Source organism: Pangasianodon hypophthalmus, chromosome 11, assembly GCF_027358585.1.
Source record: "Pangasianodon hypophthalmus isolate fPanHyp1 chromosome 11, fPanHyp1.pri, whole genome shotgun sequence".
In the NCBI taxonomy this organism is placed as follows: Eukaryota; Metazoa; Chordata; class Actinopteri; order Siluriformes; family Pangasiidae; genus Pangasianodon; species Pangasianodon hypophthalmus.
Window position 1 is genome coordinate 7230041 of NC_069720.1, and position 262314 is coordinate 7492354.

General features: G+C 39.1%; 10 protein-coding genes and 2 long non-coding RNA genes across 17 annotated transcripts; 8 read left to right on the plus strand and 4 right to left on the minus strand.

Moving 5' to 3' along the window:
* Positions 1-2464: 2464 nt before the first annotated feature.
* ldb1b (LIM-domain binding 1b) lies at positions 2465-33399 on the plus strand. Of its 5 annotated transcripts, XM_034308717.2 has the most exons (12): positions 2465-2723; positions 8572-8737; positions 26712-26814; positions 27518-27562; positions 27730-27805; positions 29251-29353; positions 29500-29672; positions 29929-30051; positions 30173-30256; positions 30554-30677; positions 31054-31202; positions 31911-33399. In XM_034308717.2, exons 2-12 carry the CDS (start codon positions 8710-8712, stop codon positions 32139-32141), a joined length of 1239 nt encoding a protein of 412 aa, XP_034164608.1. In that variant the 5' UTR covers positions 2465-2723; positions 8572-8709; the 3' UTR covers positions 32142-33399. The 5 variants fall into 5 exon arrangements, with proteins under 5 accessions (XP_034164608.1, XP_053094124.1, XP_026786363.1 ...); XM_053238149.1 differs by lacking the exon at positions 8572-8737; XM_026930562.3 differs by lacking the exons at positions 2465-2723; positions 8572-8737 and adding an exon at positions 16797-17020.
* A 2222-nt stretch (positions 33400-35621) lies between these two features.
* orc2 (origin recognition complex, subunit 2) lies at positions 35622-43301 on the plus strand. The gene is made up of 17 exons (XM_026930840.3): positions 35622-35842; positions 36009-36114; positions 37387-37536; positions 37673-37759; positions 38507-38599; positions 38683-38714; positions 38813-38870; positions 39139-39332; positions 39490-39588; positions 39692-39801; positions 39931-40063; positions 41048-41144; positions 41275-41421; positions 41564-41735; positions 42360-42421; positions 42593-42711; positions 42913-43301. Exons 2-17 carry the CDS (start codon positions 36018-36020, stop codon positions 42994-42996), a joined length of 1734 nt encoding a protein of 577 aa, XP_026786641.3. The 5' UTR covers positions 35622-35842; positions 36009-36017; the 3' UTR covers positions 42997-43301.
* A 1170-nt stretch (positions 43302-44471) lies between these two features.
* Positions 44472-48763, minus strand: cfap410 (cilia and flagella associated protein 410). Its single transcript, XM_026930841.3, has 7 exons — positions 48314-48763; positions 48019-48037; positions 47880-47926; positions 47514-47743; positions 46921-47068; positions 44947-45034; positions 44472-44772 (listed from the first exon to the last, which is right to left on the minus strand). The coding sequence occupies exons 1-7, from the start codon at positions 48388-48390 to the stop codon at positions 44635-44637; spliced, it is 747 nt and encodes a 248-aa protein (XP_026786642.3). The 5' UTR covers positions 48391-48763; the 3' UTR covers positions 44472-44634.
* A 763-nt stretch (positions 48764-49526) lies between these two features.
* On the plus strand, positions 49527-62519 carry pfklb (phosphofructokinase, liver b). The gene is made up of 22 exons (XM_026930725.3): positions 49527-49798; positions 51878-51951; positions 52066-52143; positions 52952-53141; positions 54254-54419; positions 54539-54583; positions 54879-54987; positions 55143-55238; positions 55350-55442; positions 55938-56063; positions 56701-56765; positions 56843-56906; positions 57447-57593; positions 57682-57752; positions 57846-57933; positions 58017-58169; positions 58648-58812; positions 59004-59065; positions 59436-59547; positions 60193-60292; positions 61266-61371; positions 61496-62519. The coding sequence occupies exons 1-22, from the start codon at positions 49717-49719 to the stop codon at positions 61641-61643; spliced, it is 2340 nt and encodes a 779-aa protein (XP_026786526.3). The 5' UTR covers positions 49527-49716; the 3' UTR covers positions 61644-62519.
* Positions 62520-63977: 1458 nt separating this feature from the next.
* On the plus strand, positions 63978-67485 carry rpl37a (ribosomal protein L37a). Its single transcript, XM_026930353.3, has 4 exons — positions 63978-64131; positions 65513-65641; positions 67131-67213; positions 67316-67485. Exons 1-4 carry the CDS (start codon positions 64129-64131, stop codon positions 67377-67379), a joined length of 279 nt encoding a protein of 92 aa, XP_026786154.1. The 5' UTR covers positions 63978-64128; the 3' UTR covers positions 67380-67485.
* A 1589-nt stretch (positions 67486-69074) lies between these two features.
* Positions 69075-75632, plus strand: eif4a3 (eukaryotic translation initiation factor 4A3). Its single transcript, XM_026930879.3, has 12 exons — positions 69075-69360; positions 70001-70073; positions 70727-70793; positions 70897-70959; positions 71072-71204; positions 71307-71387; positions 71560-71701; positions 72451-72589; positions 73182-73297; positions 73978-74085; positions 75157-75284; positions 75437-75632. Exons 1-12 carry the CDS (start codon positions 69207-69209, stop codon positions 75451-75453), a joined length of 1221 nt encoding a protein of 406 aa, XP_026786680.1. The 5' UTR covers positions 69075-69206; the 3' UTR covers positions 75454-75632.
* Positions 75633-78057: 2425 nt separating this feature from the next.
* opn6a (opsin 6, group member a) lies at positions 78058-87352 on the plus strand. The gene is made up of 6 exons (XM_026930801.3): positions 78058-78416; positions 79518-79723; positions 81745-81844; positions 82906-83010; positions 84405-84628; positions 84918-87352. Exons 1-6 carry the CDS (start codon positions 78287-78289, stop codon positions 85407-85409), a joined length of 1257 nt encoding a protein of 418 aa, XP_026786602.1. The 5' UTR covers positions 78058-78286; the 3' UTR covers positions 85410-87352.
* A 2675-nt stretch (positions 87353-90027) lies between these two features.
* On the minus strand, positions 90028-149777 carry strn (striatin, calmodulin binding protein). Of its 2 annotated transcripts, XM_026930513.3 has the most exons (18): positions 149282-149775; positions 120737-120840; positions 116003-116076; positions 115643-115724; positions 110796-110972; positions 110324-110459; positions 110029-110197; positions 107455-107562; positions 105978-106121; positions 104840-104976; positions 103972-104147; positions 103810-103857; positions 102819-102940; positions 102560-102727; positions 99227-99373; positions 98255-98356; positions 96778-96864; positions 90028-96628 (listed from the first exon to the last, which is right to left on the minus strand). In XM_026930513.3, exons 1-18 carry the CDS (start codon positions 149495-149497, stop codon positions 96459-96461), a joined length of 2367 nt encoding a protein of 788 aa, XP_026786314.2. In that variant the 5' UTR covers positions 149498-149775; the 3' UTR covers positions 90028-96458. The 2 variants fall into 2 exon arrangements, with proteins under 2 accessions (XP_026786314.2, XP_034164536.1); XM_034308645.2 differs by lacking the exon at positions 107455-107562 and having other exon boundaries at positions 149282-149777.
* Positions 149778-152380: 2603 nt separating this feature from the next.
* map1lc3c (microtubule-associated protein 1 light chain 3 gamma) lies at positions 152381-157237 on the plus strand. The gene is made up of 4 exons (XM_026930387.3): positions 152381-152525; positions 152615-152670; positions 155120-155226; positions 156881-157237. The coding sequence occupies exons 1-4, from the start codon at positions 152468-152470 to the stop codon at positions 157071-157073; spliced, it is 414 nt and encodes a 137-aa protein (XP_026786188.1). The 5' UTR covers positions 152381-152467; the 3' UTR covers positions 157074-157237.
* A 28301-nt stretch (positions 157238-185538) lies between these two features.
* Positions 185539-213656, minus strand: LOC113536470 (uncharacterized). Its single transcript, XR_003403681.3, has 5 exons — positions 212432-213656; positions 211757-211876; positions 211586-211636; positions 211395-211504; positions 185539-187308 (listed from the first exon to the last, which is right to left on the minus strand). It is a non-coding gene; the product is annotated as an uncharacterized LOC113536470 (long non-coding RNA).
* Positions 213657-229621: 15965 nt separating this feature from the next.
* On the minus strand, positions 229622-232620 carry irf2bp2b (interferon regulatory factor 2 binding protein 2b). Its single transcript, XM_026930318.3, has 2 exons — positions 231326-232620; positions 229622-230905 (listed from the first exon to the last, which is right to left on the minus strand). Exons 1-2 carry the CDS (start codon positions 232101-232103, stop codon positions 230121-230123), a joined length of 1563 nt encoding a protein of 520 aa, XP_026786119.1. The 5' UTR covers positions 232104-232620; the 3' UTR covers positions 229622-230120.
* Positions 232621-238379: 5759 nt separating this feature from the next.
* LOC117598442 (uncharacterized) lies at positions 238380-241312 on the plus strand. Its single transcript, XR_004579110.2, has 3 exons — positions 238380-238666; positions 238853-238915; positions 240599-241312. It is a non-coding gene; the product is annotated as an uncharacterized LOC117598442 (long non-coding RNA).
* The last annotated feature ends 21002 nt before the right edge of the window (positions 241313-262314 follow it).

The window sequence follows — 262314 nt, forward strand, 5'->3', positions numbered from 1 at the left end:
GACCTTCCTTTGTTTACTGAAATATCAGCAAACTGTGCTAGACATACAGGCCCAAAGATGTGTATCTCTGATCTAAACATACACAAGGATTTACATGTTTCTCACAGTTAAAAAGAGTGACAGTATAGCATGTAAAAGTAATGGAGGAAAAATGGATTTAAAAAAAAAAAGAAAGGTGTGACAGAGCATTCTGATTATCTGTTCTGTGTGCAGAATTCTTTTTTGTCATCAGTATTTAATTTGCTTTTGGTAATTAAGATACAAATAGATACATCTGTATTTATTCATTTAGCAAATGCTTTTATGCAGAAAGACTTAAAATTAGGCCTGGGCAGTTGAAGGTTTAGGGGCCTTGATTAAGGGATTAAGGGCAGAGCAGTGATTCACTTGCAGTCCTGGGATTTGAGCTAACAATCTTTCGATCACCAGCTCAGAGTCACTGATTCACCACTGCCCCCTTATAGAAGAAAAGTAGAAGTTAGCGACAACACAAATGGAAAAATCTATATAAACTATGTACAATATTTCCGAGATAAACTGTTGGTGACAATATTGAGCAGCCATCTTTGTTATTCTTACTGGTTTACTACTTTGACGTTATATCAGCGGCCACCTCGGGTTCATGCAAACAGACCAAGGACAGGAACAGTGTATAGTGTAATTCATCAGTAACACACTCTCCTTAATGTAGGTGTTTTCATAATACATTCACTTCTATCTATATACATCCCATGTTTGATCCCATTATCAAATATTTGTACCTTTATTTTAAGGTTGAAGGAATTCTCAAGCATTTAAAATAAACTCTATTTACTACAGATGATCATTTCAGTATGTATACTTGTACAGATAGAGGAATAAAAACTTGTTTATTTAATAGTCACTTATAGTGACAGTCTACATCCTGATGTTTAATTTTGCCAATAAACAATTGAATTGTGACTATATATAACACAAAAGCAAAATAATAAAGGTCTCACGATGAGACAGACTTGAAGGAAAGTTTTGTCAATGCTGTTTTTCCCTCTGAAAAACTAATCTCGTCTTTAAAAGGACATATACAGGTTCAGAGCTTAATTTGCATGTTTGACTGGAAAATGTATTACAACATTCTAGAAGTAGCTAAATAGGTGTTGCACATTTACTGCACTAACAGGTTTCTGTTCTTTGCTCAGTGCAGGAAACCGTGTTTTTGTGTGTTGTAATGGCACATACAGTACATTACAGATGAAGCAGATATTAAGTAGAGATTATGTGAATAAAATATGGAGTATTTCTTTAATTAGGGCAATTGATCATTCAAGGCAGGCAGTAGCCATTAAATATAATAACTACTGATTATGTCGAAGGGACATTAGGGATAAACATAGCTATTTTGCTTTCTCTTTCAAGGCAGAATACATAACGTCCGTACATCAGCAGTATAAAATTTTCCTTAACTTCAGTGTGTTTCTTGCTCTCCCTCTTATTCTGACGTTCTCCCCTGCCACTCTCTCTCTCTCTCTCTCTCTCTCTCTCTCTCTGGCTCCACATCTTGAAACACACACTGTTTGAAATGGGGCCAGAGTGTGTTCAGAGACAGGAGGGAGCCTTGTGAAAGTGGGTCACCTTCCAGCTCTATCCGGACTCCCTGCCATTCTGCTGATAGTCTCTCCTGAGAGGTCTCCATTATCTCTACACACACTCACACACACACACAAGTATACTGACTTTGTTTAAATATCAGATGCATTCGAGCTCTACGGCCCTCTTTACTTTCTCTCCATCTCTACACTCTGTCTTGGCTTTCTCTGTGCTTTTTCCCCGTCTATCACCAGAGGCCTCTTAGAAATTTGGCAGGAAACTATGAGAAACACTCAAATGGATCGGAGAAAGTAGAAATCCCATACATTTAAACACACACACACTCAGGAAGAATTCCTTGTATAACCACATGGCTATACTATTTGCAAAGCAGACAAATAAGTGTTTAATAAGTAGTGTCATAATCTGTGTATGTGTGTATGCTAAATAGGGATGGACAACAAGACCATAGCAATATCCTGCTAAATTCAAACTGATTAGTATAAATGTGAACGAGGACAGACAGTGTGGTTCAGTTTTGTTTGCTTTTATATGCAAATCATATAAAAAAAGTTCAAACACTAACAATGTGCGAAATATTAACTGACTTATCATACAAATTGAGTTGAGCTTATTGCTATGAATTTGTTGTGTATAGTGTGTATTCAACAGCACAGCACATCTTGTTTCTCCCCGCCCAGGCAAAGTGACATTATAAAGATGGCAAAGGAGCCTTGACCTTCAACCTGACACCACATGTGCCATTTCCTTCTAGGTGCCAATGGTGTCACCATACACCAGTGAAGGACCTGATCTTGGATCAGTCCTTAGTTCTGGCTCATTGCAGATAGAATTAGAGTATAAGATAAAGCAGCTGATCAAGAAACAGCTGATAGAAATCTGAAGAGAACGTTGTGGACTCAGCAGGGGAAAAGAAGGACTACCGCTCTCTGTGTTGCTCCTTTTCTGAAGTTGTTTTTTTCCCTGTCTTTCTTGTTCTTGTTGTCTCTGGGAAAAGGAATGCCCTCCTACATGGAGGCTGAAACATCTGTTAGGGAGCCCCAGAGGAGCTCAGTGCCGGTGCTGGAGAGAACAAGAGAGGCGAAGAGACACGGCTGGCTTTGACAGACAAAGACATTACTGATTTCAGGTTTCCAGAGGTAAAGGATTGGCTGCACACACACAGATATCCTCCTTGCTGTTGTAGGGTCCTGTATAGACCCACAGATTCATGCTGAAAGATTCACAATTTTTCACCAACAAAGTGCAATACAGTCGGTCCTTGGTTTTAGCATCAAAATGCTCCTGATCAAGGACAGCATCAGAGGCTTGGGAACAGTGTCAGGGCATTTGAGGGTTTCATCAGGGGTCTGGGAGTGTCATCAAGGGCTCGAGGTTGGTGTTAGGGGCATGGGAATAGTTTTAGGGGTTTGGAGTTGTCAGGGCCATGGGGTAGTGTCAGAATCCTGAAGCTTGGTGTCAGATGCATAAGCGGCATCAGGGGCTTGGTCCATTTTCAAGGGCTTGTAGGTGCCATGGACAGGCTTGCGAGTGGCATCACGATCTTAATAGTGGCAGCAGGGTCTTGGGGAACAGCATTAGGGTCTTTGGGTTGGCATCAAGATTTTGAGTGTGGTCTCAGGGACATGATGGTGATGTTAAGGTTTTGGTGGAAGTGTCAAGGCTTGGGGGCAACAACAGGGGTTTGGGGGTGACGTCAAGGTCTTTGGGGCAGGCGCAGGGACAAGTTTTGTTGAAATAATTCACATATTGCAACTATGACTCAGTGGTTTGAAGAGGAAACAACCGTTTAGCTAGCAATAGCAGCAAGCATATGTTAATGGTTTGAACAGCTACACACTCAGAATAAATGGGTAAAAACAAAAAAAGCACCTTGGATGGCAGGGTATCTTGGATGGCAGGGTAACACAGCAGCTAGTGTTGGTGCCTCATAGGTCCAGGGTCTGGGGTTCTATCATGAGCTGCAGGGTTTTGTCTATTATCTCTGTGTCTGCATGCAATTTCCGCAAAGCAGCACCGGCACTGTGTCAGTATAAAAGGGTTAATACTCACATGGCAATGACCACAATGGTTCTGTAGTGCACACACACACACACGCACACACACACACACACACATGTTTGTAACAATCCTCAGATGGAGAGAGTGCTGAGAGTGCACAGCAGTAGAAAGAGGGCGTCGTGGAAAGCACATAGTTTAGCTCTTATGTAACCCGGACCCCTGGTAGGTAAAGGGCTTCTGGAAAATTCTACATTTTGAGCCAAATTGTGGCAAATATCAACCACACTATTCAACTTCATTCATGCTTCATGGGTAAACCTGTATCAAAAAGCACTGTCCCAGCTGCTAAAAATGTATAGGGGCGAGAAATGAAAAAAAGCTGAATAGAATTGTGGACTAAATGCACAATATTTGCATAATTTTTTTAGATATATTTGTGAATAAGGACAGTTAAAACATGTGTGCACTTGTTTAACATAGTTTTTTTGTCTAGGTAAGCATATGTGCCTGAGCATGTAAGTGTGTGTGTGTGTGTGTGTGTGTGTGTGTGTGTGTGTGTGCACTCTTGTCGTGCGTTTGTGATCACAGCTCTGCCACATTGCCATGGCGACGGTACCCTGTATGGGTGAAGTGGGATGGCTCAGTGGCTAATCCTCCGCCTCTTCACGCTGCTCTCCTTCACTCCTCTTTTTTCTTCATCCCCCTTTCTCACTCCTCCTCCACTGCTGCTTGTCATCCCTCTTTCCCTGTCCTCGTCCCCCTCTAATTAGCTCCTCTCCCTCTCTCTCTCTCTCTCTCTCTCTCTGTCTCTCTCTCTCTCTCTCTCTCTCTCAGGGGCTTACTAACAAGAAGGGGGTGAAGATGGGGATGGATAGAAAGACATGTAAAGAGAATAATGGCTAGAGAGATGCATAAAAAGAGGAGTATCTAAGATAGGTTGAAAAGGAAGTCTGGAGAGTGAAAGGAAAGGGGAAGGAGAGAATTCTGTGTAGTTGTATGGAGAGAAGAGAAAGGCAGAAAAGTATGAGAGGATGAGCTGTTTATTATGTTGCACCTTTGGCTAGAAAATTGACATAACCTTTACAGGTTCAAGCAGATGAAAGGGAATTTCCACAGCAGTCCTGCCGTGCAGTAAAGTACGGATGAAAAGCAAAGAAAACATGTGGGTGTGTGTGTATGTGAGAGAGAGAGAGCAGGAAACAGAGACAGAGACTGTCTTTATTTTCCCAATGTTGCACAAGAGCCAAGGGTAAATGAGGCTGAGAGAAGTGCTTTTGTACAATGCAGCAAGCAAGAGTGTGTGTCAGAGTGTTTAAAGTGTGTGTGTGTGTGTATGAGAGCACACAGGAGGTGAGATGATCTGATTGTGCAGTCAGTGTGAAACATGTTGCAAGAGACTCTCGCAGACTAAAAGCCTTTCTTTTATTCTTCTCCCTGCTCTCTCTCAATCACTCACTTCCTCTTCTTTCCTCTCTCCATTCTCCATCCTTTTCTCTCAGTCTACATTATCTCTTTTCCTCTCCTGCCTCAGGGAAATGTTTATGCCACTCGAGCTCCTGTCACATTAGCATAAACTCCTCCAAATATGCTCCATCCTTCCAGTTTCCCTTCTTCTCATCTCTTGTGACTCTCTCTATTTATTCTACTATCCCAGCTACCGATTTTGGGTTTCAGAATGTTTTGGTTCTGTAAATCATTCCTAGAATGTTTAAGCTGACAAGTTTCCTAAACGTTCTGAAATGTTTTTATGTAACATTTAGCCAACTTTGCTGCTGCATTTCTAATTCTAGAAACATTGACTCAATTGTTTCCATAGTGTTGTATAAGCAACATTTTAAGGGGTCAGGGGGTTTCCCCCAGTTATATATACTCAACACTGAGGCCCTAATTTACTAAAGGTATGCATGTACAAATTTGATAACATATGCAAAAAATGTGTAAGCAGATTAACTAACAGAGGATTGCATCTTTCACATGAGCAAATGAGTCTTTTGTATTGTGTTTGTGTTAATGAATAATGAATATGCAAATTGGGGTGTTAACACATAAATACAGGTGGGGTCGATGCAACTAGATTATTCAGCACCCACAATTTACTAAGCCTAAACGTCACTTTGGGAACAGCGATTGTGTGCAAATTAATACAACCAAAGGGCAAGTATTAGACGTGTGTAAACCAGTGCTTGTGCCAGTTGAGGACAATAGTATACCATTCAGTAAGTTATAATAATGAGAATGTTTATTACTATTACACCTTAATATATTATAATGATCAGAATGTTTCTTAAAACGATGTTGGTAAAGTTGGTTTCATGTCAAATATTCACCACATGTTCACACCTTCAATACCACCAGCATTTAAACTGAGCATAAGAAAAGGTTTTTGACCAGAACACACACTCTTTTATTTTGAATAGGGTTTTTGGCTTGTCTCACAGCTTTGAATCTGTTTTATACTAAATATACAACAATGCAAGTTTTCAGTTTCTGTTCACTGTTCCTGAAGTCTTTTTAAATTCAGAGCAAGAACAAATAGCACACACAAAAACCCAATTTTCATATTGTGTCCTTCCCTTACTTTGTTCTTTGTAAATCACCTGCAATACACCCACTATTTGCTCAAAGCTTATCCCCATGCACATGCAAATTAGCACTCATTACTTGGGATTTTGTAAATCATGACCACAGCATTTTGATTGTTAAAACTGAGCAAAATCTATTTAAACATCTTTAAACATTATTAATAGCTTACTGTTCACTTTTTAGTGATGGCCATCTAGTCTGGCTAGTTTAGTCTGCAGTTTCTCATAAACATAACATGACATTATAGCTAGCAGAAAGAAACTGTAAATTAAAAGATGCCAATTACAAAACTACAACAATGCTGATTTCTGATGGTGAAATTAACCGGGTAAATGACAGTGCAACCTGTTAGTCTAAAACAGGATGATAATTTAAAGCGTTCAGAGTAAGATTAGTTTGCATACTAAATTACTGGTATAAAAATGATATTAAAAAAACTGTGATTCAAAGGTTATAAGACATTGCAGTAATTTTATTTTAGGATTTTTTTATTTCTTAGAATCTGTCAAATACATTACTTGTACTTTCTGACAACGTTTTCTGTTAGCTGAGATACTGTCACACATTTGACTCATTCACACAGAGTGTCGACAGACTGGCTCTATATCGCAATGTTTTTATATCAGCATCCTACACAGATCATTTTGTATTTCGTATTAATGATTTTGACTGTCCTTGGCAGGAAGAGGCCAGTTCAGACAGTGATGGATGAATATCTAACAGTATCTTACACAGGTCTGTCAAGTGGCGATGTGGGAAAAATTTCATTCACGGTATACTTGGTAAGAAAACAGCAACAAAACAGTCAAAAGTCAAGGAAATAAACATTTACGCCTCCAGTGATAGGCTCCAGATCCACTGCTTACGGTTATTGGAGTTATTGAAGATGAATGAATGAATGAATGAATGAATGATTTGTTACTGTCAGTAATAATTATTGATATTAATGTCAGATCTCAAAAATCAATACTCTATAAACTCTTAGTAACCAAGCCAACTCTCTGCAAGCCTCAGTTGGCAGGTTATGTGTAATAATAATAATAATAATAATAATAATAATAATAATTTTATTGGTAATAAATAAAATGTGTTTGTTTTCTATACCCACATGACAATCTGTGTCAATTCTGTGTAATATCAGGCAGCACAAGAATGCCCGGCATAAAATACCTCAGTGGATTAGATCGGAAGTTCTTCAGGCCAGTTTCAGCCCTGATACCAACAATCATATTGCCACATCCAGAGTAACAGTGGAGTTTGTCAGTAATGATGATACCTGCAATAAAAACAATTATTGTGACATGATCTATATTCTCTAATCGCCCAGCCCAAAGTCAAGAACTAAAAAAGGGCCACATACTCACACAGAAACATATTTGACCTCATGCACACACACTAGATACGCTTGCAGCCCCCCTGCTGTGAGGTTCTAAAGAGCTCTTTGTTGAGCTGCAGAGGTTCATTTAGAAGAAATAAGAGCAGGATTGAAGGCTAAAAGAGTACATGGTGTGTTGAGACCCATCCACACACTATGCATTCCGATGCTCCTCAGCATATAGGTGAATGGAGCATGAAGAGGCAGCTTTAGTCGAGGTGACTTCCTCTCCTCTCTCTACTCTATCACTTTGTTGTGTAAGACTGGGCGTGTGAGAGAATGGGAGAAAAAATACAGGTTTGGCGACTAATGGAGTGAATGTAGGCAGGCAGCCAGGAGTGCAAAAGACACAGCGAGAGAATGAGCAGAAAGATGTCAGATGACCACACACACCCTCCCTCACTTGTTTGCCGCGGATAGTAACGAGCCACTCAGACAGTGTGTACTGCTCCCCCAACTCATCGCCTGCCACCAGACGAAACCCCCCATGAGAGCACTCATCTGGATGCAGCAGGGGCACAGGGGGCACAGAGTGGCAGAGGGGGGCACAGGGCAGGAAAACAGTGTGTACATCTTTAAAAGCAAAAAAAAAAGAGAGAGAGCCACATCACATGGTTGTTATTCTCTGAAATCTGCTGCTCAGGTCACTTTGACAGCCCTCTCGTTCACCCTCCCTTTCTTTTTCCCTCCCTCACTCGCTCTAACACACTCTCTCACCCTACACACACATAATCACTCTCTCTCTCTCTCTCTCTCTTACTCTCTCTCTGTCTTACTCTCTCCTCCCACCTGCATTGCTATCAGCGCACTAATAAGCGCGAGGATACAGTCAAGGCAGCAGGATCATTGCAACTCTCCGCTCCTCTCTTTCTCTTTCTTTTTTTCTTTCTTTCTCTGCTTTCATTCCTTTGTGCTCTTGTTCTTTTTTTAACCTTTCCCTCCCTCCACGTTCTCACACACTCTCACACTCTCCCTCTCTCCCTCTCTCCTCGGTGTATATGTGTATGTGTGGACCTTTGGAAAAACAGACGTCCATGTGAGCAGCAGCAGCAGAAGCAGAGCAGAGCGAAGGAGAAGAAGCAGAAGAGGAGAAGAAGCAAAGCGACTCATCAGAGCGTTCCACCATCAGCTCGGAGCAGCAGCGTCAGGAACGGGCATGTGAGAAGATGTCCGTGGGCGGCTGCGCGTGTCCGGGTAAGAGCCCTCTGCTGTCGCCGTGACTACCACCCGGTTGCCGAGGGAGATAGAGTGTGTTGTCAAGTGCGTCGGCGTGGCAAGAGGACGTGGCCCGGGGGCTTTGTTGCAATGACAGGAGAACGCACAGGAGGCACAAACGTTTGGGGAAAACATGGCTGCCCCCTGTTGTACTCTGTGGAGCTGTGTGTGTGTGTGTGCTAGAGTTTTGTTTCAGGGCAGACTCAAAAGCAGATTGAGGAAAGGAGAAATTGGAAGAGTTTGGTGGTGTTTTTTCTATTTTCCACACACAGATGGTTTGCATTGGTGACTGTCGTGAAGAGCTTCATGGCCCAGGCTCGGGTTGCCTTGTTGTGGCTCTTGTTGTTGTTGATCATTTTGGAGCCTTAATTCTGAACAGGCTGTGGAATGGGAAATGAGTATTTTTAACTAGCCAGTTTTATATCGGAAACCATATGTGCAGAAAGTTTGTAGAGGTAAATTTGGTAAGAGGCCAAAGGTCAAGTTGATGTTCTCATGGCACTCGCATTCTTCTTTGTAATCATGACACAAGTAAGCACTTTTGCTTGGCATTAGAATTGTATCACTGTGTAAATTTGTATGTCTTCTTTTGTGTGTACGCTCATGTGCTTATATCCGTCTGTTTGATAGTGCCTGTCAGAGATGGAGTGGCCTAGCAGAGTGTGTTTCTGTGATTAGCCATTTTGAGCTGACTTTTATGCGCCCACACACTGGCATCAGCAGGATTATTATGGGATTTCTGTCTACACACATCAACAAGTGTCTGTAACGGCTGTATCCTACAACCCTTCACACTGGCTTTGGGTTTTGTTTTTTGTTCAGTTACTTAAAGCATCTGTAACACATGTACAGTTATCACAGATAAAAATTTCAACACATTTTCCAGTGCTGAGAAATGACTTGAAATTCACTTATAACCCAAGTCTATGGGCAGTGTAAAAAATGTTTAGAAAAAATTTTAAAAACGTGACTGTATTCAAAACTACAGCTGTTACACTCTAACAATGCATATCAGTGGAAGAGACGTGAAATGACGTCTTACAAAAGTTGTTGTCAGGTAGTTTCAAACACATGAGCATTCCAGGAACCGCAGATTCTTACTCTTTCCTGAAAGTTTTGTGATATCTTTCAGGCTTAGTTCTACAATTGCTGAGTTGGTAAGGTATAACCATAAATTCTTCTCTCTGACAAAGTAACCCCTTCTCTGAAAGGACAAATTATACAAACGTAGAGCTTAAGTATAGCTTAATTTACAAATACATTTGACTGAAGAACTCAGTAAAGGGTTCTTCAAAAACTTGTTTTGCATAAATGTTTATTGGCTGCCCCAACAACTGCCCTTAGGCCTATATTCAAAGTGGCTTTTGAGTAAACAGGTTTTCTATTTCTATTCTTTTCTCAGCAGGGAGAAATCTGTTGAAATTCTTTTCTGGGGTATTTGCACATATGCTACAGATGCATTTGATAGAGAATAGGCTGAAAAACACTGGTCTTTATATCACGTCGGTAGTCGACCTGTTTGTGTTCCAGAGCTGGAACTGGCCTGCACTTGTTTTCTTGTTTGTTTGTGGTTGGAAGGTTTGCTATCTCTCCAGCTTGGCATAATGAAGGTATTAGCTTCCCCTGATTTAGCCCAAAGCAGCATGGTTTATTTAAATGAAGCGAAATATTGGTTTGTCCTTACACAGATAAGATGTGTTGAGAGATCACTGTGTGTTCTCTCCCCATGGGACAAAAGCTAAGACATCATGAACAGACTTGAATAAAACATGGGCACATAAAGCTGCAGATGGTCTGTAAGTGTTAGTGGAACTTTGGGATAAAACTAACCCTCTGACTGGGTGTATTGCTGCTGATAGGGCTTGCTCTCTCTCTCTCTCTCTCTCTCTCTCTCTCTCGCTCATTTGTTCCCTGTCCCTCTGCAGTGTTAATGTAACAGACTGATATCTTTGCTCTGTTGCACAGAGTCATTGGCTAGAGTGACAGTTGGCCAAGTGAAGACCCATCAAACACCCCCTGACCTTCTCCTCTCATCCCTGACTCAAGAGAGAGAGGAAGGAATGGACAGAGGAAACCAGAGGCCAGTGTGAACATGTGACTTTTTATCAAATGAACAAACTGATGTTTTTGATATGGAGAGGTGTAGAGAGAGGCAGAAATTGAGACGAAGGCTCAGGACTGATATCGAAGAGAGAGAGCAAACAGTGTCTCGATTACGACTGTGCTGCCACATAGACATCTGTTTGATTTCCGTTATTGTAGAGTTCACCCAGGCGATGCCATCTCGGGCGCCCAGAGCAACAGGCACTCAAGCACGTCTGTGACATTTGTGCCCTGAAGCAAGCACTGATAACACATCCTACTCTGTAAGACATCTCTCTGTTATTGCTACAGCGTCAGCTTTTTCTCCCGCTGCTCCGATTTCTCCTTTTCCTCTTTTATTCCAACAGACAGCTCAAAGAACGATTAAAAATTAATAAATCCCTCATATCCACTGTTTAGTTCTAACTAGAGATTTTTGGGGTTTTTTGGGTTTTTTTTGCTTTATGACAGTGTCCCAGTAGGTTTACAAGATGGCCTTCTCATCATTTTTTTTTTAGCCCGGTCATAAAGTGGAGCACGCCTGCTTGTTTCTCAAGAGCATCTGTTCACTCTCTCTGTTGCAATATCATATCAATAAAGTTTTATGAACCATTAAATAAGTTCATATGAATTATTTGTTTAGTGCCCATGTGCATAGAACCCGATGAGTGCTTGGATCATTCAGAACAAGACGTCTCATTGACTGTCAGTCAAAAAGGAGCCTTAATTTTACTTATACTGACTGTGAATTTACATTTTTTTATAAGCGTAAATGATAACAGGCCAGTTTTATTAATGGATTTTGGAAAGGTGAGTGACTCGTAGATTGTTTTCTGGACTTGGTTTTGCAGAGTGCACTCTGTGTGTGTGAATTTGTGTACAGGGACTGTGGCTGGTTAGTGTGGCTGCAGCCCTATTAACCAGTGGCTGCAGCCCTATTATATTTATATTATATTACTCACATTTTTAGTGAGTATTGGTTTCATTGGTTGTGTGTTTGGTCTGAGAATGAGCATTGTTCATGGCTTGCGGTCAGAAAGAACAGTTTGTGTTTAGTATAGACTAAAGCGATAGAGAGTGAGATCATTCTTAGATTGGAGACTGAGTGAGTTAGTATTGAGCAAGTAGGAGCTAGAGTGAAAGGAGAAGATAGAGAGAGAGACAGAGAGTTGGCTAGCTCAGTATAAACTCAGTTTGTTTACATTCCTCTGTGATGCTGAGCAGTGGGATACACCCCCTTCTTGTGTGGTCTAGGTTCGAGGTACGTGTGTTTGCGAGCGCATGTACATGTATGTGCATGTGTGAGTGTGTACTGTTAAATGAAGTCATCTGTTGTATGTCTCGACATGTAGATGTGCATGTGTGTACTGTTAAATGAAGTCATCTACTGTATGTCTCGACATGTAGATGATTAACATGTTTCTTGCTTAGCCAGAACTCAGAGCCATTTAGAGACATTTTTCAAGTCAGCTGTAGTGTATATGTGATCGCCACAGACGAGAATTTCAGTATTCCCCTGTACTGAGAAAAGAATGGAAAACCTGTTTGTTTAAAACTCATGTTTAATGGAAGACAAGGGAAGTCACTGGGGCAGTCAATTAGCTTTTTTGTACAGCGCTTTCAACAATTTCTGTTGTGTAATTTGGCTCAGTTTTGTGGTGAGGCCTTTGGTATGCTACTTCAAAATTAATTTTTAAATTACTCTAGATTTTTTTTGATTACTTACTTAAATTTTTTTACGATAATGATTCGACTTCAACTGTCAGAGTAAGAGCCATCATTTTAAGGTTTACTGTTATTTCAGTAAGTCCTCTCATAAACTTCTGATAAAAATAGGGTTAAATGGTTGACATACGTATTTGCTAAGTGATTTATTTCCCTATTCTAGTTTTTTTAAATTATTATTTTTATTACAGACAAGATTTCATCTTGAAGCCTTCTTTTGAGGTGGCTGTAATGAGTAAAGCTAGCAGACTGTTGAGTTAAGCTAAGCCAGCATTCCTTCTGTCTTTGTTGTTCATTTCTCAGTTTGTATGTTATATTCTACCTTTATCTGGCATAGACTTTCTAAATGTTTCACAATGTGTGTTTTTACACAACATCTTAGCGTGTGTCTTTATGTGTTTTTTTTTAATACTGAGGAAATTAGCTTGAATTGTTTCAGCCTTTGCTGGTTAACTGAGGGACTTGGCCAAAACAGTTTTGTTGTTGTTGTTGTTGTTGTTTGTCTTTTTTTTTAGTTCTCAGCAGACCTATTGAACTGTTTTAGCTATTTGTGTGTGTCCTCTGTTGTGGTTATGCATTACTAATGTAGTCGACATAGGTCAAAATGAAAATGGAAATGCCTCAGTCTCTGCCTGACTGCACTTGGATACCACAAAAACTTCAGGAAAGGGTAACTAGAAATGCCTTTTGCTGTATTGTTCCATTCGTGGAAAGTTGGATTAAACTCTATAACGCCAGCTTTGTGACTTTAAGACTTTCTCTTATGTGTGTCTCATCCAAGACTTTTATTATTAAAGTGTTTTTAATTCAAGTTATATCGGTGCGTATTTTGGATGTTTATTGATGGAATTCAACAAGTGCTTTTAGACTGTCAATATATAATAAGTAAATTTTGATTAAATAGGTTTTCCATTCTTATCTCAGTACAGAAAAAAACATGTCAAAGTCATAGTCTGTGGAAATCAGACAAACACTACCTAAACAGAGTGTAGAGATTAGGTGAAAAAAACATAGGAGTCTTCTTGTTGTCACCTTCAGCATCTTCAGGTCACAAGCTCCTCCCTACCTGTCTTCTCCTTCCTTTCCCTCCTTTGGTTTGCCCCCTCTCTTTTTGTATCTTTTTCTTCCATTTCCCTCACGCCCCCCCCACCCTGTCTGTGGCAACAAGGAGAAAGAGAGGTTGGTGCTCTCTCATGCGGAGAGTCACATGGTGTACTTGATTAGAGGAAAATCACTTAAATCGCAGCAGCACTAAAATGGCAACCACACGCATGGTGCTTGCAGTTACACAAGAGCAGACTGTAGAGGAGGACGTGTCTCTGAGATGGAGGGAGTAGGGAAAAAAAACAAGGAGCACAGTATGAGGGTGTTTGTGTCAGAGAAAGAGAGAGCAAGATTGTTGTTAAAGAGGGAGGGAGAGTGAGCCAGAGAAGAAGAGGGAGGCCGAGGGAGCATTAAGAGCAAGAAAGGGAGGGTGAGAGAGTGTAGGAGAGAGAGAGAGAGAGAGAGAGCTCACTTAGCTGGTGTGTGACTGTGCGTTTGGCTGGCACACTGATCTGTCATTGGCCAGGCTGTCTCCAACACATCAGACCTGTCTCCCAGCAGCCACAGATCTGGAACAAAATGGCTTCCTGCACCGAGAACGCAGCAACATCAGGGCAATGTCACTTACCCATCAGGCCCCAGGCAGCACAAGTGGAGAGAGAGAGAGAGAAAGAGAGAGAGAGAGAGAAAGAGAGAGAGAGGTAGCAGAGAGGAATGTATGGACACATTAAAGATTATAGAGCTCTGTTACTGAATAACATAAGATCATGAGAGAATATTTTAGATCAGTAGAAAAGGACTGAGGACGTAGCTGGGGGTTCTCTTGTACTCCCTCAGGATAAAGCTGAATGCAAAAGTTTGCATACCCTCAATTCAAGTGATTACAAGCAAGGAGACTTGTAATGTAAATAACATTTCTGAATGAGATATAAATATGGACTTATATTCCACTTCTTTTAGAGTTATTTTTCTTCCATTTCTGTTTTTCACTGTTGGTAATGGTATCAGTCACTTTGATATTTAATATCCTCTTCTCTAGCTCTGTGAAAGACAAGTATTTTTTTATGTTTTAAGCTGTCACCCTGATTCCCATTGACTTTTAACTTGACCGCTAACAGCAAACTGTTTGAGAGCCTGCTTGAGCTCTTCATGCTTAAAATAGGCTTTAACAAAGTAAAACGTGTGGACTGTTAAAGTCATTAGACACATTCAAACGAATGAGATAGAGCAGGTCAGCAGTGGTGACAACATTTGCACTTGTTTCTGTTTGCATAGAGAAATGCATATGAGCTACAGTGAGCTCAGAAAAGTGTGTACTGTCTTTTTGTTTTCACAAATGACCTGTAGTACATGTTCCCAACCCTGGTGCTGGAGTACCCCCTGTCCTGCACATTTTAGTGGGTTTTTTTTTGTGGCACTGTCAAAATGTCACTGTAAAACAGCAGCCTTTCAGTGTCTCAAAACTCCTTCTGGCCCACAAGGAAGCTCAGTGTTCTATCTACATCCTTGACAAGAATTGTACTTTGTTAAGTGGTGCATTGTGCAGCCATTGATCATTTCTGACCAGAAGAGGGCGCCTGGTTGACAGTCTCTCACTGTCTGGTCTAATCTCCCATCACAACAGCCGATGTGATCATTGAGGATGAAATCCGAGCAGCTCTGCGCTTCTGTATCCTTGCTAGCTCAGAGGATCCCAATCCAAACTCCATTATCAAAACATTATTGATCTGAGGCTTAGCATTACAGAAACACACCAATCCCAGGGGAGACCTGTCAATCACTCACATAACTCTCATGCTCTTTGTGTCAATCAGAGGATTAATGTAACATGACTGGCTTGTTCCATAAGTGTGGGTTTTGTTTGTTGTTTTTATTTCTCTTGCTTCATCTATGCAGGAAATGTAGTGGTTCACTTAATCCAACAATATTCGATCAGCCAAGAAGTGTGTGGTGTCTTTAGTTTTGCACTGGAGTTACACTGCGAATGTAGCTTAGAAGTAATAGAAGTGTTTTCCCTTGTTTCCCACACAGAAGTTATACTTAGAGCCCCTAAAGTATTTAAAAAATTCTTATGACTGTTGCAAAGTTTGGGGTCAAAGGGAGGGAGCCAGAAGGAGAGGGGAAGGAAGAGAGCAGAGAAGACCAGCGATAAACTGACAGAAACCAAAGAGGAGAAAGAACAATGTGACAGATAAATCATTTTAATCCTGATAACTGTTTGATGTTAATTATACTAGAAGTTCTTTTTTCAGCTAATGGTAGATTCATCAGCTAATGCAACTCTACTGTTCCCCAAGTTCTTCCCCCAGGTTTACTTCATACCTGTGGGAAACAATAGACTTAATTCCTTTTCCTTAAACAACATCCAGTGCTTCAATAATCACACAGACTTCCTGCTGTGGACACTGTAACTTACTGTACAAAACCTCACCATGTAGTAAACACTGTAACGTTATCAGGTAACCAACCCGGACAGCCATAATCACTTTTTTTCCTAAATGTAATTTGGTATCATTCAGCACAAGGCAACGGAAGCCATCCTGAAGTTTGAAGGTGGAATTTTACCGGAAGGTGGGACGTTATGATGAGCATTACATAGTCCGAATTAAAAATAAGTAAAAAATTTTAAATATTATGATTTGTAAATAGAGACCCTTCCAGCTTTAAAAAGAAATCATCTATATAAGAAAGAAAGCACAGGAATGAGCTTAGCAAGGTTGCTTATTGCAGCTATATGAAGATTTGGGCATGTGTTTATGGAAAAGATTTTGGGCGAGATAGACTTCCATTACTTGTTAGCTACATTCTTTTGGTAGTTCAAGTACAAAAAAAAGCAAACAACAGACACCAACCACATCTTGGCTTACTATTTGAGGTTTTTTTTTTTTTTTTTTTTTTTATAGGAAGAACCCCTAACAATCCTCATAGTGATTTTGCAACTGAAATGATGAAATCATGTAGTAAAAATGCATTGTCATGGTTTTTGCTGTACCAATATGTCAGTTTAACATATCTCCAAACGGGCACTAAGCAGAAGATGGACAGCTAGAAGAGCAGGGGGGCACTATTGGTAGAACGTTCAGTTCAGCCTGTTATCAGGCGTGTGGCAGATGTGTGCCTCAGGACTTCCTGTTGACTAGTGAACAGAAGGTGGGTAAGAGAGTCCTCAACCCCCTCCAGCACTTAATGACACCCCTTCACCCTGCAGCCTGGGCACCAGAGATATCCAGCAGAGAGTGAGAGAGAGAGAGAGAGAGAGAGAGAGAGAGAAGAAGAAGAAGAAGAAGAAGAATATTAAAAAAGTGAGAGCAAGCCTTATAGCCACCTCATACACTTGTAGTCTAGGGAGTTCGAATCTTCACTAGAGAACAGTGAGACTTTTCATCATGACTGACCATGTGGAAACACCTGGTAAGAAAGAACCATTCTACACCCATCATATTTTCTGTTCTTACTGAGATTCTGTTCTTTCCTTAGATTCTGAACGAGTTTCAGTTTTAAACAGGCTGTGTTAAATGTTTATTTATTCTCTTGGCAGAATCTTTGAGTGACTCACAAATGAGGCAAAATCTACACCAGACATAGAATTGAGCAGTTGACGGTTTGCTCCGTGGCTCTCTGAGATTTGAACTCACAGCCTTCTGGTTACTAACACAGTCATATTTGAGTTCGCATACCTTTTTTTTTAAAGGGATACGCCAGCCTTTTTTCAACTTAATCTCCATCTAATACATCTGTTGTGTATGAGTGATTACCATGAACAACAATTTCTACAGGGACAAAAAAAAACTTATTTAAAACTCAGGGCAGGTGTTGAATTCTGCTAATTAACTTTTAATTACATACATAATGTGAATTCAAACCTAAAAATGTTAACAATAAATGATGGGATAGACATGAGTAAAACTCTTACCAAAGCTTATATTCTTATGAAGCTTTATCAAACTGGAGGGAAAAAATTCATTCTGGTTACTTACATTTTTCCAAATGGCTTTGTGGTGTCCAAGTAAGATCAGATCAAAACTGTTGCATTTCCTTGTTTACTTTTAGCACTGTTCACTTTTTTTTTCTTCATATTTTTCATCTCCATTTACAATTTCCAGTTTAATTTACAAATAATTTTGAGGAATTCCTGAAAGAGCTGTACAAATACATGTTTCACATTAACATTTATATACAAAATAGGTGCCCCTAGGCTTTAATTATAAGTTTATTATAATTATAATTATTTCATGTCAACAGGTTTACAGTTCCCTTCTCAGTACAGGTAACAATTAGAAATTCTTGTCCATAGTAATTACACATTCACTACAGATGTGTTAGATGGTGTTTAGACTGAACAACAATGGTGTCCCTTTAAAAACATTTGGAAATGGCTCGTATGCTTTCTTTGGTTATTATTCTGTGCTAGTACTCAGGCTTGTACATGGACTTCCATGTGTTGGCTTTGGATCAGTTGCCCCTCTGTCACTCTGAAGGCTTTACCACCAAAAGTGATCCCAAGTAAGGGTACTACTGAGTGTGTGTTTACAGTGTAGCATATAGGTAAAGGGCTTAAGGATCCCACAGGGTCCTATTGTCTAAGAGCGTACCCCACATGAAGACAAGCATGGTGGGATATGCTATATTCACATGTCCTATTCATTGGTGAGACTGTCAGATTGTGTTTGCATTAGTGAGGGTAATGAGGGAGAAACCTGTAGTAGTAGTAGGAAAATAGCAACACATGCATTTCACATCAAATCCTCTAAATGCTTGAACCAATAAATTAAATTTGCCTTAAGTTATTATTCTAATGAATATTTCTTACTTATCCCAACTCCTTATTTATACTATAGATCAGTTTATAGTTCTAAAAACACTTTTCTAAACTAACAGTTGGAATGAGTGTAATAACATCAGTTCAGTAAATAAGGAGTAAAACATAACTGGGTGGTTTGTTACAGGAAAATAATTAATGATGCAGTAGAGTGAACGGAAGTTGTTGTTTTTTTTCTATAACAGCATGTCCCTAAGTGTTTTATTCCTTTTTTTGCCACAACAATTTGTCAATGCTAACAGTATTTTGTTTTATTAAAGAACAACATCATAATTTTTATCCATTTATAGTTATATTTAATGTTACAACGTGCTGACACTGGAGCTGACACTTAAATTGTGCCAACTGGAAAGCTCTCGGTTGTGGAGTTTACTTTTGGTCTGTCAGTTGTTCACTGTTGACTTGTACGCCAGCTGCAAATACAGAGCTGTTAAAGGAGTAATAAAAGTGCTGCAGGTTTCCACCAGTTAACCAGAACAAGTGCAAGATAGCTGTTGGACAAACAGCGACAGCCATGGTGAAACATTAGGCTTAGAGTAAGTGCTAGTGCTATAAATACTAATCACAAGCAGGCAGTCAAAATGGAAATGATACAATCTTAAAGAGTCAAAGGCTAATTTGTAATAAATACACACACACACACACACACACACACACATATATATATATATATATATATATATATATATATATATATATATATATATATATATATATATATATACACATGAGTGTGTGTATGTGTGAGTGTATGTGTGTGTTTTGGTGCGTATTTAGGTAGGAAGGTAGTGACCTGGATTATTTTCTGTGGAAATAAGCCAATGATTGACATATTGAAATGCTTTTATGTTATGCAAGACTATTATTGATGGAGATATCTCCAGTATTTTTTTAACGGACCACACAGAATGTCCTGAAACCACATTTATTGATTTTGTGCCATGACATGAAGTGGCCAGCTATCGACCTCAGTGGGAACTGATCATTTTAAATCCCCAGAGCTGTGTTGTCTTTTATCGGTCACCTGGCAGTCAAAGGATCTCGACTATGAAGTGGCCTAATGCAGCTGAGGTGTTTGTATGCAGAATTGCATCATTGATTTGATTAGACAAATTGATGACTATAATCTGCTGTAATGGGGTTACATTAAGCCCTTGCTAGCAACATGAATGAATTTTAGATTCATCATTAAATTAATTGGGTTTTTTTTTTTGGATTTTGTATTTTTATTGGATTTAATCTATTTGAATAATCTATGGTCTGCATTTTTTAAACAATGGTGTAGATCATGCAGTGGTGCAGATGGTAGATGGTGTGGTGGTGTAGATCATCCTCTATTGTCTAATTAAGTGGTCAGCTGAATTAAATGGGCTTAATCTAAATCTTAATAACTTAAAAACAGGTCTAAATAACATTGACTTGATTTGAATGGAAATTTTAATAAAAGCTAAATTGAAGTTCTAAATTGCACTTCTTAGCTCCGGGGTCCCTGGTTCTTGTTGCTTGTGTCATTGTCTGCGTGGCGTTTCACATGTTCTCTGCTCGTCTGTGGGTTTCCTAAGGCTTCTCTGATTTCCTCCCAACTCCTTAAAACCATGCCAGTAGGTAGACAGTGGACTCTAAAATTGTACCTATGTGTGAATGAGTGTGTGAAGGTGTGGGTGTGTGGTGTCTTGTTGTGGAGTCACATCCAGTCCAGGCTGTATTCCCACGTCATGCCTGGTGATGAATGAATGAATAAAAATAGAAGAAGTGTAAAAGATTTGAAGAGTGGAAAGTTCATAACAAACAAACAAACAAACAAACAAACATCATAGTGCAAATGTGCATAATATTTTAAATATATTGGATTATATTTGTAAAACGATGAATCAGTTTCAGGAACTTTATTATACGCACAAGCTCCTAGTACAAGGAAATTCTTAGTTTGCTTGTTTTCCCTCAAATGCAGTAGCAACAAATTAAAAAATAATAAAGACCAATGTTTTAAAAAATCATAAGGTGTAAATTTTTTAATATTTACTAGAGGATCTGAGTGCAAAAAAGATATAGCATACTAAGAGATTTTAATAGAATTGATAACTATAAGGGAATAAACTGTGTGTGTTTTTTTATGTAAACATGTAGAAGTGTGGCAGTACATGTGATAAGAAGAGATGCAAAAATGTGCTGAAACTGGAGAGGAGGAAGAGGAAAAGGAGGAAGAGGAGGAGGAGGAGGGTGAGGAAGGGCGGTGGACTGGGTTTCTCTCTCCCGGGGTTGATTGTGGGAGAAAGAGAGGAGATGATAAGGAGAAGCCAGTGGGGGAGAGACAGAGAGGAGAAAGAGGTGAAAGGAGAGAGAGGAGGGCCTACAGCTTTATTGTTCATGCCTGCCCTGGAACAAAGGGCTTATAACGGGCTCCGTCCACAACACCACAGCTAGCAGGCTTACGGAAATGGCAAACGGCATCGCGGGCACATCAGTCTAGCGGTTTGTTTTTTTCCTCAGTCGCATTTTCGATGCTTTTTCCCCCGGTTGTTGGTAGTGTTGTAGAGTTTGGGTCGGGGACGTTTAGTTTTGCTCCACAGTAGCCACCGTACTCAGCTCGAGCTCCGGAACTGAGCTCCACTGTGCTACCGCTGGAGCTTGTAAACATTAATCTTGTGAAAACCAATTCTTACAGGTAAAATAATGTTTTTTCACTTTATATCGCATGTATTCTAAATTGTATTACTTTATTTTTAAAAAAGATACATAATGCATGCTTTGTTGTTATACAGTTCGTTGATATTTTTTAATGTATTGTAGCCGTTTTACGCTAGTCCACTAGCTAGCTAGGTAGCTAGCTTGCTAATTCAGCTCGGATAGAAAGGAGACTGAAATGGCTCCAAAATGTGCTTCAGTTTAATTAATCACAGAAAACCGCGCAAAACAAGTAACAAAAACATTGTTTTAACATTTATGCTAAGTGCTGTCTTCAGAAGTGTTTTGGTTCGTTAAATCATGCTAGGCTAACACAAGCTAGCTAGCTAACCAGCAGTGGGGAAGTTGTGTTCCAAACGGCTGTTTTCTCCCTACGCGAGTGCACTGCACAGCAAGTGACATAATGGATTGTAGGCGCTATGTAGTGCACATCGTGTCCAAGCGGGAGCCGTTTGGGATGCAGCCTTGTGTAGCCAGCTTCCTTGAGTAGTGAGGCTTCAAGACTGTCTTGTGACCAGGAGAAATTTCACACCTTTCAAATCTTTTTTGTTTATTGTGAAATTGAAATCAAAAACAATTCTCTGTATATTTCTAAATGTTATGAACTAGCATATTATTAATCTTTTATTTAGTTTCCCTTTTTTTTGTGACATGTCACCTACCTGTTTGGAATATAGTTGCTCTAATTTTAAAGTGTATGAATTCTATATGAATTTGTTGATCACTTTGGAAATTGTTTTGCACTCTGCCCCAGAAACAGATGAACAAAACCTATGCAGAGTTACTGGCTTTGCAACATTCTAAAGACAAGTTTAGCTTCAAACTTCATGTTATCATGCACTTGGGCTTGTTGATTTTTCCACATCTGTGAGCACCAGCTCATAAACATCACATTTTATTAAGCATTAAGAGTATTATTCCCAGAATGAGATATGCTGGCTTGTTTCGCCCTTGCTAGTAATGAATCATGTTTGGCAAGATGGATGTCCTACGCTGTGGCTGCTGCAATTTGCGGGTCCCTTAGTGCATTTTTGCTTCCTCTCTGTCTTGTCAGCACCACTCATAATGTGGCACATTTTGAGGTGAATTAGATTATCAGCACATTTTAGCCTTTAGTGTGATGTGTTTTGCTTCTCTGTGTGTAGGAAAGAGGCCCTGTGTGTGATCAGAGCGAGGGGGAGGTGTTGTTTTGAAGAAAGCAATTTACAGCACAGGAAGTTAGTGTTTGTTGCTTGATTTGATTTAGACAGACAGTCATTAACCACCAGCTGAGTGATCTCTGTTAATGGTATGCTCTTAAGATCTAATGGACTGTTGCTTATTTATTTATTTACTTATTTATCGCTCTTAATGGCAATGCGGTAGTCATTTCTGTCTCTTCTGGGGGGGAAAAACACGTCTTAATTAGCTGCTGTGATTCAAAGGAAATTCTCATTTGGAGTGTAGACTTCCTCCTTCCCTAATACACACTTGCACACATGCACAGGTTTGGCAGTGGAGTCAGGTTTGGCAGTGTAAGATCGCAGAATCTGAGATGTGCAGAAGTGCAGAATTACAGAATTAATTGAAGATGTACATGGTCAACAAATGACGGTCTGAACTAGGCTTGTGCAAATAGTCGATTATACAATATGCTACATAATACTGTTTCTGTCACCACCACTGTGTCTGTTTTCATTCAGGAGGAGGCTGTCTGGGTAGGAAGCACTTTGAGCAGTGTTTGTGCCTCTGATAAAGACACAAGCACAGGCATCTTGCAGGTTTTTTTTTTTTTATTCTGAAGCTCTAAAGCAATCCCATGAAATGGCAGCTCCATTAAAGCAAAATGAAATTAGCAATAATTTTTTTTTTTAATTCAGTAGTCCATAAACTGGCATGTAACAGGTGAAGCAATTATTTTGATATAAAAATATTGGCACTTTGCTAGTCTGAAATGAGTGTTGAACATTCTGTTTAAAACTGCAGCCATACACACTGCCTTGCAGCATGAACAGTGTATACCACTGACCTGTGGGCCGTAAAGATAACGTATGACAGCTGTGTGGAAATACACTGCATTGTGTCCACTGTGCGGAGGTGCTGCTGCACAGGACAGCTGTGTGACCAGTGTCGTCCACCCTTAATTTTTAATGCTTTAAAGTCACAGATGAATGTTTCATGAAGGCAGTAAACTGATGCAGGAAGGGTGTTTCTGTGTGTGTGTGTGTGTGTGTGTGTGTGTGTGTGTGTGTGTGTGTGTGAAATGAACTGATATTCTGAAAGACTCACTTTTATCACTGTTATGATATTACCAAAATTTGATGTGGCTCTCTGTGGCTTTTTTAAATGTTCAAACTCTGAACAGCTTTCCATAGACTTCATTAGTACATTAGCACACTTTTTAGTAGCAGGTGTGTATGAGAATAAGAAGTTGTCAGAAGAAGTGGGTGTGACGAAGAGGTACAATTAATGAAGAGACCGTGGAGATGGATAAAAGCTCAAGCTGTGACAGGGGGTGGACATGGCTCTGATGGAGCACCCTGAAATGACCAGGTCTTGATTCATTTCCTGGAGACCAAATGAACCCCCATGTCCCCGGCTGTACTACACACGGCTCTCTAAGAGCATTTGTGAAATGGAAAGAAACAGCTAGATGGCTATTTATCATATCCTCACCATGGTAGAATGTCAGGCAGTTCGATTCAGATAAACACACAGGCGTTGGCTGGTCGGTTGCTTTATTGACAGGTCTATTATTGACAGTTAACAATGGATGAAGAAATCTGCCCATGGTGCTAATGTGCTGCGATAGAAAATAGAAAGGCACGTATACAGAAGGTGTGTGTGCGCAGTTGATCTGAATTCAGTTGTTTTATTCCGTGATGTGTAAATGGTTAACTCCTTACAGATAAGCAGCATTTTTTTTGGATAAGCAAAATTTTAATGCAACACTAAACTTATATTTTACGGATTAAAAGGAGACTCAGCACTTTCATTAAAAACGATTTGAGGAATGTTGCATATGAGCCCACAAAATAGCTCCAGGTTGTTGAGCTGATGTGTAAATTATGACAGGATCCTGTACTAATTGAAAAGCCATAGGTTTGACCACTGTTAAGTAAATTGCTGGGAATATGCCAAGACTCCAAGTTTACTAGCGGTTAACTAGGTGGTTATTTAGTAAGTGTGGGCGATATGACAATAAAATCATAGCATACAAATAACACTGGAAAGGAGAAAAATGCCTGGAAATATTTTAACATTTTACAATTTTAAAGATTAGGTAAACATTTTGAACATTAACTCAGCAGCTTCCAATCAGTTTGTAATTAAATTACAAAACAAAACAAAACAGATATCATGATATCCATAGTATATCAAAAAAAGCATGTTGTGACATACTGTATCACAATATGGATATTTTATTGTCATATTGGCCAGCCCTAGTAGCTTAGTTAGCAAACTGTAGTGCTATTTGATATGATGAGTAGGTAAGGTGTTTGCATTTTCATTCATATTTATCAATTTTGACATTTTGTATTGTGATTTGTGTGTTGAGATATTTCCACATTCAGTTTTTATTTGGGCTGTGAAACAAAGGCAAACTATTTATTATTCCACAAATTTATTTGTATGCTCTGGGGGTACTTGTTTTTTTGTTTTTTTTTTTAAACTCACACCGGGTTAATGGAATGTATTTAGTTGTATGTGTTACATCACAGTCAAATAGTTAAGCACCAAATATTTAGCACCTGACATCTAGTTAGTGCTCTGAAAAACAGCTTTGGTTGGTTGTGTGTAAATATCCCAATAATCAGTGCATGTCTGAGCGTCCCTTTAACTGGAAATACTGATTTCAGACTCCCTTGGAAATGAGCAGACCTCTTAGGCTTTAGCCAATCTTGTATCTTATAACACAGGTTGACAAAAGACAAAACTCGTAAAACCCAGTGTGTGCTTTTATGACGGGCAAAAATCATTGACATTTCACAGATTTATTTGCGAGACGAGACGGCCAGTCATTATTAGGCAGAGTCGTTCCCGTGACAGTGGAGGTCATGACCCCGTTGAGGCTGAATGCGTCGCGCAGTAGATCCATTTAATAGGCGGGATGGATAGGGTGAGGGGTGTGTCTGCACTCCACAACCCCCTCCTGCCCTCTGTTTATAGCTGTGTGTGTGTGTGTGTGTGTGTGTGTGTGTGTGTGTGTGTGTGTGTGTGAGTGTGAGAGAGAGAGAGAGAGAGAGAGAGAGAGAGAGTGAGAGAAAAACAGAGAGCAAGCAAATGAGCCTTCCACTGGTCCTGACCTGTGCAGTGGATTGAAATGAGGGTGTGCTGTATTGCCCTGTATAGCAGTCACGCGCTTAGGCCCCAGATGATGTCGAAGCGACCGCTGCTCTCATTCAGACTCAGTAGGATTTCTGAATTCACATGTAAATCATCAAACTAATGATAATCTGACCTTTATAGTTAATGTTTAGTGACGGCGCACGGTTTTATTGATACCGTGTATTGAATGGTTTCAGCTGAAGCAAGAATTTTCGATTCAATTTGATTTGTATAACGTTTTTAACAATAGACTTTGTCACAGAGCACTTTTGCAGAAATCCGGATGTAGATTTAGATCCCTAATGAGCAAGCCAGAGGTGGCCATGGCGAGGGAAACCCCCTGAGACAGCGTGAGGGAGGAATCAGACTCAAAAGGGAGCCCATCGTCTTCTCTGTGATACTGGATAGTGAGATTATACAACATTAGAGTGTAGAAGAGTAAAGACACACTGTACTGAAAGGATGTTCAGTATGAGCGTATTGGGAACTCTTGAGATGAGCAATTTCATCAGTGTGTACTAGAAGTGATAGGGCTGTCAGAATGAACATCACTGATTGAATACTATTTGCGTGAGTGTAATATTTACATATTCAAAGAGGAAAACTCATATTTAAATGCCTAAGTTCCTGTGTTCTGATTTTAGCCTGTTGAAACATGTATTGTAAACTTATTTGACCAACTGACTCTTGTAGCTTCAGGTAGAAAAGGTGCTCTGTCAAAAGCATGTCCGTTTTGCAATTATATATTATCTCTTTTAATCAAAGGTTAAAAAAAGAACAGTTCATGTGTATCAAAAGTGGCATTAAGTGATTATGTAAGTGGTAAACAATTTCCAACAGACAAATTCCGTCTGAATCCGTCATGTAGTTTTACATGCTACGTCTAGAAAGATTATGCTGTCTTTTACCTCCTTTAAAGTGACATGTAGATAATATATATTCTGTCGTTACTATGAAATGATAGTAATATCTTAGTAATATGTTCCCAAGGCCAATTGCTATTGCTAATATTGCGTTGTAAAAGTGGAAGTGTAGAAACACCCACAGTTGAAGAGGGTGTTACTCAAATGAATACTTTTACCTTTTACTGTTATTATAATTTTCGTGCAATTTTTAGAAGAATTCAACGGCCATAATATATTCCAAGTCAAGAGCTATTTATGTGGAGGTCTAATCACTTATATTTACACTCAATAATAAACACATTGGAATATAGGAGGAAAAAAAAATGAGACCCGCATCTTGTAGCTTATAACTTTCTAATGTTTTTTCCCATTCCATCTCTTTTAGGCTGTTCCTCCAAATCATTCAAGCTGTACTCCCCGAAGGAGCCCCCCAACGGCAGTGCTTTCCCCCCCTTCCATCCCGGCAGCATGCTGGACAGAGACGTGGGGTGAGTCTTTTTCCTGTTAGCACAGCGTAGTAGATTAAAATAAACAAAGTCAGTTTGGGTGTTTGTTATTGTCACTCTCAGGCATTTTGTGTGTGTGTGTGTTGCTGTTGGATTTCAGACAGTAATTCAGAATCAGTATGTGTGCTCATGCTATGTTTAGGTTACAGTAATACAACTTAATTGTTTATAAAAAACAGGCAACCATGATTGTCAGTTTTGTGGCGTATGTTTTGCCGAGTCAGCCAGCGCCAGTTTGGCCATAGTGAGATAGTGGAGTAAGGAAGAACAAGAACCCCAGAGGCTGATCCCCTGTGTCTGTGGTTCAAACGAGCCGTCACTCAACAGCCTCTGCTCTGATTGGACAGTGAAAGGGTGGGGGCGCTAAAAGTGCAGGGACTGTGTCTCACTGCCTTCACTGCACTGTAGAGATAAGAGGGAAAAAAATGTCTGGGGAGGAAACGATCCCCTTCCTGTCTGAAACTGCACCCACAGGGGGATCACACTTAATCCTGAATCATCAGCTTCTAATATACATCACTAAATTTCAGCCCGGAGTGTTGGTGAAAAAACACACCAGAAGGAAAACTAACTATTTTTAGTCTATGATTATTGATGATTGATTGTTAAAAACATGGCTGCTGTGAAGGCTCTGTGTAATCTTGAATATTGTATATTGAATATCTTTCTTTGTCTTGCTCTGCAGCCCAACGCCCATGTACCCCCCCACATACCTAGAGCCTGGGATAGGGTATGTATTGGCCACTACCTGTTTTCTTTTCTTGTAGAATTGATCCATTAGAGTATCACGTGGGTGTTTATGTATAGCAAATCTCACCATCAATGCAAGGATTATCTTATGTCTTTATCTTTTTTTTCCCTTCTCTGTGCTTCTTCTCCTCTTTTTTTCTTTATCAGGAGGCACACGCCATATGGGAACCAGACAGACTACAGGATATTTGAGCTTAACAAACGGCTACAAAACTGGACAGAGGTAAGTGAGGCCCAGACATACAAGATGCAATTCCACCTGAGGAATCATGGCTGATTTTAGTTTTTGGGCTGCGGTTTCTGGAACTTTAGTTATTGTTTTACATTAGGTAATTTTCTGCAGACCAGGAACTATTAAGATTAACTATTAGTTTGCAATATTAAATGTTGCTGTTTGATCAGACAGGTGCTTCACTATATGACCAATCCTCTTAACCACTAAACACTGTTGAGTTAACAGGTGATTAGTCAAGAGTAGCAACTTCAACATTTCATTTAGTCAACAACAATAAGGGAGCATGTTAGTGGCATGCCTCTTGGAGTTGTGCTTTTTTCTGCACTACCACTACTCTGCCACTACTATGTTAGTGACATATTTACACAGCAAAACCAAACAGTAAAGAACAACACAACATTCTCAGCCTGTTCGTTGTTTGCTGTATTACTCTGCTTTTACTGTCTGGTAAAATAACAAATCTTGTGCAGTCTGCATTGCTTCCGTGTTTTATATAATGGCCACGGCTCCTGCAACGTGGTAGGAACGCAGAAGAGAAATACTCTAGTTTTTGCTCTGGATAGTTCCTGAACCTCAGTGGAAATGTACCTGTAGTTGAATAGGTTATTTTTTAGATGTCACAATTAATATTTGCCAGTTGCTTGTGTTGTTATAGCTTTTTTTTTTTTTTTTTAAATTATTTATTTATTTATTTATTTTTAAATAGCATGTCTTTATGCAAATTAGGTAAATCTGCAGATGGTCAGGGGTGGGCAGTGGTGACTGAGCGGTTAAGGCTCTGGGTTACTGCTCAGAAGGTCGGGGGTTCAAGCCCCAGGACTGTCAGGCTGCTGCTGTTGGGCCCTTGAGCAAGGCCCTTAACCACATCTGCTCCAGGGGTGCCATATCATGGCTGACCCTGCACTCTGATCCCAGCTTCCTAGCAAGTCGGGATATGCGAAAAAACTGTATTTCATTGGCTCTGTACTCGTACTCTGCACAATGACAGTAAAAGTTGAATATAGTCTTTGGATGATATTAGAGTTTCATTGTTAATTCCCTGTGAAGCCACTAAAGGATTTTACAGAAGAGTTTATTGTATTTTATTTATTTTTTTTTCAATTATTGTTTAATCAAGAAAACTGTGAAAGGAATTGTCATTTTGCAGTAAAAACCACCATGTTAACAGTTAAAAAAACAACAAAAAAAAAACATGTATCCAATTGTTAACATCAACTCCTCTGTAATTCCTCTGAGATGGGAGTAGGAACATGTAAAATTTGCTGAATGCAGGTCATCTAGAAACTGAGACTGAAAAAAAATCTAAATATATTCCTTTTTACTCATGTGTACCAAGAGTGCCAATAATGCTGAAGCTGACTGTAGGCATTTGCTTTTGTCTTGCTTTTTTGCTTTCTCTCTCTCACACTCTCTCACTTTTTTGGTGACTCTAGGAGTGTGATAATCTGTGGTGGGACGCCTTCACCACAGAGTTTTTCGAGGATGACGCCATGCTGACAATCACCTTCTGTCTGGAGGACGGCCCTAAGAGATACAGTAAGGCTCAGATAATGTTTGGAATTAATGGTCTGCATATTTTAAATATTTTTCAGTATGTTTGTATTATTTCTAGAAGCCTTTACTATTACAAAAATGCTAGAAGTATGTGCCTGTTAGTTGCTAATGGAAATTGTGTTTTTTAGCGATTGGCCGGACGCTGATCCCACGCTACTTCCGCAGTATATTTGAAGGGGGTGCGACTGAGCTCTACTACGTGCTAAAGCACCCCAAGGAGTCCTTCCACAATAACTTTGTGTCTCTGGACTGTGATCAGTGTACGATGGTCACTCAGAATGGCAAGCCTATGTTTACACAGGTAGATATTAAAGCAGTAGATTGCATGTGTGTGCATTCATGCATTTTGTAGCGTGATAGTGTAACAGTTAATCACTGGCCAACAGCAGCTTAGCAGCATCAGAAATCATTATTATTATTGGCGGATAGTCATTATATTCAAATCCTGGCAATACCACAGCCATCTGTGACAACTTATGGTTTTTTAGAATTAATTTGTATGTTTTTTATTGTGTGTGTAAGTCTACCATAACAAATCTGTGCCACGTTAACGGCAGGTATGCGTGGAGGGCCGTTTGTACCTGGAGTTCATGTTTGATGACATGATGAGAATAAAGACATGGCACTTCAGCATAAGGCAGCACAGAGAGCTCATTCCCCGCAGCATCCTGGCTATGCACGTATGTGTCAAAACTTGCGCCAATAGCATGAAATTTAGCCAAAGGCATCCTTCTAATTGGAAAAATATCATAACATTAATATTTAAGGATTGTTTGTTTTATCATTTGTCTGGTGTTCCAGGCTCAGGACCCGCAGATGGTGGACCAGCTGTCTAAGAACATCACGAGATGCGGTCTCTCCAACTCCACTCTCAACTACCTCCGAGTGAGTGCTCGTACAGCCTCCATATGTACCAGCTGTCTTATAGTGCCAGCGGTATAGTCATAAATCAGCTCAGAGTGGGAAATCGCATCACACCTAACCTGCTGAATAATGACAGCTATTCCAATTTAGTTCTGTTTTAACACCTACATCTCTGAGAATGGAGTAGTGTTATAAAACCATGAAATATTGCATTCAATTACATAAATGTATGCCCTTCAAACAAATTGTACTCTTCACACTTTTGTTGTCCTTGCTCAAGGCAAACATAATAAAGCAGATTCTCTCTCTGCTCTGTAGCTCTGTGTGATCTTGGAGCCAATGCAGGAGCTCATGTCCAGGCATAAGACATACAGCTTGAGCCCCAGGGACTGTCTCAAGACCTGCCTGTTTCAGAAGTGGCAGAGGATGGTAGCTCCTCCAGGTAGGCAAATATTCTTTTTTTTTTTTTTTTTTTTTATCAAACTGGGCTTTGTTACTCTTCCTGTTCTCGCATGTGCTTCTCATTGAAAATGTTATTAGTTTTCTGTGCAGCGTGATTGCCCAGGAAACCCCTTGGACAGCAATAAATACCTACAGTACTGTCCTGCACATGTTTGTAATTTGTAGGGAGTTCTTCAGCAAGTGCACTACTTTGTTTAGCAGACTGGTTGTTGTAAACATTGTAATGCTAATGAAGGCTTTTTTTTTTTTTTAAATAAATCTTTAGAGTACTGTTAAGCTGTTAAGTGTCTCTGCTATATACACTGCGTAGACTGTTGCTTATCATAAAGCTTTGGTTTTGGTCTGTCTCTTGTCAGCGGAGCCAGCACGGCAGGCACCCAGCAAGCGGCGGAAGCGTAAGATCTCGGGCGGCAGCACCATGAGTGCAGGAGGAGGAACCAACAACAACAATAACAGCAAGAAGAAGAGCCCTGCTGGCAGCTTCCCGCTCTCCAGCCAAGTACCTGTAAGCAGGATTTAAACAAGCCTGCATTTGAATTTTAATTATACTAAACCTTTAATACGCAAGTTAATTTGAATATTAATGATCCTTTAACGTTATACTACTACAGACAGGACAAAATGAGCAGGAAAAAAAAACGGATTGCAGGAAAAAACAGAAGGTGAAAATTTAGTCACTTTTTTTATACAAAGGAAATCATCAGGCTGGACCATAATTAATGTTTCAAGCTAGTTTTATTTATTTATTCAGTATATACGCACGGTTCATTGGGTGTAACATAATGGCAAACTAGAGCCTGTCTTGCGCACTAGATGTCCACTAGAACCCCATTTGAGATTTTTCTACAGGAAAAAAAATGACTGATACATGCCTGTTGGAAATTGTTACACGAATTAATATTATTAATAATATTAATATTATTAGTAATATTAGTTATAGGATACATATTGCTACATATTTTTTTATGTGAAAATATTCTGAAATAAAGCAACAGTCATTGGTTAGGAATGTTTGCTTTTGATAGGCTTATGTTAGGCGGCTACAAATACTGCTGTTTTTGTATTGGATTCAAATCGGATTCTTAGCCTTTGAATGCAAAAATATGAAAATCTGAAATTTATCTGAATGGTAAAATTAGTTCCAGCAGCCCGTTATGATACTGGTTGCTTTAATCCCCTTCCAAATATTCTAATGTCATGTTCTCTTCTGTAGGACGTGATGGTTGTAGGTGAGCCCACTTTAATGGGAGGGGAGTTTGGCGATGAAGACGAGCGTCTGATCACGCGGCTAGAGAACACACAGTTCGACGCGGCCAACGGCATTGATGATGAGGACAGCTTCAACAATTCTCCAGCCCTGGGCTCCAACAGTCCCTGGAACAACAAGGCTCCCTCCAGTCAGGAGAGTAAGAGCGACAACCCCACCTCCCAAGCCTCTCAGTGAGACTCAGGCCAAGAGGGAGGGTACAGGAGGATAGGAGAAGAGAGAGGAGGTCACGGAGGAAGTAGGGGTTTGGAGACACACGGCCGACTCACTCATCTACATGCAGATCCACTTTCACAAATGGCGGCCATTCATTTCGCCCTGTCTCAACGTGCTGGAGAGAAGAGTGAGACCGTGGGTCAGAGGAGAGCCAGGACTAAGAACAAGTGAAGTGTAAATCAAATGTATTGGGTTTTAAGAACACGGTAACCATGAAGTTGTTGGTGTTTTACTGTGCGAATGCTCCTCTGAGGAAAGTGTAGATAGTTCACTTGTTTAAGTTAAGAAGGAGGTTGGTTGTTTTGTCCTCGGAGGAGAAGGCCGACATGTAAAACGCCAGCAAAGTACACACACTCACAAAATGGCCAGAGTTGAAGGATGTTGTCAGGTGTGTTTGCTCTCAAGCCCAGCTCATCCCTCTCTGAAACAGACATCATTACAAGATCTTTCCCTGCCATTAGTGGAAGATTCGGACTGAAACCCAGTACACCACCGCCATGCTGTAGAACAGCCCGGAATTGTCATTGTTTTAAAAAAAAAAAAAAAAAAAAGGTGAGATGGCAAGCATTTAAATGAAACGTTTTGGAAAATTTTATCTGCATTTTATACCAGCCTCTTTCCCTAGAATGTTTTTATTTTCCTTTTTTTTACCGACATTGAAAGCTACAGACCAAGGAGCTACGAGGACTTTCAAGGTCCAAATCTCAACCTTCAAATTATATTTGTTTGTATTATTTTTTAACAAAAGAGAGTAATTTAGTGTGGGCTTTTATTTCATTTTGTGTACTTGTGCTTGTATATTTAAGGTAGTAGCAGAGTTCTGTATAACTGTATGAAAATGTATTCTTCCTTAGCATTGCCTAAAGCCATTCTGATCTAATGTGTAAAAAACAAAAAAAAAAAACAAAAAAAAAGTGAAAAGAAAAACTCATGAATCTGTCTTTGCCCTTTCTCCTCTAATTTTATCAATTTGTGTAAGAATGATTCAATTAAAGTGTGCAGTCACATGGTGAAATGCCTGATTGCTCTGTTCTTACTCGGTCCAAGTGCACACAGTACTTGAAGGCCGTCCAAAGCAGTAACCCCATCGGCCCAGTCAAGTTTATGTTCAAATATGGATTTCGAAGCCCAGTCCAGTTTTATCCATTTACATTGAAATTGTAAGATTTCTGCCAGCCGTGCACTTGTAATTGAAAATAAATGGTGATCTGTCCCTCTTCTAACCCTGTAGACATCCCTCTCTTTGATATATCTATTTTTTTGTTTTTCTTAGTTTTTGCCCTTGATTAAATTAATGTATGTACCAATAAAATATGAATTTTCACTTTAAAAGAAAACAGCCTTGTGTGTGTTTTGACTGTTATTTAATGTATTAGTTAATGTAAAAGTATTTGAGTGTTCTCTGAAAAGGTAGTGGATTGGTACAGAAGTGTGTGTGTGTGTGTGTGTGTGTGTGTGTGTCTGTGTGTCTGTGTGTGAGAGAGAGAGACTGAGACTGTATGAGCAGGGTTTATGTGTTTGATCTGAACTGAATCACACAGTACTCTGCTGCCCTCTTAGTGGGATGTTGAACAACTGCAGGGTCTGTAAAATCATAAAAACTGGATGTTACATCATGTGTTACATCTAGCAGTTACTATCTTGCTTCTTATTATTATACTTCTGTTTTTCTCCATATCTCATTAATTTATCAGAGAATAAACATGAACATGTAATACAGTGGAGAAAGAACAAAAAATGCAGTCATATCCTTGTTCCTCTCTAAATCCATATTTCCTTATTTTGATCTTTGTCTTTCTGGTTTTTTTTGTTTTTTTTTTATGGGTAATGTGACTGCAGGTCAGAAAGGTTCCAGAGCCATCTGAAAGAGCCATCTGTTCTCAGCTAGTATGTAATAAGACCGTTTCAGAAAAGGGTTCTTATGGAGAGCCTGAGGCGAGCAGTATGGGCTGAGGTTTAATCCTGTGAGAAGAGGGTCATAGGTTCAGTTCTCACTAGAGAGTTACAGCCATCATGCTTTAAAGGCTGCATTCAAAGAACCTACACTGGTATTTCCTACACAAAGCCTTTGGCATCATGGCCTAATTAAGTAGCAAATGCAAAATAATAGTGTACATGTTGGGTGGTTAGTGTATGATTATCCAAACTGACATACTACCCTTCTCCACAGGTTGATGGAGTGCTTTTGATTGTCAAGAATTTATTGGTACCACTATTCATGGTTATATATTTATCAGTGATTACAAATTGTCTAAAAAACAAAAAGACATCCCAAATAGCATTCGATTCCAGGCCAAATATTAGGATCAATTATGGCAAAGCAAGTGAACTGAGTGTCAAAAAGACTTAACCGTAAGCAGCAAAAATTTCCACGCAATTTAGAATCTGTGCAAAAAAATTACTATATTTAACAATATATAATATATTGTTAATATATAACAATACTATATTTTCCTTTGCATCACACTGTTTTTTTTTTTTTTTTCAGTCTTCTTTATTCTAAAGGGCTGAATGTAATCCTTCAGTTCTGGTCAGTGACATTTAGACACAATGAATGCTCTGGACATTATCTCATGACATTTTGTGAATGACTACTGCACAGCTCTGAGTAGCAAATTTCAGCTCTGGTTATTACTGATAAGTCATGGAGGAGCTCAGCTATATTAAGAATTTATAGTTATATGCAGTCATATAGTTAAGGCCATGTTTCCCAGGCAAAAATGTTCTCATAGTTTTATTTTATGTGAATTTTCTGAATTATTTTCTTCCAAAACACGTCGTATCCACCATCAAAGGTGGTAAAAGTACCCAGATTTCTAATTTCACAGTGATGCCACCTCACAGCTCCAAGGCCCCGGTTCAATTCTGTGCTCAGGATACTCTCTGTGGAATTTTGGTACATGTTCTCCCTCTGTCTCTGTGGGTTTCCTCCCATCTGGCAGATGAATGTTAGTCTAAGTTGCTCCTAGGTGTGAATGTGTGTGCATGGTGCCCTGTGATGGACTGGTGTCCCATCCAGGGTACATTCCTGTCTTGCTAAGAGTGTTCCTGGGACAGTCTCTGGGTCCACTGCGACCCTGACCGGAATAAAGCAGTCACTGAAGATGATGGTGATAATGATATTTATGTATTACAAATAGGAAGAGCAAAAACACATTGTTCTACTAACAGTGTGTAAGTTACTGGTGTAACTGTAATGTTTAATATGTGGAATATATCATTTTAATGTCCTTTTTAATGTAATTACCAGCTAATTGTAAAAACAGTTGTGATATATAAAACCATGTAAAACATGATATTTAAACAAAATCAACAAAAGGCCTCTGTAGCTAATAAAGTGGCAAAATTTGGACACAAAACACGTTTTAACGATGAACAATTTTCTAAGATACATTTGATTTCTTCCTGATCTATTCCTTTAAACGTGGGCTACAGAAATGACGTCGCTTCCGGTCACGTGGCCAGAACCTTTTCAGTTGGCGCGGAAAGTTCACGTTTGTTGATGAACTGTCACTGTTACTCAGAAATGGGGAACCCTTTGATATGAAGTTAGTTTTCTTCTGGAAATTATTTATGTAGACTATTTAACAGTCCAAGACCTGTGTGGAGAAGAGTCTCGAATCTGCTGCGTTTGAATGAAATTGCCATTTTTGTCCCTCCGGGTGAGCTCGCGCACATTACAGCTCATTACCATAGAAACGTAGCTTTCGAGCTAACCTAGGCTGCTGTTTTACATTTTGGAAAATGTTAATGTAGCCTGTGTCGAAAAAAAAAAAAACCTCACTGTATTGTTGGAGCATCCTGTGAGATGTTTTATTCCCCTTTCAGGTGTGAATTATGAGTCCACAGAAGCGCACAGTGGAGTCAGGAGCTTTAGAAGTGCGGTTTGTGGGAGATAATGATGTCCTGGATCACATTGTGGAGAAACATGAAGGTATTGAGAGTGAAGAGTCAGCCAAGCCTCTAGCTTTACTTTTTTATTCATTTTATACACCCACATAACTTTCATTTTAATGTATGTACTTCACCTTTATTTAACAATGCTTATCATATTGAATGCAGCATTATAGTTACCACAAACACCATTCAGAGAGAGGACATAACAAATAACACTTATAAACACTTACAACAGCACTGTGAAGCAGTTAAAGCAGGAACAGTCACACCCTTTCCCTTATTCAGTCCTTCATTAATCTTCAGTAATCTGCTCAGGGTCGAGGTGGGAATAGGGGTGGGTGATATGTACAAAATATCATATGATACTGGAAAACATTTCTACGATTCACGATAAATTGGTTTGCTATTAAACTGAGTTTAATGATCCTTTAATGTCTATGGAAATAAATGAACACTGGAATGGAGGAAAAAAGAAACAATTCTGTAAAAAAAAAAAGTTACCATTTTTAAAGAAAACACAACAAAACGTTAACATCAATCCAGCCACTTCCAGTCAGAGGTTGTAATAGTTAACAAAAAAAAAAAAATCACGATATACACAGCATCTCAGAAAAGTGTGTTATGACAATTTATCACTATATCAATATTATATTGTAATATTGCCCAGCCCTAAGCGGGAAAACACCCTTGATGGGACACCAGTCTATTGCAGGGTGCCACACACACACACACACACACACACACACACACACAGACACATCACACTTAGGAGAAATTTAGGATAGCCTTCTGGCATGTTTTTGGGAGGTGGGAGGAAACTGAAAGACACGAAGAGAACATGCAAAACTAGGCACAGATGGTAACCTGAGCTCACGATTAAACATGCTACGTGCTGAACCACAGTGCCACTCCAAATCTCTTATAAATAGCATAAAATCTGATAATAAAATAAATTGCACAAGTTTTAGATGTCATTCCATGACCATGGGGTGGTACAGCTAAAAGCTGTCTTACTGAATTAATGTAACACCATTATAAAAATTAAGCATTTTAGAAATATGGGTATATTTATAGCAATATTTTTCTACTCTTCCTACTTACTCATATTCTTACTCTTAAGTAATAAACACATTTTAACACAGCAGTTGTACTCAGAAACCAAATGACTTACTGTACTATGGTATGTACACTGTATATGTCATGTCCATCTTACACAGTCTACCTTGTTCTTATTCTGGCACCTGGTTTTGAACAGAAGCTGAGATTGCTGTACTGAGCATCACCTTTATGATCATGATTCTGCTTTTAGGGTCAAAAGCCCCACAGAGTTCAATCCAAACTCTTGTAAGCCTGAAGAGCCGTAGAAAGCCATCTGCAGGCACTGCTGAAGAGGAAGAGGATGAGGACGGTGTTTTTAACGAGCAAAACTATATTGAGGCTCTTGGTGCTGCCACACAAGGTGAGATGTTGAAACTATAAAGAATTGCCCTTAATATGTAGTACCAGCTTTTATCAAACGCCCTTAGTTGGCCAGTAGTTTGTGTTGCTTCTTCTAGCTGAGTGCTGGTTATCTGTATGTTTTGTATGCTCTGCAGATGGAGATGAAGATGGATCAGCCACTGCAGGAGCCTCTGTGTTCACTTTCCAGACTATTAAACGTGCCAATAAAATGGCACAAGTGGGTAAGTGAGAAGAGGGAAATCCTCAGTTGGCTTCAGAATGTTTCTTTTTACACTGATATTAAACTGACAGTCCTGATTAGATAATTTGTTTATCACGACTTGAAATTTATGAGGGAATCTATGGTGTGAACAAAGTTAGGCATTGTGGAATGACGAGTGAAAAGTGTCTAGTTTTAGATGCTGTGATAACCTGCGATGAATACGGGCCCTGACGACTGACCCCTTGTAGGTGGGTGGAGCTCTATAATAAAGAATCATGGACTAGAGCCTTTTGAGTGACAGTGAATACAGAGAGAAAAGGAGGGGGCCAAGCATGGATCCTTGATGCATGCCAGTATTTAGCTAATGTGAATTTGAGTCCTTGAGAGGAGAGAAGAGAAGAGATGGCCTGTGCGATGGTGGGTCGGGGACAGGAGGTGCGATGAAGAGGAGCTTAGAGATGTCAGTGACTGGGAGCAGGGTAGAGATGGCTGTGGCATCGCTGCATTTTTGCTTTCTTTTGTTTGTTTCTTTGTTTTTATAAAAATGATTTGACAGCTGGTTTGGTGGTGAAATTTAGTATTTTTTGTTTTGGTTAATTTTCCCCTCTTTTTTGGTGTTAAATAATTTAATTTTGTAGAGATTAAAGTTTTTCAGTTTTACTTGGCAGTTTGTTAGCAAACCTGTATATCATGACACACATCATGTATTATACAATACTGAATTTATTGTATTTACCACCACTCTCCTTTTTTTTTTTCACTTCAGCATCGGAGTGGGCACGCACTCCTGGAAAAAGTGTTACATTTAGCACTCCCGATAGTCCAGAGGAGCCACCGAGCCCCGCCCGTGCTTCCAAGAGTGAGCACCCAACTTATGCTCTCTTACTTTCCCCTTTAATATGCATATTTATAATAATGCTGTTGTGTACTTCTCACTTCTAGAGTTGGTGACTCAAAACAAAACTCCTCAAAAGGTAATTGCAGCAACTTATTTCTTTCAGCTATATGCAGTCAATAAATAGTAAGCGAACTACATAATGCAAAAACTGTTTACTGATGGTTGTCTTTTCAGGGGAAGAAAGTACAGTTTGTTTCCACGACCCCGCACCGACTGAGAAAGAGAATATCAGGTTTGGTTAAATCACTTAAAACAGGATTTGTTGATTATAGAAAAAGCTGGACTGTCAACATCCAGTTTTAAAAAATTATATTAAAATTGAATATTCTAAAATTTAGGTCTTTAATGGAATTTTGTTCACCTTGATTTAATGCCAGTCTGTATTTTATTTTGTCTGTTTCACTAATAATGATTAAACTGGAATTAATCTCCAGGTGTTCCAAAACTTTTGACCGGCATTGCATTATCATTTTTCTGACAATTTTTTCTTTTTTCCCCAGCTCCTAATCTGAAGTCAGACAGTGACAGTGATTTCTCCCCCTCAAACTCTGAGGAGGAAGAGGAGGATGAACGTGAAGATGAGGAGGAAAAAGGAGAAAAGAGTGAAGCTCAGCCGAAAACCCCCAGCAAAACGTCTACAGCAGCTGCTGCGCTTTACAAGACGCCTGCCAAGAAGAGCAAGAAAGCCCCAGAGGTAGGATTCTGTTGATGGTTTTGGCTGAGTATGGAGAGCTGTTTGTGTGGGTACTGTCTTTCTCACACTTTAACATTTCATGCACCCCAAAATATTTGTCAAAATGGTACTAAACATTTTGTGCTGAGCACAAATCTGTAACCATGTCTTATTCCAGCCCAGCCTGGTCGAGGAGTACTTTGAAGCTCACAGCAGCTCGAAGGTTCTCACATCGGACCGAACCCTCCAAAAGCTCCAGACCCCAAAACTGGATCGGGTCAGTTCTGTTCAGCTGTCTACAATTAACCCAGCTGCTAACAGCTGTTATATTTATGCTACACGTATGTGTAACTGATGGAAATTTTCACTGTGTCTTGTAGGAAACTCTGCTGCGGTTGCTTGATGGAAAGCCCTCCTGTTATACAGATGAGATCACTCAGCTGAATAAAAAACACGCGAAGAATTTCAGCAAATGGATGCTGCAGTTACAGTTGAGTTGAAAATCCAGATGTTTATTTGAGCATGCATTTCAAAGTATGTGTTAAGACTGGGTTTTTGTTTTATTCCACACAGCATAAATAACCTGTATTAAAACATATTTTTATATACATGTCAACAGGATGGGCTTCAACATACTGCTGTATGGCTTGGGCTCGAAGAAGCTTTTACTGGAGAAGTTCCGCACTACCATGCTGTCTGATTCAATGCACCTGGTGGTCAACGGCTTTTTCCCAAGCATCACACTCAAATCGGTCAGTTTTAGCTTTTATTACACAGCTCTCTCATTTCAGAAAGAAATTTTAAGCAAGGTGGTCTTTAGCTTGCTTTGAAAATGGCTCATATATAAGCATTAGAGTTTCCATTGTGATTTCATCTCCAACCTACCAGTGCGAACTGATTTATATTCAGCATTGTGAATACTGAAAATCTATAAAAATCTCTAGTATATTTTTAAGCTTTCACTTAGATATACACTAGGGCTGCTAGTAGGTACAAAATAGGTTATTTTGATTTATACTGATATTATATTATATTAATATCTCAAATTGAAGTAATTGCATGTCATATATGACTTGTAATTGGACAGTCATTACAAAAAATGTCATACTGTTTTGACCTCGTTTGAGGAAAAGTAATGATATGCTTAGCATTTAGTGGAACGCAATACAGCTGTGATGATTGCATTTCAAGGTGATTTGCATTCAATTCTGACAAATTTAACAGTCTTTAAACACAAATATTATTTCTAAAGAAAAAAGAGATCAACCTATATGAAAACAATGTAATGGCGTTTTTATTTTGGCTTGTTTTTTTTTTTAATATCACTACTGAAAAGTAGTTAATGTCACATGTGCAGTGCACTTCATGTGTTCCACTGTAATAGCTGAGACATTTCTCGTCATACAATATACTTTGAAATATATTTGAACAAATCAGTGACCCCTCAAGGTTGGGCAATGTTTTCTCCATATAGATATAAATAGAAACAAAATTTATAATTGACTTTTCATTATTGCTTTAAGAAATGCAAGAAAGAAATCCTAGTCATATAGAGTGTATAATTTGGATTTTTTTTTTTTTTTTTTTGTGAGCATTATTCTGACAGATCAGGCATAGCTGATGTATGTTAGAAAATCACAGATGTATCTCATATTAGTTTGATTTGACCGAACATATGGATGTGTAATATTGTGCCTAATATTTTTTTCTCGTGTTGCGTCATTCCACTTTGACAGATCTTAAATGCCATCACCAGTGAGATCCTGGAGCATGATGGGAGTTTTCGTACTCCGATGGACCAAATAGACTTCATTGTGAAAACCCTTAAAAAAGGTTCTCTTCAGATATTCCTTCACATGAAATATCAGATGCACATTGTATATAACTTTTACATTTATCCTCAATCACTGGTAAAGCATCATGATGTTGACTGATGTGTGAACATTTTTTGTATTCTTACAAGACCCAGACAACCACATCTACCTGATCATCCACAACATTGATGGCCCCATGCTGCGTGGTGAGAAGAACCAGCAGGCCCTGGGGCAGCTGGCCTCTATTCCCAACATGCACATGCTCGCCTCCATAGATCACATCAACGCCCCTCTTGGTCTGTTTTCACACTTTAACAATATACGATAATCATTTTGGCAGTGTCTCAGAATGTGGTCCATCAGGTCACATAACTATGTTCTTTAGCTCAGTGGTGTATTTGAGACGTTCACTGTTACCTTGGCTGTGTTATTGTTCAGTGTGGGACCACTCGAAGATGTGTGTGTTTAACTGGCTGTGGTACGAGACGACTACCTTCCTGCCGTACACAGAAGAGACGTCATACGAGAACTCTCTCCTGGTGCAGCAGACAGGAGCGCTGGCTCTTAGCTCGCTCACACACGTCCTGCGCAGTCTCACACCAAACGCCAGGTACAGCACCACACACACACACCTCTACCCCTAACACCACACACAGTTATAGCTAGGCAAGCAAACATGCAGCATTACTTTGCATTCTCACTAGCAAGTTACAAGTCAGGGATGATTCTCCCAGTTTGTTTCTTCATGAGCATGTGGTGACCGCTACTGCTGTGACTTTGGGCGTGGCCTGTCTTTGTAGGTTTTTAGATTTTGATTAAGAACTTATGTCACATCAAGCTGCTGTCTGATATCAATTACATAAGTTAAGTAGTGTAATAATAAACCAAAGAACTTGTAAGACTGTGTTTATAGGTTGTTATTCTGTTTTTCACACAAAAAGTTAAATAAGAACGAAATGTTGGTAGGAAAGTCAAAGTTGTGAGAGCAGGGAACTGGTTTAATGTCTAAAAATGTATGCAAAGAGTTTTACAGAAATTTACAGAAGCCAGTTATTTGTTTTTGATACACATAATTTGCATAAAATTGAGATCTATCTATCAAATCTAAGTTTGGACATCACTGTGTTGCCCGAATGGCCATTTTGATTACATTAGTTCAGTAGTTAGTTCAGTAGTGTTCTTTCACAAGAATCAGTTTTGGTCTCAAAGATGATCCTGTGTGCTTTGTTCACAGAGGGATCTTCAGATTACTGGCTGAATTCCAGCTGGAGAACAAAGACAATCCTTCATATACAGGTAAAACAGTAGATTTTATATTAATTAAGAATTTGCTCAGTCCTCCATGTTCTCTTTTTTGCTAAAAATCACTTTTTGGAGCAGTTTCTCCAATGATCTCTAACAGCATATTTTTTCCTTTGTTTTGTTGCTGGACTTACTTTTCATGTTTCTGTTATGATTTGTGTTCAGGTTTGTCTTTTCAAGATTTTTACCAGCGTTGTCGTGAGGCCTTCCTGGTGAACAGTGACATCACGCTGAGGACTCAGCTGACAGAGTTCAGGGATCACAAGCTGATCCGCACCAAGAAGGTGAATCAGTACACCTACATGGGATTTGTCCTGAATTACTGACCCGGAGTAGAGAATATGTGCACATGTTCTGTCTGCAGGAATTGGCATGTGTACTTTCTAGTCACCATTAAAACAGTAGATGTTTTTTCATAATAATCAATAAAGATGTTAAATGGGTTTTCTTTTCTTTAAATTAATGTATGAATTTTCTCTTTGCAGGGAGCTGATGGAATAGAGTACCTTCTGATCCCCGTGGATGCGGGAACTCTCACAGACTTCCTAGAGAAAGAGGATGTTGAGTAATCAGGGCAGAAGGAAAAGACAACGAGTACTGTTTTGATGACTGGCCGCCTGTCTTTGGACACTGTTTACTGCACCTGTCTGTTCTGATTACTGTGGATAGACAGCAATAAGCTGGCACAGATCGCCAAACTGCAAGCTGTGTAGTTCAGTAGGACAAAACTAGATGTGATTCAGACTTCATGCACTGTAGAAGTCCAACTGAAATGAGTCTACGCTTAAAGTATTGAAACTTAAATCATAGACACTTTTTGTAAACAGTATGTATTATGTACAAACAAGAAATAAATATGATGCATTGCAATTTATTTACATATAAAAATATGTTCAGTAAATATATATTTAAATTCACAGGGTTATTCCTGCAATATCATAATAATACACATATACAAGCAACTTGGTAACAATCAGATGCTGAACAGATCCTAATGCAATATACTGTTTAGGCTTCTTTGTGTTTAAACAAGACAGGAACAGCAAATGCTAAATTAACACCAGGAACAGTAATCACTGATAATGCCTGTAAAAAGTAGAGTTCACTGATAATTTCTCTGTGAAGTTAGTTTTAAACTCCTTAAACCTAAATATATACACTATATGGCCAAAAGTTTGAGGACACCTGACAGTTGTAGCATTACAGTTTCCCTTCACTGGAATTAAGAGTCTCAAACCTGTTCTGGCATGACAATGCATCTGCACAAAGCGATCTCCATGAAGACATGGATTGTCGAGGTTGGCGTGAAAGAACTTGAGTGTCCTCCAGAGTCCTGACCTCAACCCCACTGAACTGGAACACTGACTACACCCCAGGCCTCCTCACCTGACATCAGTGCCTGATCTCACTAATGCTCTTCAGTCTGAATGGGCAAATCACAACATCTACACACCAAAATTTAGTGGAAAGCCTTCTCAGAAGAGTGGAGGTTATTATAACAGCAAAGGGAGACTAAATCTGGAATGGGATGTTCAACAAGCATGTATGGGTGTGATGGTCAGATGTCCACATAATTTTGGCCATATAGTGTAGCTATATACACACACATACTGGTGACAAATTAAAGGAGAAACCAGTGGCTTTCCCATGCTGTGCGGGTATTTAATTATGTAGGCATGGTTTGGTTCCTTTTGACCTCTTCTGACTGCTCACCTTTATCTTATGAGGAAACATTTCTATCTTAATGGGAGTGGTCTCTTTCAGGATGACTCCACCCCCATTCACAGGGTATGAAGGCTCACTGAATGGTTTGATGACTATGAAAATGATTTCAATCATCTGCTATAACCGTCATGCTCAACTAATCTCAATCCAGTTGAACACCTATGGGAGATTTTGTAGTGACATGTGAGACTCCACCACAGTCATCATAACACCAGTTGAAGGAATATCTTTTGGAAGAATGGCGTTCATCGTTCCTGTGCAGCACTGAGGCTGTAAGTTAATTGTCGATGGCTTGCTATCATTACTAAGACACTTCAGATTGATTTTTCCATTTATTTGTCACCTGTCTTGTATTTGTTACAGAGCAGGGAGTTTTTTAGTCTGGCAACAATGTCTGTAAACATATCAAGCTGGATTCTTTTATATCAAAAAGCTATTTTCTGTTGCTGGTCATTCTGCATGCAGTAGTAATTAGCTCTTATTCAGTGCTGAGCAATTGGTATTTTCTCTTTCTGTCTACTGCGAGCTCTGAGTTTGTTCTCTGTGGCACACTGAACAGTTTTCAGCTCTTCTGTGTCCAGGTCCTTCAGCAGGAGCAGCACAGCTTCCAGAGTGTGACTCTACACACACACACACATATCAGGATGTTAGAAACTACACTGAAATCATGAATGCTTAATAATACATGTTGACTGTGAATCACTTCTAATACTACGCAAGGAAGCTGTATACCTGCCAGGATCGTACCAGTGAGATTTGGAGGAAATTAGATATAATGTTACATGTAGACTAACCTTTTTCTTCAGGGAGGCCCCTGCTTCTCGTGAAGATGAAAATTTATCTCTAGGCAATGGCTTCATCCCCAACTGAGCATGGATTTTACTGAGGACAAAACAAAAAAACATCACTCAAAATTTTTTCACTAGTAATATCTTAGCAGCAAATTAGCCTGAGTCTGGTCAAAAGGATTGTCATTAAACTTGGCTTATAGCGCACAAAACAAACAAACAAAAACCACAATGTACACACACTGAGCATTTTATTAGGAACACCTGAACACCTGCTCATACATACAACAAGACCCTGTGATCTCTGTGATTTTGACCGTGGAATTGATTGTTGGTGCCAGGCGGGCTGGTCTGAGTATTTCTATAACTGCTGATCTCCTGGGATTTTCACACACAACTGTCTCTAGAGTTTACTCAGAATTGTGCAATAAAGAAAAAACATCCAGTGAGTGGCAATTCTGTAAAATGAAATGCCTTTTTGATGAGAGAGGTCAATGGAGAATGGCCAGACTGGTTCAAGCTGACAGAAAGGCTACAGTTATTCAGAGAACGACTCTGTACAATTGTGGTGAACAGAAAAGCATCTCAGAATGCACAACACATCGACCCATGAGGCAGATGGGCTACAACAGCAGAAGACCACGTTGGGTTCCACTTCTGTCAGCCAAGAATAGAAAGCTGAAGCTGCAGTGGGCACAGAATCACCAAAATTGGAAAGTTGAAGACTGGGAAAATGTAGCCTGGTCTGATGAATCTTGATTTCTGCGGAGGCACACAGATGGTAGGGTCAGAATTTGGTGCCAACAGCATGAATCCATGGACCCAACCTGCCTTGTGTCAGCAGTCCAGGCTGGTGGAGGTGGTGTAATGGTGTGGGGAATGTTTTCTTGCCACACTTTGGGCCCATTAATACCAATCAATCATCGCTTGAATGCCACAGCCTATTTGAGTATTGCTGCTGATCATGTGCATCCCTTCATAGCCACAATTTACACATCTTCTAATGGCTACTTCCAGCAAGATAATGCACCATGTCACAAAGCAAAAGTCATCTCAAACTGGTTTCATGAACATGACAATGAGTTCATTGTTCTTCAGTGACCTTCCCAGTCACCAGATCTGAATCCAGTAGAACACCTTTGGGATGTGGTAGAACGGGAGATTCACAGAATGAAAGTGCACATGAAAAATCTGCAGGAATTGCGTGATGCAATCATGTCAACATAGACCAGAATCTCAAAGGAAAGTTTCCAACATCTTATGGAATCCATACCACAAAGAATTGAGGCTGTTTTGAGAGCAAAGGGAGGCCCTATCCAGTATTAGTATAATGTTCCTAATATAATGCTTGATGAGTGTATTCCTTGTTTGGTGTAAATCATATTATTCTGCTATCAATGTACTGATGCTTTTTTGTACAAGTGGTTAATGGTGGCTTGCGTAAGAGCGCTGGAATACACTGGGATAAAAATGTCTTGCAGTATTCTGAAAGGACCATGGACTCTGTGTCGTATCAGGTAAAGCTTGACCTGCATTTATAGAACAGGAAGCTAAGATCATCAGGAATTTCTGAGGCAGGTCTGAGAATAACAGGAAGAATTGTGATTTTTTTTTTTTTTTTTATTTGCCGATCCCAGCAATTTCATTACAAAGGCCAATATGGTGTTAAATAATAACGTATAGTAGCTTTGCTGGAGCAGCAGTGACTGAGATGGAGATCAAAGTCCCTGTTTGTATAGACAGCTAACCCCGGGGTTGGAATATCTATGTAAAAGCAATAAAAAAAAAACAGGAATGAGTGTCCCCGAAGAGGCTACTACTATTTCTAGTAGCTACTGTTTCTCATCTCTCCCACTATTTTTCCACAATCTTGAGTTTTTCTTTTTCCTAAGAGCTGATGTACAGTTACAGTTCCAAATAGCCTATATAAACTTGTATTGAATGTTCCAAAGACAGACTAAAAAGGCAGCATCGACTCACTTGGTCTCCTCCATACTGTAATTGAGAGGGTCGTACTCGGAGTCTGCCTCTGTGAGGCCATTGGTAGAACTGGCTGTGGCAGGACCTGGAGGAGTGATCACTTCCTCGCCTTCTTCCAAAGCAAGTGCAAGCTCTTCTTCAGTCACAACTAAACAAAAGAGGAGCTTAAAGGAAGTTGTTCAGGGAACAGTCACATCAGATAAAACTTCATCACTGCTCGTACAATAAGATTGTTCTTATTTCTCATTTACCATTTGAAAATGGTGAATAATCTGACTTGGGGGATTAGACAATAGTCAGGGGATAGATTCACTGTGAGCTTAATCACGATGTATGATGTAACTGAAGGTGGTAATGCTGTTCTCACGCTGGTACCCTTTTTACATTTACATGGTGCTGAGCTTATAAAATATCTTAGAAGGTTTCGCTTGAAGCTATATATTTTTTTTTTTAAAACATGACGTTGAAATGGGTGCATTTAATCAAGAAATGGATGAACACAGAAGACAAAGGAAGTGCAGGAAAGATATGAGCATGGCATCACTCATTTGCAGCATGTTTTAAAGCTTAGCATCTGCCTCACTCTTACCCACCCTGGTTGTCTAGTTTTTGCAGACCAGGCAGGTTCCTCAGCACAGTCAGGCGGTACTTCGCCGGGTCTGCGTCACAGCACGGGTTCTCTGCCAGCCACAGAACTTTCAGACAGGTGAGGTTTTTAAGATGGCTCAGCTCTGAGAGACTCTGGATGTCGTTGCGCCTCAGGTAGAGCTCGGTCAGATGCTGACAGTTGGCGATGTGCTCCAGAGAGGAGATATTATTGGCACTGAGAAAGAGAAATGACTAAACATTTGACTCATTTGAAATACTTGAAAGTGGCCTTATAAATAGTAACAGAAAAGATGAAGAGCTGAGCATGCAGAAAATTATTCTCTATTACAGTAATGCTATAGCAATCCTACCTTAATGTTAAGACTTCAACATTGGGAATTTCAGTGAATATTGAGATCTGAAAATACACATCACCACAGAATCATTTCAGTAAGCAATAAAGAAAGAAAATAATTATTATAAAACAGGTTACCTTGAAAAAGTACTTACATCTGTCAAGCTGCAGCCCCTACAACACAGAAATAATATATTGAGTAGGATGAAAATGTAATCTTAACCTTAAGATATGGAAAAATTGCCAAAAATGCACCCTACTCCATGTGTGTGTAGAACAGCTGTTTCCCCTACGCAGCCTAAATGACTTTCACTAAATAAAACACAATTTTGGCCTTATCTTTAGTTTAGATGCTAATGCTAAACTTACTTGTTTTGTAAGCTACCTAGCCTGTGTTAGCTATCCAGCTAGTGAAGTTAATACAAACTAGCTAAATCAAGCACAACGTACCAGCAATTCAACTTTTTTACGCTTTCAAGGTCCGACGCTTTGGCCCGTGAGAGAACAAGTTTCCGAGTTAATTTCATTCTGGAGTTGCACCGTATTAGCTCAAATATTATTGTACAGATCCCAAAGACAAACTGGCCTGTTCTGTAGCCATCACATCACTTAGCGTTACTGCCAAACAAGCGACACTGCGCATGCGCCTGAAATCCCAACTGCAATGCCAGATAAAACCGCTAGAGGGAGACATTTCATAACATTTCGTAACACTTTGGTAATACTGTAAATACTTTAACCATCTGCCAATAAAGCTCACTGAATTTAATTACATTGACATCTCATACACGTTTATCATACACATTCATAGCTTAAAATACGGCAACTAGTACAGCATGATATTTCTAGTCACTTGAAGTACTCTATATAAAGCCTAAAGACAATCTAGCTTTCTTGGTGGCCATCACGTCACTTCGTGTTACTGCCAAACAAGCGACACTGCGCATGCGCAAAGACTGCAACGCCTAACAAAACCGCTAGAGGGAGACATTTCACATGCGCTTATTTTTCACACTGGCTCTTTTTTAGCTGTGATGTAAGCGAACGCAAATCAAAAAAGCACGACTTTTCGCGTCTTTTTAATTATAGCACTTCGTGCTTTTTCACAGGAGTGAAGGTTAATGCATAAACAGTCCTAGAAGAGCCTGGAGTGTGTTGCTGTTGATAAGAGTCCCAGTTGCTACACTCCACTTCAAATCCCACAAGCACCTCATCTGAATGGGGTGGCTGCATTTTTTAACCTCCACTGCTGCTACACAGTTAATCCACTTTTTGTCAGATGATCCATGTGAACTGTTGTCAGCACAAACAACGCCTCTGGATTTATTTAATACACATAATTAATTAAATTATCATAATTTAATAATTTATTTAATACACAAGTATTTATCATTCAGTGTGTGCTCATGAGGACCTCGACTGACCCAGATAGGGTGATTAACTCCTCCTACCATAGAAAGAATACTGAAATTCAAGTTTGCATTTAGTAAACAATTTTATATTTAGGTGCATTGCATAAAATAATATGCAGTGCTTTCTACAGAATATTTTCCATAATTTTAATCCATTAAACCGTGCACTAAAAAAAAAAAAAAAAAAAAAAAAAAAAAAAAAAACTCCAGCCCTTAAACAAATGTGCAGAGCAAATAAAGAGGCGGAGCAGCATGGAGCACAGCCGTGTCTTGTGAATGCTGAAAAGGTCACTACCCGAGCAGCAGTGGTCTCACTGAGGCGGATCTATTTTTTTCATTTTTTTTGTCAGATTCAAAGCACAGGGTTTATAAATACTGCTGTAGACTCCGGGTCTCGGAAATCAGCAAGCTATCAGCGGGTTGTGTGTAAATCTGTGCATCATGTTGGTGGATTTTGAGAAGCTGCGGATGACAGGAGCTGGGAAAGCCATTGCTGTTCTCACAAGCGGTGGAGATGCACAAGGTAAAAACTAATGACTATATAAACCCAGGTAATGCATTCAACATGCTACAGTCTCTCAGGAAAGGTGCAGTGATCACTCAGGGACTGGATTACTGAGCTTCATGTTCATCATTAGCTGTTCTCTAGAAATATATGCCATGCATATTCGCCCACGTAGCCACAGGAATTCAGCTCAGGCTTGGCGAACTTACATAAACTTTATTTATTTTTTTTTTTCAGCCTTGTTGCATTTAATACTTCTCTGGATTCAGTTCAGTTCAGCTTCCACGTTGAAGCATTCTGAATAGAATATATTTGACATTTATTTATTTATTTATTTATTTATTTATTTATTTACAACCAGTGCTATGACTTAGTGCTTTAAATACAGCTCTGTAAACATCATTACAGTAATTTTATCACATTTCCTTCAGCACATTAAATTACAGGATGAGTTGTGTAAGAATGTGGGCGTGGAAGGATTGTTACGTAACACAACGTGTCACGTACAGCAGTGGTGCACGTGCAGTGGGCGTGTCTCACACGCACCAGGGTCCTTTTATTTATTTATTTATTTATTTATTTATTTATCTGCACCGTGTATCTCCTATACACCCTCCTCCACTCCACCGATTATTTGAATCACTTTTGAATAAGAAATGTGTGGTGGTTTGAAAGAGCAAATTAGGTTATAGAGGCAATACCAAAACACATGCAAAGAAATTTCAGTGCTGATCATACTATGTGCATCAAAAGATGTTATAAGACCATCTAAATGTGTATATGTTAAATAATAACTTGCATGATGTGGTGATTTTGCAAAAATATATAACTAGGCAGCAGGAAAAGGCACATCACCACCTATTTGGCATCATCAAGTAATCCAGAGCTATGAATATGCAAATTAGAAAAACATCCTCAAACCTACACACGTCCACTCCCTTTTCAAGGTACACTACTTTTATTTGCACATATATACAACATGATCAGGAATAAAACAGCATCGGAAGTGCTGTTATGGAAAAATAATCAATTATGGTGGTGTGATGCAGCACAACATGAAGCGGTGTCACTGTTACCACCCTGAGGTTGATTATTTTTCATTAACAGCACATCCTGATGTGTTTTATCCCTCTTATACCACAGCAATTTTTCATTTTTAATTTTTTCATGAACAACACAATGTTTTTAACCATTTCTAGTTACATTTAATGTTGTCGGTGAGACAATTATTTCATGTAGTATCACTTAAGCTAAAGTTAATGAAATGAAAAAAGTACAGCTTGTCATGTTATTGAAACCAGAAAGCGCAAAAATTCAAGAATTCAACAGCGCCGTGATGTAATAACACCACTTGCCTGCAAACACAGATTCTCCAAAGAGGTTTTCATCTTCCTGTTTTAAACACAATGTGACAAAGCACTGCATTCATTCATTGATTTATTGATCTTCAGCAATCCCTTTATCCTGGCCAGGATCACAGTGAACCCAGAGCCTATCTGGGCAACACTGGGCACAGCCTGAAATGGATGCCAGTCCCATTCACACACTCATTCACACCTAGGCACTTTTTAGCATAGCCAATCCACCTACTGGCATGTTTTTGGAAGGTGGGAGGAACCCCGAGAACCCAGAGGAAACCAAAATGGACATGGGGAGAACATGCTCTTCACCACAATGATGCCTGCAAAACATAGCGGTTTTTCCTAACTAAAAGGCATTAATCATTTAATAAATTAAACCTTTAATAACTCAAATAATGAGAGCTTTTAATATCTACAGGCACCTGGTGTCTGATTCAGGACAGTGCTGAAAACACAGTCTTCAGATACATGTTTTAACAGCCAAAAAGGCAACTTAAAATTAATTAGATAATCAGTTCCACATGAATGAAAAGAGAAAAATGAAAACCCAAATCTCACAATAATTCAGTGTCTTAACATGAGCAACAGGATCTCCAGTCAGAATGTAATCAAGTGTATAAAAATAGAAACAGACTCAATCTTGTTTCCTGACTATTTATTAACGAACAGAACTACTAATACAGTGCATATTGGATAGTATGCAAAATGTGTGTGTTTGTGTGTGCATAATGTATAGGAATGAATGCAGCTGTTCGTGCTGTAACACGAATGGGCATTTATGTTGGAGCCAAAGTCTACCTGATCTATGAGGTAAAAAGTTTATAGAACTCAATGAATATTTCTCAAAACACCTACATTGGTCTTTTATATATTAATATCATGAACTGATTTTAGTAACAGATTACACCATTTGTTTTCTCCAAGGGATATCAAGGACTTGTGGATGGTGGTGACAACATCAAACCTGCCAACTGGCAAAGCGTGAGCAACATCATCCAACTGGTAGGTCTGGACTTTCCTACATCTTTGTAAGGGCAGATGTGCCCAGCTAGAAAAGGCTTTTTCCACTTGTTTTTATTGCAGTGGAACATTAGTACATTGTGTGTCTCTATCCAAAGCTGTATGCTGAATTACTGAAGGTCATTGCGCATGGCACTGAGAGGATAGGACTGAGATTATAAGAAAGAATGCTGAGTGAAGGGATTAAACCTGTGAGATTAGGACAGTGATCCTCTGCATGGACATAAAGAACATGTTCTCAGTCACGCCACCTCTAAGGATTTGTGTATATGCATGAGGTTTATAGTAGACAGAGCTGCAAATGACAGGGAATTCTAAAGAAATGTGAAAAAGCTGGCAATAATGGTTAGGTTAATAACCTGAGCTCTACATGTCTTTCTGTGTGGAGAAAATACTTTTTTTATCAAGAAAGCTCTTAAATTATAAAATATGCACTGTACATTAAATTAGTTTCTGTACAGAAAATGAGTTGCTCAGGTTTAATGATTGTCATTCATGTTACTCATGGAGCAAGTCTGTTTTTCTATACATTACTGAAGCTATAAACATTTTCCTCATTTACTTATTATTCAATAGAAGTGTTAAAGAAATTGTTTGACAAAGTAAAAATTTCCACCTATGTGTAACCAAATAGCCACTGGGGTATTGGCATATGATGTATAATTCTTTATTTGATTCTATGAGGCTAATATAGCTAACTAGTAATGGAAGTATATTCGCCTATTGGCATGGTTTTGGGAGTTTGTGCACGTTCTGTCACAGAAACAGTTTTTAATGTTGTGTCTTTCAGGGTGGCACAATTATTGGCAGTGCCCGCTGTAAGGATTTCACTACGAGAGAGGGTCGCCTGGCAGCTGCCTTCCACCTGGTGCAGCGCGGCATCACTAATTTATGTGTGTGTGGTGGAGATGGCAGCCTCACCGGAGCCAACATCTTCCGCAATGAGTGGGGTGACCTGCTGGCACAGCTAGTACAGGAAGGTAACTTTCATTAAAATTAACCAGAACAAAGACAAGCAGACAATTTACACTTTACTTCTCAGAGGAACTCCTCCCCCACACAGGATCTAACTGTCACTGTGTTCATAATGCAGATGTTCAACTGTAGTACTTCCCATTGCACATGAAAGGAAGATTGGTTTTGAATTAGAAGCATTGCTAAAAGCTTAGTGTCATGTTTTTTGGTATTTCATGGTGTACGCTTACAAGAAACACCCAGGATCTGATATGCAAATTCTGAGAGAATGTTAACCAGAAACCAGAAACCTTTTAACACTAGAACCTGGGTGCTCATGTCTGTGGTCTCCCTCCACAAATATGAGCTAGTTTACTAGGAGTTAGCTAACTAGCTAGCTGTTAAGAATGACAGAAAGACATCCCTTTGTATATTGGTTTATATTTGTATTTCCTGGAATTTTCCTGAAGATAAAGGTGTAGAGATATTCCTTGGCAGCCATTTTTAGTAGCTTGTAGGGCATTACAAAGTATATTTTAAGAGTATTTCTGACACATTAGTAACAAGAAGGACTAGGCTTGTTGGCAGTGGAGGTATCCCAGTCCACGCTGTTGGTGTTGTGGTCTATTTGCTTCTCTTATTTTGTTATTTTAAAAGGCTGTCTTATTTTAAAATAAGTAAAAAAAAAATTGCAACTGGAAAAAAATCTGGAAATAATTACATATCCATATGATTGTATACCTTTATATCTGTAGACTGTCACACCTTTAGTACCTAAGGATGTAAATAGTAGAGGACATGAAAATAAAAGCTTCACTTGTGAGAACCGCAGCTGATTTGGGAAAGTCACTGTGAGACAGAAACGGTGCTCTCTGTCTCTCCCTGTAATCAATGGCTCCTCACAAATATCCTTTCTTTCTATTGTGTAGTTTCTGCTCCACTTACTTGAATGAATAGACATCAATGGCCACCTTGTCTTCTCCTTAACACAAGCTGTACTGAACTTCATGGCCCTTTCACATGAGGGTTTAAACAGGCAGCCATAGTTTGTACTGCTATCTTGTATCCTTTCAATTTACTGTAGCTGAACATGGGGATGCAACTGGATGAGGGTAATCTTATTTGTTTTGTGTTTAAGGGAGAATCACAGACTCATTGGCTCAGCAGCACACCCATCTGAACATTGTGGGTCTCGTGGGTTCTATTGATAACGACTTCTGTGGAACAGACATGACCATTGGAGCTGATTCTGCCTTGCATCGCATCATGGAGGTCATTGATGCAATCTCCACTACTGCACAGAGGTAAAAGATCACACACGTGCACACACTATCCATGACATTAGTTATGATAATAATACAGTTAAGACCTTACACTATTTTTGCTACTGTATGGATATATAACCATTGTTTAATTTTTGCAGTCATCAGAGGACATTTGTCCTGGAAGTGATGGGACGTCATTGCGGGTAAAATTTTTTTCTCACTTGTTTATGTGCCCTGCAGTAGCACTTTTAGAAGGTTTTACATGGCGTGTCAAGATTCAGTTTTGTACAAATTAGTTGTTCAGTTTTTGGTTTGGATTTTACTCACTCATTGCTAGTGAATGCTCTGCAATGCAAGTACATCATACAAGTGATACGTCTTGCTTTTCTGCAGCTGGTGGACTATTTTCCATTTTGCGGGTTTTGGCAGTTTAGTCTAGTCAGTTCTGACAGATTGATGTAGGTCTGGTGCTGTATTTTGATGTGCTGTGGTTGGCAGGTACCTGGCTGTCGTGTCTGCTCTGGCATCTGGTGCTGACTGGGTCTTTATCCCCGAGGCTCCTCCAGAGGAAGGTTGGGAGGACCACATGTGTGCTCGTCTGGGAGAGGTGAGACTGGAGAACACCAGGCTTTGTTTGTAAAATACAGATAATAAATAATTCCACAAGGTATCAAAATTCAAACGAGAACACAACTGTCTTTTCTTGTGTGTCCCCTGTATATAAAATAAGTTTGCATGTGTGTTTTTTTTTTTTTTCTGCAGAGCCGCAGTAAGGGCTCTCGTCTCAATATTGTGATCATTGCAGAAGGAGCTATTGATAAACATGGCGAGCCCATAACCTCCAACTATGTGAAGGATGTAAGTCAGAGTCTTTTCTTCTGATAACTATTTTCTGAGTCTTTTCTTCTGATAACTATTTTCAGTGGTTAATATTATTCTCAGTATTTTTTTTCCTCTCTCGATTTTTAGCTTGTAGTGAACAGACTGGGTTATGACACTCGGGTCACTGTGTTGGGGCATGTACAGAGAGGAGGAACACCTTCCGCCTTCGACCGGGTGCTGGTGAGTTGCCAGGCTTTAGTGTGAAAAGTGCTATACTCTCTTGAAGAAAACAGTTTGGCAAAAAAAAATTTAATTTATGCAGTGCTTCACTTAGATCAAATGTAGTTGATCATCCAAGACCTATCTAAAGTTTCCTTTCTTAGTTTTGCTACTAATATTTGTTCATCATCATACCCTAACCAAATTAATCCCTGGAAGATCCTGTCTAATGAACAGCTGAACAGAGAATAGAGCTAAAAACCTCTTCTTTTTCTTCTTTCGGCTGCTCCAGTTAGGCTTACCACAGCAGATTGGTCCGCATATTTGATTAGGCACAGTTTTTACGCCAGATGCCCTTCCTGATGCAACCCTCCCCAATTTTATGAGCAGCCCCAGTGGCTGGGGTTGGTTCCCTGAGCTAGGAATCGAACCCGGGCCGCAGTAGTGAGAGCCTAAAAAAGTTAAAACTAACATTGATGACAATGTATTCTGCTATCTGTATATCTGTCTCTATAGAGCAGTAAGTTGGGGGTCGAGGCAGTTGTGGCCCTGCTGGAGGCAACTCCAGACACTCCAGCGTGTGTGATCGGTCTGTCTGGTAACCAGGCCATGCGTCTCCCTCTTATGGAGTGTGTCAATATGGTGAGTCACATAGTTAATGATACTCATTAACTACATAAATCTACTACAGTGGGCATTGTTCAGTCCAACTTTTAATAGCCTGGGTTGATTACTACAAGTTCCTAATTTAGTTAACGCTATACACTAATAGTTATGGCTAGTCCTAACAAGACATCTTGCAAATTTTATATGAATTGCTTGTCACTCAAACGAGTGGAGAATTTCTGTTCAAAGTGCTGATTCTAAACTATCAAACTGATGTTATTTAAAATAAGGAAAAAAAGACATTGTTAATATGGTGATGTTTTTTGTAAGGTGATATTTATTTAACATTTATGGAAGGAGTCTCCAGTGTCAGCACTTTGTAACAATCAGTATGTTTTCTCCCACAGTAAAGTCTTCAGGATGGAGGCTTTCCAGTTTCTCTGTATCATGACAAGCTGCAGAAACTAACTAATTTCTCATACATTCCACAACATTAAATGTAACTATGGACTGATAAGTGTGACATGTCATTCTTTAGTTAATAAAAAATTGCAATCATTATTTATTATTAGACTAAGCAATGAACCCAACATAATGAAAGAATATGTTGACATTAACATGTATAGAAACTGCCAGCAGGGTTCTATATATCACGTTTCCACTCTGTGTTTAGACGAAGGAGGTGCAGAAAGCCATGAATGAGAAACGATTTGATGAAGCCATTCAGCTACGTGGAAAGTGAGTATTGTGAATAGACACATTCAAAGACATGTCTATCTGTGAGTCACTGAATGTTTAACAATGTCTCATTGCAGGAGCTTTGAGAACAACTGGAACACCTATAAACTCCTGGCTCACCAGAAACCAGCTCAGTCAAAGGTAAGGAAAATATCCCTGTTTATTATTTACACCTTTAGTCCTTGGTTAGTGACTTATTTAATGTTTTATTCCACAAGTAAATTGTTCTTGAGCATTTTTGTTTAACTTCAGACCATATGTTAATTGTAATGACCCTTATGTTTAGTGATTTTTTTTGTTAACTAAAATGCATAAATTAAAAAAAAATTAGAATAAAAAAAGAGAGAAAAATCCAGTGATTAATTGTTAGGGATTACTGGCCAAACAATTGCTGTTTGCTCTGTGGTGTGAAGTTCAGAAGAGAAAAATGGCTAGCACAAATACAAAAGAATAAGTTTTTTTTTTTTTTTTTTTTTTTTTTTTAAATGTTTTCACCATTTGTATATGAAAGAATTATTAAAGCACAGCACTGTTGAATTATGAAATCTGACTGGCCAGAAGGAGTTGATGCATTGTATGTGTCACGATTTTTTTTTTTCTGTTCTGTTTTTGGTTATTTGTGCTCTGGTCTTTTTTTTTTATCTCTGTTTACCATCTCACTCTTTCTCTCCTGCTGTTCAGAGTGAACACTCCATGGCGATTTTAAATGTAGGCGCCCCTGCAGCTGGGATGAACGCAGCTGTGAGGTCAGCAGTCAGAGTGGGTCTTGCTCAGGGCCTCAGAGTTTACACAGTCAACGATGGCTTTGAAGGCCTGGCCAAAGACATGGTAAGCTCCAGTGACCGCAAAGCCCACATTTCGGTTTTGTTTCATTTCATTTACAAGCATGTAAAGATGATCTGGGTTTTACCTGCAGGTGACTGAAGTGCACTGGCATGATGTAGCAGGCTGGACCGGCCAGGGAGGCTCACTGCTCGGGACTAAAAGGTCCCTTTCTTCCCCTTGAATATTGCTTGATTTCCCTTTTTATGAAGTAGGGAATGATCAGTTAACATTGCTTTTGACTGCTCTTAATTTTAGAACCCTGCCAAACTCTTGCATGGAAAAAATTGTGGAAAGTATTGGCAAGTACAACATCCAGTCGCTTTTGGTTATCGGTGGATTTGAGGTATAAATACTACAAACATTCATTGAAGGGTTTGTGTGTGTGTATGTGTGTCTATTACCTCTGTCTGTCTCTAACCCTCACAGGCCTATGAGGGAGTTCTCCAGCTGGTGGAGGCGCGGGGACATTATGATGAGCTCTGCATTGTTATGTGTGTGATTCCTGCCACTATAAGTAACAATGTGCCAGGGACAAACTTCAGTATTGGAGCAGACACAGCTGTCAACGCTGCTATGGAGGTTTGAAAAATATATTATCATCATACATCATATGTACATTATTTTGAACAGAATGAATTTTATATATACATATTTTTAACAGAATATGAATTTATACATTTTCGCAGTGAACAAAGATGCCAGTTGGGGTCTTTAATATTTAATGCATTCACAGAACTGCACACTGTATGTGTGGCAGTCTGGGAAAACCTAAAAATAAAAATGAAAAAAAAAAGGGTTTTGACCAAAATCTAGATTTTCTGCCAAGAATATACTTAATAATACTTAATAATATACATCTCTTAACCAGAACATGACATGGAAATGTTTTATTTAGGACTAATTTCTAATCCTCCCACTCTACTTCAGTTCAGTCTTCGGTGGGCTTTGATAGTTTTTTTTTTTTGGAAAATGTTTTCTCTGCAGTAATAACTCTGTTTTTACAAGACTATTTCCTTGTAACCATTGCTAATATAGCGTGTGTTACCTGTTCCATCAGAGCTGTGACAAAATCAAGCAGTCCGCATCTGGAACCAAAAGGCGTGTCTTTGTTGTAGAGACTATGGGTGGGTTTTGTGGATATCTGGCAACAACCACAGGCATTGCTGTTGGGGCAGATGCAGCTTATGTCTTTGAAGAATCCTTCAGTATCCATGACTTAAAGGTACATCCTGCCAATCTTGTCTGACCTTGCATTGTAATATTAAGATGTGCTTGTTAGTCCTGTTCCCCTCACTGTAAGCTCAACAATCATTGCTGAAAGTAAAATTTTAAAGCTATTAGTCAAGCATTTATGGCATTTATGGCGTTGAAAGCTGTGATCAGGTTAAATTTGATTGCTTTTAATTTTGTCAGATGAATGTGGAGCATTTGACGGAGAAGATGAAGAATGACATTCAGCGGGGCCTAGTGCTGAGGTAAGCTTTTAAGGCTGCAAAATACATCCTAATAGTCCAAAATAAAAATTTGTAAATTCATTTACATTACTTTAAATGTGTGGTTTTCACTGCTTGTGGTGTAGTTTTTCTCGTTGTGTTAAAGCAATATATGCTGGATTGAAGGTATACAGTACATGCACAGAATAACCTGATTAATGGCTAAAATTCATGTATCTTTCTCTTTTTCTCAATGTCTGATAACTGGTTTAATCTAGTATAAGATGTCATGTGCTGTTTTCATAACCAGTCGAATATATATTCTCAAACATACTGTAGCATGATTGCATCATAGTGTACTGTGAGAGTGGACTTAATGAGCTCTTTATCTTGGCCTTGTTCTTCCGTGTAGGAATGAGAAGTGCCACAAACACTACACAACAGAATTCATCCACAACTTGTACTCAGCCGAGGGGAAGGGTATCTTCGACTGCAGGGTTAATATACTGGGACATTTGCAGCAGGTAAGGAAGGAGTTAACACAGTGTAGTCATGTGACCAGCATGTGAACAGCACAATCATATTCACCAAATACTGTCTATAAGCATTGCATATTTACATAATCGCATTAGCTTTACACCACTTGGCCAGACAATAGATCAGGGCACACTCTCATTTGTATATTACATTATATTTCATTAAGTGGATTGCATTATGTTTTTATACCTTAACTGAGTTATAAGTATGGAGTAAAACATCATGGGGCATGTTGGTATAGGAAAATATTTAATGGCAGTTTTTTAAATTTGTTAGTGAACATTAGGTCATACTTTTTATCTGTTTATCTGTAGTTACCTTTACTGCTGTGGATTATCTGCAAAATATATTATCACTTATGTTAGTTATCACTTTCGTGATAGCAGCTATAAACAGCCATCCCCCTCATGTTCTTCTGAAGTTAATAAGACAGAAAAATGCAGTTTGTCACATTTACACAAAGTGTTACTTTGTTACACAAAGTGCAAAACTCTGTCTTACTGTCAGAGCTGTGCTTTTATATACAATTAATCAACACCTTTAGATCAACTGGATTCAAGAATTCAACGGTGCTGTGATATAAATGAATTTATTTAGTTGAACAAACCAACATGTAATGGATTTTTTTCCAGGGTGGGGTTCCAACACCCTTTGACAGGAACTTTGGCACTAAAATGGGTGTGAAAGCTGTGTTGTGGCTCACCCAGAAAATGAAAGAGACCTACAGACAAGGTAAGGGAAACAAGACAATATTTTAACCTGACAGATCTAGATATTTACAAAAATGATTCTCCTTAGAAAGTGCACAGGGCATACAGATCATGTGGTGCATGTGCAAGACATTTTGAGTATGGGCAATCCAAAATCTAGCAATGGACATTCTATTGTGTTTGTTACTTAAGGAAATACACATAAAGTGCCTTAATACCATCGTGAATACTAGACTGAATACTGAATATTAGAATATGAGACTTGGCTACACTTACCATTGTGCAGAAAACAAGAAAAGGACTTGTTTAGAAATTTAATTGTGATACTTTGTTATGAAGTTCATTAGACATCGTCTGCCATTTTGACAAAAGTTAGCTAAAGCTGCCTGGCTGTTTTTTAATTGAGAATACAGCCATATACAGCCCCACTATTATGTTAGTGTAAGAAGCAGACCTTTCAGAATTTACAGATGGTGGTCCACCTCATTTGTTTTTCAAATGTTCGTTTTTTGGGGGGTTTTTTTCATCCTGTTTATGGAGCCAAATTATTGCCTGACTATGAGGACAAGTAATTACAAAAATTCTTGTTAAAAAAAAAAAAAAAAAAAAAAAAAAAAGTTTTGACCCAAAATTCATTGACCGCACCTTTACAGAGATTTATTATGTAAATAATTAAATAGATAAATTAGTAGAGAACTATTTACAGTATCACTATTGTACTATTATATACTATTATTTATAGAGTCACTATATAGGTTTTATATAAATAAAGCATGGAATTATTCTTTTATACAAAAAAGGGAGATTTGTGATCACAAGCCACGTGTCTATGTCTCATCTTTATATCACAGTGTTACAGGTCATAAAGTCTGTCTGCATGATAAATTCATAAATAAAATGAACAGATGTGCAATGAAAGATTAATACATTTTTGAGTGTTGGGGAATATAGTGCATGCATGTTAATCTTTTCACATTGTTCCATCCCATTCCCAGGACGTGTGTTTGCCAATGCGCCAGACACAGCATGCGTTATTGGCATGAACAGAAAAATGATGTCATTTAGCCCAGTCACAGAGCTCAAAGACCATACCGACTTCGAGTGAGTCAAAATATTCTCCTACATTTAGTACTAATATGTGTCACAATACTTAACTCACGAGTTTCGGTTTCAGTGAATGAGAGAGAGCAATTTTACAGCATCTTCTTGCTCTGTGTCTCTGCAGACACAGGATGCCAAAGGAGCAGTGGTGGCTAAATCTGCGTGTCATGCTGAAAATGCTTGCAAAGTACCAGACTCACTTTGAGGAGTATGTTACAGGAGATATAGAGCATGTGACCCGCAGGTCCCTCAGTATAGAGACGGGATTCTGAAGAGCTGAAACCAGGCACCAGTACTAACAACCCTGACTATACCGAATACAGTGTATCCCAGTCAATAAATCCAGTGACCACTATCAAAACAGTGCTTACCTCAGTAGCTTACTGTTTATCCAATGTTATGTTTCTGTACCCTCATGACATACTTCGCATCACGTTTCTCAGAATGGCAATCTGTAATACTGGATTTGTTTCCTTTACTCACAGATTTCACAGATGGAAGTGTAGAGTATCGGTATCTTTTTGATTTAGTGTTAAATGCTGTAACGGTACATGTGCACTATGTAGTATTAATTGCACATTTAATCATGGAATCCTGTGTGGTATTGTGTTTTATGGCATTCCACATGCATTACTGTAACACTTTAATCATGACTTGTCATGTTTGTTAGGCTTGTAATTAAAATGCTGCAAATTAAACTTAAGAAAACAGTAAAAACATCCTGTAATTTAAATATGAATGCATTCAAATTAATTTATAACATTTTCTAATATTCACTAGATCTGTGAAGCACCAGATCTCATTTCAAAATGAATTTATCAGCCTTCTAAAGAGAAGTCTAAATGTTTCTAAATAAATTTAGTTTGCTTTTTTGGAGAGTGAAATTAATTTTTGAACTTTGAATGCTGTTTGGGTTATACATTCTAATTATGCTTTCCAACTAAAGTTGTTCTGATAATATATTTTTTTCAATTATTGATGATTGCCATAGTATTGTGTAAGTTAACTTTTGTTACTTCTTGTTTATTTGGCAGCTGTAAAATCCACTGTAATGTGCAATCTGAGTGATCAGCTGCCCTTTCTCTCTCTCTCTCTCTTGATATTTCACTGTTCCGTAGAAATGTTAATAAATTGCATTAGTTATTGTCTTTGCCTTTGTCTTTGATTTGATTTGATTTGGATAAGGGCGTCTGCCAAATGCCGTAAATGTAAATGGTTCCATAAGCACAGAGCTAACAACCACAACAAAAGATCAGACCTAAATTATACCTAGTTTTAAAGTAAGTGGTTCAAAAAAAAAAAATCCTGATAATTTAAATTATACCTTAATTCAGTTTTGTTGTAAAAATGTACATACACACTCATATACACTCAAATATCTATTTATTAGGTTCATCCAGATTATATCACATCTGTTTTTTATTTCTTTTTTACACTACAATGTAAGTGCACTGTTTGAGTCAGTGGTTCCGTTAACTGTTAAAATATATTCATGGACTTCCTCAGTACAGATTTATTTTACAAAAATCAGGTTCATAATTCAAATGTGTAAAATAATATTTTGGCTATTTATTGGAGCCAAAGAGTTTATTTATTTATGAACTTATCACACATAGAACATTAGATTCCAACTGACAATATTTATGGGCATAATAACTTTAATAATTGTAAGCTGTGGTTTCTACCACTGTCATAAAATTAGAAAGTGACAGACTGTGTGGTTATGCTTCATGGACCCCTGGAGGACCCCGAACCCCACTTTGAGAACCATCTAAGTGAACAAGCACATAACAGTAGTGTGTGTCTCACTGGTATGAGTATCAGGCACAGCAGTGTTTCAGGGTTTTTAAACATTTTAGTGTCACTGTTGGGGTGAAGACACAGTCCACCAACCAAAAATACCCAGCCAATAGCAATCCTGTGGGCAGAAAGTGATAATGATCAAGAGCTAGATCATGTTTAATACAAATTGTGCAAAAAATAAGCTACATGGCCTAAGGTGGGCTAACAAGGTAGGTATGTCTAATAGGGTCAGTATGTGTACAGTGTTTTAAAAAAAAAATAAAAAAATCCTGCAACACTGTTGCACCTGATACACTCTTAGCAGCACCACACACACACTGCTGTAGTGGGAATGATCCACTGCCAGATAATATCCGATCAGTGATGGTCCAGATGGACTACAGTCAACTCTACACCTACAAAGTGACTTGATTGGTTGTGGATAAAATGACCAAACGTTTATAGATTTGGTTTAAACTGGGAATTGACTGTTTGCACAATGAACATTATTTCATTTACTCAACAGTAGTTCTGTGTTTGAACAGTTATACCCAATGGCTAACAGTATATCAAACACTAACAAAAATAAGAAGCACAAATTGAGAAAAGTAACACAAAAGAAAAGGCAAAATTTGAAAGTTAACACACAAATGCCAAGAAAAAGTGCTATTGCAAATAGACACTGGCTTTAAAAAGTGTTGGAAGGGGGAAATGTCTCAATTCTTTGTTTTTGTTTCCAATATTTAAATATTTTTTCAACATGCTGAAGTACTGTCTTTGCGATATTTACATTTGTAGTCGCTATTAACGTCCACAGTTAGACTCCACAACACAAAAGCAGTCTCAATTTCTTCAGTATCCTTCTCAGCTTATTAGTCGGTCCTCTGAAATCCCAGAATCCCCCGCGGTCGTGTATGGTAAATCGCGCATGCGCACTTGGTCCTCCCTCTTTGGCTTCGCACCTCTTCTGCTAAAATGGTGAGTGACTTTCTGCGCTGGAATAATCCACCTAAATCTCATCCATCGTGTTGATAATGTCTCGCTTTCATTCATTATCCTGCTCTGTAATGTGTGCGAAAGGCTTTCAGACTAATAGTTCTTAATAAAGAGATGTTTTTCGTTTATATTTTGTACTTAAACATTTGCCGCTGGAAGAGCTCTTCTGGTTGCTATATGTGGTGGTTGGAGTCTATAGCGAAGCCTGTAACTACGAAATAAGGCTTCATTCTTTAAATTAAAAAAAAAACAAACAGTTTTTACAAAGAAATATTTAAGTCCACACGGCGTTTGGAAGGTGTCTGTGAGGGCATTATAGCTAGCTAGTTAGCTAATGTTTGCTAAGTTAACAGAAGCTGTATGTAGTTAGCAAGCTAATCTAGCTAGCAAGGTTGTTGGGTGAAGCGGTAATGACTTCGTGACTTTTAGTTCCCTGTGTTTATGAACGAACACTTAGCAGAAATATATATTCAAATATAGCCAAGCACCGTATTATAAATGTCAGGTGTGTTAGCTAACTACCATTACAGACACTTTGCTAACGGCAGGGGCACACAGCTGAGTGGTGAAGAGGTTGATTAATATTCTATCACAGCAGCTCTGAAAGTAGTTCCGGCTGGGAAGTAAATCACAGGTCTATATTAATGCGCTCTTTCTAGTAAGTTGTGGTTTCTATAGTAACAGTCCATTCACAGGGACTTCACAGTTTACATCCAAGACTAATAAATGCATTCAGAAAAAGAATGTTATTTAACAAAGAAGGACCTATAATCAATGTGGAGAAGTTTGCTGTAAGGAGACATTTAACATTTATGGAAGGAGTCTCCAGTGTTAGTGCTGTGTAATGCTCAGTAAGTTTTCCACCATAAGAAAGTCTTAAACATTTTTAATCTTCATCAGAGGGAGAAAAAGGGAGTGACCATTTATAGCTATTATAATGCAACTGATGATAAATTTAACTTGTCTTGAGGATGTTCCACAGCATTAAATGTGGAAATAAAATGGCTGAAATGCATAACGTGTCATTTGGTAATAAATTAAACTTGTAATTTTTAGTAGAACATATGCTTTGCAACACAGCACACTGCATTTTGTCTTTTTCCTTATTTACTGTGTAGTGTAGTTGTCCAGTCTGTCAGTTTCTAAAAATTTGTGATTTAAAATGTTGATGCATATCAACTGAGTCAAATCTCATAAATCAGGGGTCTTGACAGTGACCTAGCTGCATAATACACAAAACGAACACGATTCCCACTTAACTCTGCACATATTGCAGTTATGAAAGGGATTTAAGTTTAAAATTATGTAGATAAGCAAACCATTGGTTTTCATTTTCCTGTTTCTTTGTCTCTTCTGTCTGCAGGCCAAGCGCACCAAGAAGGTGGGGATTGTCGGGAAATATGGTACCCGTTATGGTGCCTCGCTCAGGAAGATGGTGAAAAAGATTGAGATCAGCCAGCACGCCAAGTACACCTGCTCCTTCTGTGGCAAGGTGAGTGACCGAAGAGGACTGCTGAAATAATGTCATGGCTGGTACGTGGTCGGAGCTCAGGGGTCTTGTGCAAGGCTGGAACAGGATGGAATTTTTAAATGCACTAATCCAGGCTTCACCAATCTCATTTTTTCCATTTTTGATACAATGTCAGTGTAGGAGCTCTGTGTTTTGACGCATACTGATGTCCTCTTGTATGCAGTCGTTATCAGAAGTTACTACTTGTGAGATTGAAGGCATAGGTGTTCAAGTGTTTTGTTTTTTGGGAAGTGCGTTGATGAATACAAACTGAAACTGTAGTCAGCCTAACCAAATTACCACCAAAAAAAAACCCTGTCAGCTTTGGACACATCATTCATATCTCTACTGACATTACGTTTTTTTGTTTACTCGACATGCCTGTTACTTGTTAAGTTGAAGCTTAAAGAATAGCTTCTGTGTAGAAGTCAGCACACTGTGGTGGTGTTCATGTGGACTCATCTAGTAATGCTGATATTTTTGACTAGTTTGAAGGTAGAATTAGTGGCCAAGCAAGAAGTGTGTGTGATAGTGGTATGCGTTTCAACAATTCTTATCCTGTAGCCCTGTGCATGTTTGTGTTGGTCAGTATGAGGCACTTTCACAGCATAAAATACATCAGTCCTGACCGAATACTGATCTATGGTTAATGGCCAATATTGTCTGGTACTCCGTTTCAGATCAGTAAATCACTAGCTGTAGTGCAGTATCAGTAAAGCATGTCGCATTTAACCTTTTCTTGAACTTCGTGGAGTAAAAAGAAAGGTTTGATTCATGTTTTGTTAGGCGATTAATTATTCAAAAACCTCTGCTGCAGTGCTGAAAGCTGACCTGCACGTTGCATTGATTACGATCACGTTAAAGCCACAATATAATTGAGTGCAAATAAAATTTAATTTATACCATCAAAACATTTAGTGTTGGGTTTTACATGTTCTTTCATGGTCACTCGTAACAAAAAAGTCAAATGAATGTTAATATATTAATCCAGAAACCAGTTTAAATATCAGCTAAAAAATTATGTCTTGCATTCTGACTCGGGTACAAATGTTCTCCAATGCCTTTTATGTCCGCCCTTTTTCTTTATAACCTTTGTCTTTGTATCCCCTGAACAATTTATAGATCCTCAGTTGATGGCAACACAATGCACAGCTTATGATCTGCATGCAGTATTTACAGCTTGGTTCTCTTTGAGAGGCTCTTGCAGTGTGCCTTTTTAATATTTTATGCCTCTTTACTCATCTGCTCATGCTATACTACAGCCTGAATTTGAGTATATAGTGCAATACAAAGGCAAGAATCAAGTTGAACATTTTTGGTATCTACTGCCAGGAGTGATGGAATAAAAATGAGTGCTTTTGACTTTACTATCAGGTCTTAAATTATATTTCACTGTAACTGATTGTAAGCTGAAGATGCACATCCGGATTATCCAGAATTACTGATGTTTTTTTTTCTCCTCTTTTTTTAGACCAAGATGAAGAGACGAGCTGTTGGCATCTGGCACTGTGGGTCCTGCATGAAAACCGTAGCTGGAGGTGCCTGGACATACAAGTAAGAATGTGCATTGTTTATCTCATAAAATGTGGTAATAGAATTTTAACAGTAATTGAGTCGTTACCTTTTGATTAAAGCATTTTTACTTCTCTTCCACAGCACAACGTCTGCTGTCACAGTCAAGTCTGCCATCAAGAGACTGAAGGAGATGAAGGACCAGTAAACTGGGACTTTGTTTTTGTACAGATTAAAACCACCTTGTCTCGGACTCTGCATTTTCAATGTGGCTCGTTGGAACATCCCACAATAAATTTAAGTCTTGAGCGGGATTTTGCTTCTGATTCTTTTGTTCTGTATTAAAGCCAAAAAGGACCAGAATTGACCTGATTTAAAGACAACAGGGTTCTAGTCACCAAGGCCATGTAGAATGATGTAGAATATAAAAGTTTTTGTCAGGTAAAAATTGTTTAGCAATGGGCAGTTAGAAATCTAATTATATACACTAAAAGAAATGATTGGTATTGGTAAAAAAAAAAAAATGCATATAGAGGTATAAGCTGAAAGCATTGCTATTTAAAGTACAATGTTAAATGTATGTAAAGGTATATATTGTTAATACCTGTTCTAGTAAACTAGGGAAGAGTTCATAAGGAGAATTGTATCAATGGGATAAATGTTTTACTTTGCATCAAGTATAATACAGTGAAGTGTGATAACTGCAGTAATGTCAATCACTTAGGATAAAAATAAGCCCCCGTTTTTTTTGTTTTTTTTTTTTAAATGCAGGATTAGATATACAGCTGGCACTAATGCAATTACCCGTTGCACTCAACCACATTAAAACACAATTTGTTATGAGTTATTTAAAAGTTTGTGAATAGGTTTTAGGTTTTTATTCTGAAATTCTACATTGTGTATCTCTTCAATTTAGGCTGTCAGTATCTGTTTGGGGAGGCACAGTGGTGCAGTGGGTAGAAGCAGTGCTCTCAGCTCCAGGGTCTCTGATTTGATCCTGAGCTCGGGTTACTGTCAGTGTGGAGTTTCACCTTCTTGCCACATTCACACGGGTTTCCTCCAACATAAAACATGCTTATATGTGGATTAGATTTGCTAAACTGTCCCTAGGTGTGAATGGGATAGACGTGTGGCATCCGGAGTGTATTCGCCAAGTGTGTGAGAGATACAGAAACTACTGAAGATAAATGAATGAACAGCTGCTAAAGGTGTAAAACTTTTAAAGCTACTTGGTAGATTTATCCAACATTTCACTTGATTTATTAACAAGATGCTCAATCCAGCACTAATCTAACCTTAGAATTGTCTGTACACACCACATACTGTATCTTACACCACTAGGCTTCCATATGAGGCAAATACAAGTCATTTATTTGCGACTGCTCAAGCAAATCACACAGACTGTAAATTTGGGACACAGCAGCAGTTTGAGAGGTGTTTTATTTACGACACAGCCTAAAGTACTAGACTTCCTGTAAGTTTCACTACAGCAGGGATGCCCGTTTGCCGTACTGGGAGACCCCATGCACATTAAGCCAGCGTTTCCCCTGCTTTAAACATACAGGTCATGGGAAGGGGTACCGTAGAGGAGATTATCCCACACACCCCGAGTAGACATGAGATCCAAAGATGTCCAGGAGAATAAAAATTACTCGGGACTGGTGCCGAAACTCCTACTGCTGCCTGTGATCTTAGGTGATCGAAAACGGCAGCAAAAGAGACGTTTTTGAAGCAGAAAAAAGATAAACAATATGAGTGTTAAGACACAATACTGTATTACACTCTTGTTTTAGTTAAATCGCTAGGGATCTGCCATAAAATACATGTCTAAACTGAATAGATTAACATCGTCCCATGTTTTGTTCGTCATTCACTGCCATACACGTCATTCTCACTGCTGTCTCATGCTTTGCGCGTCACTTCCGTGCTACACGCGGGGTTTCTTTTTTTCAGCTTTCTCCGTGTTTAGAGCGGGTTAGCACGCTTTATATCATAGTATTTAATTTGTTAGAGATATTAGCTTTGGTTCACAGTCATGGCGGCGGCTCCTGCAAGTGGAAGGAAGCGAATCCTGAAGGAAGAAGATATGACCAAAGTGGAGTTTGAGACCAGTGAAGAGGTTGATGTTACGCCGACTTTTGATACGATGGGCCTGCGGGAGGACCTGCTCCGCGGCATCTACGCTTACGGTACAGTCCGAGCATTGGGGCCTGCTCCAGCGCTAGCTAACCTTTCCTTATTTTGAACAAACCGCTGTATAAAAACTTATTTTCTGCCCTCGTGTAGTGGTAATAGAACGCTTACCTCATTCATTTGCGTGAGAGGTATTGAGCTGAAATAAGTTTTAAGTACACTGTTTACTGTTTGAAACCCGATGTTGCTAGTTTGCTAGTTAGCAAGTTAAGATGGCGTTTTTTTTTTTCCTCACCCGTATTCAGACAACTGCCGGTTAATTACATTTTGAGGCGGCGTTTGAGAGAATATAGGTGGGAAAAATAACTTGGTAACGATACTAGCTTCATTCTGATGCAGCTAGCTAGCAAAACACCGCTACAACCCCTCTGTTAAAGCAACTAAAACTGTTATTTCTGTTTCTCTGTGTTTGTCCCATATGTTCTACAGGAAAACTACAGGTGTTAATTTATCATTGTCTCTGGTGATTAGCATAAACAGGTTCTAAAGACTTAAACAACACGGACATATTGTACTTATTTGTTTTCCTATAGGCGAGTGTGCTACATTTTTGGTGTCTGCCACAACTATTAATTACAAATTCACCCATTCGTGTGTGATCTAATCTAAAAATGCAAATTTGTGCTTTTTGTTTAGGTTTTGAGAAACCATCAGCTATCCAGCAAAGAGCCATTAAGCAGATTATAAAGGGGAGAGATGTCATTGCTCAGTGAGTTCTTCAGTTTATTTTCAACTCTGTTGAACACTGCTCTGTTCTGATATTTCCTGTTTACTCTATTTTGCCAATTCTGAAATAATGGTTTCTACACTTCATATGGGTTAAGCACATACAGTTGAGTGCAAAAGTTTGCATCCCCCGCTGGGGGTATACACCAGCTTTAACTAGAATTCCTGGTTCTTTTATTGGTAATTTCCATTTAAATACATTGCAACATACTGCCTAAATATACAGCACCAGCATTTGAGTCAGCACTAAGATTATTAGTAATCAATAAAAAACAATTTTAAAAAATAATCATTTCGAAATGAAGAAACACAAACACGATGCCGAAATTCTGAGGAAAAGTAACTGCTAAAGAGATTCACAAACATGAAAAGATCCTTAGAGGCAACTGGAATAAAAGCCTGAATTTTTATCCCATTGAGAAATATCATTTGGAGAGTTTACTCAAAATTAATAAACTCAATAATTATTTTATTATTAATATCTCAGTTTGCATTTATTTTTCCACCATTTTGTTGCTTGACTGAAATTCACATTAAATGTCTTATTGGACTCATCATTTTGAAGTAAGGCGATGCAAACTTCTGCATCATCTTCATCTAGTTCATCTCAACCATCTGTTTTTTTTCCCCCCTCAGGTCACAGTCTGGTACCGGAAAAACAGCCACGTTTTGCGTATCAGTGCTGCAGTGTCTGGACATTCAGGTAGTTAAACATGTCGTCCTGCTTCACTGTAGTCGTATAATTACATGACACTGAGATACACTGCTTTATCTGTTGCTCACTTTGCATTCTCGTTAATGAATAGGTGCGTGAGACCCAGGCGCTAATTTTGGCTCCAACCAGAGAGTTAGCTGGGCAAATTCAAAAGGTAAATAGATATAAATATTTTAATTGTTAATACTTTGTGTATCAGAAGATGTCTCAAATTCACCAAAGTGCTTCCTCATGCAGTGTTGTTTAATGCTGATCTTGTTTTAAAGGTTCTTCTTGCTCTGGGTGACTACATGAATGTCCAGTGCCATGCCTGTATCGGTGGCACGAACGTGGGCGAGGACATCAGGAAGCTTGACTACGGTCAGCATGTTGTAGCAGGAACCCCCGGCAGAGTGTTTGGTAATTGTGCTTGTATTTATTGTAAATAAATATAAGTTTAAGTGCTTTTAATGTAGTTTAAGTCAAGGTGGTGAGTATTAACACTTTCACTTTCTCCTGCAGATATGATCCGTCGGAGAAGTCTGAGGACACGTGCCATCAAGATGCTGGTTCTGGATGAAGCTGATGAAATGCTTAACAAAGGTAGACTTGTTTTAGACAGAGCCAGCTGCTTTTTTAGATTATTCAGCTGAGCTTATATATATATATATATATATATATATATATATATATATATATATATATATATATATATATATATATATATAGATCACTGTAGGCTGTTCTTCAGATTTTGTCTAATCTTTGTGTGTAGGTTTTAAGGAGCAGATTTACGATGTGTACCGATACCTGCCTCCTGCTACTCAGGTGGTTCTGATCAGTGCCACCCTGCCACATGAGATCCTGGAGATGACCAACAAATTCATGACAGACCCCATCCGCATCCTGGTCAAGCGGTAAGGAAACATATATACTTACCAGGAGGCCTAAAATATAGGAATGTATACAAAAGCAAAGCAACAGAACAAACTTCAAAAAGGTTGAGACTGAAGTTGTTTGCAGTTGCTTTTGCTATGTTGCACAAAAGAAATTATGGTTACAGTCCGAATCGTTGATATGGAACTAATTAAAATTTTGTTTTCAGAGGTTGCATACCGCATAAATGCTTGACATTCTTTTCCGTCTCTTGGCTTTAATCAGTGTCCTTAAGCCATTGATTCTAAACTTGTTGATAGTCCAGAGCATTCACTGCTGAATGCGAAACGTCCTACTGATTCTCAGAGCATCAGTAAAATTAGTTCATGTGAATGGTGAAGCATTGTCAGTATTCCAGGACTTTAGGCTGGGCAGTATGACTATATAATATTGATACTGTAATAAAATTGTCACAGTTTGTTTTTCTGAGATATTGTGGATGATATCTTTTTGTTAAATAAACAAAAAAATTAAATAAAAAATAATTGTAAATACAAATTGACTGGAAGCAACTTATCTTTAAAATTTCTAAAATTTTAAAATCATTTAATTGTAACACAAAACTACTGGCAATTTGTGAGCACGCCTGTATATCGTGATACATACTGTGTATTGCAGGACTGCCTTCGTGAATTGTGTAATATTGCCCACTTCTAATTTCCATTATTTGTTTCCTTTCCTACTTTCTTCTTGAGGGGACTGAATTTTAATTTGTTGTTTCTGCGTGCAGTGATGAGTTGACGCTGGAGGGCATTAAGCAGTTCTTCGTGGCTGTGGAGAGAGAAGAATGGAAGTTCGACACACTGTGTGATCTCTACGACACGCTGACCATCACGCAAGCGGTCATCTTCTGCAACACCAAGCGAAAGGTCAGTGCGCGTTCCCACACACTAAAGCATTCATAAACATTCAAACCAGCGGCCTTGCACCACTCAAATTGCTCTGTTGGTCATTCGTGGGCATTTATTAATAACTTATTGCCTGTTGCTATGGTTTTATTGGTAGGGCCACACAGTGATACAATTGACAATGCACCCAGAAGCTTGCAGAATCTATGCAAAACCACAAGTTTGACCTCAAATCTAATGTTTTTCAGCTAAATAAAACAATTCTAAAGAATTTGTGTATAAAATGAATCTGTGCAGTGCATGACTGGCAACTAGTGTCAGAATGTATCTCAAATACCTTTTGTGAATTTTGCTATTCACAAATTCGGCTATCTTTTTGATGGGCTAAAAGTCTTTGGGCCTAAATAGGACGGCAGAAACACTGGCCCTTAGCTGTTCTGAGTAAATCAAAAACTTCAAACCCGTAGTAGCACTGGCTCGGGAGCTATTTTTGCATTATGCTAATTTGCATAAAAACTTTTATTTAAAAAAACAAACAAAAAAAAAAAACATTGCCTACCATATTAAAATCTTATTCCCACAATGATTCCACGTCTGTTTTTATCCTATGTAGGTTGACTGGCTGACTGAAAAGATGAGGGAGGCAAACTTCACCGTGTCCTCTATGCATGGAGACATGCCACAGAAAGAAAGAGAGTCCATTATGAAGGAGTTCCGATCTGGAGCTAGGTAATACATCAGCCTGAACAGATGAGCTTCTGATTTCCACTGTGGTGCATTTGTGCATCTGTTCCATTATGAATGACTCTAGGAACAAACACATTTAAATAGCCAATATTGTTTGTTTTTTTCTCTCTATTTCTCTAATTATTTTGTTCTGTTTATAATTTAAATTTAGTACCATCTCACAACTTCTGAAACTAAGCACTATGTTAGACAGGAAAATGTATTAATTTGTTATGATATAGTGAAATTAAGGGTTTTTTTTTTTTTTTATACCACCAAGGGCCTAATATGTCTGACTATGGATTTTGGTACCTCTTTAAGATTAACAAGAATTAATTGTAGTTGAGAGCAGGGCTAGGATTGCTGTTTGCATACCATACACACAAATACAGAACAGTCCATAAAACTGAAAATGTACAAAATGGAAATGTGGAATGATGAGCAGACATCAGTTAGATCTCACAGAAGAATTTGGGACCAAAGAACCAAATGATCAAAGTTGTTTAATCCAAGCACGTTTCTCCACGGCACTGTGCTCCAGTGCTGATTCAGTTGTCTCCAAAGTTGAAATGAAAGTGTACTACAATCCCAAGTTCCTTTGGTTTACTTGTTTTTGAATATACAGTGTAGAGAATAAGTCCCTTTATATAAAGTAAAGTTTTGGTATTTGTGTGTTGTGGTAGCCGAGTGCTGATCTCTACAGACGTGTGGGCCAGAGGGTTGGACGTGCCACAGGTCTCTCTCATCATCAACTACGACCTGCCCAACAACAGAGAGTTGTACATCCACAGGTATGAAGTCTTCTTTATCAAACACTATTTGAACTCTTAATCCAGGATTAATCCACTGTATGAAGAGACCTTGCTGCTCTTCTGCTTCCATTACCTTGTTGTTATTATTATACCTTATACCACAGTGCTGCAGAATGCTTGATTCTAAATTGGTCAGAAGGTGTTGATTAATAATCTATAAAAGCAGCTCTGACAGTAGTGCCTGATGTAAATCAAATCACAGGTTTATATCCATGAGCTCCTTGTAAATACATTATCATTTCTATAGTAACAGCTTACTTAACATAGGGAATTGTATAGTGAATGCGTCACATGTTGATATGTAAGTTTTCTGTGAGGAGATGCTTAACATTTTTGGAAAGAGTCTTCAGAGTCAGTGCTTTGTAGCAGTCAAAAGTTTTCTGACATGAGAAAGTCTACAGGACAGAGGGCTTTGCAGTTTCTGCATAACTTGACAAGCTGCTTTTTTTGTGTCTTATTAACTTTGAGAGAGGGAGAAAAAAAAAAGAGGCTGGTGAGCGAACAACTGTGTATAGCTGCTATAACCCAGATGATAACAGGAACTAAACTTGCTTTACTGATGTTTCACAACATTAAATGTAACTATAAATTGATAAAAAGTATTATGTGTTTAATTAATAAAAATTTGTTAGTGTTGGCAAATTGCTGTGGTATAAGAAGAATAAAATTTTGTGATGTGCTGTTGTATGAAAATCATCAACTGCATCACATCACCCTGTCTTTATCTTCTTATAACATTATATCTCGATGATACTTTGTTATAAGATAAACTGACTGTTTAATACAATTAAATTTATTTATATAGTGCGTTTAACAATGAACATTGTCACAAAGCAGCTTTACAGAAGTCCAGATATAGAATTAAATGTAAACTGTATAAACTATTATCAGTTGAAGGTTTAATCTAGAGATTCATCTAGAGATCATGGACTTCTCTGTATTGCAAGAGTAGATATCGAGTATGGGACTCTCGTCGGTCATGCATCATACATTGTGAAAGCGAATGTAGTGGGAACCTGGAATGTTTATACTGTGTTTCTCTCTCTGCAGAATTGGACGATCAGGTCGTTATGGTCGTAAGGGTGTGGCAATCAACTTTGTAAAGAACGACGACATCCGCATCCTCCGTGATATTGAGCAGTACTATTCCACACAGATTGATGAAATGCCAATGAACGGTATGTTTACAGTGCACTTCCTCTATACATTTAAACGGATTTCTGCAGCATATCAGTGTGTATCTGACTGTCTTGCACTTACTAAATGATGCCTTTCAGTAATATTAGCCTGTTCATTTTGTGATGTGTACTTTATCTTTCTTTTTTTCCAGTGGCTGATCTGATCTGAAGCTGTTATGGGAGTGAAACACAGGAACATCTGAACCCTTCTTATTTACAGTTCTTTTGGTTTTGTTTTATTTACTGTGGTCTTTTTATGTAGATCAAGTTACTCATATTGTTGATGGATGGGCTGCGCTCAGTAGCTATTTACTGTGAGGTTTTGTAAATAAAGAATCTTTGTTGGAATCTTTCACCTCTCTTCATTTTGATAATAGCAGTCAGTAGTAGATTGTACCATCATTTTAGAGCCCTGAGTTCTTTCAGTCTCACTGCACTCACGGTCACACTGTATTCTTCATGGGGTGTGTATGCTCAGCTCTAAGCTCTGCATGCTTTACTCTACGTATGCCATCTTCAAAATCTCAGCAGGAAGGTTCTTGTCTTCACCCACATCAGGCAAACGGCCACAACCTGTCTACTGGTCAGAAAGGAACGGCTTAGCTAAAGTCTAATCCTCAGATGGGCCCATGTGCAGAACATGCTGTCAGTTTAAACCTGTGTACACACAGTACACTCTCTCTATCACTATAACACTGTGATGAGTGTATGAGAGCATATGTAGGTATTTAGCATGGTAGGAATTTCTCAGGTCACACTGCTGTGTGAGATTATAGTGTTCTAACAGACTCCAATGTATTACAGATCTGATCCAATACCAATGTGACATTTTGTACTTATTCAGATCTGATAACTTTATTCAGGATCAGATAAGTGCATCTCTCCTACATCCCTAGTTAGTGTTTTCTTCCAGTTTTAAAACTTACAATGGGCTTCATAGTGATCAGAATTGGGAAATTCACAATGCAATCAATAACTAAGGGGAAGCCATACATGGACAATAGCAGTTTGTGTTAATTGTTGCTCCAGTAGATCACTAATGTAACTCCTGTTCCACCACAGAATCATTCATCAGTTAAATAAGGAATACATCCATGGGTGTATTGGAGTCACTGTTACCATGCTGGAGTTGATTATTTTTGTTTCTCATATTATATTCCTATAGCAATCTGCCAATGATTACAAGGGTCGACGGTTAATAGTTAAATTTAATGTTACAGCACGACCATAAAACGAGTTAGGTCCTTTATCGCTTATATAACATCAACCATGAACAGTTGTTTCCTCACCAGCCCCTCTTTTTTTCTCTCTTGAAGCTATTAATGCAGCTTGTCATATTACTGAGAAGCCAGAAAGTCCTCTGTCCTGAACATTCTCCCATGGTGTAAAACTTAAAGTAACAGCTTTACCCCTGAGTGTTACAACGCTCTGACACTGGAGACTCCATCCTAAATGTTAAACAAACATCTACTTACAGAAAGCTGCACCATATGAATGATTAATTTTCTATAATAAAAAACAATCGACACCTTCTACCAATCAGATTTGAGAATTCAACAGGCCTGTGGTATAATGGTAAATAATATTTCCTAGCACAAAAGTGGTGCAAAATGTGTCTTTGACAGCTCTCCCTTAAGGAATCAGGTGCATCTAAGGATTATCCTGAAGGCACTTCCCTCAGATCCTATTAGCCCTGTGATCCCATTAAGGACAGAAACACTGCAATGGCTGCAGCTGACCAAAGTAATAACCTCAAAAAACAAAACAAAACAAAACAAAAAAAAAACAGCCAGTGTCCCTTTTTGTCCTTCACATTTTCTGCTTATATCTCAGTTATAACTCAGGATATGTTATCATAATAGTGCAGTGTCAACCAACAAATATGGTCTCAAATTGATTTATTTGTTAAATGATGCTTTTCAAAAAGCTAAGTTGTGATATATTTAATGTGGCCATATAGTTCTACATGCTTCACTCCCAGTGATCTCCCGCTGAGGATTATCGATTGAATATAATTCTGTGAGTATACTAAATAGAGCCTAATTACTTTTTGGTTTTTAAATATTTTAGTAACAGTTTTTTATGCTTAGCATTTTTTGAAATGTTATATGTTTATTTTAAAATTTTTGGAAGGAGTTTCCAGTGACAGCACTTTGTAAAAGTCAGTAACTTTCCAGACTTCATCCTTTGCAGTTTCTCGGTAACATCACAAGCTGCATTTTTAAATATTAGTAAATTCAAGAGAGTGAGAAAAAAAACAGAGGCTGGAGAAGGACAAACAGTTTATAACTGCTATAACGTAAGTGATAAGAGGGGGAGAATGTTTGGAGGACGTTTCCACAACATTAAATGTAACTACAAACAGATAAAAAGCATAATGTATCATTCATTAATACATTTAAAAAGTTTAATTGTTGGCAAAATGCTGTGGTAGAAGAGGAATGAAATGTCAGGACACACTGTTATTGGTAAATAATGAAGGTCAGGGTGGTACTTGGCACTTGGTCATGTCCTGCCAGCACTTCATATATCATGCATGTATTTTGCACCATGGGTCCATATGAGAAACATCAAACCAATCTGCTGGTAATTATTTTGTTAATTATTTCTATATTAGCACCTCGTGTTAGTGCTTTAGTCCTTACACTCAGAGGATACAAAAGAGGTTAGAGACGGTCTCTGTCTGTCTCTCTGTCTCTCTGTCTCTCTGTCTCTCTCTCTCTCTCAGCTTCACATGTCTATCTCTCGTCTCAGTGGTATTTTTAGCTCTGATTTAGAGAGAGGGAGAGGGAGAGAGAGGGAGAGAGAGAGTCAGACATTACGCTCGGGCTCGGTGCCAAACTGCACACTACCACAGGTGTGTAACTGTTTAGGCATGCTAGTTAGTAACCTTGGATAATATGTGGGTTTGGACCTAACCCTCCAGTCTCTCACTGTGGGAACAGCAGAAGGGGGTCATACTAGCTTATAACCAGAGCACTGAAGCCTAAGGAGCTTTAGTCATGTCCTCTACCAGAGCTCTGGAGGTGGTGAACATCCCGTGGAGGAACAACAACTTCAGCCTGCTGAGTAAAGATGCGCCGCTATCTGACCAGGGAGACACAATCATTGGAGTTTACCTGCTGCTGCTCGGTAACACATTCACTAACACAGTGTGAAGTTTCTTACTTCAGAATGCTCCATTTAATAATTCATTTAATTATACTTTTTATTATTTAAAAAATGCAGAAAATTTTGTACATAAAAAGAACTTTGTCTATATGAAGTTTCTTTATTTTCCTTTATTAATATTATTATTATTATTATTATTATTATTATTATTATTCACATTAGGTTAAATTATTTTTTTATTTAAAGTTTAATTTTTTTAAGTTTAATTCATAAATTGTTTGGTTATCAGAGTAATTTATCTGGGAAAATTACAATTTTGCATATAAGATGTTCTCTCACAATGTCCAGGTCAGAAGAAATCTAATTTCAATGTATTGAAGATGGCTGTCTCTTGGGTTTGGTCCTCTTTTGGAAGCCTTACAGGTTCTATATAGAACCCTACAACCGACTTTGTCTGTCTGTCTTTCTGTCTGTCTGTCTGTCACTGCGATGCTGACTGACACGGCACGTCTCATACATGCAAACACAAACAATCTCACATCTGATATTTCAGACAACTGAAGCTTTCAGAGTTGGCTTGGGTACAAAGATGTTAGTATTGGATCAGTATCATGTATCAGAGCTCTGATATCTGATATCAGTATTGATATATCAGTATATCTGATATCTGAAATCAGTATTGTATCTAAGATAAAAAGATGGGATTGGCATCAGTATGATTGATTGACTGCAGAGAAGGTTTTAACTTTAAGACCATGAGTAATCACAAAAATATGAATGAATTCAGGATTTTATACAGTTTGGTATCAGCTGCAGATTAAGATTTCAAGTGATGCATATTGGAGCAGAACAGCCTTTGTAGGAAGTATTCTTCATTCAGCTCTGTCTTGTGCTTCCCAACTTAACTCATTTTAACACTAGTAGGCTTGGAAACACTTCACTAACCAAATGTGCTGTTAGTCATATTCAAGTGGTTGAATATCCTGCAGGTGTAATTTGAAATATGCTCCCAGCATCATATCATATCATAGTCATGTTGCTGACAGACATCATGAATATATATTCAAGAGTCTATACATATACTTATTTGAAATATTACTGTATGTGTGTTTAATTCCACAGGTTGGCTGTCATGGTTTGGAAACAGTATAGTGATCTTTGTCCTGTTTAAGCAGAGGGTGACTCTGCAACCCACAGATTACCTCACTCTTAACCTGGCCATATCGGACGCCAGCATCTCAGTGTTCGGATACTCCCGCGGCATCCTCGAGATCTTCAACGTGTTTCAGGATAATGGATACCTCATCACCTCAGTGTGGACCTGCCAGGTACAAGAGTGTGTGCTGTATTATAAAAGCTGGAGAAAAGGGAGAAAAAAAACCATTATATTTTCTCTAAAGGATGGATTCATATAAAGCTTGTACTTCTCACATTGAGGCAATCTCTGGCTTTGTTAAAAGTCCATTAACACCACTAGACTTGTCAGAAGAAAAAGATGGACTTCCACTCTCCTCCATAGAGCTGAGGGTGTAGAGTTAGCATCCATAATGCATCTTACTGTCCTAACATCCTGATCCTGTTAAAAGCCAAATGATGATGGACCTGTTTACACTCAGTGAAAGCTACAAAATATTTACACGTCTGTGTACAGCACAGAGACAACAGCTTTTCAGGGGACTGGCAATACCTGATTTGTACCTCTTTGTGTATGTCTATGTTATGTTACCCAAGAGACTTTTCAGTACCATTAAAAAGACTCCAGATGGTTTTTGAGCTTCTATTTGAGTGACTATTTATATCAGTTAATTTCTTATATTGGAGCTACTGATTTTTTTTTTGACATAGTCATAAATAAAGGCAATTGTACTTTGTGTGTTCAAGCATAGCTTTACTTTCCAAAAGATTAAGATAACAAAGTATCATAACGAATTATTGAATTTTCTGCAGAAACAGATCAGTATGTTGTAGTACTCCCTGTTGTGTCTGCCAGTATGTGTGTGTGTGTGTGTGTGGTAATTAAGTAGGATTTTGCTGGGTAAATACAGACTTAGACAGGGACAGGATATATTTAGCATGCATGACCAGTCAATCTGTCATTAACAGTCTTGACAGGATTCAGATTCACGTATGCATCTAATTGTACCTGACCTGTACCTGAATATTGGTTGGCCAATAAAATCAACTGAAATTAAGGTTCCACAATTTTAGGTGGAAATCACAATAATAAAGCACCTACATATAATATACAGGAAAACCACACTCATAACCACCAAACAACCGTTATATTGCTAATAACTTATAGAAAGTTATTTTTACAATACTGTGAAACCTAGTCCAACCATACAATTACCAGAAAAAGTGGCAGTGAATCACAGATGCTTTGTGGCTGAAGATTGATAGCATTACGAATTCTGCTAAATACCAGGATATTTCAGCACAAAACCTAGCTGCCTCTCCAGGAGGTTAATACTTGTCTGTAAATGTCCTATCTTTTAAAATCCTGTCATCTGAAACACTATTAAAATTGTGGTTTGAATTTTAAAGGATAGCCCACAGGCAATATAAAGAAGGTTGAAATGTTCTAAATGAAGGAGTGACCAAGATCATCTACAAAAGACAAGAAGAGTCCTGTTATTATCTCCATAGGAGCTTTCACTAAATATTATTTGTCAAGCTACAGATAATTTTGGAACCAGTGTTTTGCAAAAAGCTGTTCTATTAAGAAATCTTTTTATGTTTAAAAAACATTTAAAAAATTGTTTAGAGCCCCTTTATGTTTAAGCTAAAAATACTGAGTATCATGCATGTGTTATTCATCATACAGTAAATATGAATTTTTGCCTATTTTCATGAAGGGAGCTACTATATCTGTATGTTGAATTATTGACCATACAATATTTTTTATTATGGTCAAAACGTTATTGTGGAATTGGTTTCTGTGAGATAATTTTCATGCAAGTCTTCATGTTGGTGATGCCTCACATTTTCTGTTTTTTTTTTTTCCCCAGAAATAAATAGACAGGCCTTTAGAAACTATGCTAATCAGGAGTTTATGACTCTGACATGTTCCACTGTCAGTCTAGCACATTTGGTACACGGATGACTCATCTGTTCCAGTAAATCAATTCATAATACAAATAGTTGCTGGTTTAAACAAACAGATTGCCATTTTGAGTTAGTTTTCTTAAAACTTGGTGTCATATTAAATCTTTTATATTGTAACATGACTATGATGATAATGAAGATAATGATGATTGCATTACTAATCTGCCTAAGAATCAGTTGATGAGTGGAGCATTTTTTTATTCAGATATATTATCTCTCATACAGGCTGTTGTGTCTGTTTCAGGTGGACGGCTTCTTTACTCTCCTCTTTGGCCTGGGTAGCATTACCACGTTAAGTGCCATCAGTGTCACCCGATACATAAAGGGATGTCACCCAAGCAAAGGTAAGCTGAAGGATTACCCTACATTCACACTAGCACGCGACAAACCAAAAGACAACCATATGTTATCCTGTCACATACAACCTCTCATTAAATGTCTATAGAGACATTACAAAAAAAATAAAGCTTGAAAGGAAGTAGCAGAGATAGTTGGTACCTTTCATGAATGTGTGGAGCTAGTACAGTAAGTTTGCTTTGCTAATCTGCCAACAAACTAGTCTGAATCCTAGAATATAACTTTTAAATCAAGCAACCAGTTTTCACACTGATGCTGGCCAGTGCCATTAGCATTGTTCACAACATGCCCACGAGAGACAAACTTACTTACTAGTGTGAAATTAGGATTTGAGATGTACATCCATATGTACACACATGTATGTTTTGTTTACATGTACACACATGTATGTTTTGCTAGCCTAGCTACCTTGAGTTAATCTGACAGGATTTTGAGAATTTGAAAATAATATTCATAAATGTGCAAGATAGCTCACATAAGAGAACAACATATTTCTTAGAGGAATTTTAAGTCATATTCATATATATTCACAATAATTCATGCCAACATTAACCAACTAACATTTTTACCTCATATTCACAGATGTCTGTTAGCCAGTTAGCCAAAATAAGCTAAACTCCAGATTTCTGTGAGAATGTTTAACTCAGTAATTGTTTATTATCTTCACTGCCAATAGTCAGCTAGCTAACATGAGCTAACCTGACAGGATTTGGGAGGATTTCTAACTCATGATAAAAGTTTATAATTTTCACTGCTAACATTAGATATCTAGCTCACATGGACTGACAGGATTTCTGGGAGGATTTTAGACATATTCATAAATGTTTATATCTTCAAGTGGACTATGAAATGCTTAAAAGGCATGTACTTGAGCCCACCACCTGAAGTCATGCCCACCATGTCATCCCTTGTGCAGAGAACTGCTTCAAGACCTCGCTGCTATAGTTCACTGTTAACTACCTCAAAGACCTTATGGTGGCAAATGGTTGTGTTTTATACCTTTTTTTTTTTTAATTAAAGTAGTTTTTAAAGTCTTTTCTCTTCACAGCTCACTGCATCACAACCACCACTGTAGGCATGAGTATCCTGTTTATATGGATTTCAGCTGTATTCTGGTCTACAGCTCCACTGCTGGGCTGGGGAAGTTACACAGGTCAGTATGATACTGAGACAACATACATCCCATACATAACATCACACATTGTTTACATTACTTTAGACATATAACAAGCTCAATGGTTCAGTTTAGACTAGTATCCTCTAGATCATATGGAAATGTAAAATGAGAAGAAGAATTAAGAGCTTGAGAAATTCATTGTTCATATACAAGACCACAAGGCAAAGGTCAAAGGTTAGCAAAAACAGGGTAGTGATGGTAGCCACTAATGTTTTGATTCTTTTTAAACCAACTATACAGTTTAACTCACACATTCATTTTCTGTCATCATGTGTTGGATTATGTGCCTTATTTCTGATGAAGCACTTTTATTCTTATAACTGTTTACTTTTGGTCAAACCCTCCTAAAGAATACAGTACATCCAATATACAGTGTAAAGCCTAATGAGTGGACTAAAAACAAGCCAAGCATAGTAGAATTGATTATTCTTACACTGCTATAGCTGAAAACACCTCTACAGTATGAACAGGGTCTATGAACAGAAAATACATATAATGTCCAAGAGTGTTATGCATTTCTTTTTTTCTGCATTGCTCTGAGTTTGCAAGTTAAATTCTTATATTATTAAATTCTGTGATGTCAAGTCATGAGAGAAATCTGGGTTTTGAAACATTAAATTGGTTTAAAGAAATTTAATCATTTGAACCATTTGAGCAAAAATGAAACAGAGTTATCATCACAGATGAGGGATAATTAAGAATCAAAGCCAAGCAGCAGTAAAGGGTAGAAAACCAGAAGAAAATGGGATACAAAGAACCAGATAAAAGGAGATAAAACTAGAAAGAAAAAAAAAAAACAAGGGACTGGACTAGACCAATAACAGGTTAGAGCTGCAGGCTTATATAGGCAAACTTCACAAACATACAGAAATCCACAGAGGGTTATAAATACAAAAGCTGAGGAGGCATAACAAGTAGTAGGTAGCAACAGTCATGGAAAGATCAATCACCAGACAGAGGACAGAAAAAAACGAGGACAGGAAGCTGTGACCATATAAGGAAAATGAGGGCAACCAAGGCCATGCAGGCTGTGATAGGTAAACGGGGACAGAATCATGGCAGATGACATAGTGATAAGTGTGAATATTGAAATCTGAATATTGGCAATTGATCCAGGTAGAAGGTGGCACAGATAAAGGACTTCCGCCTATACCATATCATGCTTAAGTAATACGTTGAATGTGAAGAGCAGAAAGATTTTACAGAATTACTTGCTGAACCCCTGCCAGGATTTAATCCACAAACTACTCTTATTGAATTATATTGAATATATTTTACTCATTTTTTTATGCCTTTCTCTGAAAGTTATCATTAGCCCAGTTAGAGGTGTACTAAATTATTTTGCCAAATGTATCTTTCCATTTCTACAGATCGAGGGTATGGTACCTGTGAGATTGACTGGGCCAAAGCGAATTACTCCACCATCCACAAATCCTACATCATCACCATCCTGATCCTTTGTTTCTTTGTTCCTGTATTGATCATGCTGTTCTGCTACGTGTCCATCATCAACACTGTGAAGAGAGGCAATGCCATGTCAGCAGACGGAGACTTGACTGACCGACAGAGAAAGATTGAGAGAGATGTCACCATAGTGAGTGGGATTTGATTTATTCAGGGTGTATTCCCACCTTAAGCCCGGTGTTCCCAGGAATAATAAAATAAATGCAAACAAATGTTCTTGAAATTCTTGAAAACTATTTTTTAATTGTGAGGCTGAATACATGCAAAGTCTTCTTGTCATTCTCTTAACATTATTATTTGTAATCACTGGATATCTTTGGATATTGGCTCAATGATCACCCATCAAGAAACATATTACATCATCTTGTAAGTGGAGATAGACACCTCTAAATCAAAGCCTTTGTCTGTCTCTGTTTCAGGTTTCAATAGTCGTCTGCACAGCATTCATCCTGGCTTGGTCTCCGTATGCCGTGGTGTCCATTTGGTCCGCATGTGGCTTTCATGTACCCAGTCTGACCAGCATCTTCACCCGGCTCTTTGCCAAGTCTGCAAGCTTCTACAACCCACTCATCTACTTTGGCCTCAGCTCAAAATTTCGCAAAGATGTTGCTGTGCTGCTGCCTTGCACCCGACATCGCAATGATGCAGTCAAACTCAAACGCTACACACACAAGGCCAAAGGAGATGAGCATCACAGGTACAGAGCTGAGGGACAGGATGAGTGCATTCTTGCTTACCAAGAGGCCAAGAAGGAGCTCCAGGCAGGAGAGGAGTCTGTAAACACTGTGCCCAGCCCTCAGTCCAGTACGTGCAGCAACCCTTGCATTCCTCCTCCACTCAGCAAGCAGGTGCATTTCATTCAGATACCCCAAACATCTGAAACCCTTGAGTACGAGTCTGACAGACTGTAGAATGTAGTTAATCAATCTGTAACTATTCCGTTTTGAATTTTAAAACATACAAAAAACTTGACTAGTAGAACTGAAAAGCTATTTTTGTATATGAACTGTACGTAACTGATGAAAAAATGAAAATTAAAAGATTTGATGCAATTTTTTTACCTTCTCTTCATCCATATGTACCAGGGCTGCACGATGTTGAAGAATAATGCTATATGCGGTACGATAATGCTATAAGTTTGTAAAATCAATTTCAATTATATTTATATATTTAAAAACTGAAAAGGACATAACCAACATACGTTTCATGTTCTTTTGAGGAAAAGAAAGCATTCTCTGCCATCTGCATCACCCTAAAACTTTGACTTTTCATAATGTTTTGAAGTATTAAAATCATTCAGTTATGGCAATATTCACATTTGTGATATTTCATTGTGATATTTCAAATTGCATTGTGGGTATGTATATACCTATACATACCCACAATGCAATTTGACTACCTGTGGATAGTGGTGCCATTGGGATTTAGCCCTCGCTTCATCTCTACCTAAAGAGATCGATGCAGCAGGGCTTTAGTCCTTTAGTCCAGCTCTCTCACCTCCTTATCTGTACACTCTGCTCAAACAGATCAGCTTCCAAAGCTTCAACTTTCATGCTAATACCACAGTCAAAGCCAACGCGCTCGTCATCTCGCAGATTGCTAACTAGCCGAGCCAAGTCTTTGTCATAACTCAACACAAATATATCATATTGCTACAGTACAGTCTGGTAATTTGAGTCCAGTGTTGGCTGTCTCCACGACATCTATGCTGGATTTTTCATTAATATGACATTGAATGTTGCTGGAAAACTATGAGTGAGAAAAGAAACTATTTTATTTTTAGGAGCCAACAGTGAAACTTGACCGTTATCCCCCATGATTGAGAATGTTGAATTTTTTATTAACATTGTTTCTACACTTGCAGTGTCCCACTGTGACGTCAGTGTATCAGATAACTGCTACCTGCTCACAGAATAATGAAAATACAGCACTGACTGACAAACTAGTTCCAGAATCACTAAACACACTGCAAATATTTCAATATAAATTTATTTAATGCATTTCATTTGCTTTACGTGGCTTTTTCTCTCACTTCATACATTATTTTATGAAACTTTTGGTCAAGGTTCTTAGGCTGTTATTTATCAGGGTAATTTACGCATCTACACAGCACCTTTCTCCAGCTGGATTCAGGGTGTTTGACTGAATGAAAAGAGTCAGTGAAGCATTTTCTGTCAACTGAAATAACCACTCTGCTTTTTCTAATCGAGATCATAAATGCTTCAATTCACAACTCAAGGGTAAACATTTTTGCACATTTTAAAGGAGAGTGGGGTCACTTGTAACACTGTCACTGACTCGAATCAGCAACAAACTAGTGCTGACACTCACTCCGCACATGCTCAGTAGCATCCTCTGCCTGCTTCTAGAAGAACTGCAACTTAACCACCACTCGGAACAATTTACTGACAGAAGTCAGGTTTAAATTATGTGTCCATTTTGATCACTGTCTGGTTGACTATCAGTAAGCAGTGAGCATAGATGACAATGCTAAGCTGGTTAGCTAGCGTGTCAGATTTCAAGATAGTTGACAGTTTGGAGTCAGTTGCAACAGCATTACCAATACAAGTTTATAAGATATTTAACAAAACAGAAAAAAGATTCTACTTACTTGAATAATTCTTTCCATCCTTGGCAAAACTTCATGGCACATGGATGAAGCACAAAGACCTGAGCATATTATTCCTGTGACTGACATATTTGTGTATCATGCTGTGCCCAACATTTATGCACCCATATAAGAATATATATATAAAATAGATATTTTAGCTGTATGGTTCAAACATTATACTACATGAGTCCGTTACATAATAATTATCAAATTAAAAAAAAAAAAAAAAAACCTTAATGAATTGCGATGTTACCCATGGGTCTGGTTGTACCATTAATATCCTCTGATATTAACGTGAAAATGGTATTTGTTTATTATGAATAGTTAACAGACAATAGTACCTATCGTTTAAAAAAAACAGTGAAAAAACAGACAAAAAAGTGACTATTACAACTGACCCCACTCTCCCCAACACCAAATGAAATAAAAAGCTAAAAGGAGATTCTTTTTTCACATTTACACAGTTATGCAGCATCTCAGACTCTGTAGTGAGACTGTAGAGCTTTTCCTCACTGATCATGTGGCTGAATTACTGCTTATTGCTCCTTGTGTATACACAAGGCTGAAAGTGAAATTGGCAGATTGCACCATTTCATTTCCAAATGGATTTTTCTAATCAAATAAAACATTAGATATAGATAAAATTTTCCAATTTGCTTAATAGTTTAGTACAGGAAGGGTCAGAGCAGGCTCTACCTCCTGAGGAGACTGTGGTCCTTTGGTGTACAGGGGGCGCTCCTACAGACTTTTTATGACTCTGTGTTGGCATCAGCCATCCTGTATGATGTGGTCTGTTGGAGCAGCAGCATCACTGAGAGGGAGAGGAAAAAGCTGGACAAGGTCATCAAGAGGTCCAGCTCTGTCCTGGGCTGTCCTCTGGACTCAGTGCAGGAGGTTGGTGACAGACGTGTCCTGACAAAACTGACATCTATGCTGGACCACGAGTCCCACCCCCTGCGGGACGTCCTGTCAGCTCTGGAGAGCAGCTTCAGTGACAGACTGCTCCACCCTCAGTGTGTAAAGGAGAGATTTCGTCGGTCTTTCCTTCCTGCTGCTGTAAGACTTTATAATCAACACTGCTGATTTATTTATTTATAAACTCTCATTGCAGTATTTACACTCACATTTATGTGCAATATCAATGTGCAATATTTTAATGTGCAATACCGTCACACTACTGGCAAGCTACACTATTCTCAACCAACCTGTACTTATGTGTATACACCCCTCTCCTTTTTTGTTTTGTGTTAGGATTTTTGCTTTAGCACTATTTAAGCCATTTATGTACAGTGTATTTAGTTTAGTCTAGTAATTCTGCTTGTATTATAGTGTTTTTGTATATATAGAGTCTATTTGATTTTGTTACCTCATATTAGAATAGTTTTTAATCTATCTTGTTCTTGTGTGCATACTCTTTCTTTACTGTACCCCTGCTGTTGCTAAATACAATCTCCCCACTGCGGGACAAATAAAGGAAAATCTTACTCTTACTCTTACTTACTTAAATCTGCAAATTCCTAATTCCTTTAAGTCCTTTGGTTGAACTTAAACATGCTTAAGATGCCCTCTACTGGCAGAAATAATCCACTGCAGCTCCAGATATTTCCACTGTACATTCATACGTGAAGATACAGTACACTCTTTGGAAAAAAGGGTCCCTGTGGATCTTTGAATGATTAATGGTTCTAACTTTCTAAAGAGGTTCCTCTTGAAACCTTTCATGAAATGAAACATGAATGTTTGTTGTATTGTTCTACAAAGAACCCTTAATGGTTCCCCCAGAAGGTCAAACTGCAGGATAATTGTTCCCAGTTACATTCATTTTGCAGTTGACTTTATGACAGCGATACATACAAAAGAGAAACATGCTTCATTTCAGGAAAATTTGAATAGTAATAAATACAAAAAATTCACCACATGAAAGGATTTCCCACACTTCCACATATACAGCCCCCTCTGAAAGCACTGGAACAGCAAAGCCAATTCTTTTGTTTTTGCTATACAATGAAGACATTTGAGTTTGAGTTTGAGTTTGAAAAGGTGAATACAAGAGAACAGATCAGAACTTCAGCTTTCATTTCCTGATATTCACATCTAAATGTGTTTTTTTTTCTCTCTCTCTCTTTTTTTTTTGCCCTCCACCCATTTTTCAAGTGATCAAAAAAATTGGAACATGTGACTGACAGTTGTGTCTCGTTGTCCAAGTGTGCCCTGATAGACTGTGTGTTTAAACAATTAATAGCACTGAATGTCTACTCTTGGTGTGAGCCCTGGGTTTTGCCTTTGAAGACTGCATTTGCTGTTAAAAAAGGATAAACCAATATGATGACCAGAGAGCTGGCTATGGGAGACAACAAGAAAACAAGCCATTCTGAAGCTGAGAAAAAAGGGAAAAATCAATCAGAACCATTGCACAAGCATTGGGCATAGCCAATACAACAATTTGGAATGTCCTGAAAAAGAAAGAAACCACTGGTTTGCTAACAACCAGACATCGAACAGGTCAGCCAAGGAAAACATCAGCAGTTGATGACAGAGACATTGTGAGAGCTGTGAAGAAAAATCCAAAAATAACTGTCAGTGACATCACCAACAACCTCCACAGAGCAGGGGTGAAGGTACACAGTCTACTGTTTGAGTTCAAGAGCAGAAATATAGAGGCCATACCACACTTTCCTCATCAGCAGTAAGAATCGGAGGCCAGATTGGAATATGCAAAGAAATATAGAGATGAGCCACAAAAGTTCTGGAACCAAGAATAACCTTTACCAAAGTGATGGAAAAGCCAAAGTGTGAAGAAAGAAAGGATCTGCTCATGATCTCAAACCCAGATGTGTCCATAATCCAGACTCTAAATTACTTAGAAGAAAAGTGCAATAAAACCACTGATGTGTGTTTAAGTGCACAACGACGAGAAATACAACATTCTCTTTTATTATTGTATTATATTGATAAATGTCTTCCATCTGAAAAAAAAAGAAAATACAACATGAAAAAGAATAAACTATAAATATATACAAGTGAATTCACATATTTATCCAATTTGTATAATCTCTCTTTACATCACATGGGTTAGAATTTCAATTCTGGTTCTTCACAAGTTCCAAAACTCACCCATATCAGTACATACAACCCTGTTTATGATTATAATATCTGTAGTGAGGGAATGCAAATGCAAAGCCACTCTTGGTCAACGGGTTCACTTCCTAAATGCACTAAAAATACCCACCTCACTGAGTACTGCTCTGAATCATAGGACACAACACTCCAGACGTGACACAAGATGATCAAAGATCATTCCTGTGTCCTGTGTCCTTTTTAAATCTGTGTCACTGTTCAAACCTGTGGCCTAATAATTAACAGATTAACTGTATACTTAGATGAAGCAATGCAGGAACCGGTGCAGGCATGTGGGAGTGTTTAAGTCCACACTGGATTACAGGGGTCACTCACGGGCAGTGTAATAGTGCTGCTTTATGATGTGGTTTATTTCTGTTCTAATTAAAAAACACCAGCACTCAGTCTGTCACTTACTGTACATTCACTTTAACCTCTTTAAACTAAGTCAGCCAATAAATTCCCATCTCTGACCAGCAGGAGGCACTGTTATAGTGAATCAATGATGATTCTTGGATTTAATATTAAGAACAACTCAGATGTCTGAAAATGGACTGTTTCATTAGTTTGACACACAAGACAGTAAAAATGTAAGCTATTAAAGCAATAATTTAGACATTTTCCTCATTATCTTAAATGTAGTCGTTTAGTCATGATGAACAAACTTTATATTTCCACTGGACCTACAAGTAAAAAGCCTAAAGCCACCAGTATGTCATCATACAAGCTTCAAGACATCATTTGACCACATAAAACAACTTGCAAGCAAAAATAAGTCTATATTATATCAAGAATAAAACAATTAGGGGCATGCTGTTATAAGGAAATCATCAATTAGACAATGATTACTTTTTTATCAATTAAAGCCTTTTTATCTGTTAATAGTATCTGTTAATAAAATTTAATACTGTGGAACGTCTGCGAAACCAGTTAGTAACAGATATAAACAGTTGTTTCCTCACCAGCTTCAGTTTCTTCTCTAAGTTAATCACAGCTGGTCATGTTACTGAGAAAGTGCTAAGCACAAAATTACAGCTATAACTGTGACTGTTTCAAAGTGCTGACACTGGAGACTCCTTCCCAAATGCTAAATAGACATCTTTTCATTGAAAACTTTAGCCTATCAACAATTACACTTTTTAAAATCCGTTTATGTGGTGCGTCCACCATGCAAGTCCCTGCACAAGTTGTTACTATAGAAACAATAACATTAGAACGAGTGCATTGATTTAAACTGGAACTACTGTCAGAGCTGCAGCTATAGAAAATTAATCAACACCTTTTGACCAATCAGAATCGAGAATTCAACAGCGCTGTGGTATGAAACAAAGCAAAACAAAGAATAAGATTCTGGCTTCAAGTTGGCTGCTGTTTTAACTATGTGACAATTCTGAGACACTGAACAACTTGACACGGTTTGAGACGAGTGTGTAATGACTTACACACGTAGTTTGCACAATGCTAAACTGGTATCTGTAAGCATCTCTTACGTATTAGATACATTAACTTCACAGCTCTAGTGTAAAACTAAAAGGGAAAAAAAAAAAACTCAAACAAGGAAAAGCATAAATTGTGTGCATTTTAATATTGGCCATCTATTTGCTTTATTTCGGTTTTGCTAAACGAAGCAGCACACAAAACATCTTTGCTGGAATATGAAGCAGACAAACCTGACAATACTTTTTTAAATCATCTTCAATATTCTGGTATTACGGTGGTATTAAAAATCCCAGCTAACGAGCTGAATCATTTGTAGCCTCTACACAAAGAGGAGCAGATTATAGGATCATTTTTTAAAGGGTACTAGGGACGTTTAAAATTTAATAAGATATACATATTCTATATTTATATTTGTTTATCTTACATATGTTCAGGTGGCACTGTTTAAAGCAGTAATTTCATTTGTCCAAGACAATGACAATAAACTCCTTAATCTTGAATCTTTCATTACAGGGCAAACCAGTGAAACAGCAGACATCAGTGTTGTCCTTTAAGACTGTTTAATTTTAAAGGAACAGTTCTGACAAAAAAGAAATGGATTTTCTCCTCACCCTAACGTAGTCAGTCGATCAGTGTAGTAAGTTCTTTATCCTGGTCAGGGTCGTGATGGATCCGAAGCCTGTGTGAGGAAAACTAAGCTGCCAGGCAGGAACACACCCTGGATGGGACACACGCTTTCACATCTAGGTGCAATTTAGAGTACCCAGTCTACCTACTGGCATTGTCTGGGAGGTGGAGGAAACCAGAGAAGCCACAGGAAACCCATGAAAACACAGATAGTATCAGGGTTTCCGTACCACCTTACTGCCCAACATATCTTTAATGTTTTTTTGTGTGTTGTGTTTTAGAGTGCACCATGCACACTTGTTCACTAGCAAGATGACTACATACATACAGCTGTGCTGTAATGTTAGAATTATTAGAATTATAGAATTATTAGTTTAAAATGAAGAATTTCATTATTTGTTAACAGCAGGCCAACAGACTGAAGTGATGGCGCTAAACTAAAGAAGTGATTTTTTATTTTTTTTTTTAGATGCAAAACACAGTCTGGCTGACTGAGTACGTTTGGTCCAAGTGGAAAATGGTGTACATTTCACTTCTGGCTGAACTGTTCCTTTAAAACCATGCATCACTGTGTAACGTTTATTAGCTTTTTTTGCACTTTAATCCCCGCTGCATTTCATGTTCATAAATAGTTTGTTTGCAAACACTTTAAAAACTATACATAATGAATTTCTAAAATCATTCTGCACCTGAAAGAACAAAAGGACATATTTAGCAGTACAGAATGCACACGCGCACACACACACACACACACACACACACACGCACCCCTGCAATCCGCCTAATACTATTCTCCATTTGGTGAAGTAGCCCAAAAATAAACAAACAAAAGAAAACCCTTTACTCTCCATTATTTAAAATTTAGTGACCTGAAACTAAAGACAGCAAAAGCACATAAGACAGACTTTCCTTTTGCTTTGTAGTGCTCGCGTCATCAATGAAAAGGCATAAAATTTGTGAAAATGATCATATCTTCACCCATCAACAACAACAACAACAAAAAAATTAGGCAGGCACCCTCAGAGAAACACTCCAACATGTTTCAAGTAATCACAGACAAAAAAACAAAATCCTTAAAAATATTAATCTATCAATCTGCATCACATCTGGCTTAAGATTCATTTGTAGCCTCCGTCACCAAATGTACAGTAAGTAAATAAAAATAACTAGTATTTGTTCCACATAACTCTATATAAAATATATATTTAAATCATACAGAGCCACCCCTTCAGGTAGATCACATCGTCAAAGCAGGAGTGTGAAAAGGTTTTGATTTCAGAAAAGGGTTTTGTTCTCTGACTTACATGAATTTTCAAAACTCCTGATCATCCAAACACACAGACTAACCCACATGTCCCCATTGGTGGCTTAAATAACCATCATCCATTTGGCTTAAACAAAAAAAGGCTAATAATACATAAATAACAGAAAGAAATCCTTTTTTAAAAGACAGAAAAAAATCCCTTAAACCTGAAAAAGCTGAACTGAATCGCTGCAGTTCTGGTACAGCTTGTCTGAGGTTCGTTTAAATACACTGCAAAAAGATCAGTCGGATTTGCGACCTTTCTTGAGTATCATCCATTTTAACATCTAATCTAAATCTAGGCTATTTAATTAATCACATGATGACAGATTGAATCGGACTTCACTACTTCTGTTGGAACATTACAACGTTTGCATTACACGACAGTGACATCTTACGTTCTGTGTGTACAAAAAACCCGCAGAAGCATCCAACCAAAACAAAATAAAAACCCTGGAACATAAAATATTATACTGTAGCCATTGCACAAAATGTACAATTCTATTAGATCAGATCAGTTGGAGGTCCTCTTCATGAACGAGGACACGGTTAAAACTAAAACAAACTTAGATATCACAACCTAATGCTTCCAATAAATACTGTAATATAAATGTATAGAAACCTATAGAACAATTAGATCATACAGTTTCGGGGGTTTAACTAGCTATTTAAAGGTGCTTTAGAAATTAGACACAATATAATAAAATCCATTCGTATTTAGATGTAAAGCCACAGAGAAATGCGGTAAATGGTTCAATAAATAATTTACTTTAAAGTCATTCTATGTACAAGTCGAGTCCTGGAGGAACTTTAACTGAACTAGGAATAATATTCAAATATTATATTATAATATAATAATACTATATTATTATATTATAATATAATTAAATATTATAACACTATTTTTAAAAATGTCTTCAGAGGAGAGCACGCTGCGAGTGGAAGAAAAGAAACAATCATTTAAAAATATGTAGCAGAAAACATAGATAAGATTAAACTCATTCACGGATTGAATAACTTTACAGAACCTCAGAAGTCTGAGCCTCCAGCTTTAAGACAAGCAGCGAATCTGAACTGAGGAAAAATCTTCACATCACATACAGTCAGAGTGAGAACGGCAGAAACCTCGGGCTGAGAGTTTGATTTTTAAAGTAATGCGATCTGATATTGTAATCTTTGCTGAATATGAGTACATCTTGCTTAAACAGTTTTTTTTTTTTAACCTAGAATCTATCCACCGCGTCTGTAGTGTATGTGTGATTACCACAGACAAAAATTTCCTTGTACTGAGAAAAGAACAGAAAACCTATTTATTACAAAGTCACTTATAATGGAAGCCTAAGGGCAGCTGTTGGGGCAGTCAATAAATTAATAATTAATTTAGCAAAATACTTCAATACCTAAAAGTCCTAGACACATGACAGTTTTTATATATATAGTTTGTTTAATGCTCTGCATTAGTGTGTCAGTGAGTCAGAAATGAGCAAATTTTAATTTGCATACATTAATTTTCTAGAAAATTAAATGCTACCAAAATGTCTTTATGACCACCTTTCAGATAAAAACATCATTATGACTGTTCTGCAGTTGCTTATGAATATCTCCATTACAGGTTCTCCACGATGCTTAGAACAACCCATGAGCCGATTTCATTCATAAAACACCATGAGAAAGGCAAAGACTGTTCAGGACAAATATTATCTTCACCTTTATGGATGAATTTGGATCCAGCTTTGGCAAGACCTTTATTGCTAGAGTGTAATGGTTGTTTTTTTGAATTAGCATCATAAAGTGGCAGATTTTATTTGTTCACCTATTCTTTTCTATTGATGACATTTAACAACTGCCCTTAGACTTTTATTCTAAGTATTTTGACTAAACAACTTTTTGTTCCATGGTATCCATCCATCTTATCCATGGTAAGCACATATGCTACTGATCTGGTGGATAGTAATGAGGATGAAAAACGCTGGCATATTCCTTTAAGATCTCCCTCAGTGAGACCTCCCCTTATGTCAAAGCCATTAATTCATTTCAAGATAAAATTTTCTATCAGCATGGTGATCCAAGTTGCAATGCTCATGAACAATATGCTGTTTTTCCCTACCCCTACTGTAGACACTTGTTGAGGCTAATCCATGGAAAGCCCACAGAGTCATAAAACTAAGAAACGAGGAATGATGATTATTATGTTACAGCACAGCCCCTCTGCGTGTGAAGAGCCGATAAACTGGGACGACTCCCTCAAGCCTGAGCTTGACTGAGTCCTGTGAAGTTACCACTGTTTACCGGGACCGTATTTGGAAACAAAGGCACATCGTCATTGAACAGTTTACACTGAGAGACCATCACACAGACCATCTAGACCAGGAGCCTTGAGTTCTCTCACTTTCTCAGAAAAAGAAATAAAGAAGGAAAACAAATGGTGTGGGAAGCACCCGACTTCCTGTGAGGTTGACAAAGCGGGAGCGGCTCTACGGGCAACCCTGTTATGCTGGAGAGGAGTGAACGTGCGCACACATGCGCACACACATGTATACACACACACACGCGCTTCTATGAAGAGGTTCTCTCCAGCAGGGGTGGTGTCTGGACTTCCCAAAGAGAGTGTCTGTACTGGGCTGCAGTGTTATAGTGGCTCCATCCTATTCCCCCACCCAGGCCTGCCTGGACGAGGGGTTATGCGTTTCAGACAGAGGGTTTGTGGGTAAAGAGGGCTGGAGTGACGTCCACCTGACAAGCCTTCTCTTTATTCATCATCACAAATTCCAAAGCAAGGAGGGAAATCCTCTGTCTAAAAGGCAACTCTCGTCTTTGCCATTAGGGTCCATGTTCCTTCCTCAAGGCCACAGAGGTCAGAGGTCATACAAAGACTTTGGCGAGGGCGTCGGCTCCGGCGCTGCCGATGTAGCACTTGGTGGGGTGGAACGCCACATCATTGATCGACTCGTCAAACTTCTTCCTGTGAGCGGTGAACTCCTGAATGCAGGTCTTGCTCTCCATGTTCCACAGACGGATGGAGCAGTCGTGACCTGAGAAACAAAGAGATTTGACCATTCCACTCCAACCAAACTGATCTGAATCCAACCAAACTGATCTGAGATATTAAAAAATGTCTTTATAAAATTAGCAGCAGCTGGACATCAGGAAAAACAGCCTACACTGAGGCATGAATACTTACTACCAGACATTAGGTAGAGGCCATTAGGATCCACTGCTAAGCTGGTCACAGCGTCCAGATGAGCCACCATGGAGTGAATAAGTTTTCCTAAAGATGAACAATAACAGACAGGATTTATACATCAGCCATCATTTACTTCAGTTAATAACAGTCCTTTTCAAATTCAGGGGAATAGTTAAAGAAACAGTTTAGTAGAAAATGTAGCGTAAGGAGCATTTCAGAATGAAAATGGAGTACAATGGAATTTTATACAAGAATGAAAATGGTGTATAATGAGTATTAATGAGGCATAATGTGCAAGTTCTAGAAATCATGATGTTTTAATAAGGTATAATTAATGAGGTATAATGTGTTTGCTCTAGTGTGGAGCCCACATTTTCTCCCTAATTTGGTCTTGGCCAATTCCCACCCACCAGCCAGTTCCCACTATCACACAAAACAGCTACCAACCAGGGAGGGTGAAGGCTAACACGTTGTTCCTTTGAGACATGTGAAGGAAACGGCACCTTTTCTAACTGCTGCTCATGCAGCGTAACACAAACAGGTGATAGGAGGAATGCTTTTCTGTTTCTCCACTCGAGAGAAAAATTAATGTTTTAATGATATCACTAATAAGACATGCTCTAATGTGTGTTCTAGAATGAAGGTGTTTTAAGAAGATCGTTCGTGCACAGTGCATGTGTGCTAGAATGATGATATTTTAATCAGTTATTATTAATGGGACATGAGTTTGTTGAGAATGAGAATGTGTGAATAAATAAAGAATGAGGCATATGAATGTTCTAGAATAAGGCATTAAGGTGGGATAATGCATGTGTTCTAGAGGGTCCCTGGTGGTTTAGCTAAGGATCCCGCACTCTCACCACCATGGCCCGGGTTCGAGTCCTGGGCAGGGAACCAACCCAGCCACTGGGAGTGTACCCTCACTGTCGGTCCCAAGCCCAGATAAAATGGGAGGGTTGTGTCAGGAAGGGCCTCCGGCGTAAAGACATGCGGACCAATGGGCGACCCCCAATGGGGGCAGCCGAAAGAACAACAACAATGCATGGCTTCTGGAATTAAAAGTGTTATAGGACCAACTCTATTTGGAATGAGGAGAAAACTGTCTAAATTTCATTTGTGGTCATTCTTCAACAACGACAAAAATGCTCCAGATGGCAAGCCATGAAAGTGTGATCATCCAAGTCAGACTTACTCATCTTTCAAGCAAAGAACTAAAAACACCTTCTCAACTGTCAATCATTCCGGATTTATATCGACCTGCTATTTTTATTAAGAAGAAAAGAAGAATGCTCTTTTGGTGTATTTTTACTTTTAAAATGCAGAGGTCGTAAGCAAAATGTGTAAAAGTTGCCGGTCTGAAACAGTGATTTAAATACTTGTTTTATGGCATTTTCCATTCCACCCACACCCCATAGTTTGAATACCTCTGGTCTAAACTGCTGATGGTGTTACACACGCACTGTGCTGGAATTACCTGTGTTGTTGTCGAAGAAGCGGATGTGGCGGTCCTCCTGTGCTGTGATGGTGATGGGCAGTGTCGGGTGGCTCAGCACTTTGTTGATCTGACGAGGGGCATCTGAAGAATAACATACAAATGCATACTGCCTAAACATGATACCATATACCACAAATCATAGGGAATGATAAAAGCTGATTATCTGTCTTTGCTCCAAAACTTATAAGTGACTCAATAATGCATGCATGCTGATGTGTATAGAAACAATGAGAAAAAAGTAAGGTATGGTATCTAAACTGTATTACAGCTTCACCAGATGATGATGCACTGGTGCTTATTCATTCAATATTCTGTTGTTTCTAATTTTGTTAAGTATTTCAGTTATAAGATCCACATAATGAAAGCCCTAAAATGAGAAAAGTTCTTCAGCAATTTGCCTTTTTCATCTAATACAGATGTGCCTTCTGTCGGCAGAGGTGCACATGTTTACTGTTTGACAGGCATAACAGAGAAATAACGAATAGAAATATTAAAAGCATAACCAAAGCTTTACTGAATTTCAGCTCAGTAGGTCAGCCTGTACCCCAGCTGCAGCAGTGCACGCTCTGACGCTGGTCAAAACACTAACTTCGTGAACATTTTAACTACCACAGTGTAGGAGTGAAAATCTAATTAAAACTTTATGTAATCACAGAAGCAATGCATTTATAATACTCTAACAGTCAGTAGAGAATTTGCACTGTGTATCTACTAAACCAGTGAATGAAAACACAGAAGTGATGCTCCTGAGATACCCAAATAGCCAAAACTTTTGCCCTGCGAGCTTCATATCGGCGCTCCGGCATTAAAGTGAAAGCCGCCCACTCTCAAGGCTCAGTCCACCTCACTTGCACACAAAGTGTATTTTAAGCACACAAGTTCAAGGCAGAACCAAGTGGATTAAAAAAAAAAGGAGCTCATGAGTTTCAGCGCAGGTGTGTGTGGATGTACCTGGCTCCCCTGCGTTCTGAGACTCCAGCTCCAGCACCAGCTGCCGCGTCTCCATGTTGAAGATGCCTGTCCTGCCGTTACTAAAGGCTGTCACCATGTGAGCCGGCTCACTGCACACAAGATCCACAGAGGAGGGGATGCCCAACTCTATCTCACACACACACACGCACACACACACAAATACACACCATAACAACAGATTTAGAGCGTCATAAGCACAAAGTGACAGTCAGATGCTATGATTACAATGAACATAAGTCTACGCGCACCTATTAAAACAGCAGGTTTTTGTGATGTAAAAAAGGAAACAAAGATAAATCATACTGCAACATTTTCACCTTTAATATAAATAAATTACAACCTGTACAATGCCAGTGAAAACCAAACTGACACACTTCAGAGAAAAAAGATAAAAATGAAAAAAATTAAAACTAATACTTAGTTGAAAGGACCCTTTGATTTTATTACAGCACTCAGGTAAGAGTCTATCAGCTTGGCACATTTTGACTTGGGAATATTTTTCTCACTCTTCTTTGCAAAAACTTTTCAGATCTGTCAAAGTGTGGGAAGTGGTAGCTCAGTGGTTAAGATGTTGGACTTTTGATCGTAAGGTTGAGAGCTCAAGTCCCAGCACTGCCAAACTGCCACTGCTGGGCCCTTGAGCAAGGCCCTTAACCCTCAACTGTTCAGCTGTAATTGTAAGTCGCTCTGGATAAGGGCGTCTGCCAAATGCTGTAAATGTAAAATTGTGAGAGCATCACCTGTCCATTGCCCTCTTCAGGTCACTCCACAGATTTTCTATAGAATTCAGGTCTGGGCTCTGGCTAGGCCATTCCAAAAACATTAATATTTTTTTTGCTGAAGCCATTCCTTTGTTGATTTGGATGTGTGCTTTGGGTCATTGTCATGCTGAAAGGTGAAAGTCCTCTTCATCTTTAGCTTTCTAGGAGATGCCAGAAGGGTCTACGCCAAAATTAACTGGTACGTGAAGCTATTCATGATTCCTTCCACCTGCACAAAAAAACAGTTCCAGCTGAAGAAAAGCAGCCCCAAAGCATGATGCTGCCACCACCATGCTTCACCATGGGGAAGGTGTTGTTTTGCTGATGTGCTTTTTTTTTTTTTTTTTTGCACCAAACATACCTTTTGGAATTATGAGAATTATTATACCTTTTGGAATTGGTCTCATCAGACCATAACACATTTTGTCACATAGTTTAGGCTGATTTAGTTGAGCTTTGATGATGTTTGTGAGAAAGGGCTTCCATCTAGCCACCCTACCCCATAGCCCAGACATGTGACGAATAAGAGAGATTGTTGTCACATGCAGAAAGTAATCAGTACTTGTCAGATATTCCTGCAGCTCCTTTAATGTTGCCATAGGTCACTTGGCAGCCTTCCTAGTAAGTTTTTATCTTGTCCTTTTATAAATTTTGGAGGGACGTCCTGTCCTTGGTGATGTCACTGTGGTGCTCCATTTTCGCTATTTGTTGATGACGGCCTTCACCATGAAATACTGAATGTTTTGGAAATTCTTTTATACCCCTCTCCTGTTCGATATCTTTCAACAAATCAGATACCATACATGCTTTGTAAGCTCTTTGCAGACCATGGTTTCAGCAGTCGGATGAACCCAAGAAGATGAAAGCATGAAGAAGAAAATCAGTGAAGAAAATCCTACAGAAACAGCTGATCTTTATTTCAGGTTAATCAGAATAATTTCATTGATGACAGCTGTAGGATAATTACTTTTGAACATGAGATTGAATGTGATTGGTTCATTCTGAACACAGCCACATATCCAATTATAAAAGGGTATGCACACTTATGCAAGGTTGTTGTAACTTTTTCTTATTTCTCCCTAATTCTTTTCCTGATTGTTTCCACTTAATTTTTATACACTGAGGGTGGGCAAAGTTCTGACATAATTTATCTTGTTTTCATTTTTTTCATCACAAAAACCTGCCATTTTAACAGGGGTGTGTAGACTTTTTATATCCACTGTACATAACATTTCTCACATACTTTTCAACAAACCCTGAATCCCAAGGTCCATACAACTCTGTACATATGCTCACTACCTGGGATATATCATAAAGGCACTGGAGAACCTAAGTAGTGCACCATAAGCCCAGTTGAATTAAATTTTATTTGTATAGCATTTTTTTTTACAATGGACATTGCCACAAAGCAGCTTTACAGAAATAAATACATTCAAATTAAATGAAGCCAAAATAAATTGCAAATGTGTGATTTTATCCCTTATGAGCAAGCCAGAGACGATGGTGGCAAGGAAAATTTCCCAGAGACGAAATGAGGAAGAAACCTTGAGAGGAACCTGACTCAAAAGGTAACACATCCTCATCTGAATGCAATTTGTGACTAACTCAAAGAAAAAGTGTGAATCCAGTAAGTGCCTATAAATGCTTATGTGTATTATCATGTTGTTTGTTTTTAAGAATTAATCAGAAAATATCTGAATTATAGATTAGTTTTTTGTTTAATGAAATTTGTTCTGAAAGACCTAGTGGAATGAGGGTTTTGAGTAAGTGTTTTAATGAGGCATCTATGAGGCATAATGCATGGGTTCTAAATTTACAACATTTTACTGAGGTATTAATGAAACAATGCGTGTGTCCTAGAATGAGAACATTTTATTGAGGTATTAATGAAACATAATGTGGGCGTTCTAGAATGAGAACATTTTATTGAGCTATAATTAACAAGGCATAACGCGTGCGTTCATGAAGACGGATGTTTTAATAAGGTATCAGTGAAGCATAATGCATATGTTCTAGAATAAAGATGTTTAATAAGTTATTAATGAGGCATAGTGTATGTGTTCTAGAGTACGGATGTTTAGTGAGGTATTATGAGGTATAAGGCACATGTTCTAGAATGAGGACGCTTTAAGGATGCATCATTAATGAGGAGTAATGTGTGTGCTCTAGAATGAAGATGGTTCAATTATCATTAATTCATTAAGAATGTGCGTATTGTAGAATGACAACATTTTATAATGTATTATTAAAGAAGCAAAATGAACACGTTCTAGAATGACAATGTTTTATTAAGGCATTAATCAGCATAAGGCAGATTTTTCAGCATTTTCTAGAATAAGGATGCATTAACGATGTATCATTAATGAGTGTGTTTCACAATGAGAATGTTTTAATGAGGTATTACTGAGGCATAATATTCAACATTGAGGATTGATGAGGATTAATGTGCATATATATATATATATATATATATATGAAGTGTTGGATGTAAGTAAGGATGAGGAATTCTGTATGTGTGAATGAGGATGATATTTAAGGTTTGTGCTGTTACCTGTGTCCTCATTAAAGACAGCAAGGGCAGGTGATGTGTCTGCAGCATTCCAAAGTCGCACCGTCCCGTCTGCCGAACAGGACAGCAGCCGCTGGTGGGCTGAGCTGTAGACTAAACCCCACACTGCGTCAGTGTGACCACAGAGCGCCCCTCTCAGCACAGACGGCTCTGTCACAGCCAGAGACAGACACAGATGGTTTAGAGAGAAATCAATGGTCTAATGTAGCTAAAGTTTGAAAAGTGCAAGAATGGGACGTACCATACGAGTCATAGGGGTCAATATTGGGATTAGGAGTGTTCCAGCTCTGAATGGTTCCGTCCATTCCTCCACTGAAGCACTGCTCTCCGTTACTGCTCATGACCACACACAGAACTGCACCCCTACACAGAAGAACACTGTGTTACCGCTACAAACTACAAACCTATACAAAACATATATGCTGCTCTTTCTGCATTCATTTATTCACTGAGACCTTTAAAAGAGCAGTTTGGCTAAACCAACGTGTACATATTTTTCTTTTCTCCTGATAGTTGCCTGCTTGGTGTTTGACGTTGGCATTTGTTGTAGCACTGGAGATTATACCCACTTCCAAGAAAAAAAAATACTTCACACACCAAACCCATCTTGGTAATTTTTGGAAATGATTTTTTTTCACTAGATTATTGCTTTAAGTAGTCTCCCCTCCTCTAGGAATACATAATCATTAGTCAGAGGAAAGGATTTTTTTCCCTTAGAATTGAGATTAAAATTCTCACTTACGATTCTTTGATCGATGTTGTAAGGACCAATATGTATATATTTATTAAATTCTTGCCGTGGTAGCTACATTTTTCTAGTGGATGTTAGTGAATGATGGCTTGTCTGCATTTTGCATGAATTTACTGCACATTGGTACTGAAAAAGCCAAAATCCTGAGCAAAAAGAACTGCTATTTAAGATAAAACTTTAAACATGTTAGGGTGCCAAGAGCACACACTATCCTCCCAAAGTTAAAAGGAAACCAGCAATATTAACAGCTGGATAAATAATTAGTCATAAGGTTTCTGTTCTTCTGCCAAGAGCCAATCAGTCACTTGTGATTAAAACCAGGCTGGTAAACACACACTGTGCGTAATAAGTTTTGAGAAAGGTGTGCTGCTGTAAACAACAAGGCACAGTGAGCATGATGTCTGCTTGATTCAACCCTGTGTGTGTGTGTGTGTGTATGTGTGGGCGTGGCTGTGTGTTCAGGACCAAGGTTCTTACTCACCTGTGAGCTCGGAATGTGTAAATGGGCTCCACATCAAGAGCAGCACACCTGAACAGAGAGGCAGGAGAGAGAGACGATGTAAACGGTAATATATCTGTATCCATCATGTCATTTTAAATCAACAGAACTACTAAAGCTCAGCTGCAGTCCTTTGACTCGTACTTTTTGGCAGGAGCTGTTTTCTGCAGGTTCCACATCTTCAGCGTGTGATCCTCCGAAGCTGTGACCAGCACCGGCTCTTGAGGGTGGAACGCCAGACTGCGGATGGAGTCAAAATGGCTCCTCAGGGTGAACTTGGGGTTCCACGTCTTCCTCAGAGCGTCTTTGTTGTTAGTGATCTGAGAGGAAGCAAATGAAGTCAGCTTAGCAAAAAAAAAAAGACATGAGGTGTGTATATTTTATATATGGCATACTCTCTCTCCCCTGTCAATCAAAGTGACACTAGCCAATCATGGGCATCTGTGAGCTCACGCATGCAGAAGGAGGCGGAAAGCTGCCTGATGGGTGGGAACTAGCAGGTAATGCAAAAATGGGAAATGGGAAAAATCCAAAAAAAAAAAAAAAAAACCCTGAAACCTAAAAACATGTATATAAAAATATAAAATTGTTTAGAACGTTTCTTGATCACTGCCCAATTCCATACATGTTATTCCACAGTGTCTTCATTCTGAAATAGTACAAAATAGTAAAAATGAAGAAAACCCTTCTATGAGCAGGTATGCCTAAGCCTAAATAAATGAATTAATTAATGAGAAAGGAAAGCAAGAGAAAATAGAAAGGCAATAAGCCAGAAAGAAATAAAAATACATTTAAGAAGGAAAAACAGAGAGAGGAAAAAAGTAGAACGGCAAGAAGAAAATGATAAAAAGGAGAGAAGGAAAGGAAGAAAAAATGAAAGAAAAACAAATAAGGGTGAATAAAAACAGAATAAAATAAATAAAAAGGAGCATGAAATAATTATTTAATAAGTGTAGTGCATTGTGTTTTGATGTGCAGTAATATTTCTACATTAATAGAAGGTGAAACTTACATCGTAGGCCAGACTCTCAGCTTCATTAGCTACAGTGAGTCCAGCCAACTCTCCCAGTCCCAGCTCATTCTCCAGAGCCTCATCCGCTCCCATTATAAACGATTTACCAGTGGATGGAGGGAACGTAAGAGCTTCCACTGCAACACACACACACACACACCAGCTTGTAAGTTCATGGTTGAGGAGAGAGCTGATCATTAGTAGGCAAATGAGCATATGTACAGATGAGTGACAAATTAAAGAGAGACCAGTGCCTCTGTTATGCTGTGGGGGCATTTATTTATTTTGCTGGCATGTTTTTTTGCCCATCAACCTGATCTCAAAAATTAAGAGAGAATAAAAAAGGAAATAAACCTAACTAAACATTTATGGGAGAGGGAGAGAGGAAAGGCAGGGAAGAAAAGAAGGAAGGGGAAGAGAGAGGAAGGAAGGGGAAGAGGGAGGGAGGGAAATAAAAATAAAAAAAAGCAGAAAGGCAAGAAAAATCAAGAGAGAATAAAAAAGGAGTGAAAAAAAAAGAAAGTAGGCTGAAAGAAAAAAGAAAAAGTGATGTAAAAATAGGAAGAAGAAAACAGTGAAAAAGAGAGAAGAAAAAAGACAATGAAAAAATTGAGAGAATGGAAAGAAAGAAAGATAAGAAAAAGTTTAGAAAGAATGAAAAAATGAACAAATGAGAGAAAAACAGAAATTAGAATAAAAATAGAAAAGGAGCAAATTAAAAAGAGAATGAAATAAGAAAGAAAGTAGAGAATGAAAACACTGAGGGGAAAAAAGAAAAGGGCAAAGAAAAAAACGGAGAGAATGGAAGCAAAGAAGGAAGGAAGGAAGGAATTAGAAGCAAAATGGACAGGAAAAAAATAAAAAGGAAGGGAAGACAAATTGAGAAAGAATGAAAACAAAGATAAATAAAAGAAAAAGAGGGAAAATTGGAGAGAATGGAAAGAAAGAAAGAAAGAAAGGACAATATTAATCTGTACAGCAGAGGTTCCACTTTATGTTAGATTTTCCTTTAATTTGTCACCTGTGTGTGTGTGTGTGTGTGTGTGTGTGTGTGTGTGTGTGTGAGAGAGAGAGAGAGAGTGTATGTGTGTGTGTGAGTGTGTGTGAGAGAGATACTGCGTGTGAATATGGATCACACCTTCATCAGCACGGCCGAGATCATGCTCGTTGAGGCGGGGTAAGCTGGGCCTGGCAGGGGGAGCCACAGGGGGCTGCATGGAGGGAAGATCCTCTGCATCTCTCAGATTAGCCAGCATGTCCTGCAGCTTGGACCTGTTCGGCCCTGCACAGACACAAAAGAAAGAGTGAGGGATGGGAGACAGAGAGAGAGGTGTAGAGAGAGACAGAGAGAGAGAGAGAGAGAGAGAGAGAGAGAGAGAGAGAGAGAGGGGATAAAGGATGAGGTTGGCAGGGGAACAATAAAACACTTATTAAAGATTCATATTAGGAAGATATAAAATAGGAAAGTATACAATAAGAAGATGACATCAAAAGACAGAAAAATGGAAAAGAATATCAAAAGGAAAGTTAGGAAGTGAAGAATAAGAAACATTCCACAAAAGCAAGGCTTCTGCAGCGCACTCTTTGCTTAATTTTGTTATGGCAGTGTGTGGACCTCCATCCAGATCACAAAATAAAACAGACAAGTGTAGATGTGCAAAAGCTGCATAATCATGGAGGGAAAAGGAAAGAATAACAATCACAGAAAAGCATAAGAACCGAATAAAGAATAAGAACCAACCATAGAAAGCAACTAAGATAAAGCAGTACAGCAGAGGCTCCTGAAAGAACGAAAGAAAGAAAGAAAGAAAGAAAGAAAGAAAGACAGAAAGAAAATAAAGGGTGAAATAAAAAAAAAATTGACTGAAACAGGAGAGGAAAAAAAAGAAAATGGTCATGAAAATTGTGACAAAATAAAAAGAAAATTTAAGAGGGAATATAAAAGGACAGAGAAAGTAATGAGGAAATACAAAAGGCAAGTCAGAAAAAAAAAACAAAAAGTAGGAAGGAAAAAAATAATGAAAAAGAGTAAAATAGAAATACAATGAAAAAGAAAACAGCCTGAAAAAGGAGAGAGAAAGAAAGAGAGTGAGAGAAAGAGAGGAAAAAGGCAAGGAAAAGGAGAGAACTGAATAAAGGAAAGAATGAATGAATGAATAAATGAAGGAATAATGAAACAAGGTCATACTGGATCAAAAATTTGTTTCACTGGTGCAGAGTAGACTTAAGTAAGAGAATTAGAAGAGATTTAGAATAAAGAACAAACTCATGACAGCGGGACGGAGAGAGAGAGAGAGAGAGAGAGAGAGAGAGAGAGAGAGAGAACGATGGCATATACTGATGAATAAAGGAAATGGAATCTACAAAGAAATCCCATTAAAATGCGATATCTCTGACAGACAGGCAAGCCCGCGCACACTCTCTCTCTCTCTCTCTCTCTCTCGCTCACTCACACACTCACACACAGGGAAAGGAGCTGAGAGCAACTTGAAGGTGTCACAAACACAAAGAGGGAGGAAGTGAAGATGATCTGAAAGGAGCTGTCCAAACTAAAGAAATGTTTCCAGACCAGCGTCTGATCAGACAGGAAGCAGCGGAGGTCTGGCCACACTTACTCTTCACCCCCTTTTTGCCCTTGCGCTCCTTCCTGTACTGCTCCTTGAGTTTCGAGATCAGGCTCTGGTCCACCTCCCAGGCCTCGGTCATGGCGTTTGGCTCCTTCTCTACATGGAGGATGGAGACAGCATTCAGTCTCAGAGCACAAACACCAGATCTGGAGCCGATCTGCACCGTGTACATCTCAAACGGGTTTTTAGTTTTATTCAGGTGAAGTACAGTAACGTCATGGACGGAGTATCATTGAAGCAGGAAAAAGCTGAAGAAATAAAGGATGAAAGGACCATATTTTCTGGGATATAAGTTGTATTAGATGTCCTATCTGCAATAACCTGGGTTTCAGCCTGAATTTCTCCCGAATTTCCCCCTTTTTAATACATTTTTAAAGTTAGATGAAAATTTCCAGGTCTCGTGCCTGATTAGAACTGACTTGTCAGTTGGTTGTATGAAGACAACAAGCCAAACCTTTCCACATGTCATTGTGTGAGATGGTCAGTGATGTTATTAGGCTCCTGATACATAAAACAGCCAATGACAGAGCTAGGAGAAAAAAAAGGCAAAGACTCGTATACATATATGGCATGTACAGTAGAACACAGAGATAGATACAAGTTTTTGCGTGGGTACAAGTTATTATCTAAAAGCTATACCACAGAGCAGCTGAATTCTCAGTTCTGATAGATCAGAAGGTGTTGATTGATTTTCTATAATAGCAGCTCTGCAATTCTAATCACAGGTTTATAACGATATAAATAACTCAATCTTGTATGTAGTTGTTTCTATAGTAACAGGGACTCGTATGGTGAACACTCCACATATTCTAAGTCTAATAATAAACAGACAAAGTTGTTATTTAATGAAGAAATATATGTGTTTATAATTGTTGATAGTTTGAAAGTGGTGAAGTTTTCTGTACGGAGACGCTCTTGCAACACTTATGGAAGGAGTCTCCAGTGCCAGCGTAACAGAGGTAAAGCCGAAAATTTGAGTTTTTTTTTTTTTCACAACTGGAAAGTCTTCAGAAACTAACTGGTATTTCAGAAGTTTCATAACATAAAATGTAACTATTAATTGAAACACAGTATGACACATCGCTCTTTAATTAATAACGAAAATGCAATGATGGGAAAATTACTGTAGTTATCAGAGGAATATAACAATTTGGGATGCGCTATTATAAGAAAATAATCAACTTCAGGGTGGTAACTGTAAGTCCGATTCGAGTCTCACACCACACCCGTGTTTATTTTCCTATAACAGAACATTCTGTTGTTAACTTACAAAGTGCAACACTAAGTCATTATGTGACAGTTCCTGGACTTCAACCCAGTCAGATAATATTAATATTAATATTATTACTATTTTTTTTTATTTAGCTGTGATCTTCCCAGGATCAGCTCTTTGTTTATCTAAGGCACTTCAGTTCCTGTCACTGATCCAATGCAGCAGTGACAGACTGCGAGGAAAATCCGCTCAGAGCTCTTATAGACTGAAGGGATAGAGCGAGACACTTGGCTGTATCTGAGCCAAAATACAGTATCTCAGTATCTGGAGAATAACACACTTCTCTTATAGAACAGACACACACAAAAAAAGAAACAAGCAAGATCAACGCCCAAGACGAGTGTGTTCTCCATACACAATACACGTATAACACACAGGAGTTTTAATGATTGAAATCTGTTGTCACATCAGAAATTATTGCTTTCATCATGAAACCAACCAGAGTGTGTTATAAGACTCACAGCTTTTATTTTTGCATTGTAGCCGCAGTATCTAACTTACCCTGCGGTTAGCAAAGCTAGCTACCCTGGAATTATAAGGTTCTATCTGACTTTAATGGCAAAATATAATTTAATGTTCAAATATGTTCTTTACTTGCCACTGAATATGTGTGATAAAGAATGTCTTAAGCTGAAAATATTTCTTCAAGAGCAAGTGAGGGAACGACTGTTTATAGCTGCTATAGCATAAATGATAACAGGAATGAACTTATTTTGCAGACGTTCCATAACATTAAACGTAACTCTAAACGGTTAAAAGGTATATGTGTCATTCTTTATTGAATAAAAAACTGTAACCATTGGGACTTTGCTGTAGAATAAGGAGAATAAAACACTTCAGGGTATGCTGTTATTGGAATGTAATCAACTTATGTAATCAACCACGTAATAACAGGCCAAGTACAATAATTTAAAATATTTTTATTTCAGTATAAGAGCTAGCAAATGTCAGATTTCTCATTGGTGTCTGGCTAGATTAGTTATAAGACTATAAAATACCAATACCAATGTTTTAAAATCACCAAGATTTTGCTTTTGAAAATTAGCCTAAAGACTAAAGACATAGCTTGGTGAGGTAGCTTGCTTTGTTTTGATTGGTCATCTGACCAAACCAATCATGGCCCTTTCTACTCTGAGAAAAGATTTTAATAACTGCCACACCTATGTGCTGAGTGGTCTCAAATGAGCCTTACAACATACTTTACAATCAAAATGAGTGGATATAGACTGATAGCATAGATTATTACCCACAATGCTTTACACCGCAGTCTACATTTGTCAAAGTCTTACCCCAATCAGCCATGTCTCCGGTGGCAGGAGATTCTGGCGAGCCCTCCATGTCCTCACTGCTGGCCAGGAAGTCAAACCCCTTCAGTGCCTCCTCAGTGTCTGGGTCATCACTCAAATCAGCTGAGGAGGAGGAAGAGGAAGGAGACGGGGACACCTTCTTCCTCATCATCTGCCAGATAAGGACAGAGAGAGAGAGAGAGAGAGAGAGAGAGAAAAAAATAGAGAGGGGGTTTTTGGGTTATGTAATGGGATGGTAGTTACTGCTTTCTCTGCAATGTACTCAGAGTAAACGCACTGTTGCCAAGTCAATGATGGTCTTTTCCCTCCCGTCACTGTCTTCATCCTCCTCCTCATCACTGAACTCTGCAGCCGCGCTCTCAATGAACTTGAAGGCCTCCAGGACCGTCGCTGAGTCAGACATTTCCGGTTTCCTGAGAAGACGAGACAATCAAATTCGATCATCAAAGATTAATTCACCTTACTAAGCAATCATCTCCAAATAACGCTACTGGTCCAGGGGCAGAACTATTTATTTAGAATTTGTCTAGCTGTTAAATTTGCAGGATTTAGAGAGGAAAATATGACCTTATCTCAGAACTCTTATCCTGTGTGAAAAGACTGAACATTAAAGGAAAATCCAGCAGAAACATTTGGGTTAAGTGGAAAATTGTGACTATTTTCATCTTTTTATCTTAACACCACTGTTCTCCCATTCTTGGTCCTGCTAGATTTCTGTATGAATCACTTCCTGCCTTTCACTTGCTCACCCCATCATGTTGGTGGTGCTTTCCTTCAGAGACGAAGGCTCCGTGCCGTTCACCATGGGCTCTGTCCTTCGTTCTCCAGCTCGCTCCACACTGTCTCCCGTCAGCCCCAGTAACGCCTTCACCCTCTGAGACTTCACATCCAGGATAGTGTCCGTGTAGCCCACCTCCTGGAGGTACCTAAAAAGAGAGAGAGTGTTAAAATATTTCTTTTTATGCATGCTCACTAGTAAGTTTTTTTTTTTCTTTTCCAATTTTGGTTAAACTAACATTCGGACCAAACCACTGGATTTCGTAGGCTGTGCCAAGAGATATAAAGAGAACTATAAATCATGTAAGACACACACAAAAGAATCAATAAATTATATGTTTCACTTTGTTGTGAGGCACATTAAAGGAATATTTCAGTGGTTTTCAACCTTTTATATATCCACTGCTGTTCCTGTGTGGTTTTAAAATTTTTCCTGTACCGGCACTGATTAAAAAAAATAAATAAATAAAATAAAAACCTTTTCTCAAAACTCACATTATAACAACAGCCATATGAGGGCAGCTGTTTAATTCCTTACAAAAAAGGTTTAATATACATGATGACAGACTTTACCTTTGATGGTCTAAAAGGAAAGACGTTAAAAAGTCTTGGCAAAGCTACACTTCTTTTTTTTGTTTTTTTTTTTAATCCAAATTTCCAACACTGGAGCAACACAGGAAAAAAAGTTGTTCCAAGTTTACTTTTGCTGACTAACATATAATGCACTAGATTTTGTTACAAATATCTTTGTCTGAATTTAATAAAGAGCTCTGCAAAATATGTTTCACATTGTTTACTGACTGCCCCAACAACTGCCCTTCAGACTTCCATTATAAGTGAGCTGAGTAATCAGGTTTTCTGTTTTTTCTCAGTACAGGAAAACATCAAAATTCTTGTTCATGGTAATCAAACACAGCTACAGATGCAGTAGAGAGAGATTCAGTGAAAAACCGCTGGAGTTCCCTTTTTACCATACTTTAAGGTATATTTATAGAGTAGTTACAGAGTACTCGGGTGGTGGCTGGCATATAGACATTGTTTGATCTACACAGCTGAGAATGCAAGGATCAATTTAGCTACAGATTTGATGGTTATCTGCTGATCATCACAGCTGTGATTTTGTTTGTCATGTTTATTGAAGTGTGATAAGTGAGGAATGAAACACAACAGGCCCTGCTGTTAGAGGAAGTTAATTAACTCTAGCGTCTCCAAGTGTTTTATTCCTCTTTTAACACAGTGACTTGCCAAAGCTAACAAATTTGTATTTATTAAAGAAGAATGTCATACTTTTTATCCATCTTTAGATACGTTTAATGTTGTGGAATGTCTGTGAAACAAGTTATTTTCTGATATCACTTATAACAGCTCAGGCTGTTATGTAATCAGTCATTCCCTCACCAGCCTCTGATTATTCCTTTCTTCAAGTCAGAAAGACAAAAATACAGTTAGTCAGCTTGTTACCAAAAAGCCGGAAAGCCCTCTGTCCTGAAGACGTTCCGGGGTCGGAAAAATTTAAGGAATCACTTTACCTCTGACTGTTACAAAAGGCTGACACTGGAGACTCCTTCCAAAAATCAAGTAAACTCCTGACAGAAAGCGCCACCTTATCAACAATGACACACGTTTATGTGGAGTGTCCACTGTACAAGTCGCTGCGTAAGATGTTACCGTAGAAACAGTAAGGTATTAGAACGAGTGGTGGTTTGCCTTGCAGCCGGAACTACCGTCAGAGCTGTTACAGAAAATTAATCTACACCTTCTGACCAATCAAAAATCGAAAATTTATCAGTGCTTTGTATAATAATTATTGAAACCTCCTCACCATCAACTACAAAGATAAGATGTAGCATTGCTGTGTAAGTCACAAAACATTTGTGCATCTTACTGTCTGGAAAACATGGTAGTAATGTATTATTACAGGATTGAAAACTTTATTAAGATGCAGTCATGGAACCATCCAATGAGGAAAAAAACAAAAGAGGTGCCAATATTAAAAAAAAGAAAAAAACAGAGAGAGAGAGAGAGAGAGAGAGAGAGAGAGAGAGAGAGAGAGAGAGAGAGAGAGAGACAGACAGACAGACAGACAGACAAACAAACTGCTTAAAAAGTTTAAGGCATTAGCTCACTTCAGGAAACTATGGAAGGCCAGACCCATAACATTACAGGTCCAAGTGCAACAATACCATCTATAATCAATCTGTAACATCAGTATTACGTGACTCAAAATGAGATTATTCTAACCATTCATTATATTTCCATCAGTGAAAACTCACATCATACCTTGTGATGGCTTTAGCAACACTCCAAAAAATCCAATTACACAAACCTCTCCTAAACTTCCTGCTTGAACCGATGTGTATCTCTGAAGAATTTGATCAGAATCTTTAAGCTTTAAGAGAGAAAAAGCAGAAAAAAAGTGAAAGAGAAAAGGAGGAGAAAGGGAAGCGTTCCGTCTCTTGCTGTACCAGTCTCTCCGGGCACAGGAAGGCTGAATGCCCCAACACAATCCACCATTCATCCTCCTTCACTGTCTCTCAAACTGTGTTTTCTCACACACACACACACACACACACACACACACAGTATTGCTGTACGGCAGTAATGGAACTGCCCTTCATGACCCTATCTAACAGTGACACAATCCACCAAGTCCACCATCTTTTCTCAGCATTTATAAATCTTTTTTTTTTTTTTTGTGAGATTAATTTACTGATTGGTGATTTGTGATTCTTTTATATTTTTGTGTCATTTCTGAAAAAGCTTTCTATGTATGAACTACACAAGTTGCATAATGATGTGTTGCTATGTATTATTTAACTAAAGCGCAATTGGTTTTTTTTTTTCCTAGTTAACGGTGCCAATCGAATCTATCAAGTGCAGAGAAAAAAGAAAAATGACTTGAGAATGAGAACAAACAGTAAGCACATGAAAAAAAAAAAAAGTTTTTAAAGCATTTGGTCCCACTTGCTAGTTCCTGATAATGTAGAACGACCTAAAGTCAGCCATTTCCTGAAGTCAGACAGTGAGGTCACTGAAAATATCTTTTAACATAGTATGTGCAACAAACGCCCATCTTTTATACGATAATGCCAGAGGAGGTCTGATTGGTAGGGGAATGATCAAAGTCACTATACTAGTACTGTTGTGAGCTGATCATTGTATGTGTGTATTGGGGAGGCTGACATGTCGTTGCGCCAATCTGTCACACAGACACACACAATGAATATAGAGATAAGGGAATATGGCAGGCTGCTGTTAGCTCTCTGTGTGCTGGCTCACTCACTGAAACACACCGATCCGTTCCTGTGAAGCACTCGTTCACATTTGATTAACCCCGATAGTAGCAGCTTCTCTGCACTATTGACCCAGAACAGGAAATCAGCGTGTGTGTGCTCTAATAAAACCAGCAGGCTGTAACGCCTGGATTAATGTTCACCATGTTCATCTTGTTTGGCAGTGGTGCATGACGGACAGTGGTGAAGGGCATTCCCATGCTGCCTCTGTGTAACGTCCCTGTAAATCAGCCTGATTAAACTGACCAAACCTCTTCTTCATGCCATCGCTCTTCCTGTCCAGCGCTCACAATAAAGCTCTGATGAATCAGCCTCACTTCAATTCTTGAAGAAGATATTAATGTTGATTAATGCACTGAAGTGATGTTGCAGTTTTATTTGCTGTGCAATCTTTACTTTCGTGCGCGTGTGTTTTTTTCTTCTAAATTCAAAGATATTAATAATTTACCCAGCAGGCATCCAGATGCACTATTAGGATTGAAACAGCCAGCTGGGACCAAGTGTCAATGTGGAAGATAAATTTATTTTCTTTCCCACACACTGTGTAATATATCAGTACTCTCAAGGCATATTTAAAATCTCTCTCTTTCTTTTTCTGAGAAACGTGGCTTCTGTGCCTGTCAATCCCAGTTGATAGAGGTGTAGCCTGTGTGCCTGCCAGATTCAGTGTGGCCTCAGAGTCTGTCGGTCCAAGAGAAGGCGTGTGGCCTACATGCTCGTCAATCCCAGTGGAGGAGGTGTGGTCTCTGCGCCTGTCAATCCCAGTGGAAGAGGTGTGGTCTCTGTGCCTGTCAGTCCCAGTAAAGGATGTGTGGCTTATGTGCCTGTCAGTCCAAGTGAAGGAGGTTTGCCCTGTGTGCCTGCCATTCTCATTAAAGGATGTGTGGCCTCTGTGCCTGTCAGTCCTTGTTTCTCTCTCTCTGTGAGAGAAAGGGCCTCTGTGCCTTCTGGTACCAGTGAAGGAGGCATGACCCCTGTGCCTGTCAGTCTCTGTAACAAAGAGCTGGCCTCTTTGCATGTCAGTCCCAAGAAAGAAGGTGTGGACTCTGTTCCCATCAGTTTCTGGATAAGGAGGCATGGCTTAATTTATCCATAAAGAGAGACACACACCACTAGCACATATGCTTTTTGTAAGTTGACAAAGTGTTTCCATTGTGCCTGATATTCATCAGATAATCTAGGAGACTTCACACTAGAGCTTATTTTTGAAGCACTTGTTAGATGTGAAAAAGAGATTGCACACTCCATAGACATGACAGTGTTGAAGAATAGGAACAATCGACACTCGTCATTATATAACGAGCGAGTTGCTGCCTACCCAGATCAAGGTCGTTTGCTGAAGCCCTGCCTACACCCAAGCGCGTTTCAGAGTGTGTGTAGGAGTATGTGCGATGCTCTGCATGCTTCTACGTGGGAGTGGACTTACACTATGTGCCTGGGTCTGTATGTAAGTGAGTGAAGACTACTGTCTCAGTGACAGTCTTCCTTGTTTTTGTGTGGGTTTTATGTATGTATGCGTCACTCACTGCCTCAGAAGCTGCCGTCCTTGTTTCCAGCTCAGCTGGCTGTTAGGGGGTTCTGGAAGAGCCTCATTCTCATTGCCATCATCTGAGGGGAAGAAACAAAATTAAACTCAAACACAAGCACACTATCACTTAGGTGTTGAACTTTGTATCACAAAGGCCATCTTTTCTATCAGCTTTCACTTCTTAACCCAAACACAATTCCAGGTATGAAACTGAAAAAAAAAAAAAAAAAAAAAGAAAAAAAAAACATTCCTTTGTTGGTGCCTTTCTCATTATTGGCATTGTTTGTCTCAGGTGTTGACACCAGGGGACAAAAATATCCATGTGGTGTGTTGTAGCAGAGCAACTGTTCAAGTCTACCTGAATCATAGCTCGGTGCTTTCATGTCTCCCTGCAGGAGTTCAGTCCCATACTTCAGCTTGTGGTATTTTGCCCTGAGGGGAAAAAAAAAAAAAAAAGGTTTTCATGCTTCTGTTGCCACAGTTACCTTTGTGTTACCTTGAATCTGGAGCTGACTGAATCTATAAATTGCTCACATAATGTGACATGCATTGCGCCTCAGTCTAACTCAGCTGGAAAGCAAGCTGTGCTCATTAGATAAGTCATTTTACAAAGCTATATACTAACAATGTCTGAAAATAATGGCACCTAAGCTTATATGCATCATTAAAGCCAAACTGTGGCTTTCTGCTGGTGGTTAATGGGATGACTAACCCTCAGACCCCCGCGGAGAAAGAAGAATACCAGAACAGCACACTGAACAGCTTGTCCACAAACCGTTAAGACTGAACACATCACCGCCAAGGTTTTGTGACAACCTTACAACTTTATATACATTTACAAACAAGGTACAAATATGCTTCAGATTCCAAGTCCACTGGTCTTTAGATTTACACATAGTCATTTGGCAGATACTTAGAGCAGCTTCGAACCTAGCTGAGCAGTTGAGGGGTGACAGTCTTGCTCAAGGGCCCAACTCACAACCTTCTGATCACCAGATCAGAACCTTAAACACCACAGCACCACTGCTTTTGGCCACCAATTCAGCAGATTGGATAATAAAATATACATCACAATGTCTGCCAGCTAATTAGGGGATAAAATATACCACCCTGCAGATTTAATCAGCATGCCTGGTAGGCTGAAGCAGCTTAACATGACTTGTGGAGAAAAATGGGCATTTACAGACTTTTCTCAGTACATAAAGAGAAATGGAAAATTCATGAACGTTTGTAACCTAATATGTAGGGAATAAAAATGACAGGGCATACTTTTGAAAAATGAAATACAAAAATAAGAAAATAATCCAAGACAGGCTGGTGTAATGATTTTGTTAATAATATATTTGATACGGATTAAATTTTTTTTAAGAATACATTTACTTCAATTAAATGTGAGATCTATGCAGTACTTACGCTTAGATTTGGAGTTTCTGCTTTCCAGAACTAGTTATGTAAGTTTTTATTTACTGCAGTTACGATCCGGCACACTCTACAGCGTTTTCTCTTTTGATAAAAACACAATGAGTAATGAAAACTCACTTAACTGAAGGAGCGTTTTCTGCGTGTCACCTCCCTACCAAAAATACTATCGTCTCATTTCCATGACAAATTGGCAACTAATAATCACAGCATACTTATCAGCGCTTTTCAGTCACGTGTGCTGACACATCATAGATGTGGTGAAAAAAGGCAGCTGACTTTGTTGTCATTTCTTAAGAAGTAAGCAAAAGTGATGGTGAAGAACACGATGAGAAAAAGTAAGGGAGTTGATGTTTGTGTTTCTGAAACTTGTTGGCCCATCGCTCACAAAATTCAACCCTGTACCCTATTTCTAAATGACACTAACGCTAATGCCAAAGATGAGACTCCCATCAGGAGGAGACTGCAAGGTGCATGACTGCAATGTGGAGGAATATGGATGATTTGGCAAGCTAAGAAAGCCTTTTTTCACTGATATCAGTATCATGTCATGTTACATTTATAAGCCCCAGTGTTCTCAGCAATGTGTGTGTGTGCACAAGTCTTAGGTACCCTATTTTTTTAGTACAAATTTTGTTATAGATTTTTATTTTATGACTTCTATAAAACTGCACACATTGTACCTGAGACTATATTTTTTTTTAAAGCAAAGGATCGTCACACCAAATATTGACTTTGTTTCATTTATTACTGTTTACTGCTCTTTATAATATTTTTTTAAATATTGTCATTATTAAATATTTTTTAAATATTGTCATTATTTCTGAAGGCATCTTTGCTCTACAGCATTTCTTTGCATGTGCCTAAGACTTTCGCTATATATAAGACTAATATATATATAGTGAAGATGAACGCAGCTGGAATATGAAGTAATCTTCCCTTATTTTTAACCACATGCTCTGGCTTGTGGTTGCATGCAGATGTGAACACCTGGGAGGTTGGAGTCTGGAGTCAGCACTTACACAAGATGATCCAGTCTGGGCTTCTTTACCACAGATTACAGCCTAGTGCCAAGGGAGTTTATGCACAACTTCTTAGGTTATACCCAAGTTAACTCATCATTATTTATGAAGCTCTTCATCACTGCGGTCAGATGTGTGGAGAGCGACAAAACACTAAGGCCTGTCCACATGTATATGGACATTTTTGAAAATGTAGGGTGTTTTTTTTTTTTTTTTGTGGCATTTTGGCCCCCCATCGTTTGGGTCACACCCTCTAAGGTAAAGAAATGGTAATACTCTGGTTTCATTTTTTTCATGTGAATGGAGAAACGTTTGTTTCTGAAAGCGCTGATGTCACAGCGTCACCCTGCGCATGACCGTTACAGTTTATCATGGCTGTCGATCAGATTGTTACTTTGTAGTCTGTAGCTCTTAATTCATAATGTGTTTGTCATTTAATTTTAATTTCTTTTATTACCTCACAGTTGTTTGGAGGCCACCCACTCAATACACATGCTCTTAATGTCATTCTTGAGCCATCTGACCTAATAGTTAATTTATGACATACTATCACTAGGCTGGCATGCTTATGTGAGCATTACGGGGGCAGTCGTGGCCTAATGGTTAGAGTCTTGGACTTGTAGGTGAACTTGAAGGTCGTGGGATCGAGTCTCAGGTCCGGCAGGGATTGTAGGTGGGGGGAGTGAATGACCAGAGCCCTCTTCCACCCTCAATACCACGACTGAGGTGAGAGCAAAAAAGGCTGCCCACTGCTCCGGGTGTGTTTTCACAGTGTGTGTGTGTTCGTGTTCACTACTGTGTGTGTGCACACTTGGATGGGTTAAATGCAGAGCACAAATTCCGAGTATGGGTCACCATTTTCATATTGTTTTTCATATTTTTACATGGACAGAGATATTTTCAAAAATGCTGTTCGTGTGGACGGTTTAAAAACTACATTTTCATACATCTGCATACATGTGGACGGGGCCTGAGACTGTGCAAAGTGGTGAGTTCCCAGATGTGGAACTGAGAAACACTGTATACAAAATAGGCCCATTTTAGCAAGAGCATGGAAAAGCAGTGTGTTTCCGTTTTCACGGCAGGCCCTGTTACACGAGCTTGGTTTCTGTGGTCAATGTTTTCCCCGTTTAAACTCTGAATGACTGGGAACATATATAATTTCAGCCTGACCTGGGAGAAAGAATGACTCATCTTCTCCTGAAAACAATGTGAGGAGAAAGATAAAATACAGAGGGTGAGTGAGTGAGAGAACTGATCCGCAGCAAATAAAAAGGAAAAAAAAACCCAAAACCCTCAAACAAAGCACAAAACAGCCAGTGAAAATACACCACATTCATAAAAGAAAAGAAGAAAGAGAAAGATGGTGCAATAAAAAAAGTATGCTGTTTTTCACAAGACAATAAGCTAGCATACTAGTATAAGGGAGCACTTTGGATTCCCAGGAAGTTACAACTCTGATGGATAGCGAGTGCTGGACCGAAACATTACAGCGTGCTGCATCTGCCGAATATGTGTACAATACACCAGCGCCAATACCACAGACACACACACACGTGTGCGCACACACACACAGCAAACTCTCAGCACACAACCTTCATGCAGCCTATCCTTGCGGATTCAATCCAGCAATGCAAGTGTTCACAGACTTGCCTGCAGACTTTATGTACATCTGGAGAATTAAACGCGACAACCACAAGATGGCACATCAGAATCAAAACATTCTAGTCGAACTGTACATTGTGTAGTGATTTTATTCACAGACTGCAGAGCTCGGTTAAAATCTTCTGCCGTCGTCTTGATTGTTGTAATGAGCTGTGTCTCAAATCTATGACCTTACATTCAAAAGTATTTACTAATCTCGAAAATCCAGAAGACTGGTATGCAAAACAGATATTTTGGCAGGTTTGAAGACTATGTGAGAGAATTTTAAAATTCTTTCAGGAAAACCTAAAAGCTTGCTTAGTCGGTTGCAGTCACAGTATCACATGGTGCTATACTGTTCCCACTATTCACGTTGGTATTACACCACACGGACACCAAATGGCCACAGGAGATGTGCCGCAACCATGTTGCGTACAATCAAACAGCTCAAAGCAAGTAATTATGAAGTCTGAGTGTTTTAACCAACTGAAAATGAAACTTAAGGCACATATTCAGGCAATAGTTAATTTTGCTCTATTGAAAATGCAATTGTATTGTGGAAGCACTTCACTGTATTGCACTGAATATGAATTTTGTGTATCATTACAGCTCTACATTTTACATTTGCTTAGTTGGCTGATTTATAAAAGAGACAGGATACAACTGAGACAGGATGCAACTATACCTGCAGAGGGTTAAGGGTCCTGCTCAAGGACCCAACAGTGGCAGCTTGGTAGAGTTGGGATTTGAACTCACAATCATCTGATCAGTAGCCAAAAACCCTAACCAGTGACCAAAAAGCCCTTTAGTTACAGGACTGTCAGGATGACTTACAGCAGCTCTAGAGCAGTATTATATTAGATTATAATATCACAGTGCCAACGATCTTTTTCATTTAAAAAAAAAAAAAAAAAAAAAAAAAAAGTTACTCACTGAATAATTAACAAATTATTCAGTCTACATATAAACGTAGCTAATGGGGTTGTGAGTGTGTGCTGGGTTCAGACCTTTCCTGCTTCAGAGCATACTCCAGCATCTTGATCCTCCTCACCAAATCCTTCTTCAGGTTCTCCTGGCCTTTCCGCTCACCCTGTAGGAAGGCAATCTGAGCCTGAAAATGCACACAGACACATAACTGTTAGCACTTGAACCAGGTGCAGGCAACTACTTCCAAAAGGATATGGTTTTGATTTTGCATTTGCAAATAAAAAGGACAGATTTCTATAAGAACGCAAAAGTGCAAGAACTGGTCCAAACGTGAACAAATGGTTTTTCTAGCAATTTGAGAAATTAGAACAGACAAAGCGATGACACTGGAAGTGGCTCTGTGTTTAGGATCTTGTGATGTCCCCATTTGTAAGTAACATTGATCTGGACTCTGCTCTGGGTTATCACTGAACCCTATTCGCTCCATATGCTGGGATATTTTTGGAAATATCTTTTTATGCCTTCTCCCTCCCACAGCATGACTTCTACCTCCTATTAAACTCCCTCAACCTGAGACCAAACACCTACACTATATTGCCAAAGGTTTGTGGACACCTGAACATCATACCTATATGCGGTTCTTCCCCAAACTAGTGCAGAAAGTGGGAAGCACAGAACTGTCTGGAATGTCTCTGTATGCTGGAGCATTACAATTTCCCTTCACTGGAACTAAGAGACCCAAACATGTTCCAGCATAACAATGCCCCAGTGCTCAAAGTGAGCTCCATGAAGACATGATTTGCCAAGGTTGGAGTGGAAGAACTCGAGTGGCCTGCACAGAGTCCTGACCTTGGGATGAACTGGAACACAGACTGCACCTCAGGCCTCCTCACCCAACATCAGTGCCTGAACTCACTAATGCTCTTGTGGCTGAATGAGCACAATTCCCCACAGCCATGCTCCAAAATCTAACTTTCCCAGAAGAGTGGAAGTAGTTATTATAACAGCAAAGGGAGGACTAAATCTGGAATACTATGTTCAACAAGCACATATGCGTGTGATGGTCAAGTGTCTACAAACCTTTTAGGGTACTAGTTCCTCCATCTTCTTATTGTTCTACAATTCTGTTTCCTGTATTTTCAAATAACAAAAATCGAGAAACGTTCTTTTAAAAACTATGGCTTTATTGTAACATGTTTCGGGATGTACCAATTTAACCAAATCAGCAATAGTGCTGCTGTCCACACCCGCAAGGTCGACTAGTTCCAGTTGGTGCTCAACAAAACCATACACCTGGAACCTTTAGTACAGAGCCGGTGGCTGATGGAAAAAGTTTTGGGATTGGAAAAAGACCTCAAGAGAAATACTCCATAAATGAGCACTCTGCTATCCTGAATTACACGCTACACAAGCTTAACTTAATGAGCTGTTGGAATGAGCTAAAGGCCAATTTCCATGCCTTCGTTCCTTTTTATTCCTTTATGTGGCTTTCTGGGCCCTACTTCTTTTCTTATTTCCAACTTTCAGTTTTAGAGCAAATCTTTCATCAAAGATTTCTACAGAAAATAAATCATGTAGGCATGTAAACATGACTTTCCTGCACACTCTGCTGAGGGAGAAATAATGTTTACTATACCACAGTGCTGTTGAATCCTCCATTCTGATTGGTCAGAAGGTGTTGATTCATATCAAGTGTGTATTAATGCACTTGTTCTAATACATTATATACAAAACAAATAAATTACAGAGACTAGTGGACACTCACATAACTTAAGTTTAAATAATAGTCCAAAAAATAGTTTAAATAAAAATTTCAAGATATATTATATTTATTATTTTGTTTGTTATTTATGGAAGGAGTCTCCAGTGTCAGTGCTTTGTAACAAAGTGCTGCTCCTTTATGTTTTGCAGCACGGACAGAGGGCTGTGGGCTCCAGGTTCTCCGTTTTTTAAATTAAAGAGGAAAAAAAGAAACAGGTCATCAAAGAACCTTACTAGATTACCACACGTTATACAGCTGTTATAATGTAGGTGATAGGGACTAACTCATTTTATTGACATTCCACACCATTAAATGTATGTAAAACTTCCATGTGTTGTTTTTTTTTCTAAATGTAAATGAGTAATCATCTGCAAATTTCAGTTGTATAAGCAAAATAAAACACTTTTGCTGACACACTGATTTTGTGACACACCGAAATTGTGAATTCTGAGACGCTGGGGTGCATCACACCATCCCTCTGCTGATTATAGGAAAATACTATCATTACAGGGATTCAGCCTAAGTGTGTTGGAGGTACAAATATTTTTGTGGATAGTTAGCCAACTGACCAATAGATCAATCAATATTCAAAAGCATGTTAAGACTACATATGTATTTAGTTAAAATTTGAAACAAGGGAAATGACTGAAATAACCATATACTGTTACTGCACGTCTGTTCTGGTGTTTAAATGTAAAGCTGTTAATACAAAAGAACTAGCTCATTCTTCTTGTGTCTCTCAAACAGTGAACAAATAAGATGTATACAAAAAAATAACAATAATAGATGGACAATCACTACCCAAACCTTTGAGCGAGAATCTGTTTTACTCTGTACTTAAAACTTTTCCCTGAAGTGACTACCTGATGTGAATCATTACCTTGTTGTTACGCAGAGAGAAGGTTATTATAGAGAGAAAACTTATTATAGTTTAATGCTTACAATTACTTTCTTAGGGGAAATGTGGAAATATAATGGCTCTTATATTGATGACAGCATCTGCATTGTGTATAATGAAACTGCAGTAAGTCAAATGCTGTCTAAACTTAGCATGGTTCATTGCTAAGAAGGAAGGGGAAGAAGAGCGGATACTGTACATATATGGCTGGGTGAGTTAGCTAAATAGTTGGTTAGCTTCCTTGTTTGGCAAATGAATGCATTAAACAGCTGAGTATTCATAAGCTTAGGATACGACATGCAGCTCGTATTGATCTCTGGTTTTAAACATCTGATTTGGCTGGTTGAAGACTCGCATCATGGAACAATGCCACTTCTAATAATGGAAAGTTGAAATAAAAAGTGTGCTCCAGATCCTGTAGTTGCTAGTGCAACCGTCTCTTTTCACTGCAGCAATCTCAGTGTTTTGCTGTGCATCGTCTTTTGGAAACCAATACACTTTAATATCTGAAAGCAAGTTTGTTCCTGACTTAAGTGAACATCCAGCAACTTAACAACGTGATCCTAATGTTAATTTGGACATCCTGTCATTAAATCAACCTACCAGTCTCAAAAAAAGAGGCACACAGAGTATGGTTCTGTTTTGAATGACCAGGTTCTACAAACAGCAATGTATTTATGAATATTTACACTGTGTATATGTTCCAATATTTTTGGGTAGGTTCCAATACATCTAGATGTAAATATTAGGAAATAAATTAAAGCTGAAATTCTATCATCTCATTCTATCATATCATCTTGCATTCATCTTTTGATCTCAAACATGAATTTCTTCAGTGTACAGCAAAAACAAAAGAATTGGCTTTGCCGTTCCAATACTTTCGAAGGGGACTGTATATACTTATATTTGACAGCATGCAATATTGAGAAATCATCACGCACTGAAGGGGAGGAGGAGCGGAGGATTAATAAAGGATTGTTATTCGCAGGCAACTCCAATATGATCCTCTTACACTGTAAAAGTTGATAACGTGCCGGTGAATAAATGGCACAATAAATGGAGTGCAAAATTATAAGAAACTCAAGCAATCCATTTATTCATTCATGCATGTGGTTTTCCTCAGTCAGACTTTATTTCAATCCATATATTTTATATTACATTACTTTCAATGCCCTATATGTGCACTGTTTCTCAGCTACTCCTTTCACTATAAGACTGGAAGAGTTGCCACGAGACCCAGTAGACAGTGAGTTAAAATCCTATTCAAATGGCTGAGGTGTTAATGAGTAACTCTGCTTTACCATACTAAACTATACTATTGGATGAGTATATGCATATATTCTCATCGGGAACATCTGTACACCTGTTTATTCATGTAATTTTGCAATCAGCCAATCATATCGCAGCAGTGCAACATGCAAACTCATGCAGATACAGGTCAAGAGCTTCGGTTAACATTTACATCAAACATCAGAATCAGGGGAAAAATGTCAATTTGACCATAGTATGATGTCTTGGCTCCAGACAAGAGCGTTTGAGTACTTCAGGCACAACAGTCTTTAGAGTTTACGCAGAATAGTGCGAAAAACAAAAAACCTCCAATGAGCAGCAGTTCTACTTGTGGTGGTGTTGAGAGAGGTCGGAGAAGAATGGCCAGACAGAAAGCTTACAGGAAGGCTACATTAACTCAAATAACGACTTTCTGCAATCCTGGTGATGAGAAAAGCATCCCAAAAAGCTCAAAAGCAGAAGGCAACACATCAGGTTCCACTCCTGTCTACTAAGAACAAGAATCTGAGGCTACTGTGGTCACAGGGTCAGCCAAACTGCACAGCTGAAGACTTTTTAAAAGACCAGGCAAAGTTTTGCCAGGAGATCAGCGGTTTGTGAAATACTTAATCGAGGCCGTCTGGCACCGTCAACCATATCACGATCAAGGTCAAAATCACAGAGATCACATTTTAGCCCACTCTGATGTTTCATGTGTACAGCTGTACAGGTATTTCTATTAAAGAGGCTGCTGAGTATATAACATTCCCATAAAAATGTCTTTGTCCCTCTGGCTTTCTTCCAGTTTAGTTATAATGTGTTACACCTGATGAATGAGATTCAAACACTGATCTTCCTCTACTTTGCTGATATGATATACTCACAGCACTGAAGGCGAATAAGACTCACCCCATTAGGGTTGCACAATTAATGTGTTTTAATCATGATCATAATTTTTTCTTACTTAATTAAATATAATCAGCTGCAAGATTGATGAGCTTAGCCAAATTTAGCTAATGTCGGTTTCAATTCACTCCTGTGGATTAAATTATGAGCTCCCAATTCAAATGTTATAATCGTCTATTTGGCGGTGTATTTATTTATTTATAATCTAATTTTGTTCATACCTTTAATTTTAATAATAGTATTAATGCGGCAAAAGACTTATCTTCATACACAGATTAATATATGTGAAAGAATACAGGCTTATATGTACAAAATAACTGTTTTATTATTTGAAGTGTGGGGGATCATGGTGGCTTGGTGGTTAGCACTGTTGCCCTGCACCTCCGGGGTTGGGGGTTGGAATCCCGCCTCCACCCTGTGTGCGTAGCATTTGTATGTTCTCCCCGTGCTTTGCGGGGTTTCCTCCGGGTATTCCGGGTTCCTACCCCAGTCCAAAGACGTGCTGTTGCATTCCCAAATTGCCCGTCGTGTGTGAATGTGTGTGCGATTGTGCCCTGCACCCCGCTGGCACCCCGACCAGTATTATTTTTGATGTTAGATGAGGCCTAGTCTCACAAGCCTTCTGTTAAGCTTCATCACTAAACACAGCCAAGAACCACCTACTTCACAGAAGGTGACTGACATGGCAGACGACCAACTGCAGACATTTGGAACCCTTTCAGCACACATGTGAGGCTAATCGGTTTGCTCACCACTATCTGCATCAATCAAAACTCAAACTTTTAAAAACAGGATGACAAACTTTTTTCAGTCCAGTGACTATGGCCCTGTTCACACCTTGCATTAACATGCGTCCTGGGTGAAACTGTCTCGATGCGTCCCGGACAGCAGAGAAGGACTTGCCCAATCGACTGCTTCATTGTCCTAGCTGGAAAATACATAATCATTACAAGACTGTTCCAATAAATCATGCTACTTGGTAGAGTTCTCCACCACTAGGCTAATGGATGAAGGTGATGCTATAACAGCAGAGACGAAAGCAGCTGCTTTTCGTTGCTTCTTTTGTTATCTCATTTCTCGTGCATTTATAGGTTTCGGTAGCAGACCACATGATTGAAATGCTTGAAACAGCCCATACAAGTACATGAAACTAGATCTGCAGGACATTTCTGCCTGAAAACAAATGTGGCAGAAGACTGACACAATAAATGTCTGTGACACCCTTCCCCAAGCAAAAAATGATGACAAGTGGCCACTGGAGATGCATTCAGAACGGCAGATGTAAACAGCTATACGTTTCAGCTGTCCACTTGTCAATGGATCAGTCAAGATGGATGATAACTACAAGATGTGAACAGGGCCACAGTATTCAAAAATATGTTTTTTTCCACTGAAAAATGGTGCACGGAATTTCATACACACTGAAACGCCAAAATTACAACCTACAGGATTCTGAAGCTTGTGGCCAGAAAAGTGTACAAATGATATAAGACGCTCATGTGAGGAGCATCTGAAACTGAGCCTAAATGAAGCCCACAGCACCAAGGTAGGAGTCCAAAACCAGCTAGAGCTGTAAAACCTGATGTAAACCTGAAGATCGCTGCTTTACCTTGACTGGAATGTGGACTGCGATGCAAATAACATGAGTGATTCTAGCGTCCCTGGTTAATCCCAAGTAACCTGAATCCCAAGTGAGAAAAGATGTCTGAACCCAAGAAAAGATGATGTGAAAAGTCAGGTCATGTTGAATTATAGACAGCCATCTCAAGCTGTAATATGAATGCCCAGACACACACAGAGTGAATAATGAAATCAGGAGGCATTTAAATGGGAACCTCCAGGATGGAGGCAGTGTGGCCTAGATGCAGAGGAAACTGGGTAACCCAAATGATGAATATCCACTGGAGTTCTCACTTTAATGCCTCTGTGCTGCTCTATAAAAGGAAGGGTGTGTGTAAAGAGGCACAAAAAACTATTTTCATCTGAAGAACTTAACATAATTCCTACTGCAACACAGAAAGATACTGCATATATGCATATATACTTTTACAAAATAAAAAAATATTACAGCATCCAGATGATTAGTTTATTTCTGGGGTTATTGCTGTACTCTCCAGGCTATAAGTTGCATAGCAGTATAATACACACCATCATAAAGTCTATTTCAAGGGGGAAAAAAATCAATTAAATACTGTATGCAGCACCTGCTCAAGGTTGGAAAGCATATCTATAGCTGCTTTCACAAGGATGTGCCAGAAAAAACATTGACATGTTGCTGGCTTGTCATAGACATGTTTGTGGGAGAAGGTTGATGGTTTTCCTACATGACTGGGAAACTCATTTAAAAATACATGCTTGTAAACAAGGTCATACTTTTTTTTTTAATCTGTTTAGAGTTACATTTAAAATTTCTCCTCACAAAAATGTAACCATGTCAATGATTTTTCTTTATTAAATAACATTTTTAAAAGTAAGCAAACAACTATGCGGCTAGATATTTTTTCTATATTCTTCTAAAAAAAGAGCTCTAGCCAGAACAGAGCAGCTCGGCTTTGCCTCTTTTCCTTAAGAGAAGAAAATTTAAAAAAAATATAAATAAATAAAATAAATAAATAAAAAAAAACTCATGAGGTATAAGCAGCATCAGAAGATGGATGGGTTCAGCTGGAGAGAAATGGGAAGGATGGGAAGGCAGCTGAAGGTTCTCCTTTAATGTTTGTTTTGTGAAATAAGCAGATGACTTCAGGGCAACACAAAAAATGCTTTCCCTGTACGGATTACGTTTTACTATGTGTGTTATTCTGCCGACAGGCTGAATGTCTGGTCAGCGGGGAGAAAGCAGTACACCAGTGGATGTTAACATGTCACCGCATCACACACACAGACACACACACACACACACACACACAGACACACACAGACACACACAGACACACACAGACACACACAGACACACACACAGACACACAGACACACACAGACACACACAGACACACACAGACACACACAGAGACACACACACAAGAAGTGCAAATAATGCAGTGGACACATTCAAATTCCCCAAAGTTCCCTCTGAGGAAATTACCCGCTAAATCATTTGCATCTCCGCTGGTGAGCTGAGATGAGTTTAGATGACCTCAATAATACTGCTGCTCAATGTTCTGTCTGTCTGTCTGTCTCTGCCTGGCTGTCTTTCTCTCTCTTTCTGTTTGTGTCGCTGTTTCTCACTGTCTGCCTTCCTCTCTGCTTCTGCCTGTCTCTCTTTCTGTTTCTCTCTCTATTGTCTCTGTCTGACTTATTTTGTTTTTCTCTATATCTTTCTGTCTGTCTCTACCTGTCTGTATTTCCTCCTGTCTCTCACTCTCTGCCTTTCTATCCCTCACTGCCTGCCTGTCTGTCTCTGTCTCTCTCTCTCTCTCTGCTTGCCTGTCTGTCTCACTCTGTCGATCTAGTTGCCTGTCTCTCTGTCTGTCTCTCTGATAGTCTTTCTTCCTGTCTGTCTGTGTACCTGTCTCTGTTTGCATCTCTCTCTCTCTCTCTCTCTCTCTCTCTCTCTCTCTCTGTGTCTCTCTGTGTCTCCCTCTGTCCTCTGCCTCTCTCTGCCTCTCTCTCTCAGTGCACCGAATCTGGGATTCAGGAATCTGGGAGCTCTGGTTTAAATTCCTCTTGAAGTCTCTCTCAATGTTCCCGAGAGAAAACGAGCTCATTTACTATCTATTGCATAATAAAAGCAAAAGCTGATAAAAATCCCACAGGAAATGCAGCAGAAGAATCTACTGGAATAACACACATGTTCACAATAGATCCCTTTAAATAGCTATTTGATCACAGACTCGCACTAATAGCTGGAGGAGGAGGAGGACCAGCATACAGATTAGAGAATACCTTCACTTTCAACAGGCAGAGGAATCGAGAAAGTGAAAAAGATAGAGACAGATGAGAAAGAGAAAAAGAGAAAACACGGGTGAATTCAGAAACAGGAATAGCACAGTGACGTAGTCCAAACCCACGCGCTTCCCATGAGAATATCTCTGACAGGCTTGCCTTAGAGGGGAAGGCTTAAAGCAGACACAGACACACCATCGTTTCTGAGACAGGAGCAGAGGCACTACCAGAGACGAGGCAAAACCACAAGGAAGAAATTCCCTCACTGATTATAGTACTGCTGCTCAGACAGAACTATCAGGTTCATGCCAGTGGCATTTGATATCTGAAGACTGAACTTTCATTTTGTTAATTCTGACCAATCCTGAGCTCAGGTTACTGTCTGTGTGGGTCTCCTCTGTGTTCTTGGGTTTTCTGCTTGTGCTTAGGTTTCCTTCCACCTTCCAAAAACCATGTCAGAAGCTACACTGGAGACTATCCATTGCCTGTAATTGTAAATTAGTGTATGAATGATGTGAAGCCCCATCTAGATGGTATTTCTGCCTCACAAACAGTGTTCCTGGGACAGCATCCTGATCAAGTGCAACCCTGACCAGGATAAAGTGTTTAGATGAATAAATGAACATACTGACAGCAGAGCTTTTAGTTCGAACACATTTACTTTGTTTACTCACACAGGGCTGCACATGTATGTCTGCTGTAAGGAAATGTAAATAGGTTGATTTTGAGGCTCCCGAATGCGGGAAGGGTATAGCCGGGAGATTGAATGAGTTTGAATCCAGACCTTGCCACAGCCATCCATGGCCGGGAGCCAAAGGAGAAATATTGGCCATGTTCTCTGTGTTGGAGGGACGGAATACACTCTGTCCCCTGTCAGTCACAGCCAATCGGTGAATTAATGAGCTCATGTATGTGGAAGAAGGTGGATAGCTGAGTGTGTTACGCTGCCCTGTGATGCAGCATGAGCAGCAGTTTGAAAAGATACGGTTGGCTGGTTGGCTTCACGTGTCTCGAAGGAAGTACATATTAGCTTTCACTCTCCCTGGTTGGTAGCAGTCGTATGTTAATGGGGGAAAAAGTCCTGCTGCTTTTGCCAGTATTAAAAAACTGAAATTTGCATCCGTATGCAGAGGTTTCTTTCAGCTCCCTTCTATTTTGGTACAGCTCATGATCATTTCTGTTCTAAGAACACATTTCAATAAGTAAAACTCCTGTGTGCTTTTACATCTTTAAGTCTGGCCTTCAGGAGCGATGTTTGAGGTGAAGCTCACTACTAATTATACAGTCTAAAACAGAAGTATGTCAAGAACCAAACCAGTTCCTCTAGATGACAGCAAACCGACAGGAATGTTGTTTCTTCCACCACACCCTCACCTCCGGAGGACCAATAAGACTTAACGATAGTGCTTCACATATTTGTAATGTGGCTGTCCCACAAGTAGGGGGAGTGCATACTAATACAATATAAACACCCAGAATGGAAAAATAAATAGAAGGCAACAGCTTATCTCTGACTGTGACAAAGCACTGACACTGGAGACTCCTTCTATAAATGTGAAATAAACATCTCCTCACAGAAAATGTTACCATATCAATGATTACACATTTTTCTTTGTAAAATAAGAGCACTTTTCTATTTATTATTAGGATTAGATTATGTGGAGCATTCGCCATTACAAGCCCCTGTGGTAGCTGTTACTACAGAAACGATAAACACGCACATTAATATAATCCTGTAATTCGCCTTGCAGTTGAAACTACTTAGCACACCTTCTGACCAATCAGATTTGAGAATTCAACAGCGATGTGATATTATGTAACAATTATATTTTCTACAATTGTGGTAATGTTAATTGTAGGAATGTTTTTAACAACAAGGTTCTTTACTGCAGTGTAAAATAAAGCAGATCCACCAGCCTGAGAGGTCCAGACCAACGAAAATCCAGCAATGAGTAAAATGTAAATAAGTTAAAAGCGGGGGAGGCAAACGAAAGACGTTGTACTTTGGGTTCATGTCAAAATCCAAACACACTCCTGCTATTGAGAGTGCGTTTGATGAAATCCACAGCACATCTGCCCCATATGTGTGGGTAATTTCTCCTCTTAATGAGCCCCTTCAGCTGAAACAGTTTGCAGTTAAATACTAAAATGCAGTTGTTTGTTCCAGCAGGTGCTTATTTACGTGCATGCGTCACATCCACATGCCATCTAACGTCTCAGACTCGTCAATAAACGGTCAGTGCGGCGTGTGAGGTTTCTGTGTAAGTGTTTAGAGAGACCTGATGAGGCGAGGTGTGGACACACAGCGCTACACTGTGTGGAAAGGGAAAAGGGACTTGTTCCAAAAGCAACACGGCACAGGGAGGGCGTTGATCGACTACAGACATGATGTGGTTGTGTGTGAGTAAGGTGGAGAGCAGAAATGAGCCATACTTAGAGGGGCTTGAAGTTACCTCACAGGCTGGCAGTTGTTTTGCTATTTTGAACAGAAACCCTGATTTGATGCAACTAATCTTGAGGTTCTTGGAGTTTTAGGGCAATGTAGGCTTTTGGAAAAGGTAAAATGAACTAAAAAAATTTAAAAGATAAAGTAAAATAAATAAATAAACTGAAAATGTTGACCACCATCTAATAAGACAGTAACTGAATAATGTTTTTTTTTTTTATCTATTTTGTGGAGTGTTAAAAAACACAAAGTGGCAACATTACAAATTAAATCTTAGATTAAATTAGAGCTTTAAAGATTTTGATTTTAGTTTATTTACCCCTATTTCTTGGTTTCTTGTGTTGGGTGAAACTATATGCACCCAATCTAATGGGATTAATGGCTTTAATAACATAATACTTACAACCATGGCTACAGGTTTACACAGTATAATAGTTAGCTAGATGTTAACATGCTAGCAACTTTGGTTACTGGTTTAAACAATAAAATAAATAGCCTAATGTTATCTAATGCTGGGTTTTAATTACATTATATAATACTTAGCCAAAAAAATAGTTTGTTTGTTAGCAAACTCAGCTAGTTATTAATGCAAAATAGCTACTGCTGGAGAGGAAACATTTGCTAAGCTAAATAATTAGCTGGCAGGTGTTGTGTTTAGACAGCCGGTTAGCTTAGGTAATACTGCTAAATAATAATAATAAGCTAATTCTGTTTCACACACATTTCAGGGTTTTTTGAGTTTGGTCCAGAAACCAGTACTCTGTAAACAAAGCTATTTTGCTAACATTTGTTGACATTTAGCTACATTTCTTATGCTCCAAGTGTTGTTATTTTCAACTCTTCTTCAGGAATAAATTTAGTTAAAGGTGAATTGTCACTTTACTACATAGGCTATAACATAATGGTACTGTAGGAACTTGCCATTTCGGACTCAACTAATGAAAGAATGTTTCAATAATCATCTGTGATGAAATAACATTCTGGCCCTGAGGTTGGAGTGATTCCTCAGCCCTTAAAGGAATTATTCAATAAACTTTAGCACAGCTAAAGTTTAAAAAAAATAAAAAGTCTACCAATGTGGATTCCAAAGGGAAATAGCACAGTGAAGTTGACGAAAGTGACAAGGGTGACGTCACTGTTACTGTCAGTGTCAATTACCAAGTGTGTTCTTTTCACATCTGATGAAAACATGTGCATGTAAAGTGAATGTGAACAAAGCAGTTTTTCACGCAAAACGACTTTTATCCTCCTAATGAGTTATTTCATAATTCTGTGTTGGGAACGCAGCACAGCAACACAACAGCATGGTACTCAAAACAAAAACAAGAACACAATGATAATTTGTCAAATGAGACTTCTGTAACTAATTCAAAGCAGTCCAGAAAAGAGACAGAAAATAGAATCCCATCCACCCTAAAGCATTTCAGTAAATTTCGCTTAATAGCCTGAAAAGCAACAGGCTTTTTTTTCCCTGCAGTTTTTACTGAAAGCAAACTAGAAACCCAAGACACTCCTTTAGAAGAATGGGAAAATAATGATTGTCGGATTAGCAGGAACATACTACTAAGTAACTTGCTAAACCCAAACTTGAATGAAAACACAACGTTACTAGGATATGGTGACAGCAAAACAAACGCAAAGGTCACACCTGATTGGTTCAATCTGTCAGCCAAATGTTTTTAAAAAGCTTATTCCTGAATTTCCGTTCATTTCGTCATGATCTCTGTTGTCACTGGCCATTGATCAGATCCATTGAGATTTGTTCCAGTGGATCAGTATGCTACTACTGTACCTGCTACTACAACCAGAGAATGAAACTCTATCAGAAGAAAGACATTAGAGTCTGGGGTGGTAATGGGTGGTATAACGATAGAAACAAAAACACTTATAGATCTGCCAAAGGTACAGTACGGTTTCTATGGCAATTGAGCAAAACTCCACAGGAAACCGGGGCGTCAATACCACTGCACATGCGGCCGTGGGGTAGCACAGATTCCGGTCATATCCTTCTCAATATTCTGTACCAACTATGACTCCGACTGGCCCAAAATATCTTCCCCGACAGTTAGAAGCTAGAAGGTGACTGCAGACTGTGCTAGAAATTTTGATGCATATCCTGACACAGATGGACATCCTGAATGTGCTATGAGATTTATTTTTAAAATCATCGAACTATTGCCCATTGAAAATATATACACATACAACATACAGTCATTTTCTTAACATTATAATATCATGATACTATCAAAAGTAATGAATAAAACATGATGGGGCATGATGTTATAGGAAAATAATCAATGATGGGGTGTGTGATGCTGACGATGTGAAGCACAATTATTGTTACCACCCTGAAGTTGATTATTTTCCTATGAAAGCACATTCCTAAGTGTTGTAAATCCAGCAATTTGCCAATGAATACATTTGTTATTTATTAATGAATGAAATGTTGTAATTTTTTATCCATTTATAGTTGATGCTATGGAATGTCCACAAAGTTAATTCCTATTATCGCTTTTGTAATAGCAGCGAAACAGCTGTTCCTTCACCAGGTTTCTTTTGTCTTGCTCTTGAACGTAAGACAAAAAAAAAAAAAAAAAAAAAAAAAAACACAGCTTCCTCAAAGGAAGTCCTGAAAGTCTTTCCCATTTTGAAAAACTGGATAAACATTATAAAACGCTGACACTGGATACTCCTTCCATAAACAAATGTCTCCTAGGAGTAAACTTCACCACATCAATGATGATATGAATTACAGCCGGAACTACAGTCAGACCTGCTATTACGAAAATTAATTAACACCTTCTAACCAATCAGATTTGAGAATCCAACTTATCTGTGGTATAAACCATTATAAAAGTGTGTTACTGTGATCTGGAGAAACCGCATTTCATAGTCTGAACGATTCAGCAACCAGGGTTTTGGAGAACCACCAGGAGTCATTATAAAATAGTTAGAACTTCTTACGAAGATGCCAATCTCTCTCAGGTGGAACAGCGGACCAACAGTGTGCTGCAAAACCATCCAAGCAGAAGCACACCTCCTGCAATTAACATGCACGAAAACACAACCGGGCCAAGTCCCTGTCAGTACACACATATATTTGAAACAGGTGTAAAGTAGATTAGTCTCACAAAATGACCTGTGTGCTTCCTCAGAAGAGCTGAGGAGCAGATTACTACGTAAAGGCTTCCACAGAAACCCTGTATATAGCTAGAGAGTCCAGTGAGTATAGTTTTCAGCACATCCAGTTGGGAACAGTGTCTGAATTACACCCTCAAGCACCCATTATCTCCACTTTAGGACACTTTAGTGTGGAGTTTACAGACACCATAGAGACAGCAGACCTCCATGCCATCCAATCACTGTCTACATCTCGCCCAAACTTTATTCTTAAAGGACCAGGATGTATTCACTCAGAATAGGTATGTGCTGATATTAAACATTACACCACAGTGCTGGTAAATTCCCAAACCTGACGTGATGATTAATTTCTGTAGCAGCAGGTCTAACAGCTCTAGCTGTAAGGCAAATCACGGTTGTATATTAATGCACTCGTTCTAATACGTTATCATTTCTACAGTAACTCAAAAGGATGTATGAGACACACTCCACCTATGTCTAACAATAGATGGATTTTTAAAAAAGGGTTGTTATTTAAGAATGAAAAACAATTGTTGCCATGGGTAAGCTTTCTGTAAGGAAATGTTTACTGAACATTTATTGATGGATACTCTACATCCACATTCTGAGATAAAGCTTTTCCTAACTTTTCTGCTGAAAGAAAAGTCTTCAGGACTGTGAACTTTGCCCTTTGTTTCTCAGTCATGTGAATGTAACAACTTGCTATAATGTAAGTAATAAGTAACTTGTTTCGCAGAATGTAACTATAAACTAATAAAAAGTATGACATGTTCTTTAATTAACAAAAAAAATTAACAGTTGACAGCTGAATGCTTTTTAACAGTTGAATGCTTTGCTCTGGTATGCTCTTGAATGCTTTGGAATATGCTCTTATTGGAAAATAATCAGCTGCAGGGTGGGAACTGTAAATCAAGCTGGAAATGTGGAGCTTGATGTTAAAAGGAAAATAAATTGCAACCTGACTGTTAGTCACGTATTATATTTATCTAGTCTGGGACTGCTCAAAACTGACATGTAAAAATATATCTCATTTGGACAGAAAATCAAGATTTGTGCCACTTCAACCATATAAGGTAAATACATCCATTAGGGGTGTATTGATACATGCAAAATGTGACAATGTGGAAATGTGTGATTCAGATCAGCGAAATCAGCATTTTATTAATTATGCATGTAATGCAGTTGCACTGTTTGAACACCAGAGGTCCCAATCTGCACAACCCATAGAGTTAAATGCTTCGCACAACACGAAGTTGCAACTTGTAATTCCCTGCCTACATCCGGTAAAAGCCACCAAGAATGCCCCTTAACTTGAAATTTCAATTTGTGAACGTGGGACAGTCCTCTCAACAACCAGTTCCTGGTTACAGAGCGATGTCAAATCAACATGGCTGCTCATACTTTGAACAGTGTAAAGTGGCCCTTCTCTACTTTTAAATTAGTTTTTTCCCCCCTTTGCATATAGAACATGCCAAGGTGGGAGATAATGTTATTACAACTTGCAAATTACCACTTACAAGCTACCATGAATGCAGTAAAAATATACAGAGAGCATGCTGATCATGTGATTGTGTTCTTTCATGGAGAGCCTGTGAGATCATCTGCTCTCGTGAAGTCTGATAGCCCGATAGCTCTGGATTGCAATGACCAACATGGATATGTTGTATTGCTGTACAAGACCACATTACAATGGTTATAAGGAGCTCTCCATTACCTTCAAACAACCCCAAAGAAAGTGGAAATCTGGCATTTTAGCCAACCTTGGAGCTCTATTTCTGCTACAGTGCTCATTATGTTATATTTTTCCTGGGTCAGACACTTTATACAAAAATTTATGATTTTTTTTTTTTAAGATATGGTGAAACTGTAGCACATTTAATTTACAATATTAAACTTCTGTTCCTAGCAATTTCATATTTATCTTGTTTTATACAGACAAAAAGGCATATTTTGAATTTTTTATGAACAGAAAAAAAAAGGAGTCTCTTAATTTTTCTTCATTCAAATCTTGTTCAAAATATTCTGATAATCAAATCGAATTGTAACCAGAGTGTATCGTTACACATTCAGGCTGATGTATTATCCGATACTGAGCTAGGGTTTAAGGCTAATTTTGGTCAGACAGAAATACTCAGTATTGGGTAGCTGCATCTACATAGGCAATCTAGAAATCTAGGACAAGCAGACTCTGAGGTGGTGAAGCAACCCAAGGCCACTTAAGACAATGAGATCAGTTTTGGAATTCTATAACCTCACTGACGCCACTTCAAAAACAAACAAAAACAAAAAAAAAACTGCTACTAAAACAAAATCAGACCCAGTAGGCTGACTTGTGAACAACTCCCTGTTTGATAATCAAGGCATTTCTACAGGCTGCACACTCTACAAGATGCCTGCTAATGGCTTATATCATATATGCACAGGATCTTCAGTTAATAGCTTGTACAAAGTACTGCCAAGAACCCCTAAACTGGTTGTTTGGATTCGGCTACAGGCTCTGTGGAAGTGGATGCTCAGGGGTCTGATGCTTTAGTGCGTAGGAGGCCTCCCAATGTGTCATCTTTTTGAATATGCAGCAAAAAATTAGAATCCGGAGGATACGCTTCTGCCTGACGATTCATTTTGCAATTCAGATCAACATTTTGACCGCTACATTTTGATTCAATCACACCTTTGATGACTGCCCACATGAGAGACATCGAGAATTGACTGTTGATGCGGGACTGCCAAACACTCAAAATGTTATTTCAAATATGCAGTTATTTCCAAATATGGATTTTATAGACAGGGTTCAAAAAAGCCTTAAATGATTCTTCAGCAAGAGCTCAGCCTCCTCAGAGGAACTGGGCATATTTCAGTCTAGTTCACTTTCAATTTGAACTAAAGAAGCACATCACAGAAGGATATCCCTGGTCTACTGTCATCTGTACAACCACGGCTGTTTTCTTGAGATGTTTTTACAACAGTCATCTGACCTCCTGTCCTTTGGCCTAAGCTGAGACTGAGCTTGTCTGAAAGAAACAAAAGTAAAACCACAAACAGCCAAACAACTCGACTCTGAATTGTCTCGACTCTTTCTGCGGAAAATTAACGACAGATCCTAAGGGTTTGTGTGCGTCTCCGATCCAGATGACACAATAAACATCTTGATATGTGATCAACTTTGATATGGATAAAAGATACATTTATAGTGGATAAATCATATAATATTAATTTGAAGCAATGTGCTTTAGAGCTGTTTTTACTGTGATGCATTTTGATGTGATACAATTTATTACAATGTAAAAAAACAAACAAAAAAAACAACAAAAAACAGTATTTTGAATCTCATATTGCTTCCTATTCACTATATATGCTCACTACATAGCGCATAACATAATGAGAAAAATAACAAACAATGACCGAATAGGGGACCAACTACATTAATGTGCTGTGCTTCATTAAGCAGATTTGTTTTCATTTATACTGATAATCCACACTGAGTACACATCATGAAGCATATTACATTGGATTATATTTACATTATGTAGCGAAGCATATTACAGTGGATTATATTTACATTACATAGCAAAGCATATTACATTGGATTATATTCACATTACGTAGCGAAGCATATTACATTGGATTATATTTACATTACGTAGCGAAGCATATTACAGTGGATTATATTTACATTATGTAGCGAAGCATATTACATTGGATTATATTCACATTATGTAGCGAAGCATATTACAGTGGATTATATTTACATTATGTAGCGAAGCATATTACATTGGATTATATTTACATTATGTAGCAAAGCATATTACATTGGATTATATTTACATTACGTAGCGAAGCATATTACAGTGGATTATATTTACATTATGTAGTGAAACATATTACAGTGGATTATATTTACATTATGTAGTGAAACATATTACAGTGGATTATTTTTATATTACGTAGCGAAGCATATTACAGTGAATTATATTTATATTACGTAGCGAAGCATATTACAGTGAATTATATTTATATTACGTAGTGACGTATATTACAGTGGATTATATTTACATTCTGTAGCGAAGCATATTACATTGGATTATATTTACATTATGTAGAGAAGCATATTACAGTGGATTATATTTACATTACGTAGCGAAGCATATTACAGTGGATTATATTTACATTCTGTAGCGAAGCACATTACAGTGGATTATATTTACATTCTGTAGTGAAATATATTACAGTGGATTATTTTTATATTACGTAGCGAAGCATATTACAGTGAATTATATTTATATTAAGTAGTGACGTATATTACAGTGGATTATATTATTGGGGGGATGGGTTTTGAGCTACTGTTTTTTGGTGGCTGTTGCTACCGCTTTTCTGGTGGTTACAGTAAAACCCCAAATATACACACACTCCAGATTCTACCTGCAGTTTTTGACTATTTTCGGCCAAAACAGTGACATCCTAAATAAACACAGCTGACTGATGTTAACTGTATAGTCTACACACATACACTGACAGATTTATATCACCTTAGTGAACACAAAACATTTTCCATTTAACTCGACAGAAAGCAAGGGCACTGCATTAACACATCTTTCCAGCGGGAAAGTCAAAAGGAGACGAGAGATTACTAATGTGAGATGGGGAAGGACACGGGGCTTCCAGGGTGGCAGTTAAACACCTGCGCAACTGTCAATCATTGTAAATTCACATGCTGATTAGCATTTTATTGGGGACAAAACTCTGCCATTTTATAGTGTGTGTGTGTGTGTGTGTGTGTGTGCGAGTGATAACCCATAGCAGCGTACTCAGATGTTAAAATGTCGAGTTCCTATGAAATGCATATTAATGCAATAAATGACATGCATTTATTCTCCTTTTTCCAGGCAGCAAGAACAGGTAACTGTAAGAGAGTTCTGAGAATCAACGACATCTTGGAAGAAACACACACACACACACACACACACTTGCCTGTCTGTTATAGAGATCATCACACAACATGGCTCCTCTCCCAGCAGGAGAGGTGTGCTTTTAAAAACTCTTAGATCTGACCAAACAGGTGCTGCTTCTCTTCTGCAGCACACACACGCACGCGCACACACACACACACACACACACACACACAGTCTTTATTTTCCATCTCCAGTAAGACTGAAAGGTTCTCACAGCAGAGCACAGTATTCCAACTCACTTTTCCACCACAACACTTCACAAATAGCTTATGACAGTAAGAATGCTAATAGTGGATTTGGAGATCTAAGTGGTGAAAAGCTGGAGATCAAAGGAAATGCCCAGAAAGTCAGTCCTCCTGGGAAGCTAGCTAGAACAGGACCACAGAATCAGATGCTATTTTAAACTGAGTCAAAGCAATATTGATCCAGTGAATTCGTTTCCATGTACTAATCTGATGGCTACAGTGAAAGCTAAGGAGCAAGTCAATTAAATGAGTGATCATTTACAAAAGATGGGAAATGTTCTTTACAGTTCCCGCAGGGTCCATTTCAGAGTTTGTTTGATGATTTAGATCAGTGGCTCTCACGACTGATTTTCAATAAATTAAGTTGTTTAAATAACAGCTTTACCCTAGTCAGAGTTGTGGTGGATCTGAAGCCTACCCTGGGAACACTTTATATGAGGCAGAAATATATGCACCATGAACACACATTCATGTTTTTGGGAGGTGAGATGAAACCAGAGAACCCAGAGGAACCCTACATGTCAAACTCAATACAGACAGTAAGCCGAGCTCAGGATCAAACCGGAGAGCCTGAAGCTGTGAGGCAGCAAAGCTACCCACTGTGACACCTGCTGTCACCTGTCATTAAAGTTTAATCCAACTCAAATGTTACTTGTTTTGCTGCTTACTTCTCAAAGCTCAAGCACTGGGCCAAACCACTGTTAGAGATAAGTAGGAATAACACAACACTCTGTGCTGTTATATTAAATAAATGCATGCGGGCGAAGCGATGCCACTACGCCCACCCACAAAGTGCATTATTTTCATAAAAAAAGCACGGTATGGAGTGTGTTATTCCACGTATACCACAGCGATTTGCCTACAATTACAACGTTTAATTTACTGATGAATGACATTGCGCATTGTAAAGGTTCAGGGTTAGATTTAATGTTGTGGAACGTCCGAGAGACAAGTTAGTTCCTGTTCTCACCTATATTATATGACTGCGATAAACAGTTATTCCTTCACCTCTCTCTCTCTTAAAAAAAAAAAATACAGCTTGTCATTTTACCGAGAAACCATAAATCGTAAGTCCTGGGAAACTTTGACTGTTAGAAAGCACTTATATCTGAGACTCCTTTCATAAATGTTAAATAAAGATCTCAAAAAAACATCATCACATTCACAACACTGCATTTTAATTTGTTAAAACACGTTTTTACATTCCGTTCATCATTATTCTTAGATTTTTATGGAGCCATACCCGCCATACATGTCCCTGTGCATGAGACATGGAAGAGAAATTCTTTACACATTTACCATAATGCACAAGTAGAAATATGACACAAAAGCTGTTGGATGGAAAAGCTGCCTCATACACACATGAGTACAACTACACGTCTGCATAAAAAGCACAACAAACACTTTGGAGTGTCTAGATTCATTACGGCCTAATCTCTTAGACTTCTCGAAAGCTCATTCTGGCTGTTCACTCATTTTGAAATGGAAATGATCGTATAAAAAGAGGAGTTCTGAGATATAAGTTAGGGCTCCACTGACCTTTGGCTAATGAGGGCCCGCTAGAGTCATTTACATGTTATGCTCATTTGTTAGTCGAGTGGTGTCTAGTGCTAGTCGAGTGATACAACAGGAAAGAACTTATCTTAAATCTGTCTGCTTAGAGAAAAAACTTGATATACAATTCACTTTGTTGTATAAGTCTCTTTGAGGTACCAGGAATTTTGTTTTACATAAAACAAATAAAAGCACACGTCCAGCCTGCAGCTGGTGTAGTCTAGTTTAGTGTTTGTCCTGTTAGTGTTACTGTAGTTCAGCATTATTTTTTCCTGAGCTGAAACCTTTGCTCTTTACTCCTTATGAAAAAAGTCATTACCTAGTATAGCACATTTTCAAACTATCCAGAATTCACAGCAGATCCACAGCATAGCCATAAACTGCCATATATACGTGCACTCCAGTTTATACCCTGGTTGGCTTGATCATGGTCTAAAATGTGGGATAAATCAGCACCTGTATGCTGAGCTTGATGTAAGTCACATCGTCTAAAAACGATTAAATTGTGCTGTGATGGCAGTGCCGTAAACAGAAATTCAATTCAGTGGGATTAAGAAATATACAAAATAAAATCATGATTGTTTTGTCCTCATCTGTCCAATTAAACTGCTAAGTGTGACACACTCACACGCATTTAAGATGGATGTCAGACAACAGCAGGAAGCTGTTAAGGCACAATCTACTGTCAAACAATCTTTCCATATTAATAACATTGCCATGAAATATATTTATGACACTGAAAAAGATTAAGATAACATGTTAATAACAGGGGGAAATTACACCTTATATATTATAAATCTTGATCTACTTTTCTTACAATACAATGTACTGATATTGCAATGGTTTGATTTATTGTCATTATAAGTATTACAAATGTATTAAAATGTAATATTTTATTTGTGTTAATATCACTGTATGAAGCCTGTATCGAGATCTGTCTCGTATAGTGGCTTTAGTGTATCGTCTAGTGTATGCCTAGTAGGGATGTATTCATACCAGTTTTTTCAGACAGAGTATGAGCAAATAGTCTTTGGTACTTGTTTTGTAAGCAATTCGGGGCATCATGGAGATGTGTTTATGTTGGTAGCTGTCATTTCCTGCTAGCAATGAACTCTCTATTTTGCACCTGTCATTGCTGTTTAAACAGTATCTTTAATAGAAAAGTGGCCAACCTGAGAGCGCTAAGCAGTATCAGCGAGTGTGTTCATAAAAAAAAAAGAAAAGAAAAAAAGAGAAAGAACTGCACCTTGCTCTCTCAAGCAAAGCAAAACACCCTGGCAAAAGGAAGCGTCTCAGTACTCAGTGCTCGCAGAATAGAAGTGCTCTTATGCGCAACAGTTTCTCTGCACACTTGCGTCACTGTTTCATGCTCAAATACCTTTGTGTGTGTGTGTGTGTGCAAATTACGGCACCCTGCACTCTTTTTTAATAGCCATGCTTGCCCTCATGCTCTCTACTGAATGAGTAAATGAGCATGATATTGGACTCAATACCAGGATCAGTATCAATGCATCCCTAATTTATATCCTCCATAAACTAATCACTAATGGTTAAGCATTAAAATATAATTGTTCATTCAGTCATGTTATCTAGATCAGAAGGAATTTTACGTAGCTTGCCATTTCCAAATTTTAGTTGAACACTCTTGCCATAGATACTGATTTACCGTCCAAGTCACAGCACCTACTACAGGACTAAACAAGTGTCAGCAACAATTAGTCTGGAAAGATGTGGTACTATACAATCAGCGGGAGGTAATAAGTACAAGTTTGCACACATGAGGAATGAAAGTAAACACATGAGATGAGAGAGGGAGCGAGAGAGAGAGAGAGAGAGAGAGTGAGCGAGAAAGAGAAAGAAACCTGTTGGAGCAGGTACACACACCCACAAAAGTGAAAAACAAACTTGTGCTGAGGCTGGAATGCTCATTAGAAGAGCAGAGAGTTAGTCACACCTGGAGCAACAATGCCGCACATATCGCACTGCTCTGGCAGAGGGAGGTCCTTAACATCACTACCACATGATTCAACCCCACATGACATGCCTACATACATACAACTCATACAACTGTGCTGTGTGTGGTCACTTTTATTGTTACTGTCAGTTTCACTTTGTTTTTATTCAATAATTTAGTTAATGACATTTCATTTCCTTTTGTCTTGTGCGTTATGTGACTCATCTTTTTCTTCACATTATTGCCATTATTAATTTTACTTACGGCTGGCTTGACTGCATGCTTGCTACTCTGTTATGCCTGGGCCACACGACAAGATTTAACATCCTAACTGATGTTAAAAATGTAGGAGACACTAGATACAGCTCCAGAATTAATGCTCCTTTCTCTGTCTTTCTCCCGTGTACACATAATCAGTTGCATGATATATTGTAACTTATGTAAGGACTAAAATACAACGTGGTGTGCTGTTATAAGAAAATAATTAATGACAGGATGAGTCAATGCAGCTCAACACAAAGAGGAGCTACTCTTAGCACCCCAAAGTGGATTATTTTCCTATAACAGCACAATCTGAAGTGTTTTATTCCCCTTATGACGCAGCAATTTACCAACCCTTACAATTTTTTATAGTTACAACTTTTATAGTTATGATTAACGTTGTGGAACGTTGTGAAACAAGTTAGTTCCTGAGATCACTTACGATAGAACAGCTATAAACAGTCATTACCTCAGTAACCTCTCTTTTTTCCTCTCTCTCTTGAGGTTAGTAAGAAAAAAGAAAGCAGCTTGTTATGTTACCGAGAAACCATAAAATGCACACTCCTCTAACCTGAAGACTTTGACAGAATGACAGAAAACGTAAAGTTACAGCTTGTTACCTGTTACAAAGCACTGTTACAATGGAATTTCCTTCCATAAATGTTTGTTTAACATCTCCTTAAAGAAAACTTCAACATATGAATGATCACATGTCTTTCTTTGTTAAGTAACAGCATGTTTTTCAATTCATTTATTAGCATGTGGCGCATCCACCATACAGGTCAGTGTGAACTAGCCGTAACTATAGAAATGATAACATCAGAAAGCGCACACTAAAATTATTTCAATTACAGCCAGAACTACTGTCAGATCTACTGTTATAGACAATTAATCAACACCTCCTGACCAGTCAGAATTGAGAATTCAGCACCACTATAGTGTAAAAAATATTTTGTATTTTTAATATTTGTAGACATCCACACGATATATGATGCACATCACACATATATAATTTTGCTGAGGTTTTCTAACAAAGCAAATAACAGGTTCAGAGATTTTTGCAAAGCATTTGAAAATTAAATGAAAGAAAACTGGGAGCATATTCTTAGTAAAAAAAAAAAAAATCAGCTATTTTTTTACAGTGAGTAACAAAGAAGTTATAAAAGCACTGACAATAGATGAAAATAATGATAAAAAATTGCTGTTATATACTTTATTTTTGTCAAAGTTAAATAAAAAAATAAAGGTTTTTAATTTTTCTTCCTCATTTTGGTCACCTGCCACTTCCCACCCTCCAGCCAGCTCTTCCCATCATACAACAGTTACCAAATGGGAAGGGTGAAAGCTAACATGTGCTTCCTCAAAAACATGTGAACCCAGCCCACCACACAACTGCTGCTCCTGCTGTGTCACAGGGCAGTGTAACACACTCGGAGTCGAAGCGCTATCTGCCCTCTTCCACATACATGTTCGGCTAGTGTCTCTGTGATCGACAGGGGAGAGAGAGCACGTCATCACTCCCACCTACGCCAATTTGCTCTCTTGGCTTCTCTCTTGGAACTTGCGATTTTTCGACGATAGCACGAACGATTTTCTGTTGCGCCACTCGAGACCTCTTGACAGATTTTTGTAATAAAGTGTCAGTACTTTTTTCTGGCACTTTGCCAACAAACCTAACAGTGAAAATGTATATCTTGCAACACGGCTACTTTCATTCACTAAGTTCTAATGACTATTTCAGCAAGGCCTGACTGAGGTTTTAAGTCTAAGGAGATGAGAGTGGTTTTAGACTACGTCACTGTGCTATTTCTGAATTCACCTCAGCTTTCTGTCCTGCATCACTCGTCTTCCTTCTCTCTCTCTCTAACTGGAGGAGGAATAACCTGCTCATAATGGGATCAGACTTGTCTCTGTAATGCTTGGGCCATACCGTTGATGATTTTCCTATAAGAGCACACTCCACTGTCTTTTATTCCTTACATATCACGATGTATCATGTAAGTGATTATGGGCACACATGTACTCGAGAGAAAGACAGTGAAAGAGTGAGGGGGAGAGAAGGAGAGAAAGAGGCAGTGCAGTGCAGGAGGATGAGTCACCACAGAGACCAGAGACCATCCTCTGCTGCAGAGTCAATCCTAGAACTCCCTGCGAATATCTACATGCAAAAAACACACATGGTAAAGCATAACACGACACGCTGGTGGATTTTAATGCTGTGCTTCAGCGCTATGATGCTAATGATGTCACCTCTGACCAAAATCCATCTCTTTAGTCATCATAGCACAACAATCACTAATACACAGTCAGCTTTAACATTATTTGGCATATAAAAACCATTATACTGTGGAGAACACAGAGCTCTCGGAAGAACAGCTGCTGGAATCATTTCTGAGTTATGAGTGATTAAGTGGCTTATTTCACACAGAATGAGAAAATCTAAGGCACCCCCCTGCCAGAGCAAACTGCTCGTGTGGGCCGGAGGGTGGGGGTTAAAATGTGCTCGCCTTCTAAAGACACCGTATCTCTCGTGCACACACAGCCCTGTTAAAAGGCATGAGAAACTCGATGGCTATGAGAGCAATCACACACACACAAAAATGGAGAAAGCAGCCAGAGGGGGAAATGAGTAGATATGAACCTAGCAGCCCATTTCTTGCTGTCAACACCATCTCTCTGGAATTTGTCACGTTTAAAAAAAACAAGTGTCACCCAATCTAGCCATGAGTGAGATGGATGAAAACAAAGCTTGCACGACCATCAAACAATTTCCACTTGTAACTATAGCTGCTCCTTCCATCCTGGAGTTAAAAAAAAAAAAAAAAAAAAAATGACTTTAGGCTTTTCAGGATCAGTGATGCACAAAAAAGTGGCGCTACACATCATTAATTCAGAGTTGAATAAATATCTGGTCTGAATGTCAGATCATCACGTATAGATCACACAGAAATGATGTGAAGATGCAGAAGATTGCTGATGACTAAAGGCATAAAACACACTTACTGGGAACTTCAGTGTAAGCTCAAATGCTCCCTACAGGGCAGTAATTCAACATCTATGACAAGCTATGGAGTTAAATTATCACTAATCTGATAGTGTAGTGGTATCAGACCTGAAACACTGGTTCGGTATCAGTGCAGAGATGCCACTTGTCGATCCCACCCTCTGGCATCTTTTATGTCACAAACACACCAGACATGTATAAACATGGAACACAATGATATTAAAGCAGCAACTGTCACACCTGTAACGTCTCACATGCATCATTTAAAGGAAGCTTGCAGAAAGTCACCTCAGTTACTAAGAAAATATCATTATTGGACCAGAACAGAATATCACCTGGACTGGTAGTCAGACCTTTAGATAGTATCATCATACTGAGAATGAAAAATGGGATCTATCAGTGGCATAGCTAAGAATAAATTTCAAGGGCGATGAGGAAATACACTACAGTTCCTTTGATTGGGTGAATGTCAGAAAGCGGTCAAAGCGGTGGTGGTGTTCAGAATTGTCATGCCATATTAATAATGTTAACAGGCGTATGAAATCATATACCTTACGACAGTTCTACAGAAAATGATTCCGATAACACGCTCTTATAAAACCAGATGTGTGCTTCTTCCTCTCCTCCTCCAGCAGACCACCAGTATGTCATCAGCTGTCACCTCCATATCCCTACGCTCAGAATGTAGCTAGCAGCTTTCAAACAGAAACAGGAAAAATCCATGATCCTGACTGGTTACTAGTGATTCTCACCATACTACACAGTAACCAAAAAAATGTGATTAAACAAATAAAGGGACTTGATCGTTTGATGTTTGCAGTTGCAAAACACATATACAACCAGCTATGCTTTGCATGTGATGTTAACCACCCATGAATAAACATCTGGAACTAGCATGAAATAGTTCAGCGGGGGTTCAAACCCAAACCACACCCCCACCAACTACACCTCCGGGATCAACGCATTACTAAGCCAAGCTAATAATTTATCTACATTATATATCTTTATTACAGATGATGATGACATCCCGTTAGCTATCTGAACTGTGTATTGCATGGTTTGGTGTGTTTCGATGGTTAGATAATAGGGATGCACAACACCTTTTTTTTTTCCAGTCTGAGTACAACTACATGTTTTTAGTACTCGTTAATATGGATACCATCATGGAACATTTTAATTGGATGTGTTGATGTTGGTTGCTGCGTGTGGTGCAAGCAATGAACTCCTCAATCTGAGTTTTATGTTTAAGCTGTCATAGAGTTTAAACAGTAACTTTAATAAAGAGTGCAAGAACAGACACCAGAGAGTGAGTAAGTGCAAGGTGCCGTGAATTGCACCTTGACTTGTGAGCAAAGAATACACCCTGGGGAATTAGGGGAATGGAAATGTGTGTATCTCAGTGCTCAGTGCTCGCAGAGCTGAACTGCTCTCTCACAGTTTCTCTGCACGCTTGCCAATACCTTTGTGTGCGTGCAATTCGTGGCACCTTGCACTCATTTTTAATGATTGTGCTTGCTCATATTACTCTGTGCAGGTCAGCCGACCTTGGACTCGATATTAAATATACCGTTTAAATGTTTGGTGAGTAAACACTGTAGATATTTTCACAGAGCACAGTCTGCAACCTGCTTTGTTTGATTGCCATCATTAATCATGTATACATCCAGATCGTGCCGTCGGTTCATCTGGGCAACAATGTACACTTGGCTTAGGTCACGTAGTATCATGTGGAATTGGGAACATCTGTATGAGTAAATGAGCACATTATCAGAGCAATATCCAATACCAGTATCAGTATGAGTGTTGATGCATCCCTATTAGATTATAATCCTGATTCTGGAGATCCCCTGGCAGCCTGGCATGCACTGACACAAATACACCTGTAACACTGCAAAAAAAAATGTTGAAAGCATTGACTGTGCTGAACCACAGTTCCTGAACCGTGGTCCTGAACTGCACTGTGTGTATTAAGATCAACACATTTGTGCATGCAGTGTCATCACAGATCCATCTCACCTCTCATCATAAGTTCTACAGCAAGGCCTAACCTGCAGACTCCAATTCATCCGTGCATTTCATATAAACTTCCTAAGAGCAGTTTTGGGAGTCAAATAACGCGCATTATGCTGGCAAATGTAAACTTCTAGAGCTGTGTCAAGGTGTGCTGCGTTTTTGACGTCATTCCCCAAGCTAATGCTAGCTTAACAGAAAGGTGCTGGTGAGTGCAGGGACAAAAACAAGCACAGAATCACTGCGCAATATATATATATATATATATATATATATATATATATATATATATATATATATATATATATATATATATATACCTAAATAGCCAGGTGAATTACCTGTAATTCGGCCCGTTCCACATCCCACTGTGCTCTCTCCACCTCGAAACGGGCCCATTCGTGCTGCAGAAAGTGCAGAATCCCCGGGATATTATACTGCGCCCTCACCGCCTCTCCGCCTCCGTCGCCCGGCTGCTGAACCGCTTTCGCTCCGCCGGCTAAAGCCGAGTTATTGTTATTGTTAAAGAAGACACCGGGGCCCGCCTGTTCGTCCATGGCCAGGCCGGGAAGGGAGATCCGTTCGCCCAGATTGGCACGACAACTCCGTCTGATGGCTTCTCTCTGTCTCTCACTGTACTTTACAATATCCGCTTTCAGTAAAGCACAGAGGAAAAACAGGCTACCGACAGAGACAGCTCTCTCTACTGGGCAACTCAACTCAAAACCACTAGTGCGTTGGCTAAATCACAAAAAGCTGCCCTGCTCCCTAGATACGCGCACTTTCCCAGACTATGAAATATTAACTTCTACGCCCTACGTAGTGCAACAGTGTCCAACAGCGAGTTGTTTTGGGATTCAGCCGTTATTCTGTGACGTCGCCAGCGAGCTCACGCCCACAAACAGAAGCGTAGGGCGCGCGCGCGCGCACGCTCGCTCTGTCAACATACTACGCTCTGATTGGTTGTCATAAATCACTTCGATCGTAAACATCCAATCGAAGGTGAATGCACTTGTTTGTACGGCAAAGCGTGCGCTGTGCATGATGGGACATGCGGATGGGGACTTTCAAATTTAAACCTGTGTGGTTTTTTTTTTTTTTTTTTTTAGGTCAAAAGTAAACACTTTTTTAGTGCGTATCATTCATTTATATAAACGACAGAAAGGAAAATAAAATGTTTATCATAATAGACTATTATGCAAAAATAATGTTTATTAAAAAATATCAAAAAGTACAAAAAAAAGACATTAAATGACAGCCATTGTATACCAAGAGTATCCAACTAAAATTTGTAAAGGTCCAGTTACATAAAATATGGGGGTTCATTTACAGCACCCAGAAGACTGCTCTGGCAAAGTGTGCATTGCAACAGATACTACAGGCTGTAGTCAGGAACTGTATACCTACACAATGCACAATGCCTGCGTGGGAGTTCTTTCCTCCATTCATCTTCAGTAACTGCTTTGGTCAGGGGGAGGAAACCAAAGAACCTGGAAGAAACTCAGATGGACAAGGGGAGAGTAATCTCAGTAAGCTCAGGATCAAATCAGGGACCCTAGCATTAATCCCATATATGATTTTAATAGCTGCAGGGTAGGTATACCTAATAAAGTGGCCCCTGAGTAGACATTGCATGACATTATTTTATTGGGTATACATGTCAATCTATGTACTGGCAATAGATTTATGCAGTTAGACTACAGCATCATTTTCCAAAATGTAGTCATGAATGATTGGAAGTTATACAACACAATTCTTTTGCACTGAGAATCAAGCCTAGGGAGGAAATTCCTAAACATCATTATAGTGGTGCCAGCGGGATTCAGCCCTTGTTTCATCTCTAAAAAGAGTGATGCAGCATCACTGTATTCCTTTAGTCTGTGTCTGTCTGTCACCTCCTCATAATGTTCCAAAACTTTATTCATGGTAACACTGCCATCAACACCATCATACTCATGCTCTCATAAATCACTTCTACTATGGAGTTCTCATTAACATGGCAGCATGGTGGAACAGTGGGTGGTATCGCCCTCTCACAGCTCCAGTGTCCCTGGCTCAATTCTGAACTCGGGTTACTGCCTGTGTAGAGTTTCACATGTTCTCTCTGTGTCTGCATGGGCTTCCTCTGGGTTCTCTGGTTTCCTCCCACCTACCAAAAGTATGCATGTAGGTGGACTGGCTACTCTAAATTGCACCTAGGTGTGAGTAATTGTGCATGTTTGGGTGAACATGTCTGCGTGTGTACATGGTGTCCTGCAATGGATTAGCATCACATTAAGGGTGTATTCCCACCTCGCTCCCAGTGTTCCCAGGATGGGCTCTGGACCTACTGTGACCCTGACCAGGATAAAGATGAATGAATGATTTCTGGAAAATGGTGTGAAAATGAAGAAAAGCAGCTGTTGCTCTTTTGTTTTTAGGAGCTAACACTGAAATCTGATAGTTATTACTGGGGTTTGTGAATGTTACAAATTCTTCTCTTATTAAACACCATCGTAAGTGTGTTAGCAACGTGTCTCTGTGATGTGAGCACGACACACAATCAATCTTTTCACAGGAATAACAAAACTATATTATTAACCAAGAAATTAGCACCAGAATTGCAAAAACACATCAGAAATATTTCAATATAATCTTTTTAATGCTGTTTGTATTTTTTTTTTTTTTTTTTTTTTTTTGGACATTTACTTCATAAAAGTCTTTGAGAATGAATAACACATTCACCCACACACAACACTCTCAGAAATAAAGAGACCAAACTGTATTATTCCAAACTGTATTATTAGTACCTTTGTATCTTTACCTGTGCAGGTGCCCTCATTTTGCAAGTTGCTTTTGGAGTAAAGCATTAAAAGTGGATCAGTCGTCCTTAAGGTCCAATTATGTACCTGAAATCAAGTCAAGTGGCTTTACTGTCATTTTAACCATATACAACTAGTACAGTACACAGTGAAATATGTGACGTAATATTCAGCAGACAAGCTTATACCATATATGGTCATAGCAGTTATTGGGGTAGCAGCCAGATAGAGAGTATAGTAGTGACAAGAAATTAATTTCATTTCATAGGTATTATGAGATATAGGCTACTAAAGGTACAAAAGTTGTGCCTCAAAAATTAAAAGAACATGGTCAGAGATTCATTTACACGAACTTTAATAATCTCTATTACCATAAACCCAACAACACTGTCGTAACACACACACAAAGCACAAAATACTGTCGTAAACAGTAACATAATTGGGTGCATAAGATTCTTGATGGACCACTCAAGCACCCAGCTATATAATGCTTTTATTTCTGAGACTGAAGCCCTGTTCAGCTTGTTTTTTTCCCCTCATTTTGATCTGCAAATCAGCCAAGCTCATAATCCAGCAGGCAGTGGGGAATGGGAAGGATCAGGCCCAGCAGCTACGTCACCTGATGGGCGCTATTTAATTCGAGTTAGGTGCACTTGATGAGTAATCAGCGCGCGCGCGGATCACAGGCCGTGGGAACCCGGCGCGGAGAGTGGGACATCCTCCACCATGGCTCCGTTTGAGAAAGCCCAGCACCCCAAGCCTTTCAAACAGAGGAAGAGCTTTGGTAACCTGCTTTAATTACGTCTTAAATCGTCTCACATGTTTGTATTCTCTTTCTGACTGGTATTTTATGTAATTTTTGTTCATAAACAGCAACGCGAAAGCAGGAGGTGGCGGGAATCAGGAGCAAATTTCCAACCAAAGTGCCGGTAAGCTCATGAAAATGTCGGCCATTAGAGGCCTCAATGACTCCGAGATTTCCCCTTCTACCTTCACCATGTCTACCAAACTAACTGCTGGTACAACCAAACAGCTTTTCTGCCTTTTACCTGCATGCCATGGGTTTATTATTATTATTATTATTATTATTGTTGTTGTTGTTGTTGTTATTTTGCATTTTTAATTTTTTTAAATCCCCTGGTTAATGTTATGTTGTGTCCAAGCCCCTGTTGTAATAAAGATACCTGACAAAGCTCAGAAAGCTCCACAGTAACCTTATAAACACATTCAGCCACATCAGTGAGTACAGATTTATCACTTTTTAAAAAAATTGTTAAAAATTCTATATCAAATATAAACAAAAACCCAGCTTTTTATTTTTAATTTTTTTGATGGGTGTTTTTTTTTTTTTTTTTTTTTTTTTTTTAGATATTGAACCATATAGTGCTTAACTATAAGCAGAGGAAGATTTTAATTTATCACCCAGATGAGATTGAGTCTGGTTCCTCTTGAGGTTTCTTGCTCATGTTGTCTCGGAGTTTTTCCTTGCCACCGTCGCCTCTGGCTTGCTCGTTAGGGATACATTTACAATTTATTTTGGCTTCATTTAATTTGAATGTATTTATTTCTGTTAAGCTGCTTTGTGGTGATGTCCATAGTTAAAAGCACTATACAAATAAAATTGAATTGAAATTTAAAAAAAAAAAAAAATCTGCATTTGTGGATAAAATGCTTAGCCAATATGATAATGTAATTTATCAAAGCTTCATAGTTCCCACATTTAATATCTGCAAGAGACAAGTTTGCTCAGGATTCTCGGTAGAGGAGTTAGTCTACATAGTGCATTTTGATAAAGTTAGCACTTAGGAACTCATGAGAAGGATGGATATCCACCAATATTTTAGTGAGTCTTTAATTTTGGGGAAAAAACTGGAAATTTTAAATAAGAGGTTCTAATATAAGTTTGCCTCTCAAGAGAGACCTACTTCATTTCTTACAGACCAAAATGGGCAAAAAAAAAAATTAAGAATGTGCCTAATATACCTATTAGAACATATCTCACTTATAAACTCAAGGTATCTGCATGCCATGAATCCTAAATTAGCATTTAGTGTCAAGCTGTAAAGAGTGATGTGATCCTTCAGGTCCAATTTAATGCATTATATTCACATTTTCATGTAAAGGATACATACTAAAGAGTACATCTTTTGTACCAAGATGATACAGCTACACAGTCTCAGATTATTTTAACAAACTGTACATTTCCATGTTGCTGGGGTGGTACCATCAAAGGAACATCATCTGTACCACTTTTGGACCACTAATGTGTTTTTATAATTATTAAAAAAAAAAAGCTTTACTCTAAAAGCTAATTAAAGTTATACCACATGCTCCTTAAAGTACAATTATCTCCCCTTGATGGTACCACATCAGCAACAAGGAAAAGTACAGTTTTGGTACCTTCTTTTATGTCTGAAAGTGTAGGTCTCCAATGTTGTAACTGAAGCCATACACTCCCCGCCCCCTTCCTGGACATCCTAGGTTGCGTATGACTAATCATGAGATAATCTTTAACAGCCTTTGTGGGTCTTGAATCATTTTTTTACAGGTAGGTCAAAAAAGTTCTGATTTTGCTGTAGATCACATTTTAGGATTGATTTTAGTGAAGTGTTTGTGGGCTGCTTTGGTGCTGTGATATTGATAAATATTTTTAAACGGCCCACTTTTTTTTTTTTTTTTTTTTTTTTAAAAGTTAAACATGTTAAAATCTTTAAGATATTTTATAGTTAAATTAATAAGTAAGGCCTGCTTAGTGTCTCACCTATTTTGCAGTAAATCATATATATAAAATGTTTGTTGTATCTAAAATGGACTTTTCATGAGCGCTGTACTTTTGCATATAGTTCAAATACTGTTTTCTTGCAGGTGATCACTGAATATGTTTGAGGGGAAATAATCTCCAAGCCCACATACCCATTGCTTTACTGCCTAGCCTTTTTTTCCCCCTCTCTCTTCCTCTATCTTCATTATTCCTAGTATTCAAACCTTGTATCTAGAAGAAGCAGCCACATACTTTTGTCTGAACATCATAGGTTGGCTATATGATTATTATGCAAGTAATTGTTAGTTTATTAGACTTGTAGGAATATCAAGTATGTGCATTTTTACATGTATATAAAGTTTGTGGGCTACTAATATGAATGTTTATGGTTTAGTTTAGTTTTTTTTAATGTTCAGGTCCAGTATGAATTATTTTTTTTAATAATAGACATTCTGTACTTCAGAAAGATGCATACGGAAGTCACTTGAACCAGGAATGGAAAGTTAGCCTGGTTTTTTTGGTCTCACCTGTTTGTGGAAAATCCTTTATTTTTTTGGTGGTATATCTGAAATGAGTGCTGTACTTTTGCATGTAGTTTAAATACTGTTTTCTTGCAGGTGATTATAGAAAGATATCATCGTGAAAAATACCTTCCGCCGTTGGATAAAACAAAGTTCCTTGTTCCCCAAGAACTCACCATGACACAGTTTGTCACCATCATAAGGTGTGTTCTTTTATTTCTTTGGTAGGCTGTCTTTCTAAGATTTGTCCAACTTTGAGAGTCTTAAATACTTGTAACCTTGGATCTATTAGGATATGAGGCTCCAGTCACCACCCACAGCAGCTTTGGTGTTGTGCCAGTGCTTATGATTAAGGACCTGAGGAATTTGGGTTGTATAAAGGACAGGGTGGCTTTGAGTGTTTCTGTGGGAGTGAGCTAAATTAAGGCCTGTTCCCTTTTACTGAATATGGAAAGTGTTCTGATTCCTTTTTATTTAAAAAAAAAAAAAAATTTCATACAAGAAAGTGAATGATTACATGTTGATAACTAAAAGATTAAAAGATGAATGAAGAGAATGACTGAAGATAGCATTGACCTTTAAAGACTAGCATTAACTAAAATGGTGTAGTTCAAGTACATTAACACCACTTGGCTTAATTTTGTAAGATTAACTTGTTGAGCCAGCTAAATGGAATGGCAGTGTTTTCCCTATTCCCCAAATAAAACCAGCCGACAATCTTCTACAAGGCGTCCCAAAAGTCCCAAAACAGGACTATGTATGCCAGCACCATGTCCTTTGTGCCTTCATCAGTGGATTTCCACTTCTCAGTCGTTCTGCAACACTTCCAGTCTTTTTGAATTTAATAAGTTAGGCAACAGTGTTGTGTGATGTGCTTGTCATGTTTCCTGTTAAAGTCCATCGCAACATTGCGACAGCTTCCTGATCCAGCTATGAGAATGATTTCAATACATTCTTTTGTCAAAGGTATTCTTAAAGGCTATCTGAAAAAAATATACATAAACTAAATATGAGAAATTTTGGGAGACACTTTGCTAAAACGTGTAAATTTCCCCTATGTATGGAGAGTTTTGGGACATCCTGTAGATCAAAGGAGAGAAGTTGTGCAGAGGGAGCACACCTCAGCAGCAGTGGGTTATCACATCAGCTATATCAGAGGAGGCGTAGCTCTAGTATAGTGAGTTTTAAACAGTAGAACAATTTCTCATAGGTTACAAAATAATCAATATTCTTAATTGTACTGAAATGGTGTACAAGCATCTGCATTTCCTTAGTAGGTAATAAGTGTCAAAAGATGGTTCCCTATGTACCAACTAATCAGCACAGAAACACTCACTGATGGAATCATCATATAAAAATAGTGATTAAAGAGATTGCAGAGCAGCAAGGTTCTCTAACTGGTATTCCCATTATTTACTTGCTGTAGCAGCATACTCCTTGAAAAAATTCCAGTCTCCATCCTGTGCAGCTTTCCATTACTTTATCAGCTGAATTGAATTTTGTCTGATGGGCCCTTGGAGGGAAATGGTATCAGATCAATATAACTCTACAGTTTAACTAATGAGCAATAAACATTGAGAGCCAAAGAAGCAATAAATATTTCAAAAATATAACCTCACTGTACTGAGTATGTGCCCTGTTATCCCTTGTGCTGCAAAAAAAATCGACTAGGGATAAGCAGGAGCAAAGAAACCACTTTTGGATTTATTTTGGCCATACATTTTTCTTTTTGTTTTGTTTTTTGTTTTTGTTTTTCTTCAAATTTGAATTTCTGTTGCTTCTTTGAGGTAATTGTGTGTTTGAAATTGAAGGAATCTTGCCTTGCGATTCTGGCATCTTATTGCTTCTCCTTTTCAGAAACCGGATGACGCTCATGCCAAGCCAGGCTTTCTACCTGCTCATCAACAATGCGGGCATCGCCAGCATGTCTCTCACTATGGCACAAGTGTACAAGGACCACAAAGATGAGGATGGCTTTCTCTATATGACCTATGCCTCTCAAGAAATGTTTGGACACTGTGGAAGTGTGTATCAGCTCTCCAGACGATGATCTGAAATGTTGCATTGGGATGAGGGGGTGTTTAAAAACTTTAGGTGAAACACTATTTAAGAATGCTTGTACATAATATTGATTTGTATAGTTTTAAAAATTCTGCATTTTTGTGTGTAATGGGAGTGTGTTTTAATTAACAAAGTAATAAATTGTATCTGTCATTCTTGTGTCGGTCACTAGAGTGCAGCTTTGTCAAACTGAATCTCTAACCACACAAATCTGGTCATTTTCTACTCGCCTGGGCTTGGATTAAAGTATTTTGTGCATTGTTTTTTTTTCCTTTTGTTTTTGGTTTCTTTTTTTTCTTTATTTTTTTTGGTTCAGGTGGTACAGGAACATCTGTGCCCATATTATTCAGCCATCCTGGCAGGTTTATACATGAATAGGCTATTTGTTTGAAACTATATCTCCATATCCTTTTACCATCTTAAATAGCCTAACATTTTTATTGATGGCTCGTTAACTGTTAGTAACTTGGCTTGAATCTGTCAAACAAGAAGTACAGGTTCAGGGCAACAGCCAGACCTGGGGCTTGCAAGGTGTGTGTGTGTAAATTTATTTATTTATTTATTTATTTTTTAATTTTTTTTTTTTTTAATTAAATTCAAAAGTATATTTTCATTATTTTACGATAGTTATGTTTAAACCAAAGCAGAAAAATACTGTTTGTTCTGTATAAAAGCAGACAAAAACTGGACTCCATTTACATTTGGGAATGAAGAGCTTGTCCATGAGAATAGTGGTGATCAATTAATATTTGGGTCGTTTAGACTTACCATAAAGCCATTTTATCTCATCAAATGGAAATGCAGATAGGTCGAAACCAATGTAGACAGGCAATTATGAGTCTCTGATCAGAAGGGTTTAACATATTTCCATGCAAGAAAAAAGTTCAATAGACTCACAGTAGGAATAACAAAAGATACAAGGAGTATTTTTAAAACAAGAGATGTGCAAAACAATCTTAAAACGAGTTTCTTTTACCCTTGGATCATACCACTTACTGAACTGAATAAACTGAATATTAAATTGCATGCTGTGATGCCTCCAGAAATAAAATATTAGATAACAGAAAAGGCAATGAAGTGCCTACACTTCACTCGCATCAAGAAATGCATAAAAATAAGTTAGAAATATGTCTAACCCTACACGTTCACTTGTAAACTGATGTTGCCCCTGCAATGATGTATCAAAACACAGTTGTGTTCAAAATAATAGTGTGTTTAAAAAAAGTGAGTAAAGCTCAAAATCCTTATAATAACTTTTATTTCAATACACACAACTGCATTGGGAACACTGCACATTCTATTCTAAATCAAAACATGAAGAAAAATTGATCAAATTGATCGAAAGTGAAGAAAAAGAAATATTAGGCTGTTCAAAAAAATAGCAGGGTCTGCATTTTTCTTTACAAAGTCAAACCTTTACTGTATAAACTGAAAAATGCTTGAAGATTTAGCTTTCTTGTGAATCACTGAACTAATACTTAGTTGTATAGCCACGGTTTCGGAGAACTGCTTCACATCTGTGTTGCATGGAGTCGACCAACTTTTGGCACCTGGGAAGAGGTATTCCAGCCCAGGACAATTGCACTACATATCACAATTCCTCTGCATTTCTTGGTTTTGCCTCAGAAACAGCATTTTTGATGTCACCCCACAAGTTTTCTATTGGATTAAGGTCCAGAGATTGGGCTGGCCGTTAATCTTGTTGGTCTGGAACCAAGATGCTGCTCGTTTACTGGTGTGTTTGGGGTCTTTATCTTGTTGAAACACCATTTCAAGGGTATTTCCTCTTCGGCATAAGGCAACATGACCTCTTTAAGTATTTTATTGTACTCAAACTGATCCATGATCCCTGGAATGCGATAAATAGGCCCAACACTGTAGTATGAGAAACATCCCCTTATCACGATGCTTGCGCCACCATGCTTCACTGTCTTCACAGCGTACTGTGGCTTGAATTCAGTGTTTGGGGGTCGTCTGACAAACTGTCTGCGGCCCATAAACACAAAAAGAACAATCTTGCTTTCATCAGTCCACAAAATATTGCGCCATTTCTCTTTAGGCCAGTCAGTGTGTTCTTTGGCAAATTGTAACCTCTTCAGCATGTGTCATTTTTTCAACAATGGGACTTTGCGGGGGCTTCTTGCCGATAGCTTGGCTTCACATAGGTGTCTTCTAGTTGTTACAGTATTCACAGGTAACTTTAGACTTTCTCTGATCACCCTGGAGCTGATCATTGGCTGAGTCTTTGCCATTTTGGCTATTCTCTGTTCCATTCAATTGGTAGTTTTCCGTTTTCTTCCACGTTTTTCTGGAATATCATTTTAGCTGAGTAGCCTATCATTTTCTGCACTTCTTTATATGTTTTCCCCTCTCTAATCAACTTTTTAATCAAAGTACGCTGTTCTTCTGAACAATGTCTGGAACGACCCATTTTACTCAGATTTTCAGAGAGAAATGCACAGTACAACATTTGCTGCCTTCGTCCTTAAATAAGGGCCACTTGTTTGACACCAGTTTTTTCACAGAATGATTTACCTCTCTAATTGATCTCCACACTGCTATTATTTTGAACACGCCCTTTTCAATTAATGATTCAGTTTCACAGAATCAGCAGCATGCATGTCATGACTGTTGGGTCTGTTGGTTTTCTATTACTCTACTACACCTACTAGTAAAATATTTGCCATGTAGAAATATAATTTCTACCAAAAACAGTGATTGATCTGGTTAGTGATGTTAGACTGCTATTATTTTGAGAACATTATTTTAACCCTGGATTTTCCAGTAAGGATTTCAGTTTCCTGAAATTTCTTTCTTAAAAGAACATGGCAAAAGTGCTTTCACTGGGATCAGTCTGTGCACTCAAATCAATTTCATTAAAAGAACTGGACTATAAGCATGATTTATGTGAGTTTAAGGTGAATAATGGAAAACTGTAACACGTTTTACATTGAAAAATACTGGGTATAAAAAAATTTTCTCTGCAAGCGGCTGATTATCTACACACTGTGAGTTTGCAAGAAAATATATCATATAATTAGAATAAACCATAATTTAAACCATATACAGTAAACAGTGGCACACTAATTTGAAGAACATACTTTTTTTTCCTCTATTGAATGATAAATTGCTTGGAGTAGTGCATAAGCAAATAAATATGAATACAGCAAAACCACTGCAGTGACATTTTTCAGTGTCTTTTTTTTCTTTTTTTCTTTTCTTCAGCTTTATCTATGTAGATGTCAGCATGTTTGGTAATTTTGCAATTACCTGTGCTAAGGTTGCTTGTTTAACAACCCATGTTTCATCATAGCCAGTACCACACTCAGCAAGATTTTCTCTTCTACATTTTCCTTCAAAAGAACCAGAGTGATGCAAAAATAAAAGGAAAAAAACTCCCCACAAAAAACCCTAACCTGATCTGCCCTATAATCATTAATGGCAGAATGATTTATAATCCTAGACGATGGGTTCTCTTTTGAGTGTGGTTCCTCTCAGGGAAACCTCTGGGAGATTTTGCTTACTACAGTTGTCTCTCGGCGGATCTAGAATTACATCCTACATCCGGACTTCTGTCAATCTGTGATAATGTCTATTGTTAAATGTCCTGTAGACACTGAATAGAATTGAATTGAACTGAAAATCACCAAACATTGTATTAAATTTTGTAAGAAAGCACTAGTGGGTGGCAGTAGAATGTTTAGCTTTATATTTTTCTATATTTAATGTTATTTGAGTTGTGTGTATGTAATATTTGTATTGGAAAAATGAAGGAGGTCTAAAGCCACAGTAAGCAAATAAATGGAGCTGTAAATGTGAAGCAAACAGTTTCATTTCCTAACTGCAGCTTTAAAGTGCTATTCGTACAATCACAATATGATTTATTCAGGACAAAAAGGTTAACTAGCCTTTGTGAGTGAATACAACACCCTGAAGATGGCACTGTTGAGTTGCAAAACACCCTGTGAAGAGAAACACTGTCAGTATTGCAGAAATTGCTAGTATTGCTCCAATACTAGTGAAAGACATTTATGTTTTATACATACACCTGTAATGTGTCCTCAGGGAATTTATTCAGCCGTATGTATAACTACGAGCTTAAATAACAGGTTTGTAATACATATATGTTGTTGTGTATATATTAGAAGAAAATCACTTATTAAAACCTCCACTTTTGATGCCATTTTGTTCTGTCCGGATTAAACCAACAGCCAGCCTGACATGGCCTTGTCTGTTGCCTTACGCCTTATTTCCTGTTATCCACAGTATTACAGCAGCACTCCTGCTGACACAGCAACATATTCAGGGCCATGTCAGCGCCATCCTCAGCGAGCCTCGTCTTCCAGTGACTGTGTTTAGACTGGTGCCATGGGGGAGTGGAAAGTCCCAGTGAGTCAATAGTGAGATGCATAGGTCTGTTTGTGTAATGCTGAGGAGATCACAGTTTAATGCACCACGGCAAACTACAACAACAGACAAGATTTAATGTGACAGTTCAGCCCAAAAATAAATTGAACACAATTTTCCACTTAGCCCAAATGTAGTGGAGCTAAGACAGGTTTAATGTCTGATAACGTTTGCTTCTTTAGCTTTGCACTAGATCCAGAGGCAGCTGGCACAAAAAGGCTAGCAGAGCCAAGCCTGTATTTCAAAGATTAAAAGATGTCAGTGTTAAGTTTAATTTTTGGCATTCATCATATTATATACTGTAACAAAAGGCAGATAATTTTAGAACCATGTGCAAAAGCACCACAAATGGTAGTAAGAAAAATAGGAAGAAATGAGGTTAGGGCTGATTTCTTTCTAACCCAGACTGTAGATTCATACAGCCAATTAGAACAGTTGTGTCAGGTGATTCCACAGAGTGAAATAGATTTGCTTTCCGTTTGGTTTAGATTCGTCTGCTTAGCCCCCCTGTATTTCAAAGATTAAAAGATGTCAGTATTAAGTTTAATTTTTGACATTCATCATATTATCATATTATATACTGTAACAAAAGGCAGATAATTTTGTACTTTTGTAGAACCATGTGCAAAAGCACCACAACTGGTAGTAAGAAAAATAGGAAGAAATGAGGTTAGGGCTGATTTCTTTCTAACCCAGACTGTAGATTCATACAGCCAGTTAGTAACAGTTGTGTCAGTTGAAATAGATTTGCTCACCATTTTGAACTAATATTTCTTAGTCTGCTTTAGTGACACGTCCATAAGTCAAAACCAGTGATTGAGAAGGTCCATGGTAAATACTGTCGCAGGAGCAATGAAAGTGAACAAGGTGAATTATTTACTCTGTCATTTTTCCAAAATGCCTCTGGAGGAGAAACTAAAAATAGCCTAAGCACACACTGTCTAATCAAAGTACAAATGGACAAAGGGACAGACAACAGAAGCATAAAGAGTTTTGTTTGTTTGTTTGTTTGTTTGCTTGAATGAAAGATACAACTTTTCTGTTTTACTGGTGTGATACCAGTAGAGCATTAAGGACTTAAAAAAGTAGAAATCATGAATTGGGTGTATGAGTAATTGTTTGCCCCACATGATACTTATTATGCAATTATTGAGACCTTGTGCTATAATATATTGCTGAACCCTAATAGTTTCATTGTTGAGCTATTGATAGATATTAGATTTTAGCCTCTCATCTAAAATCATGACCTGCCATCGCAAAGAACTATTATTGTTGCTATCAATAAATAAAGCTTTTGGTTTAGTATCACACCACATAAGCACCAAACTCAGGTCAGAACGTGTTGAGAAAAGTCTGATTTGTACGTTACAAATGATTCGGATGGTAATGGTGTTTAATTTGAATATTTATTCTGCTGTTCATTGAAACTGTTGTAAAAAGCTATTATTCCCTTTAGTTCTAAGCTACATTAGCCTCAAAGCTTTAATACAAAACCTTAAGAAGCAAAACTTCTTTTGGCTAAATTACTACACTGCGGAAAATTGTGGATTTTTACTTTTTAGCCAGAATATAGGTAGGTCTTGCTGCAAAATTCACAAAGGACATTTTGAACCTCATAGCTAGCGTCAGCCATCTTGGAAAAAGTACCTTAATCTTTTCATTACTCTTGAAGCAGTGCCAGAACAATGACAGATCACATTTATTTGACCCAAAAATATGTATGAATACACAGAATACATTTACACACAAGTCTTGAATTTTATGTCAATGGCATATGTCAAGTGCTAATAATAGTCTCTAAACATGTCACACTAATCAGTGGTGTTGCTGTATTCGCCCTCCACGTCCTCTGGCTCTGCTTAGCCAAGCCAAGAGAGTGTGTGGGCTGCTAATAGCATTCTGACAGGTGATGGGAAACCTGCTGCCCCCCATGTGCCAGTCTGCAGACAAACACTTAATTGTCCCGGGTGCCAGCCATGCACACACAGTGCCATAATTAACAGGCTGCCAGCACAGTAATGCCAACCCTTCAAACCAGGGGCAGAGAGTGCACTGACAGTTATTTCATGGATTCATATGCAGCAGTACAACAAACTCAAACTGTCCAGCTAAAAATAACTGCCTATTCTCAGGAAGCTTGTGAGAATACTCTGTAGAGAATCCAACAGGATATGCATTACTAAGATGACTCATTCAGGCCTCTCAGCAGTCAAGAGAACTGCAGAATAAAAAATGAGCTGAGGGTGTAATTAATAAGTAGTTGTAATCTGTGTGTGTAGTTTAGTTATAGTTATAGACTTAGTAGACTAGTCCAGTGCTGTGTGCACGGTCATTCATTAAACCTCCGTGCTTCAGCTGGGACTGGCAAAAACATTCTCTCTCATTAAAGCTCTTTCTTCTGGGGTGGCTTTTTTGGCAGGAGCATAAAACGCCCTCTCAAGCCACTGGAACACATCCTGAATATAATCAAGCTGCCTGCCGTACATCAGCTTAATTGCATTCTTGCCGGGACTATGTCACTTCATTCAGCGGGCTTCCACAGAAAAGAGGGTCGGTGACTCAAAGGCCATGCTCTGATTCAGTAATAGCTAGTCACAATTCTGTCTTGATGTCTGGAAATGACTCAGTGTGTTTTTGGAATTGAAGTATAGTTGATTTTCTCAAACTCAAGAATGAGGAAAACATCTGTGTCTCACCACACGCTAACAATGCATATAATTCAAAGGCAAGAATGCATCAAAATGTATTTCGATACATAAAACAAAATAACCCAAATTCAAAAATATTAAATAAGGAATAAAACACAACAGGGCATGCTTTTATAGGAAAACAATTAATGACAAGGTAGCGTGATTATTTTCATACCAGCATGTCCAGGAATGTTTTATTCCCATTACTGCCAATTACAATTTTTCGTTTAATTAAAGAACAATACAGCATACATTTTATTCATTTGTTAGGTTGAATGTTGTGGAACATCTACAAACCAAGTTCCTGTTATCTCTTACAGTATAAAAGATATAAACAGCCTCTCATTTCTCTCTCTTAAAGTTAATAAGACAAAAAATGTAAACTGTCATGTTGTCTAGAAACTGGAAACCCTCAGTCCTGAAGACGTGTGACTTCTGGCTGTTGCCAAAAATGCTAAGTAAACATTTCCTCACATAAAACTTCACCATATCAACCATCACACACATTTTATAGCTTGGTTGCCATGAGCCATGTGTCCCTTCCAAAATAGAAATGAAACCTATATCACTGACACAGAATATAACGATTCAGGTCTTCTGCTAAATTGAATACAGTTTCTTTTAGTGAATGCTATGAAGCATTAACTGTTTCTGAATTGTTCATTTTTTCTACTAGCTCTCGCAAGAGAATTTATTGCTGGATTTTATATTATAATAGAATTCTGGTTGAGTAGCTGAGGATCTGTACAGGGAGCAAAATTCCTTCCTGAGAATATCTTCTGTGGTTCTGTCCTCCATTCACACTTTCCATCCATCCATCAATGACACCTCTGCCCAGGCCTTGCTTCCTGCAGTGTGAACAGGAAGTGTGGGGTGCCCAGGCCTCACGAGTGCACTTCCTAGCATTACCGCCTATTGTGTCCCAGCTGATATTTTAACTTCAACTTTCAAAGAAATAATAATACAAAATAATTTGTGCAGGTAAACATTTGTTATGACTGTGGATTGTGCTGACTTTACATTTACTCTGCACATCAACCTATTCTCTTTATTGCTCATATTCTTCACTGATCTTAGCAGGCGATGCACACTTCTGAGCCAAGTTAGCTGACAGGAATGTTAAAACAAGGCTAGTGAGTTATAAGTAAGGTTCATGAGGTTCTTCATATATGGTAAAATAAAATTATCATACGTTGGGGATAGATACCCTTTTGCATTCAGTGACTTGTATATCCTTTTATGATGCAAAGCTAATTTTATAAAATACTTATCTACTTTTTTAGGAGTAGACAATATTGCCTAAACATCATAATACTCACTATTCTTTAAAGAGACGGTAGTGATACAGCGGTGCAAGCCAACCATCCAGTCAACCAAACAACCAACTCATCAAACCAACCAAACAAACAATTAATCAACCAACCAATCCATTGATCAATTAATCAACGACCCAACCAAACAACACAGCAGTCATTGAACCAACCAAACAACCAGTCAACCAACCAATCAATAAAACAATCAACAGAACAATCAATGAACCAACCAACCAATAAGTCAGCCAATCAACATACCAATCAAGCATTCAACCAACCAATCAACAAACAAACAAATTAACCAAACAAACAAACAATAAACCAACCAAAGACCAAACAACAAATGAATAAACAAAATACATGTATTTTAAGTCACTAAATAATCTATGTAAAATATAACTGCTGAAAAATGCACCTTGGTCTGACCAGTTGCCAAAAACCCTGGTTGAGCTGGATCTTGGTTTGTACACAAATACACACACACCCCACCACCAGCATACCACATATAGGGAGCTTTTCATTTCTCCAGCTTCCTAGCTGAATAAACTGACTAAAAATGTTTCAGATTTTCACATTGCCTTGCTCTTCTGTTATGTTCTTGCAACAACCTGTCTAAAGTGTTGTAATTAGTAATAGTAACTCATAAGCGGTTTCCATCTACCATTAGCTAACTGCCAATAAACAATCCCATGTCAGCGTAAGTGGGATTTCAGTATCTGAGTCTCGAATTGCATCATTATATTCTCAGCGATTAATTTAGTAGTAGCCAAAATGATCATGGCCATTTTAAAAATTTTGTTAACTACTGATATTAACTTAGTTAACTAACTGTCTCCAAGAAAAGTTAACAACATATCACATTTTTGAGTTCAGAGTTACTTTAACATTTGCAAAAATGAATTAATTACCACAGAAAAAATCAACTGGTACAAAAAGCAGGCTTTAATTTTTAACTGTGAAGAACAGTGGTCAGTGTTATAAAAGCAATGACGATACCTGTGAGGATTTATCTATTTAATATTGTTATATCGTCCAGTCCTACTTCTTATCAGCACTGTTCAGCCAATTAGAAAGCAGGTTTAACAACAAAACACTTTTTTCTATACATCAAACGTTGTTTTAGATATTCAATCTCTTGTGGCCTTATTTACAATATTAATATCACACTGAGATTAGTGCACTCTTTGTCTCTTTTTTTTTTTTTTTGACGAATCACCTACATAGCAAAGATGAATATTTTATAATCATTCCTCAAGGACCTTGGAAGGAACACATGATTATTTAATGGGTGCCAGGGTTAAATGAGACTCTTTCTGGAGGAGGGTCTTATCAGTTGCTGGTTTTTAAGCCCTTAGAGTGAGTGTTAGTAAGGCACTGTGCTATTTATACTCACCTTTGTATTATAATCACTGTATGCACAGATGACACTGGTAATTGCACCTTCCTGACAGCGTCGGTTTCCGTGTAATTATGGATGGTGTCTAAACATAACCGCCCATGCCTAAAGCATTAGTAAGTGTGAAAGGAAATTCAATAAAGCTCGAAATGAGAATAGAAATCTACTGAAAGCCTGCCTGAACTTTTATAGCTTTTGGAATTGGGACACCACAAAAGCATGGAAAAACAGGATAGAAGAGAAAAATCTGGAGTGTGTGCAATAGCTGAAGAATGTGTCATCTGCTCACACAGTGTCACAGGAACACACTCACTCACAGAGTGACAGTTTAGTCACTCTGTTTTGCCACAGGCCTTAGGAAGTGAACAAAACCAGTTCTGTGGTCAGAAGCATGTTAAACAGGAAGAAGGAGAAAAACAAATTGGCTCAGAGTTCACCTCAAGGGGGCAATGTTGTTCCAAGCAAAAAAATAAAAATAAAAAAGTACATGGACAAGGTTCATTCTTTCTTTCTATCTCTCTGTGCATGTGTGTGGGTGTAACGTTAGGTTTTCCCCTGATATTAAATTTCACCGAGAGGCATTGCATGTGAAAGCTGCCGTGTTGCGTATGCTGACCTCAGAGGAGGCCCTTTGTCTCAGTTGCTCTGGTCACATGTTATTGGCTACAGTAAACGCAAAGCTTCCCACGTGATATGGGCCTCAGCGGTGACAAATCTCTCCCCACGTCATCAAACCCTCCGAGAAAATGAAAGCAGTGTGTCTGGCCGGGCACCATCGGCACTTACAGGCCCAACAGGCTAATACCTGTGGCTAAAGCATTTGGGTAATGGATGTGGCTCATATCATCTCTCCTGTAAAAGTGCACATCCAAGGACTCTGAAGCTAGAGCTTTACGAATATACACAACAGGTGATCTTATGGGTCTGGGATGCCACATTTAACCCCTGACCTCTTATCCTAAATTACTCAGATTGTAGGAAAAGGAGAGGACTGTATATGTGGAAATATGACTAATGGTTTGATTGTGTAACAAACTTTTAATGGTCTATCATGTTGGCTTAGAAGCTACAGGTCAAGGCCTTGCACACAAACACACACACACACAGACACACAATCCTCACCTTGTTCAACTCTTCAAACTTGGTTAATGGTGCCCATTGAATCCCCTGGGTTGGCTAATGAATGGAGCACAGTCTGACACAATAATGTAGGTCTGTATCCCACTTCTTGTCCTAACACATGTCTATAATTAACATTAGCGCTAACGTCATGCACACCTTGCTGTACCCCACATTCTGTGTTTGTAGATAATAAAAATGCTCTATATTTATATCCCAGGTTGAATAGTCAGCAGGATGAGAGGATGTAAGACTGAAAGGCTGCTTTTTGTTCAAAACAAGGAGAAAAAATAAATAAATAAAAGGATGGACATCAAAGGTGGGAAACAGGGAGTCAGAACTACCCCCATTCATAATGAGGTCATTATGTTAGTGTAGGTTTTCCTCACAGGTCAGAGGTCAAGGATGGCTTTAATTTTGCCCTTTGCCTACAAAGCAAAGTGTCAAGCATTAAAAATAAATGCTAACAAGCAGTGTGTTATATTGATGCATTATGTCATATTCAAGATGTCTGTTATGTATAGGGCTTTCAAATGGAACTCATGAATTCATGCTTTTGAAATGGGAACAGACATATCTATGGTTCAAGAGGTTGAAGTCATGAGAACACTGGGAAATATGAACAGTAAGCATAGGATAATTAAGATTATGCCTGAGGCTAATAATATAGCTAGTTAGCAGCTATCCTTTTAGGTCTTTTATACAAATAAGGTAACAGCAAAGAAAGTGTAGGAAATACCAACATTTACCTTAGATGTGTTGGTAAATTAGAAGGAAAAGACTACATTTACACTGAGAAAGAGCTAATATGGTACGCAAGCTTAAGCTGGGTAATAATCGAGGCTCCTGATTTAGCTCGTAGCTACTAGCTAGCCTTGTACAGACAAGGTAACAGCATAGTGAACGTGTAAAACAAGACAAAACTTTCTGGAATATCAACATTTACCTCAGATGTGTGGGTAAATTACTAAGAAAAGACTTGGTATGACAACAATTACCCTAAAATTACACTCAATTATTATGGACAAGAAGCAGAAGCTAAATAATCACTATCTAAAAAGCTATCTATTTTGTCTAGCTAGCATGTAGCCTTTACAGAAAATATAAAACACAGTGATAATGGGAGCAATATATCAGTAGAAATTTACCTCAGATGTGCTAGTAAAGCATAAGATAAGACACTGCATGAGTTCATTGTCATTAAAACACTGGGAAATATGGATAGGAACCATAAGCTAGATAATGACTAAAGCTACTGATTTAGCTAGTAATGAGCTAGTATTGTAAGTCTTTTACACAGACAAGGTAACAGCATAGTGAAAGCATAAAACAAGATGGGAATATTATCATTTAGTTCAAATATGTTGGTAAATTACTAAGACAAACTGACTGCAATTAGATGGAAATGACACTCAAGTAGCTGTGAGAACACAAAGAAGTGTGGACAGTGAGCTAAGCTAGATAATGACTGAGGCTAATAATTTTGTCTAGCTAGCATGTAGCAAGTCTTTAATACAGAAAAGGTAAAATCATGGTGACAATGGAATCAAGCCAAAACTAAAAGAGACACCAGGAACATATATGTCAGATTTGTTAGTATACTGTCATGTCTAAGCACTGAGTACAAACTGAGATTCACCTTCGTGATGAATGTCAACACTAAGACCTCAGAACTTTGACTTGTGTATAACAGAAGACTGATGAGCATGACCATTTTTGAACATAGCATTAGGATGCATGTTTGTTGTGATGTAAGTTCTAAATAACACCTGGGGGCTTAACCCATGATGATTACAGCCTTCTTGATTATAACCTGTGTGCCAGAAAACACTTCTAATGCAGTCAGCATAACAGAGTACATTGTACCTGCTCTTTTTTGCCTCCTTATGTGGCACTATGTTTCAGCAGGGCAGGAGATGAGTGGAGAAAGGGAGGAGGCAAAGGGAGGAAGGGTTGTTAGGTAATCAGATACGCTGAGCTGACCAGGACATAAACAGGCAGCTGTGTCTCCGGGACAACCGTGTCCTATTTCCCCCCTGTAACTTATGATGTCACGCGCTTCCCACGAGGCCATGCTTCAGTTTCGACATTAGCTCAATTATTTAGAGCTTTTAATTGAATCAGCCGAGTTCTGGGAGAGACTGCCATGATCATCAAGAAACTCAATCTGTCCTGGTGCTTCACTTGCTGAGCCACATGAATGATGCAAGAGAGAAGAAAGAAAAGAAAAAAAAAAACATAATTGTGTAATCAGACATGCGTTGCAGATGCCAAGAAAGAAAACACTGAGTCGTCTGAGTTTTTCACTGCAGTCTGGGTTCAACAGCTCAAGTTTAGCCCGGACCATGCAATAGGATTGTGCTGACATCTCACCCTCCCACACAAACAGAGGGGAATAAACTTGCTGTAATGCTCACATACACTCCTGTATGCATGCATAGCCACAAAGATAAACACACACACGCATGTGCACAGCCACAGACAAACACAGCAAAATTAACAAATTCAGAAAATGAGTCATATATACAAGCATAAACGCAGTCACCGGTGGACAGCCACAAACAAATATAACAAACTCAGATACAGTTTACAGTTGTTATGCACACAAAAACACACATGCACGCACAAACACGGTTATGCATGGATTTGATGAAGTAATTTAAACCAAACTTTGCTCAAACAGACATCGACTCAGTATTTCAAAGGGAAGAAGGGAAATCTCCATTAGCACAATGTTGTTTTTGTCCAGTCGAGGGGCTCATAAATGTGTCCCCATGCACTTTCTGCTCCCTCATCCTATTTCCCTTGTAACCTCAAAGATAACATCACATCAGCTCTTCGCTGCTGAGGTTAGCATAGTGTGTCTAAACATGCCTACGACTGGTTGGGTATTTTTTTTACCAATCACATTGCGTTTTTCCTCACACGAAACATCGAGTGATACTGCAAACCAGGTCAATAGCTCCACTGGGAGACATGCTTTTTAGGACAAGCCGAGTTTAGAAAGAGGGAAATCTGACCTTAATGTCAGCCATGTCGGCTCTGAACTGTTCTGTACGCACGTAATGGCCTTGCTAACAGCAGGGATAGTGGATCCTCTGAGATTCTGCTAGGCATTAGACTTTCATGCTGCTCTAATTTGGCTGTTTTTCTAAGAATGGCCATGGTTAGGTTCTGGGTTTAATTCTAATTCACTCAGAAAAAAAGGGGAAGCTTCTGGCTAGATCTCTGTCTTTAGCTTCACATGTTTCACCTTTACAAAGACTGCCCTTGTCTTCCAGTTCAGCCCAAAGCTCTCAATGGGCATCCCCCTCCTCTCCCTTTCTCTATCACACACACACACACACACACACACACACACGCACTGCATACTTCCTCTCCTACACTCTGCGTGGAGATTGAGTTTCAGAGGTCTTGGAACAGGCAGAGAGCTGAGACAGGCATGCAGAAGTCACATGGTGCAGAATGACAGCTGTGCATGAATCATGGAGGATTTTATTTCGAGGTAATGATTGTTTAAACCGATTGCAGTTGGGGGAATGGCCACCATTACTGCTGTTAAAGTTAGAGCTCTGTGACAGAACTTGCTAAATATTTACTGGAACATTATTAAAGAGCAGCTACTGGAGGCGGAGAATATGGAAGGGCCTGTGCGGAAATATAAATGTTGACACATTTAGCGTAATAATATTTTTCTACACTGTTATAATCAGTACAAATAGTGGAATATTATGGAATATTATCGCTGAACCCTTGTATGGAGATTTGTAGAATCAGCATTCAGAGGAAAGTAGTAATAAGGGAAAACTGTGATTGTGTGGAATCTGAGGTGGGAAAAGCCAAGAACAGGCCTAACGTCGGCTTATGTTTGAACTCAGTCTCAAAATCCAACCAAAATATCTACATGGCTATGAAGTGAACCATAAGCTTACAATTTCCTGAAAACACAGCCTCTCAAAATCCCCCTAAGCTTTCACTATGAAATATGCTTGGCCAAGACACACAGATCACATAGACACACACAGGCACATGGTCTGGTATGCATTTCTCATTTCAGGTCTCTCTGTTGTTGACCAGGAGAAGAGTTGTTTTTGAAAGGCTTCCACATCACCATACAAAGCAGAGATTACAGCAGCTTTGGTTTTATATGCTTATTGGACACACACACACGCAAGCCTAGAGTGAATTAGACGAGGAATGGTAGTGGAGATGGGGGGGCTGCTTTGGGAAAGAAAACTCTCGCTTGCTCTCTCCATCTCTCCAAACACACACACACACACACACACACAAACAGAGATAGAAAGCCAGGAGTCTGCTCTATTTTCCATTAATGGTAACTGGAGCTAATCCTCAGTGCATTAGAGGTCAGGCTGCCAAACAGACCACAACATGGACCTGGCCATAATCTACCTCCTGCACGCAAGATTTCTCCCAGGGCTCTGAAAGACAGAGGGAGGGGAGGAGAGAGACAGAGAGAGGGATTAAACCTGAATAAAAGAGTCACGCTAGGGTCTATTCTTCCCCATCTGTCTGTATGTACATCAACAACCTCTAAACTCTCATTTCCTATCTGCTGTTCTCTGGAGAGGCTGTTCAAATAGAGAGCAGTTTTCAATACCTTGAACAAAACATTCATATTTAGATCTTATTTTAGGGGTGGAAGCACTCAATCGTGAGAAGAGTAGAAGGGTCTCTGCACACTTAATTCATCATCTAAATATTGAATGACATGGCCAACGCAAGAAGGTCACGTTCTTTTAGGTGATCTCAGCTAATGGAAACGCCTTAAACCTAGCGAATCAATAAAGCTCAGCGGGGCTTCCAGGAAAAAAAGGAGCTGCCTTCCTTTCATCTGTGGAGTTTCCACGGAAACAAGGTCATTGCTTTCTGGATTGCATCCAGGATGCCACAGAGTTTCCATCACCGCACAAACAAACACAACTGTGACCGAACCAGCCAATCACATGCACTCTGAGATCAGACCCATTTCATAACACATGTCTGCAAGTACTCAGATTTCAGGTACCAACCTCCTTCTTCTCTTAAAGAAAAACACGCACAAATTTCTGAGCCTGAAACCTTGTTACCTCAGCCACCCTCGTTAACTAAAGTTAACTACACATCAATCAGGAGTCATTTAAGTTCCTGCTAACCTCATGACCTTGTGACCTTTAACCCTTCTTCAGATGGGGGCGTGGATATGACAGGCGGTACCTGGAACCTGGCTAATCTGCTTTAGCTCTTGCAGAAGACTCAGAGATGTCTAATCCCACTGATCTTAAGCCCAATCGATCTTTCTGTCAATCACTCGTTAACCCCCTCTCGAACCACAGGTCTGAATCTGAAGAGATTTGTGGGACACGTGGTTTGCATTTTTGGGGTCAGGGTTTTTGGTGCATTGTTTTCTGAATATGGCTTAGATTCTTTCAGTGGTAGAATGGTTTCAAAAGTATGTTTTGTCTACATCTCTGTACAACTTGTGTTAAGGCCTCAAGAGGTCCTGTAGACTATTGTAATTTCAATATTTCATGTTCAGTCTTCCATGCATTTTTTTGTTTTGCCAATGTAAACTTTTCCCAGATAACATGTTCCCTGGATGCAAGCTGTTCTAGCAACCTGGCCAGTGTCCATGCAGAGTGAGATGAGCCCAAGCCGATAAGACACAATGGGCTATCTGATACGTTGTGAACGGAAGACGGACCCAACTCCCTTTGTGTCAACGCAGAGCACTCTGGGAAAAGGGGAAAGGGGGAAGAAGTCCAGACTTTGGAGGACAAGGGGCCCGGGATCCAAGCCAAGAACGTCTGAGAAGAAACATTTGTTTCTCATTTGGTCTGCAAGCTTGAGTGAGTGGAGCGGATACTCACATTTCTCTGGTTACAGGAACTGTCCCTTTTTGTTATGTTCCAAATGATGAAGATCTGGAGGCCTTACAAAAGTTTAAGCCAAGCCCAAAATCTCAACCCCAAGCTGAAACATCATTGGTGAACGATTTTTGGCATGAGCAGCAGAATGTTGGCTCTAGGAAATAACAGCGCTCTGCAGCTGCAACTAACTGAGCCAACATTTAACGCTGCGCTCTGTGGCAAACATATTCCCTTTGATGTGCAAGAGCATAGCAAAGCAACTCAAAACTTCAGCGCAATGTAAACAATTTTAAAAGAAATTTAAAATAAAGCACTGGGCTGTTGCTTCTGGAGTGGAGACATGCCCCGCAGCTAGACTCTGATCACTTGATGGATGGGTTCAAAGGGAGGCAGCGTCGTTTATATGCGGAGAGAAGATTGCAGAGTCGAGCCATCAAAATATGTCTCCAGGAAACAAGGCATGTGCTCAAACAGGAGTCAAATATAATGCAATCCACACATGTGCGGTCCATATGCGGGCTGTGAAAGGAGTGTTGACTTAGTCTGAGATGCCGCTGATGCTGGATCGGGGGGTGGTGGTGGTGGGGGGGTTGGGGGAAGGGGGGGCGATGAGAGCTTTTCCGCAGTGTTTGGGCCTCGTGACTGGGGCGCATCTGGTTTTAGTGGAGAGTGATCGACCCCTGCTGCCCACACAGGGCTCTTTATAACGGCTGCCATAGAAACCTGTAGTTAGCACCTGTGGGACCCCCCTTGCCATCACCCCCTGTCTGCATTCTGTGTTCTCAACCCCTCCTCCCCCATTTCCCTTCATTCTTTTCCTTCTTGCTCACTTCCTTTTTTTCTCTTCGTTCCTTCTCTCTGAAACAGCATCCGTTACGCAACACGTCCTCCCTGCTCTGTTTTTCGCTTGCTGAAAACATGCTGGCGCCCCTGAGGCCACAGCTCTCATCCTATCAGAGAGCAGGACCACCACCATGACAACGGGTTACTAAGCAGAATCCAAGAAGGAATGCCACGGTACCCATATCACCACCCAGAGGAAGAGTGGCAGAGATAAAGAGACTCACTATCTTTCTTTCTTTATTTCTTTCTCTCAGTTCCTTGGACCCTAGAGTTACAAAATGTGCCACTGGAATGTTTCTATTCTTTCCCTGTTTTATATATTTACATCTCTTTACTCATGCCTGCTTTTTTGCTATTTCCAGATAGAGTCAGACAGAACAGAGAAAATCTGTCTCAATGCCCTCAAAATAACACAGCCTACTCAGCCACAGCTAAATTTCCTGCTTGTTTTTCCAATTGTTTTTTTTTTTAATTGGCCTCTCACCTTGCTGAAATAGAGACCACCCAGAAGGCTCTAAACTTGTTTCAAAGCTGTTGGGGTTCCAGGTAGGACTTGTCAAAAGGGCTGTTTTGTAGGGATTCCTGTCTCGCCCAAATGAGAAGTGATCTGGAACAGAGTGGACATTTCCATTAGAGACTGTGTATGTGCATGCTTGTGAACAGAGCTGGGCCATTAGTGCTGATGTGCCTCCCTGTTTTAACAGGTTTATAAATAGAGTGATTTATCACGTGGAGAGACGAAGGTGCCTCTGGCACTTTGACTGATGTTAATGAACCTAACACACACAGACAAAAGACGTCACTGGACCTGTTTGGCCCCTCTGCAGTTTACCCAGATTACACAGCAGGGTGTGCGAGCCCCAGGGTAATGAATGTGACATGCACACACAGCCCAGTCAACAGCTAGCGTCTGCCCCAAAGCCTCGCCCCTCTATGATGGATAGACGACCTGGGTTGGTCTGAGAGCACTATGCTGGAGTGAAGGACTAGCCTGGATTTGTTCACCTGACTAGACCAGTCCTCTCATCCACACCCTGTGGCTCTGTAAATACAACGGAGGGTGTCTCCTGGTTTCTGGCTTGTACTGGGGGTCAGTGGGGCTGCAGGACTGATACTTCTGAACCCCTACCAGACACCTCACACCCATCAAGGATTATTATGAATTCTCGAATAGGGAATACTCTGTTGTTTGATTCCCCCAAAGGGACCATAGACCGAAGAGCCCTTAAGAGTGCTAGATGGAACCTTTTTTTTGAGGGTACCCTCATACAGCAAGTTACGGGGAAATAATTTCAAATTCTGAGACAGATCAATCGCTGAGTCTCCATGTGAATGTTCCTAGCTTTATTTCTGTGCTAGCTTCTGAATTGAATTTTGTTTCTCAAAAAATCTTCCCCATTTCTCTGTTTTTATATATTGTATATCTTACATGAATATTTCAAAACCCTACAATTTCCCCCTTCCCCAAATGTAGCCAATCAGCTAAGACGTGTTCAATGTCTGAAGTTTGCTTCTTTAGCTTTACACTGGAGCTATGAAGCTAATAGCTTAGTTAGGAAGGTAGGAAAGCTTACAGTTAGCAATTTAGCATTACATGCTTAATATCACAAACTTGCCTCAAAAGATATCTTGATTCATGATTAAGATTCATGAAGTATCATTCAAGTATTATTGAAAATGTAAATAAACTAATGAAATGATATGAGTCTGATGCTTAGTGTGGAGCAACACTAAAGTGCTGAGGAAGAAAGTGATTCTGCCTTCAAAATGGCTGCCACTATTTTTAGCTTTGTGACATACTTTTGTCTATTTTTAGTCATAACAGTGTATCATACATCAGAAAGCACATAAGCATATCTATGCTTACTGAAAAACCTGATGTGGTTAGAGGCAAGTAGCTCAGAGTAAATCTGTAGCTATTAGCTGCCCTCCTTAGCAACCTGTTAGAAAAATTAGCCTCTACATTTAAACTAAAGAACTAAACTAAAAATCTTTAGATACTCCATCTAACGATGATTATTATTCAAATATTCTTAGTTTTCAGTAAGTTCTTAGGACTTCAGGTAATGGTTCTTCAGTGTTCTTTAATAATGGTTTTCTTAAAAATATGAATAGAACATTACTCATGCAACATTTCCTATTTGACATAAATAAATAAATAAATAAACAAACAAATAAATAAATAAATAAAAAGTTTTTGCTAGTGTTCCTACAACAAAAAATGTTGCGGCAACATTGTAGGAACGTCGACAAATGTGAAATATGGAAACATTCCCAGAGCACCCTAAAAATTTGACATGATTTCATTGTTTCATTGTGAAAACTAAAGTTTAGAAAACATTCTGCCAAACCAAAAACTATTAATAACTAGGACCAAACAAGTCCATCTGGTGTAAGGGAAAACTTGTGTATATTTTTGGCTAAAGTCTTCCTTTAAATGAGAACACTTGCAGCAAAAAAGCAAGAGCGATGCCTATCAATTTTTAAGTGCACTTTCTCTCTCTCTCTCTCTCTCTCTCTCTCTGTCAGTCTGGTACAGCATTATGGCCTTATGAGTCAGCATTAGTTTTTTTAGATTCTGGGCTGCAGTGGATGGTGTGTGTGTGTGTTTTGCATTCCATTGCATTATCATAATGATAAGTGCTGGTAAAGCATTCCACATGACCTCCAGTCCAGCAGGCTCTTGCCAAACCAGCGTGCAGTAATTACCAGGGCGGAGGCCATGCTCAGAGTTTTCTTTTAACCAGAAATCTCTGAAACATTTTAACGTCTTTCTTTTACTCAGCGCAGGAAAAAACAACAATAAGCAACCACGCGGAGACAAGAATGCGAATAAAAAAGCCTAAATCTGTGCCATGTGCTCAAGACCAGGATGTCTGTCCAGATTACTCAACCACGTTGTGCATCCGGCTCCGCTTCTTAACTGGCCACAAAACATATGGAAAAGATCCTCACAAAAACATATCAAAGAACAACTGCACTGTTTAAACAGTTCAAATCCTGGGCACACTCCTATGTGCCCTTGTAAAAGAACAGCCAGTTATTGAAAAGTGCTTGAAATACGTCTTGGTCTCAAACTCATGTGATACGCATGAAAACAGATGCTATGTGTCTGTCTTACGAATGGAAACATACGAATGTCGCATTGGGAATGTATTTCTCACAGCCCTGCTTGTCTGGTCAGAGAGTCCAGAGTCCTCTCTGGCTTTTCTCTCTGCAGCCTCCTACAGCAGGCCCAAGGGGGCGTGCCGTAAACACCGCGCTCTGATTGGACAGAAGCTGGGGGTGTCCAGGATGACCGGGAAAGATGGTGTTGCTGTGGTGACACTGCAGGAGAGGACAGAGAGTCTCTTTGAGTTGGTGGGAGGCTCGGTGAGGGAGCTCGCACCTCAAGACTCTCGGAAAATTACCGGTCTGCATCTGCATAAATACTTTAGGAAATGAGGCTCAGCCTGAGAGCCACAGATGTACAGAAGAAAACAGGAGCTTGGAGGGCATGTTGTGTTAGGGCGCAGGATAAAATACAGAGAAGTCACTTCTGTATATATTTCTGTACCATCAGCTTTTTAATTCAGTACAATCTTTAACAACATTATTATTGTGACAGCTTTCAAATGCTGTCACTCCCCATGGAGGCTGCGTGCATCTTTGGGAAGCATTTGTGCTCCAGAAATAAAGTCTGTCCAGAATGAGGACACCAGTTTTCCTTAGAGAAAACACTCCATTAGGAATTTTGACCCCTCTGACAGACTAACACACTGGGACAATTTATAATCCCATTAGTACCCATGAAATCATTCTCCTTTATGGTCCATTTTTTGTATTTTAGCATTTCTCATATCAGGCAATCCCATAATCCTGTTCACAGCAGTACATTTTAACCAAGCATGGAGGGCAATACTGTCTCTGTGTGTCAATACACTGTATGCTACTAAAGGCTAAAAAATATAAACGCATACTGTAAATCAGTTTTTTTTTTCATTTAATTGTACAGCCAATAATTTTGGCAGCAGTTACCTAGTTGTTTTGAAATTCCTTCAGTGTTTGCTACAAAGCCACACCCCCAAAACACATGCATAGACTAGAATGTCTGAATACTAGAGCAAGAGCTGGGACTTTCTGAATTGACAGCCAAAATGACTGACAAGCAAGTAGAGACAGCTCCTTGTCATGATCGGTTGAATGTTGGTGGTCCACTTTTATAATCCATTTACAGAGTTTTCTTCTGAGCATACTATATTTTATTGAATCTGAAAGTGAGAAGAACCATGTGAAATATTTTATTTTACAAAACAATATTCTGCCTTAATAATCACTGACCACACATTTAAAATGAAGGTGAAATAAAAAACAAAGATTAGACAATTGTTTATTTCTATCTCGTCTCATTGAGTTGCTTTTATTTTTACACAAACCTGATCGAATCCCCACACAAAAAAAACAGATTCCTCTGTCAAAATGAGGAGTCGGAAGTAATTGTGGGGGGATAAGTGTTGCTTGTTTATGCACTGCATGGGAAAGTGCTGCTCAGTGCCTCAGGTAAGGGTGGAACAGGAAATACTGTGGATTGGGGGGAGGTGAAATGATGAAGTGCTGTGTGTGTGTGTGTGTGTGAGAGAGAGAGAGTGTATGTGGGTGTGTTAGTGTGAGGTCTGCTGACAGAGGGGAATTCCACAGCCTGGATTAGCCCGAGCTGACAATGAGCCAACACGTTGAGGGGACGTGTTCTTTATAGATGGTGGAATGTGTGTGTGTGTATGTGTGTGTGTGTGCTGAGGGGGTATATGCTTATGATTTTTTTTATGCTAATCAGTAGAGGTATAGAATCTCATTCAAAGACACCAGTGTCAGTTGATCATTTTCCTTGGTTTAAGTGAGAATAAGATTTTCTTCTTGCTGTCATTTCTATTACAGCAGAAGTGGAAGTTCAAGTAATATGTGTGTGTGTGTGTGTGTGTGTGTGTGTTGGATACACAAGTTATTTAATGCCTTCATTCATTCATCCTTACTGTAAATTAGGCTACTAGTTTGTTTAGATTTTGGAAAACAGGACCAAGTAAATTCATTTAAAATATCACAGAGAGGTAAAAAACAAAAGTAATAACAGCACAAATGGGATTAAAAAAAAACAAAACATTCCAGCACATATCAGCGCATATTACCAGATATGAACTGTGATGTGGTGATGTGGCTGAGATGGAGGAACTGTCAGAGCCAGAATTCCCACACCCTGCTGACACTGTTGGGATTTCTAGCTTGTATTTTCTCCAGGGTTTTCCAGTGTTCCCAAGGGCGTAGTGGTAGGGTGCATATTTAATTAAATATAAATAAGAAAAAGAAAAAATCACTCAAAAAGGCCTCACTCACTTCTGTTTAAATCTTAATAAAGATACGGGTATTTGGAGCACTAAACAGACACAGAGACAGATTGTGTTACACCCCAAAACATAAAGCATACAAACACAGAAACACAGAATAACAATATGGACATTTTCTCAATCCAGATTAATGGGTTTTATACTAATAGTGGTACATCTAACAGTTATAGCACACTATAATTTTTCAGGGATTTTTGCGCTGTAATTATTGTCAGCTATAAACAGCTATAAGCAGTTGAGAAACTACAAAGCACAAAGTTCTCCGTCCGGAAGACTTAACGGAACAGCTTTACCTCTGACTGTTACAAAGCGCTGACACTGGAGACTCCTTCCCTCCACCAGATCAATAATTGCACACATTTTAAAAATCCATTTATATGGAGCAGCCCATGTGTATGTGAATCAAAATAAACCTGTGAACCATTGTCAGAGCTGCTCTTATATAAAATTAATTAATACCTTCTGACGAATCACTATCGAGAATGCGACAGCACTGTGGTTTAAAGAAAATTATTGTTAATAAATTATTGTCATTATATACTGTCTACTATTGTACTGTAACTGTGCTGCCACTAATTTACTGTAAAGTGTAAAGTAATTTTATAATGTGAGTGTGTGCTCGGGTTATTATAGTGGAGAAAAACTAAAATTCCATGAACTAAAATAAAATAATATACAAAAACTAAAACAAAAACTCTAAGTAAACAAGATCTATTGCCTCCAAAACTTACTGAAATAAATTAAAAAGCAGAATTAATGAATTAATTTCCTTCATTTTTTTACACGCAACATTACCGTGACTTGAGTTCTAGTTCAGGGTGGAAAATGGCCCATGGCTTGAAAAGAGTAATTGCCCATTGCAAACATGCCACACAAACACAGTGTATATTTATTCTTTTCTTTTTGAAGATTACGCACAAAAAGCTCCTTTTCAATTCCTAGCTGAAATGACAAAAAAGGTGAAGTGAAGATACCTCTGAATATTTAAAGCTGATTGAAACTAAAAGCCACACTAAAAATGATTTCAAATGAAAACTAAAAGTAACACAACCCTTTAAAAAAAAACAAAAATCTAAACTATAATTACACTGGTGTACACAAATGTGGCCTTCTGAAGGTGGTGCAGGAAAAAAGGACACCCATTTCATACACCTCCAAAGGTGTGCACATTTTATGTTTACTTTTATCCACTCAATAATTAAGGAAATGTAACTGAAATGCTTTACCTCGGACTGTTACAAAGCGCAGACATCGATATGTTTTTGACTGACCATAAGTATTAAAAATAGGCTGCTTTTGTTCATTATATTTCAGGACACACTGACTTCTCTTGCATAACCATTCCTTTTTTCTTGAACTTGGATTTTTAGTGACAGTGATCATTTACTGCTGTGCATCTGGCCTGAAATGGACTCTCTGGCTCACGTCCATGTCCTGCTTTCCAAAACACTGCTTGTCTGTGTTAACTAACGACCCCTTGGAGCTGATGACCCCAATGACCCCACTCAGCACAAGACCCAGAAAAACATGCCTGCTGCTTTCTACCAGGCGTCTCGTTATAACAATCATTAACTCTTTGCCTGCTGGCTTGTTTGTGTAAGGCCTAAGTGGGTGTTGAATAACACTCCTCAGCTTCAGGGCTTTGACTGAAACCCCCTCGTCCTCCCACATCACTGTGTCATTCTCCTAAGTAAAGCTACACGGGGAAGGGTTTGTGTTTTGTGTGTATATTTTTGGGTTGTTTGTGTGTATTTGGGTGGGGTAGGTCTGTTTGCCTATCTGTAAAATTGTGTTTGCATTGTGAACAACTGTGTGTGTATTTGGGTTTGTGTGCGTGTGTGTTAAGGTGGTGTTTTGGGAGATTCCAATTGTCTGGATGATTAGTTACTCTTTAGTGACCTTCAACATGTAATCTAAAGCACGAATAGTAGAAAGTAGAAAGCAGAATAGTACAATCCACACAGTGTGTGTGTGTGTATATATGTGTGTGTGTGTGTGTGTGTGTGTGTGTGTGTTAAGGAGGTGTTTTGGGAGATTCCAATTGTCTGGATGATTAGTTACTCGTTAGTGACCTTCAACATGTAATCTAAAGCACGAATAGTAGAAAGTAGAATGCAGAATAGTACATATATTATATATATACTGTATATATATGAGTGTGTGTGTGTGTGTGTGTGTGGATTGTACTATTCTGCTTTCTACTTTCTACTACAGAATTACTGTTACCACACAAAGTTGATTATTTTCCTATAACACCACATATCAAATTGTTTTTTTCCTTTTATACAACAATACTTTGTCCTTGATTATTTTATTTTTATTTATTTATTTTTTAATGAATGGCACATATGTGTTATCCATTTATAGTTACAGTTAACGTTGTGGAACGTTCATGAAATAAGTTCATGTTATTGCTTACGTCATAACAGGATCAACAAGTTTTTTTTTTCTCTCTTTTGAAGTCATCAAAACACAGCTTGTCATGTTACAGAGAAAATGCAAAGTACAGGAAAGTCCTTCTTTCCTGTGTTGGAAAACTTAAAAGAACAGCTTGACTTCTGTTACAAAATTCTGACACTGGAGACTCCTTCTAAAGATTCTAAAGAACTTGTCCTTAAACAGAAAATTTCCGCATATCCACAATTACTCATGGCTTTTTTTAAAATAATTTTATGTGCAGCATATGCCATGCAAGCTGCTACTAAAAAGAAGTTGTTACTACAGAAATGTATTAGAACTAGTACATTAATATAAACCTTGTAGTCATAAGAAAATCAATCAACACCTTCTTTACTGGGTCCAACTTACTGACTTGACCTTTTTATGCCACCATTATTAGTGCAGCTATTTCTTCATGGAACGAATGTCTTTGCACAAAGCACACTATGGCCTTTTCTGCATTAGCCAAATCCTCAACAGAAAGCCTTGCAGGATGTTGCATTTGGCTTTTCTGCTTGGCAGAGCTCCCGTATTCACCAAGCATGTTCTGCTCTTTCTTTTCCTTTCTCTGATGTCAAAGAACTTCTATAAACTTGGAGTGTGTAGCCTGCTGTGGTTGTATTGGCTGAAGGAGGAAACAGGTAGTATTGAGAAGCTAGTGTTAAGTGTGAGTGCTGGGACTCCAGAGTTCTGTTGAAGTGTTTTGGTTATGCAGGGAGCGCTTACACACACAATACTGTCTGCGGTCTCAAGGCATGTGAGAAATAGAGTGGTAAGGATTCACACACTCACCATTCTGGTGTTGTTTTTCAGCTGCTCGTACGCACAGGAGAACAGAAAGCACACACACACATGCACACACACACACATACACACACACACACACACACACACACAAACATTGAATTGAAAATGTTATCCTCACTGCAGTTGGCCTGAGCGTATTCATATCAACACACACCCACACACACATTCACGCAGACTGAATGAAATGGGTATCGTCTTTGCAGCGCAGTGAATTGGTGTGTATGACTGTGGCCCCACACCCCGTGACAGGTGACCCTCTCTTTCCCACACTTAATAATTGACTCATGAAACCTGAGACAGGCACCTGAACTTTTCCTGCCTCCCAGGCTGCTTTTCCGCCACACACACGTCACACACCTAGGGGACATGTGACAAGACTATTTGTGTGTGACATAATAGGCTCAATGTAATTGGCCCATCCTTTGTGTGTGTGCATACACAAGCGTGAGGCTTTTTTCCATGGTAAATGTTTTATTAGTGGGAGGTCGTAAGTCATCCAATGAGTACAGAGGTTGGGAATGGAGTGTGTGTGGTTGTTGTTGTGTTTTTATATTTTGGTGAGGACCAAAAAGCAAAAGGTTTTGCTTGTAGTGACCTACCAAATGTCCCCCCCAATGATAAGAATATCTGACAGCTTTTATTTTAAAAACTAAAAGAGCCAAAGGGTCCTTTTTGTTACTGAGGTTAAGGTTAGGGTTAGATTCATGTGGAACATAGTGTTAATTAGCTGTGTTCATAATTATGTCTATGGAAGGTCCTCAGAAAAATAATAAGACAAATATGTTTGTTTGTGTATATGTGTGTGCACCTATCATATATACTGTATGGAAAACACAATCATAAAATCAGTTACTGTATAAAAAAATTAATTATGTTCTCAAGCACATGTGTTTCATTTTACACTCTAAGAGGAAGTGGCTCTCTGAATAGCTCTCGTTTTCAAGTCAGACAGGAGAGATCGTGTTTCTTTATGTGTTTTGTGTACGTTTGTGGCCTCACAATGGATTGGCACTATTTCAGCCCAGGTGTGAAGAGGCGTCTGACAAATACACCCCATGTTTTTCTTCTCAGTCCCAACAAGCAGAAACACTCACATACACACTCATACACATGCACTATACATGTAGGTGAGTGTGTATGGCTGGAAGAACAGGGCAGGAGAAGGTTAAGAGGAGGTTGTTTTTCACATTTTTCTCACTTGAACACAGCACGGGATCCTAACAACAAAGACACAGGAAACAAATATACATATCATGCTTTCTTTCACCCCATTGTCTCTTCTCTCTTTATTTTCTCCGTATCTCTTTCAAATCCCTGAAGATCAAGCAACAATAGCACATATAAAACAGAGCAGGGGGGGTTAAACTGTACCCAGATCTCTAATATCACCCCGTACATGGAATTTCATGAACCCCAGTGAGAACATGGATTAGTTTGATAAGGATGAGTGCACTGAAGCACAACTGAAGCTTTAATCACTCACCGGTGTCAGCTAATGATCTCTCGCTGCTGCTTTTTACCCAGAGACGGTTGCCATGGAGATAGAGAGGCGCTCTCTCTCTCTTTCTCTCTCTCTCTATCGCGCTCCATTTATCAGGCAGCCTTGAGACACCATGGTGACAAAGCACATATTCACTCACTAGGGCTGTCTGAAAAATGATCACGTTTATTACTCCGTGGAAGGCAAACAGTAAAGGAGTGACACACACGAAATATCAGATACATTTTATACAAGATACACTTCATATTTCATAGTCTGAACTATATTATACCAAATACAATTCATATTCTATAGAGTACACTATATTACATGGGGTATAATCTATATACCTATCAATACCGATAATCTGGCAACTCAGTGTATATGAAAAAATATATATATACGCTCAGGTGCTAGATTATTAGGTACTAGGTAAGATAAACATTTTTGAAGTCTAAAAATGTAATATAGAGGTATATTTTGCTTTTCCCATTCATTAATCATAGGTTACGCAAACTGTTGCACACAATGAGGTGTGCGATGGTAGGAAAATAATCAATAAAATAATCCTTTCATTCCTCTTCTATCACAGCATTTTGCCAATGCTTGATTTTTTTTATTTATTAAAGAACAATGTCACACAATTTTATCAATTTATAGTTTATTAGGTACTAGGTAAAATAAGATAAATTAAAACTATATTATATTCTCGGTGAAGAAGAAGCCTTTATTTTGTCACATATACATTACAGCACAGTGAAATTCTTTTCTTTGTGTATCCCAGCTTGTTAGGAGGCTGGGGTCAGACATGATACAGCACCCCTGGAGCAGAGAGGGTGAAGGGCCTTGCTCAAGGGCCCAACAGTGGCAGCTTGTCAGTGCTGGGGCTTGAACCACAACCTTCTGAGCAGTAACCCAGAGCCTTAACCATTGAGCCACCACTGCCCTTCTAAGCTAGGTACATTTCATATTTCACAGTCTACGCTATAACGTACTAAATACATTCATCTTCCATACTCAGTGCTACTACAGAAAATTTCATATTCCATTATCTAAGATATATAATACAAGTTCTATAATACATATTATAGTGTTCATAATACATCATAAAGAATGGCACTTTTACACTGTTTATAGATATGTTTAATGTTGTTGATTGTCCACAAAAACAAGTTAGTTCCTATTATCACTTATGCTTTAAACAGTTGCTCCCTAATTAGCCTCTCGTTTTCTTCTCTCTTGAAGTTAATAAGACAAAAAAAAGTCATGTTATTGACAAACCGCAAAGTGCAAAAACCTCTGTCATGTAGACTTTCATGTGTCTGAAAACCTAAAGTTACAGCTTTATTTCTGACAAAGTGCTGACACTGGAGACTCCTTACAAAATATTAAAGAAACATCTCTTCACAGAAAACCTCACCATATCAACAACTATGCACATTTTTAATCCGTTTATGTGAAGCATCCATCATACAATTCTCTGTATAAGTTGTCACTTTAGAAATGATTACATATTAGAACAAGAGCATTAGTATAAACCTGTGATTTATCTTGCAGCAGGACCTACTGTCAGAGCTGCTGTTATAGAAAATACCTTCAGACTAATCGGATTTGAGAATTCAGCTGAGCTGTGGTATGAGCTGCGTTACACCATATATTCTTTATATTCTACAATCTAGGCTCCATTGTACATTGTTTTTCTAAGCTGTACTGTACTGCGCTGGATACTAAACCATATAATCATAGCAATCTTTGGTGTAAATCACCGAAACATACAATTTTAAATGATAAATAGTGAACATAGTCCAAATGAAAATATAGATTGGCTATTTATATTTATCAGGACCAGGGTTGAAAGATTTTGTCTACTTGAAAAAAATTCTAGTTAATGTCCTGCTGCCCATGTCACATATATCATGCCGATTATATCTGCCTTACAAAATTAAACCGGAACTTATGACTCGGGGGATGTCAGATGCTAGATCACACACGTTTGATGCATATGGGCTGCACAGAATATAAACATGTCAAGCTGTGCCCTACTTCTGTTCTTATGAGTGGTTTGACACTAGAACTGCTCCCACGTGTCTCACTTTGGCTGTAGGGGAGATTTCAAAGTCAGTCAAACGAAGGGCAAAGGAGGGAGTGGTGGGAGGCTGGATAGTATTCCCATGGCTATCTTATTCAACTCCTTCAAGGAATATTTGTGTGTGGTGCTTTAGTGTACGCGTCTGTGTGGAGGCCACAGCTGGCACACCCCTCCCTCATGGAACATCTCTCCCAGATCTCGTGCTCCTCTTCGTTATCATCCTCCCGTCGTCCTTCAGCAGCCATGACGACGCCTGCGTCACTCCTCCAGGTGCTCTGTGGGCGGTCGCCATGGTTACGGCCACAGACTCACACCCAATCAGAAGACAGTCTGGTCCGAGCGGCTTTCCTCAAGGGCATCGCCTGGCGCGGGGCATTATAGGGGGAATCTAGGGCTCTTTGTTCAAAAGGACATGGAAAACACACGCACACACAAACACACAAACACACACACACACAGAACCTGTGCTAATCAGTGCTGCTGTTCTTGTTGTGTCACATACAGACATGGACAGTCTTTTCTTTACAACTACAAACATGCTGATATGTAAACACAAGACATTTTTAGCATTTGTGCCATTTGTTCCATGGTGCATTGAACTGTATTAGTAATAAACAAAGTGGATGATGTGTGTCCTTATAGTCAACACTGGATTGAACAACCTGCATTATATCACTGAAGCTAAAGTAATAATCCAGCCAAAAATGTTTTTTACACAATTTCTTCCTTCAACCCAATTGTAGACAAGCCAAGACATATTTGTTATGTAAGCAATAACACATGACCGGCATGCACTTATATGAATGATCAACTATTATAATCAAAAATGAATTATATTTCCAATTGCACAATGTCCTGAATTGTTTTATTCCACTTATACCACAGCAATTTGCCAACATATATAATTTTCAATTTGTTAAAGACTGACACATCATACTTTTTATCCATTTATCCATTTATAGTTACATTTAATGTGTGTAACATCCATGAGTTAGTTAGTTCCTGTTATCACTTACATTGTAACAGCATATAAAGAGTCATTCCCTCAAGAGCCTCTTTTTAATCTCTCTGGAACTTAATAAGACAAAAAAATGCAGCTTGTCATTTTACAAAGAAACCAGAAATAACTCCACTGTGCTGAAGACTCTCATGAGGTGTAAAATTTACTGACTGTTACAAAGTCACTGACACTGGAGACTCCTTCCATGAATGTTAAATAAACTCCATACAGAAACCACATCAACGATTTTTGTTTGATAATAATAACCTGTTTTTGTCTGTTTATTATTAGGCTTAGATTATGTGTATGCTATACTAGTCCCTGTGAACGAGCTGTTACTATAGAAACGATTAAACTACTAATCAGATCTGCTGTTATAGAAAATTATTCAAGACATCATAAACAATTGAATTCAAGAATTTAGCAGCACTGTGGAATAATTTTTGTAATTTTATTTGCATGGGAATTATGTGGTAATGTAAGTTAGAAGTATTAGAAAGTACTAGCCCGATACTCTTTTGCAGTAGTATAAGCCGATATATACAATGTATAAGTAATATATATATAGATGTACAAATAAAATGTTAAGTATATCATAATCTAATCCACATCTAACACGAAGTTGTGTGTTCAGTCTTCCTACATGAGTGCTGAGGAAGAAATTGATTATGGCTTTGACTTCAAGATGGCTGCTACAACTGTTTCTGCCATTTGATCTAAATTTGTCAGTTTGTATAGATCAGTGTTTCATGGAATGTCCAATGTCTTTTCCAATCTGTTTGTTTCTATAATTAACAACATGATGTGGTTTGAGGCAAGTGTGTAATGATTTAACCATGCAGTTTGCACAGCTAAACTAGAACCTGCAGGCTTCTCTTAATTTCTAGCTCATTAACTGCATAGCTCCAGTGCTAAACTAAAGAAGCAAGAAACAAACTTCAGACACTAAATATCATGCCTTGGCTGAAGTGATGCTTTAAACTGTACATAGTTCATTCAAGTTGTACGTGGAAATGCAGGAACCAGGCTTGAATATGATAGAGAGCTTCAACAATTGACCGATCAATCTGACTGAGACAACTCTTTTTCTGAACCATCTGTAATAAATGTAGCAGCATCAAACTGTAAAAGGCCATTGCTCACCTGGAGTGACATGCCAGTAAAGGATCTGTTCGTGCGACTCTGATTAGTATAAACAACAGAGCAACCTGATCCAAAATCAGCTCTCCTGCTTTAAGAGGTTCCCTGAATAGCAGCCGTGAGAATTGTAGATGAGGACACCATAATGGAAGAAAACGCTACCTGTCTGCATGGGGTCTTGAGTTATGAATAGGACAAAGCCTAATGAGCACCGAGGGTCTGGAGAGTCTCTCCCACCTATGGATCAGCCCCAGCGGTATCACTTCTAATGAAGTCTCTAATGCAGTCTATTATGCTGGCATGAATTCAACTTGCAGGAGTGGAGATGCTCGAGCCCCGGAGTTACTGTCTGCCATGGCAACAGCCCACTCGTAATGCCTGTCTGTGTCATTACTGACATATAAAGCATGCAGATAGGGGGGAAAATGGGTGAAAGAGGAAATTTAATAAGGCCAGTGGGATCTAACTCAAATTCATGGATAGAGGTGTGTTTGTAAGAATGACTGGAAGCGAAAAGATTTGATGAGGTTGGGAAGCTTGGTGCCACATAATAGGAAAATACAAAAGTATGAATGTAAAAGAATAGTTTAGTGAAAAAATTTATACAATTTTGCCCTTATTCCAAATGTAGTTGATCAGATACGACATGTCAATGTTTTCTTCATTAGTTAGAAACTGTAACTACTAGGCTAACATAGCTAACAATAATGAAAGTCTATCTCACCCAAAATCTTTTCAGTAAATATTTGCCTCAATCTACATCCACTTGCCTGTGTGGCCTTGGACACAGTGTTAATAAATGTAATAAATAAATATGAACAAAACTTTACAGTGTAGCTGATCATTGGAACTTTATAGGAGCAGCCATCTTGAACAACTGGAATATTTTTTTGTACATTTTGGTATCATTCCACACAAGATAATAAGGGGTTCCACAGTCACATTTACAGTAACAAGGTCAGGGGTGGAATCGTATCAGAAATCTAATATTAAATTTGTAAATAGATTTATTTTTTTTTAAATGAAATTAAGAGCTTACCAGTGTGACCGGAAACAAGTGTAGGATGATTTAGTTGCATAAAAAACAAACAAACAAACAAACAAACAAAAAACCCACACAATATAGCATAAAATAGGAAATATAAACAGACATAAATAACAATGATGGTAAAAATTCAGTAAAAGTAGTCTTGGTAATATTTACATGAGGTCAGCTACTTAAGGCAATGTGTAAATTAAGTGTTGATGTGAATCTTGGTATTGTCAGGTACAACATGTAAAATGCATGTTGCAGCAGTTTATACATAAATCCTAGCTCATTGCTTGAGCTGTCTTTCTGTAAAAGTCTGGTTTTGATTGCTATGTGTGTAAATAAGTAGCAAAGTTGCTAGCCAGTACTTACAACACTACACCTTTTCTCTTTTTACTTCCATTACTTATTAACTACATTAGCCTCATAACTATAGTGGGCTGATTTGAGTATTTCAGAGACTGCTGATCTGCCGAGATTTTCACACACAACCATCTCTAGAGTTTACATGGATTGGTATGGGTAAATGAAAGAGGTCAGAGGAGCATGGCCAGACAGGGTAAAGCTGACAGGAAGGCTATGGTATATAACTCAAATAACTACTCTTTACACCTGTGGTGAGTGGAAAAGCATCTCAGAATACACCTTGAGCCAAAAACAACAAAAGACCATGTTGGATGGCAAGAACAGGAATCTGAGGCTACAGTAGCCGTCCAAAACTGGCTGGTTGAAGCTTAGAAAAAAGTCGGCTGGTCTGATGAATCTTGATTTCTGCTGTGATGTGCAGATGGTATGTCATAATTTGCCATCAACCCCATGAATCCATGGACCCAACTTGCCTTGTGTCAACAGTTCAAGCTGGTGGAGGTGGTGTAATGGTGTGTGGAATTATTTCCTGGCACACTTTGGGCCTTTTAATACCAACTGAGCATCTCATGAACGCGACAGACTATCTCAGTATTGTTGCTGACCATGTGCATCTCTTTATGCCCACAATTAACTTTAGGGCAATACTAAATAAGCAATATCTTGGCTGAAGGATTACACATGGATTAAGTGAAAAATTTGTGTAAATAAATTTTTTATTCCTTTATCCACTAATGTACATCTCTTTTCCCTATAAATAATGGTCATAGTGTGGCCACTATGAAAAGAGCTAGACTCAGATGCAATGAGATGTGTTTGCAGTAATATAGTAACATGGACCAGTTCTTCCATTAACTCTAAAAACAAGAGTGGCACGACGAGATCAATACAGTGAAGGAGACTTGAGTTTCCTGGAAACGGAGCAGCCGCGTTAGTCACTGTCAGTCATGAAGAACAGCTCGTCTGACCCACTCTGGCCATTAACCTTTCAATCAGCCCTGCAGGATCAGATTTATAACAATGCAGCAAGGTGAAACCGAGCACTGCACAGAGCACCAAGCTCAGCCACACGCCCCACTGTGCATTTCCACGATTATCTTCCCTCAGTTCTCAGTGCCTTTTGATGAGACGCTGACACGAACATGGCATAAAAAGACACATACTGTAATAGACTATGGACTTTGAAAAGACTAATGTTTGTGATCATCTATTTCTTCACAGAACAGCAGCCATACAGTGGACAAACCTGATAATGACTATATTTAGGATGTTGAGAAAGGCTCAGGGTGATAAGGTTCTTTGAAATCAGTCCAAGCACACAACCTTTGGATGCACGCCACTGTAAACGTGACCTTTTCCTGAGTTGGGGAAACAAGCTACAGCTGTTGTTTGTGTTTTCCTTGTGACGAAATTCCAGAGGCCCCAGCAAAGACAAAGGTCGCAGGTCGACCCAGTTAAAACAACAAAACCCTCTGTAGAGAACAGCAGTAGGTTGCAGCTGGAGACACTCAGATCTAATTTCACACTGACATATGTATCTTCATGTATTTTCCCTGCACTGCCTGCACAGGCTACTTGTTTTAATGACTGTGTATAACAAAGCATTCTCTGAAGATGTTGTTTATTTTACTATAACAGCATCTCTGTTAAACTAAATTATATAATCACTGATATGGTGAAGTTTTCTGTAAGGAGCTTTATTTTACATTTTTGGAAGGAGTCTCCAGTGTCAGTGCTTTGTAACAGTCAAAAATAAAGCTGTTCCTTTAAGTTTCTCGCCCCAGAAAAGTTTTCAGGACTGAGCATATTGCCTTTTGCAGTTTCTTGGCAACAAGGTGCATTAACTAACTTATTTCATGGATGTTCCACAACATTAAATGGAACTATAAGTGGATAAAAAGTAAGATTCTTACTTACTGTTCTGTAAGTAATAAAAATTGTAATTACTGCTCTGGAATAAGAAGAATAAAACACTTAAAACAGGGCTGGTAAAATAATAACTTTGGTATACACTATACTTCGCTATAACAGCACGCCCCATTTTTTTTTCTTACCTATTGAGTAAACAAAGTTCTTCGTCTCACAGCATGTCATATTCTCAAGCTGTATTCCTCAGTACAAAATAATTAAGCTATTTTCCCTTTGCCTAAGATGTAGTGTATGTATGCAGGTATCTGGCAAGGATCAGCCAACAGGTCCAACATTTGTTTCTTCAATTTTGTACTGGAACTACAAGACTAATTGTAAATATCAACTAATGGAAGTCTATGGTACCCCAAATAGTCTCTATAGATATATGATTTAAACTCTTCCGTTCATGAAAATATGGTTTAGGATGCACTATGAATTACTATAATTTATAGAACCCTAAAAAAAAACTTTACCACATAGCTGAAAACTGTAAACTTATGGAGCAGCCATCTTGATCAATTGGGATCACGTTTTCCCTTGTGAAATTGGTATCATTCCTCCACATGTTCTCTACTCTTTTCCCTGTTCATGAGTCATGTGGAAGCTCCAACCTCCAGGTGGGTTTTCTCCCACTTCCCAAAAAACACGCCAGTAAGTGGACTGTCTAGTCTAAATTGTCCCTAGTTTGAATGTGTGCATGGTCCCTGTGACAGACTGGCATCTCATCCAGGGTGTATTCCCATCTGATGCCCAGTGTACCTGAGATGATACGTTGACCAGGATAAAGCGGTTACTTAAGATGAATGAATGTAATTTATTAATAAATAAGATTATTATTTGAACCAGCTATATAAAGATTTAGGAATATTCTGTATTTCTGGAAAGTTTTTGGGTGATACCGATTTCCATTAGAAGCAAATGTTGGACATCAAACACATGAAACTGTTCCTGTATCAAACACGTATTAGCTTATATTGTTATACAACTAACATTACTCGGTAGTTCGTAGTGTTTTGAGTGAAACATTTTACTGCATGCAGTATCAGATGTATAAGGTAATTTGATTTGTGCAAGCTATTTCAGGAAGCAGTGGCCAAACCAACCATAAATACATCAAAGTAGCAAATAAAGAGAAAAAAGACTCTAAAAATCGTTTCTCTGTGCCCTTATTTAAATCAGGACATTTTGGCCTGCTTTAAGCCCGTCCTGCAGAGTGCTGTGTCATTGAGATATATGGGCTCATTGCAGCTGATAAACAGCCAGGCAGCCAGAGGACACGGAGGTGCGGCAGAGAGCTACTCCTCACCATGTGCAGAGCTGCCAAACACTCAGCTCTTTAATTCTGCCTCACAGATATATCACACACTCTGCCCTCACCTGTCCTCTGAGGCTAAGTGATTGGCATCAAAGTACAGGGAGAAATTTTATATGGTTTTCCAGTATGTTTTTTCCCTAATGCAGGAAAACAACTGGACTGTAGTGAGCCCGTTGTATTGTACTTTGTCCTCCTAGAAATGACTGTTATTTCCAATCCGTAGAAAGTGACTCATTTGAGTTAATTGCCCTTGGATTTATTACTGCGTTAGCAACACGGTTTTCTGCACAGCTACAGTAATTATGTCAGATTGTTTTATGGCATGAGACTAAACACACAATTTAGCAGCACCACAGCAGCAGCAGCAGCAGCAGCAGTACACAACAACATTTCTGGGAATTCAGGGATCAGGCTGAGTTCGTGGAAGTCATTTTGCTCCGCTGGACACTGTTGGCTGTGGGCTGTGCACTCGCTCACTTCATGACCACTTTGCAATCATGTTAAGTCTTTCTATATTTCTATATATAAGTCTATATTTCTATATCTATAATTCTATAATAATGTAATCTAGAATCTGTAATATGGCCACTTTATTACTACACCTGCTCATTCATATAAATATCCAACCTGCCAATCATGTGGCAGCATTCCAGTGCCTACGATCATGCAGATTCAGGTCAAGGGCTTTAGGTAATGTTCACATCAAACATCAGAATGGGGAAAAAAATGTGATCTCACTGACTTTGACCGTGGCATTTTTATTCGTGTCAGTATTTCAGAAATTGCTCATCTCCTGGAATTTTCACACACAAAAGACTCTAGAGTTGTAGAGGGGCAGTTCTGCAGACGGTAACGCCTTGTTGATGAGAAAGGTCAGAGGAGAATGGTCAGACTGTTTCAAGCTGACAGGAAGGCTACAGTAACTCAAATAACCACTCTTTACAACTGTGATGAGTAGAAAAGTATCTCAGAACATATCGCACAACATCAAATCTTGAGGCAAATGGGCTACAACAGCAGTAGACCACATTCGGTTACATTCCTGCCAGCCAAGAACAGGAATCTGAAGCTACAGTGTACACAGGCTCACTGAAACTGGATGGTTAAAGATTAGAAAAATGTCACATGGTTTGTTGAATCTCAATTTCTGCTGCAACATGCCAACGGTAGAATGAGAATTTGGCATCAACAGCAAGAAACCATGGACCTGACCTGCCTTGTGTCAACACTTCAGGCTGGGGGTTGTGTAAGAGTGTGGAGAATCCACACTATTTGAGTCTGAGCCTATCTGAGTATTGTTGGTGACCATGTGCATCCCTTTATGGTTACAGTTTGCCCATTCTGTAATGGCTACATGAAGCATGATAATGTACCATGTTACAAAGCATCTTAAACTGGTTCCATGAACATGACAATGTGTTCAGTGTACTTCAAACGCTGTTCCCACCACCATATCTGACCCCAGGAGCACACCTTTGGGATGTGGTAGAATGGGAGGTTCGCAGCATGACTTTGCCGCTGAAAATTTTAAAGGAATGTTTCCAACACTCACTGATTACACTAGCAGTCTTGATAACTTAGAGACTTTGTCACTAGATTTGACAACTTTTAGATCCCTTTAGCAAGTTTAATTCAAAAAAGATCCTAGCAACAATTTGAATGACTTTTTGAGCAGAAGTTAGTGACTGTACTGAACTTGATATGGCTCTCCAGCTCACATGACAGCTGCTGATATACAAGTTGAGAGACCAGGTTCACTCGACTCACCATCAGTGTCTAGTGCCTGATCAATGCGCTTGTGACCAATCACTGATCACCATTGTACACAATGACCACTGATTAACACTGTTTCCCAACGACCAATCACTGATCAAAACTGTTTGTCCCACCCTCACACCCTCACTCAATTCATTCTTCGTTTTAAACACTCTTCTTGAAGAGTCATTTCTCATGAATACTCACTGTCACTGCTTCTTGTCTGTGTTCTTGATAGAAAGTATACTATTTTGTAAATGTGCAAAAGTTTAATTTGTAGTGCCACAACCAATGATGACCTCTTTCTATAAGAAATAAATTATAGAAAAAATAAATTCTATTGTTTTCTGTTCTAATAAAACTCTATTCTCTTCTATTGTATTATAGTCTAAGGGAAAATCCTCCTTCTTCATGCACCCTAATTTGTGATTTGATATACCAATGATCATGATGAATAAATTAATATGCAAATTAGTTGATTACATCATCCAGCAACTTCTAGCAATTTTTAAGCGTGCTTTAGCTACTTTCCTCAGAAAAGAGTTGGCAACACTGAACACTAGTAACCCGAAGGTTGCAGTTCAGAGAGCTACTGTAGGACCCTTAACCCTTAACTCTTCAGCTATATTCTTAGATTTGATACAACCTCACTTGTAAGTGGTTTGGATAAAGCTAACTGCCAAATGATAATGGCAGTTCAGGAGGTGGGGGTGGGCAATGAGAGTCATGCCTTTCTGACAGCAAGGTCGGACAGCTCATTTAAAGGGACCCCCTGTGGTCCCTTTAAATGAGGATTCAAAAATAGCCTAATTAATTCCCTTGTATAGTCTCCGTATAATCACTGCAATGTAAGTGAACAAAGACAAGGAAAAATTTGACATTTGTCCACTCTACAGTTTTTTTGACACATTTTCATCTTATTTTTATTTGTTGAGGAAATTTCATTACTTTTGTCAGGGATTTTGAATAAATGGATTACACTTTTTTGTCACTTCGTTTTTGACATAAAACAAGGGTCGTAGATGAATATTGGAAAAAGAACAGTTTTCATTAACAAAACTAACTCTGCACAAAATAGAGGAAAAAATGAACACAGTTAACAGAAACCCAAACACTACTATGAGTCTATGCACCACTGAAAAAAAAATCAGTTTGTTTTAAAACATAAAATCCCAGCTCACTGCTTGAGTTGTCTTTGGAAAGCAGTCCTGTTTTTATAACATTTGAATCATGAATCAAGCCAATGATTTCAAACTGTTTTCCAATTGCTATGTAAGGCAGTAGTGAAGTTCCTAGCCAGCTAAACAGCAGTCTCCTCCCACACTTCTCCTTTTGTCTTTCTCAGTATTGTTTCTCAATATATCTCAATTTTCTTGCTTAGTAAAGTAAAAGTGTGGACTTAATATAGCCCCCAGAGATTACTAGAAATGCTACTGCACAATACATGCATAGTACATGTCTGATTACAAGCAGCTAGCTAGCATAACTTGTAAACTCGTATCATTAGCAAGTTATGCAAATTTTCAATATTGAAAATATGGCACTTACAGATTAAATATTTCAACTCTACACTAAATTTATTAGAACCACAAGGCATTAACCAGTCATTCTTCTAACATGCTCTACTTTTCTCAGAAGAGCAAACAAAGACAGTCAAGAGTAGTCATTATCGAATAAAGCCGTAGCTCTTCCTGGAGGATCAAACTCGGCTGAGCAGTGCTGCGCCATGCTGAGTCATGACATCAGGACAAGGTGAAGGCAAATGGGCCAGCCACAGCTTCCGCATGACTCATGAACACGGAAAAGGGTAGAGAACATGTGGGTGCTATATTTACATTCAAGTGTAAATGACATAACTGTAATGTCCGGAATTTACTCTAACACACCCTGACTCCTGACAGTTTTATTTCAGAAGCTACTTATCATTAAAGCTTATTAAAAGCTAATGTAGTGCGTCATGGAATGCTCTTATGGTACCAAATTTGTAAAATACAATGAATGAATGTCACCCTGCAGTACCTTCATGAATGTGAACTTTACAATGGAAGTAACCTTCGCTAATAGCAGGACAAATTAATTATTAATACTGTAAGCTAGTGACTTAAATGGCGGACCACAGTAGCCCTCTCTCTTTCAAAGCTGCAGATGCCGTTGTGGTTAATGGAACGATGACATCATCCATTTAGTCCGAATGGCATCAGGGTTTCCTGCACCGTCAGTAGCGGATCAGGTTTCGCTGCCCAGACACGGAGCTGCTCCACACACTTAGTGAGTCACATTCAGAGCCTGGCCGTCTGCTGGCAGCCCAACCCAACCCTGCACCAACATGGCCACAAATTCGATCACTCCATCCAGTGCTGAGAGGCAGAGAGCTCTGGGTAATGGAAGTGAGATCATGCTTCAGGGATTTGAATTTCCTTGTGAGGATTCAGTCATCATTGCTGGGTTAGTGTTGCTCCATTTAGAAAATGGCATGACCGGTGAAATGCCTCCGTGCCTGCTGTAACGTCTGTTCAAACTGTATGGAAACTGCATTCTATACAGTGTAATGAGAGACTGTGTTTTGGTTTATATCTTACTGTAGTCATAACTAAAGCCATCATTTTCAGTTCTGCCAAGATGTCTGGAGGAAATGAGTGAACAGAATCTGAACAGTGGCATAAAGCCTGAACCCCCAGAAGAAGACATTATTAAATCTCACTTCGTCATGCCTATTTAGGTGCTTACTTCACTGTAAGAAAATGGCTGACTTATGGCTGTAACATGCTTCCCTTTCCCCAAAATGGGAGTGCTAATTGCAGGTTGACAGCACAGCATGTTCAGGCTACACCAAAGCCCAGAAATAGACACTGGAAATGAAAGCTAAGATATGAGATATAATGTACATGGCTGAGGTCATGTTTAAAAGTTAGATTAAGGAACTGTGTGCTGGTCCAGATAGGTTATGCTTCAGCTGTGGGTTTGATTTATTATGTATATTAATAAAATGTATATTAATACAATTAACTGTATGTTGAGTGCAAAAGTTTAGACACCATTAGGACAAAATGAAGAATGCAAAGAAAGTCAGTTCAGCGAGGTTTCACTGATGTTCCTTCATTATCACAAGTACCAAAAATGGCCACATAGTGTAGATATGAATAGTGAAATGAACAATGATATTAGATCAAAAGATTTGCATTTTCTTTCTGAATTTGATATAAATATTCCCTAATAACATGTATGTCCACCCTTTGTCTTTGTAACTACCTCCTTCATGTTCTGAAAGCAGCTTGTTGCAAGATATTTCATTTTTGGAATGAAACTTATTGGAAACTCATTTCAAAATTTGGCATATAGTTTAAATATTTCAATATAGTGGAGGCCGTGTTTATTATACGAGTGCATGCTTTTGCCATGTCCCTGTCCATGTTTCTATAATTATCTATGTTTTATTGTATTATACTAAGCTTTTAATGCAAGGAAAAGGCTAATTAAAGGTATTATTATTGTTTGTCTAAACAGTCTTTGAACCTTCTTAGTGGTTAAAAGGTGCTAAGGTTGCAATATGAATAAAGGAATTATCATTGTTATTTCAATTCTGATTCATATGTGGTGCCATCATTGCATATGTGGCAATACAAGTTCAGAATGAATAGGTTTGGTGATAATCTTGCAAGAGATTCATCCATTCAAGCACATGGTTACGACTGTGGCATACACTAATAAGTGGAATTGTGTGTAAAGGTTATTGTAGAACACTGTATACAAATATACAGCGCCTTGCATGCATATTCATCCCCTCAACATAAACACAACTTTGGAAGGCCTCAAAGTTTGTTAGGACAAAATTTTCAGAAAGTATCAAGCAGGGATTGAATGCAGCACCATTAAATCCATTATTTATATGGATTATAAATATAAAGAATATGGTACAATCGTGACTCTGTCTAGTGGAGGTCATCCACCAAAAATCAGAGCCCGAGGAAGGAGATCATTAGTCAGAAAAGCAACCAAAGTAACAATTTTTTTTGTTTGTTTTTACAATATATAGTTTTTACAATATATAATCCTGTTCTATAAATATACCAGAGTCTCCATCTACAAGGCCTTCACACACACCAGCTCTCAACCCAAATGAACACCTATGGGAGATATTGGAGTGAGATGTTCTCTGCCACTAGAGCAACTTGCTCTCCACTACCATCGTCCAAACACTAATTGAGGGAATAATCTTTGGGAAGAACAGTGTCCACCCCCCCCAGTTCTAAGGACTTGTAGAATATATGCCATTGAAGCTTTCCTGACAGCTCATGGTGGCCCAATTAAGACACTATGTTGGTTTTCCTTTAATTTGTCACCTGTCTGTATTTAAGCTATGGTCTTCAGTGTTAACATAGCCTTGTTTCTCTGAACACACCTCTCTTGTTGTCTCTGTCCATTCTTACTGAAACACCATGTTTAGCTTGAGAGTGGATGTAGGCCTGGTTTAGCCCTTGTAACCAGGGAAACTGTTCAGCCACAATGGAATCCCTCCTTCTTGCTGATATGTTGTTGCCACATACAGACTAAACCCTCTTTTCACACCTTCTGGGGTTCTTATAATGAGCCCTCTCAAGGGAGACACAAGATATTCAGACATGGCTGATCATTATGATTCAACAGTGTCCTACTTGTGTTTCCAGAAAAACATGTCCCTGAACTGTACCTGTCACTAAGAGCAGGGTTGCCAAAACATCACAGAACTTGTTTTAATTCCATCCCCTGGGCCTTTGGCCTCTTCCAATAACACTCACTCAGCCTTTTCCTGATCACGCATCACCTACAGCTGTGCCACGGTGACTGCAGTGAGGGATGGCGAGAAGAGAAGAGATTGCGCTATGTGGGTGAAATGGAGCCTCTCCAGAGGGCTTTGGGTTACCCTATCATCTCAACTGGCAGCGGTGGGGCTCTGTGGTCCTCCTGGGCAGCTCTGTTCAAGCTTTTTAAAGCCACATGTGGAGGATAGGGTTGCCAGAGCTTTTCTTTCGTTCCTCGCAGGTCAGGCCTGCTCCAGTTTCCAGCTCTATTTCAGACACACTTCGGCTGCCTCGACTTTAGACAGCCTACACAGATGGCACACAAAATGATACAAATACAGTAGAAGACAAAGACAAAACAAAATGAATGTGCATACATAAAAAGTAGATAATATGATAATGCAGAAAAATACTTGTCATGCATCGTTTTTGTTTTCATTTATGCCAAGAGCAAGAAATGTAGATTGTTTTTTTGCTAACGGAGTGACCATTTGCTCGATGAGAAACTGATTAGAGATCATGTTGTCTGGCTCAGAATTCATCAGCATAAATTAGAAGGCACCACCTGTGCGGACGCATATTAATCATCTCGCTGTCCACATTTTATTTTCCCTCTACTGCTCTCATCCATATCTGAGTGGGTTTTCAGCCTCTTCACGCTGATGTAAGACTGGCTACATCTACACAACCGTAAAGCAGCTGCATTTCCTGCCGACATAACTATAAAGAGAATAGTGTGATTTATGACTCATGGTGGTTTGTTAGCTGGGAAAAAAATCTCTCTTTTCTATAACAGTTGAAGCAACGGTCAAATGTTAAATAGTTAATCCTAAATGGTTCCCTGGTCTCTATATAATAATGGCTTCTACACCCGTTGTAGTGTATTTTGTCCCACAGGAAGCCAAAAGATGAGGTTTCTGCTTAGCTATTTCACTCAATAACCAGAAATACGGAAGCAAAACACAAACATACACTATAAGGTTACTTGGTTTTCAAGAGAACTAGGGTAAAGAAACTCAAAATATTTCCGAATTCGATAGGCCACACTGCTTTTAAAGTCTCTTATCATAATTCGCCACATGAGCACAAACCGACATTTTTTCTAAAGGCCACGTGTGATGACATTCCATCTAACCTTAGAAAAAAAACTCCCTTATAACGGCAATGCGAAATCCCCGGCTTACACACTTTCACTTCTGCTGTATCACTTTCAGTTCCGTGTCTCAGAAACCGCCTGCATGTACCAAAAAATACGTACAGTAGCACAGAGGTGGCTGCTTTGGACATGGCCTACTGCAACCACGAAAGGTTTTTTTTTGTTAGTTTCAGTTGGTGTTGAAATGAAGATAGTGTTCAGACTTGACTGATATCACAAGAAAGTTGGAAAGCATGCGGTTAAGGTCACACGTCATATCGTAAGCACTTTTCCTCCAAACACAGGGTGAGCTGGGGGTTTTACAAGGCCTGTTTTTTCGTCACGTCCGGTCGTGGTTCACGGCTAGTCAAGTGCAACTGAAGACCAACAACATGAGTCTATAAAAATGTCTCTCCAATGTCGTTCTCTCCATTTCTTCCCTCCTGCTCCCCAACAGCAAGCGAATATTTCGCTCATACATAATTAAAAGCTGGTTTGGCTCCATTAAATTGGGGAAAATAATTTCTTGGCTCATTACAGCTGCCATATTCAAACACGAACACCAATTTTTATGCTTTATATTTGTGTTCACTTTGAACTTCAGCAAAACTTTTTCTTTAATCTGATAAACATCTGTTAGTCCAGCAGACTCTGTGCATTGCACCAGAATAAAGTGTCAGAATTTTGGCTTAGTTTTCTAGGCTGATTATATGATCTTACAATATTTCTCACAACTAATGAGCCACAACTGACCATAGATAATAATAGATGCTGCAATAGAGTCCAAAGACTTACAGAGTCTGCTATCAACAACTGGTTTTATTTCATCATTGCTACTTGTACAATTTTACTTATTATTCAAGAAGAATTATATATATATATATATATATATATATATATATATATATATATATATATATATATAGTAAATAGGAGGGCATTTGGCATTTGTCTCCCTTGAAGATAGCAGATTTTATACGGATCACAGGTAGTAATGTACTGATAACAGATAACATGACTGTGAGTTATTAAATAAATTAAATCTGTGATATATTTAAAATATTCCCAGCAAAGGGCATTTGAAAAGTGAAAAAACTTTGGCAGACTTTAATTAATCTATTACTGTTGATTGCACTCTATGACAGAAAAGTGATTTCATCTAGCAAAAAGTTTTTAAAACTGTCGTGGGTGTAAAGATTCAGTCAATGGTCAGGTTTAATCAAAGGTCTAAACTATTTTCAGTTCCACCCATATGCCCCTGGTCTGTTCAGTTGGTACCTTATCAAAAAGGCTAACCAATTTAAGAAAAGGTACTTACTTAGTATGAGTCATCTGGCAATGGAATTAGTTGCAAACTATTGGATCACAGACCTGTTTCTGTATGATAACATACTTTACCGTCTGGCAGAAATTCACTATAATACACCTACTAAACCTGGTAGTTACCTTGTGATTTGAATCATGTGAAGTTAATCAAGAAATTACCAAACTATAGCACAGGTCTTTTGAATTCTCAAATTTGATTGGTCAGAATGTTTGGTTCATTATCTATAACAGTAGCTCTTACAGTAATTCTGGTGACATGCTTACAGGAATGCTTTACAGCCGGATAAAAATTATGATGTGTCTTCTTTAATAAATGAAAAAATTCACATATTTACAATTTATTTTAGTTTAATTTAATTTGAATCTATTTATTTCTGTTAAGCTGCTTTGTGACAATGTCCATTGTTAAAAGTGCTATTTAAATAAAATGGAATTGAATTGAATTGCTGTGGTATAAGAGAAATAAAACATGTTGGGAACAGTTCAGGATGTGCTGCTAACTTCAAGGTCGTATTGGACCTCCATTTTGCATTGTGCCTCCGCACACCAGCCCACTATGTTTTATTCCATACTTAATAGACTCTGACACGTTAGCAATGAAGGTGGCCACCTATGATATGATTTATTCAAATGGCAACACATGTGCACTCCTAATCCAACTACTATGTCCTTAAGTTACTATACAAGTCAAGTCCCTAAAAGGGTCCAGAGGGGCCCTTGCTCTGGTCTCTGGAACTCTGGCCACCAAATTAAATGACAAAAGTAGCATTGTAAGCTGTAGTAGAATAACTTGAAGAATATCATTTAATCATATGTGTTTATTTAGCCTATTTACACAAGAGAGAATTAAAAATTCAGTAAAACTCGTTGCGTTTATGGGTCTCATATCCTCAAGTCAACTCAAGTTTAGTCATAGTTATGAGACAAGTACTACATAAGTACTACATCTCATTGTTATGTTTTATTCTGCCTACTGCTATCACTTTTTATATTAGTGAAGGATGATGTAAACATGTGAGAAATGTAACTTGTCAAATTTGAAGTGGTTTTTGATAAATGATGCAATAATAAAACAGCTCCTGGTAGTGGACTCAGGATTTTTGGATCCTCACAATAACTGGATAGAAACACAATTAAACATGAGGATATGTTAGACGATATGAGGTATAATGTCAAACGTGATGTGCTTTGTTATGTATGGTAGGATGCAGCTTGATTTGCTGACATAGGGCACCCCAAACAATTTTGAATATGGGAAAAACAGCCTTCGCAGGAATCATTAAAGACACCAACCATGCTGGCGCCTCAGAAGACAGAAACCTACCATAAAGCATGCTTCCTGGTTGTCATGGAAATGCTGAATGGACCCACATGGTGTTAGCAGCACAGAGTGTTTCTCTCTGACCAGGGTTCCACCTCATCTGCATTCAAACCGCCTCCACCATATGGGTACGGGATGCAGCCCTCCACCTGGGTTTCCATAGCAACATGCTGTATTTACAGGGTCCTTGTTTGAGGCAGGTGTGTGTGTCATGGTTCTACCTGACTATGCTGAGGATTGTGATGAAGCTCAGGCATGTTTCTGCTAAACGTCAGCAACCTGCAACTGCTGCCCTGGTCTCATCAGCACCATAACACGCTCCATTAGCGCACGGCACATACAAGGGCACTGCTGTGTGTGTGTGTGTGTGTGTGTGCATGTGTGAGTGTGTATGTTTATTCATTAGAAAACACAGGAAATTATGTAGTGCACTTTTATGGGTTAATGAGATTATGGATTTGTGTGTTAAGTATTGGCTAGAGTTTACGTGTTAAAAGAAGAAGGTGGTGAAAAATCTAACGTTACACTTTTTTTTTTCCTTGCTCCAAATGGACACAAAGAGTCAGGACATAATAGTCAAGAGTTCAGTGACTGTAGTGTTGTATTAACACTTAGAAGCTTTTATAGCTAAAGAGGGGCTAATGTAGCTAACAAGTCATGAATTCAATTTTCAGAACCAGTGCTGTTTTTTTGTAAAATAGTTTATTTAAAAATGAAATGTAGTCATCTGATGCAAGTATATAAAGATTTATGAAATGTAATTCTGAAAAGAGATTTTGAGTGAAGAAGCAACAAAATTTGAACAACAACCATGTCTTGGTTAATAAATTACGTTTAACAAAATTCTGAGAAAACGACATTTTGCTTAGTGTGTATCTGTGATTCTCCAAAGAGAGTCTTAAAATGCTACAACAGGGTACAATATTTTCCTCCATTTTCCTATATATGTGCTAGCAAATTCTTTTGCTTCCTTTTTCTGCAGTAATGTGACAAACGAGGCTAGTCATGTGTGTATAATAGCAGTGCCTGTAAAGCCAGTTCAGAGCCACAGCACGAGGAGGGTAGGGCCACGAACAAGCCAGTCATTGTGTTGGGGAAGTGGCGGAGATGTGGAGAGTTACCCAAACACCTGCGCCAGCCCACATGTTCACACGCACAGACAGCCAGTCACAGAGGACAAAAAGCCCTGCAGGACGCCCGGCCAAACGAAACTAATTCATCATGACCTGGAATAGTGCAATGAAATTGGTCAGAGAACAGAGCAATTCTAAGGGGAATGTAAATTTTGTGACATAGTGATTGAAATCACCACAAGTAACAACCAGTTATAATTTAATATTTATGCATAACCAATGTCTTACTCCTCCCTACCTTTCAAAGAAAAAAGACATATAAAAAATAAGGGTCAGTTTCTGACATTCACATCATCTTAGTAGCTGTTAAATATAGACAATGGTATGAAATATAGGCTGGGGCTGATTTTTTTCTAGCCCAGACTGTAGATTCATACAGCCTTTCATTTATAGTTGTGCCAATTTGTGTGAATTGGGGTTAATTTATTTACGCTGCATAACACATCATCAGCAGTAACTGAGAAAGTGCACATGAAATACAATAACGTGTGTAATAAACAATCAAATCAAAGTACAAATTATATGAAGGGAGAAAGGACAGTACGGTATGTTGGGTGTGGCTTGAAAAAGAAAGAGCTGGCTCACAACAAGCACAGCTTTTCTTTGGCGTGCTTGCTATTCAGAAGAGACACGGCTTGATTACGGTGTTAAAAGACTTGATTTAAACAAATAGCAATCGTGAATTGTGTTGCCAATCTGTCTTCCAATGAGTGTGTGTGTGTGTTCCTGTGTATATGCATAATAGTTTTATGCCTATGATGAGGCATAAATGCTGTGCTGTAAGGCTCAATCAAAAAGATTTCATAATAGTAATTCTGAGTAGCTGGTAGGTGGTAGAATTTTTTTAGCCCTCCCATGCAACATCCTGAACAGCTGTCACTCTTCTTGTCTATTTATCTCTCTATTACACACATTTTTAAATTTTTTAAAATGTATTCACAGTAAAGACATGCTGTTCATTTGAGACACACTGGTAATTGCGGTGCTTCACTAAATCTGATATTAAAAAAGAAATAACTACAAATTAGTTAATACTCAAAATAATAAATTGTGTACTGACTACTGATTTAGTAACTTTGTATAGTATACAGCTTGGGAATCGACTTCACATTGCATTATGGGATTGATTTCCCATTTTGTGTGCAAGAGCTATTTGTTTACATTAAGCAGATGATGTGAACGATCTACTTTGACAGATAACACTGCGTGACGTGCTTAGAGAAAACGCAGAATAATAAGCACTTAATAGGAATACACTTACAAAGGGCACAAAAATGTGATGTTTTCAGGAATTTATATTCTTAGACACATTCAAAGACCAATTAAAGCAGTACTCTAGCATTTTTAAATTCTCTCAATCTCTATCTGTCACATCTTTAGCATACACCTTATTACCACAGACAAGGTTTTCACACATTTCACTGTAATGAGAAAACCTGTCTACTCAAAACCCATTTATATTGGAAGTTTTAGGGCAGTTATTTAATTCCATGAATAAATGTTTGAAATATGTGATAATACAATACAAATGCAAAACATGAACTGTTATAATGTAACAATGAAGGTTCTAGGATGCTATACAGACACAAGAGAAGGTCCTGCTATGAAAAATAAAGTACTTACACATTCCAGAAGACACTTCTGTGTTTACTTGGAGTAATATTGACTATACAGGTAACATCTAGCCAGAAATTATTCTTTAAACAATCTTTGAAATGACAAGATATATAGATTTTGAGCTCACAAAAACCTTTCACAGAATAATTCAATAAAACATTCTCTAAAAAAAAATAAGCCTGTTACATAAACCCCTAATGGCCGCCCCAACGAGTGCCCTTAGATTTCTATTATTAGTGAGTGTTATTTTCTCAGTACAGAGAAATGTGTCGAAATTGTTGTCTGTGGACTTGGCACATATGCTACAGATGTAGTAGATAGATATTTGGTTGAAAAACAGTGGAGTATTCCTTTAAGTGCTCACAAAACAACCCCACCAGACTGGTATTATTTATTTGTTATTCGTTCAGTTGTACAAAGAGATCAAATTTTATTTCTGAATTAGTGGTTTATCAATGAGCATCTTTAGTGATGGGACAGAAATTTCCTGCTGTACAATTCACAGTGGTGATAAAGAGCAGAATTTGAGTTGTCACATTGATCTTTTTGTTGCTGAAGTAATACTGAAGCTCAGGCTTTGAATAGAAGCAGCAGCTCCCAGCTCGACACAAAATGTCTAATGCTCGGCTTTCTCTTTTATGCGGTAGGATACTGCAGCAGCCTGATGACAGCTTGGCCTCGGTGCAATATCACATCTCTCTCTCATGTCCTTTTGTGCCAGCACTGCCAGCCATTCCACCCTGTGCCAGCGAACAGACTCATTATGCTGCTCTCTCATATTGTGCCATCTCCACACATTTTTGCAAGGACCTCTTCCTCTTTCTGTTCATTGCCATCTAGCCATAATCTAACATAACCTCTTTTTCTGTCTCATTCTCACACAAAAAACATTTCACTGCACCCAGCCAAAACACATCACCAGACATGCTCCATTCTGAGATAGATAAGCCGGGTGTTCCTTCCTATAGATATGCCTTGTTCCAGGAAAACTAGCTGGCAGGGCATCAGAGAGATCTGGCACATGCATGACTGAGATCATTAAGGCACAGTGATTACACCACTCAGCTTGGAAATAAAAAGCACATACTGCAGATAGCTGTCTGATTTCCTTCTTAGAATAACTGACAGAGATGGGTTGAGGGGTCAGTTCCTGATATATCTCCTGTAATCTGAACTGCTAAGGGCTGAAGGACCAAAAGTGGCCTTGGATCAGTTTCCGCATGTGTACGGTTCAAACAAGGCAACTGTGGGAGATACTGTTTCCCTCTCACACTGGCAGACATGTGTTGCAATGGCTGTGGTGACACTGCAGTGGCTTTCTTTATCAGAGACACCAATGAGGGAAGAGCGAAGAGCACAATTTGGTAACACATAGCACATGGCAAAGCACAGAAGTTGTTTTTACTTGCTCTAAATGTATCCTGTAATCTTCCTGTAATTACTGTAATCTATAAAACAAATTAAAACTTCACTGTGTATCTGAATGCAGTAACTTTATTGGAGCAGCCATCTTGGACAATCAGAAAGACATATTTCCTCCACATAAGTTGGTATCCTTCCACTCTCTGGGTTCTGCCTCCCTTAGTTTAAAGGCGAAATTGTTCCAGAAAATTGGTAGTTCATCTAAGCCAGACCTCTAGCATTTACTAGAGAGTCTGATGTGTTTTGTTAATAAACGCAGCCAAAAACCACATACTTTTACAGAATGAGGTCATTTGATTGGCAAGGCAGATGACCACAGAACTTTTTCTGTAACTCAAAGGCAAACATACAGGATTATCTTGATTACTTACCACCAATGACTTCAATAAAAAAAAACTTTTTAATAAGACTGGATGTTGGAGATTTTGTCAATCCAGTGACTATATTTTGCTCTGAAGTAGATTGTGTAGATTGTGTAGATTGTGTAGATTTTTTTCCCTCCTGTAAACTGGTAAGTGCAGGGAGCCAATCAGATTGCAGCCTTCAATATTCTGAAGCATGTGGCCAGAAGAGTGTACAAAAGATATCACATGCTCTGGAGTTCCACTTAAAGCCATTAATATGTAATACCTCGGCTATTTTGTTGATTTAAAAATGATATTAGCTTAATGATTTGCCAAGTTTGAAGCAAGATTTTGGCTTACACTTACAGAAAATGCTTGTTAGCTATGTAAGTCTCATACATCTAGTGCAAATCTCAGAAAGTAAAACGTCGGACAAATTGTGCCAATTATATTTCCCCCTTTAAAGGAAACAGTTATGTTGTGCACACACTAGTACACCTCCTTTTGAGCCTCCCTTCTGAGGTTAATGTTTACATGACAGTTCCTCAGGGACTACACACATGACTCATAAACCTATTACATACACACACAAGTGACAAATGCAATGGGTTATAGTGCTTGTGCTTTATTCTATCTCTCTCTCTCTCTCTCTCTCTCTCTCTCCATCTTCCACTCTTTTTCACTCTCCAGTGAGTGAGGGCTTATGTTAAGCCAGGACTGAGAGCAGGCGGGTCCTGGTTGTGGCAGGCCGAGCTATTTACAGCAGGATCGTGACCCCATCACTGAGGCTTTATATCTGTGCCAGTGAGTTCACACCAGCTGGGCACAGCTTAACAACATGGTCACATGGTTTCGCTGCCATCCAGCCCAAAGCCCTCAGCAATGGATGATGGACCGTGTATGTGTGAGTATGTGGTGGACAAAGAACGAATTGGTGAATGGCCCTCATTTTGCTGAGTGACAGACATCCATGTTTTCACAAAGGAAGAACTTAGTAAATTCTCTTTGATCAGCCAATAACAAACCTGATCATGTGACATCACTATTAGCCTTTTCGCATCCTTGCATAATATTGTGTTTTAAACAGAGCACTATGGTAATATTAGTCAGCTATTCTGTTTGCTTAAATCATTTTTAATGTTAATATTTGATGTTAAGTACCTAAGCCAAGTTCACTAGCAGATCGAATTATTATTAGTCTAGCAATTATTTTGTGTCATTAAAATTAGTTGTTTGATAACAAGCGTGGCTGTTTTAATTAAAAATAGTAGCCAAGTTAGCTTACAAGCTAGCTACCTATATTATATGGAAAGATATTTATTACATAGTACAGTACATTTTTACAATATATGAAAATGGCCAAAAATCTTCAAGGAAATATATTCTGAAATACTGTACTAAAATCTGTTGTGTTTGACCTGTATACATTTTTAATGTTCAAATTTGTCTTCAACTCTGTGTATGGACCTCTTATCTTAGAACTTGACTTGCTATTTCATTCAGTCACGCACTTTTTTACTACAAATTAATATCAAATACATGCACACAAACACACGCAGAGATGTATACAATATATGCACACAAACATACAAAGTCCGCCCCATGGCATAAGCTGTTGGATAATCTGGCCAGGTCCAAATCCTCCTTCACCTTCATCCTAAAACCCTGAGACAGCACACACACGCACACACACACACGGCTAGCTCTCAGCAGGGGCCTGATCTAAATGGGGTGAGGTGTCACTGCATGAGATTTCCTGCTGCAGTGACACCTGGGACGCAGTGCAGTCTGGACCCTAATAATGAACCAACACCAGCACTCAAAATAGACCTGTTCTACATTCAGCACCACTGTGCCCTTCAGACACCTACTACACACACACACACACACACACACCAATCCAAACCATTAGCACACATAATTTAATGTCCTTTTTAGTTCTGACCTTATTTTAGTGCAGAGGAGTCACGCACTAGTCAAGGGCTTTAAATGACCCAGAAATTCTTTCCATATATTTCAGTAACAGAGCAGATATGGGACAGGTGGCTCATGATAGTTTCAATTTTACATCTAAGCTAGGCTGTCACTGAATGAATCACTTGGCTCTCTTCTAAGTGTGTTCAGCTGATGAAATTTTCCAGCCATATGGATCATAGATTGTTATCGCAGTCCTAGGCTTTGTGGACTGCAGAAACAGAAACTGGAAAACAGAAAAGGGAAAATTTCTCTTTTTCATTTAAGTGGATGGCTGATGTGGAAGGGCTGTGTCCCACTATTTACACGGAGGGATGATCATTAAAGCCAAAGGATGTTTTTGGTCTCATGAGAGGTTGCTGTGGCTTTTTAAAGTCAGCCGTCTCGGGCTGAGCGATAAAGGAGGCAAGCCTTCACACGATTTCACTGGCCTCTCTTTCTCTGCTCTCCTCTCCCTCCCTCTCTCTCTCTCTTCTCATCTCTCGCTATCTTTCATCCGATACGCTCCAACTACTGTTTTTCAAAGAGCCCTGAAAGTAGGACACAAACTTTAGGATGGGAAAGAGAGAGAGAAGGAGTGAAAGAGAGAGAGAGAGAGAGATTCACACACACACGCACAAGAAACAGCGACAGAATTAAAGTATAGCGTATAACATCACAGATGTTCTCAAGAATAGTTGACACTATGCATAAATAGAATTTAATCTAATTTCTCTGCTTAACGTGCTGTTAGAACAACGTCATCCGTCTTTCACCTCAAATGAATATGGAGCAGGTTGTCAACTCTTTTATCAACAGTATTTCTATCATCATATTAGTTGTCTAAAAGTTTTTGTATTCCTGAACATGTGACCATACAATGTTTATGTGTGTGTGTATGTGTACACGTACAGTATGCGTATGTGTGTTTAATACCTGCAGTAAGACTGAGATAAGATTAGGTTGTTTGAGGGCAGCAGGACTTCTGGCACTTTTGGCCCAGTATGCCAGCTCTTATCAGGAACAGGAGGAAGGTGGCTCTAGCCCTGATGAAGCATGAAGATAAGATAAGGCTGAGGCCACAGAGTCACATGGCCACCTGATTCATGTTGTCTATAATCGCTAACCTGTGGGCTGCTGTGTCTCCTAGAAATCCATCATTCTGCAGCATCCCTGTCCTGGAGAGTCCCACAAAATCATAAAGAATGTAAAACTTTGACACATTAATGATATTCTTCTCAATAGCATCATCAATGAGAAATGTCAGTCAGGCTTCAAATTCAGGTTACAGTACCAACCTGATGAAATACTGATGAGAAGAAGGTTCTTCTTTTGGTCCTTAGTCCTGCATTTGATGCAACATACTGTCTTGACATGGATTAGATTGGAATTTTTCCACATATTTGATGAATTTGTTTCTAAAAAAGAACAATATTTGTTGGGGTATTCCTCAGAGAACTATCATTCTCTCCCATCTGGCATTAGCCTGGTCTTCTACTATGAAAAGATATTTTATAATATGTTCTGAAAAAAACTTTAGTCAGTGCAACTCACAAAAAATAAATCAATTGTGATTAATCAATCAATAAATAAATCAATTGCAATTAATTTTGATCCACTATTTGGTTGATAATTAAGGAATAAAACATGATGGGGCATGCTGTTATAGGAAAAAAAAATCAGTGGCTGGATGGTGTGATGAGGCTCAATGTGAAAAGGAGTTATTGTTACCACCCTGAAGTTGATTATTTTCCAAGAACAGCAAATCCCAAAGTGTTTTATTCCTCTTATACAATGACAATTTGCCAACGATTAGAAATTTTATTTATTAATGAATGATGTCATACTTTTTTTTTTTTTTTTTTTTTTTTACCATTAATAGCTACATTTAATGTTGTGGACCATCCATGAAAGAAATTAGTTCCTGTTACCAGTATACATTATAATAACGCTATAAACAGTTACTCCCTTACCAGCGTGTCTTTTCCTCTCTCTTGAAGTAATAAGACAAAAACTGGAGCTTGTCATGTTACTGCGACACCGCAAAGTGTAAAGATCTCTCTTTCCTGTGCCAGAAAACATACTGATCATTACAAAGGGCTGACGCTGCACACTATTTCCATAAATGTTAAATAAACAGCTTCTAACAGAAGGTTTTATAATATCAAGAGTTAGCTGTTTTCCCTTTGGTAAATAACATGTTTGTGTAAGCTGTTTATTATTAGCTTTGGATTATATGGAGCGTTCACCATACAAGTCCCTGTGAATGAATTGTTACTATAGAATGATAACGTACCAGAACAATAGCATTATTATAAACCTGTGATTTGAATTACAGCCAGCACTACTGTCAGGGCTGCTGTTATAGCGCTGTAGTATAAAATATTTATTTAATATTTATAAAAACGTTTAGTGTAAGCAATATTACTAAGTCTATTACTAATAGCAATATTACTAAGTCATACAGGAAAATGAATTAGTAAATGAATTAGTCTGCTTATAGAAGAAATGTTATCAGAGCGGGTTAAACCAGTGCGGTCTAATCTAATCTGAGAGGACATGACAGGGAGGTGATTTACAGATATCTGGCTGACAGGAGCATATTAATATCCACACAGGAGTCTCCAGATAAGCATCAGTTAATATTATAACATGAGGGGGAAATCTGTCCCTTATTAGATTCTTGCGTCACAATCACGGGACTGAAGAATCTTCACATGCCCTCATTGTGTCAAGACATCTGTGAGGATCAAAATGTCTTCATATACCCATTAATGATGTGTTTTGGACTCCATTTCTGAACACGAGGCTTCATTTTTTCCACAATTGGCCTACATGGTGTGTCCTTCAAACTCGCCCTAGGACTGGAGATAAGAATCAGTGTTTAGCTAAATCTGACATTTCAGACCAAGATGCTATCAAAACCGACATGGGGAGCAATACGTTAACAATGGTTGTCACTAGAAAATAAACCAATAACACAGACGGTAAAATAAATGGCTGCAATTCGATGTTAGTATTGGCTAATCTGTTCTGCTGTAGGCCTGCAGGACTTGCAGGTCTCTCTGTATCTCTCTCCCGGGGATCGGGTTGTTTTAGATACTGGCAATTGTACATATTATATACGTATATATATATATATATATATATATATATATATATATATATATATATATGTGTGTGTGTGTGTGTGTGTGTGTGTGTTTGTCGCTATGATTATTTATAGAGGGAGTGAAGCAGCTGCTGTGACACCTTTGGGAAGCTGTTTGCCCCAACAGCAGCCAGCGCTGAAAGCTCAGGATTTGCTTGGTGCGTGTGTGTGTGTGTGTGTGTGTGGCCATGAGCCTTACTTAGGGGACTTGGGGACTAAAAGAGGCAGCCTATCCTCCATCTTTCACTTTCACAGTGTCCAATACAGAGAAAGAAAGACAGACAGAAAGAAAGAAAAACAGACAGACACACACACACATACACTTAAGGGGCTGTCTTTCCACTCATATTACAATAGCTATGCTACCATCTCTGCTAAATGACTTCTAAGTGATTCCTAAGCTGCCTTTATAACAGAATTGTAAATGGTGTTGGTATTAATATAAAGTACATACAAGTATGTAATTTGGCTGTCGTTTCTTTCATCTGGTGCTTTCAATAAATCAGTTGCTATTTTTTACGTGTGAGTGTGTGTCTGATTATTACCTGACATCATGTTGATAATAGACATGGCTGGTATTGGGCATGAGATGTTTGTGTGCAACACACTCAGGTTGTCATGGCTGCACATCCTACTGCTGGTGGAAAGCCCTGTGGCTGTTTTTAGAATCATTGGATGAGAGCCCTTTCTGGGTCCTTTTTATGATGAAGCTTAAGGGGCAAAGGTCTTTCATCACTGGTTCTGTTAATACTAGTTCTGTGGTCTTGACTTCATCAAGATTAGGGGGTTAATGCAATGACACGATCTGTATCTATTTGGTGCTCCAAATATTTGTATTTGTGTCTGTAGTCAGATTTAAACCATAAGTGGGCATAGCCTAAACCGGAAGGTTTTTTTTTTTTTTAAAGAAAGATAATAATTATGAATCATTTCACTAAGCTCCTGGAAACACTGGAAACTTCATAATTGGTCTCAGTTACAGATGTATGTGGGACTGTGTTTTTTTTAACCCCACTCATGCAATTATTGCTTTTTGTTTGTACCTGCCAGCAATATTTTCTCATGCCCACGATCTTCATACCTGATAGCTCACTTACAGACACACGTCATATATGACTTTCATACTGTATATAAGCCTCCAGCTTGTGTAACTTTTTTTTTTTTGGTCTTGGTCCCTTGTTGCACAGCTCTAGTCTCAACCAGATGCACTATGAACCTTTTTTTGGCAAACTTTCTAAAAAGAAAACCCAAAAAAACTAATAATATGCCTTCTATTCGTATTTATGTCTGTTTAGAAGACAATATCTGTTCATTCCAAATAAAGTATTAATATTGTGTTACATCCCTAATCTAGATAAATGAAAATAGCTGGATCAAATTATACATTTCTTACTGAGTGAGCATACTAATAGTGTGTTGTGATATTGAATTATTCATGCTTGCAACATGCGAACACTGTTCAAGTGGTTAGAGTCATGTGAACACTGTTGCTAGGCAAATGGGAAATATAAACAAACAGAAGCTAGCTAATCACTGGAGCTTCTGATATAGCTAGCTAGCTAAGATATAGCTGTTAGGTCTTTTATACAGACAATGTCAAGGTATGTAATGGGAATGTTGACATTTTGCTCAGATGAGCTACTGAAAAAAGACTCCATGGGACTAAAATTACTCTTTAATACATTTAGCATTACCATGTGAATATAATATAAGCTCTGTTACATTAAGCTCTCTATTTGTTAATTACAGACTCAAGCCAGAGTTGAAAAATGGTTGGTGATCTAACATTAATTGAGTTTAAGTAGAGCTTCTAAATTGGTAGGAGAAGGTGCTGCAACCCAGAAACCAGGGGACTGTAACAGAAAGGTGTATGAGCTCAGAGATCTGCCGTACTCTCTCTTCTGTCCTACCTGTTATCTCAACTCAAACATTCATCAAGTAAAACCCTGGATTTCCAACATTAATCCTCTTTGTAGCTTCAAAAAGCCATAATGAGAAGTTGCGGCCTCTCTTCCATCCTTTTCATTACAGTAATGGTGGCAGAAGGCTACATGTTCTGCTTGTGTCTCGGGTAGATGACATCAGCTTGGCAACCATGTTTCCACACTGAAAATCACAGCCGCCCAATGAAGAAGCCTTTCTCTCTGTTGACTACCATGTTAATTATACAGCACAGTAAGAGTGGGGAGATAATGCTTATATACTATACAGAGTATAACCGAATTACATTACTGCAAAATTATAATCCAGTAGAGCAGACTGATTCAACAGGTAGCTCAGTGTTAGCTTGCTAACTAGCTAAACTACAGCTGACATACATTATATAACACTGCACTGTTCTGTAATGGATGTTGTTTTGTTGTTTTATTAGTTTAACCCCAGCAACAGGTTCTTTTTGTAATAACTGCTTGGTTGCAATGGGTACTATTTGTAAAGTTTGAGTAGTACTATCTGACGGCATTATTTAAATTAACAGAGAAAAAAAATTGCTATTTCTATATAAATACATAAGAGGAAATGGAAGGAAATATAGGAAAGTGCATTTGTAAACGCATCAATATATGGATATTTTTGTTGTGGCCCAACTGCCAAGTTGAATCAAGTTGAAGAACTGTATGGATGTTATGTAATGGAGTTAGGTGTAACCGATTTTATTTCATTAATTTGACTGTAGTACCTGTTCAAACAAAAGTAGATTCATGTACAGGCAAAAAAAATTGGAATAAGAATCATCCCATTCATGGGAACTGATTACATAAATAAATGCCACAGAAGGGAGGGGTAGCATGAGTATCAGTGCAACAATAAATTTTCCCTTCTTACATGCAGACACAGGCTGGAGTGTGTAAGTGTACACACGCACAAAGACACACACTCTGATCAATCACAGGATGGGAGTTTAACAACATTGCGAGATTCCTCCCACTTCCCCTTTCAGTTCTGCTGGGAATGACATCATTGCTGAGGAAACGCCAGTTGTGTTTTGTTTTGTATTAAATCAGGCTTCGCTCTCTCACAGAAGACAAATGACAAGCCATCATGGACAGTTCTAATAGTGCAGATGAAGAGCATAATATATATAACTGTAATGTGCAAGTACAGTCAGCTCCAGAGTTATTCGCACCCTTCAAGTGAATGGGAAAATAATACTACTCAATAATAAATATTGCTTACCCCTAACGCATAAGTAACTGCAAACAAATCCTTGAAATATATATATATATATATATATATATATATTTTTTATTGCACTCCTATTTCAGGAAATAGTTGTTTCCCTAGAGTATAAATATGTGGTTGCTCACATGCATCCTTTGTCATCCATCAAATACATGAGAAATCTAACAAAAAAGAAAAATGTGCCAAAATAAAACTATACAATACGTAACATGTAACATGTAACATGTAAGATTTAAAAAAAAAATCACTCACTGCAAGTTTTATTCCATTTACATATTAATTTTTGATACTTTTAATGAAGGGCACCAATAATACTAGATTGTGTATATGATAGATGAAATAAAGAGAAGAGCCATGTTTCAAACATTCTCAACATATATTCTGTTCAGTGAATGGCATTTGTGTTGTTTTTACTATTTTTGTTTAGTAGGAATGGTTGGGAAGTCTATATAATGCACAGTGTGTATGTATGTGTGTGTGTGTGTGTGTGTGTGTGTGTGTGTGTGTGTCTGCACTCAGACTCATGAGGGCTGCTGAGCTGGCAGACAGACAGTTTTTCCTGTTAGAACACGACAGGATGTTTCCAGGAACCCAGATCTCCCCCACTTCCCCCCACTCTCTGTCTCCGTCTCTCTTTCTTTCCATGAGCCTCTGTCAAAACTCAGCTAGTTTTAGCCAGGTGAAACGTTCCTCCAAAGCGTCTGACTGCCAAACACTGCAGGGAGCGACAGAGGAGCAGATCTGTGTGTACTCGGGACATATTGTACATACAGAGAGAAAGATTTGGAATATGCAGCATAAACAATTTAAGACAGTAAGACATCTGGGATGGAGAGATGAGAGGAAAAGACACTGATGTAATTGAAGGATACTATTTCCATTGAAGAATCATAACATTAATGAAAATTGTGTGTTGTGTGTATATATATATCTGTTGATGTGTGTGGAAAGGGTAGGTCACTGATCCCTCATGTCAAGGCCAGTGCCAAACACCGCCCACCCCTCTGCTTAGTCAACACGTTGCCTGTAGCTCTGGTCCAGAGTTTCATCTCGAGTTTCCCCTGCCTCTGCCTCGCCCTTGGTTCAGGTCACGAGTCTCAAAGTCGAATGAAGCGTCCCTGATGGCTTCAGCAGACGCCGAGACACCTGATCCACTTCTATAAATCACCGCCTTCTGGGGAAATGAAGTGGTCCAGTGAGCCCGAGCTCAGCTTGTGAAATGTAACGCTGCGCCAGAGCCCGCACACTCGGGTCAGATGCCATACCGCTCTGACAGGCCCACAACAGCTAAATATAACACACTCACCAAGGACACTGGGTAATGAGAACAGAGCCAGTGCATTTCTGAATATGTGCACAGAGACACCTCCCATACACATATCCAACAATAGCAAGCACTAAGACCCTTTTTGGACAAAAACAGATATACTTCTCTGTCAGTCGCATTCACAATAATAACTAGGCTTACATGTAGCCTAATAATGCATTAATAAAATGACTTTTGGCTTAATAGAATGTAAAGCTTTCATGTACACACGTAAGGTGAAATAAAGTAGGGTCAGTGCCAATGAAATTTGGGAATGAAATGATATCTCATCAAAGGAGGTGAATACTATGTTATATAATCAACCCACTGAAAAAGACCAGTGATAACCAGGTAAATATTTAAATATTTAAATCTGGATCCATGCATACAATTTACACATGTGCATTTCTGTGAAGGTGCACGCTGGCCAAAGTCTGCTGGCAGGCATATGAAACTGTTATTGTTAGGGGAAAAATATAATTGTGTGGATGGATCGGGTGACACATAAATCCATCTTCATGACTACTGTTCTGTAAGGACATTTGGAATACAATTTGCTGAGACTGGCATAATTGAAACAAATACTCCAGCATTTTTCAAGTGTACTGAGAAAACAAGAGAAAATAAGTTGACTCAAAATTCACTTATAATACAAGTCCATGGGCAGTTGGGTCAAAAAATGTTTATGTGCATCACATTTCAGGATTTATTTAGTCAAAAGTATTTGGAAATAAAAATCTGCATCTCCATAATTCATCCTTTCTGAGAAGGAACTACCTTTTCAGATGGAAGAATTTGTGGTTATGTTTTACCAGTGTAGTCAACGTAGCTGTAGTTTAACATGTAAATGCCTTCATTTCTGCCTGACAGTGTATTATTACCACAAAAATGGAAAGCAAAAGTAACCAGAATCACTTTTACTGAGAAAAATATTGCTCAAATTTTGGAAAGTTGGATAAATCTACATAAGGACATTTTTTGTTTCATCTTAAAGACATTTATTCCAAATGGTTGTCTGTTCTTTTTTTTTTCTAAGTACAGGCAAATGTGAGGAAATTCCTGTCTTTGGTAATCACGCATGTGCTACAGATGCAGAAGAAAGAAATTTGTTTGAAAAATGCTGGAAAATTCCTTTATTAGTTGTTAAAAACAAATAAGCTGATTGAACAATCAGTTGGTGAAAATGCTGGGCTAAATTTAGCTACTTGTTACATTCAGACAGGTCTCTCAAGTTTGTCATTATACTAATGCTCAGCTTTTGTGTAACATGAACGCAAATAAAGATATTCAAGTTTGAGTTTCGGCACAAGTTTGGAACAAGTTTTGCATGTAAACATGGCCACTGGCCAAAGTTCAAAATATCAAGCTATACCAAGCATGGTTGGGCTTGAACATTTTGTGACACTCTTACGCCCAACATGACTAAGGTGAGGCATCCTGATAGACAGCTCTTAAAATACCAGCACACTCCATGACTCTATTTGAAGCTGAGTGCTTCAGACTGACTCTAAAGGCCACAGGGATAACAGATGTGATGATGTGCTTCTAAACCCTTCCTCGATATCTGACACCATGGAGCAGAGCAGACATCACGGCAGCGCTCGCAGTCATCAGCCAACTGACCACTCAGACTATAGTGTAGTCCTAAAGATGGGTATTATTTCCAGTGGGACTTGCTCTATGCTTAGAGATATCTCATGAAGGGTTTAGTGACGTTGGTGTGACATACTGCTGACAGTTCATGTCAGTGTCCTTGATAGTGAAGTAAGTAAACCTTGTGTGATATACTGTATGTGTGTGTGGCCAAAATAGCATATCCAAACCTTAAGGCAGGGGGGGGTGGTGGTGGCAGCGGTGGTGGGGGATGGATAGCCCCTAGCTCCTAAACATTCACACAAACATAATACCCTCATCCCTGCAGCTATATTTAACCTCATTCCACACTAGAACATACCACCCACACCTCCCTCCACATAGGGAAGCACGAGGGCGATGGTTGGCCTTCCATGTCATTCCGCGGTAACTGACACATAAGCCTGGGGTTCACATGCTGCTATGAGGGCAGGCATTCTTTTCCTAATGTCACCATCACACCGTCATCACCGGCTTATATTTTGCACTCGGTATGCCGCAGATGTCACACCCAATTATTCTGAGGCAATGAATTCAGTCATTGTGTTATGATTTTTTTTAATGATCTTCATTACCTTGTGAGAAGATTCCTCCCTCTATATAGGAGGGTTTTTTGGGCTTTGTCAAGGCAAGAGGACGGATAAAACGCCCTCCTCATGCCTGTTCTATAATTCAAACCTGCCATTCACAATGCTGTCTTGTTCCTGCCCTGCCCAGTGTGTGGGTATATGTGTACGTGAGTAAGAGTGCTGGCTCACAACTACATTCCTGCACTGACAACGCTGTCATTCCGTCAATATCTGGCATACCGAAATCTCAGCGGATCAGACAGCTAAACTTTCCAGAAGCAGGTGCTACCAAAACTTCTGTAAGCTATCCGCCCTGAAACCGTGCCAGTTATGAAAATATCTCAATAACACACACACACAGAGACACACACAAGTACACTCATAATCTCATACACTCAGAGACTCTCTCTTGCTCTTGGCAGGATGCCTGCTGGATTTCAACGTTCCCTTGTGCAGAAATGCCCCCTCCCATTCCAGCATATCCTGCTTGGCTTGGCCAACAACTTTCCATGCAGCATGACACCGGATCGTTTTCTTCCCACACACTCCTGCCCGCCTGCTAGCAGGGGGGAGGAGAAACGTTGCCTTTTCTACCCGTACTATTACTGAATCCCAGATGTGCACACAAACAAAGAGAGGGGGGGATTCACATGTTCCCTGTACCCTTCGTCAGCAGTATGTTATTAACATTTCTCTTTGTTTGGGAACATGAGAGGAGGCGCGGACCACGTGTTTCGGGATTCAGTCCAGCACATTCTTCTGAGAAATAGTCAGTCTGTATGCGGCTGGATGTGGACAGGATGTTAGACACACCACATTTTTCATGGATAGCTTTGTTCCAAGTCTGGGTTTGGAGTGAAATAAGGAATCACAAATTGGGACATTCATATTATTCACTCAAATTAAAGCTGATTAAACCTCATAGGTGGTGTTTTATCGATGTGTTCCAATGTGCTGGAGTACAAAATAAAACTGTACTGTTATCGTACTGTTCTGTAGCATTTCTCTTAGACTAATCACAGTGAACCAAATGTGGAATATAAGATAGCACAATACTACAATACTTAGAACACCATGTCTAAGTATAGGAAGAACAGAGAAAAAAGATAGGAGGAGAGCGAAACAGAGATACTGTTTGATCTTTTGGGATACAGCAAGCACATTATTCACCGAGGCATGGTTATATAACACAGGCGATGACTGAGTTATGAGTCTGTGCTGCGAACTCAGTCAGTTTATCTATTATCCCTTTTTCCTCATCTCTCTTCCTTTCTCTCAACCAATGTGTAATGTTGAATACCACAGTGCTCTAACTGGAGGACATGTTTTCCATGGCTAAACTAGGAGAGGCTCATATTTGTACTGTATGTGGTTGCATGCCAGGAAAATCATCCAACTCTAATTGCTCCCAGATCGAAATTGTGGAAAACAGGCCAGCTTCGCGGAGCCAACATGAAGGAGGCAAAGAAATCTCCTCTTGCAAATGTGCAGAGACAGAATACGTGTCAAGTTGAGACTTGTCGGAAATGCAGTTGACAACAATACTCTGGGTTGGCAACATTGAGCTGAAGAACCAACCGTAATAAAGCCAAAAGACTGGCCGCAGCTGCAGCTGGTTGGGTTCATGTCAAAACCTGACGTTCTCTCCTGTCTGCCTTTGTGCTGTGTGCAGAGAAGCCGCCTTTTTTCTTTATCACATCAGCTCATCAGCTGATCCCGATCCCTTCTCTCCCTCAGCAATGGCTGTCATGCACACAAAAGCCTCTTCTGTCTGTCTAACTCGCCCACCCCCCGTCCTCTCGCTCCCTCGCTCCCTTCTTTTTTTCTGTCGAGATCTGTTTTTGTGCTCTTTTGTTTTTGTTCCTCTTCGCCTCGTCTCGTTTTTCTCTCCCTCCCTTTGCCGCCGCTTACTGCTCGCTCCAGTTTTTTTCAGCACATTTGACAGCGATCCAGCACCTGAAAGAAAACATTCCGACAATCGTGAGCGCTAGCGGTCTCGTTTTTCACATTGAGGACAAAAAAGGAATGCTCATTTCCATTTCACAGGAAGAAAGAAAGAAAGAAAGAAAGACAGAAAGAAAGTAAGAAAGAAAGAAAGAAGAAAGAAAGATAGGAAGAAAGAAAGAAAGAAAGAAAGAGTGGGTGTGGAAAAAAAAGACAGAGACTGTACTTTGTGATGATTTCATCCATCATGTGAATTGCAGCCTACTGCGATTCCTGCAGGCCCCTTTTTGACACTGCACGCTAAAAATAGAGCAGTGTGGCTCCGTGGCAGGACGAGAGGGCATTAATCATGCAAGAGAAGAATACATTCCTCTGGTTACTTCTCAATCAGCCCCCCCCCCCCCACCCCACTCTGGAAACCCTCGTTACTCCATGAGAAGGAAAGGAGGGAGTTAGAAACGGCTTCTTATGTCTGCCAGTCTGAGATTGCAAAAAGAGAAATCAATCAAACAATGGTCACACGTTTCACAGCAAATGGATCAAACTGTGCAGAGTTGACCTTCATGAGCAAGGCCTGTTTCTCAGAAGTGAGCGTGTAAGTAGCAGTGAAGGCCGGAGGAAACAAGGTCCCTTCCCCGCCTGGGATAACAAGGGTGCTGGGCTTCATCTGTGTCCTATTAAACTGAACATTTGGATCCCCGTGAGATCAAAGATGGAGCCTGTGGGGTCCGGACAGAGAGATAGATATGAAGGCTTCAATTGAGATCAGCTGTTGCATGCCTATTGCACTAGCGGCTGAGAGGAGAGACAGAAGTTGCGCAGTTTTTGAAATATATATGAAGATGATCCCATAGACCTGCAGGGTATGAATGAATGTTGAATACAAACAGAGAAAATCCAGCCTTTCTTCTTGAAAGAGTGGAAAGTCATCCTTAAAAATCAATAGTTAAAAGCTCTGGTTAGAGATAAGACACTATAATAAGACACAGGGGCATAAGTGCATCGCTGACTTCAATGAACTGTCTCTTTTATGGTGGTAAATTTCTAAAGGCTATTTTTGCACATAAAGGACAAAAGGTAATTCAAACCAGATGCAACCGTGTTTTAATTAAAGGTTTCTTTATAGGACAGTTTGGCCAAGGGCTCAATCTGACCAGGACTCTCAAGGAGGAACAATGCCACTAATGTTAGAAACCTCATGACTCCAACCAAAATAGCACTAACCATAAATCCTGTTCTGCATTCCTTTCTCCTTTTTTTTGGTTTTAGAAAAAGCCCTTGTCCTTGTTCCCAATCAGCAGTGACCTGCTTTTGCCTTTATGTTACAGCTTTCCATTAGCCTACTGCCTGTTGGAGAGAAAGGGAGCAAAACAGAGAACTAAAGAAAGACTAATGACAGGGGAGTGAAAATAGATAGTCACCTAAATAAGGTGTCATGTGGAGTTATATATAGAGAGCTCTGCTGCGAGTGAGAAAGAGCAAAAGTGAGAAAAAGGGAGAGAGAGAGCAATTCTCTTTCTTTATACACTCATAGAATTAACGTCTTAATCAGTCCTGAATTATCATCTTAATCAGCCTCCAGCACATCCCTCTGTCTCTTGCTTTCTTTCTCACCAAGCTGATTAAATCAAAGTCTACATTCATTCTCCATTCAAATGGAAAAATCCAAACTCATGTGATAGACATATACACAGCCTCCTCCTTCCCACGCTCTTAATCTCTTTTCCCCTCTGGCTCCACCTGACATGTATTCTATATGTCACCATAAAGCACCAAACTCACAACACTACACACCTTTGGCCCAGAAGCCTCGCAATACTACTGCAGTGCTGCACTTCACCTTCTTTAAAGCAGCAACACGCCTTGTACATCTATTCTTCTTTTAACAAAACAGTGTTCAAACCTGTTTGAACCTAGTTAGTGGTTCGCTAAAAGGGTTGAGCTTGATAAGATTGCGCTGAATACCTATTCATCTTCTCAGCCTAACCATATGCCATGAGCCTCTGCACATGGAGTTTGGACTTTGCCTCCATAAAAACCCATTTATATCACAGGCAGTTGCCTTTGTTGACCAATGTCCAGAGGCTATTCCATGCATGGGTTGGAGTTTGTGTTCTTACTGAGTGATCAGCAAGGTCAAAAGTCAAGTGTTTGTGTCAATATGCCTTGTGTGAAATGGTAGAAAGAGCTAGAAAATTGGGTTTCGAGTCATCCAAAGCTAATTAATTCACTCACTTCCATTTCACCAACAATGGAATGCCACTCTCTTTAAAGAACAAGACTTGACAATTCTATAGAAATGTAGAATCTGAGATGGCTCCAATTTGAGACACCAATGTATACAGCAGGCACAAAAATGGGGAGGGCCATGAGAGCCATTTTATAATGCAATGTATCATAACGTTCAGTCTTAAAACAGCACTTAAAAGATCATAAGTCTTTTGATCTCAACAGAAATTCAACAGAATTCCAGAAGTTTAGACAGCTTCAGTTTTTTCCTTAAAAATGGTCTGAAGCTGTATTTGGAAAATATACGAGTTTAATTGTTTCATTTTAAGTGACCAACTTATGCAGCGGGGTCAAAACAAGGCAAGGGCCATGACATCCAATTTATAAAGCAAGGTATCATAAATGTCAATTCTGAATCAGCTCTTCAACGTCATTTCATATTAAAAGTCATTTGACCTTGAATGTCAATAGCAATTCTTAATTTTCAACTGCTTCAAACCTCACCTTGTCTTGTCCTGCCAATTTAATGAGGAAAATCTGGAAAACATAGCAATGAAAAAGGCTAGGCAGGAAAAGCACTCCAAGCAAATAGTAAGAGAGTGGGATGGTTTGTGAGTTTGTTCTTGCCAAAGCTGACCATTTACAGAGCCTTCATACTGCCAAACCACCACACCCATGGCAGCACAGAAAAGAGGCAGCCAGAGTGCAAAGGACCGCTCTGCTTTTGAAAAACACAAGAGATTGTGCAACCGTTGTCAAACAGAACCCACAGAAAGGCCTGTTACACATTAACAAATGAGGTCAAGAAGCAGTTCCTCTGCTCCCCCCTCCCACCCACATCTTTCCTTCTCTTCTCTCATACACTATCCTTTGGTCTGTGCTTCCTCCCACCCATTCCTCCCCCATGTAGCAGAAACTGAGGCTCGTGCTGGGTGGGATATTTCATTACAAAGCATTCATTTTACACATCTAAAAAGGCCCCCGTAAGTCCCCCCTCGCAGTATGATGGAAAGCCCTACGCCACGTGCACCAGAAAACCCCATCTTAAAAGCCTTTAAAAAAAATGGCACTCATACAAAGAGTAAGAAAGGATGCAAGGGATTCACTTTGAAGAGCAAATCTCTAAAATCAGGCTTCCCGAAATGGGAGTCTGTTTTCAAAGTTGCTTCCAGAGAATAAGACTAGATTTGAAAATGTTCATGGGCAAAATTTCACTCCAGATTAAAAAAAAAAAATTAGCCCATATTCTGAAGTATGTGGAGTTTTTTTTGGAAAATGATTAATTAGGGCTTTTATCCCAAAGACAGCTCACAAGGGAACATGGGGAAGTGAGCATGGAACTGTGTCACTTTGGTGTGAAGGGGAAAAAAATGACAACCAGCATAGCCATGATTACATGGGCTGAGAGATGTGTGACTAAAAAGAACATTTTATGAAGAAGCAACTCAACACTTGAAGGGAAGCTCTAGTTAATTATGCATTATTGTTCCCTCTGGAATTTTTATTAAGAATTTCACTTTAGCTTGTGCCTATTTCACATCTGAATTTTTTGTTTATTCATTGGCTTTGACTAGGATTTATAACTACTTCAAACTGATTTATATCTTTGCAAAATAAAAGTCTTTGCTTCAAACTCAAAAATCTTATTCCTAACCTACTCTAGAACAACAAAGACTACACAATGAAATGTAGTCTTTTTTTTATTTCAGTCCTTTAAGCCTTTTGATTAGATATTTTATTTCCTTACTCCATCCATTTATATTACATATTATAATCCCTTTATTCCAAAAATACTGATTATCCCTAGAGACTGAGGAGGCTGATTTGCCGATAGACAGTAGCAGGCAAATAAAAGGCCATTCCCAGGCCTGGGCCTGGTTTCCCCTGTGTCTGGTAACTGACGTGGCACCTCCATATTCCCTCCAGTGTTTACCCATGCAACAGGTAACCAGGCAACGGAGGCCCCCTTTTACGACACACACACCAGCTTGGCGAGGGTGTGATCTCTATATTTGGTGCGACATAAAAACCTTTCCTCCAGATAAAGGCTTCCAGTCAACAGGACGCATGTTCCTTTCTTGGTGCTGCCGTGTCGGTGATTGATGGCAGGAGGGCTTCGCCTGTTTTCTGTCTAATTATAGGCAGTGCAACTGCTGGATATGTCTGCCCCCCTCCGTTTCCCTCTCCCCCACCCTCTCTCTTGTCTCCCATTCCTCCCTCACTACCTTTCACATTCTCTGTTTTCTTTTTTCCCCCTGGAATAGCAAAGGCTCTGGAATGTGAGCTGGGCTGCTTGCCCCACACGTCCCCCTTTCAGCCCCTCCTGTCTGTGTGTCTGTGTGTCTGTGTGTGTGCATGCGTGCATGTGTGTGTGTGTGCTACTGCATAAAGCACCGACAGTAAGACCCTTACAGGATTTCCACAGATCCCCAAGGCAGACTAGCTTAAAACTGCTGACGTGGCAAACACACATCTCTGGCTTGTCCAGGCCATGCAGGCCCACGGCGTACTTGTTGACCTTCGGAGTTGCGTTTGAATCTGAAACCTCCAATCGGAGCAGTTTGCTCCAAACCCAAATTGAAACAGTCACTCAGACCACCCCTACACGCTTGACAGAAAAATGTCTGAAGTACACGTCAGGGTTTACACGCAGCCGCACATAGCCTACAACAACAAACGTGCACTTCCAATCATATGTGCAGATCGCATATGTGAACATTTTAAAACTAACGTACATGCACGCTCTCAGTATAAGGGATACTAAACTGTACCTGCTTTTGTTGCTGGCGTTGTACCCTCAAGGGTACACATTTTGTACCTTCAGTATGTGCACTTTACCTAGAAATGCAGAGACGTAGTGAACGTTTAAAACTTTAAAACTAACTGCAATCCATTTATGTAAATTAAATCATTTTAAAGCTAACCTATTTCCACATTTCTAGGTGAAAGAGATATATTAAAAGTACACAATATATACCCTTAAAGGAAAGGTACAGGTATTAAAAGTACTAAGTTTTCAGAGAGTGAAATTTACATAAAGGATGTTAACACTGAGTTAGATTTTATGACCTGACAATTAAATTAGGGGTTACAGGGCGTTATTTTGGTGTCGTACAGCATTTTGTCATTATATTATTCTATAATAATAATAATAATAATAATATATAGGTCAATTACTGTGAAGGCTAATCACAATATCTAATATGTACAATCAATACAGTACTAATGTAAGGATTATAGCAGTAATTAAATTTGTTTACGCCGGCCCAGGATCACAAACTGAATCCAAATCTCCTGGACAAATTGAATCTGCTGTTTTAGTCAAACAAGGGTGCAGTGACAGCAGGGCACTGTGATGGCGACCTGTTTTGACTGGAGCTTTACATTTCTGGCGGGAAGAAAGAGAGGAAAAGTCGCAGCCTATAAATCATGAAAGCCGAAAAACTGCACGCGCCAAAACAAGACGTCTCGCGAAAAAAAATGCTTTTTTTCTCCCTCAAATTTTCTATATATACATATTTTGTATTAATTAGCCCCGACACTAAACGGATAGGGGAGAGACAGCTGTGTAAACAAAACACTTCACGTCGAGTTTCGGTGTGACGGAAGAACATAAACAAGTCTGACAACAACACATGAGCGCGAGCGCGCACACGTCACCGCTCGGTCAGCTCAGAACGCGCGCGGGTGTGAACGCTGCGCGCGGTGCACGTCGGGAAGTTACAGTCCGAGCGGCGGCCATGTTTACTGAAAGCTGCAAACTAATCTAAAAATATCGTGAAATGTTATAGTTTTAAAAGCTCTTTACAGCCAAAAGCTGTGTTAAATATCCTTTGACCAAACGGAAGAATTTGGCATATAGCACGGATTTATTTATTTATTTATTTTAAAAGCACTTATTACTTTGATTTTTCTTTAAATAAACAGGACAAGATTTGGAAAATATGCTATGTAGTCTGTTCATTTATAAGTATTAAGACTTTAATATTTCATTAATATGCTGTATTTTAATATGCGTATTATGATATGAATAATATACAAGCTTTGGAAATGTATAAATCCTGAAAATAGGATATGGAATTTGTAATCATAAGTATTCTGATATTAATATATACTGGCTCCTTTGTAGGCTAGGTGAATGGTTGAAGTAAGAGAGCAATAAAAATGATTTCAGTAAAAATAAGAAGGTAGTTACCGGGTTGGGTTATGAAAGGGTTAAGCGCAGTCTTGCTGCTCCGCTGAATGGCAAGTGCATGTGAATTCTGGGCGGAACAGAGGCCTCCATTCACTTCTGTAAGCTTAGTGTGTGCAATCGGCCTTAACAGTAGCAGGCGTGTTGGCCTCCAAGGAGCCCCAGACTGAGGAGACGGAGGACGGTGACTCAGGAATTCCACCGCAGGGGGCGAAAACCACGTGGTCAGGGAACATTTCATTAGGGCTCAAGCTATGGTGCGGGGCCGACTCTCCTAACGTGTGGCTAAAATTTCTCAGAAGTCAAATAACTGCTCCGGACTTGGTCAAGAAGCAGCTTCAGACGTTGACACTCTCATTCACTCACTCATAGCAGCAGACTCCAGGTTTCAATACACAAACTATAAACTTGAACATTAAAGGGATGAAATTATTAAGAAGTTAAAACAAAATCCCCAAAGACTATTGAATGTTATAGATGTCATGTATAAGGTATGGAAATGTTGTTGTTGAGGAACACAGGTTTGGCTTACCGAAAAAGGCCAAAGGAAAGAGTGCTTACAAGCCCTGAACATATGGCAAGTGGGAGTAAAAATAGACATCTAGAGGGTCAGATTGCATGCCACATTAAGGTACTCTACACAAGAGTTAAAAAAAAAAGTAAAATACAATTCATAACCACATGACAGTCTGAAAATATCCATTCTTACCAATTCAAATATTCTTGAGAAGTTAATTAGGTAATAATGCCCATATTAAACCGCTGGACTGCCACCACATATACTGCACAGAATATCACATTCTCCCTTTGTCTCATCGGCTCTTCCTTTCTTCTCCCCCCCCCCTTTGAGTCCCATTTTCTTGCACAGATTGTTGCATCATCCCTCTACAGTGTGATTCACAGGAGGGAGAGACTGGCTCAAAAATAATGGACAAGAAGCAGAGCATGGACACTTTAGGCTGTTATTACAAGGTCAAAAATTGTATTTGGCAATTTTAAACAAGTGCATACAAGTACAGCTAGAAGCATTTCAGTTTTGCCAAGTGCTCATAGAGTAGTTTTAGTCACATTCTATGTTTAAACATGGACTGCCACCAGTTCTAATAGTACACTGATAATTGGCGTTTAACAACAACTGGAAAGGGGGGGGGGGGCGGGGGGGTGAAAGTAGTCTGTTAGAATGTGTACATACCTTTTCATCTTCAAAAAATATAGAAACAATGTATTCAAAAAGGGAAAATCAAAAAAATTTATACAGCCATGTTTATGAAGTGTACACTTCCCTTGAGTCCATATGTACATGTCCCATAATTTCTGCTTGGATGGTATGCAATTTGATTTATTTATAGTCATCTGAAATCGTATGTGTGTGTGTGTATGTCATTTGTCGTTTTTGAATCTTTTGCAAGAAAAAACAAATGTAACAAAAAAAAGAGGAAAACAGAATAGTGTGGAAAAATCAAGGGTCTCTCTCCTTTTTTACTTTCACGTCTCCGGCCAAGATGGTCGCTATTTCCCCTTGCATGAATGCCCAGGGCACGTTGGAGCCCACCAGTGGGCATTTCTCGCCGCTGGGGCAGTACACTTCGCCCGTGGCACCCTGCTGTTTGATGCTCTCGCGTGAGCAGGGGAAGCAGAACTTGTGTGAGGGCACTGATGGGCACTGCACGAAATGTGTGTCCTCAAGCCGCTCATGACACAAGGTGCAGCACAGGGGAACGCTGCCAGGAGGCACCGACGAGTCCGGAATGCTCTGTGGGTGACCACCCTGAGGGTCTACTACACCTGGGACATGGCTGGCACCTGTGCCTGCAGCAGCCGTGCCTGCCACCCCTGCGCCCATCACGTCCCTTTGGGTGAGCCGCCGCTGGCCGGCTGAGGAGGGAGAGAGCGGGCTGCCGCTGTTCCTCCTTGCTGTAGTGGAGTGCACCTGGTTGGCGTCTTTGGGCGAGCCGGTGCCCGCGCTGCCAGCGTTGTCCGCTGCCTGGATGAGGGCAGCCATGGGAGACTGGCCGTTGTGCACAGTCAAAGCAGCCTCAGGCGGCGTGGTGCGTGGGTGTGGAGAGATGGTGGAAGGAGGTGCGGTGGTGTAGCCTGGCAGAGCTGCAGCAGGAAGCTTTGGCACTTCAGATGTGCAGGAAGACCAAGGCAGCCCGTCACCGTTCAGCTTAGTGCCTGCGCCCTCACCCTCAGGCTCTGGGGAGGCTTTCCTCTTCATGCTGCTTCGAGGTTGCTTGCCTCGATCTGTAAAGGGAGGGGGAGGATTGGAAGGGTTGGGGTGGGGAAGTGGTTTAAACAGTTAGAAAGAAAGGAAAAAAAACAGACATTAGGCAAAAAAAATGGAGTCCTTTCATTCTTCAAAAACTCTAAGCATGACCTGTTGTTGGCACTGTTTGACAATTTCTTTGACGCACAAAAACAGCCATGCCATTTGAAGGCAGTGAGAAATGTGCACTCAACTTTTCATTACAGAAGTCATTTCCAAGCTGTTATTTTCACACGAGTTTTCAGATACAAAGGGTAAAAAAAAAACTAAATGTGTTTCTCAGAGTTCAGAGGTAATTTAATCTACTGCTTTCACATAAACTTGTCTAATATTGAGTGAAGACGTCTGAAGTGCCCAAGTGCAAAATGTAGATTCTTAAACAATGCCTGTTTGTGTACCTGTTTTTGACGAGGCAGAGGTCTCGTATCCCATTCGGTGCTGCATGGCTGCGTGCTCCTTCTTGAACCTGCCTTCCGGATTTTGCAGGGCCATGAGGTCGCGGACCGTCTTGCCTTTTCCTATCCAGTCGTCGCGCTTGTGACTCTCGCCCAGGTCAGACACGCTGTCCGGTCGGTGTTTGTCCTTCGCGTCGTCCGACCGCTTCCCGCCGTGCTCGACCGTTAACGCGCCCGGGATCCCCATGGGAGGTGGCCGGCCGTTGAGCGCGTTCACTGGCAGAGCCCCGTTAATGTTCACCAAAGGCACGAGGCTCGGCGGGACCGCGCTCGCCCTGCGAGGATTGGGGCTCTGGCGGTTCAGCTCCGGCGGCTCGTCAGGTTTGGGGAATCCATTCGGAACGGGGAGGCCGTTCGCCTGCCTGGCGCCGGGCTGATACTCGGGCCCGAGGCGGGGCGGTCTGTCCGAAGAGAGGGAGTAGCGGTCCAGGGTCTGCGGCGGCGGCGCCCGCGAGCCACCGTCTCCAGCCGCGTGGTTCACGGACTGAATGTCCTTGGCCGACTTGCCCGCTCCATGCGACCTGCCTTCCTGGAAGCCGTGAGCCCTCTTGAGCTGCCGCGCGGTCTCGATCACGAACTCGATGCGATCAGCGCCCTCGTAGTTCACGCACCCCCTGCACACTGGCTCCGTGAAATCCCAAATCATCGCCCACGGCATGCGGGGCAAGTCGCACAGATAGCACGACTGCCTGCGCGAGGCAGCGACCGCCGCGGAGGACATGGCTTTGGGGAAGGAAGAAGAAAAGAACGAATACGACTAATTCTCCAAACGCCCGTCTGTTGTGTTTAGTTCTGTTAAGAGAAAAAAAAGCAGAAAAAAAATCGTTGTAGTTTCCCGCACCAGTCCGTCGGCGACAAAAACAGCGAAGTTTACACTCCGAAGTTCATGGCAGTGCGTGCTTTACTACAGCGCGCCTCTATCTATCTCGCGCACTACTACTCCGCCAGCCAGCTCTGTGTGGCGCGATGACGTCACTAAAGTTCAGCTTCCAGCGTTTCAGCTCCGATTCTATTTACTTCGATTCTTCGACAACCGCCTTCTGCGCATGCGCCGCGCTTTCCCCCTCGCCCTCGGCGCTCCAGCTGGGCTGTTGGATCTGAAACCACATTTTTTTCAACGTCTAGATGTGTTTTCTCAGTACTATTTACTTTCTTATTTCTGTTGATTCACAGGAACGTAGTATTTACACTACAAAGAGGAAGTCAAATCTTGTCTCTTTCAGCAGCCTGCACTAAAAAAGACTATTAAATATATATAAATATATAAAACAATCATATAGTTTAGTAAGCGCGACTCCAAAATTATGGAGTGAATGAATTAAAAAAAATAAATAAAAAAAATCTCAGTTTGAATAGCTGCGTTTTGTTTAGGTTACACAAAGGAGAAGAAATCTAAATGTGCGTTTTGTACTTACAGTAGATCTTACAGTATTTAGTCAAATATTCTCAAAAAATCATACTACACCGATTTGCGCATTGTTATGCAATCCACACATCTTGGCTTGGATCGTGCAAACGCCAGCGTTGTTAAAACTTGCACCAATGACCCGTAAGCCAAAATATTGCCTGGAGCGCCAGCCCATAATTCCGCATTCCGGTCGCCCCGGCAACGCAACGTCACGCGAGTGACCGACTTTATGTCTGAGCTGCAGTGCACATTTGAAGTGCGGTAATATTTAACTCCTCGCTCTAATACACACACACACACACACACACATATATATATATATCTCACATATATATCATATCATATATATCATATATATATATTAGATATATATCACATATATATCATATCATATATATATTTGATCATTTAGGCAATTAGCAATGTGTCATTTCTGGTGTATTCTGCTTTTACTACCATAAAACTTCCCCTTCCTCCTTTTGGGGGGGGTTGTTGCCAGATTGGCCTTATTTGCACTTCTTTCGATCCAGATCTGTACAGTACTTAAATTATATAATTTTCTAATGTAGTTCAAATATACATTATTGCATCATTTTTTGCACTGAATCGGTGCATTTAACTGCAAACCTGGCAACCCTGCGAGCATGTGACAGTCAACGTCGGTAATGAATTTAGCTTCAGGGAAGTGGACTTTGCTCAGACTTGAAGCTGATCAGTTTGACTCATGTAGACCAAGCCCATGTGATTCAGCAAAGCTACCACTGGCTCACATTCAGGTTTAGCACAAAGTGGAAAGCCCCATGTCAAAGACAAGTCTAACCATGTGCGCTTCCTTATTGTTGTTTTTATGAGCACCCAGGCATGAGTCATAGCTTTAACCAGCCCCAGACACATAGTTTTCATGAGATCAGATATGGGATGGCTGATCCACAGACCGTCCGATTTGAGGAATCACTTTGATTTGAATGAAGTTTATTAAATGTGATTAAAAACAACAACAACAACAACAACAAACTCATTTAGAGGTATGATGATGGCAAAGGCTTTTACTGTCAATTAACTCTGTCCAACTGTTTATAACTCACAGTGCTGAAAAAAACAAACACCAATTTAAGAACCAGTTCCCTCAATTTACTAATTGATTCTATTAATTTAATAAGGTTTCATCAGTTTAATAAATTATATCCTCGACTGAGTAAGCAGGTTGGCACAACGGTGCAGTGCGTAGTGCTGCTGCCTCACAGCTTCAAGATCTCTGGTTTGTTTCTGAGCTCACATGACTGTGCTGTTTCCTCCCACCTCCCAAAAACATGCCAGCTACGCTAAATTGCCTCAAGGTGTGAGTGTGTGTGTGTGTGTGTGTGTGTGTGTGCATGGTGTCTTGTCTATCTGGGGGTGTTTCTGGAATGGGTACCAGATCCACTGCAACCCTGACCAGAATCAAGCAGTTACTGAAGATGAATGAATTTAGTAATCCTCAGCTAGCTACAGCAGTCTAGCATACTCCATCAGATGCGATAAAGCCAAAGGTGTTAGCTATTTTTATTTTTTTTACTAAATTTGTTAGCATATTTGCTATAATCAATTTACTATTCATGGTGACTCCACTGTAAAACATTTTGAAATGAAACAAGGGCACTGATTGCTTCAAGCTAACTAGAAAAAAAAAACAGTTATTAATTTGAAGCAAAAGTAATCATTTGAGAGAACAGGTTAGCACATCGTTTACAAATTAAGGGATTTTACATTGATATTAATTTGGATGTTTTTAGTTTTTCACCATTTTCACAGAACACTGACTGGTCTTTATTCCCAGAATTCCATTAACAGTTACCCAGACAACCAAGGAAGAAACTAGCTGTGGTGATTTCAGAATTACATCGTAATGTTTTTGTAGAAAGAAAAAAATGTTCTAAGCTATATTTACAGCATGATGTTTATGTACATATATTCTCCCAATTTGGTAATTTTCCAAATCCCATCCACTAGCTAGCACCCCCATAATCACGCCACAGCCACCAATCAGGAATGGTGAAGGCTAGCAAGTGCTTCCTCGGATAATACGTATAACTAGCCACTGCTTATTATCGAACTGCTGTGGCATCATCTGGATTTGAACTCACAATCTTCCAATGTTGCACCACTGGAGATCCCATGTTTATATTTGCTTTAATGTTTACACGAGTTTTCATTAGTTAGATTGGATTAGAAGTGAGCCAACTTGCTTATCACTTGTAGATAAGTAAAAGGAAAACAATAGAGAGATAGAAAGATAGATTTGTGTTTATGTAAAGATTCCATATAAACACTCTTCTGATATTCACTACTGACATTTTTCAATATGGAAGACCGTTTTTGGGGTTGATACTTAGTGTACTTACAGTGTAATTCTAGTCATATTAGTCATATTAGTAATTTTAGCAATTTCTCTACACATGTGAAGGAAATGGTGTAATTTCTAGTCCCAGGTGGCACACATACCTCAGTATGACACATACAATTTAGTTCTCAGTGATGTCACAACGACCTTGTTTGCATAGTTGGGAAGACATCACACAAGGTCGTAACTTTGTGATTTTTAACCTGTCAGTGTTATGGGATAGCACCCTTGTTGGTAATGGTTTATTTAATCTCCACACGCTTGCTATGTGATAAACAGATTCAGCTCACACAATTTTCCTTATGTGATTAATTAAGGTAACCTACTTTTTGTAGCACACAATTAACTACGGTCAGCAACTGACTAGCACTTTGTCTAAATCTGAAAAACTGGAATATTTTGAACATTCATTTAACGGTGAATGATGTTGAACCGTCATCCCAATTAGCAAATGAGCTGCACATTATAGTTTTGGGATTTCAGCAATTAATTACAGTATGTTTTGTCAGCATTGGCTAGATACGTGTGCTATCTGGGATGGTTTTTGTCTTGTTTTTGCTGTCACCTGATATTACTGAATTGTCAGAGGCAGTCTTAGCTAGGTTATGTTCAGTGGAGGCCTATTTCCCAGCTGTCTATCAACATTGTTCACATGACTATCTTTAATGTTTAGTGTAGTGTGTGTGTGTGTGTGTGTGTGTATTGGCCTTGTCAAAAACACATTTACAAGCCACATCCGAAAGCACAAACAGAATTTATGACTTCATTTAAATGAGGAAGTGAGATTTTAAGTGAGGTTTTGGACGTCATCAAACAGCTCACCTCCAGCTCTTTTCTGCACTACAGAGCAATGTGTAGTTTTCTCCAGACCTCAGATATTTAAACATGTCATCTCAAAATTACAATGTTAATTGACATTGAAATCGACTTTATGCTATTACACCATATAGAGGAGCTCTATTATCTATTGTCTTGTCAGCTTTTGGCATTTTATGAGGCAAAGCAGATTTCACATCGACATTAGTCAGTAATTCGGATCAGATCTGCCTCTTACATAAGCATTTTCGCTGCTCTCATTTCAGGCCCAGCTGACTAAACGAAGCTGCAGCTCTCTGTAGAGTAGAATTACGACATGCAGTTCACTTCCGCCTCAAATGCACTAGTCAGCAGCAACACACACACACACACACACACACACACACACAGACACACACACACACACACACACGCGCACGGCCACGTCGCTGAACAGCGTGTTCCGTTTCTGTACAGCCGCGGGCAAAACAGTCAAATAAAGCGACAGACTACACGCTTTGCATACTGTACAAAGTACACTCTGCTCACGGCCAGCATTTTCTGGCAAATGGCAAGAACTCTTTTTGAGAAACAATATCTGTAACAAGGATACAAAAAATGCTTTATTGACATTTGTAAGTAAATACTTTGGAAATTTGGGGTGGAGTTCTCTCAAAGGTGCAAAAGAAAATTACAAGAAAACAGTTAAAAATGGATCAATTAAAAAAAACAAAACAAGATTATTAATCATTAAATGAAACAAGATAAACCACACAATTATACACTTAAAATAACTTCAAATATACATATCCCGTATATATACCACAGCAATTTGATGAAGATTACAATTTATTAATGATCAACACGTCATATTTTTGAATGGTCACATTTAATTTTGTGAATTGTCTGCAAAAAAGGTTAGTTCCTGTTATGACTTACATTATAACTGCTATAAACAGTCATTCTCTCACCAGTCTCTCTTTTTTTCTTTCTCCTCATGTTTATATGACGAAAAAAATAAAAAATACATGGCTTATTACCATGTCATATTACCAGGAAACCAAAAGTACAAAGTCCTCTGTCCTGAAAACATACTGATTGTTATGAAGTGCTGACACTGGACACTCCTTCCATAAATATTAATAAACATATGTAAACTTATGTGAAGTACAGCCAGTACTATTGTGAGAGCTGCTGTTATGGCAAATTGATCAACACCTACTGACCAATCAGATTTAAGAATTCAACAGCATGGTGTGATATTATATTATATTATATTATATTATATTATATTATATTATATTATATTACATTATATCATATTATATTATGAAATCCTGAGACATCATGTTCTGACACTGTTTTGTAAAGTGCAAAGTAAACATATCATATCAGTCACAACCATGCATACTAGTTCACTATAGTGATTAGAGCAGATCTCTGCTTACACCCACATTTCCGCCTAGTAAAGTCCTTTACAGTGGATTTGCCCTCCTGTTATGCCAACGATCCTACAAGTGTAAAGCCCTAGTTGGATGCTTAGATAAGTGTGCTCAGTAGAGTGGGGACATCCCTGACCCATGACAGATTTGTTTTGAGTAAACTTACCTCCACTATCATCTGTCAAGCTCAGTATAATGCCTTGACACGGAAGCTGTTGTTCAGTTTATGACTGTTTTCGCTCTATTAAAGATATCCATCGACTTCATGGTCCATGTTACACAGGCTGCACACACAGATTTAAGTACAAACCTGTCTTGTAGACATGATGGGATTAAGGCAGCTCTGGCTGAGGCATTACTTCCCTTTGTGTACTGCAACCTTTGCCAAAGGGCAAAATAAAGGCAGTATGACAGAAATTGAGAATGATATTGACTTGTAAAATCTAAAAACTCTTCAGCTTGAAAGATTGTTTTTTTTTTTTTTTTTTTAAATAAATTTATAAATTTGAAATGTATATCTGGAATTTATATATTTCTTTAAAGCTGCTTTGTGACAATGTCCACTGTTAAAAGCGCTATACAAATAAAACTGAATTGAATTGAATGATTGTTATTGTAATGGTAAAGGCAATCATCTTGAATTTGCTGATGGTTGTTATTCTTGAATGAACAGCACAAATGCCCCTCTTTTCTACCAAAAAGAAAAAAATGCACTCAAGAGTTTTTCAACCACAAAGGAAAAGCAGTGCAGTGGTTTGAATGAACACTTAATTCAAGGTTCCATGCTTTACCATGCGTCAGCCCCTCAGGAGGCTTCCTGGAATTGTTGGCCAGACAAACAGTTTGCACACACGGTCTGACAGGCGGCCTGTCTTTCTGGCTTAGCTGATTCACATGGGAGGAAGTCCATCAATCCACAACTGGGCTGGGTGGGGTGGTAGTGGTGGTAGGAAACGGTCAGGTGATCACCAGCCAGTCTGTCTATAACCTCATCCAAGTATAAATGGAGACCTAACATTGATTAGCTTAATACCAGGTATATCCATGTGCTGTTTACTCCACTTCTGTTCACCATATGTTTATTGGATGGTAATGCAGCACCAGATTGCTTCACCCAGCTGCCTGCGTGCTGGTTACACATGTATCGGTTTTAAAGAGCACGTTCTGAAGCTTTTTTGAGAGCCTTCCTGGAATAAGATGCAAACTCTGAAATGAGTAATCTGATCTGAGCAGGCGTAACGTGGGACCACAGGAAGCAGGTATATGCAATGCAATGTTTCACTCTTTCTCTTTGCCGACTTGGGACAACTCACGCTGCTTTTCTTTAATAATTGAACGAATAGCTTTGTAGTGCATGCCTTTGATGTGTTAAAGCCATTTAATTTTTAATGACATATATCTTTAATTAAGAATTCTGAACATGACACACAGTTTTGATGTCTCAGAGACTGAAAAGCATCTCGCAAGATGTCTGAAGTATCTGCTGCCAATGACTCAACAACAGTATGGTAACATATAAGCACATCCATGACATGATGTAATTTTTGCATTTTGTATTATAAACTAGAATACAACTGATCAAGCAAAGCTATGCATACACACTCTCTAGTGAGCTGCCAGTGGTCATGCAGACCTGCATATGAACATATTAAAGAGGTAAGAACAAATCTAGACATACATGAGTGATGTAATCTTTTGGAGAGCCCTTCTTGCCCAGCATGAGTCACTTTTCTCATCGGCCTACTCCTTCCACCGGAAAGCGTCGCTATGGCAACCACAGCCTTATCAGGATAGCCTGTGTGACTAACCGCTTCCTGTTTACAACATTATGATTGCTTTCCGCGTTCAGCTCTGCAGACCTCCAGCAAAGTAGCACGCACACGCACACACACACACACACACAAACAATGCACACACACTTATGCTAGAATGTCAGGCAACAAGGCCAGGGGTCTTTTCCACAGAGCATGAAAAATAAAGTGCAACGTCCTGCTACATACTTACCCATATGAAGCCCTTTTCCTGCTAATGGACCTGGTTTTATTTACTCACTCAAAGTAAAATCCACAGGCCAGTGTGTGATTTAAGGTGATTGGATAGCATGCGCCACATTTCAGCCTGGCTGGCTCCAGCCGCTGAGTGGGCAAGCACTAAATCGCAGCGTCACCTCCACTCTAGGGCGCCGAAGGACAGAGCCGAGTGAAATACTCCTCTCCCAGGGAGGAGCGCAGAGAGAATATATGACTATTGGCAGATCACGACACCCTGTAAACAGATCAATGCAGAGAAGAAATGGATGTCGACCCAAACAGGAGCATCTGGTTTGCAGGAAGAAATCTATGTAGCCAGAGCTGGCCTGTGTGTTTATGTTCATTGTGATGCAAGCAACAAGGTAGTGGTATTGAGCTGCACTAATCAACAAAAGGTTGAGCTTAAGTTATAGGACTGCCACTGAGCCACTGCCAGGCCCTTGAGCAAGACCCTTTATCTTCAAATGTACTATGCTTGGATTAGACTTGGATATATTGGATACGTTTGGATATACTGTATTTATAAACTATATAAAATAAATAAATATATATAAACCTTCCCAAATATCAGAATAATTTAAGAAAATTAGTATGGCTTGAACTAAGAAGATGGTAGGGGCAGAGACGGCGACTAGGATTAAGGCCAAAAAGATTACGCAGGAGATAGGAAAATCTGATGAAGAACCACAGTAATCACAGAAACAATGCTTCTTCAGCTAACAGCAATGCAACCATGCAAGATGCCACTTAAGAGGAAGATGCAGGGGATCTTTTGTTTATTATCTTGTGATTATTATTCATAGGAGTGCTTTAAGGCTACTGCTAGAGAAATTACGAAAGAAAAAAAAAAAGAATAGTAGTAGCAGGTTCTCCTTTTATTAGAGGCAAGGATGAGTCTAGCATTTTTCAAAACATTGGCTTCAGAAAAAGACTAGGAGAGGCACACCCAAAAGTCTGGAATAGGCACGCCCAAAGACACCCCCACACACACAAACACAGCATTTAGGAGATGAAAAGAGCCAGATATAAAATGGTGCACTTTGTGGGGGAACGAGTGTTGAATAGCTTTCCACTCGAGACTGAAGAGGAGGAGGTGATGTCACATAAAATCTCTCTCTCTCTCCCTCTGTCTCTCTCTCTCTTTCCCAATCCTCTTTGCAGGCCTGGAAAGGAGAGCGGCAGGCTGCCAAGGCAAAGGCTGCTGGGAAAGGGTGGACGCTGCCAAGCGGGGCCTCAGTCGCCGGCGTCAGAAGCACACATCTTTGTTCTCTGAGACCTGGTGTTCTGCCACGGGCCTCATTTCAGCCTCCGCATTATGGCTGCCATGGATATGGGCCAGACTACTGAGAGCTCGCTACCTCTCCCAGTTTTCTGCTCTCTCTGTTTTTCCATCTCTCTCTCTCTCTCTCACTCTCTCTCTCCTGCTCTCCCTTATTCATCAGGCCATTTACGGCTCGCTGCCAAACATTCTGCTGTTGCCATGGCAGCCTGGAGAGCGGAACGTTGGAGAAGCGCCGCAAAAACAAGTCTTTCCTGGATCCAGATGTGCCACATCTGCAGGCGCTGAAAGAGCAGACAGCAATAGCTAGGCAAAAACAACAACAACAAAAATAAAACACAAAAATATAAACAAAAAACATGATAAGTTGCAAAATCCTTTAGGTTTAAATGAGAAAATGAGATAGTGTGGGTTTGTTTAGGAAGAGTGTATGGAGGGATTGTACACACCGTAGTGGGTTTTTCCTCGAGCAACACATTTATTCTAGGATTGTGAGAAGGTTGTTTCCAGGTCCGAACGGAAGGCAGCTAGCAAGGTAGGCAGCATTCTCCCAAGATAAAGGCTGTCCTATTCATAGGCAGGTCCTTTATTTGGATCAAACCTGATGTATCTCTCTCTGTACAACAAACATCCCTCCATCCAAGGCAGTGTTGTTACGAATATAAGTAAATTGTTTGTCATGTAGCTTGCTAATATATTTGTGCCAGAAGTTGTTAGCTAGCTTACATGTAGTGAACTTGCTAACTATTAACTTGCTATTTAGTAAAGATACCATAATTCGCTTTAAACTAGCTAGCTATGTTATAGCTAGCAAACAGTGATGTAAATATGCAGCCCTAGAAAAACAGACGCTAGTTCAGGATCTATCCTCAGGTAAACTAATGTAATGTCAAGTGATAGTGAATAAATAAATGTCATGTGCACGGTAAAAGTTATGATATACGACGACAATTTCCATTTTAAATGCTGACCAGTGAGACAGGAACGGCTACTAAGCCAAGTGCCTCCAGAATGAAATGCAGCTATAGTAAGTAGTAAGCCTTTTTTTTTTTTTTTTTTTTTTTTTTTACAAATGCCATAAAAAAACCCCAGAAAATATTAAAATGAGGGAAAAGTGAAACCAACGATGACTTTGGATTTGAACGTTTCTGACACATAACAATTTTCCCTGACACATAACTCTCTCTCAAGAGCAAGCTCAGAGCTTCTGGGAGCAAAATGGTAAAGTCATCAACGAAACCTCAGTTGAACTGCCGTTTTTTTTCCTCCCCTCCCCTTTTCACTCTCTTTGTCTCTCACCCCTCATAACTGCTGTCTTTGCTCTTGATTATTTCCCCGCAGGTTCCCCGTCATCTCAGCTGCTCACAGTACAGGTAACTGACATGAGCAGTTTTCACATGGCCTCCAAAAATAACACAGGCACGGCAAAGCTCTCTGTAACGAAACTAAGCCCCAGAGCAAGACCCAGCAAATAATGACAGCTTATGTAACGTCCAGACAGCCCTGTGTCTCTCTCTTTCTGTCTCCTTCTGACATCAAATGCTGCCATGCCACACTTTATTGCCCCTCACTGCTTGTTTAGGAGGATGATGGACTGTTCAGCAAGACGGCACTTCCTCTTGGAAAACAGTGAGAGGCTTAGAGAAGTAAACTGACCTTACTAACATTATTACTGTTATCTGTCCACCATCTCAACGTTGCATAAGACTCTAAGCTCTGAGGACAGAAGACATGTTCCAGTAATACATTTTCATATTATGATAATTGTCTACCTTGAATTCGAGATTGTTACCACATTATCACCCCGAGGTGGATTGTTTTCCAATAACAGCACATTATTGGAAGTGTTTTATTCCTATTATACCACAGCCATTCGCCAACAATTACAACATTTATCCGTTTATAGTTACATTCAGTGTTGTGGAACGTCCAAGAAACAAGCTATATCTGATATAGCAGCTATAAATAGGCATTTCCTGTTTAGATGAAAAAAAATGTAGCTTGTCATGTTAGCAAGAAACTAGAAGGTACACAGTCCTTTGTCCTGAAGACTGACACTGGAGACTTTCCATGAATGTTAATGTCCCACGATAACAATATTGTGCATGTTGGGTATCATGGTATATACAAATTATGTCCTATAATTTTTACATCCAGTATGCTGTTGTCTTTGATCTGTTGTCTTTTGACTTTGTGATCATTTTTTTTTAATATAATCTCTGAAATTCTGAAAAAAAAAAAAAAAATACAAACACAAGCTCCTATTGAAACTCATTCTTTTTTTATGCTCACTGTTATCTTAGTTTGAAGTTTCTCTCTCCCTGTCTTGCTCTTTGTGGGTTGGATGACATTCTTGTAAAAACAAGCCCACCCCTTTATGAGTACTCATGTTCAGAAAACCTCTGTGATACATCACTCATGAATCAACTTCTCGTTTCCAAGCATCTGGAGCCATTTCCTGGCTTCCTCTAGCTCCTGTCATTGGGCCCATGTGAAGCTCCGCCTGCAATGCCGTACACTGTGACCACAGCAATTTCCCCTGCTCTTTATCAGGTCGGATATTGATAACAGATGGAAAGATTCTTACCATGTTCTTTCTCTCATCTCACAAACATTTGCATGTATTATCGTTATTTCATCTGCGTTCCTTCTTCCTTTCAGCAGAACCTGCAGCATGAATATAACTCTCTTTCAGTTTTAGCATTGAAACTGGTGTGACCTTAGCAGAAGCTAATTGAGTTCTCATATTACACATGGGAGAATGCAATGGGGACTTTATGATGGTGCAAATTTGCAGTTCCTTCTTTCGTGCTTTGTAACAAGATGTCAACGGCGTAGCTTGCTAACATGTTAGAGTTCTCGCAGGACACCCAGCTGGCAGTGAGTATGTCTCAAGGTGCTTACACAGAAGAGCTCAGGTTGTGGTGTACTGGAGGACATCTGAGTGGCAGCCTGTGAGAAAGGAGACCTGGATAAGCCGAGCAGAAAGCCAGTTGGGCCTGTCAGTCTGCCGGCTTCTTCTTCAGCAGTAGCCACCTGGCCGTGTCAGTGCTATCTAACCTTCTCAGTGCATTCTGCTTTATCTGCTAAAGCTCTGCGTGTGGCTCCAAAGTCCACTCAGTGTCTTTAGTTGATCAGTTATCAAACACGAAAACAAGATTTAACTCAGGTGATACAGTACATATGATCCAAGAATACATTATTTAAAAGCAAATTTGAATATGAAATTCAAATACACAGAGAATGTTCTGTTTGCCCACCATTAGCTAATTTGTTTTAAATTAATGCGATGTTATACATATCATTCAAACCTGTACAGTGTTAATGGTCATGTACTATTAACTAATATTGATTCAGTTATTATGTAATTACATTATATTGCATTATTATGGCACAGCACTGTTGAATTCTTGATTTTAATTGGTCAGAAGGAGTTGAATAATTTTCTCTGCGTGGCTCTGATAGTTGAGTCATAATAAGTCTAATAGTAAACAGATTTAAAAAAAAAAAAAAAAAAAACAACAGAGAAAAACCTATAAGCATTCACATGGTGAAGATTTCTGTAAGGAGACATTTATTTATAATTTAAGAAAGGAGTCTCCAGCAACAGAGCTTGTAACAGTCAGCAGTAAAGCTGTATCTGTGAAAGTTTTCACTACTGAAAATTCTTCAAGTCTTTTCCAGTTTCTTGGTAACATGACAAGCTGCATTTTTTTAGTCTTATTACCTTCAAGAGAGAGAAAGAGAAAAAGAGTCTGGTAAGGGATTGCCTGTTTATAATGAAAGTGATAACAGGAACTAACTTGTTTCACGGTCGTTCCACGACATTAAATGTAACTAAATGGATAAAAAATACAATATAATTTCTTAAGTGTTCTTAAAAAAATGTAAACACTGGTAAATTATTGTGGAATAAGAGGAATAACACACACATGCTGTTATTCGGGTGGAGCACATCTCGATGTATTTTATTTTTTATTACATTTTTTTATATTTTATTAATCTCCCTGGAACCATTAGGAGGTCCAGAATCTTGTAACTACATACTACTCCTACTAGTCTCACTGTAGTTACTGAATAATTCATAGCAGTTACTGATTAATACGGTATAACTGAATAATAAGCACTTAATAAGAGTTTAAGGGATTAATAATAAGAAGAACAGTTTGTGATTTATGACTAAGTGAAGAATAATGTCTGAAAAATAGAACAGATTTGGAATTACTGATGAAATAAAAACAGGTCTCAGACCCTATTGTAATCCTCTTTTCACTAACTATTGGAGTTTCCTGTTCAGCCATTATCTAATGCTCTTTCTCTCTCTCTCTCACAAGCACATACACACACACCCACACCCACACACACACACACACACACACACAGACAAGAATGGGGAGCAAAGTACACTAGGTGCCCTTGACGAGACAGATAAGCTGGAGTAATATGATTACACGTCCTGCATTGTGCAACCCGTGACTCACGGCTCTACTTACAGCCGTGACGAGGTCAGTCTGCCCAGGGTGAAGGGATTGCTGTTTGCGGGTCAGTGTGTGTGTGTGTGTGTGTGTGTGTGTGTGTGTATACGTGTGGATGTGTAACAGGGCGGGTGTGCTTAGCATACAGGAGATGACCTTTCGTCACGGAGTTATGCTGAACTAGCTGGAAAGCACTTGCAAACAAACAGAACAGGTTTGCATTTCCATTACTAGGCAAAAAATAAAAAATTACAGTAATCACACACACTGGATGGGGAAATGAAAGCGCTGCGCATAATCTCCTTTTCAGCGTTTAGAAGCCGCCACGTAAACAAAAAGATTAGAGTTCGGGATTGGCTGCAGCTCTTAGTATCCCAGCAACACTGAAAGAAGTGGCAAGATTAACTTGCTGATAGGACATTTCAGTTCCGTGGAATCCACCATGTGAATGTGCCTGCTGCAAACTACGTCACAGCAAAGGCCAAGGAGATTGATCATGCCATCCAAGAGCTGTGCCCAGTCTTACCACACTATCTCAGTCTCCAAACAACTAGCTGGTCCATGAATGATTAGCGCTATCTCCAGCGGATCATTCTAACCTTTCCTCATAGTGCTGTTAAACATTAAACTCATCTTATCTAGGTTTCTGGGTAGACTGACTTTAACTACAGCGTTGAGCGTTGCGTCAGATATTTATCAGCGTGGCACTTTGAATAGCCTCCCAGGCTGTGCAAATTGATTCTTTTCCATCTGTCCTCTCAAGGCTGCTAGACGTCACTATGTGAATGTGCATGTTACAAAGTAGAAAGCATGTGAGCTTGATGAAAGTTCTATGTGTGTGTGTCTATGTGTGTCTGCGCGTGTTTGTGTGTGTTTTACAATGATCAGACCTGCACTTAGATGCAATCATCCTGGCTAAGCAGGCTTACAGTCACTCTCAGTCAGTCACATGTCCTCTCTGTAAACACTCTGACCCAATTTTAAATAAGATCCGCCCTTATTTGTATGTGGTCAATGCAATGAGATCAGCCCTTATTTGTACATTGGCAATGCTATGACAACACCACTGTATTATCTACGGGACTGTTTCGGGTGACAACCACGTCCACGTGATAGTGTTTCGCAACACTGCCATGTGTTTTGCAATAAGGAATATGATTAAGCAAGAATTTTATTATTGTCTGGGTAAAGTCTCATAGGTCCTACAGATTCTAGGTTACAAATATGCTTACATCTTTCTTTTTTCATTTTATATTTTATATTTTTACAGTGTGTATGTAATACTCATACTTACTGCATAGTGATTAGTTATTCATCTTAAAGAATATTATTCCATAACTATGATGAATTCATTAAGTACTGGAAAACTAATGTAGCCACAGAGGAATGTAAGGCCGGACTTGCCATTTTGGAAGATTAAATGGTTAATATATAGTTAATTATTATTTTTATTATTTTAGCATTAGAAAATATTTACTTATGCCCATAGTCAAATATAAAAACACTTTTAAGACTTTTAAGTTTGACTGCAAATGCACCATGGCTTCTTCTTCCTTAAACCCAGAAAAGTGTGTTTTGGAATCCAGAGTAACATTCCTCATCTCCAAAAACCGCATCCGAAACGCCTCAGCTCTTAAGAAACTCTAGCTTCATTCTTCCAGTTTTTGTGTGTCAGTCACAGACTATTTTTCTCCCGTTACCTGCCCCCCTGCTGTACTTAATATTCGACCGAATAGTGTGTTTATTGCTGTCTGGAATAAAGTTGTCCTAATGTGAGATTACATGGAGACTGTAGTTGGATGATTATGACTGTATTACAAGTCAGCCAGAAAACAGTAATGAAGAACGAATGTCAATGAAATTATGATGTTTTATTTGGAAGACATACAGTAGAGTCCCAGGCAGTGAATGTTGACTGTAAAAGCCGTTTGTGTGAGACGGAGCATAAGCCTGTACAGGACTGTGAATGAATGGTGAGAGCAGGTCAAACAAATGAGCTGTATGGCCTTATCACAGACAGGAGGGGGGCTAACAGCTAGTGGCTGCGCTGACTCGACAATTCTGCTTGGCTTATTTCAATCAGTCTATTTAAATAGAGCCATGCCTTGCGAGTACACACACACATACACACACAAAATAGCCCAGAGGTGCGTCAGAACTTTCACAGCTGACTGGCTTGAAATATGCCTCACAGGAAACTTAGCATGGGGGGAAAACCCAGACAGAGATGAGAGATGAGAGAGAGTATCTTTAAAAGTCAGTGGTAACCTCAATGGTTATGAACATACGAGCGCTTACGAGAGACCTTATGAACAAAAAATTCCCTCACCCCCATTCTGCCAAAATAGAACAGCCTACTACTTTGCAAGGTCAGAGTTCATATGCGCAGACAGCCCCTCCTCATCCCCCTCTGGTTAATGTTTGAGGTTGGTAGAGGCATGTGTCCAGATGTCTGCTTTCAACCAACTGGATTCATTTTTCTCTTTTATCTGACCTAGATTAGAGCAGGAGCGAAGTCCCCTCCCACCCACCCCCATGGGGCCTTGAGAGGAGGCGGGGCGACAAACAGGACAGCCAGATAGAAGCCTTTCCAAAAGCCCTCTTAAGCCGAATGAACACTTCATTCCAGTAAACTTCATTTCACTGATTCCAGGCGCAGTTCATTTTGGCAATGCAGTGTAAAATGTAAGGCCGTGAGCACATCCCATGTCTAATCTGGAATCTTATCCTGCCCTGCTCCACTGCACTGACCAAGAATGTACTCTTGCTATGTTTAAATGAGGTCATGCTCACTGTGTTATATAACGGTATTCAAAATATAACTAAATATGTTTACATTTTACAATACATCAACAAACGTCCATATAGAGGAAAGAAGATTTCCTCTTAATATTAAAATAGTGATCATAATGACAGTAACGACTGCAAAGAAGTTACATAAAGAGGCAGGCAAATGACATACCGGGCTGTGTGTGTGTGTGTGTGTGTGTGTGTGTGTGTTCCAAGTGTGATACAATGTTGACGTTTCTCAACATGGTGTAACCCATGGATATCTTCATCTTCAGTAATTGCATTATCCTGGTCAGAGCCTACCCTGAGAACACCGGGAATGAAGCAGAAATACACCCTGAATGGCATGCTAATAAATCGCAAGGCATCATGTACACACATTCACACATTTATTCCACACCTATTGAGCAGTTTAGTATAGCCAGTATACTGTATCTACTGGCATGTTTTCATGAGGTGGGGGAAACCGAAGAACCTGGAGAAAACCCACATGGATACAGAGAGAACATGTGAAACTCTACACAGTCCTGACCTCATGATCCAACAGGGGGCCCTGAAGCTGTGAGGTAGCAATGCTACCCTGTATGCTAAGTATAATTACAGTGTTATAGTAATTGTATAAAGCCTTTTCTTAGTCATTTAACAACATACCTGAGGGAAATGTTGATATTCTGGACAGTTTTGTGCTGTTTCCACTGTCACTATGTCTTTACATTGTCTGTATAGAAGACTTCACAGATACATGCTCGCTAACCAAATCATTAGCTTCAGTCATCAGTTACCTAGCAACAGTGTTCTCACAACTTTAACCACTTGAACACCACGTGTACCATATATTTATCTTATTAATTAAGATAGGTAGCTAGCTTTGAACAGTCATTTAGCAAACTGTTGTTTAGTTGTTTTATTTTAATTGTAGCAATCATTTTGTTCTATTCAACACCATAAAAATAGCTGCTGCTAGTTCATGACCTGTCCTCAGGTAAATAAGTGAGAGATAAATGTGATTAGATAAATATCACATGTGCTGCAGGTATCTTGAATGTGATTATGTGTGTATTTTCAGTTAAAATACTTCTCAGTGAAACAGGAAGTTGTATGTAGAATGTAGCTATCAAGACAGCTACCTCCAGAATGAAACCCAGCATCAGACATGCATTTATTAACACTAGCCATTGTATATGTATATTCTATTGTACATGAGCTATAAATATACCAATTTATACTGTCGACTGTCTGTCGAGTTCATTGGTATTTGTTGTAAAACACAACCTTGAGGAGGTGATATAAGCATACGGGTATGGATTTAGCGTTATTAGCATTCTTTTAGCACATTCACAAATTAAATGGCTGAAAGTGACAGATGGTTTCAGTTGTCTTAAAATTAGAGACATGAAAATGAAGAAGTGATGAACAGGATGCTGACTGAAACCACAAGAGAAAAAAAAACAGAAAAAAGAGATGAGGTAAGGCTGGAAAAGATTAGCTTTGGTGTCACTGTATCTGCATCATCACTTAAAGAAAACGGAAGCACCTAGCTGCATTTCTGATAAAAAAAACAAACAAACAAAAAACTATCGATTGAGGGTTATGGGATTTTTTTTATCTTCTTCTTCCGCTTGTCCTTGTTCTTCTGTCTTTCCTTTTGTCTTTCTGCACTCTGTGATGACCGAGATGTCTCGGAATGGATGTGGCATAGCTGAGGTCACCCATCTGCCCTGCACATAAAGGCCCTTTCAGCCTGCGCATCCATGCTTATCAGAAGGAAATGGCCGTCAGCCTCTCACATGAGCCTACACAGCTCCGATACCGTCTGCAAATCTTTTTTTTCTCTTCATTCTACGTGTTCTTTCTTCACACACCCCACCTTGCTCTTTGCTTTGCTCTGTGAACAATGCCGCTTCTCTCCGTTCAAAGCGAACCTGATACGGTCCTGAGCGGGCAGGCCTCTCACCTATGGATGGAAGCAACCGGATCTTGTGAGAGAAGAGGACTCACGGCTTCACAGCGGATTGAATGACCGACATATTCAGTGCCTCTGTGAGATGGAGGGAGAGAGATGTGTGTGAGTGAGCCGTATGAGATAAAGAGAGAATTGCAAGGTGTGACTGTATGCATGTGTGTGTGAAAGAGAGAGATGGTGTTGTTTTACAGTCTTTTGGAGGTCACAATAAGCAGAAAGAGACACGAGGTCACCGCAAGATGAACACAGCGAGGACTTTCTGACTTTTTGATGGATCAAGAACACATATCAAGCCAACACGCATACTTGATCTCAAATAAGCTCCGCCCACTTGCTCAAGTTTTGTGAAGTCAAACTGCGTTCACTTATGAAATAATGTCACAAACTTGCGAATGTGGTTTACAGCACGTTGTGAAAATGAAAAAACTTCACAGTATACCTGAACACGGTGTAACATTACGATGAAGCCATCTTTGACAACCAAAATACACTTTGTTCCATAGTCGCAATTTGTTATTATGATGTTGATTATGATGTTATTATTTGGCTTAATTATTGGCTGAAGCAAGTATACAAAGATATAAGCATGTATTTATGAAAATAATTTTGGCCAAATCGACTTTCCCTACTGGTTCTCAAAATTTCAATTAAATTTTATCACTTTTAACGGTAGTGACACTTTTATTAGAAATAGTCACAAAGTAGCTTTACAGAAATCCAGATGTAGATTTCATTCCCTATTGATCAACCCAGAGGTGAAAATTCAGTGAGATGGCATGAGAGAGAAACCTTGAAGAGACCCAGATTCAAAAGGGAACACGTCCTCTTCTGGATGACACCAGATAGTGAGATTATAAATCAGTCAATCAGTATCCAAGTGTGTTCAGTTTGAGCATTGTGAATAATAGTCCTGATCATCTTTATGATCACAGCAGCAGTCAACATTATCCAGAGAAAGAAACGGTGAGACTTGGGCATAAACTGTTTTCAATCTTTTATGGTATCCAACATTAGCCTCGTAGCAGCAATACAAACACCAAACATGTCTTGGCTGATAAACTACATTTGGGGTGGAAATTGGTGTAAATATGTTTTTTCACTGAACTATTCTGAAAGCCTCAGAAATATTCATAGAGCCCTAACACTTCTGAAATAGTATCTTGTTGCATCTCTGTGCCATGTGGGTGGATGGATTTTAGAAAGCACTGGAGTGAGCGTTTGGAGTTTATTTATCTCCTCTCTCTCTCTCTCTCTCTCTCTCTTTCTCTCGCTTCTGTGTGGAGTAAGGAACTGGCATTTCAGTCACGCAAAGGTGAAGGCTCGGTCAGCTCGTCTGTAGCGGAGAATTTCACGCGTGCCTGTCAGCCAGTTATTCAGCACCTCGATGTCGAACACTATAGATCTTCCACTCCTCTAAATCTCACACTCTTTCTCGCTCTCTCACAGACACACACATCCACACACTTTCTAACAGGTACACGAAACATCACCATCTTGTACACAGAGTCAGTGCTTCAAAGACTCGTCAGGGTTGACTTCAGTTTGGCCTGTCATGGCGTTCAGCCTGCTCTGTTTGAAGCCATGCGTTTTGTCCTTACCAATCCAACAGCAGAGTTGAACACTGATGCCGAAACCAATACACGCCTGAGTCACTCACTCAGGACAATAAGAGCATGTAAAATCAGGCAGAGAGGAACAGAGGAAGGACGGCCATGGGCTTGTTTACGTTTTAGAGAGGCAACAATGTGAGATCACGTTATTGAGCCAAGTGAGGCGAGAGGAAACAGGGCCAGGCCTGTATACTTACACACACACACACACACACACACATAAATGCAGTAGGTCAGATGGTGAAGGGAGTGGCTGACAATGCTCAGTGGGATGAGATGGCGTGTGATAACAGATAGAGATAGAAAAAGAGAGAGAAAGAGAGAGAGAGAGAGAGAGAGAGAGAGATTCACACTGCCATTCCCATCTGCTGTTGCTCTGTAGGGCCTCCGGCACTTTCCATTCAGTCTGCTGAATCCGAGCCATCCCATTCTGCCCTGCTCCACTGCACACAGAGATACTGTACAAACAGACACAAACACACATTGCTACTAGGTTGAAAAAGGGTTTAAGCTTGTTTAAAAAATGCACAAGAACAGTACGTGCAAATAGGAAAGTGCACAAACACATTCAAATCCACAAACAGGCAAAAACATTTCCTAGAATTTTTTTTTTTTTAACGTGTGAAATAAAGGCAATGTGTAAATCAGTTTTGCACAACTAATTTTGAATTTGGAATATGAGTGAAAGAATGAGAAAAATTGAAAAAAATGATGTGTAAACTAAAAAATGAGTAAAAATTTATGTTTTCATCTTCTATTTGTGTGAACTGTCTTTTTTTCTTTTTTTTTTTAACGACTGCAGATTTTTGACCCTATTTTGCTGTCTTGAAGTTACTTACCAATAATGAACATTGTTACTGGTGAGTCAGTCAGGTAGTAAATTTGATTGATCTCATCAGGACAAGCCTGACTATTCGTGTATTAATTAGCCTAATGGCCAGTTAACATTTCTATTTGAGAGGTTCCTAAAACTTTTTATGCTGTAATTTCACAAAATAAGCACTCTCATGTTTGAACACATGTCCACTTTAATAGGAATACCTATATCAGCTCATTCATGCAGTTATCCAATCAGCCAAACATGTATCAGCAGTACAATGTATAAAATCATGGGGAAAACTGTGATCTCTGTGACTTTGCCTGTGGAATGATTGTCTGTGCTGGGATGTAGAGTGGTACAAAAAACAAAAAACAGCCAGCGATCAGCAGTTCTAAGGCTACAGTGAGCTCAGGCTCACTGAAACTGGGTAGTTGATGATCGAGGAAAAAAATCAGATGATGCTTTTCTGCTCAGCACAGTTGTAAAGAGTGGTTATTTGAGTTACCGCAGCCTTATTGTCAGCACTAACCAGCCTGGCCATTCTTCTCTGACCTCTTTCATCAATCAGAAATGCCGCTCACTGGATGTTTTTTGTTTTTCACACTATTCTGTGTAAACTCTAGAGACTGTTGTGTGTGAAAATCCCAGGAGATCAGCAGTTTCTGAAATACTCCAACCAACCTGTCTGGCACAGACAATCATGTCACAGGTGTTCCTGAGTTATACACACAGCTGCCTGTGAGTGTATAATTTAGTTTGCTTCACACATTATGGAACTGTTTTTTTTTATGCATACAATTAAAATCTTTATCAAAATACCTGAGGACTTAACAGATTGGAGGTCTTGAAACCAAATATTCCTAGAACAGTGAATTTAGAAATCATACAGCTAGCCTAAAATTGATAGCTGGGTTGCTAGTGAACATGACTACCTGTTTTAATAATCTGCTAACTAGCTTGCTAGTGGCTAGCTCCTTAATGTCAGATAGCTACTGCTGAAGAGATATGTATCATTAACCTTAGTTTACGATTAAATTAAATAAGTACATAAATACCTAGGCTAGCCGTATGTTCCCACTAGCAAGTGACAAAGCGACAAGTGAACATTCTTTCATTATGTAAGAGTGTGGCTCAGAGCCACGAATTGTAACACGAATGTAACATTTAAATCAAACAACCAATGTTCAAACTAATTAATGCAATATTTCATTTGTGTTTAACTAGTTAGCTTCAGGAGCTATATATAACTGCTACTATTAAAAAAAAAAATAAAACTCTAGCCAATGCTCGACCACAAGCGACAACAGTAGCGGTTGCTACATGCCCACAAGAGAAACTACAAGCAACATGAGTAACTTGTTACTTGCTAGTGTGAGGGTAGCATTTTTACTTTCCTTTTTTTGCACTGACTATATGTACTGATACTACATAAGTGTAAAGTGTAAGGTCTCTTGTAGATATATGTGTTCTCATGAATATCTAGTGCAATACACTGTTGATAACAGCACACACTAGTTCTCTAGCAAGCTGGACATTAGGCTAAGTATTAAATACTAACTAAGACAGGTGGCCAATTACTCAAAATTAGCTAATCTGGTAGCTCAAAAACAACAGCAATCTTCAATATAGGAATACTGTTTTACAAGTTCTAAACTATCTTCACTCTTTTTTGGCTCTATATATTAGCTTTATGTACAAATATTATATTTATAACCTAATGTAGATTTCAAAATGTATATAATGTATGCATGTATGCATATGTAAGCATATACAGTGCAGTACATTGTTGATAAAAGTGCACGCACACACACACACACACACACACACACACACACACACAGTCACTGTAATATAAAACACAATATCTAACAGATACAGCTCTGCACATATGCTCAGTGCTCTACAGAGGACCAGACAGATACAGACCTGCTGACACAAGCAAACACTGCAGCCGGGCTGAATGGATGATTACTCATGGAAAAGAAAACTCCCCTCTGCCTTCCTCTGACCTAACCACTGATGCACGTAACATATTTTCCTGTTAGAAGCTCAGTCAGTCAACACCCCCCAACACACACACACACACACACACATACACACACACTGGTCAGACACTACGTTTTTATGCCTCCTCTTTGGGCCTTTCACTGCGGTCTGACAAGTTTCTCTCTCACACTTCAGTTCACACACACACACACACACACACACTGGTCAGACACTACGTTTTTATGCCTCCTCTTTGGGCCTTTCACTGCGGTCTGACAAGTTTCTCTCATACACATCAATGTGCACGCGCACACACACACACACACACACACACACACACGCATGCACATTCTCCAGAACCACCCAATTCTTTCTCTTTTGCTCACTCCTGGAGCTAAGAGGTGAGGAATGCTTTTTGCTAATGTTTATCTATATAGCCTTGAGGCTCTGTGAGTTGACATGGGCTGGGCTACAATTACAGCAACGTCACAGCCACTGCTGTGTTTATATCTACATATGCAAACACTTGGTTCGTCCGTGCTGAAAAAGGAAAGTGATGACTCCGGGTGCATTTTCCTCTCCAATGAAGCACATTCGTGATGTGGCCTGCATACTTTCCGACCATCAGAGGGCTACTGTGTAAACAAATGAAGCCGATCTATCATCTTAAGACAGCGTGTTCAAAGCAAAACTTACTAGCGTCACAATGGAAAAAGCAATACACAAAGGACAGGGATACTGATGGCATCGATGACTCATTTCAAGCTCTGCTTAAGGTCCTGACACAATACCTTCAAGTGCCAATGTCAGACCATTGCCTGATGTTTTTCTGTATATTGGCACTAATCAACTAGTCTCATCAGCTTGACCAAAAGAACATGTCGAATTGTCATCAATGGCTGGCAAAGAGTGAGCTTTTTGTTCAGCCCAGCGAATCGATTAATGAAATTTAAAGGCTTTTTGGGAAGGTATGGTGGCAAAGTGGGTAGACTTGCTGCCTCACAGTTCAATCCTGAACTTGGGTTACTGTCTGTGTGGAGGAGTTTTTCATGTTCTTCCCATAGCCATGTGGGTTTCCTCAGGGTCCTCTGTTTTCCTCCTATCTATCCTATTTGATGACTCTAAATTGCACTTAGCTGTAAATGAGAATATGAATGTGTCTGCATGGTGACCTGCGAATTACTAGTTTCCCATTTAGGGTGTATTCCCCTATCACACCCAGTGTTCTTGGGATAATCTATGGATCCACCACTTCGATAAAGTAGTTATCGAAGATTAAATGAATGAATGAATGAATGAGGGAATGAGTCATTAGGTTTTGCAAGAAAATGCATTTCATAGCACAGAAGTCATTCTGTGCAAGACCTTTTAAAAAATTACCTTTTAATTTTTAAAAAAAATTTTTTATCATGATGACTACTGCCATCTCCTCGTATGGACATCTTTCCTTTTGCATAGGTATCGAATTATACAAACGTCATTTGCAGTGTGTTCAAATGCAACATTTCACATGCCCTCAGGCTAGAGGTGAAGCCCAATAGATGAGGGTTAAACCTGGTCCTTAAGTGCGAAGCCAAAAATGAAAGTATGATACTTGCCGAAAGTACACTTAATGTGCATCAAGAAAACCCACTCAAAACCCGTGACATCATCACGTTCCCCTGACCCTCGTTTCAAAGTCCAGATGTCTAACATATGTGACATGTTCCATAGCCGCCCATTTCTGACCTCAAATCAGCCATATCTGTAATGAGCCAGTCATGGATGGCCTTCAGCGCCGCAAAACTGCAGCTTTGATCGGGTTTTGAAATGAATAGCGAGACACTCCCTGGCTCTCGTCACTGAACTGATCCACTGGCTGTGGTCAGATGGTGCGACACGCCCAAGCAACTGTGCCTCATCTCCATTCTGGAAATAAGATCTGGCTTCTTTGTTGTTTGTTCCCAACTGGGCTTTGGCAAAGGCACTATCTATGGCGACTTGAAAATTTTCATTTAGATAAAATATTACAATCAACCTGAAGCACCTGTTATTAGTCACGCTTATGCAATTATGTCACATTTACTGAGTCACCACGAATGCAGTGATCAGTGTGAATTTCCAAACCTTTGTATGCTTGTGTGTCTTTATTTCTTAAAAATTCCCGGGAGCTCTGTGGGGACATCTGGGCCTCTCTAGGAGCCTTGACTCCTCGCCCGGATTTCCCAGAATCCTCTGCTACTCCGCAGGCTACCTGGCGTGCCTACTGAGCGACAGGATTAAGAGCCTGGAATCTTCCGGACGACTGGGGAGAAATTGTTGCCTGGAGGTTTTTTAAATCACTCAGTCATGAATCAGGGCTTCCGTTTTTTACTGAGTCAAGTAAAAAGGAGCTCCCAGCTCCCCTTTCAAAAACCAGTGTGCTCAATCAGTAGGTGTATTTGTCATCATTATTTACACGTCCTTGCACTGAGATTATGTTCACCAGCTAAGGGATTTTCTATGGGGTTCTACTGCAACTCTGTTCAGTGACCAGGCTGGGACATGATGGTCTGTTAGAGAGATTGTTAGTCCACTTTTTGCTTCATAAGCATGGAGAAACTTGCTTAAAGGACAGGTCACTGACTTGAGTGTGAACATATTGCTGGCTAGCAACTTCCTGTTACCGACTAACCTCACGGGGGTCTGACCTGCTTGTAATTATTACTCCAATGTAATTATAACTTCAATTGCCACTGGAGTAATTATGTAGTGAATAAGGTATGAGAAGGGATCTATGGTTCCTAAATCATGGTCTAGATCGTATGTGAAATATGCATATGCTAAGACACAGGTGAAAGACAGGCTGATCTACAGCTGCTATTTCAGTGCCTGTGGCATGAATGCCATTGCCTTTCTCGTGCTGTGGATTATGGCTGGGGTTTCAAAAACCAAATACGTCCAGCCTTGCAAAAAGAAACACCCAACAGCCCCTCCTCCATCTCCTTCTTTCCTAAACTCCACCATGGGGTTTTCTAATGTTAGTAATGCCCCGAGTCTTTCTCTCTCTCTCTCTCTCTCTCTGCCTTTGAACTGTGATGGAAAAAAGGGAGGGGAAAAAACACTTCATCCTGTGGGAACAGCTGTGACCCATCATCTGTGCAAGTCCAGCCTCCTTTTCCTCTCGCCTGGAAATAGTGCTCTTAATGGATCCACCACTCCAAGCCTGTACTTGTGTGTGTCTGTGTGTATCATTGTGGATGTGGATAACAGCCAGTTTTGGGGGAAGGGGGGCAACAAATGTGCCCCTGGGTTACTGGAACTCTCAAGGCGTTCCCTAGGATGCGAGGAAGCATGTTCTAAAATGAGTTTGGTCTGCTTGCATGTAGAGACCTGACACACTCAACCTCAAAAAAGCAAAAACCTTAAAGTCTAAAAGACACCGCCGCATCACTCCCGATATAGTCAGGCGTCATTGTTGATGAGTGCCAGACTGGAAAATGAAAGGCAAGAGGAGAGGCCATGGAGAGCTATCTGAGTATAGAAGCTGGAGCGTGGTTAATGGAAAACCAATGTGACGGTCAAACAGCTGAATTTGCTTTAGCAACCAAGCTCGTACACTGCACGGCTTGCTATTTGATCATCAGAAACATGAGCTGTGGCAGACCATGATGGTGAAAATATTTGGCGTAAAATTAGTGTCAAATGCAGTCTTGTATCAAAGAGACAGAATAAAATAGGAACACGAGAGAGAGAGAGAGAGAGAGAGAGAGAGAATTATTCTTTGTGATCTTCCCTCCCAGGCTTGTTGTTGACAACAGATCCTAAAACACATTAGAGACACTCAGCAGACACTCAGCAGACAAACATTTTTCCCTCTCACACACGCACACATGCCCTGAAGCCTCTGACAAACATGGCCTAGTACCTCCCCACCTCTTTCTCATTTGTGTGTGTGTGTGTGTGTGTGTGTGTGAGTCTTGCATCATGTGGGGTGGAGTGCTCAGAGGGAATGTGAGTCAGGGCCGGAGCCAGAGGAACAACGACTCAGCCGCTGAGAGGAGAGACGCATGGGAGGAGATTAACATGCAACCATTTTCACAGCAACAGCCTGCTCTCGCTTGCCTGCCGTGCCAAACATAACCTTTAGACTAGAATCAGGGGCGGAAAAGTCTTAGTAATTTCTTTCTTTTCTTTCTTTCTTTCGGAGCATTGGCCAACACATAGTATTTGATGATATTCTGATTTATCTAGCTTTAATATGCATTGCCATTTTGAATTATTGGCACTCTTTCAAATTATGGTTACAACTACTTTTTTGTAATAATAGTATTTCTCTCCAAAATAGAGTGTGTGTTAAAATTACTGTCACCCTAACAAATATTTTAAATAAACGTAAGAAAAAGGGTAATTTGTGAAAAACAAATAATAAATGAAATAAGTTTTCATTTGCTCTCAGCCCCCATGTCCTGTATCCCTGAGGTATAAATATGCACACATTTAAAATCCCTTTGTCATCCATTACCAGGGGAAAAAGAACAGATAAAAACAGATGGTTGCTCACCTGCACAAATCAGGTAATTAATATAAAAACAATGCATGAGCAGTTAAAATAACATAATTCAAAATTAGGATCATAACAAAAAGTTTCACATGTCTGAAACAGCTGGAAATTTGCCAGGAATGGGCCCCATGAGCACACTGTGTAGGAGGGCAAAAAGCCCAAAGGTCACAGTTTTAAAACTGCACAGTCAAGTTGATTACTGTGGTTATCAAGTTTCAAAATTCAACTCTTAAATGCCAGTTTCATAACAACAAGCTGTTTAGAAGCATGGCAAGAAAGAAGACTTTCCTGACTCACAAAATGTAGCACCTGAAGTCCACCAAATATCATTCGAACTGAAATGTGTTGTATTGAGACCAAAAAAGTTTTCGATCCTGCACACTATCAGCATGTTCAACAACAAAAAGGGACTGAATTCTACTAACTACTACAATACTTCGGCACAAATCTGCCTCTGCCAGGAGGTACAGACTTGGCCGTAGAGAGAGCTTTTAACAAGATGTGCCAAAAATAATTCTGAATAATCACAGAAATGGTTACACAAAATCAATATTTTGCAGTGACAGTCTCAGAACCCTAATGGAAACCTGTGGTGTGAATTGAAGAGGGATGTCCACATGCACAATCCTGAAAATATAAAAGAGCTTAAAATGTTCTGCATGTTGGTGTGGCTCATGATGCCTCGTGTTTGGAAAAACAAACGTGTTTAAAAAGAGCTATATTATATCCCTGTATGTTTGAGCACAAAATATCTGCTCATTTTCATGAAGGGTGCCAATAATTATGGAGGACACTGCTGCCTACTTTGCCATAATCAGGGTAAGCTCCATTGCGCAATCCTGCACTGAACGAGCCAATGAAGCAAACCATAAATGACAAATTAGAGCTGCTTCCGATAAGGAAAAAGGTCTTATTAGGTTAAACAAATGTTACACAAGAGCACAATGAATACCCGTTCATTCTCGTTAAAGCTGTTTGGGCAAAGTCTCTGCAGGCTACCAGTATACAACTAGGAAAGAATACAGCTCTGCATTCCGATGAAGGCATGGCCGAGCAAGCCAAGTGGATGTCCTTTTCGGGGCCAGGCTTAATCTTCCTGTCCTTGGTGGACTGGCAGCTCAGGCTTTAGGTGAATGCAGGGTCACGGCAGCCTCACTCACTCCAACCGCCGCAGAATTTTTCACTCCCTTGCCAACAGCACCTCCCACACTTAACTCCTTCAGCGTTTCCCAGAAGGCACTGCAGACACTTTCTTTGTCGTGGCTTTGATTTACATGCTACACTGTAGTAATCTGGTCAGAAAACCTCTCACATTTCAGTGGTAACATTTTTGTCTGATCAAAACATTACTAATTAGACATGACTGTGTAATGGCTGACTATAAAACTAATGCATGTTGATATGCAGTAAAAAGAGATAGTAATTGTGTTATTTGGGTGTGTTAGAACTTGACTTCGGAGAGCCCTGAAGGCATTTTTCACTCCTGCTAAACCCTTAATAACATTTGGCTTCGTTCCAGACAACAGTTGTCAGGGAAGAAAAGAGAGTGCACAGAGAGATTTATGATAGGTCAGAGCTTCAGGCGTTGTTGTGACACATAACCTAAGAACGCACCTATGCACACTGTAACCAGTTAAACGCCTGCTTTCTAATCCCTAAAGGAGTAAACAATAAAACACAACATGCTTTTGCAATCCGATTCCCAAGAGTTACAACACAACCTGGTCTGGCTTGATAAGAGCTAGTCACCATGGGAAAAAAAAAAAGAATCCAGCTCTGACGAATGCATGGCCTGAGCCTGGATATGTGGACATGTGACAATCTGATTGGCCACTGGGTGCATTTCTGAGAAAGGCCAAGGGGAGGAGGGAGGGGTGGAGCTCTGATCAAGGCTGGCTCTGTGTGCATGAGCAGTGCAAAGGTCAAAGGTCACGGCAATAAATCTGGAGACGAAACCAGCGATCCAAACAGTCAGCTGGTGGGAGAGTGGTGGGACTCTGCTGTAGCCAGCTGATTTATTGCACAGAGTCACACAGAAGGGCAAGGAACATTCTGCCAGCCCTGCTCATGGCAGCCATTTTAGAACAACAGAGTCATCTCAAGGCTGTGGCTTTGTAAACTGTGAGACTGGGCCAAACATTGGACAAAAGCATGGCTATTAAAACACAGCAGGGCAAATCTGGTTGATCTCTGAAATCCAGTTTCAGATCATGTGTCCACATTGCACATGACCAAATCTAATTTGTTTTCATATCCACACTGATAACAAGATAAGTACGCACACACAGATTAGTGCAGGCGAAAATGAGCTAGTTAGCTAGCCTGCAACATGGAAATTTCGCAATGATATACATGCAATGTCCAGTCATGCTTCTGAAACTATTTGGCACATCTGCTGAAAAATCTAGCTTAGTCAGGCAATCTACCAACTGCCAAAACACAGGCAGAGCTGGTCAAGCTGGTAGATCGTCTTTTTCAGATGACAAGTGCTGGTAGAAAGGTTTCTGAATTAATGCTATATTGTAGACAAGCTGATTTTATTAGAAAGTTTCAATTACGTATTGTTCACTCTAGTAACAATGAAGCTGGAAAATAACTTACCAGCTGGTAAAGTTGGTCTACCAACTTGACCGTCTGTGTTTTGGCAGCTGGTGGCTGGTCAGATGTTTCAGAAGGGTAGCTGGCTGCTAATGTGGAAATGTCTTCATGGGTTATGTTTTATGTACAGACAACATCCAAGCATGGTTCTGAACATGTTCAGCACAGACAACTGCACCTTTTTTTTTTTTTTTTTTTAAAAACAAAGGACTATATTTTGGTTTCTCCAGGACCAGGTACATTCCTACCCTGACCTGCCTTTATGTTAATTTGTGTTTCATGCACTAAATAATGGGGAAATAACATGAAACATAGCAATTCAAATTCAATAAAATTTGAAACCACATACAATGTGGATTCAGACTGCAGGAAATCCGTTCAAATTGGAAATCCCAAATAAAAATCCTATTTGAGCTGCTTGTATTGTTTATAGCAGACTTTGATCTGATCTCAAATTACTAGCAGTTAACATTTCACTTGTAAAGTCAACATTAAAAGCAGCTTTACAAGCTACAGACTAGTCAGTTCTCTCTTTTCCTGTTTGTGTGGTTAGTGTGTTTTTGGTGCTCTTAATCAGCAAATCTTTAATCTATAGACTTCATTCTATAGACTAAGGTTAAAGGAAAAGAAATTAATGGAGGCCTTCGATGGGTGTAACTTTATCTGAGCCGGCGTGACGTGCTGTTTCTTTCCCCTGTGTTTTATAGGCAAGGTCAGCCATTTTGTGCCCTTTGTTTGCTCTGTTTACATTACAGCACATTCCTACGGGCATGACTAAGAGGGCGCCAGCAGTAGAGAAAAGTGATGATGAAACGTTTTCAGGAATCCTCCCGA

Bases quoted from the DNA above. Each gene is read 5' to 3' on its own strand.
- ldb1b (XM_034308717.2), top strand. From the start codon at position 8,710: ATGTCCGTGGGCGGCTGCGCGTGTCCGG. The intron at 27,806-29,250 runs GTAAGTGAGGCC...TGGTGACTCTAG, and splicing joins GGCTACAAAACTGGACAGAG to GAGTGTGATAATCTGTGGTG. The intron at 30,257-30,553 runs GTGAGTGCTCGT...TCTGCTCTGTAG, and splicing joins CCACTCTCAACTACCTCCGA to CTCTGTGTGATCTTGGAGCC.
- orc2 (XM_026930840.3), top strand. From the start codon at position 36,018: ATGAGTCCACAGAAGCGCACAGTGGAGTCAGGAGCTTTAGAAGTGCGG. The intron at 38,871-39,138 runs GTTTGGTTAAAT...TTTTTTCCCCAG, and splicing joins ACTGAGAAAGAGAATATCAG to CTCCTAATCTGAAGTCAGAC. The intron at 39,802-39,930 runs GTTGAGTTGAAA...ACATGTCAACAG, and splicing joins AAATGGATGCTGCAGTTACA to GATGGGCTTCAACATACTGC.
- cfap410 (XM_026930841.3), bottom strand. From the start codon at position 48,390: ATGAAATTAACTCGGAAACTTGTTCTCTCACGGGCCAAAGCGTCGGAC. The intron at 45,035-46,920 runs GTGAGTCGATGC...TTTTGTCCTCAG, and splicing joins TACAGTATGGAGGAGACCAA to TAAAATCCATGCTCAGTTGG. The intron at 44,773-44,946 runs GTTAGTCTACAT...GTGTGTGTGTAG, and splicing joins GGGCCTCCCTGAAGAAAAAG to AGTCACACTCTGGAAGCTGT.
- pfklb (XM_026930725.3), top strand. From the start codon at position 49,717: ATGTTGGTGGATTTTGAGAAGCTGCGGATGACAGGAGCTGGGAAAGCC. The intron at 53,142-54,253 runs GTAACTTTCATT...TTTGTGTTTAAG, and splicing joins GGCACAGCTAGTACAGGAAG to GGAGAATCACAGACTCATTG. The intron at 57,753-57,845 runs GTCCCTTTCTTC...TCTTAATTTTAG, and splicing joins TCACTGCTCGGGACTAAAAG to AACCCTGCCAAACTCTTGCA.
- rpl37a (XM_026930353.3), top strand. The intron at 65,642-67,130 runs GTGAGTGACCGA...CTCTTTTTTTAG, and splicing joins CCTGCTCCTTCTGTGGCAAG to ACCAAGATGAAGAGACGAGC. The intron at 67,214-67,315 runs GTAAGAATGTGC...TCTCTTCCACAG, and splicing joins GGAGGTGCCTGGACATACAA to CACAACGTCTGCTGTCACAG.
- eif4a3 (XM_026930879.3), top strand. From the start codon at position 69,207: ATGGCGGCGGCTCCTGCAAGTGGAAGGAAGCGAATCCTGAAGGAAGAA. The intron at 70,960-71,071 runs GTAAATAGATAT...CTTGTTTTAAAG, and splicing joins TAGCTGGGCAAATTCAAAAG to GTTCTTCTTGCTCTGGGTGA. The intron at 74,086-75,156 runs GTATGAAGTCTT...CTCTCTCTGCAG, and splicing joins AGAGAGTTGTACATCCACAG to AATTGGACGATCAGGTCGTT.
- opn6a (XM_026930801.3), top strand. From the start codon at position 78,287: ATGTCCTCTACCAGAGCTCTGGAGGTGGTGAACATCCCGTGGAGGAAC. The intron at 79,724-81,744 runs GTACAAGAGTGT...TGTCTGTTTCAG, and splicing joins CCTCAGTGTGGACCTGCCAG to GTGGACGGCTTCTTTACTCT. The intron at 81,845-82,905 runs GTAAGCTGAAGG...TTCTCTTCACAG, and splicing joins GGGATGTCACCCAAGCAAAG to CTCACTGCATCACAACCACC.
- strn (XM_026930513.3), bottom strand. From the start codon at position 149,497: ATGGACGAACAGGCGGGCCCCGGTGTCTTCTTTAACAATAACAATAAC. The intron at 102,728-102,818 runs GTACGTCCCATT...TGGCTGTGACAG, and splicing joins TGACCCCTATGACTCGTATG to AGCCGTCTGTGCTGAGAGGG. The intron at 96,865-98,254 runs GTAATTCCAGCA...GTTCATCTTTAG, and splicing joins CTTCTTCGACAACAACACAG to GAAAACTTATTCACTCCATG.
- map1lc3c (XM_026930387.3), top strand. From the start codon at position 152,468: ATGGCTCCGTTTGAGAAAGCCCAGCACCCCAAGCCTTTCAAACAGAGG. The intron at 152,526-152,614 runs GTAACCTGCTTT...GTTCATAAACAG, and splicing joins CAAACAGAGGAAGAGCTTTG to CAACGCGAAAGCAGGAGGTG. The intron at 155,227-156,880 runs GTGTGTTCTTTT...TCTCCTTTTCAG, and splicing joins CAGTTTGTCACCATCATAAG to AAACCGGATGACGCTCATGC.
- irf2bp2b (XM_026930318.3), bottom strand. From the start codon at position 232,103: ATGTCCTCCGCGGCGGTCGCTGCCTCGCGCAGGCAGTCGTGCTATCTG. The intron at 230,906-231,325 runs GTACACAAACAG...CTCCCTTTACAG, and splicing joins CTCTGCCTCGTCAAAAACAG to ATCGAGGCAAGCAACCTCGA.